The 288,358-nt window shown below is 42.4% G+C and overlaps 1 protein-coding gene and 2 long non-coding RNA genes across 7 annotated transcripts; 2 read left to right on the top strand and 1 right to left on the bottom strand.

The window, feature by feature from the left end:
- Positions 1-4,258: 4,258 nt before the first annotated feature.
- Positions 4,259-4,769, bottom strand: LOC136950934 (uncharacterized). The gene is made up of 3 exons (XR_010877524.1): positions 4,709-4,769; positions 4,477-4,542; positions 4,259-4,359 (listed from the first exon to the last, which is right to left on the bottom strand). It is a non-coding gene; the product is annotated as an uncharacterized lncRNA (long non-coding RNA).
- Positions 4,770-89,695: 84,926 nt separating this feature from the next.
- Positions 89,696-267,132, top strand: cpxm2 (carboxypeptidase X (M14 family), member 2). 5 transcript variants are annotated; one of them, XM_067244758.1, is made up of 14 exons: positions 89,696-90,374; positions 92,894-92,983; positions 113,193-113,302; positions 116,306-116,445; positions 195,272-195,356; positions 196,957-197,107; positions 197,327-197,415; positions 203,512-203,635; positions 203,747-203,943; positions 204,448-204,627; positions 231,914-232,211; positions 232,586-232,725; positions 263,681-263,780; positions 266,314-267,132. In XM_067244758.1, the coding sequence occupies exons 1-14, from the start codon at positions 90,098-90,100 to the stop codon at positions 266,607-266,609; spliced, it is 2,277 nt and encodes a 758-aa protein (XP_067100859.1). In that variant the 5' UTR covers positions 89,696-90,097; the 3' UTR covers positions 266,610-267,132. The 5 variants fall into 5 exon arrangements, with proteins under 5 accessions (XP_067100859.1, XP_067100864.1, XP_067100863.1 ...); XM_067244763.1 differs by having other exon boundaries at positions 266,360-266,488; XM_067244762.1 differs by having other exon boundaries at positions 263,681-263,791; positions 266,314-266,486.
- Positions 105,242-105,916, top strand: LOC136950439 (uncharacterized). Its single transcript, XR_010877492.1, has 3 exons — positions 105,242-105,474; positions 105,564-105,666; positions 105,853-105,916. It is a non-coding gene; the product is annotated as an uncharacterized lncRNA (long non-coding RNA).
- Positions 267,133-288,358: the final 21,226 nt, after the last annotated feature.

The following is a 288,358-nucleotide window of genomic DNA, read 5'->3' as shown; positions in this document are numbered from 1 at the left end:
TAGAAGGGAACATTTTTCAGCCAGTGACTACTCCGTGCTCTGCAGTGAGCACTTTAAGCAGGAGGACATTGACAGGACAGGTCAGATTGTCAGGATTAGAGATGGAGCTAAGCCAACAGTCTTCATTTTCCAAAGAGTAGGTCTATCACTAGGCTGTAAGGATTTGAGAGCAAGTCAATGTCACACTTTAGTGAAAAGGTTTTTTTTTTTTTTTTATGTTTAGGAATCAAAGATGTAATGTATAGTACACTGTGAGATACTTAAACCTGTTCAAGTTGTTTTTAAGTATTTTTCCTTCCATTTCAGCAAGTGGCAACCAGGACAACACAAGCCTCAAGGAAGGCTGAAGAGAGCCTGTCAGTGGACTGTTGTCTGCAAGAGCCTGAACCTCTACCTAATGTTGTGAATGTGAGTATGTGTACTAGCTATGCATCAAGCATCTGTGATTGTGAGTGATGTGATATAAACATTACTCAAAACATTTTCATCATTCTTTCTATTAGGAACATCTGTATGCAATGCCTGCATCTCCCACTGGTCTGAAGACTAAATTCAGTAAAGCCTTGGCTAGGGTGGAGAGTCTGGAGCGAGATATGAGGAACACAAAGGTACGACAAAAAAAAACGTTGCATGGTCTTCTGGAGGATCTCAGGGGGAAGAACCTCATAAATGAAGAGCTTAAAGAAAGGCTTGATTTTTACTCAGGTAAAATTAAACTTTGAACTTCATGTATATCTTAGGGGTGTACCCAACAGAGTAGTATCTAAGGCAGAAGAGTAACAAGAAAATAACTGCAACATCATGAGTTCAAATATGCACCTTGTAACTGGATTTCCTGCATGTACATTCTAGGTACCAAAAAGTTTACTTATTATTTTAAGGGCACTTACCAATTAGTCTGTGCTAACTGAATTTCAGATCTTCCAATAGGCCTCCTGTCAAAACAGGGCCATGAGTACAGCAAAGACCAGAAGGAGTTTGCCCTCACTCTCCACCTACATGGTCCAAAAGCTTACGCTTATCTGAGAGAGTCTCTCCACATTCACCTACCACATCCACATACATTGTAAAGGTATTTGTTATGTCATTTAATTGCACTTTTTAAAATGACTGGTTCAAATACATTATATAACTACTTTTTCATTTGATAAAGGTGGATGAGTTCTGTGGATGCCAAGCCTGGCCTCAACACGATGATGTTGGACATGTTGAGGAAAAAACAAGAGGCAGATCCAGTCAAATATGGACGTGTGGCGCTCATGTTGGATGCCATGGCCATCAAAAAGCATGTCCAGTATAATCCGCATACCCAGAAGATGTCTGGATTTGTGGATATGGGGGATGGCATAAATGAGACTGATGTTGCCACTGAGGCCCTCGTGTTAATGGTGGTTGGCCTACAAGGCCATTGGAAGGCTCCAATTGCCTATTTCCTCACCAAGTCTGTGTCCCCTGACACACAGAAGGTCCTGCTGGTTCATGCGTTGGAGGCACTGCATGAGCGTGAAATAAGGGTCATGTGTGTGACAATGGATGGGCATGCCTCCAATATCAGCATGGGTGCCAGCTAAAGGCAGACCCTTGTGAGCCTTTACAAACATTTTTCCCACATCCAGTGACTGGTGAGAGGGTGTTTGTAATGATGGACGCTTGCCATATGTTAAAGCTGGCACGAAACATGTTACAGGCGTACAGTCCAATACGAAGCACCACTGGCCTCATAAACTGGAGCTACATTGTTCACTTGAATGATGTGCAAACCAAAAACGGACTGCATGCTGCCAACAGGGTCACCGACAAGCATGTCCATTTTGACTCACAGAAAATGAAGGTGTCCCTGGCTGCACAGACGCTGAGTCGCTCTGTGACAGTAGCTCTGCGAACACTGAGGGACATTGGCTATCCACGCTTTACACTCTGTCAGGCAACGGCTGAATTCATTGAGGTAAGACTACATTCAAACATCGTTTCTTATCAAAGTGTACTGGCAATGCTACAAATCATGAATTATTTTTATTTTCAAAACATTTCCTTTTAGATGATTGACAGCCTCTTTGATGTAATGAACAGCCGCAATCCCTGTGCCAAAGGATTCAAAGCTCCCCTGAGTTCTTTGAACTGGACAAAGAGTAAAGAACTCTTGTTGAGAGGCAGGGAATACTTGCTCAGTTTGTTGCTGATGGATGGAACGCCTCTTCATCGATCAAAGAGGTCTTTTAAATTGCAACACTTCCGTTCATATGATGCTCTGTTCTCTTGTTCTGATCTTTTTGCTGTCTGCTGTTTTGTTTCTGTTGAAATTCCTTTATGCTCAGTGTTTTTCAGTTCATACATGTGGAAAATGGAAATGTCCATTTACAACTTTCAATGAGCAAAATTACTTGGTGCTCTTTGGAGCTATTGTTTATCACTTGTATTATTGTTTTTATTGATTTTATGTAAAGCACCTTGAGCTACAATTCTTGTATGAAATTTGCTATATAAATAAAGTCTTACTTACTTACTTACTATTTTGGTTAGCCAGGATCATATTGACAATCATATTGTTTCTTTTGAAGGCACCTGTCTGTCATGGGGTTCGTTATCAATATTGACACCCTGATGTTGATGTGTCCTGAGCTGCTACAATGTCAGCGATACATCTGCACGTATCGGTTCAGCCAGGATCACTTGGAGCTCCTCTTCAACTCAATCAGAGCATCAGGTAAGGATTTCAGAAGTTTATAAATGTTCTTTACAAAAAAGTATTCTAGTAATCTGTATTAAGTGTTGTGTGGGTCTGTGTGTGTGTGTTTGTTTTTTAGGGGGCTGGAATAACAATCCCTCGGCAGGCCAGTTCCAGGGCATCTTCCGCCGTCTCATGGTCCGATGCGGTGTCTCTCCGAGCACTTCGGGCAACGTGGCAGCACAGGATGACACCATGTCCCTATCGGCTGTTGAGATGTCCTCTGCCTCTGAAACTGAAGAGCTTCCATTGCCCTTCTTGAACGTCTCTGCACTTATCTCTGACCACAGCTACCTACCAACCCGCTTTGGTGGCCTTGTGGAAAACGCATTAGTCTACATATCGGGGTTTGTGGTTCGTCAGATACTGAGGAAGCTGTCATGTGGTGTATGCCGTGCTGCACGCGCATCATTCAATCAGAGCTACCATTTGCTCACCCTAAAAAACAGAGGAGGGCTGATGATTCCTTCAGAAGGAACAGTGAAGGTGATCAGGTCAGCAGAGCGGTATATTCGACAGGCATCATCGGGGAAAGCTGTCAGTGTTTCTGTAATACAGCAGTTTGTCCGAGCAGAAATTGGCTCAGATGATGTGTTTCTTCTCAAGGAGCACATTGAGGAAACACAATTTGGGATAGACAATCATCACTTTTCGCTATTATCTTTAGTTGTGTCTGTATTCCACAAACTCAGGCTGCACCACATTGCCAAACTCAGCACTCTGAAATTACAGAGTGGCAACTCACGAAAAAAACTTGGCAAAAGTGTCCTGTTCCAAGGGTTCTAGCCAGTTCAGGAAGATCCAAGCTTGGATTCTTCCATATCCTTCTATATATAATCTAATGGATCAGAAAAGCTTTCACATGCATGCCATTGCTAGCTAAACTGCCAAAAGACACCAGTTAGTGTGTTAACAAGCTTCTATCAGTTTCAGCTGGGCTGATGGTGGTGTTTGCAAGGTTTTTGCATGCCTTTTAGGTAGTTAGCCTACGAGTTTTGGAACAGAACTCTGTATTGCTGCTTTAAATTAAGATATAATATATTTGAATGTGTATATTTGACTTGTTATAAAAAATATAGAAAGCAGGTGTTTGATGTTTGTTTACATTTGTCTACTCTATTTTTGTTTATGAAATTACTGTTTTTTTTTTAAAGTAAACATAATTGTCAATGTCACTGCTAAAGGATATGTTTCTCAATAAACATATTTGAAACAAAATATAGAAAAGCACGATTTGATTTGTAGGCTATTTGCAGATTTTGTTCAATTTTTTCTCAATGATGGTCAATTATTAGTAGTTAAAGAAGCACTATTTCGATAGTTTAGATTTATTTTCAGTATTTCAAAGTGAACCTGTAAATACTGCACATGCCTGTGTGCATGCTACATTTTGTATGTGTCTGACACCACAAAGTTCTGGAAAAGTTAAGTTATATTCTATTCTATCTACTATGGCTTTTTCAGTCACTCAATTTCAACCACAAATGTGTAATGTTAGAGAGGCAAGACACAAGGTTGACTCTCAGGGCAGATTCAAGATATACATTGTTTATTTTGAAGAATTGTCACAATGACAATCACCCCTCCATATCACTCCATCTAGACCTCCATATCGACCTCCATATAACTCCATCCTTCAATGAGACAGAAGCAAGAAAAACAAATATAAAAAAACATTATGGATATTTGACTTTTCCTGGCCCTTCAATGTTCAAACCCCAGATTGTGAAGTCGGTAACAGCACTACTTACTAGTTGAATTGTCTCCCTTTTGTGCACAATTGTTTAGATATCCCCCTATCAAACTCCTCCACTTCACTGAAATAGTACAGACAATATTGCTTCTAGGTGAGCATAAATATCAGTTACACTAACGAAGTAGTGTACATTAATTAGCATTACTTAAGTGGTTGATAATAAAGGTATTAATAGTAAATGATAAAGTTGTATGGCTTTGTGCAGAAAATTTACATTCTCTCCTTACCTCCGATGATAAACTGGTCCAAAGACAAAGTTGAAGTTAGCTAACGTTAACTTTATTGTCCAATTCAAAACACCAGAATAGTTTTATACATAACCATACGCGACTCACATTAGCACTAGCTACTTACACTCTGATTCTAGTTCATCTTGTTCTGAGCCGTAATCGTACAATATTCACTACTGCAGGAAAATATCTAACTATCGAGATTCTAAGTAACATGGAGACAAAACTTTTTTTGGTACTCCACACGTAGATCATAAACCCTTGAATATATAAACGACTCAACGGAATCGGTTAAGAAATGTAAACGCTAAAGTGCTTTTTAACCAGAAAAGCCGCAGCTCCACCGTTCACTTGCGTTTGTTTACAGGCGAGTCATTACCTCCCCAAGATGGCGGCGAGTTGGCACGTCGCAGCAACGTTCTGACGCAGACAATGGGGCGTCTATGTATATATGTCTATGGCTATGATTGCTAACGCGCTGAGGGCAGAGAATAACAGAAATGTAGCTAGAATCCACACCTCAAACAAGTTGACCTAGACGCAAAACTATACGTCCAATCCAATAAATAAGGATATTTTCCGAGACCCAAGACTCTGCCGAAACCAGAGATGTCCTTTATATTTCTGTGCGTCATAAATACGACTCTACCGGCAGTTTCAAAATCTTGTTATTTTTGCTTTCTCTGACGATTTTGTCACCAGATTTGCATTGGTCTCTATGGGGCGAGAGTTGGACTTTGTCTCGCTTTCGTGGGGCTCTGAACAAATGTGTACGTTTGTTGGATTCAACAGACAACTGTCTACGACCAGCACAAAATTAGCTATCTATTGATCCAAAAATGAAGCATGAAGAGCGAAAATTGTGGCAATGCTGGCAAACTAGAAATATTTTTTCAACGACATCCGAAGCTGCCCTCCACTCTAAGCGTTTCAGTCTGCACTCTAGGGTTTCACGTACACACCCATGTAAATCTCAGAAACGGCTTGAAAAAGTCATGAAACATAATCAGTGATATTGAAAAAAGTTGAATAGATATCAAAAAGCTGAATTATTTAAAAATTGTTTAGGGTTTTGTCAACATTTTAAAGTTTAAATGGTGGCTCTACCTGAAAGATTGAGGAAGAAGAAGGATTTGGAAGTTGAAGAAGTTTTAAGAAGTTTGAGAGGATTTGAAAAAAAAACTCAATTGGAAAACCATGTTAACAATATTATGAATATTGATTTATATTAATTCAAACATAAGAGGTAGAAAGCTGAAAAGTCATAGCAGTCATAGCCTGAAACTGCTGAATTTTTTGATAGCTGAACGGTTTTAATAGCTGAAGATTTGAAGGCGCTGAAACGTGCCACGGAAGAAATAGAATAAGAAGAATGAGAAGTTGAATAAAGATTCAAAGAACAATACTTGGAATGCTGAAGCAGCATTCCAACAACTAGAAAATGCATTTCCTGCTGAAAATGCGTCGGAATGCTGAAAGCTGAAATTAATTTCATAAAATATATATATTTCTTATGCTAAAAATACAGAAATGAGAAAAGCCGACAATTTCAAAAATTGCTGAAAATACAGAAATCCGAAAATGCACCAGCAAGCCGAATAACTGAAATGAATTTTTTTGTTAATGCCAAAAAGTCAAGACCAGCACAGCAGGAAAACATAAAAGTGCCAGTGTGGAAGATGAACTGCAGCATTTAACAAAGCTAAGAGCTGAAATACAATGCAAAAGAAGCCAAAATCTGCACTGTTAAACTGTAGAAGTACTTGAAGAAGCAGTAAACATATTATAATACATCATATAATATTAGTTTTAGTAGCTGAAATTATAGCTGGGATAGTAATAGCACTAGCATATACAGTAGTATCAGTGGTGTAGTAGAATACAACCAATAGTAGCACCATCTGAAATCTAGCATCAGAATCTGCAGAAATAACAGTCATAGCAAAAGTATTGGTAGTAGTATTCACAGCTGCAGGAGTAATATTAGCAGTATTAGTATCAAGAGCTGCAGTAGTAGCAGTCGTAGTAGCAGCATTTGTATATCAACAGTAGCAGCAGTAGTATTCTCAATGTTGTATCGAGTATAAAGCAGAAAATGACCACATTGCAAACATTTATTTGTTAACATTTAGAATACAATTTTGTGTTGTTATTTTTCAGTAGTGTGAGGTGTGTGCTATATTTCAAAAGATGCATTTACATCCTGTCTTTCCATCCTTTTTTGACCCATTTTCTTCTATTTAAATATAATAAAATAATATAGATAAGTACAGTGCACAATTTCGTGCAAAATAAAAACTTGACAAATGTATCAACACAGAGTTTTGTGAACATTGGTCCCTTTGATATTCATGAATAAATATACTTTCAATAGTTTCAATAGTTAACAATATGGTTCATTTCCTACAATCAAAGGCTTTTCACATCATTTCCAGACCTAGGTTAATACTCACAGAAGTTCAAGACTTCAAGGTCCAGTAGCCCCGGACGGATAAGTCTTGTCAACATTGTCATTTAGACTATCCCAACGTTAAGCTTAGTTTACTGAGGCTCACTGAAACACTGAGTTCTCCTTACTTTGATTGAACATTGAGTTAGAGTCACTTGTTGACTCAAGGTTAGGACACAAGCTTTGTAGAATTTGTTTTCCTGTTAAATCTTTTGACAAGTCATGCTTTGGCCAATCTGAAGATGACACACTTAGATGGATTTCACAGCTATACAATTTAACACTTGCCTTAAATATTCATCTTCTCAGTAGACTTTAGGTTACCCTAAGGATCGGTGTACACGTGTGAAAAACCTTGAATATACCTACCAGCTGAAACCCCATACTAATGACTCATTGTGATACAAATATGCAATTTCTTCAAGGTTAATTTGTTTGTATGCACGAGGCAATCAAACAAACATTTCCATCCTTAATGTTCTCATATATCTGTTAAAAAACTGACTGAAAAGGGGACGAATGACATGAATAAATAAATAAATACAGTCAACTAAAAAAAAGAAATGTGATGAATCATAAAGAAAACATATATTGTTAGATCAAATACGGTAGAGATGAAACAAACAAAATAGACCTGCAGTTTTTAGAGACATTCATACTGTTCATGAGTTAGTAGTGAATGCTTTAAAGACCTGTAACATTAGGACCTTTGATCAGTGATCACTGGGACAGTGATGACTGACTGATGACTCTTCTGCAGCAGTTTGCTTCCTTGCAGTCGCACACCTGATCCTGACAAAAGAAAACAGGAAGTTATTGTTATAAACTAAAGACAAACTAAACTTTCTAAAAAGGTTTATAATTCACAGTAATGAAATACCTTGAATTCTGCTGCAGGGCAGATCAACATGTACGTCCAGTGCACCTGAATACGCTTCATGATGTTCATCTTATTTCATGTGCTTTGCCCTCTCTGCCCTGAGTGTCTTCACTGTGATGTGGAGGAATCACAAAGAAGGAAGACCTGAAGGAAGAAATGGATATAAATTACAATGTTATATTGGATGTACAACTACTGTTATTAAGAATATTGCATTTATACAAAATGAATACATGAATGATAACAGAATTAGAATAAAACATTAGAAATCACATATGAAATAAGAAGACAATACCTTATTATCTGTTTTGAAAAAAAACCTCAACACTGGCAGGGAGAACACATGTGTCTCAGTGGTGTGCACTGATGATGAACAGTTGAGATGGTGCTTCAACATCTGCTCTGTGGTGGCATGATGTCCTGATCCAGAATCTCAGAGCCAGACAGAAAGTGAGGCAAAGACAGGCAGGTGTTTTCTCGTAATTTTCTTTGAAGAATGACGGGGACAAGCAGGAAGTCAAATGTGTCCCTATGAGGTCTAACAGTGATGGGTCCTCAGTTGATTGACAGTTCAGTTGGTGCAGCAGTCGTAGATGCTGTGAGCTGATCCTCACAGTGTGGAAGGAGGTGAGGCCAAAACTGGAAGGTGTCTTTACAGAGGACATATAGAACTGTGTCTTCTGTCCATCAGAAAGGAAACTTAACACTACAAAGGACACATGAGAACTGTGTCTCCTGTCCAGTACAAAGGAAACTTAACACTACAGAGGACACATGAGGACTGTGTCTCCTGTCCATCAGAAAGGAAACTTAACGTTACAGAGGACACAGGAGGACTGTGTCTCCTGTGAGGTACAAAGGAAACTTAACACTACAGAGAACACAGGATAATTCAAATTAAATTAATGGGGATGGAAGTGTGGGGTTTCAGCTGGTAGGTACATCAGAAAGTATGTGTTACATCTAGAACACATACTTTCTGATGTGCATCTGCTACACTAAATGTCAGCAGCTGTGTACAATGCTGTACAACATTGTACACAGCTTGCATTGTACACAGCTGCTGAAAGAGTTTTGGCCTGTGTTTTGACCCAAACCCACCCTGATAAATGCACAGGCCAAAATGTGTTAGAAATATAGCTAAAAACAACATGGTTACCTGGAAAACTGTATGAGACCATAATGTTGTCCAATACTATGAACACTTAAAATTACCCCATTCTACTAACTAATTAAAGTGCAACAACATGTTTTGACCAGATGATTAAGTTTTCTTTACATCAACAATTACATAATCCCAGACAACAATGTGGTGTTAGAGGACATGACACAATAGACAGGTTTGTGATAACTGTAATAAGTTCTCATCACACCAGAGTGGAGACAGTGTTGTGGTTGAGAGATGAAAATGAGGTCCAGCAGTGTGTTCTTATCAGTGGTTGCATTAGTAATGATTTGTGCATATCCTCTGGACTGGAAGAGCTCAAGGATTGGCTTAGCAGTGTTGGAGAAGAGATTCTCGTTGAAATCACCACAGACAATGATGGGCTGACAGTCCATGATCTCCAATGAGTCCAGCAGGCTCCCCAGGTTAAACAGGAATCATCTCACACTTTAGTCTGGAGGTCTATACACAGCTGCGATCAGGGCACTCACTGGGGCTTCTACCTTCAGAGCCACAAACTCAAGATCAGTTACATTATGTATGTACTGTTTCTCACGCACTTGAATGTGGCTTTTCACATAAACAGCAACTCCACCACCACCTCTGTTGGCTATTTGTTTAACATTTGTGTAGGAAAGGTGTCTGTTGCGTTTGAACATGTTGTAGCCCTCTAAATTGAGACTCTCTGCAACAAAGGAACCTTGAAGGTGAGTTTCTGTGAGACACAAAACATCTGCAAGACACAGTTCATGATGGCTCCTGATGTCATTGATGTGAGAAGGCAAACCTTCCGTGTTATGGTGAACAATGGTCAGAGTGTCACGTCTGCTCGATGTCTGTGTAATATGAAGAAGAGGCATCATGTCGTCCAAGTTGACTTGTCTCATGGTCTCGAGGGCTCCAGTGATTTCTGGGTTGGAATAGATTTTACTCTCATCCAGATCCAGCATGTGCAGTCCACTGAGAGAGGTCACTCTACTGATAGCTACGTAAGCCATGCCAGGTTCAAAAATGTGTTTCAGTGACACTACAGCTCATGTCCTTGTCATACCCTGAACCTTGTCTATCGTACAGGCAAATGCAAGTCTAACAGGAAACTGTCTGCGTACCACTCCTTTCTGTTTCAGATTATCCTCCGCTCTCTCTATGTACACCACGTCATCAGGGCCGCCTGGTGCTCTATTACGGTAATTCCTTCCAGCAGTTTGATCATCCATCTTTAGCCCGAGCATTGTGACATGTGCAACACCACTCTGTTCTGAGGTTATCACCCTGACAAGTGTAGCAAACGATCCATTCACCAATCCTTGAGACACGTCTATGTTTCTGGTGAGCATGACTCGAGCACCTTCAGCTAGGTTTAGTGTATCGGGTAACTCATTTCTGTTTCCTTTGTATGGTTGGGCTTGTCGAGCCATTCTTCCAGTTTGTGGGTCCTTCTTGTAGTCATCTGCATCGATCTTGGTGATATTAGAATGGAGCAGAGCTAATGTTACTGAGTTGGGTGAATCAACCTGTTTATTAGTTGCAAAGATGTGCAGGACATCAGGTGGACAAAGTGATGGTTCAGTGATAGTCTGTGACAACAAGGCTGTCTGCTTGAGATAACTCATCTGACTTTCCTTTCACACGGATCCGGTTCAACATCTCTGCACAGGCAACATCATCCTTCTGCCGCATAATCTCAGTCAGGGTGATTGTCTGAAAGTGCTCCTGCCATAGATCAATCTCACACGGCTCGTACACACAGAGGGTCTTGGACTGTCGAACTGGTGGTAGCTGATAAAAGTCTCCAACAGCTATTACTGACATTCCTCCAAAGGGTCTGGGGCTACCTTTGATCTGTTTCAGTCTCGCATCCACATAAGCAAACAGGGGCTTTAACACCATGGACACTTCATCAATGATGAGGATTTCAGCATTTAAAAGTTCTGATCGGACTTCATCCAGTTGGTTACCAAGTCCTTGAAATGGCGGTTTCAGACTTTGTGGAAGCTTGAGCAGAGATTGCAGTGTTGATCCTGATATATTAAAGGCTGCAGTTCCAGTGAAAGCTGTCAACAGGACAGGGTTTGATATGTCAACCTCCTCAGAATGGCTGGACAGTTTGCACAGTATCTTAGATGCCTCTGAGTAAAGGCATTTAATGAGATGTGACTTTCCTGTTCCGGCACCACCATTGACGTAAAAGAAAAACTGCTCAGGATTTAGGCCACAGAGATGCTTTACGCACAAATCTCTAACTGCATAGAATACACATGCTTGTTTCTGGTTCAGGTTCTGATACATCTGCCGTAACAGTGTGGGGTCAAACGCAGGAGGCTCTCTGATAGCTCTGACTTCTGTTGCAACATTAGCCTGATTAGTGTATTCTGGAACATTTTCTTGTACATTTTCATGATCTGGCTCTCTTGCCTCCAGTTCTTCGATACATTCCAACCTCTCCACTTCAGATTCTGGAGCCAGATTACACCATTCATCAATTACTCCTCTGTTCTGTTCAAATTCTTCGACTGCTTTCTCAATCTCCTCGCTGTTTTTCTCATGTTTGTCTTTGTTTCGTTTCACTATGTGTTTGACATACTCATGATGGTTAGAACCTGGTAGTTGAACACAACAACATTTATAGAAGGACTCGTATGTGGGGAAATGCGGTCTTTTAAGTTCCTGGTCTGATCGGTGAGGAATGTACAGTTTCAGTAATGTGCCATAGAACTTCTCAGGATATTTTTCCTGTGAGCAGCAGTAAGATCTGATGATCGCAGGTTTATCGTTTTTACGCTTTTGCACAAATCCCATCTCATTGAGGAGGGGCAACACATCTCTACCTTTTTTCTGCCAGCCATAGACAATTCTGCAAGTAGCTGCAAAATCAGCCAAACACATCTGCTCAAACTCTGGTGTTACTGGTCTGGCTTTGTATTTGTCAGTCAAAGATGTCATCCACACATTTACACTTTCTGATGTTGTGTTCTCCAGGTAAGACACGGGGCGACTCATTTTCAGTGCGCTGTCATCTGTTGGTACGAATATGACACCACGTGAACACTTCTTCATGTTTATTCCACATGCACGAGTCACACACTCCTGAGCACTGACCTCTCTCTTTATAGAGTAAGCCTGCATGATTTCCCTCATTTCATCACATTCATTGACGTGGTCTCTGGTGGAGTTCTCAATGACTGTTTTGAGGTACTCAGAAAGTCCAGCTTCCTTTTTGGTTATGTAGCTGGTGAGATACATGATGCATGAGTATGCATTGAGAATAAAACTAACATCAATATTGGCATCCCAGGCTTCAAGAAGATGTGCATTGTATCCATTTATCCAGCAGTCTTTTGGCTCAAGTTTCAGGATCACCGCACTGGATTTGTTGATAACATTGAGGCATCCTTCATACTCTTGGAGTGTTAAGTTGCATTGAGCTAGGAGCTGCTGCAAACTGAGTGAGGCGGTTTCAGGTTCATTCAGCAACAAGTTCAGTGGTTGGAGTTTTGACTTGCAAGTGGATCAACTTGCAGTTGATCCACTGCAAGTTTGCACTTGCAGTGGATCAACGCCCTCACCAGGTCTTGATATGATTGTCTTTGTGGAAGATGGTTTAGGAAATCCAATCTGCAACCAGAGCTGGGACTTCTGAAACATGTCCTTGAGTGTTTTTTGCTGTGTATTTGCACTTCTGTGACCTTCTTGTGTAGTTCAGGTTGTGTGCGTGGGTCAGGCAGCTGAGCTGTGATGTATTTGGACACAAAATCTGACACAGTCTGATCATCATCCTCCTCAAACACAGGTGCACCTTCTACCCATATGAAACAGTGAATGTGTGGGCTTCCTCTGTGCTGAAACTCAACTCGGTAAAAGTAGTCAACAACTTTGCCAAGAGGCTGTGTAGGAGATAAGAGCAGATCTCTGAATAAGGCCTCAACACGCTTATCAAACATGCGCATTATTGTCACAGGATTGCTTCCCAGAATGTCACACTTTGCTGACCAGTCAAGCCCTTCAAAATGTACCTCTTCACCTTGCTGTCTTTTTATTGCTTCAATCACTTCAGGCCAACACATCTCAGCTGCAGAAAACGTACAAAAGAATGTGGGAGTTCCCAACTGTCCGATCATGGCAAAAAGATCTTGTGTGGTTTTCTCCCAGTAGGCTGGTGTTCCTCTCAGCGGCTGCATGAATCTGACTGTGTCTTTGTTCCTCACCAGTTTCTCTACCTCTTGTTTATTTTGCAGCATACCAGAAGTTATTTTTCGTCCATCTCGAGTCATTGGCTTTCCTTTCCTCAACTGTATTGTCATGCTGGATGTGGCCAAGTGTATTTCAGTCACAAACTGTGCAAAGAACAAATAGTTGGTGTCTCTGGCAAAACGATCATCAATGCAGAAAAGCCTCGCTTTGAAATAACTGCTGGGTGTTACTTTCATACGTCTCCCTTCATCCAGTGTGTTTTGGCCTGTAGGGAACTGCACAGGGAAAGCCACCGCCTCAAGTTTAGGAGTTTTGAAGAAAACCAACTGGACTGTTACTTTCTGCAGGGGCAACAGAGTATATTCCTTCACTGAAACATAAAATCTCCTCTGAAACATCACATGGCTGAAGACATGATTCTAGAGCAAAACCACCGTTAGGCATGTCACCTTCCTGTTCTTCATCATCTCTTTGCTCCTCTGGTTGTTCACCATCACAAGACATCATGTCAACATCCTGCTCTCCATCAAGCTCAGTTTCTGTCTCACACAGTGCACTTTTCTCACACATATCAATTTCCTTTAAATCAGCATCATCATAGTCGTTCTCATCCATAGTGGCATCCTCATCATCCTCATCTTCATCAGGAAGTGTTGGGTCACATAGCTCAGCCTCATCTCTGATAGTGATGTCTTGATGTTGTGGATGAATGCGTTTGAGTTTATGCAGCGCCTGCACTAGTTTAGACCAGGTGACAGTCTGGAACAGCTGATGACCTCTGTAACACAATCGTCTCTTCAGTTTTACTCTCATCACTTGAGACTCACTTCTCAGTCTGGGTAACGCTTCCACTGTTTCCTGCACCTTCTAAACTCAGCATTGTCTCGGTAGCGGCCCGTAAAGTGCTGTTTTTGTTTCTTTCTAAATTCTGGATTATTTCTGTAACGAGAGACCAAGATTTGTTTTTGTTTCTCTCTAAATTGAGGATTATTTCTGTAACGAGAGACCAAGATTTGGTTGAGTGTCAGATGAGTCAGATGGCTGAGTGGTTAGGGAATCGGGATAGTAATCAGAAGGTTGCTAGTTCGATTCCCGGCTATGCAAACCAAATGATGTTGTGTCCTTGGGCAAGGCACTTCACCCTACTTGCCTCGGTGGAATGTCCCTGTACTTACTGTAAGTCGCTCTGGATAAGAGCGTCTGCTAAATGACTAAATGTAAATGTAAGATTTGTTTTTGTTTCTCTCTAAATTGAGGATTATTTCTGTAACGAGAGACCAAGATTTGTTTTTGTTTCTCTCTAAATTGAGGATTATTTCTGTAACGAGAGACCAAGATTTGTTTTTGTTTCTCTCTAAATTGAGGATTATTTCTGTAACGAGAGACCAAGATTTGTTTTTGTTTCTCTCTAAATTGAGGATTACTTCTGTAACGAGAGACCAAGATTTGTTTTTGTTTCTCTCTAAAATCAGGATTATTTCTGTAACGTCAGACCTAGATCTGTTTTTGTTTCTCTCTAAAATCAGGATTAGCTCTGTAACGAGAGACCAAGATTTTTCTGTTGTTTTCTCTAAATTCAGGATTATTTCTGTAACGAGAGACAAAGATTTGTTTTTTTTTCTGTCTAAAATCAGCATTTTCTCTGTACTGGGAGGAAATGTACTCTTTCCGTTTTCGCTTGAAGTCAACGTTGTCTCTTGTATTATTTATTTTCTTTTGTCTATATTCAGGGTTGTTCTGATATTAACTTTTTGCATTAGATATTTTGCCTGCTTTCTTTCCTTTTCTGAATCTCTTTACTTTGTTGAGTTTTCTCTGACATCATCAGTCTTCTCTTCATTTTTCTCCTTTTGTTTTTACTACACTTTGTCAGTTTACATGAGATTCCCTGTAATAGAACATCAGATAGATCACTGGCATCGGTATTTTCTACTGAAGAAGAAATATTTGGTTCATTGATAGAAGCATCATGTGATTGAAGGAAAGTGGATTGACTTGACAGTTCTGGTTCATTGGGGGTATCAGGGAATATGACCTCTTGTTGTCTCACCGATGGTGTAAAGATGATGTCACTGGACTCTGCTGTCAATATGTTGTCAGAGGGATCACTGAGAAAAGGGTTTATCACTTGAGCAGTTGATTCTGATTCATTGTGAAGAGCATCATGTGATGATGTTGTGATGAAGACCTCTGGTTGTTTTACAGCTGGAATGTGAGGAGTCATTTCAGGTGAACTGGTCTGATCAGTGGTTGTGTTTCTCTTTAGAGTAGGTGAGTTTAATTCATCCACAGGGACAGCTGTAGGTCTGCAGTCTGTGTTTGGGAGACCATCGTTCAGGTTAACTATGTTCACATTGTAGAATTCCACAGGCTCCAACTCATAGGTACAGGAGGACTCTGTGTCCATAATTCTGTGGGACGTCTTGAGCCTGTCAATCATGTCACTGAGACGTGAGAATGTCACCATGACAGCAGTACCTGGTGTGTGTGAACCGGCTGGTAGGGGCAAACCTCTGGCTGTTCTGGAATGTGGGACAAAGAAACCATATCTGCCTGACTTAGTTCTGAACACTGCGATGCACAAGAGTCTAATCAACAGCAGAGCATACTTCACATCAGATAACAAGCTGCTGAGTCCTGACTCTAGGTCCAGAAAGCTATCCACAGCTCCAGGTAAAGGTTCTCCTAATGTGCCGTACCTTGAAAGCTGAGTCATGTTGGCATAGTGTGTAGAGATGCGTGCAGGAACTTCATCAGTGAGCTCATCGGTGGTCAGATAGATGTGATTAGTGACTTGTTTCCTGGTCTCTTTATACATTGTGTTACCTTTATCCAAAACATGGTCCAGGTCTGCTCTTGTGATTTTTTCATTCTCATGAAGGAATGCAAGAAAAGTCAGTGACAGGTGCACTGCCAATTTCTGGATCTGCCGTATCTGATAGAAGCCTGTCTGTGGGATGCGTGGACATGTTGTTCAGAAGGCTGATCTCCAGTATCTACAGTCTGCATTAGAAGGTCCTGCTGCACATGGTTCTTTAATGGGTTGTCCTCTCTTTATAGTATTTTCATGAGATACCTCTGGTTCACATGACTCTTCACTTTGACGTCTAAGGTTTACCTGCTTGACATAAGAAGGTCCTGCTGTACATAAATCATCACTGTGACGTCCTCTCTTCACTACGTCTGCATATGATACCTGTGGTACACGTGACTCATCACTTTGACCTCCCTGTGTCACACTTCCACCATGAGACTCTGCAGACATCTTTTCCTCGCCACTGCTCTGAGGACCAACACATTCTGCTCTTTCAATCCTTGTTGCACAGGGATTCTCATTGGACAGCTGCCAGCGCAGGCTCTGAGCTTTTGATCTCTTACTCTTCCTTGGCATTGTTGTTGTGTTTCAAAACCACAAATGGTATTGTTTTACTTGTATTCTACACAACCAAGATATTAAACACAATATTAATGGTAAAATGAACTATTAACAAAGCAGGATGTGAAAATAGATGAAACCAGTGTCTGGTTTTATTGACCAAGAATGATAAATTAACTCACAGAAAAGTTCAGGGTTTAATGCTTTGAAACTATACCCAAAGAGAATTCTCAGTATGCAAGCAAGTGTTGCTCTAGAAGGCTTGGTCTGTGGATATAAATGTGAAGTGTGTGCTCTATGGTATTTATATATTTTAGTTCTTGTTAATCAAATGCTTGGAATGTCAAATTCAGTGACAGTATATATTCCTTAGACATATAACATTAAGGCTTTTATACACAAATCAAAGAACCCTTATTACAGTATATGACCATTTTAACAAAGCACTTCTATAAATACTGTGATCGGGTCTATTCTGGGCAGTGTACGTGAATAAGGGGTTCAATAAAGGAACAGATTATATTGAATATGTCAAAGATATTTCTCAAAGAAACCTGGACAAAAAAATTGATGTACTCAATGTAAAAACTAAAATTTGACACTGACACACAACTGAACAAACTATGTTGCTTCCAATTGTTTATAACAGCGAGCCACTTATATCACAATCTGTTTTGTATAAATTAAATACACTAAAGAAGATATTTTCCATCAATCCACAATCAGTTATCTAATATCAGCAGTGATTTGATCCTCAACTGTTTGCACTTACCAGCAGAGAGTAACTTAATAATACTAGTGTTTTATATTGTAAATCAGGAAGAGTTGTCGTGGCAAAGTGATGATGGAAGAAAGCTTCTGAAGAACGTCGGGTCTGCAGACAGAAGGCAGCCACTCCCAATAAATCCACTTCCTCCTTATAGATGGCTTTGTTTTATTTCAGTATGAACAAAGTAAATCAACTAAACACACATATACAGTGAATGATTGAAATAATGTACGTTAGTTCTAGAGTGAAGATATCTGCTACCAAACCAAACTTTAGGTACGAACAGCAAATCTCCAAAGCAACAACGATCAGGAAATTAACTTATTTTATAATATAGACTTTTACTACAATTGCTTTTTATGTTAAGTAACAAGAGAGCTTGAATTATGTGAATTTAATGATGAACTTTCATAAGAAATTATATATTTGGAAATTTAGCTTGTCAATTATCAATTACAACAAAATGTGTATGTTATGTGTTGTCTTTTACAGTTTTGTTCAAACCAATTGTGTTGGAAAAAGTCTCAGAAATAGCATAAATGCTTAGTCTAAGTTGTAAAAACAGCAAGTGTTTTATATAGATAGGTGTATGAGTTGTAGACAGGAGAGGTAAGAGGTGAGGGTGAGAGAAGAGAGCCTCTCAGATTATTCAAATCAGATAGATCGGGTACCGGTAACCCAAGTCAAGCCAACAGTCCATTCATATGAATGGTCGTTATCCAAGCCTGATAACGACCATTCATTTGAATCAGGTGTGTTGGAGCAGGGAAACATCTAAAACATGCAGGGCAGGGGGTCCCGAGGACCAGGATTGAGAACCACTGGTCTAATGTATGGTGGACTGAGAACATATTTGTTAGTCAAAGCAGAGCGAGCGGATGTCGTGGGAGAATTCCTACTGTGTTAGATTTACTGCTTCAAATTGAAAACGGAGAAGATATTTAGAGTAAAGACAATTTACTTAACATCTGTGTTCAATATCGTCAATTAAAAGTAAGAACTTTCCAGTTACGAAGCGTTTGTTCGTAGGATTAACGCCAGCTGCAGTAAACACTTACCCCAGCCCCGGTTTGGCTGTTCGTGACGGTCAGCTATGACAGTCTTGAGCCTCGATTTTTGCAGATTTCTGTGAAACTTGCTCAAATAAAAACGATCTAGCTAGATTATGTACACTTTAAGCTCAATGTACATACCTTGTTTGGCCAATTTGGTCGATTGTGGAAAAGAAGTCGAAACATTTTTAGTTATGGAGAGCCATCGCGCCATCTCGATTATAAGAGAGAATAACAGAAATGTAGCTAGAATCCACACCTCAAACAAGTTAACCTAGAAGCAAAACTATACGTCCAATCCAAAAAATAAGAATATTATCCGAGACCCAAGACTCTGCCGAAACCAGAGATGTCCTTTATATGTCTGTGTGGTCAGAAATACGACTCTACCGGCAGTTTAAAAAACGACTACTTTCAAATTTCTCTGACGAATTTGACCCACCTCTCCATTGAAGTTAGTGAGAGAATTTGAAAGGCTACTCTCGCTTCAAGACTCATAGCTGAAAATCTGTAAATGTGAGCTCTTTAGTAGTTACATTGGCTGAAAGAGGACAATGTTTCCTACATTTTAAGGTATAACTTGTTTCTGTAAGTTAAACCATATGAACGTTAGAGGAATGTGTTTGACAATTTAGTTGAATATCAGAAAAAGAGCAGGCAGCTGTGTGCCACTCGGCTTGCTGCTCATTCATAAAAATCAAGAAGGAGCAAACGTTTTAATGTATTTAAAACTGTCATAATTCAAAATTGGCTGAATATTTGAAAAATCCGAATCATTTGGGAATAGCTGAATGTCTTGTGAACATTTTAAAGGTTGAATGGTGTCTCTAGCTGAAAGTATGCTGAAGTAGTTACGTTTGAAAGAGGAGGAAGCTTTTTAATGTTTAGAAAGGATTTACCATTACTTTTAATGGGAGAATAATTTGCACAAAAATCTTAATATCTTAAAAAGTATAAAAGTGAGAAATACCAAAAGACATTACACACATCTCCTGAAGGAGCTGAACGTTTTGATACAAAAATGGTAGGAATCGGTAAGTATGCAGGACTAGTTAAAGGCCAAAAAACGGCGGAAGAACTAAGAAGTTGGAAAAACAACAGCATTCTCACAATAAATATATCTGCAAGCAGCAATGAGGTGGCCAAGCAGTCATATGACCCAGAAAACATTTTGGACATCCTTAGAACATGGTTCCGAGTCACTATACCAAGTTTGGTGTGAATCCATCAAAGATTTGCTGAGATACGATCCAACTTCCTGTTTGATGGCTTAACTTCACATTTTGATTGTCTGTAACAGGCAAACGGTTTCGAAAATCAAAAAAACATGTGATGTGCGTTGTGAGGCTTGGTCTGAAGATAATCTCTGCTGAATTTGGTGAAGATTGGACAACATTTGTAGGAGGAGTAAAGAAAAAACGTTTTTCAATTAATTCAAAATGGCGGCCGCATCAATTCGGACATTATCACAAGTTATCATGTGTGACACACGGGATGTCCCAAGATATCATGAGACAAAGGAATCACTGAATAAAAGCAAACAAATCAAGTTATTGGCCAAAATTTTGGTTCCTGCGGCCACGCCCAGTGATCACATGACACCAAATTGATTGGACATCCTCGGAAGAGGGTTCCGAGTAGTGATGGGCATTCCGGCTCTTTTTCATGAGCCGGCTCGTATGGCTCAGCTCACTAAAAAGAGCCGGCTCTTTTGGATCCCGAACGGCTCTTTAAAAAATACATGTTTTAACTATGAATTTGACTATGATAGGTGTGAAAACAATTTGAATTGAATTATGAAATGACATCATACTCGACCGTAACCACATATCTTAAAAAATGCATTGATTTGTCATGGCTCTCCTCCGAGTTTTGACTACTCTCTCACTGTGTGTGAGTTGGCTCGGCCCTCCCTCAGGATTGACAGAAACAGAATGTGAGGATGATCCTGTGCGCCTTTAAGCCTACAAGTATTTTTTTGTTGTTCTTTGAATTAGTAAATTATTTTAAATACATTTAAAATTCATTATTTCATAATCATTTAGTTTTTATAGGCTGTATTAATCTATTAAAAATTGAGTCGGCTCTTCAGATATGCGAGCCGGCTCCCAACGTTCACCTTCAAGAGCCGGCTCTTAGAGCCGGATCGTTCGCGAACGACCCATCACTAGTTCCGAGTCATCCTACCAAGTTTGGTGTTGATTTCTCAAGGATTGGCTGAGATATGACCCAACTTCCTGTTTGGTGTCTTTACTGCCGATTTTGATTGGCTGTACCACCGGACAAACGGTTTTGAAAATCAAGTCCTTTCCAATTTTTTTGTGAGGGTTGCTGTGACGATGATGTTTGCCAATTCTGGGCAATATTTGACAAAAATTGAAGAGGAGAAGCGAAAAAACGTTTTTCCTTAAAATTCAAAATGGCGGAAAATCTATATAACCGGAAATTGACGTCATAGGGTGTGTTGAACTCGTCTTGATCCAGGGAATCCAACGGTACCTCATTTTTGAAAATCTGTCATACGGTTCAAAAGTTACGTGTGTAAACACAAGTCCAACGTTGACCCGTTGGTGGCGCTAGAGTGCTCGAATGGGAGACATAAAACTTGGTGAAAATAAAGAGGGGACTGTCCTCAAAGAGTGTGCCAAATTTCTCAAGTTTTTACCATACGGTTCTAGGGGCTGCCTTAGACTCCAATGGGAGAGGAAGATGATTAATAAGAAGAAGAAAAAGTAGAAACACTTAAGTGGCTTCGCCGCTTCGCGGCTTGGCCACCAATAAAAAGAAACAGGAAAATGCTTAACAGCATTCTCACAATAAAAATTATAATAATATATATGTGAGAGAACAAAGGTCGTGCCCTTGCCAAAGGCAAAGCACACCCAAAAAGTATCCACAACAGTCTCTGTCAGTTGTGGGTCTATGTAAACTGCAAAGGTAGCCCACATGACCTCAACTTTCTTACTATGATTGCCTCAATGCACTCCATTAAAACGTACAACCGAACTGAAAGCGGTAATTTAGGTGGGGGGAGGGAGGGTTGGGGAGTGTTTCTTGCACGGGTGTGATTGTCTTTTTCAACTGATACCGTCTAGCACTTTTAGCCTTCTTTGAACACACACTGGAGCCCCGTCTTGTAATGTTTAAAATATATATTAAATAAACTAGGGTTCATCAAAGATTTATTAACTAAGTATCAACTAGCAAACTCCGTCAACATGTACCTCCAGTTTGGTGTGTGTGTCTTCTACTAAAGAACCTGCTGCTATGTCGTCAAGATTGTAGGCCTACAGATCACAAGAAAAAAATAAAATAAAAAGATAGTCGTTGCTGCCCTCTGGTGTTCGGAAGTAATAACACTCTCAATAATTACACGTCTCTCTCTCTCTTTTTCACTTGTGCCAGTACGCATAATACGGACGATCAAACAAATGAGTAAATGGCTCATTATACCATTTGTGTTATATGGTTATTCCGTAGTTCCAAAATGAAACAAAACAACGGAAACCAAGCCTTTCCCCATAATCTAGTTCGGACATCCAAAATGGACAAAACGATATTACGAGGCTATTTTTTTTTTTTTTTGCAGATACCAGCATAAAGGATATGGAATAATCAAACAAACGAGTAAATGGCTCGTTATACCATTTGTGTTAGGTCCGTGTACCTTGTGGCCATTGTTTTTTCTAATTTATATAACGCAAAATAGGGCCGTAATATCGTTTTGTCACTTTAGTAAATCGAACACACATTTAAGTATAACGGCTTGTTTTTGGTTGTTTCGTTTTTTTTTTAATAATGAAATAACCATATAACACAAATTGTTGTCCAAATTCAACTTCTTAAAAATCCAAAAACAGCTTAATGAAGAACTTTAATGAAGTGCATCGAGGCAATCATTGAGCAAATCTTCCCTTTTTATTTATAAAAAAACATTATTTTCTCATGTAACCTTTATTCAGTTTGGATTAAATGTAGAGTTAACTTGACCCAAAACATTACATTTAAATCTATTCAGTTTTGCAAAAGGCCATTGTAGGGACAATACAATTGTCCTTACATCCATCAATGTACAACACGTTTTAGCCTACATCAATGCATTCATACCCTGTGACACACAATTTAAAAATGTCCTTTGAAAGAAAATTTCTGTTCTACTTGTGATGATTTGTATATCAGCCTACACTTCTGTGCTTAAAGTTAGTATACTAGCTTTAGGGGGGGGGGGGGGGGGGGGGCAGCAGTTACATTGGGGCCAGAGGTTCTGTTAGAGGGGCCAGTTACATTAAACATTATTGTTGTCATATAGTTTTCTTCACTGCAGTGCAGGCATTAACAGGCAAATGCAGTGGCACCCCCAGAAATGTTTTATAGGAGTGGCCAGATGGGGCCACTGAAATCCTGGGGTGGCTTTCCAAAATCACAAGTCATAACTGAATTTCAGCAATTGTATTATGCTGTTGTAGTATTTAGGTTAGTTGAAAACAGCAGCGGACTGGGGAACGGTGACAGGATCTGAGTGTGGAGATACGTGGATTTATATGCCGGAATGTTTTATATACAGTACAAAGTCTTCTTTTGTGCAGGATACAGAGAGAATAGAGTATAGAGACTTGTTTAAACAATTGGAAAGCGTGAGAAGGTAAAGAAGTGAGTGGAGAAAAGAGAAGCAGAAAAGTGCAACACCCTTCCATTACCATTATCTCTAATTCACTCTCCTGAGTCTCATCTGTGTTGTATGTCTGCAAACTGCTATAGTATGGGCCTACACGAAAGTTATTAAGTCATTGAACTTGTGTGGGGAGGGTTTGACAAATGTGATGACTGTATTCCTCCACAGATACCATGGGCTTGGACATGGAGTTGGACCAGTTACTTTTCACTTTGACTTGATGGGTGTGACCTGTGAAGAATGAATGGCACCATGCAATGGTGAAGGGCTATAACCCAGGGTTGATTGCAACTGGTGTTGGAAAACACATGTAGTAGGGCAGAATAGAGGAACTGGGCACAAGGTACTGGTTTGGTCCCTGGTTAGTCCCCAAAAACGTGGCAGAAACAGCAGAAACTATTCAATGGCATTGCATCAAGGCCCAATTGGAGCAGAAGTCATAGGATATTTACAATTGTAGTAGGCCAATAGATCGGTTTTAAAGGTTCAGGGGTGTAATTTGTTGGATATAAAAGGTGAAGCACAGACAAAAGGGAAATCAGATTTTCCTGGGAACCCTCTCGTTGCTGCTCCGTGCTGTTTTTGGACTTTGAAGAAGTTGAATTTGGAATATGATCAGAACTTTGAAAAAAGTATCCACAACAGTGCCTCTGTCAGTTGTGTGTCTATGTAAACTGCAAAGGTAGCCCACATGACCTCAACTTTCTTACTATGATTGCCTCAATGCACTTCATTAAGACGTACAACAGAACTGAAAGCGTCATTTAGGTGGGGGGAGGGAGGGTTGGGGCGTGGAGTGTTACTTGCACGGGTGTGATTGATACCGTCTGGCACTTTTGGCCTTGTTTGAACACACACTGGAGCCCCGTCTTGGAATGTTTCTAATATATATTAAAGAAACTTAATATATATTAAAGAAACTTGGGTTCATCAAAGATTTATTAACTAAGTAGCAACTAGCAAACGCGGTCAACATGTGCCTTCAGTTTGGTGTGTGTGTCTTCTACTAAAGAACCTGCTGCCATGTCGTCAAGATTGTAGGCCTGCAGATCACAGGAACATTTTTTTTAAAGCTAGTCGTTGCTGCCCTCTGGTGTTCGCAAGTAATAACACCCCCAATAGTTTCATATTTTTCCCCCTCTCTCTTTTTCACTTGTGCCAGTATGCATAATACGGCCGATCAAACAAATGAGTAAATGGCTCGTTATACCGTTTGTGTTTTATGGATATTCCGTAATTCCAAAATGAAACAAAACAACGGAAACCAAGCCTTTCCCCATAATCTGGTTCTGACATCCAAAATGGACAAAACGATATTACGAGCCTATTTTTCATCTTTTGCAGATATCAGCATAAAGGATATGGAATAATCAAAACAACGATTAATGGCTCGTTATACCATTTGTGTTATATGGTTATTTCATTATTCCAAAAAAAACGAAACAACCAAAAACAAGCCGTTATACTTAAATGTGTGTTCGATTTACTAAAGTGACAAAACGATATTACGGCCCTATTTTGCGTTTGTCAACACGGGTTGCAAATTAGAAAAACCAATGGCCACAAGGTACACGGACCCCTATGCAACAATTAAGTCACGTTTTCAGCATGAGGGTCACGTCGCTTGTATATACATAGACCTACCACTCCCTCCCAGTGGCTCTGAGTAGCCACTTTCCTCAAGCCCCTTTGCTCCGGTGCCATCTCGATTTGATTATATGTGACAAATAACAAAGACAAATAAGATTAATAAACTATTACATGAACAAATGCAATGAACCGCAACTAAATCCATGTTTTTTCGAAAAGTAATGGTTAGCAAATGAACTCAGATTTACTGTACTCGGGACGTTTTTTATGGTTTGTTTTTTCCCCCAAGTAGGCTAGGCCTACGATTTGAGTCGTTTTTCCAAGTGCGTTCTTAGGTCAACATTCGAAAGAAACTCTTGTCTATAAATCAACATTACACTTGTGTCTTGCTTATCATCGGCTAAGTTACCTTGGAGATGTTTGGAGACAATTGAAGTAGGCGCAGCGACACAAACAACAATGGAGGAGGAGAGAGATGCACATTTTCGAGTTGGAAATACAATCACTATTTTGAGTATTTGTCAGCTAAAGATGGAAATATCAAGGTTCGTTGTACACATTCATTGTTGTTGTGTACATTACTGTTAAAAATGCACTTCTAATAAAGTGAGTGTTGGCAAAACCGGTTGTCATTTTTATGTTGTCTTGTTGAATGTAACTAATAAAGTAACTTGTAATCTAACTTAGTTACTTGACAGATTACTTGATTTTAAAAGTAACTAAATTACGTTTTAAAGGAGTAATCAGTAATCAGATTACTTTTTCAAAGTAACTGTGGCAACACTGATTGTGATACAATCTTTATTTAAACTTTTTTGACCTTTTTGTCACTGCTTGGAAAGACGGCAGTGAACAGACCCATAGGCCACTCATTGCGGGGGGACTGACTCTCTTTCAGCAACACAACGCCGCCGGGCTGCAGATTTCGTGTTGCTGTGCGCCATTTGTGCCTTGGCTGAAGAGTGTGGAGGTATTCATTCCTCCATCGCGTCCAGAACTAATTTGCCACGGCCTGAACCTGTCTCCACTGACACTTGAACAAGTCCTTTTCAGTGAAAGTGCCGCCTGGAGCAGACACCACTGGCCTTTGAGTCAACAGCACAGCAGGAGTCAGCAGCACTGGTGACCAGGGGTCAGAGGAGACTGGAACTAATGGCCTTGCGTTCATTATGGCACACACCTCTGCCATCAAGGTGCACAGCACTTCGTGAGTCAGGTCATTTTGCTTTCTTTGCAGGAGCACGGAGTCGAGTATCCTGCAGGCTACGCCGATCATGCACTCCCACACGCCCCCCATGTGAGATGCATGTGGCGGGTTATACTCCCACGCACAGCCGTTCTCGTGACAGTGTTTCAGAGTGCTGACCTGGTTTGGGTCGTCCGGTCTCATACCCAGTTCAGCACTGGCCCCGATGAAGTTTGTACCTCGATCTGATCTCAGCTGCTTTGCTGGCCCTCTCAGGGAGAAAAACCATCTCAAGGATTGATGCAGCTGGGTGACTCCATGTTTTCAATGAGCTCTATATGCACAGCCCTGGTGCACATGCATGTGAAGAGTATAGCCCACCGCTTACTATGAGCTGCACCGCCTCTGGTGCGTCGGGTGACCACGTTCCAGGGGCCAAACACATCCAGCCCTACGTATGTGAATGGCGGAGATGAGCTCAGATGTTCCGGGGGGAGGTCAGCCATCTTCTTGACCTCGAGCTTCGCTCTTAACTTGCGGCAGGTGACGCAGTGGTGGATGACTGATCCTATCAGTCTCTTGCCTTCAACGACCCACAGGCCGGCAGCCCTCACAGCACCCTCTGTGAAGTGTCGCCCTTGGTGCTGCACTTTTGTGTGGTGGTGGCTCACCATTAACTTTGTCACATGACATTTTGGGAGAATGATGGGGTTTCTCACCTCAGGCTCAACAGATGCATGTTTCAGACGGCCGCCAATTCTCAACAGGCCATCGTACAGGACAGGATCGAGGTTCAGGATTGTGCTTGACTTGGAAATTGTTCTTTTTTCTTGTAGTGCTGCATACTCTTCTGGATAAGCGAGCGCTGTCAGCTGAGGCCTCAAGTCTGTGTCTGTTTCAGGAATGTTAGAAAAGTTGAAGATGTAACTGTTATCCTGTATAAGAATGATTATGAGTTCAGTATTCCTTGGGTGCAAAGAGAGGCCTACCCCTAAATCTGAACTCTGGGTAAACATCCAAGACCCTTATCTTGGGTCTGAGGACTAAGAAGAGGGGGGTGTTTTGGTTGTTTTAACCCTCGTGCTGCCTTCGGGTCACATGACCCAAAGGTTCATAACGAACCATCGTTGTGTTTACCCAATTTTACCCAATACAAAAACAAATAAAAATAATTTTCTTTTAACCTTCGCAATGTGGGGGATCTGAGACAGCCCAACGGTTAAAAGAAAATGCTTCACTTTGTTTTTGTATGCGGTAAAGTTGTCGCAATACGACGGTGGGTCACAATGACTGATGGGTCAGAACGACCCGAAGATAACACGAGGTTTAAGGAGATACTGTGTGACAAGGACTATAGGTGGAAACGCAAGGTGTGTTGTGTTTCAATTAGGGTTGATGTCGTAAACACGCACACACGTAAACACTCACGTACACATGCGCGCCAGGTGTATGCAAGGGAGCCAATGAAAGAAGAGCCATGGGACATTTGCATGCCTTTGTTTTAACCAATGACTGTCAGGAGCGGGTCTTTTTAAATAGGTAGCTAGCACAACATGCTAGCAGACAAACTTGTAGCACAATGGCATGTAATTTTTTGTCTCCTTGCGGCTGGAAGCAATAAGGCTTTCTTAACTTGTTCACCGACTGACTGAATGCTTGATAGATTAATATTCCTGACAAGGATCTACTAACTGAAAGGGGTCATGAGTTTCAGGCTGGTGTGGCTTGTATAGGAACTCTGGTCCTGTAAACCACATGGTGTTGGTGAGTTGTGACGCAGGCACTGACCTAGTGGCCAGATCAGCTGGATTTTGATCCGTAGGTACAGTGCCACTGCTGAGGAGATGTGGTTTGTCGGATGCGGTGAACGCGGTTGTGCACATACACAAAGAACCGCTTAGACTTGTTGTGTATATATCCCAAAACCACCTTGCTGTCACAGAAAAACTTCACTGCATCTGGCTTGTGGTTGAGCTCCTCCAGGATCAGTTCAGCCATTTCTACTGCCAACACAGCGCTACACAGCTCAAGGCGAGGGATGGTTGGTTCGGGTTGAGGAGCCAGCTTTGCTTTTCCAAGCACAAAGCCCACTCTACACTGCCCATCTGTTGTGATGACTCTCAGGTAAGCCACCGCGCCGATGGCCCAGCAAGAAGCATCTGAAAAAAGACACAGTTCAGTGTGTATGGTGTTAGAGAAGGACTGCTGTGTGTATGAGTGGGGGATATGGAGGCTGCTCAGATCTTGTAGTGATTTTCTCCATGTTTCCCACTTGTTCGGCTTGTCTGCAGGAAGTTTAGCGTCCCGGTCGTGGACCTCTTTGGAGAGTTCTCGCAGCAGTGCACGTCCCTTTATGGTCACATGTGCGGCGAAACCCAGTGGGTCAAAAAGACTCTTGTCTGTGGATAGGACTCCACGGTGGGTAAACGGTTTGACATAATAAATGTCGGCTGTAATAAATGTCAACCTCTGATCGCCCTCCTGGGCTGCTTTCCGAAGTCCATATATAGCCAGCGCGGGCGACGGGCTTTTGCCGAACACATGCACTCGGTACTCCACCACCTCCTTCGTCAGGTCGTTATCCTTGTTCCAGAGAAAACTTAAGTAGTCTCTGTGATCTTCTCTTACAAAAAAGCCACAGAACATTTGTTGGATGTCAGCTGTCAGTGCAATGAGTTCTTTTCTGAATCTGAGCAGTACTCCGAGGAGGGAGTTGTTCAAATCAAGGCCAGAGAGCAGGACACTATTGAGAGAGAGGCTGTCTTCTTGTGCACTTGAGTCAAACACAACTCTAATCTGACCTGTCTTTTAGGGATGGTACACCCCGAAAATGGGTAAGTATCAACACTCTGCATTCTCATGGAGGGGGGCTGCTTGTTCTGCGTGTTTGTTTGCAAAGAGTTTTTCCATAAAACTAACAAACTAGACTTCCGGGTTGGTGATGGCGTGAGTGGGTGGACGGTGAAGTGGCTCCCGAGTTTTTAATTTATTCTTGATTATTTACCCCATTCATTTTAGAAATATCAGTCAATGCTGTAAGTTTAAGTAATTTTTGACAAACCAGCCAACATTTATTATGTCAAACAAGCAGTCTCGTCGCCTAAAACCAAGTGAAAAATAAAGTGCTTCTGTGACCACCAGCCAGACTAGCCGAACTAGCATGGAGCTAGCTGAACAGTTTGAACAACTCCGCTCAGGGCTGCTTTCAGAGCTAACTCAAGCTATCCATGCGGTTATAATTAAGGAGCTAGACACAGCTTTGGCTCCTCTTGTTGTGGAAAAACATCATACTGTTGTAATTATGAAGATGGTTAATGATTATGGACTTAAAGATATTTGTAATCACTCTTTGGTATATGCTATATTATTGGAAACCATATTATTACAAGTTATATTATAGGAAACCAGATGCAAGGCTGTTTGCTGATTATTGTTATTCCTAAACAATAGTAGGAGACATGAAGCCCAAAAATAAGGTTTAAATAATTAAAGGATGAGTGGGGGAGAGGAGCATGTGTATGCTTTCATAAGGGACCAGGACGCACAGCTATGACTTATGAGACATATTTGTGGCCTTTCGCCCAGAAGCCTAATGCAGCTGGCTGTTCAAGGTCAGAAAGAGCCTAATTGGAAGAATTGTCTATGTAGGAAAGTACCTGTTTTGAATCCCCTGAGTCAAGGGATCCGCTTTGTAAGATTACCTAATGTCTACGAAACCAACAAATATCGTACCATATTAACATACAATGGGGAGAAGACTATATAAGTTAAATTGTCCGGAGAAAACTTCGGTCTGATCCCGGGATCAGGCTCATGTTCTATTGGGAATCTTTGTTACCTGAGAACCAATAAAACACTTTGCATCTACCCTGCTGAGTTCCAGTGCCGTTTTAAAATTTTGAGAATTGACTGAAGATGTACAGAACTTTTGTTTCATCAAATTGGCGAGCTACAACCAGGAGAAGTTTGAGAGATCCACCACGGGCCTGTGGGAGGAGAGCACCTCGGAACACACCTTGGCCAAACAAATTTATAAGGTAAGCAGAGTTTTTTATATACATCTGCTTAAATTCTGTGTGTTTCCGAGGTGTGAGCCCACCCTGCAGGCCAGGTAAACTGGTGCAATCTCTTCTTCAAAAGAACCTATTTCTTTTATTTAAAGTAATAAAACTATCAGAGCACTGAAACCCAGGTTTGTTGCAAATATACTGTATGTTGTATGTATTTTGTATGTCTTGCACTGCTATGTCATGTTCAACTATAATCTGCTGGTTCCTTGTCTGTCTAACTTTTGCTATGGGCTTGATTTGGCTTGCACTGACGGCGCAGCGCTTGCGTTAGTGTATATATATATATAGTGTGCTTTCGGTTTGATATGTGGTATAGATGGTCTCCTGAGACAGTTTATCAAAGGAAGACATCTAATATCGGGTGTGTCGTGTGTTTGAATGTGAGACATATGTGATATAGTGGGTTTCCTGAGACAGTTTATCAAAGGAAGACATCTAATATCGGGTGTGTCGTGTGTTTGAATGTGTGAAATTATACATGGTATAGATGGTCTCCTGAGATAGTTTATCAAAGGAAGACATGGTATAGATGGTCTCCTGAGACAGTTTATCAAAGGAAGACATGGTATAGATGGTCTCCTGAGACAGTTTATCAAAGGAAGACATGGTATAGATGGTCTCCTGAGACAGTTTATCAAAGGAAGACATGGTATAGATGGTCTCCTGAGACAGTTTATCAAAGGAAGACATCTGATATTGCGCGTGTCGTGGGGTCTTCGACAGGCAGCAAAGGGCAGGAGTTATTTGTACGGGTGTACATTTGATGCCCTTCCAGAGCGAGTTTAGCTCTATAAGCCGGCAGATTCTCTTGGTTGAAAGAGAGTTAAAGTACTTTGTCAAATAAGATAGCATTTGCGCGCGTCGCTGGAATAGCGATAGATAACATCATTGGCCAGAACTTAATGCTTGTGAATATGCTTTTGTATCAGAATGAGTAGATATTAGACATATACAGGACTGTAATTTACTGTAAATAGAGAAAAACACACAGCGAAGTCTGCACATACACCAGGAACATTAACATTAAATGTGGTAGAGTAAGGAAAGACAAGAGGCTTCAAATTGTCTGCTGGGCTGGGCGATAGCCAGACCTGCGTATTGCTCCTGGAACTCCGCGCCTTCACCTAAAACGTGATAGACGTGGCCGGCAGAGCCAAGCGCAGCCTGGTTGTCGTTTAGGCAGCGGGTGATAAAAAAAAAAGAAAAAAATAGAAAAGCCTGTACATCTCTGTGAGCCCGTAAGGCTTGACAGAGAAATGAACCACTAATAACCTGGGCACTCCAACCAGGAATAAAGTGGGGTTGTTATGGAAAGAGGCCCGAAAAAATATATAAGTAAATAGCCACACTTATTCTGCCCCAGACAGAAAACCACATAGTTATAGATAAAGATAAAAAAAAAAAAAAAAATGTTTTGTAAGCCGATGGCAAGCTCAACTCCAATGTTTCATGATTTTCTTGGATCCTAAGTTGTGAGACATGCAAAGTTGTTGGTTGAACATATCCCTGAATCATTGATATTTGTGGATGGTTAGAAACAGTTATAAGTGATTAGGAAAAATGGTGATATTCAGAAGCATCAGCGGATCATATCTCATAGACTCTTTTTCTCTCTCCCTCTCAGACACACACACACACACATCCTGTCTCTCCCTCTCGAACACGTACACTCACATTCTGTCTGTCTCATTTTCACTCCCTCACGCACACACACACACTCACTCCCAGTTCCATATACTCACACATACATACATCCACAAAACACGCATCGCACTCACACACACACGCACATTCTCATCACACACACACATAACTACTGAAAACACACACACATTCACATCCTCTCACTCTTTGTCTTTTCTCCCCGTTTCAAAAACCCCCAACCTGTCTCTATCTCTCTCTCTCTCTTCTTCTCTCACACACACAAAAATACACACACACTCATTCCCAGTCACACACACACGCGCACACACGCATATATCCACAAACACTTTCACACCCACCCACTCATTCCCAGTTACACTCTCACGTACACACACGTCCACAAACACTCTTACACATATTTAACCCTTTTGCTGCCTTCGGGTCACATAACCCAAAGGTTCATAATGAACCATCATTGTGTTTGCCCAATTTTACCCAATACAAAAACAAATAAAAATAATTTTCTTTTAACCTTCGCAATGTGGGGGGTCTGAGACAGCCCAACGGTTAAAAGAAAATGCTTCACTTGTTTTTGTTTTTGTATGCGGTAAAGTTGTCGCAATACGACGGTGGGTCACAATGACTGATGGGTCAGAACGACCCGAAGATAACACAAGGGTTAAACTAACGTCCATCTCACGTACACATCCCAGTTACACACTCACGTACACACACGTCCACAAACACTCTTACACATATTTAAACTAACGTCCATCTCACGTACACATACTTCCACAAACACTCACTCTCATTCACGCACACACACACAAACATTCATTCTCGATCCCTGTCACACACTTTCGCACCCTCTCTCTGTGACTCGCTATTCCTTGTTGTTACTCGCTGAGTTGTGTTTGAAGTTACCGAACGATAGACGCGGGCTTGGCGGGGAGTAGCGCCACCTGTAAAAGATAAGAGAACGACTGCTTTCACAACTAGGAGCAATGTTGTGCGTGTAAGAAGCAGGAAGCGGCTCCATTGTCAGACAGGAAGAAAGGCACTAGAGATTGTGTGTAATACTGACAGCAATCGGAAGTATCAGGGGACTGTGATTATAGTAAAGTACACACAGAACTGAATGAACAAGTAAAGTTATTGTCGAACACTTTAAGGATCCTAGAGTTCCAGTTTTGAATACGGTGTGACATTTTAAAAATTGGCATACTGATAACAGTGATATAAAATACTACTTCTTACTTATTCTACCTTGATTAATGCATACAGACAATAGTATTTTTCATAATAATAATAATAATAAAATAACACACATTTGGAAAATCTGAGAATTGACAGAACGCTCAGCTGTTAAACTTAAAAACTTGGCAGATTGCCTAGTAACAAATTCTGCCTTAGAAGAGAATTTTTCCCGGACGTGTCTTAACAGTAACACAATTGACTAACTCTACAGGTCTGGCCCAGGTTGGAGCAGACCACAGTAGCCACTATCCAAGTGACTTCCGTTTAAAAGTGCCAGTAGGGCACACACTAGTAGTGTGGGACAAGCCAGTCACATATCCTTCACTCAGTATTACCGTTGTTCCCAGTGGGCTAAGTAAGGATAGGGTGGTAGGATTGTACTACCAGACCTCCCTAAGCGATAGATAAAGAGACTGGTGTGGAAACCACCCTAGCTCCAGGGAGCTAGCTGAGACAGTAAATGAGCTATTTGGTAAAGATCAAGAAAGTTGGGGAGACGGACTGCCAACTGGAGCCTCCCAGGTCCTTGGCCAGCAGAATACAACAAACTTGCATGGGGATCATTCACGGGAAAAACAGGGGAGGAGCTATGGATAGCCAGGTGGTTCCAATGGAGGTAATAATACAACGCCACCCAGAGGACAAAAAGGCAATTCAACATTTTATGAAAAGATGGCATGCACGCAATTCACTGTGGCCGAAAGAAGGATCCTTTGATCTTGCATGTTGTGAGGAAATGGAGGTCAACATCAAACATCATAAATCTGAAGACCACAGCGACAAGAGATTAGGCAAGAAAACAAGGGAAAGAGAAGTGTTGAATTGGTTTAGGAGAGAAGGATGTAGACGCCAGATGACTAAAAGAGCGAGGAAAATACAAGAGAAAACAGAGAAAAAAGACTATCTAACAGTGGCAGGAACAGAGGGAGTACCGGGACAGAGCCCCACGGCACCAGTGTGGCCCCCTGAGCCACCCCCATATTTGGACAGTAAGAATCCATTCAGAACAGGACTGTATCCAGTCCTGAACCCAGGCCCCGAGGGAGGAAAGAGGTCTGGACAACTACATGGAGATTTTACTTTCACTCTGGACACAATACCAGAATTATCAGAATTACCAGAAATCCACACCGGGCCCAGAGAAGCGATGATACCAAGCAGGAGAGAGTCGGACAAGGCTGGCATGGAGCAAGAGGACAGGATGTCGACATGCAGCAGTGAACAGTCACAAGACATTCGAGACAGACTGGAGTACCAAGAGAAAACTGCAGCAAAGGCAGACGTGGCGCACCTGGTGGACAGACTGAATTACCTGGAAGAAGTAATAAGAAAAGATTCCATCGAAGATGAACTGAGAAGGTGAAGACATCATGACCGTCGAGAAATCCAACAAAAAGAGTGTGAGGACACCAACACAGCATCTCCACAAGCAACTCATCACTCATCAGGGGCATGCCCCAAACAAAGAAGCAGCGAGCACAAAGAGTGGGACAACCTCAATCAGAAATGTGAAGACTGGAAAGAAAAAATAAGCAAGATGGAGAGTGAAATACACAATCTAACAACAAAAATACAACTTCCCGATGTTATGAGGTCCACACCTAAGTCGACACCTGAAGTCAGATCGAACGAGGATCCCCACAGCTCATGGCATCAGCTCAGCAACAGGAGGGCCCTGCACCTAAGTCTGGAAGGCCTCATCACTCCGCAACATGGAAGAACTGAAGCTAGACAACAGCAGGCTGCGGAAATGGAGAGGGCTCCGGACGAAGGACAACGACGCAGGCGACACACACACCAAGAACAACCACAACAGTGGGTAGGAGACGGAGGAAGACTTGGGAGAAGATCCAGCCTAACTGACCACCTAGATGGGAGGACAACAGAGGATCCAGACGATCTATCCCAGCAATGCCCCCTGGTGGTGAAAGGAGCTGGACAACATCCCTTGTACGTACCATGGTCATTCATGGACATGATAGGCCTGGCAGGGGGACTGCCTACACTCACTGATGGAGCTAACAAATGGATAACAGCATTGGAAGAGAGCACAGCAGGGGTGACATTGGCTCTGGGAGATATAAAGGCTCTGCTGATGCACATGGCCGGAAAACAGATAACGGAAGACATTTTCCAAAATGCACAACTGCCAAGAGTGGTGACCGGAAACCAAGCGGACAGCGTAGGGTTCGGAGGTCACCGCAATCAAGTGTGGGCAGAGCTAAGGAAACACTACCCAGAGAAGATGGATCCCTCCAAGCTGGATGGCGAAATACTGAAAGACGACGAATGCCCATCAAAGTTCCTGCATGTTTTCCAACGCAGATGGAGAGACGAGACTGGGGCTGCCTGGAACACCAACAACACGACACAGAGACTGTTTATGCTGATGGCAAAAAAGGCAATGCCACAAGACGTGCAAAAGCGTCTGGACGGTGTGGTGGGCCTGATGAAAATGGACTGGCCGTTGTTCTCAGAACACATAGTCCACCATGTTGATAACTGCAGAAAAGAAAAACGGGAGGCAGAGGAAATGAACAAACAACTTGTCAACAAGCTAACACAACTACAGCTGGGAGAACTGTGTAAGCAAAAGAAAGACAAGGCCAAGACACAAGCCCCAGTGATAACAGCACAGGCCCTGGTTCCTGAGAAACTGACACCCCAGGCCCCAGTAATGTTCCAGCCATCACCCCAGTCTCCTGCTCCACCAGGACCAGTGCAGGCAGCACCAGTTCTCCCCCCAACTCTCACCCTGCCGTCAATCCATGTGCACATTGGCTCCTCAGATCAACCCTGGAGGGGAAAGGGAGGACCTTCGCAACGTGGTGGGAAACCCCGTGGGGGAGGAGGACGAGGCCAACCCCCACAGCAAGATGGACAAACACAGTCCAACCCCAATCTGACGAACAATCAGCCACAAAATGCACGGAAGTGCTGGGGATGTGGACAACAAGGACATTACCATCAAGACTGTCCAACAAACCCCCCTGTGGGGCCTGCGGCAGACTGGCAATAGAGGTGCCCAGAGAAGCCTGAGGGGGAAAAAATGTCGCCAGTCATCTCATTACAACCACGAGAAGAACCCACCATACCAGTTACAGTGCAAGGACGAGAACATGCCTTCATGGTGGACACAGGAGCGACGTACTCATGCATTGGAAAAAATGGCTTCAATCTCCCCCTCTCAAATTCATCCATCCGAACTGTAGGCTTTTCTGGGAAAACACACGTGATACCACTTACGGAGCCACTCACAATGCAAATTGAAGGAAAAACTATAGTAGCGCCTCTACTGTACTCAGCGCATACTCCCATCAATCTATTGGGGAGAGACATTCTCTGCATATTAAAAGGTAATATCGTGTGCACCCAAAGCGGCCTGCAAGTGGAGTTCCAAGAAGATCCCTCAGCAGACCAGATGATGCCACTGACGGTTGGAAAGGATCTGCAGCATGCCTTAAGTCCCCTAATGAATGTAACATCACAAGATACCCACAGCCAGACACCACCACTAGCGTACTGGCTACAGTTGGCCCCTCAAGAATCTTCACTGATCCAGTCATGGGAAGAATGGGAGCCATGGATCCAAGCACTAGTAGGGAAACCAAGACCACAACAAATGCCGCTCCACTGCACTCTCCTCTATGACGAACATCAAGACCAAACAGACTATGCTAACTGCTGGGAGGAACTGATCAATAAAAAACTGCATTCTATCATCAGTCAGGATATATTTGTAGGCCCCGAAGGAGCTGCCGCAGCTGTAACACTCCCGCCAGAGTTACAAGAATGGTATCAGATACAAGATTCTGCGCCCCACATCACACTAATGACCGCCAACGGACATAGATCTAGAGAGTTAGGACCAATGATAAAAGCAGCTTTACAGGTGTTAGACTGGAGGCCCACAAACAATAAGTACATACACATATCCCCTGACGCACGCTTTTATAGGATTTCAGCTAAAAATTACAACGTAGGGATAGCAGAGACAGTGATATTAAATGTACAACCACCAACCAAACAATGCTTACTTTCAGAACATGAGGATTTGTTAGGACAGGTACCTCCAACATTATGGTCAAAACATAAAACAGATGTAGGTTACATAAAGTCAGCAGTGCCCATACACATAAACGTAAAGAAGGGAGTAAGATTGCCCTACCAGAGACAATATCCACTCCGACAACACGCCATAGACGGGATTAGGCCGACCATTAAGGGCCTAGTGGACGCAGGAGTCCTTATAGAAACTAAAAGCTCCTGTAACACACCCATCTTTCCAATACAAAAGCCACACTCAAATGATTATCGATTGGTTCATGATCTGCGTGCTATTAACTCCATTGTAGACACTCCAAAGGCGATTGTTCCAGATCCACATACACTACTCTCTAACATTCCACCGGGTACTAAATGGTACACCGTCATTGATCTGTGCTCTGCGTTCTTCTCGATTCCCATAGATCCAGACTCTAGATACCTGTTCGCTTTCACCTATGGAGGCAAGCAAATGACATACGTACACTCGCTTGCCCCAGGGATATTTGGACAGCCCAGCTGTGTTTAATCGAGTGTTGGCCCAGGACCTGCAGAATCTTCAGGTTGATAGTACCGTACTTCAGTATGTAGATGATATCCTGGTATGCAGCTGTTCAAAGGAGCAGTGTGAGAGAGACTCTGTCACAGTGTTAAAACAGCTGGCAGAGGGAGGTCATAAGGTCAGTAAAAGTAAGTTGCAGTTTTGTCAGACGACAGTCGATTATCTGGGCAGGCGGCTTAGTGGAGATAAGAGACAGATAGCTCTGTCACAGATTGAGGCGGTAGCCAAAGCTCCGAAGCCTCAGACGGTAGGGCAAATGCTTACCCTGTTGGGAATGGCGGGATACAGCAGACCATGGATTTGTGATTATGCCCTCAAAACTGCACCTTTGCGTGCCCTTATTAGGGCTGCAGGGCAGAATAGTAATACTGCTATATTGCAGTGGGCCGACGAGGCGGAGGGAGCTTTTTTGGCTCTTAAGAGTGACATGCAGTCCGCCCCCGCCCTTGGCAATCCCGACTACTCAAAACCATTTCACCTGTATGTGGCGGAACGCTCTGGATATGCTACTGCTGTATTGTTACAGGACACGCCCATAGGGAAACAACCACTAGCCTATTACAGTACAAAACTAGACAATGTAGAGGCAGGACTGCCACCCTGCGATCAGGGACTGGCAGCCGCTGTTTTTGCTTTCAAGAAAGCTTCAACATTAACGATGGGACACCCAGTAATTTTATATACATCCCATCAACTATATGCCTTACTCACTAGCCCACGCTTTGTGTTGACACAAGCCAGAAGGACTGGCTACGAGGTGATACTGTCGGCCCCAGAACTTACCATACAGAGATGTGACACAGTCAACCCAGCAACTAAGATGGTGTTACCTGTGGAGGGAACACCACACGATTGTGTTAATGTCACGGATGTTTTCATGCGTGCACGTGAGGACCTCCACAATGAGCCTATCGCAGCAGACCTCACATTGTTTGTGGATGGATCTTGCTATAGAGATGCAGTAGGTAACCATGCTGGCTACGGCATTGTGCAGCTCAAAGATGACGACGCTTTTGAGATAATCCAAACTGTAAAAATTTACCAACCGTGTTCAGCCCAACTGGCTGAGATAAAGGCTCTTGCAGCGGCATGTCAGCTGGCAAGAGGTAAGAGTCTTAATGTCTATACTGACTCTGCATATGCGTACGGTGTATGTCATGTGTATGGTAACATATGGAAGCAGAGAGGCTTCCACAGAGCCGATGGTACCGTGATCAGCCACGGACAGTCTATTTCACAACTGTTAGACGCCATGCATGTTCCAACAGCCCTGGCCATTGTTAAATGCCCAGCCCACCAAAAAACGAACACTCTCATTGCCCGAGGTAACAACATGGCCGACAAGGCAGCCAGACAGGCAGCAACAGGGACAGGGGCAGTAATGGGACCCATACAGGTGGCTGACGACCCCGCCCCATTTACAACCTTATCTTCTCTTGTGCTGGCACAAGACCGCGTCAGCCCTCAGGAAAAAGACATGTGGTTGAAACGAGGGGCCATACAAAACACTCAAGACGGTCCCAACAAGGGTCTATGGAGGAGCAGTCATGGACATTTCGTCTTGCCTAGTACATTGTTGCATTCTGCTATAAGGATTGCACATGGTAGTGATCATTGCGCCAGGGGGGAGATTATACGTTGCCTTCAAGCTGTGTGGTGGTCTCCTTATTTAGCAGCCACAGTTGACAGAGTGTTACACGAATGCGAAGTATGTGCACATTATAATGTTAGGAAAACATTTTCTGCTCCCATTTCACACATTCCAACGCCAGACGGACCATTTAGACATCTGATGATAGATTATGTAGACATGACGCAACGTATAGGAAGACTAAGATACATCTTGGTAGTAATCTGTCGGTTCAGTAGATGGGTAGAGGCAGTGCCAACTGCAGGACCAGACTCCCGATCAGTAGCCAAGTTCCTGTGTAGAGAGGTCTTTCCAAGATTCGGAATCCCGGATAGCATAAGCTCAGACAATGGACCACATTTCGTGGCTGAAACATTCAAATTGGCAGTAAAAATGTTAGGAATCAGACAACGGTTTGGCTGTGTTTATCATCCCCAGTCACAAGGAACAGTCGAGAGAGCCAACGGTATCTTGAAAACCAAGCTAGCAAAGTTTATGGCTGATGTCAAGTTAAACTGGGTACAGGTACTTTCCTATGTAGGAAAGTACCTGTTTTGAATCCCCTGAGTCAAGGGATCCGCTTTGTAAGATTACCTAATGTCTACGAAACCAACACATATCGTACCATATTAACATACAATGGGGAGAAGACTATATAAGTTAAATTGTCCGGAAAAAACTTCAGTCTGATCCAGGGATCAGGCTCACGTTCTATTGGGAATCTTTGTTACCTGAGAACCAATAAAACACTTTGCATCAACCCTGCTGAGTTCCAGTGCCGTTTTTAAATTTTGAGAATTGACTGAAGATGTACAGAACTTTTGTTTCATCAGGAGGTTTCTCCAGCCTTACTTATGCTGGGTAGGGAGTTACACCTACCACTGGACAGGCTCCGCCCCACCACAGTTCAGAACACACTCCTACCAGTCGAAGCCTCAGTCACCCGCCGTCAGCAGCGGATGAAAAAGTGGTTTGACAAGAAAAATAGGGTCAGGATACCAGATATCACTGTGGCAGACTGGGTGAGAGCTCGCCGACTGCACAGGGAGAACAAGATGGCATCATTTTGGTCCACTCCACAGCAAGTTCTGCTGTTCCACCCAGAGTGGAACAGGAGGACTCCGTACCTCACTCAGCCACACAGCCTGACGATACCCCCTCGTCGTCACACCCAATGCCCCCATCGCCACTGCCCCGGCCGGGAGAAAATTGCCACAATTGTTACAAATCATGTTCACATACATAGAGATTTCTCATGAAAATGTTTTTATAAACATTGAAGAAATGTAACACGCCATAAATCAAAACAATGTAATGTAGCTTCGCAGAAAGAAGACCCTGGCCTCGCCATCAGTGTGCACGGACCAAGCTTGCGCCCTTAAAATAGCATCTGAATAATGCGCCATTGACTTTAGACCACGTTTTTCCTGGTCAGTGGCGGAATTGTTTTTCGGAAACTGCAAAATAGCACCAGGGAACGTTTGCGCCGGAACACGCCTCCTTTTTCGCTGAACCGCCCACGGGAGCGCAAGGTCATTTCGACTTGCGTCTGTGGAGGGAAAAGTCCGCTTTGCGTCGAGCGCAAACTAGGAATGATACTTGCGTCGTTGACAAAGTCAATTGCGCTGGGTGCAAGATCGGGCCCCTGGAATCCAAAGCCAGATCACTCTCATTATCGCAAGAGTACAGATCGACTCGACCTGTTAAGCGCACAACCCGAGCCGATGACTCCAACGAACCTGACCATGTCAATGAGGGCAAGGACAAAGTTTGTGTGGAGACATTCTGTGATAGTAGACACACTTATAAATGCATTACATTACATTTTTTTTGGATTTCTTACTCGACTTGAAACACTCTCCCTCAGTGAAATACGTGAACAAAGTGTCAGATTGCAGACCAAATACAACGTAGATCTAGCGGATGACTTTCCCGACGAACTAGCGCAGTTTGTGAATTTCTCCCGAGTTGCTCTCACTGACCCAACAACACCGAGAAACCTACTTTCATTAATACGAGAGAGGCATCTTCAAAGTGTTTTCCCAAATGTGGACATAGCGCTGAGGATTCACCTTACATTGCCCGTTAGTAATGCCAGTGGGGAGATAATTCCAAATTAGGAATTATTAAGCATAGATTGAGGACATCAATGTGCAAGGACAATTTGACTTTAATGTCAATAGAGCATGACATACTGCGCCAACTGGACTTTGAAGAGCTCATTGATGAGTTTGCATTGAGAAAGAGCAGAAAACGAGCCTTTTAATATCACTGATGTGATGATGGTGATGGTGAGTCACATGTTTGTTCTCAACATGGCTCCATTATTGTAAAATAGTTTTTTAAATAGCTTGTTTGCATGTAAGCTAATTCAAATGCTTTCTACCCTGGAGATGTTGCACTGTATATCTGACTGTCTGCCTTCTTGTGTTTGGGTTTTTGAGTAACCTATAATGGCCATTCCCTGGCTATTTAGCCTTGTTTTTGCTTTTGAATTCATGGAAATATGTACACATATACATTATTGGTTTATTATTGTCTACAGTGTAGCCTACTACACACATACATTTTGTCCTTGGCTTTAAACTGATCATATTTATAGAGTGGTTCTGTGGAATTTAAAGCACTGATGTGTCAGTGCACCTGGCGTGGGTTTGTGTGCGTGTCATGATGTGCGTCGTGGCGATATAGGGTCCTCATCCTGGTAATTAGCCCCAGGCCTCAAAATGTCTTAATCCGGCCCTTCTTAGAGCTCAATGCTCTTAAAACAGTGGAGATGGTTGTGGACTTCAGGAAGAATACAGCCCCACTCACCCCCATAACCCTGTGCAACTCCCCAGTCAACACTGTTGAGTCCTTCCGCTTCCTGGGCACCATCCTCTCCCAGGACCTCAGCTCCCTCACCAAGAAGGCACAACAGAGGATGTACTTCCTACGGCAGCTGAAGAAATTCAACCTGCCAAAGACAATGATGGTGCACTTTTACACAGCCATCATTGAGTCCATCCTCACCTCCTCCATCACCATCTGGTACGCTGCTGCCACTGCCAAGGACAAGAGCAGACTGCAGCGTATCATCCGCACTGCTGAGAAGGTGATCGGCTGCAATCTGCCTGCCCTCGAGGACCTGCACACCTCGAGGACCCTGAGGCGAGCGAGGAAGATTTTGGCCGACTCCTCCCACCCTGGTCAATCCCTGTTCCAGCTACTCCCCTCTGGCAGAAGGCTGCGGTCCATCAGGACTAAAACCTCACGCCATAAGAACAGTTTCTTTCCATCTGCTACTGGCGTCTTCAACAAGGCCAAGGACTCCCTGTTCTGCCCATAATATGTTTTTGTTCTGCCCATAATATGTTTTATGTGTTGGGTAACTCTATCTTGAAACGTTTGTATGTTCACGTAATTTAATGTGTTTGATATGAGTATCAACGGTGAATGGGACTTTTATTTTGACGCCCACAAAGATCAGGAAGCAAAGGATGTTTGGAACGTACACAAACCAGGTATTGTCCACATAGCAACTGTCAACTGTCAAATAGCAAACTGTCAAGTTTAATGTATTTTAAATCTGTCGTGTGAATCTTTTGGAAAGCAATGACTGTAAGTTTTACACGATCATAATATGTATATTACTTAAATACAATGAGTTATTGTAACTTTGATGATGTTTTAAATAGTCAAATGCAATTGCTGCAACTGCACGATACAACTGTCGCATACTTTAGCATGTTTGCTAATAATGTCAGTTATGTAATGTATTTTATAATTAAGCACTTTTTGTACTTTCTCTTTGTATTCATAGTTTCACTCCATTTTAATGTTGTCAGCTTGACTGATAAAATAGGAAGTCAATAAAGGAGAAAGAAGGCTTGTTTTCCTGGCTGGAGTTTGGCTCGCTGTTTACTCTTTTTACTGTTAACGCTAGGAAGCACAACACATAGACAGAGCAGTACAGTGAAAAGTCATTACCATCAAAGAGATTTATGCTAGTTATGGAGACCCAAGCAGCAGAAAATGCACCATCAATTTCCGGATCCAGGCACTTGTCTGCCTCCAAGTGTTCAGTAGCCAGTGCTGCATTCTCACAGCAGGAGCTACAACTAAAGATGCAGAAAGCTAGATTGGACCTGAAAAAGGCTACACTGGAAGCGAACCTGCAAGCACTTGAACTTGAAAAGGCTGCTGCCAATTCAGAGGCTGAGGTGTTAGAGGCGGCAGCTGAGATGGAGTATGATGACATGCTCAGTCCCAAGAGCGCCATCACACCACTGGAGGTACAGCAGCGGACGGAGGCGCACGTGGCAAAGCATACACAGGCCAGCCTCAACCCCAATGCTCCCCTTTCAGACAGATCTCCTCCTCTCAAACCACCATCGAGACACACCCCTGTGTTAAGCCCTACATCTGCCCACGATGCCCGATCTGTTCATTCAGCCACACAGCACAGTGAGTACTTACCTGCGTCAGAGCACCAGCCCCATTTACCTCGATGCTCCACCTCATACTCTTACTCTCCATCCAGAGTCTGTCAGCAGCAAGGCTGCTCCCTAGGCAAGCGTTTAGTCTTCCAAGACCATTCACCTAGGAAGGACACACAGAGCCCTCCTCCTGTCAATCGGGCCCCTGACATGATGGACTTTGCTAAGTATCTGGCACGCAGGGAGTTAGTAACTACAGGGCCAAATACATTTGACGATCAGCCTGAAAGTTTTAGAGCATGGCAGTCCTCCTTTTTTAATGCTACTCAGGGCCTAGAGTTAACAGCTAGTGAAGAGCTGCTCATTAAATGGCTCACAAGTGTGAAAGTGAGGAACACTGCACAACCATGCATCCAGACACCACCCTGTCACCAGCAGCGTTTTCTGTGCCAGAAGCCATACACAGAACAGCAACACAGCTTTCCTTCAGAGGTGACTTCCAGGGGTACAGAGGTCTGCGGAGACAGTCTCCCAGCTCGATCCTGTGCAAAGATATGCCTGGTGCAGGTCTTCCCACGAGGCGAAAGAGAACGTGCTGTGAAGATGTACGCCATCATTGATGACCAGAGCAACCGCTCGCTGGCCAGGTCTGAGTTTTTCCAGCTCTTCGGCATCCGTGGTAACCCTGCACCTTACCTACTGAGGACCTGTGCTGGCACAACTGAAATGGCTGAGAGGAAAGCAGTCGGTTTCCAAATAGAAGCAGTCGACGGCCCAGTGTGTCTTGATTTTCCCCCACTCATTGAGTGCAATGAGATCATGAGCAACAGGTCAGAAATACCAACAGCAGAGGTTGCTCTTTCCCACACTCACCTGAGGCCTGTGGCTCCTCATATCCCAGAGCTTGACCCTGAAGCACAGATTCTCATTTTATTAGGGAGAGACCTTATCCGTGTTCATAAAGTGAGACAACAGATTAATGGGCCTAACAATGCATCTTTTGCCCAGCGCTTGGACTTGGGGTGGGTCATAGTTTGCATTGACAGTGCCCGCAAGCCCACTGTTGCTGTCTTCAAGACAAATGTCCTGCAGAACGGACGTCCATCGTACCTGACACCTGGTCAAAATCACATACACGTCAAAGACAAGGCAAGCTACGGCGGGGAGCAAAGACATGACCTTTCCAGCCACTCTCGTCAACGTGCGCCCTGAGGACAAGCTTGGACTTGACGTGTTCATGAGAACAGCAAATGACAACAAACACGCTCTGTCTTTTGAAGATGAGACATTCTTGAATGCCATGCACACAGAATTCAAAAGAGATTTTGAATTTGAATTACAAAACAGCTGGATTGCTCCCCTGCCATTCAGGTCACCCAGGCCACGCCTCCAAAACAACCGTGCTCAGGCCCTCTATCGTCTACACTCCTTGCGGCGCACACTGAACCAAAAAACCTGAAATGAAAGAACAGTTTGTTAGTTTTTTTTTTTTTTTACATATTTATTTATTGATGGAAATTGGTGGTATACAGAGTAGAATGGGAAGCATTAATGGTACAATCTCCTTTTTTTTTTTTTTGGACAATCAAACAACAACAATGACATCATCCAACGTTACCCTGAACTAGTATGATGAATGTACAAAAGGAAAAAAAAAAGAAAAAGAAAAAAAACACACAATAATAATTATACTATAAATAACTAGAGAGGGTACAATTTCTGGGGAAATTGTAGGGTGTGCTTGCTTGCGTCGGTTGCACAGGGGTCCGTTTTTGAATGACATTTTTACAACTGATATTTCTGTATATTTTATATAAAAATGCATACTTATTATTTATAAATATGACATAGATTTAAAAGCATTTTTTTTTTGCTGCTCATTTACAACTGAAAATACGAGTGAAGTGTAGAATGAAATAGATGTCTTCTCATTTCCCCTGCAAGAGGCAGCCTCATCGTTGAAACAAAACGAATAAATTGGGCAGACCGGTGTAAAAATTGACCTAATCTCTATGACTTAAACGTCATTTTAAGTTTTTCCCTTCTCATGATATTTTCAGGCATTTAGCCTACTCATTGCATTCATTCATTAATAAAGAACCCCCTTTGAAGATTATTCTACGACGTTACCCGGCAGTAGAAGATGGAATCGCGATTCAAACAGTACCATCTGCTAACTGAAAATATGCCCCCCAAAACGTAAATAAGCTTGACATTTATTTAGTGGAAAATCGCTCATTCATAAAAAGCTCAGTGGTAGCGATCATTGTCAGTAACAACGCAAAATGCGATATAGCCCTGTGTGGAGAAGCTGCCCCGGTAAATTGTACTACTACGGTACAGTACTAGACTACTGCTGTGTTCGTCTTGGTAGCGATTGCGTTGGTTGAATTGGATTTAACGTTCCGTTGTACGGTTTAAGCTGAAATTAATTATTTTCATGAACAGATTGACAACGTTTAGGCTGTGGCAATGAAGTTCAGGTTAGTAGTTAGATAGACTTTTGATTTAAGTAAGGGGAGTACCGAACATGTTCTGTCGCCGTTTGACTTCCTAAACAGCTGTTTAGTGTAGATGTTTTTGTACAGTAGTGTGTCTCGCGTAAGCTACAGCGTTGCAGTGAGCTACACTGGTTTGAAACCACAGGTAATGGTAATTTCACCAACAAATCGTTTTCTAATGTCAGAATAAATCCTACAACGAAAATGTATATGTGAGGAATGTTTATTTTAACGATTGAAAACAGATAACGCTACATCATAGACCACTGTAGTATGTGTTGCCCGGGCAACACAGGCTAATGTCATGATGCTAATACTTCAGTGAAATAGTAGACTACTGTTTCCGAAAGTAGATGTACTTCCTTAATAATATCAGCTTATATTGTACATTACACATCACAATTGTGTGTCATATCACAAAGTAAAATGAGTAAATAGTTATCACCCTGGCCTCTTTTCTTGTGGCGTTTCTGCAGCTGCCTTGCAGTAAAGCTATAGTTAGCCTAGCTATCCCCCAAGTTAACAGATGCTAAACGAATGTTCTGGCAAAGGTAGTCACGCGTGTTTTCGTGACGTTAGTGACGCAGTGACGTTAGTAACGTCAGTGACTGTGGCTAGCAAATTAGCCACCGTTAGCTTCACTTTTCGCCACAAAAACTTAACTTAAGCCTAAACCATGCAACGGAACGTAAATTCCAATAGAAGCAACTCAATCGCTACCAAGATGAAACTTTTGACACCTACGTTGTCTATGTAGGCCAAATATTGACTAAGTTTTAGGGGGGCAAAAAGAAATAATAATAATATATATGTGAGAGAACAAAGGTTGTGCTCTCGCCGAAGGCTTGAGCACACCCAATAAAAATACAAAAAAAAATTGCAAACCCCCACAGTAGTAAGAATAACAAAGAAAAACACACACACATATATCTTAAGCCCTGGATGCCTATGTATCGCGAATGTGAATAGGCGTTTGAGAGCATTATTACAAGTACCGCACACTCTCAGAGACAGTGTGGAAGGCCAGGGTACACTAAATGGACCATGTCCCCAACTTGTCAAAATATTCAATAATAGGCTGCCATCTCCGGTAGAAATTCTTCATGGACCCTCTCAAAGTAAATTTAATTTTTTCTAGCTTGAGAAAGAGCATGACATCCTCCAGCCAACGGGCACTCGATAGGGGTGTGGTGGATTTCCACATAAGGAGAATTCTACGGCGGGCAAGCAGTGAGGTGAATGCAATAACATCCGATTGAGCTTTAGTGACTGTCTGTAGGAACACCAAATATTGCAATTAAAGGACTTGGATCAATGGTGACGTTAAGCGCCTCAGACAACATTTTGAACACTCCAGACCAATATGTTTCAAGAGAAGGGCAGGACCAAAACGTGTGGGTAAGTTTTGCAGGTGAAAAAGAGCACCTGCTACAGCTAGCATCAGCCCCCTGATATATTTCCGCCAGTTTTGCCTTACTATAATGAGCTCTGTGTAGCACTTTAAACTGAATGAGTGCGAGGCGAGCACAGGACGAAGATGAATTAACTCTTTCCAGTGCACGGTCCCAATAATCACCCAACTCCATTACTAACTCCTCCTCCCAACCAGCCCGAATTTTGGCCAAGTTGTGATTTTCCAAAGAAAGCAATTTATGATATAAAACTGAAATAATTCCTTTTTCTGGTTTTAAAAGAGTTATGTCTTCCCAGAGTCCCTGCTCAGGCAGGGAGGGAAAGGAGGGGAAATTAGCCTTGAGAAAATGCCGTATTTGGAGATATTGGAGAAAAAATATAAAACTGTTGTCTTGGGAGGTCATGTAATCTCTGTAGATTCTCATAACTATCCAGTGTTTTAGAACTATAAAGGTCTTTAAAACAGTAAATACCCTTCCTCCACCATTCCATAAATGATAAGTCCATAATAGAGGGACGAAAAATATGGTTTTTGTGAATTGGACCGAGGGTTGAGGCAGACATGAATTTGTAATGAGAGCGAAATTGGTTCCAAATTTTCAGAGTAGAGAGCACTACAGGATGAGAGGTGAAGCTGGAAGATCTTATAGGTAAGGATGAGTAAACTAAGGCTAGATTGTTTGCATGACTGTTCCTCTAGAACACACAGACTATTTTCTGAATATTTGCAGCCCAGTAGTAGTGGATGAAGCTGGGCAAAGCAAGTCCGCCAACACAACGCTGCCTTTGTAAAAGGTCTTTCTTAACTCTGGGTGCTTGGTTGCCCCATATAAATGAGTTCACAGCTTGACTAATTGTTTTAAAAAATGATTTAGTGAGAAAAAGAGGTAAACATTGAAATACATATAGAAACTTTGGGAGCACAGTCATCTTCACTACATTAATACGACCCGTCAAAGTAAGTGGTAGAGCAGACCATCTTTTAAAATCATCCTTCATTTGGTTAACTAATGTTGTTAAATTAAATGCATGAAGAGAAGTGAAAGATTTGGTAATATGAATTCCTAAATATTTGAACCCATCTTCAGAAAGGTGAAAAGGAAAGGAGGGTACTAGCCTGGAAGGAACAGGAGAGTTGAGTTTAAAACACTCACTTTTCTGCAAATTGAGCTTATATCCTGAGAACTCGGTGACTAACATAGATCAACAAGTCATCAGCATATAGAGAGACCCTGTGCTCAACTCCCCCTCTAAATATGCCCTGAAATGCTGATGTAGTTCGCAGGGCTATGGCAAGTGGTTCGATTGCAATGGCAAATAAAAGTGGGGAAAGTGGGCAGCCTTGTCTTGTGCCTCTTTGTCAAAGGAAAAAAAGATGACCGCAAACCATTGGTTTGTACACACGCTTGGGGATCTTTATATAAAAGCTAAATCCATTTAATGAAGGTGGCGCCAAAACCAAATCTTTCCAAAGCCGCAAATAAATACTGCCATTCAACCCTATCGAATGCTTTCTCAGCATCCAGAGAAATAACTGCTTCGGGCACAACAACTGTATTTTTTGTATATGCTATATCAATCAGGCGGCGGATGTTTGCAAATGAGTGTCGATCTTTAATAAACCCTGTTCAGGGGTCAACATTAAAATTTTTTGGCACTGTCCCCACCGGGCCAGTGGGTTTGAAACTTACTGGCCCCAAGACAATTTTTAATGGCCCCCCCTCCAAAAGTTGTAATTTATCATTGTTACAACAAAACCAAAGACTTCTAAGTTGTGTTATTCTGTTAACATGTTTAACCATTTATTAAACACATCCTGGATATAAAAAGAACAAAAATGAAATCACATTTCTAGTGATAAAAAATAAAAAGGTAAAAGTCAGCCAAACAATTGACTTTTAACCTCAAACATGACGTGCTCTCTTCCCTGCTGACAGCCATCTCTGCTCTGTCAGGCTGGAACTGAAACCTCTGGTCCCTCAATGCTAATAAATAAAAGCTTCCATAGCATTTCATCAGTATGATACTAAGTACCCAACAGTCGACACCATTCTTCTGCTGCAGTTCGATAGCCTGGGGGAACGAGGTGAACGGCTGGCCCGTCTTAATTACGTGATATGCCGTTGTTATAAGTCGTGCAATAACACGATGGGCATCTACATTTAAATTCCTGACCAGCATGGTCAACGGCCTGGAAGATGGATTGTCAACCATCCGCTTAGCCGTCACGCAAACCAGGTGCTGTCTGCTAGCATGGCTGGTCAGGGATTGTTTTCGAAAATTGTCGGTGCCTGTGTAAAAAGATCCACTTTTGTCTGCTTTAGACGGGAACATACGACAGACGACACAGTGCATCTTCGTTCCTTAAAAAAAATTGCTTCCGTTTGAGCTCGTAGCTCTACTTTGCTGCCATCTTCACTTTATTGTCTCGCGCCAGTTGTTAAAAAATGTATCGAGATTAGAGAATTACAATTTGACAACCACTCACTACTCAACTCTTGATTTGCCAATTGTGTGCCCCACAAGCTGAAGTTATTTATGCATTTAGGAAAACATATGAAGGATGTTAACTTTTACAATGCAAATTTTGTTTTCAATCAATAATTTGCAGTGGCCCGATCGGGCCAGTGAGTTGCTAGTTTAACTGTCCCGACATTACTTTTTACTGGCCCCGGGCCATCGGGCCATCGTTATTGTCGAGCCCTGCCTGTTTGATCTTCGGATATAATTTTAGGGAGTGGATCTTCCAGGCGGTGGGCTAAAACTTTAGCTAGAATCTTGGCATCCACATTCAAGAGAGATATTGGACGATAGGATCCACAGTGAGTGGGGTCCTTGTCTTTCTTGAGAAGAAGTGGGTGGCAAAGAGCCCCTATCTAAAGATTCATTGAAAACTTCCAAGAGAAGTGGCGCAAGCTGGTCCCTAAACTTTTTATAGAATGGCTCCCATGATCTCCCCTATCTCCAACGTTCGCTCAAGTGATGAAACAACTGTTTGATCAAGAGAGGGGGCCTCTATATTATTCAAAAAGGCTGTCATGGGTGTTATGTCTGTGGGGAAGTCTGAAGAATAAAGTGAGATGAAATGGGAAGTAAATATATCATTTATGTGTTTTGGGTCTGAAACTAAAATACCTAGCTCATCTTTAATCTGAGGGATAAGACGAGATGCAGTCTGACGCTTTAATTGGTGAGCAAGTAAATGACTACATTTATCCCCATATTCATAAGAGGTCCCACAAGTTTTTAGTAGAAGTTGCTCTGCGTGTTTCGTAGTTAGAATGTTCAGTTTGGCTTGCAATTCTATCCGTTTCTTATCCTTTTAAGAATCCTGTTAAATTTGCCTGAAAACGCCTAAACAGCATACCCAAAGTAAATTGGAAGCTGTTCTTGAACCATTTGGAGTACATGCATGTAAATGATCTCTTTTGAAAGCTGACACTCTGAAGTTATGTCCCCTGTTGTCAGGACCCCTGTCAGTCCTACTAGTGTTGAGTAATAGAAGCTTGAACACAAGGAAAGTGAAAATTTCTATTTCCGCCTAGATTTTGTTTTGAAAACAGAGGCCTGAAGAGGCCTAGAGGTGGTAGGTATTAGCTGGAAGACTAAATTGGACCACAGGTTGAAGCCTTACCCAATTCAAATCAAAAGTCAAACATAATACCACAATATATTCATATTTGACACATGTTTTTATAAGAGTACATCCATTCATTTTCTAAAAGGGCCTTTTGGAGACTCCAAAATGACCCTTTGTAACCAAGGTCAAATACTCAGGATAAAAGGTATTATTTTTCATAATTGTTATCTCTAATGAAAGGTGGTACTTAGAACTATCATATATAATAGCTAAATCCCTAATTAGTATTACTGAAACACAAAAATTGAAGCATGAACACATTGGAGTGCTTTATCTGATTCCCAGGATTGGCGCACAAAGAAAACTGATTGCGCAATTACCATATTGCGCAATCGACTTTTATTTTGACGGCTCCACAGACACATACAAATGAGGCAACCTTGCGCCATGCATCGTTTTTTTATTAACATCTCTGTACGAATACAGAGATGTGTCGTACAACACCGGGTAAGCAGCTACACAAGCAATTATTTTCTCCTCCATTCTGAAACTGAGAGCTAGAAATGTTTACCATGGTTGCTACGTTACGAGAAACAGGAAAACAATCCGATTGGCCATCGCTAGCGAAAATCGCTCCTCATTTGCATCAAGTTGAGAAAATCTCAACTCGAATCGCTTGAATCGCGTCGATTCGCCTGGCTCCATTGAAAATGAATGGAGAACATCGTGTCGCTCGCATCGAGTCGCTGCAGTGGACAAGCACCGTTAAGGCGAGCGATTTTCCAAATCGTCAACTTTCTCCTTCAACCAGGCATTCTCAGTCTGAACAGTGTTTAGCTTAGCCTCAACCTGAACAAGCCTCTGTTCACTTTGGTCGAGAGTAGCTTCACAGATCCGTTCTTCGTGTGATTCGTACAGAGAACTTATTTCGCTCAGAGTTGATTTGAGAGTGATGAAACAAAAGTTCTGTACATCTTCAGTCAATTCTCAAAATTTAAAAACGGCACTGGAACTCAGCAGGGTTGATGCAAAGTGTTTTATTGGTTCTCAGGTAACAAAGATTCCCAATAGAACGTGAGCCTGATCCCGGGATCAGACTGAAGTTTTCTCCGGACAATTTAACTTATATAGTCTTCTCCCCATTGTATGTTAATATGGTACGATATTTGTTGGTTTCGTAGACATTAAGTAATCTTACAAAGCGGATCCCTTGACTCAGGGGATTCAAAACAGGTACTTTCCTACATAGACAATTCTTCCAATTAGGCTCTTTCTGACCTTGAACAGCCAGCTGCATTAGGCTTCTGGGCGAAAGGCCACAAATATGTCTCATAAGTCATAGCTGTGCGTCCTGGTCCTTTATGAAAGCATACACATGCTCCTCTCCCCCACTCAGCCTTTAATTATTTAAACCTTATTTTTGGGCTTCATGTCTCCTACTATTGTTTAGGAATAACAATAATCAGCAAACAGCCTTGCATCTGGTTTCCTATAATATAACTTGTAATAATATGGTTTCCAATAATATAGCATATACCAAAGAGTGATTACAAATATCTTTAAGTCCATAATCATTAACCATCTTCATAATTACAACAGTATAATGTTTTTCCACAACATTCCCCCCTGTGGGACTTGCAAAGTCCCACCACTACCCAAGCTGGAAATACCACTGTAATTATTAAACATAAACAATCATGATAGAACTTAAACAATGATAAAATACAAATAGTCAAAGCATTGAAACATCAACATTATACACTTTAAAAGCATACAAGTTGACCGTTGAAACATCAAAATCAAAAACAAGGCATCAGAAATGTTGATCTTTTTCTTAAATGTCATCATGTGCGAAGCACAACCTAGGTGGCCTGGTGGACTATCCTTCATTCCAACACTCGCTTAAGCTATCAGCTTATTGCAATCACATAGCAGGGGAGTACAATTGTAAGGGTATGGGGGACTAAAACTAGAAACTCCCCGTAGCCAATGACACGCATAACACGAGCCATATGGGTTAACTATGCTCATAATGCGACATGAGCATCCGTTCTAGCCTCTACCTAAGTATATGTGACAAACTGAGTCATCGCTAGTCGTCATACTGTACTGTCTGCCCTTCCACCATCCACACTGAGATGCTTCGCACTGAGGTCCTATTACATATATCAAAATTGGTCCGTTTCACTCGCATAGATCAAAAATAATGTGCAAAGAATACTCCATGTGATGTATATATGATTACATATCGATTATACTCATCACCCCAGCCAGTGGTCGTGACGTTTTCGGTTAGTAAATTTGGTGTCTCTCCCTTGACAGTGAGCGTCTTACACACAGGGACTGCTGGACATATGATGAGCCAGTGAGCACTAGGGTTTTTCCCCACCACTACACTTCTGCAGATATAGCTTGCAGAGGCCATCAACACCTCTACTTGTCCCACATAACTCTGCATCCATGTGATAGAAGACCTACACCGTAAGGGCATCTCCAGGGCAACTTTGCCAGAGACAAGACAAAACAAACAATGACATTAATACACTTATATTGTGATGCCTTCAAACAAAGAGTATATGGTATCACTACATGGGAGGATACAAAATGATTAACATAGCCATTGTCAGGCAGTGAAAAAGGACATCGTAGGCTAGATAGCTTTCGATTAGGTCTTCAGATAGGGCTCCCCGAATTGGCCTTGTCATTCCTTTCTTTTTTCCTCGTACAAAGTTGCATGACATTATACACTTTGGAAATATTGTGACCTCTGACTTGCCTTAGTTACACAGGCCTTATGTAGTCACACCTTCCAAAGACCCAACTTATGGCTATGTAGGCATAATAAAACAGAATAATATCAACTCGTCAATGATACAGGGAACATAATTAATAGATCAGATCAAGGGTTATGTGCTCATGAGCTTAATTTTGCTAGGTGTAGAGCAAACACTTAAGTTTAAATCATTCTAAACCATATGTAAATAATAGGATAATCAATCCCTTCAACTGTTGTTTACCAATCTGTGATTCAGGGACAGACCTCTTCACACTCCACAATACAGCTGCGTAACTGGTAAACCACATAACTACCACTGAGTGGTGAAGGTGAGCAAGTATATTTACTCGTAGTCATCATCCTCCCGTGTATCCGGGGGGTGTGCGCGTTCGAAGTTGTCCCAACGTCGCTGCATGCTCTCCAACATCCTCTTCAGTCCCCGGTTCTTGTCGCGAAGTGTCGCCATCTCCTCCCTCCAACGCTCTTTTTCCTTTTGGCGCTGCCTCCACCGAATTTGCGCTTGTCCTCTCCTTCTCGTCATCGTCAGACGTTTCGATATCACCATGGCTGCTGCATCCTGGAAGCTGTTAAACTGGGCCGTAGACATCTCTCCCACCCGCTGATCCGTCTCTGCTGTTCCTGGTCCGAAGATCAGCTCGGCAGCCTCCTTGTAGATGTTGGTCGCCTCTTCTCGGACTGCATCCAGGTCCTCCTCTGCTATCCCTCTCTCGTCTCCCGAGGATTCCCTGTCCATGGTCTGGTCTCCTGGAGATGGTGGTGGTGGGCTGCAGAAAGGTGACCTGGTGCTCCCTGGGTCTCTGCGCTGGTGGATCCGATGTGATGGTCCTGGTGAACTGAAAGGTGGTGGCCACACCGGGGCTTGGACCAGTAGGGCTGGTGGAGATGGGTCTCTGCCGGCGGTCTGGGTTGTTGGTCATTCAGCCGGTTGGGATCGTCTTCCATGTTCATCTTCACGTAGACCCAATCTCCAGGTGCAACCATCTGCAGGTTCTCTGGAATCTCTGCTTCCCTTTCCTTGGTGACACCTTTCACCTGTTGAAAACACTACCTTACGTATCTGTGTTAAGAGCAGTAGGTAGCTATGCAGCTCCCTTTCCAATTTTTCGAGGGGAGGACCTGCAATGGGTCCTCTCAAGTAAGGAACTGGAAGCGGTCTTCCAGTTGCCATTTCATGCGGTGTTAGAAATGTTAGGCGGTTAGTGCTCGAGCGCATTGCCATTAGTGCCAGCGGTAAAGCCTGTACCCAGTTTAACTTGCCATCAGCCATAAACTTTGCTAGCTTGGTTTTCAAGATACCGTTGGCTCTCTCGACTGTTCCTTGTGACTGGGGATGATAAACACAGCCAAACCGTTGTCTGATTCCTAACATTTTTACTGCCAATTTGAATGTTTCAGCCACGAAATGTGGTCCATTGTCTGAGCTTATGCTATCCGGGATTCCGAATCTTGGAAAGACCTCTCTACACAGGAACTTGGCTACTGATCGGGAGTCTGGTCCTGCAGTTGGCACTGCCTCTACCCATCTACTGAACCGACAGATTACTACCAAGATGTATCTTAGTCTTCCTATACGTTGCGTCATGTCTACATAATCTATCATCAGATGTCTAAATGGTCCGTCTGGCGTTGGAATGTGTGAAATGGGAGCAGAAAATGTTTTCCTAACATTATAATGTGCACATACTTCGCATTCGTGTAACACTCTGTCAACTGTGGCTGCTAAATAAGGAGACCACCACACAGCTTGAAGGCAACGTATAATCTCCCCCCTGGCGCAATGATCACTACCATGTGCAATCCTTATAGCAGAATGCAACAATGTACTAGGCAAGACGAAATGTCCATGACTGCTCCTCCATAGACCCTTGTTGGGACCGTCTTGAGTGTTTTGTATGGCCCCTCGTTTCAACCACATGTCTTTTTCCTGAGGGCTGACGCGGTCTTGTGCCAGCACAAGAGAAGATAAGGTTGTAAATGGGGCGGGGTCGTCAGCCACCTGTATGGGTCCCATTACTGCCCCTGTCCCTGTTGCTGCCTGTCTGGCTGCCTTGTCGGCCATGTTGTTACCTCGGGCAATGAGAGTGTTCGTTTTTTGGTGGGCTGGGCATTTAACAATGGCCAGGGCTGTTGGAACATGCATGGCGTCTAACAGTTGTGAAATAGACTGTCCGTGGCTGATCACGGTACTATCGGCTCTGTGGAAGCCTCTCTGCTTCCATATGTTACCATACACATGACATACACCGTACGCATATGCAGAGTCAGTATAGACATTAAGACTCTTACCTCTTGCCAGCTGACATGCCGCTGCAAGAGCCTTTATCTCAGCCAGTTGGGCTGAACACGGTTGGTAAATTTTTACAGTTTGGATTATCTCAAAAGCGTCGTCATCTTTGAGCTGCACAATGCCGTAGCCAGCATGGTTACCTACTGCATCTCTATAGCAAGATCCATCCACAAACAATGTGAGGTCTGCTGCGATAGGCTCATTGTGGAGGTCCTCACGTGCACGCATGAAAACATCCGTGACATTAACACAATCGTGTGGTGTTCCCTCCACAGGTAACACCATCTTAGTTGCTGGTTTGACTGTGTCACATCTCTGTATGGTAAGTTCTGGGGCCGACAGTATCACCTCGTAGCCAGTCCTTCTGGCTTGTGTCAACACAAAGCGTGGGCTAGTGAGTAAGGCATATAGTTGATGGGATGTATATAAAATTACTGGGTGTCCCATCGTTAATGTTGAAGCTTTCTTGAAAGCAAAAACAGCGGCTGCCAGTCCCTGATCGCAGGGTGGCAGTCCTGCCTCTACATTGTCTAGTTTTGTACTGTAATAGGCTAGTGGTTGTTTCCCTATGGGCGTGTCCTGTAACAATACAGCAGTAGCATATCCAGAGCGTTCCGCCACATACAGGTGAAATGGTTTTGAGTAGTCGGGATTGCCAAGGGCGGGGGCGGACTGCATGTCACTCTTAAGAGCCAAAAAAGCTCCCTCCGCCTCGTCGGCCCACTGCAATATAGCAGTATTACTATTCTGCCCTGCAGCCCTAATAAGGGCACGCAAAGGTGCAGTTTTGAGGGCATAATCACAAATCCATGGTCTGCTGTATCCCGCCATTCCCAACAGGGTAAGCATTTGCCCTACCGTCTGAGGCTTCGGAGCTTTGGCTACCGCCTCAATCTGTGACAGAGCTATCTGTCTCTTATCTCCACTAAGCCGCCTGCCCAGATAATCGACTGTCGTCTGACAAAACTGCAACTTACTTTTACTGACCTTATGACCTCCCTCTGCCAGCTGTTTTAACACTGTGACAGAGTCTCTCTCACACTGCTCCTTTGAACAGCTGCATACCAGGATATCATCTACATACTGAAGTACGGTACTATCAACCTGAAGATTCTGCAGGTCCTGGGCCAACACTCGATTAAACACAGCTGGGCTGTCCAAATATCCCTGGGGCAAGCGAGTGTACGTATGTCATTTGCTTGCCTCCATAGGTGAAAGCGAACAGGTATCTAGAGTCTGGATCTATGGGAATCGAGAAGAACGCAGAGCACAGATCAATGACGGTGTACCATTTAGTACCCGGTGGAATGTTAGAGAGTAGTGTATGTGGATCTGGAACAATCGCCTTTGGAGTGTCTACAATGGAGTTAATAGCACGCAGATCATGAACCAATCGATAATCATTTGAGTGTGGCTTTTGTATTGGAAAGATGGGTGTGTTACAGGAGCTTTTAGTTTCTATAAGGACTCCTGCGTCCACTAGGCCCTTAATGGTCGGCCTAATCCCGTCTATGGCGTGTTGTCGGAGTGGATATTGTCTCTGGTAGGGCAATCTTACTCCCTTCTTTACGTTTATGTGTATGGGCACTGCTGACTTTATGTAACCTACATCTGTTTTATGTTTTGACCATAATGTTGGAGGTACCTGTCCTAACAAATCCTCATGTTCTGAAAGTAAGCATTGTTTGGTTGGTGGTTGTACATTTAATATCACTGTCTCTGCTATCCCTACGTTGTAATTTTTAGCTGAAATCCTATAAAAGCGTGCGTCAGGGGATATGTGTATGTACTTATTGTTTGTGGGCCTCCAGTCTAACACCTGTAAAGCTGCTTTTATCATTGGTCCTAACTCTCTAGATCTATGTCCGTTGGCGGTCATTAGTGTGATGTGGGGCGCAGAATCTTGTATCTGATACCATTCTTGTAACTCTGGCGGGAGTGTTACAGCTGCGGCAGCTCCTTCGGGGCCTACAAATATATCCTGACTGATGATAGAATGCAGTTTTTTATTGATCAGTTCCTCCCAGCAGTTAGCATAGTCTGTTTGGTCTTGATGTTCGTCATAGAGGAGAGTGCAGTGGAGCGGCATTTGTTGTGGTCTTGGTTTCCCTACTAGTGCTTGGATCCATGGCTCCCATTCTTCCCATGACTGGATCAGTGAAGATTCTTGAGGGGCCAACTGTAGCCAGTACGCTAGTGGTGGTGTCTGGCTGTGGGTATCTTGTGATGTTACATTCATTAGGGGACTTAAGGCATGCTGCAGATCCTTTCCAACCGTCAGTGGCATCATCTGGTCTGCTGAGGGATCTTCTTGGAACTCCACTTGCAGGCCGCTTTGGGTGCACACGATATTACCTTTTAATATGCAGAGAATGTCTCTCCCCAATAGATTGATGGGAGTATGCGCTGAGTACAGTAGAGGCGCTACTATAGTTTTTCCTTCAATTTGCATTGTGAGTGGCTCCGTAAGTGGTATCACGTGTGTTTTCCCAGAAAAGCCTACAGTTCGGATGGATGAATTTGAGAGGGGGAGATTGAAGCCATTTTTTCCAATGCATGAGTACGTCGCTCCTGTGTCCACCATGAAGGCATGTTCTCGTCCTTGCACTGTAACTGGTATGGTGGGTTCTTCTCGTGGTTGTAATGAGATGACTGGCGACATTTTTTCCCCCTCAGGCTTCTCTGGGCACCTCTATTGCCAGTCTGCCGCAGGCCCCACAGGGGGGTTTGTTGGACAGTCTTGATGGTAATGTCCTTGTTGTCCACATCCCCAGCACTTCCGTGCATTTTGTGGCTGATTGTTCGTCAGATTGGGGTTGGACTGTGTTTGTCCATCTTGCTGTGGGGGTTGGCCTCGTCCTCCTCCCCCACGGGGTTTCCCACCACGTTGCGAAGGTCCTCCCTTTCCCCTCCAGGGTTGATCTGAGGAGCCAATGTGCACATGGATTGACGGCAGGGTGAGAGTTGGGGGGAGAACTGGTGCTGCCTGCACTGGTCCTGGTGGAGCAGGAGACTGGGGTGATGGCTGGAACATTACTGGGGCCTGGGGTGTCAGTTTCTCAGGAACCAGGGCCTGTGCTGTTATCACTGGGGCTTGTGTCTTGGCCTTGTCTTTCTTTTGCTTACACAGTTCTCCCAGCTGTAGTTGTGTTAGCTTGTTGACAAGTTGTTTGTTCATTTCCTCTGCCTCCCGTTTTTCTTTTCTGCAGTTATCAACATGGTGGACTATGTGTTCTGAGAACAACGGCCAGTCCATTTTCATCAGGCCCACCACACCGTCCAGACGCTTTTGCACGTCTTGTGGCATTGCCTTTTTTGCCATCAGCATAAACAGTCTCTGTGTCGTGTTGTTGGTGTTCCAGGCAGCCCCAGTCTCGTCTCTCCATCTGCGTTGGAAAACATGCAGGAACTTTGATGGGCATTCGTCGTCTTTCAGTATTTCGCCATCCAGCTTGGAGGGATCCATCTTCTCTGGGTAGTGTTTCCTTAGCTCTGCCCACACTTGATTGCGGTGACCTCCGAACCCTACGCTGTCCGCTTGGTTTCCGGTCACCACTCTTGGCAGTTGTGCATTTTGGAAAATGTCTTCCATTATCTGTTTTCCGGCCATGTGCATCAGCAGAGCCTTTATATCTCCCAGAGCCAATGTCACCCCTGCTGTGCTCTCTTCCAATGCTGTTATCCATTTGTTAGCTCCATCAGTGAGTGTAGGCAGTCCCCCTGCCAGGCCTATCATGTCCATGAATGACCATGGTACGTACAAGGGATGTTGTCCAGCTCCTTTCACCACCAGGGGGCATTGCTGGGATAGATCGTCTGGATCCTCTGTTGTCCTCCCATCTAGGTGGTCAGTTAGGCTGGATCTTCTCCCAAGTCTTCCTCCGTCTCCTACCCACTGTTGTGGTTGTTCTTGGTGTGTGTGTCGCCTGCGTCGTTGTCCTTTGTCCGGAGCCCTCTCCATTTCCGCAGCCTGCTGTTGTCTAGCTTCAGTTCTTCCATGTTGCGGAGTGATGAGGCCTTCCAGACTTAGGTGCAGGGCCCTCCTGTTGCTGAGCTGATGCCATGAGCTGTGGGGATCCTCGTTCGATCTGACTTCAGGTGTCGACTTAGGTGTGGACCTCATAACATCGGGAAGTTGTATTTTTGTTGTTAGATTGTGTATTTCACTCTCCATCTTGCTTATTTTTTCTTTCCAGTCTTCACATTTCTGATTGAGGTTGTCCCACTCTTTGTGCTCGCTGCTTCTTTGTTTGGGGCATGCCCCTGATGAGTGATGAGTTGCTTGTGGAGATGCTGTGTTGGTGTCCTCACACTCTTTTTGTTGGATTTCTCGACGGTCATGATGTCTTCACCTTCTCAGTTCATCTTCGATGGAATCTTTTCTTATTACTTCTTCCAGGTAATTCAGTCTGTCCACCAGGTGCGCCACGTCTGCCTTTGCTGCAGTTTTCTCTTGGTACTCCAGTCTGTCTCGAATGTCTTGTGACTGTTCACTGCTGCATGTCGACATCCTGTCCTCTTGCTCCATGCCAGCCTTGTCCGACTCTCTCCTGCTTGGTATCATCGCTTCTCTGGGCCCGGTGTGGATTTCTGGTAATTCTGATAATTCTGGTATTGTGTCCAGAGTGAAAGTAAAATCTCCATGTAGTTGTCCAGACCTCTTTCCTCCCTCGGGGCCTGGGTTCAGGACTGGATACAGTCCTGTTCTGAATGGATTCTTACTGTCCAAATATGGGGGTGGCTCAGGGGGCCACACTGGTGCCGTGGGGCTCTGTCCCGGTACTCCCTCTGTTCCTGCCACTGTTAGATAGTCTTTTTTCTCTGTTTTCTCTTGTATTTTCCTCGCTCTTTTAGTCATCTGGCGTCTACATCCTTCTCTCCTAAACCAATTCAACACTTCTCTTTCCCTTGTTTTCTTGCCTAATCTCTTGTCGCTGTGGTCTTCAGATTTATGATGTTTGATGTTGACCTCCATTTCCTCACAACATGCAAGATCAAAGGATCCTTCTTTCGGCCACAGTGAATTGCGTGCATGCCATCTTTTCATAAAATGTTGAATTGCCTTTTTGTCCTCTGGGTGGCGTTGTATTATTACCTCCATTGGAACCACCTGGCTATCCATAGCTCCTCCCCTGTTTTTCCCGTGAATGATCCCCATGCAAGTTTGTTGTATTCTGCTGGCCAAGGACCTGGGAGGCTCCAGTTGGCAGTCCGTCTCCCCAACTTTCTTGATCTTTACCAAATAGCTCATTTACTGTCTCAGCTAGCTCCCTGGAGCTAGGGTGGTTTCCACACCAGTCTCTTTATCTATCGCTTAGGGAGGTCTGGTAGTACAATCCTACCACCCTATCCTTACTTAGCCCACTGGGAACAACGGTAATACTGAGTGAAGGATATGTGACTGGCTTGTCCCACACTACTAGTGTGTGCCCTACTGGCACTTTTAAACGGAAGTCACTTGGATAGTGGCTACTGTGGTCTGCTCCAACCTGGGCCAGACCTGTAGAGTTAGTCAATTGTGTTACTGTTAAGACACGTCCGGGAAAAATTCTCTTCTAAGGCAGAATTTGTTACTAGGCAATCTGCCAAGTTTTTAAGTTTAACAGCTGAGCGTTCTGTCAATTCTCAGATTTTCCAAATGTGTGTTATTTTATTATTATTATGAAAAATACTACTGTCTGTATGCATTAATCAAGGTAGAATAAGTAAGAAGTAGTATTTTATATCACTGTTATCAGTATGCCAATTTTTAAAATGTCACACCGTATTCAAAACTGGAACTCTAGGATCCTTAAAGTGTTCGACAATAACTTTACTTGTTCATTCAGTTCTGTGTGTACTTTACTATAATCACAGTCCCCTGATACTTCCGATTGCTGTCAGTATTACACACAATCTCTAGTGCCTTTCTTCCTGTCTGACTATGGAGCCGCTTCCTGCTTCTTACACACACAACATTGCTCCTAGTTGTGAAAGCAGTCGTTCTCTTATCTTTTACAGGTGGCGCTACTCCCCGCCAAGCCCGTGTCTATCGTTCGGTAACTTCAAACACAACTCAGCGAGTAACAACAAGGAATAGCGAGTCACAGAGAAAGGGTGCGAAAGTGTATGACAGGGATCGAGAATGAATGTTTGTGTGTGTGTGCGTGAATGAGAGTGAGTGTTTGTGGAAGTATGTGTACGTGAGTGTGTGAAAGTGTTTGTGGATATATGTGTGTGTGTGTGTATGTGTGTGTGTAACTGGGAACGAGTGTGTGTGTGTGCGTGTGTGTGTGTGACTGAGAATGAGTGGGTGTATGTGTGTGTGTTTGTGAATGTATGTGTGTGCGTGAATGAGAGTGAGTGTTTGTGGAAGTATGTGTACGTGAGATGGACGTTAGTTTAAATATGTGTAAGAGTGTTTGTGGACGTGTGTGTACGTGAGTGTGTAACTGGGATGTGTACGTGAGATGGACGTTAGTTTAAATATGTGTAAGAGTGTTTGTGGACGTGTGTGTACGTGAGTGTGTAACTGGGAATGAGTGGGTGGGTGTGTGTGTGTGAAAGTGTTTGTGGATATATGCGTGTGTGCGTGTGTGTGTGTGACTGGGAATGTGTGTGTGTGACTGGGAATGAGTGTGTGTGTGTTTTTGTGTGTGTGAGAGAAGAAGAGAGAGAGAGATAGAGACAGGGTGGGGGGTTTTGAAACGGGGAGAAAAGACAAAGAGTGAGAGGATGTGAATGTGTGTGTGTTTCAGTGGTTATGCGTGTGTGTGTGATGAGAATGTGCGTGTGTGTGTGTGAGTGCGATGCGTGTTTTGTGGATGTATGTATGTGTGAGTATATGGAACTGGGAGTGAGTGTGTGTGTGTGAGGGAGTGAAAATGAGACAGACAGAATGTGAGTGTACGTGTTCGAGGGGGAGAGACAGGATGTGTGTGTGTGTGTGTGTGTGTGTGTGTCTGAGAGGGAGAGAGAAAAAGAGTCTATGAGATATGATCCGCTGATGCTTCTGAATATCACCATTTTTCCTAATCACTTATAACTGTTTCTAACCATCCACAAATATCATTGATTCAGGGATATGTTCAACCAACAACTTTGCATGTCTCACAACTTAGGATCCAAGAAAATCATGAAACATTGGAGTTGAGCTTGCCATCGGCTTACAAAACAGTTTTTTTTTTTTTTTCTTTATCTATAACTATGTGGTTTTCTGTCTGGGGCAGAATAAGTGTGGCTATTTACTTATATATGCCTCTTTCCATAACAACCCCACTTTATTCCTGGTTGGAGTGCCCAGGTTATTAATGGTTCATTTCTCTGTCAAGCCTTACGGGCTCACAGAGATGTACAGGCTTTTATTTTTTATTTTTTTATCACCCGCTGCCTAAACGACAACCAGGCTGCGCTTGTCTCTGCCGGCCACGTCTATCACGTTTTAGGTGAAGGCGCGGAGTTCCAGGAGCAATACGCAGGTCTGGCTATCGCCCAGCCCAGCAGACAATTTGAAGCATCTTTCCTTACTCTACCACATTTAATGTTAATGTTCCTGGTGCATGTGCAGACTTCGCTGTGTGTTTTTCTCTATTTACAGTAAATTACAGTCCTTTATATGTCTAATATCTACTCATTCTGATACAAAAGCCTATTCACAAGCATTAAGTTCTGGCCAATGATGTTATCTATCGCTATTCCAGCGACGCGCGCAAATGTTATCTTATTTGACAAAGTACTTTAACTCTCTTTCAACCAAGAGAATCTGCCGGCTTATAGAGCTAAACTCGCTCTGGAAGGGCATCAAATGTACACCCGTACAAATAACTCCTGCCCTTTGCTGCCTGTCGAGGACCCCACGACACGCGCAATATCAGATGTCTTCCTTTGATAAACTGTCTCAGGAGACCATCTATACCATGTCTTCCTTTGATAAACTGTCTCAGGAGACCATCTATACCATGTCTTCCTTTGATAAACTGTCTCAGGAGACCATCTATACCATGTATAATTTCACACATTCAAATACACGACACACCCAATATTAGATGTCTTCCTTTGATAAACTGTCTCAGGAAACCCACTATATCACATATGTCTCACACATTCAAACACACGACACACCCGATATTAGACGTCTTCCTTTGATAAACTGTCTCAGGAAACCCACTATATCACATATGTCTCACACATTCAAACAGACGACACACCCGATATCAGATGTCTTCCTTTGATAAAGTGTCTCAGGAGACCATCTATATCACATATGTCTCACACATTCAAACACACGACACACCCGATATTAGATGTCTTCCTTTGATAAACTGTCTCAGGAGACCATCTATACCACATATCAAACCAAAAGCACACTATATATATATACACTAACGCAAGTGCTGTGCCGTCAGTGCAAGCCAAATCAAGCCCATAGCAAAAGTTAGACAGACAAGGAACCAGCAGATTATAGTTGAACATGACATAGCAGTGCAAGACATACAAAATACATACAACATACAGTATATTTGCGACAAACCTGGGGTTCAGTGCTCTGATAGTTTTATTACTTTAAATAAAAGAAATAGGTTCTTTTGAAGAAGAGATTGCACCAGTTTACCTGGCCTGCAGGGTGGGCTCACACCTCGGAAACACACAGAATTTAAGCAGATATATATGTATATAAAAAACTCTGCTTACCTTATAAATTTGTTTGGCCAAGGTGTGTTCCGAGGTGCTCTCCTCCCACAGGCCCGTGGTGTATCTCTCAAACTTCTCCTGGTTGTAGCTCGCCAATTTGATGAAACAAAAGTTCTGTACATCTTCAGTCAATTCTCAAAATTTAAAAACGGCACTGGAACTCAGCAGGGTTGATGCAAAGTGTTTTATTGGTTCTCAGGTAACAAAGATTCCCAATAGAACGTGAGCCTGATCCCGGGATCAGACTGAAGTTTTCTCCGGACAATTTAACTTATATAGTCTTCTCCCCATTGTATGTTAATATGGTACGATATGTGTTGGTTTCGTAGACATTAGGTAATCTTACAAAGCGGATCCCTTGACTCAGGGGATTCAAAACAGGTACTTTCCTACATAGACAATTCTTCCAATTAGGCTCTTTCTGACCTTGAACAGCTAGCTGCATTAGGCTTCTGGGCAAAAGGCCACAAATATGTCTCATAAGTCATAGCTGTGCGTCCTGGTCCTTTATGAAAGCATACACATGCTCCTCTCCCCCACTCTTCCTATAATTATTTAAACCTTATTTTTGGGCTTCATGTCTCCTACTATTGTTTAGGAATAACAATAATCAGCAAACAGCTTTGCATCTGGTTTCCTATAATATAACTTGTAATAATATGGTTTCCAATAATATAGCATATACCAAAGAGTGATTACAAATATCTTTAAGTCCATAATCATTAACCATCTTCATAATTACAACAGTATTGATGTTTTTTTCCACAACACTCCGTGGTTGAATGCTGGGTAGCGCGATAGTGTAGCAGTGTTCGACGTATGGCCTGTTTAACCTGTTTTTCATGCAGGCCCGCCCGCGGGCCCAAAACACTGCCCCCTCCTCCCCCAGTTACTACGCACTAAATGTTAATAAATAAAACTTTTAGACTACTACACATGTTATACATCATTGGAAAGCTACGATTCTTGTGCTTGTAGCTATGTAAACCATTTCAAGATTGAGTCACAACAACAAGTTTAGTCAATGTCTTTGTCCAGTCACCACTTTGTAAACAACACCAAAGCCAAACGTCTCTACTTACCCTCAAAGGTTCAGTGTCGTCCAGGTATGCAAACAACACATCAAAACTTGATCTGCGTACATTCCCAAGGGTTCAAAGTATCTAACCATGTAAAGTAATTCGTCCAAATGCAATGTTTTACATTCATGAATAGCCATTATCCTTTGTTTCATTATGCAAGTTAGCCGAAGGAAGAAACAACTTGTTCACATAAAAGTCTTCTTTTCTCCGGTTAGCAACGGAGTATTTACGATATGAAGGCAATCAAAATTTCCGTTGAACCCTCCCCTTTGACCCAATAGGAGCTTCCATGCCCCGTTGACAGCCCTCTAAAGCCAACTAGGTCTGTGCATCCTGCCCCCCCCCCCCCCCCCACACACTCGTTCTAAACAAATTTCTCGAACTGGCTTTGACGGGCTCTGAAATTAGCTCGTTAGCCTTGTAGCTGAGAGCTATCTGAAAATGCTAATACCTCATTTGTATGTCTCTGTGGAGCCTTCAAAATAAAAGTCGATTGCGCAATATGGTTGACAGAATCAGTGTTCTTTGGGCCCCTGGAATCACAGTGCAGAGCCCACGCGCCACACGTGTCATTCCAACAAGAGAGCTCCTGCTTGACCCGGGAAAAGGCTAACAGCTCTTCTGGTAATTCCCTTGGCCATCCCTGACGAATGTAGGTGCAGAGCTGGGAGATGACTGGATCCTGTTCTGAGGCTGCCTTCAGTTCCTGTAGAGTGACCGTGGACTGGAGCGGAGTGTGTAGCATGTGAATGATCTCGCTTTCGATGTGGTTGACGTCGTTGGGCGGGGCCTGGGCAGGAACTGACCGAGAGAGAAGGTCCGCAACGACATTATCCCGGCCTGGGGTGAACTGTAGAGTGTAGTTGTATTGGCGAAGGCGGTCATACCACCGATGCAGTCTCAGCGGCTTGTGACTGGTGCCAGTAGAGGAGAGCAGAGCTGTCAAGGCCTGGTGGTCCGTTCTCAGCGTAAACTGGCAGCCATAAAGGTAGAGGTGCCATCTTTCGCAAGCCCACATGCAAGCCAGTGCTTCCCGCTCCCCAACTGAGTATCCTTGCTCAGTGTGGTTCAGAGCCCGGGAAGCGAATGCAACAGGTCTCTCCACGCCGTCCTGTACTTGTGATAGTACAGCCCCTAACACCATAGCCAAGGCGTCACAGGTGACCAGGGTGTGACTGGATATGTCAAAGTGCGCCAGCACTAGAGGTGAGGTAAGTTGAGCTTTGAGAGTTTGCACTGCCTCGGTGCACTCTAGAGACCAGACCCACGGTTCATCCCTCCGAAGCAGCTGGTGCAGTGGGGCTGTTATGGCCGAATACTGAGGCATGAACTTCATGTAGTAGCCCGTCATGCCCAGGAATGAAGCAAACTCGGCAGCCGAGGTTGGTTCGGGAACGGAGAGGATGGCCTCTACATTAGACTGAAGGGGAGAGATTCCCTCAGTGGAAAGCCGGAAGCCGACATAGTAAATGGCCGGCACAGCAAAAACACATTTGCTGCCCTTGAGGGTCAGATTGTGCTTGGCGAGGGCTTCAAACACACTTTGCAGGCGACTGTCATGGATAGTGATAGTAGCACCATGTACCACCACATCATCAAGGTAGATCACAACACCTGGAACACCTGCCAGCACTGAGGTCATGACCTTTTGGAAGCAGGAGGGGGCGGAGCTAAGGCCAAACGGCATCCTTGTGTAGCGGAAAACACCAAAGTGTGAAACGAAGGCCGCCAGGTTTCTGCTTTCAGGGTGGAGGGGCACCTGGAGATAGCCCTCTCTGAGATCCAGTTTGGAAAAGACGGTGGAGCCGTGGAATTGTGCCGTGAGCTCCTCAGACGTGGGCAGTGGGTATCTGTCCGGGATGACTGCTTTGTTGACTGCGCAGAGGTCCACACAGACGCGCAGAGCCCCTGTTTTTTTTTTACCACAACCAAGTTCGAAATCCATGGTGAAGCATCAACCGGCTCAATGATACCAGCATCCAGCAGCCGCTGCAGCTCAACGGACACTCCATCCCTCAGGGCCAGTGGAATACGGCGCGGTGGCTGGACGACTGGAGTCACTGAGGAGTCGAGGAGGGGCTGATGGGCGAAGGCAGACAGACAGCCCAGCCCTTCAAACAGTGATGACCACTTTTTATGCGGTCCGGCAGCGACAGTCATGATGGCAGCCCCCCCTGTGTCAATGAGTGAAAATCCCAATGCCATTAACAGATCCAACCCCATTAGATTTGCCCCTCGTCGGGCCACATTGAATACAAAGGAGGGCAAGATCCTAGTACCATAGCTAACAGTCACTGCGATGGACCCCAACAGGTCAATTTTTGAGTCACCATACCCGTGTAGGACAGCAGTGGGCGTGGCCAGTGGACGGGAAAGGAAAAACTTATGGTACATACTGGCATTCAGGAGGGAGACACTAGCACCTGTGTCTAGCAGCAGGGGAATACACACTGTGTCTATATTCACTGTACATGACTTGAACTGCATGGGCCCTGATGTTACATGGCGAATTATGGTGGGTGAGCCACGGGGAGTTTGTCCATCCGACCTGGAGGGGGCTGAGCGACACATTCTTGCAAAGTGTTTTTTTCTTCCACAATTACGACAAGTTTGGTCATTTGCAGGGCAGTTCTGGGCGCTGGTGGCATGAGTATTTGATCCACAGTTACCGCAGGAAAACTGCTTTTGACGCTGACGTGGCCCTTGTTGTCTTGTGAGATGCATGACAGGGTCTGGTACATTCAAGTCAGCGTTAGATGGCTGCTGCTGCTCCTGTGACTGCATGCGTACTTCTTGGCTCAATGATTATTCCGTCCATGTTAATTTAGCTGCACATTCTGCTGCACTTTCAATTTGGAATGCAATGGCGACAGCCTTAGCTAGCGCCAAATCGTCTGATTCGAGTAACAACGTCTCCCTGATTTTAGCCTGTGTGGTGTGTTCAATCAATTGATCACGTATCATCTAGTCTGTCAACGTGCCGAATTTACAATGGCTAGCTAAACCTTTCAGGTTGGAGACGTACTGATGGACGGACTCGCCCGGGAGTTGATGCTGTCGCCGAAACATAAACCGTCTCAATAAAGCACTCTGTGGGGCAGCAAACTGGTCTTTCAAAAGTTTCACAGTCCCTGCATAGTCTGCATTTGCCCCGTTGTCGGCTAGCGTTTCTAACACACGCTGTCCCTTGACTCCCAAACAGTGCCTCAGCAATGCCTTTTTCCGAGCGGCACTGACATCGGCTAGCCCTGTAGCCTGAAGGTACGTCTCAAAAGACTGATGCCAGCGATTCTACGGTATTGTAGGCTCACCTGGAATTGCGAGGAAAGGAGGTGGAGGAGGAAGAGAAAAGTCAGCCAAAATGTTGTGTTTAATAAAGACGCTGGACGAGAGGTTTTAGCATGCAGCTCACTTTACTTCTGGACCAGCAGAACTGACAATTTAAAACATCAACAGCTGCATACTACGCATGCGCCTAAGGGTTAACAAAAGAACACAGAGTAATTCGTCCTGACGGACACAACACTCGCCTCGTCGAGCGCGCCAGATTTCTGACTGGCATCTTCGGCTATCTGCGTTACGGTACTGTGAATATTTCTGACATATAAATTAAGAGCTTTTGCAGCCCGTGCATGTGCCGACCATTTCGTGGATGAAAGTCCCTTCACTGTCTCAAAGCGTTTATTCTCGTTAGACTCAAGCCCATTCATTAATATTTCCCAGCGGCCAGGCCAGGCTGAGAAAGTTGAAAATTGATTGAATTAGCCCAAAAAAATAAGTGGTGTCATTGCAACAATCCACACTACACACCCCAACAAGGTTCAAGGGGTGGGCCGCACATGGAATCCAATCAGCAAGGGGGCTTCTTTCCTGAATATGAGCCCTCAATCCCTTGTAAGCACCTGACATATTAGACACATTGTCAAAGCACTGTCGCCTGCAATTTTTGATGTCGACATGCATGTCCTGTAGCACATTTGTAACTGAGTCAAAAAGGGACTTGCCTGTATGGCTAAATATCGGCAGAAATTAAAAAAATCGCTCGCAGACTTTGCCCTCCTGAGAAACATAACATACCACAAACATTAGCTGGTCTCTGTGACTTAAATCGGGTGTTGAGTCAACAATCAAAGAAAAGTACTTGGCTTTCTGCAGCTGAAGAATATTTCAGCTTGAACCCGCTGACCCATTAGACTTATGAATTCTTCATAGATAGTGGAAGACAGATATGAGGTTGTACCTCGGCCTTTATTCCCATGTTTTTTTAAATGTTCATCAAGAGAAGGGTCGAACTTGCTCAGTAATTCCAAGATTCCCAAGTAATTGCCATTGTGGACAGAGCCTAATATTTCATTGTCTCCACGGAATGCAAGGCCACGTTCTGACAAACATTTATTTCTGCCACAATTCTCCTCAGTACTTCTCACCAGTAACTAGCCTCATCTCTGAATTGATCCAGCAGCGCCGCATCTATCCCACGCACCTGCGTGCGCGCAAGCCAAGTGAGCGTGGCATTTCGGTGCGACTGGCCTGCTTCATGCATGCGTCAACAGAATGCTTCCAATCGGAATAACCAGAATGAGTGAAAGCGGATGATCCATCACCAAATAGTTTACAAAAAAAGTACACAAGTACTTTCCGAAGCAGAAAAATCTGCATCATTATTCTGACACAGTGTGGGTGACTTTCCCGACCCAGTAGGACCGAACCTCCTCATTGACTTTTCCCCAACATGCAACATCTCTAGATATTTCTGTCTCTGCCACTGTCTCGGAATCAGTGCTACCTAGGTTCTCTGGTTCATCTCTGCACACTTGTGATTGTGAACTAGGACCTGGCTCTTCTCCATCACCATCAGTTGTGTCAGCAGAGATTGTACTGCTAAGGGCACGGGCGGCAGACTGGCTAGTCATCATGGCAGTTTGTTGGTCAGTGCTGGGAGAGGTAGCCGCAGCAGCAGGCTGACTAGTCGGCGGATTTGTTGCAGCACTGCATATATTTGTTCATTTTGGAGTCTTCTTTAGTATTTAGTAATTCTGACCCTCTCTCATGTTTTAGAGCTTGTAATTTTGTAATTTCTAACGTTATGCGCGGTGCCGTTGACTCACTCGACATCGGGCAACCTGAGGTCCCCTGATGGCGAGGCCCAGGGCTGCAGCCCCTAAAGCCCATTGTCTTAATCCGACCCTGGCTCTAAGTTGTTTTGGCTACACCATGTTGTCAGCTTCCCACCTATAATCAGACTCATCCCCACCATAGATGAGCCCAATGAGGGTGGTGTTGTCCGCAAACTTCGGAAGTTTGACTGACGGATGACTGGAAGTGCAGCTGTTGGTGTACAGGGAGAAGAGCAGAGGGGAAAGGACGCAGCCCTGAAGAGTTCCGGTGCTGATGGACCGGGAGTCAGAGACTTGTGTTCCCAGCTTAACGCACTGCTTCCTGTCAGACAGGAAATCTGTGATCCTGGCACATGGCATGTCTCCAGGGAGGTGTTGAAGATGTTGGTGAACACCGGAGACAGCTGGTCAGCGCAGTGCTTGAGGGTGGCTGGAGAGACAGAGTCCAGCCCAGCTGCTTTTCGGGGGGTTCTGCCTCTTGAAAAGTCTGTTAACTTCTCCCTCCTGAATGGAGAGAGTCATCACTGTAAAGGGGGGGAGGCCTCATGGGTGGGAAGGGGTAGTTCAGGACAGTCCAATTGTCTTTCAACTCGTTCAGGTCGTTGGCCAGGCGGGAGTCGTTAGTGGAGTGGGGGGCTCTGGGCTTGTAGTTGGTAATCTGCCTGAGCCCTCTCCAGACAGAAGCAGAGTCGTTAGCACAGAACTGGTGCTTCAGTCTCTCTGAGTACAGTTGTTTAGACTCCCTCACCGCCTTGCTAAACCTGTTCTTCGACACCTTGAATCTGTCTCTATCCTAAATGTTCCTCGTTCTCTGACCTCAACCTTCTGAGCTCTGCTGAGAACCAGGGTTTGTTGTTGAAGTTACCCTGGTGCGTGTTACATTTACATTTAGTCATTTAGCAGACGCTCTTATCCAGAGCGACTTACAGTAAGTACAGGGACATTCTCCCCGAGGCAAGTAGGGTGAAGTGCCTTGCCCAAGGACACAACGTCATCTGGCACGGCCGGGAATCGAACTGGCAACCTTCTGATTACAAGCCCGCTTCCCTAACCGCTCAGCCACCTGACTCCCATTCCGTGTTGGAATACAGCAGTCCTCACAGAAGCTGATGTATGATGTCACAGCCTCTGTGAGTTCATCCAGACTATTGGTAACGGTCGTGAACATATCCCAGTCAGTACAGTCCAAGCACGCCCGCAGATCCTCCATAGCCTCACTGGTTCACTGTTTTGATGTCCTCACAGCAGGTTTACAGAGCTTTAATTTCAGCCTGTATTCAGGAATCGGATGGACCATGGCATGGTCAGAGTGGCCCAGTGCTGCTCGAGGGAAGGCATGGTAGGCTCTACTGACTGTAGTGTAGCAGTGATCCAGAGTGTTCCCTTCTCTGGTGGGGCATTGGATGAATTGTCTGTATTTGGGGAGTTCGTGGCTGAGATTCCCTTTGTTAAAGTCGCCGAGTACGATAACCAGGGAATCCGGATTTGCTCGCTCCACTCTCAGAATCTGGTCAGTGAGCATGCGTTGGGCCTCTTTAGCCTGTGGACCCGGTGCCATGTAAAGTCCGACCAGAATAAGCGACGCGAACTCTCGAGGCGAGTAGAAGGGTTTACAGTTTATAAAAAATGATTCCAGATCTGGAGAACAATGTTGCAGAATCACTGTCACATCTACACACCAGCCACTGTTGATGTAAAAACAAATACCACCGCCCTTCGTTTTGCCGGAGAGGGCCGTGTCCCGATCAGCTCTCACAAGTTGAATGCCTGCCAGTTGTAACGCAGTGTCCAGGGTCAAATCACACTGCCATGTCTCCGTGAAGCACAAAAACGATAAAATAAAGTCTCGAATGCCAAGAGAAAGCTTTACAAAAGTGCATAGGTCACTGATCATAACAACGAGATAGCCCCAAACATTGCGGGTAGCCAAAACATAAAGCATACATTGTGAAAAAAACAAATAAGTGCCAAAGGGAAGAACCATAAGAGCATGTAGTTAAACAAGTTACACATATAGCTGCAAGTAGCAATGGGGTGGCCAAGCAGGTCAGATGACCCAGAAGAAACTTTCGACATCCTCAGAAGAGGGTTCTGAGTACACGCAGCAAGTTTGGTGTGAATCCATCAAAGATCTGCTGAGATACGACTCTAATTTCTGTTTGGCGGCTCTGCTGCCATTTTCGATTGGACAAACGGTTTAGAAAATCTAAAATCATTTTGATAGAGTGAGGTGAGGTTTGATAGTGTAAACAAATAATCAGTGACATGACAGGCTTGTTGGCTTTGGCTGGATTCGAACCTCTTACGTTGCCCTTGCCAGGACACCAACTTATCCTTGTGAGATATTGTCAGTGCTGGAAATTACTGTGTTCAGTTACTGTGTAAAAATATAAGCAGTTTTTCGTGTGGCAAGCGGTTTGTCAGATTTGGCCCAAGTGATAAACAGCTGTAATTCAGTCCTATTTTGACATGTCAAGGTGATTGTGGTCTGAAGATAATCTGTGCCAAATTTGGTGAATATTGGATACATTTTGTAGGAGTAGGGAAATAACGTTTTATTCATTCATTCAAAATGGCGGCCACATCAATTCAGCTGGTATCACAATATAACATGTCAGACACGGGATCGCCCATTAGCGGTTAGATGACACAACCTTTTGTGGACCTCTTTGAAACAGGGTCCCGAGCACCTGTACCAAGTTTGATGTCAATTCAGCAAATATTTCCTGAGATATGATCTCACGTTCTGTTTAGGCGGCTCCATCACCGACTTTGATCAGCTTTACCGTAAAAACTGTTTTGAAAATCAAAAACCATGTGAAAACGTTTGTGAGGCTTGATCTTAAGATAATTGGTGCCAAATGTAGCTTATTGCAGCGCCACCCAGAGGTGAAATGACATGACCTATTTTGGACCTCTTTAGAACAGGGTCCCTAGTCCCTATACTAAATTTGGTGTCAATGCAGTAAAGAGGTACTGAGATATGACCTCACTTCTTTTATCTCCTGTTTCCAGTTCGATTCCCGGCCGTGCCAAAATGACGTTGTGTCCTTGGGCAAGGCACTTCACCCTACTTGCCTCAGGGGGAATGTCCCTGTACTTACTGTAAGTCGCTCTGGATAAGAGCGTCTGCTAAATGACTAAATGTAAATGGTGGCTTGGTTGATGACTTTGATTGGCTGTTATAGTCAAAAGGTTTAGAAAAAAAAAGAAAACATGTGATGTATTTTGTGAGGCTTGGTCTGAAGATGATCTGTGCCAAATTTGGTGAAGATTGAACAACTTTATAGGAGAGGTAGTGAAAAAACGTTATATTCATTCAAAATGGCGGCCACATCAATTCGGCTGGTATCACAAGTTAACATGTGTCAGACACGGGATTGCCTAAGATATCACGAGACAAAGGATCACTTACATAAGACAAACAAATCAACAGTTATTGGTCAACACACAATCCTGCCTATTGTAGTGCCCCCTAGATGTCAAATAACACTACCTGTCTCAGACCTTTTAATAAGAGGGCCCTGAGTCCATACACCAAGTTTGGAGTCAATGCATCAAAGATTGGCTAAGATATGACCTCACTTCCCTTTTTCCGAATCAGTTGCTCAATTTGATTGACTGTAACTAACAAACGGTTGCGAAAATCAAAACGCCATGTGATGTCTTGTGAGGCTTGGTCTGAAGATGATCTGTGCCAAATTTGGTGAAGATTGGACAAACAAAGAAGTATATAAAAGTCTACTATAAGTACATGGATATGGATAGTACACTTTGAGTTCACTTTTGATATACTTTTAAGAAGTATACTTAGAAAATAGTTCACTTTTGATTAGTGGTGGACATAGATTAATTTTTTAAATCTAGATTAATCTCACTGTAATCTTGGCGTTAATCTAGTTTAATCTAGATTAAAATGGCTCATTTGAATTCCGCCGAAGGCATTCAGAATATGTGTGCTACCCAAATAATGACTAAAAGTAAGTCTTTGAGAACGGGTTTCTCAAGCCAGGTGGTGCATTAGACCAGGAGCTCATCTCCTGTTTCCAAAATGCATCACAAATGGCTTGAGAAAGCTGTTCTACTATGTTAATTGGTGATGAAAATACATTATGTTCAATAAGATGTACTTGTGTTTATTAACTGTTTATTAGATTAGTTAGCTTGGCTGATAGAGCTGTGCTGACGGGCTTGCCTCGGTTGCACTCAAACATCGTAGTTTGACGACGACTCTTCCCCTGCGCTACATCAGTGCTTGGCCCGGCATCTTCCGCATTAGCTAATGGATGCTTTGCGTTTAGGTGGTATTTGAGACTGGAAGAACTCCTAGAGTAAACAAATTCCGCATAGCACAAGGTGCAAACAACCTTAGTCTTGTCGAGGTTTCCATTGGGAAGCTTCTTAAAAATACATTTTCCCTGATGCAAACCAGGGGGCTTCATAGCTGCATCTATGTTAGCACGTCACGTTTGATGTGATAATTTCATACACAAGGCACAGGTTCCAATGAGGCTGCCACGCAAAAAATACGAGGAGTATGGCAACAGGACATTCTGGAAAGGGGGGTGATAGATTACTGCGTGGACTACAGGTTGGTATGACGGTTGACCCAGGCTTTGATATGTGAGCATTTTTCTTGGTCTCACTGTGCGTTCAGATCTTCTCGGCATGAGCTCTTCCTGCTCTTGCACTCGCTCCACACCCTCAAGGTCATCACAGACATTTTCAAACTCACGACCTTGGTCATGGTGGAGTTTTTCCGGGAAGCCAAAACGGGGGATAAAGTCATTAAATAGTTTCTCTGCAGCTGTTTTGCCAGATTTATTTTTAGTGCGATAAGCTTGGGCAAAGCGTTTAAAGTGGTCAATTATGACCAAGATATACTCATAACCACCACTAGTCGGTTCAAGATGGAGGTAATCAACTGCAACTAACTAAAAAGGTGAGCTTTTGGAGATGGAGCCCATTGGTGCTTTGTCTTGCATAGAGGGATGTTTTTACTGAATGCACGCCCTTACAAAAAAGAAGTATATTAAAGTATACTATAAGTATACTAAAATATGGATAGTACACTTTTAGTTCACTTTTGATATACTTTTAAGAAGTATGCTTTGAAAATAGTTCACTTTTGATATACTTTTAAGGAGTATACTTAGAAAATAGTTCACTTTTGATATACTTTTCAGTATGCTTTGAAAATAGTTCACTTTTGATATACTTTTAAGAAGTATACTTAGATAATAGTTCACTTTTGATGTACTTTTAAGTATGCTTTGAAAATAGTTCACTTTTGATATACTTTAAGAAGTATGCTTCGAAACAGAAAATGTTATACATTTCTTCTGGAGTAGGATGTACGTTTTCTATTATTATACAGCAAAAACAGTCAAAATAATTTTTAAGTACATTACAGGTTAAATTTTTCCATCTCATTCTAATTATTAATGTCTAGGAAAATCTATTATGCATTGCACATTGAATCTTTTTTCGTACTGAAGCTGTAACCTTAATTACTGCCAAAACATTTTGAAGCCCTATACTCTTATACTAATAATTATCAATTGGAGTATTAATGGAAAAAACGAAAAAGCTACTTGAGAAAGAAGCAGACAGAAGGGTTGCATTGTGCATTTGAAGGTTATACTGTCAAACTGACTGAAGAACGAAATAACGACGTGAAAAAATGAAGATAGCGTTGCTCATTAGCTGGTCTATTCCCATGATGAAAGGTGGTAAATAGTGTTAAAATTTGCTGATAAATTTGCCGTTTGTTCGAAATACAAATGTAACTTCATGATTTTTTTTTTTTAAATGTGTCTGCTTAGAATGTAGTGTTTTGTTGCGTGGTCATTGTTGTGGTGGTTTACCATTGTAACCATGAGTTAAATTACTGTTACGTTTCATAAGAAGAGCTGGATTCTTAAAATGTCAACGCTTGCGCAGTGAATAGTTTCTTTCAGCTAAGAAACTGCAGTATAACTTTGCAAGGGCCCCCGTTCTCGCTAAGTGACTTATAATCTGAAGCGTTTGAGGGGCTCCTAAACATTATAATATATTAGTAAGTAATAATAACATTTAATTTATTACGTTTATTTTGAAGTACTTACATTAATTGAAAGTGCACTTAAAAGTATTGCAAAGTATACTTTGAGGTTCTTTAGGAAGTATACTTCATGAACTTCATGCACTACACAGGTTACTTTAGAGTATTCCAAAGTATACTTTGAAGTACTTTAGGAAGTATACTTGATGAACTGAAAGTGCAGCCTTCGGAGTAGTATAAATTGAACCAATCCGTCCGACTCCGTCTGTCTGTCCGTAAACGGAGATATTTCTTCTGAAAGGTGGCACTGTTATCAGAAAACTTAGTAGGAAGAGCAATGGGGGACCAGGGCTGAATACATGTTAAATTGGTATAATTCCTAATAATTGAAGGCAGAGATTTGGAAAAGGGGTGGGGGACCGACACCGTCTCAATGGGAAAAAGTACATCAGCAACCACACTGGCTACACTACAAGCTAAGCTATCGGGCCCCAAACAGCTCACAACATACCTATCAACATACCTACCAGACTCTCTAAGAGACTGTGGCCCGGCTTGTTCTAGTGAGTGTCAGGCCTGCTCTAAAATAGCTTCAATATTCCTAGACAGTACAAAAGCACCTCTCCAGCCCGGATGGAGTCCGTCACCTTTCAACAAGCCAGGTTTGGCCCAGAAACAAGACCAATTATCTACAAATCCTAAACCCTGTTCTGAGCAGAAGTGAGCCAACCAGCAGTTAAGAGAGACAAGTCTGCTGTAGATCTCATCAGTCCCCCTAACAGGTAGTGAACCAGAGACTATTACTCGATGCCGACTCATCTTTTGAGCAAGGTCACATGCCCGTGCTATATAAACCTTTGTGACCTCTGACTGCCTCAGTCTAACATTGGTGCCGACATGTATGACAATATCACAGTCTGAGATTGTACGAGCTGTATTGAGGGTAACCAAAGGAGGTCTTTTTAAAGAGTACCATACAAACAAAGATAACTTCACTGTAATTGAGCTGAAGAAGGTTCTTAGGACTCACATTCGGGTTAAAAGTAGTAGAGAGTTGTTCCAGGAACTGAGTAATACCAAGCAGCACTCAACAGTTTATGTATAGAATAATGTCCCTTAGGGAACGGGTACTGCTTGCAGCAGAACAGAATGATGTCGACTTTAGTTATGACAAGTAATTAGTGCAGGGGGTTTTCTTGCACACACTTTACCAGGGTTTAAGTGAAAAGGACAACAACATCCGGCATGGCCTTAAACCATACCTCGCCATTCCCTAGGTCAGTGATGAAACCATCTTGGAACAGATAACCAGGTTGACAAGCAGTGTTGCCACATTCACTTTGAAAAAGTAATCTGATTACTGATTACTCCTTTAAAAAGTAATTTAGTTACTTTACAGATTACTTGATTTTAAAAGTAACTAAGTTAGATTTAGATTTATTTACAAGTTACTTTATTAGTTACATTCAGCAGCTGCCAACAACACCCCCGCCACCTCAACATAAAAATGACAACCGGTTTTGCCAACACTCACTTTATTCATGTTTCTTCAAATTTGACGTTGTGTTTTTGTAGCTTGATAGCACTTTGTTGCCACGAGCACAGAGTGTACAACGAACCTTGATATTTCCATCTTTAGCTGACAAATATTCAAAATAGTGGTTGTATTTCCAACTCGAAAATGCGCATCTCTCTCCTCCTCCATTGTTGTTGTTTGTGTCGCTGCGTGGTAGGTCTATGTATATACATTTCAATGCTGAAAACGAAACTTAATTGTCGCATACGCTACATGACTTCACTCCCACAGATGCAAGAAGAAATCAAATATATATTTTACTATTAATGACAAAATAGTAACCCACAGTGACTTGGACAAGTAACTTTAATCTGATTACTAGTTTGGAAATAGTAACTCGTTACTGAAGAAAGTGGTCAGATTAGAGTAACGCGTAACTAAGTAATGCGTTACTTAGATGCCGGCATCACTGTTGACAAGTGAAGAGGCGGAGAGGGCAAAGCGTTTATCTTCCACAAAATGTAGGCCAGTCAAAGTCAGTGCTGCCCAGCATCCTGGAGATACAACGATTAGCTCCCCAGCAGAGCCATCCATTGTATCTGAAGTTAGAGCGAATGCTGTCACCATTACCGAACTATCAGCCCATGTGTCTGCATTGACTAAAAACCTGGAAAAATGTATCCCCCACCAGCCTGACACGTCAAATTTCCCCCCACTGGTAGCTTCCACTGTGCAATCCCAGAGAACATCAAGGAATGGAAAATGTCAGGAATGCCAACAAAAGGGATATGATTCCTGCAGCCACTGTTTTCGTTGTGGACAGAGTGGACACCGTGCTGTAGGGTGCTTGAACAGGTCAGGGTCAGGAAATGGGAGGAGGTCATGAGAGAGGGATGGCCTGTGACTTGTCCCAATTCAACGTCCCTTCTTGATTGTAGCTCTGCCAACACGGACAGCTCAACCATCTTACAAACCTCTCCCAAAACCCCTGATGTTAAACAGACAGCCCAGCTCATTGGAGGAAAATGTATTGCATTATGTTGTATTAATGGGGTGAAAACTGAGATGCTGTTGGATACAGGGGCCGAAGTGAGTGTTGTGGGCAGGGAGTGGGTGATGAAAAACTTGCCATATACAGATATCAAACCGCTAGAGACTCTACTCTCGGAACCTCTATGTTACTGCAGCCAATGGCTCTAGCATTCCATTTGATGGCTGGATTGATGCTCATTTAGAGATCCTTAGTTCTAGTCAGGGTAAAGCATCCATTCAAGTCCCTTTCCTTGTTGCACAGAGCAACCCCAACTACCCCCTGCTTGGAGTCAATGTCATTGTGGAGCTTATTCGGGAAAACATTGCAGGCCCTCTCAATTTGAGTGTTCTCTTAAGTGAGGCTTTAAACTTAAAGATTGACACCGCAAAAACAATTGTTTCTGTTATCCAAGAGGAACCAGTGGAGGAAAGGTCACAGGGCTGCCTCCTCATGCCGGGAAAGAGAGGCCTATCCCCCTTTGAGTGCAGAGGAACAAGAGACAGTTAGGCGAATGTTGTATGAGGTGTCAGATGTGTTCTCTACAGGAGAGAGTGACATTGGGTGCGTTCCGTCTTTACAGCTGAAGATTAATCTTAAGGATGACACCCCAGTACAAAAGCGCTATAATGTCATACCAAAACCTCTTTACACAGAAGTAAAAGCCTGGATTTCCGATAACTTAATCGCAAGACCATTCCTGAACGACACCCCTTACCCCGTATCCAAGGCCTCCTTGACAACTTAGGGGGGCAGTCTTGGTTCTCCCTTCTGGATCAGGGAAGTGCGTATCATCAGGGATTTGTGGATGAGGGGTCACAACACTGTACTGCTTTCAGCACGCCATGGGGGCTTTATGAATGGATCAGGCTTCCATTTGGGTTAAGAATCAGAAAATCAGAATCAGAAAGGGATTTATTCGCCATGAAAGTTTGCACAGACAAGGAATTTGCTTTGGCAGGAAGGTGCATACAATAAACATATACCAAAAATTTAAATATGTGGACTAACTATACTAAGGGTACATAAACTAGCAGTACTAAGTGGGATTAAAATTGAATTAAATATACAATAAAATATAAATTGCCGTAAATTACAATATAAAAATACAAAAATACAAATATTACAAAAAATACAAATGTACAAGATACCATGTTGTAATGCAGTGCAAAAAGCAGAGTGTTTTAAGCAAGAAGTCATTTGAGTCAGTGTGGTCCCTTGGCCTTGTTGAAGAGGCCAACAGCGGAAGGGAAGAAACTGTTTTTGTGGCGTGAGGTATTGGTCCTGATAGACCGCAGCCTTCTGCCGGAGGGGAGTGACTGAAACAGGGAGTGTCCAGGGTGGGAGGAGTCGGCCACAATCTTCCTCGCTCGCCTCAGGGTCCTCGAGGTGTGCAGGTCCTCGAGGGTAGGCAGATTGCAGCCAATCACCTTCTCAGCAGTACGGATGATACGCTGCAGTCTGCTCTTGTCCTTGGCAGTGGCAGCAGCGTACCAGACGGTGATGGAGGAGGTGAGGATGGACTCAATGATGGTTGAGTAGAAGTGCACCATCATTGTCTTTGGCAGGTTGATCTTCTTCAGTTGCCGAAGGAAGTACATCCTCTGTTGTGCTTTCTTGATGAGGGAGCTGTTCAGTTCCCACTTGAGGTCCTGGGAGAGGATAGTGCCCAGGAAGCGGAAGGACTCCACAATGTTGACTGGGGAGTCACACAGGGTGATGGGGGTGAGTGGGGCTGTGTTCCTCCTGAAGTCCACAACCATCTCCACTGTCTTAAGAGCATTGAGCTCTAAGTTGTTCTGGCTGCACCAGGTCACCAGGTTGGCCGCTTCCCACCTATAATCAGACTCGTCTCCACCAGAGATGAGCCCAATAACGGTGGTGTCGTCCGCAAACTTCAGGAGTTTGACGGACGGATGACTGGAGGTGCAACTGTTGGTGTACAGGGAGAAGAGCAGAGGAGAAAGGACGCAGCCCTGAGGTGATCCGGTGCTGATGGACCGGGAGTCAGAGACTTGTGTTCCCAGCTTAACGCACTGCTTCCTGTCAGACAGGAAGTCTGTGATCCACCTGCAGGTGGAATCAGGCACGTTCAGCTGGGAGAGCTTGTCCTGAAGCAGGGCAGGGTATTGAAGGCAGAGCTGAAGTCCACAAACAGGATCCTGGTATGGGATGCTGGGGAGTCCAGGTGCTGTAGGGTGAAGTGGAGGGCCATGTTAACTGCATCGTCCACAGACCTGTTGGCTCTGTAGGCAAACTGCAGGGGGTCCAGTAGAGGGTCAGTGATGGATTTAAGGTGTGCCAGCACCAGGCGCTCGAAAGACTTCATTACCACAGAGGTCAGGGCGACGGGTCTGTAGTCATTATGTCCTGTTGACCTTGGCTTTTTGGGCACAGGTAATTGCCCAGCTGTATTCCAGAGGTGCATGGAGTCCGTTCTTGAGGGTCTACGAGATGATAATTGCTCTCCGTACCTTGATGATGTCCTTTGCTATTCTAAAACCTTCTTAGCACATGTGGAAGATGTTCGGAGAGTGCTGTGTCAGCTGAGAGCCAGCAGAATCAAACTGCGACCCAATAAGTGCGATCTCTTCAAACGGCAAGTTCGTTATGTGGACCGACTGGTGTCTGGGGAAGGCGTCCAAATAGACCCCAAGGATTTGGAGGCAGTGACTCAGTTCAAGGAGAGGAAGCCGACAACAGTAGGGGAAGTAGGGCGCTCCTGGGCTTTCTGAGCTATTACCGTTCTTTTATTCAAGACTTTTCCCATGTGGCCGGACCTCTGTTTAAACTTCTGCAGAATATGGAGCGGGGCTCAAGAGTAAGCATTGCTCAGTCAGAAAAAAAGAAATCCCGCAAACCATTGCAATCAATAACACAGGTCAGGTGGACTGAGGAACATAGTGCTGTTGTGGGCCGGCTGGTCGCCATGCTGACTAATCCACCAATTTTGGCTTACCCTGACTTCAACCTGCACTTTGTTCTCCATACGGATGCATCGAATGAAGGGCTTGGTGCTGTCCTTTATCAACAGGGCAAGTTACAGGTGATTGCTTATGGATCCAAGTCACTTACCCCTGCAGAACGGAATTACCATCTCCACTCAGGAAAATATTTATTTCGGGTCTATCTCTATTATGCCCGAGTTCACTGTTTACACAGATAATAACCCCCTTACTTATATCCTGAGCACAGCCCGATTAAATGCAGCTGGGCACCGTTGGGTGGGCGAGCTGGCCGACTTTAACTTTGATATAAAGTATCGCCTGGGTAAGAATAACATTGATGCTGACACCCTTTCTCGTTTCCCTGTCTCACTGATTCAGCACATTGGAAAGTATACAGAAGTTCTGTCTCCAGAGGTGGTAACAGCAGTGTGGCAGGGGAGTATAGTGGCCAAAGAGAAGGATGTGCCATGGATTGCTGTTCTACAGCTGACCGCTGACAATGAACAGGAACCCCCAAGTTCAATGATCATTCCACCCGAGGATGTAAGAGGTGCAAGCACGAGGACAAGGCAATTGAGGAAATCATGAAGTTGAAAAGCAGAGGGAAAAATCCCACCAAGACGGACAGAGTGTGTCCAGAAGCCCGAAGGTTGATGGGGGCGTGGAGCAGGCTCTTCATACAAAATGGGGTATTGTACCGACAAACTGGACCTCATAAGCAGCTGGTTGTTCCAACAAAATTCAGGCCCCTTGTTCTAAAATATCTGCATGATGACATGGGCCATGTGGGTGTTGAGAAGGTCCGTTTGCCCATACATGCAGCGGGAGGTGGAGGATTATGCCCTGAGAAGGTGTGCGGCCTTACAAAAAATAAGTATACTTCAAGTTTATTTTGGAAGTATACTTAGTATAGAAAGTATACTATTATCATGGTACTAAGAGTATACTAGCAGTGTACTAGCAGTGTACTTATTTATATACTATTTTTGTACTAAGTAAACTGAATTGGCCCACTTTTAGGTAATTTAGTATACTTTAAAGTACACTTATAGTGTATTTGAGGTTTACTTTTGAATACTGTAAAGTAGCCTGTGTAGTGCACTTTTTTAGTTCATGAAGTATACCTCCTATAGTACTTAAGAGTATACCTTGGAATACTCTAAATTAACCTGTGTAGTGCACTTTCAGTTCATGAAGTATACTTCCTAAAGTACCTCAAAGTATACTTCGCAATACTTTTAAGTGCACTTTCAATTAATGTAAGTACGTCAAGAAGTAAACTTAATACATGTCAATTTACTCCGATTTAGTAATATATTTTAATGTTTAGGGGCCCTTCACACGCCGCTGATCATGCGTCACTTTGCGAGAACGGGGGCCTTTGCCAGGTGACACCGCAGATCCTTAGCTGAAAGAAGCTAATTATTGTGTACAGTCTAATGATGAAAAAATCCAGATCCTCTTATGAAACGTAACACTCATTTAACTCATGGTTACAATGGTAAACCGGCACAACAATGACAATTACCACGCAACAAAACATTAAATTCTTAGCAGACACATAAAAAAAACGAAATTCATGAAGTTAGATTTGTATTTCGAACAAACGGCAAACTTATCAGCAAATTTTTACATTATTTACCGCCTTGCATTATGGGAATTGACCAGCCAATGAGCCACACTATCTTCATTTTTTCACGTCCTTATTTCGTTCTTCAGTCAGTTTGACAGTATAACCTTCAAATGCACAATGCAACCCTTCTGTCTGCTTCTTTCTCAAGTAGCTTTTTCGTTTTTTCCATTAATACTCCAATTGATAATAATCTATCTTAAAAATTATTTTGACTGTTTTTGCTGTATAATAATAGAAAACGTACATCCTACTCCAGAAGAAATGTATACAATTTTCTGTTTCGAAGCATACTTCTTAAAAGTATATCAAAAGTGAACTATTTTCAAAGCATACTTAAAAGTACATCAAAAGTGAACTATTATCTAAGTATACTTCTTAAAAGTATATCAAAAGTGAACTATTTTCAAAGCATACTGAAAAGTATATCAAAAGTGAACTATTTTCTAAGTATACTCCTTAAAGGTATATCAAAAGTGAACTATTTTCAAAGCATACTTCTTATAAAGTATATCAAAAGTGAACTAAAAGTGTATACTTATAGTATACTTTAATATACTTCTTTTTTGTAAGGGCGTGCGTTCAGTAAAAACATCCCTCTATGCAAGACAAAGCACCAATGGGCTCCATCTCCAAAAGCTCACCTTTTTAGTTAGTTGCAGTTGATTACCTCCATCTTGAACCGACTAGTGGTGGTTATGAGTATATCTTGGTCATAATTGACCACTTTAAACGCTTTGCCCAAGCTTATCGCACTAAAAATAAATCTGGCAAAACAGCTGCAGAGAAACTATTTAATGACTTTATCCCCCGTTTTGGCTTCCCGGAAAAACTCCACCATGACCAAGGTCGTGAGTTTGAAAATGTCTGTGATGACCTTGAGGGTGTGGAGCGAGTGCAAGAGCAGGAAGAGCTCATGCCGAGAAGATCTGAACGCACAGTGAGACCAAGAAAAATGCTCACTTATCAAAGCCTGGGTCAACCGTCATACCAACCTGTAGTCCACGCAGTAATGTATCACCCCCCTTTCCAGAATGACCTGTTGCCATACTCCTCGTATCTTGAGTGGCAGCCTCATTGGAGACCAGTATTGTGGGGCTATTAGCACTGGGGAGTAGTTGCAAATAATCAAGATGTCAGGAGACCTCCTCTAAAAGTGGGGGAGAGTGTAGCGGGTTATCCTCAGTGCCGCACGCCCATACACACAAATACACATATACGCATGGACCCAAGCATGCACCCTATCTTGCTTGGTTCACTCCAGTCCACTAGGGACAGTGAGGTGTCATTGGATGCACTCTGCAAGGCAGGGAAGGATAAAAGGAATTGGGGAGCTTTTGTTTGAACTCCATGCCTTGACACCTGTGTTTGTTCCTTCACTTTTCAAGTGTAAGGAACCTGTTTGTGCTGGCCCAAGTTCCCCTAGGCTTGAGGCCGGTAACACTACGTTACTAGAAACAAGAAAACACTCAGATTGGCAATCTCTAGTGAAAATCGTTCCTCATTTGCATAAAGTTGAGAAAATCTCAACTCGAATCGTGTCACTACCCACAATGCACCACGCAAGTGATTCGCCTGGCTCCATTGAAAATTAATGGAAAGCTTGTTGCTTTAGACCGTGTTCGGAAACATAAGTGCAGACTTTTTGAAGTGCAGACATGAATGAATTTACGTGTTTACTTCATCTCAGGTTCAGCAGGCCCAGCATAGTTTATCTAGATAGATTTTATTGTCATTCTTAAATATATATATGTATATAGAATGAACACAAAAGAGCAGCCTACCATCCTTAGTAGAAAGTAGTAGAAAGGAGAGTAGTAGACCATAATAGTAGAAAGGAGGGTAGTAGCCTGCAGTCTATGTAGGTAGGCCTAGACTATGTAGTCTGCTGGAATCAAACACAAGGAAGCAAACTCACTGTAGCCAAGCCTTGACCACTGTTCAGTCTGTCTGCATCTCTGTGTGTCTTTGCATGTGGGACATTCATGAACAGGCAAATCTGCCATGAAATATGAGGGTATACTTTGCTCCAAAGCATTACCTGAATATTATCATCAGTTTTCCAGTTCATCTTGAAACACAAAGAATCAAGGAGACTTGATTAGTATTTTCATTGTGTAAAGTAGCCTATATGTTGACAAGCCTCTATATTAGTTCATCCTCTCCTTCTGGCTTCCCCAATATTATAGGTGCAATATATTGTCCCCATGGGTGTATCCAGGCCCTCTGGAAGACTGAACATGGTCCCTACTGTCTGCCATTCACATTGTGAAATATGCTTGTGCCCAGGATGCACAACGCAATAAATGACAGTGTGCCCTCTATAAATGTAAATACATGTCTTAATGACTTCCTTTATAGTCGAGAAAATGTGATGCAGTACCCTATAAGGTGCCATTACAATGGTCTAAATTTGACTGTTCCCGTGCCCTTACTTCCAATGGAGTCAGATGGCTGAGTGGTTAGGGAGTCGGGCGATTAATTAGAAGGTTGCCAGTTCGATTCCCGGCCGTGCCAACTGACGTTGTGTCCTTGGGCAAGGCACTTCATCCTACTTGCCTCGGGGAGAATGTCCCTGTAGTTACTGTAAGTCGCTCTGGATAAGAGTGTCTGCTAAATGACTAAATGTAATTGGAAAAGGGTGCTGTTATGAAGTGCCCTTTATGCTGTCCCTACATAAGTGTCCCAAATGGTGCCCTTTCCAAAGAAGGCGATTAGATGCTGTGTCCAACAGTCTCCCCTACAATGTTCCCACTAGGGCATGCTTTCCCAAAGTGAGGCTGTGAGGACACTTGGGGTGTCGTCCCATTCCCATTGTTACACCGGTGAGAGCCCATGTCGTGCAGTAGCAGCCCTTAAAATGTTTCCGCCCCTGCCCTTCAAACAGCCACAGTCTGCCACTGTCCAAGCCCCTCTGGATCTGTAGAGGCAGACCATGTTAATTTGAAATCTGGAAATATGGGGCAGCTGTCCATACACTGTCAGCCAGAATAATAATAATTGGATTTGGATTAAATATGCACGCGTAATATAATAATTATATATTCTTAGTCATGCTGAGCAATTTTAAATGACTGTTGCTAAAGCAAAGTGTGCTACAGTTTGGGTCACCTTCTGATCTGAAAGTTTGTGCTGGATCTGTGCAATAATACTTATTTCAGTGAATCCCCATTTTAGTCATGGTTATCTTTCCCTTTTATCTTAAAGCTCAGCATTTAGCCTATCAGTTAATACATGTGTGTGGCAAAGTTATTTGGAAGTAATTTATAAATTTTGTTCAAGATGTGAAGACAAAAACATTATTAGCCCACATCAAGTGCAATTAACCATGGCCTTCTTCAGTGTTTTGAATTTTATCCTGCAATTTTCAATTGCTGCCATGTTCTTTTTTGGGCTATTATTCTCAATCTCCTGTTGAGAATATTGGCCATAGGCTACTGTCAGAACGGTTTCAGACAGCTCATCAAATTACGCTAATTATCAGTAGGCCTAAATGCATATAGTTGTGTTAAGTAGATTTGGTAGGCCTACAATTTAAGAATTTTAACGTTTGTAATGGTTTGACAAGTTGTCTCCCTTGCCGTGTTAATCGCAGCAACATTGCCCTTTTTGGGGACAACTCCAAAAAAACATGAACTTTGCATAGTGCACGGTTCTTGATATAATCGTCGGAAACTCGCTGCCCTAAAATCCCATTCACACAGATACACAGAATCCTGGCATTATTAGAGATGTTACACAAGTCAATGTGTAACATATACACCTAATAAAACACAATATACAGTATACACAATACACAGTATACAATAGAATACACTTAAAGTTCCGTAAACAATTCCTTCTGAGGACTTTGCAAGTGACATCCCACCTTCTTTTCCAACCCCACCCCTAAACAGGTGTAAATGAAGCAATACGTTTCATTGTGCTCATGTGTGTGTGTGTGTGCATGTGCATGTGGATTGCCCAGGTGGGGGAATGTTATCCTGTCTTTAGTTTGTTTTGCTTCAGGCTGTGTAAATGTCAAGGGCTGTGTTCATTAGGTGTGCGATAGGCTTCATGGAATCGTGTCTTCTCCAGGACTGAGTTCTCAGAGGGTGCCTGAGGCTAGTGATATCCCAGTGATAATTCTCAAAATAAAGTCTTAAAATACCTGCAATAATAGACCAATAAAACTGACTTTAATTTGTAAGAAATTACATTACAGTAAATACACTCCCAACAAAGCCCTCTGTGACATGCTTGCGTGTAAAAAGAGATATACAAATAAATGTTGATTTGATTTGATATGTTGAATCCCTTTGTATAGCACCTAAATTAAGTATCTAAATTGCATGCATGTGTCAGAATGGTTTATAACTGCTCTGCCTGGAACTATAGTAATACATATTACTATCTATAGGCTATATAATATAGTAAATATAATATCACTGCACACAGGTAAACTATGGTGCAGTGATATGCATGATGTGTCTGTGTTGTGTAATGTTGGCTCTGCCTGGGGCTTTCTTTTTGTTATCTCAATGAAGTCAGTGTAGGTGAGTCACTGGGTGTTTTAACTGGCGTCAGTGTGAGTTGCTTCAGATGAATGTGAGGTGTCTGTGTTTCCGCAGGTGAACATGGAAGTACTGTATGCAAGCAATTACATTTTTGTGAAAGTGAATGTGTTTCACACACGTGTGTGAGAGAGAAAGGGGGTGAAAAGAGAAAGGAAGTGAAATAGAGAGAGGGAGAAATAAAGAGCAAAAGAGGGGGCAGGGAGAGATAAGGAGCAGGCAGTGCAGTGTTGATGTGATGGACTGTGACATGGAGGGCAGAGCTTCATCTCTGTGTCTGAGCATGCCCGGGCACGGTACAGTGAGGCACTGTTTTACCTCAGGCCGTCGCTAATGTGCATATTACAGCTATGTCCAAACAGGTCTGGCCATCCAACAACTCAGTCAGGAAATAAGGCCGCTTCTAAAGTGAAGTTAAAGCAGAGTAAAATATTTTCCCAGAAAAAGTGCTATTTAGAAGCTCACTCAAATCTAAGTAGCTACTTCTCCTGATGGGATTCAGGGATTTAAGTTGGAATGAGGCCTTCAATGAACAGACACATTTTTCATCCTTAGCACTAATTATAAATACAACATATCAAGTTGAACTGTGACAAGTGTTTAAGTGAGTTCCAAAGCTTGCCCCTGCTCTCAGTTTATAAATCTATGGCAGGCTTCCCCCCTGATAGCAGATGGGTTGAGAGAGTTTGCACTCCCTCTGCTCTGCAGCTGGAAAGAGAAACGTTTTCTCAGATTACACAGCCACCCCATTTGTCCTGGACAGAGTGGGAGGAGAGGAAGATGAAAGAAGACCCTGTAAAAGTAGTCAAGTGTCAATGTGTGTCTGGGAGTTTTTGATCTTACTGCCCAACATCTCAAAGAACTCTATAGTCCTCTTGTTTTTTTTTAGCTCTATAGCGTCAAAGGTTAAGCAAAATATCTGAGAATTACCCTGAGGACTTTTTGGAGATTCAGTCAGCTGCCAACATCTAAGGAGGGAATTCTCTCTCTCGTTCTTACTATTGTCTCTAGCTTTATTTTTCTCTTCTCTTTCCGTTTCACTATTTCCTCTCCCCAGCCTCGCCTGCGTTGTTCTCGGGCACAGAGAGACTTCCATTGACCCCCTGACTCTGCTTTTGTCCAACACTTGGAGCACCCTGAAAACTCCCCACGCTGGAGTAGGAAAGGAGAGACGTTGATGGGACGCAGCCTGACCGCAGCAGCCTCCTCTGGAGACAGACAGACCCCTGAATTCTGACCACCATCTTCCCCACCCTGCAAGGCCATGAGTGGACCGCACCTTACCCTCTTTGCCTTGGCTCTGCTGGGAGGACTCCTGGCAGGGTACCTGGAGCTCTCTCATGGCCATGTGTCTGAGGACGAGAATTACTACATGCAGGAGCTCCTGAGCAGAGAGCACTATCACCAGGTCCCAGGGGCCGAGGAGCAAGCACAAACCCACCGGGACCATAGTCCTAGTCAAACCACAGCCAAGAAAGGGGCCAAGGGCAAGGCACCGAGCAGCCGGCAGACGGACAAGGCCACCCCGGAGGCTAAGACTGGTACGGTCAACCCCTCCCTCTTTTATAGTTCCCAACAATAGTGGCTGGTTATTTTCTCGAAACATCAATCTTAAACTCTCTTGTGAATGGTGAAACGCTTGTTTCTCTGTTTATAGTTTTACTACTGTAGAGACCATTTAAAGCACAGTTAATAAACATTCACATTTCTTAAAAAAAACAAGCCCAAGTGGAAGTCTCATAGTTTTTTATGATTCTAAATGGTTTGTGAATGTGGTGCTGTAGGTCAGTTACAGTGTGTCCCTTACAGTGAATTGCTTCAGTGACAATACTAGTGTTCTTGATTAATTTTACCAATACAATGTACACACACATCAACATTTGTATAGCAAGACAGAATTGGAACATTCATGGTTTCATGACTTAACAAATCAAGGTTTTAATGGCCATGTAAGTAAACTGCCCACAACGTGATAAAAAAATGTTTTTTAAATGGCCTGATGATCATGGTTGTTGTTGCACTAATTAGAATTTTTTTTGCTATAAAATAAGTCATTTAATTAATCAGTCTAACAGATCAAAGTCAAAATAAGTCACAAAGACTCTGCGATCAGTCAGTGATTGGTATCATCTTTTTTTTTAAATGTATCATGTTTCAGAAATAAAATGCTAAACTTTTTCTTTGAGGCTCATTATGGTAAAATGCACCAGATACTCATCTGTCACAAGTCACTAGCTAACCGTTTGATGGCTCGCTAATGGAAAACTTGAGGGACAATACCCATCTGAAATGCAGCTGAATTCAATTCAGATGTTGCTGTGATGGATGAGCAAATAAAGGGAACAACACCCATCTCCCCATGCAGTCCTCCTTTACTCTGTCCACACACATTAGTGGCAGGTCTCTATGTGGCTCGAAGGCCAGGTGGCCACCACCCCTACAGAGAACAGCATTAAACACCACCAGCCCTGGGGAGGTCAGGATCACAGTAGGAGCCCAGATGTGCAGTGTGCACATGTGAGATCGCCACGTCTTCAGGGCGGAGCCAGTAGAATACACCAAACCTGCAGCCTTTCATAAAATTGAGTTTCTTATATACTATTATTATAATTAGACCAATACGCTGTTCTTATTGGTCCAGAGAAGTTCTAAGAAGTCTGCAAAACCTTTTGCAGACCTCTGGAAGTTTGCAGAGGTCTGCTTCGATTAAAACATTAAAAAAAATCTCTGCCTACAAAGGCGTTTGCAGACCTGTCGAAAAGTACATATTTGCAGTTTATCGTATGGGTGAAAGCCTTGTACGTGTAGGATGGGCCGTAGCACTTAAAATTGGTTTGTCCTCTGAATGAATGCAGGGCAGAGGAGCCAGTAACAGGCACGTAGTTGGTGTGTGGGTTGTTCCAGTTGTGGGCTGGTGGCAGCTAATTGGGAACAGCTGTGTCGACACTGACCTCATGGTTCAGGCATGCTCACATGCGCAGCAGCCATCAGGACTACCTGGAACAGGTGGGGCAGGACAAAGAATATGAATGTTGGAGAATACAAGGGTCATTCTTGAATGTACTCGTGGCTGTACGGTTCATGGCTCTACTGGTTGGATTCTCATTGCTTTGGTTTATCAGAATCAGAATCAGAATCAGAAAGGGATTTATTCGCCATGAAAGTTTGCACAGACAAGGAATTTGCTTTGGCAGGAAGGTGCATACAATAAACATATACCTAAAATTTAAATATGTGGACTAACTATACTAAGGGTACATAAACTAGCAGTACTAAGTGGGATAAATATAAGTTGCCGAATGCAATGCAATGAGTCTTTAACTTATTCATAGCAATTATTTGTAATATGCAACATTTACCATTCTCATGATGAAATACCTGGGCAATAATCAGGGGCATAGCCACGTGGTGGCCAGGGGGGGCCACCCTGCCGGCCCCCCCCCCCCCCCAACCTTTTTTTTTTTTTTTTTTTTTTAAACCTTCCTGGACAGAAACAGTATAAAGCTGAAATAAATGCATTAGTATTTTTTTTATAAAGTCGTCTTATATTGGCATTTGTCACTTATGCTACAAGCCCCATATTCGCAACATGTTGGGCCACGCCCCCATCAACAGCGCAAGACACAAACCAACGTACCTGCATTCTGACAGCGCTTCAATGGAAACTAGCAGCTAACCACTGGATACCGTTAGAAAACTGTTGCTCTGAGTGATGCAGTGTGTGAGTTTTAAAATAGTAGTTTTAATAATGTCCTGGCTACGCCCTGGCAATAATCCATTCTGGAAAATAATCTTGTGTTTTGCAAGCCATTAGGATATTTAGCTTCAAGTCAATATCATTGACTTAATCCTTTGCAGTTTAGGTCATTTTTCTACATTCATTCTGCCTTCAGAACATTAAAAATCAGGATAAGGGCCCACTTGCCGGATTCTTCAGGATTTAGTATTGTAATTTATTGTCTGTTTATCCAAAACATACTGATACATAATTGATTTAATCTGTGAGCCAGTCAGCAAAAGAAAATTAAGTGTAAGATGAATACATGTGTCTTTCTTTCAGTGAAAAATAGAAATAAGAATACTGAGAAAAGCAAGAAAAGTCCAAACATGATCAGCGAGGACCATGCTCAATACAAGCAGATTCAAGAGGGTAAGTGATACTGGAGACATTAAGTCCACCACTGGGATCTGATATTCAGATGATAGCCAGGGATGACCCTTCTCCTCAGTGATTGGGGGTTCCCACCTCATGGCATGCAGAGGAAACTGTGTGTGCATCTGAAACAGAAACAGAGATAGGCCGCACACACAAGCGAACACTTACAAAATAACAAATGTGCCTCGGTCCTTTTGAGGCAGTATTCAATTCACTTACTTTTCCTTGAGAGGGGGAAAAAAAACTTTGGCCATAAAAATGATGCTTCAAAGAGAAGTGAAGCCGCAGATGCACTGCAGTCTTTTCCGGGAATGAAACATTGTGTTTGGTTTCCATGGATCAGTCTAACTGCTAAACAGAAGCCAGGATGCTGCCTGAATGAGAGCCAGTTTGTCTCTGGTCATGTGGAGAGTGTGGTTCTTCTCAAGGCTCCCCAGGCCTAAATGATTACAACCAAGGCCCCCTGCTGGTGAACATTTTATTTTGGCCTGCAGCCTAGGCCTGACTCCATTCCCAACCTTTCCATAGTTCTGATAAAACTGAGCCAATGTCCTGCTGATTGATCATGGGTCAGGGCTAGTAATGTAATTACTTTGTAACAGCTCTACAATTCTTGAGTGATCGCTGCATTTGTTTGGAAGGCTTATGGGGGAAATGGTATATTCTCAGAATGTGTCATAGATGGATAAGAAGACAAGCATCCATTTAATATGAGTACTTCGATGCGATGCTGCCACTCAATAGATCTGTGGTTTATTGAGCATATTCAGAAATTAAATACATCCAGTAATACAAATTACTATGTACAATTAACAATATAGTTGACTTACATCATTGTGTTTGTGTAAATACTAAACAAATAAATTCCATATATGAATTAATTGTTTAGGAAACTGGTTTCCTCAACTATTTTATTACAGTTACAGAATGAATCAAGAAAGTTATCTATGAGCTAGAACCGCTGTTTTCATTTAGTTTTTCTCAGCGATAAAGTTTCAGGCTCCCTGCAGAACGCGTTTATATTTTTTTAACTGTTGCTATCCCTGGAATATGTATTGGTTATGTCAGAACCTCGTAAGAGTTCAGTGTTTTGCACTAGCCTGATGACAAAGCATCAGCAGTGCAGTAACATGTGTATGAGATTCTATGAACAGATCAGTGTTGTAGTCAAGACCACCTAATCCGAGACCAAGTCATGACCAAGACCAGAGTGTATCAAGACCCAGACAAGACTTTGAGGGGTCAAGACCAAGGCAGGGCGATACCGGGTCAAGACCAGACCACTCAAAATACACAAGCAGTACGGTTTGACTAGGTAATAAGTTAGATTTGATCTGTAACTGTATTTGAACTAAAAATGCACTCTTAACGTAGTGCTGTGTGCTTATGGCCAGGCATTTTTCATTAGTACTCGGTCTCTGCTTTCACATCTCTCTCTCCCCCAAGTGAAGGAGCACGGTACCGCAGCGTTTAACTTAACATCATGAAGTTGGGAGAGGTATGCAGCTGACATGAGTAACGTTGATGTAACATAACTTTATATTCATCATTAGCTACATCATTAGCTTTATGTGGCCTGGCTCGTTATCACAAACAAAATCTGGCAAGCAACTGAAACTAACACCCGTCGCCCTGAAACATACAGTATGTTACATAGCTAATACTAGCTAAATCTCTTTGTGTAATGGGGGAAGAGATTTCTGAAGAGTTTTGGTACAGAGGCACATTGCAAACGTTAGGTAGCAAGCTTTGCTTACGCCTCACCTTTTAAAAAGTTTTCTTTCTAAATGCTAGGGGAGTCAGGTGGCTGAGCGGTTAGGGAATCGGGCTAGTAATCTGAAGGTTACCAGTTTGATTCCCGGCTGTGCAAAATGACATTGTGTCCTTGTGCAAGGCACTTAACCCTACTTGCTTCTGGGGAATGTCCCTGTACTTACTGTAAGTCGCTCCGGATAACAGCATCTGCTAAATGACTAAATGTAAATGCTGGTAAAAGTTTGATGTAGGCCTAGTTCCAGCCATCTCAGTGTCTCTTTGCCGTTATTGTAAACGCTTTGTGGTTCAGGTAACCAAATCTAATTATAGCTGGTTTGGCCAACATCTTCAGACAGCCACTGTTTCGCCAATCTTCCTCATTCACTTTTGGGGGGTGATGGGTAATTTCAAAATTAGAAATGAGTTAAGTTATAGACCAATTATCATCCTACGTCACACCACTGTCAAGCATGCTCAACTGCGCATGTCGGCTGCAAAAGACGAACTTCTCCCGGGTATAATATACTTGGAGTGTCGATCAGGTCATCATATATCTCTGGCCACTGGATTTCAGAGCTTGACATGAACTTTTTGAGGCACTTGTGTTTTGGACAAGTACATTTGTTTCATTTGTCCATGCATAAAAGTCACTTGACCCCCGATACCTTTAAATAGCCTGATCAAGTGATAGGGCAAAACTAGCCTGGCTAACGGAGGTCACTTTCTCAGGCAAATGACGAATGAAACAGGCTCGGTTAAAGAAATCCGAGATGCTGGCTATCTTCAGCAGGCTTGTATCTACAAAAGGCAGTCCTCCCTGACGTTTTTACTGTAGAATGGAGTAAACGGGCAAAACTAGGCTGGCTCGTGCAAAACTAGCCTGGCTAACGAAGGTCGCTTTTCAGGCAAATGATGAATGAAACAGGCTTGGTTAAAGAAATCCGAGATGCTGGCTATCTTCAGCAGGCTTGTATCTACAAAAGGCAGTCCTCCCTGACCTTTATAGTGTAGAATGGAGTGAAATACAACATTGTGCACACTGCCAGTGAGCGACCCGAGTCTGACTGAGGCTAACAATGTCTAAACAGACATTCTCACTCAAATTTCAAGACTTTCATAACCCAAATCAAAATTCTTAGGTGACAGATCAATGGGGAATCACTTTTTCTCTTAACCCTTGTGCTGCCTTCGGGTCACATGACCCAAAGGTTCATAACGAACCATCGTTGTGTTTACCCAATTTTACCCAATACAAAAACAAATAAAAATATTTTTCTTTTAACCTTCGCAATGTGGGGGGTCTGAGACAGCCCAACGGTTAAAAGAAAATGCTTCACTTTGTTTTTGTATGCGTTAAAGTTGCCGCAATACGACGGTGGGTCACACTGACTGATGGGTCAGAATGACCCGAAGATAACACAAGGTTAAAGGCTGTCCTCCTCGAACTTTTTTGGTCTTTTTAAATCAAACTATTTGTATAATCCGTGCACTTCTCTAGCCATTATAAAGCCTATCCTTTCCAAGTTTTCTGCAGCCACATTGAGCGTGCATCCCGAATGCTTACAAACAAATAATTGGTCTATTGGTTGCATTTGAAGCGTGATGTTTTACATCCAATAACAATAATGATATTAACAAATAAATTAAACAATGCACAGGCAATTTAGTGATATTCCCACAGTTGTGGTCTTGACCTGTCTTGAAATAAAATCCAGAGTCCTCTTTGTCCGAGACAAGACCGAGTAATGCGGTAGATTCCGAGACAAGACAGAGACCTTCAAAATGTGGTCTCGAGACCACAACCGGTCTCGAGTACTACAACACTGGAACAGATCCATCCATCCAGATCCATATGCCCTACCCCTGTGTTTTGGTTAAAAGCATTGATATCCTTTGAACCTCTTTGCACAGACACTGACAGTTTGTCTGCATCTCCATCATTAAAGTCGGATCATGTGTTTTTTCTGTGTGCATTGTTTGGCATGTTCACAAAGTTTCTGCTGGCAAGGATGGCATTATGTGTTTGTTTATCCTGTTAGGGCCAGGCTGACCCTAATGAGTTCTGATTCCTGGGTTCAAAGCTTTTTTCCAAGGCTATATTTTAGCTCAGGGTGAACAAAGCTAAAATACACTTTAATACACTCACTTGTCTAGCCTGCCAGGCAGGCCAAGTCTGTCTCCAACAAGCTAACAAGAAAGGAGGCACAACAAAGCTGGAGACTGCAATTCAAAGCCATGCATGCATAAACAGTTAGATAGAGGAAGGATGTTTGTATTGTGAGAGCCTTACAGCCTTCATCTTCCTACCCCTCCTCCAGTGTTCATATGAGGACAGCTTTTGCCATGGGACTGTGGAGCAATGGAAACCATGTGCGGTCCATGCTGCATGGACAAACAGACACATGACTGAGAGGAAATACTTTGAAAGCCCATAGCTATGGTTTGGTGTAGTCTTCAAGCAGCATGATCTGACTAAAAAAGCTGTGCACCTTCAGAGTTTTACCCGAAAGCACAGATCTAGCTGGGTGACGTCCAGCAATGTCTAAATGTGGATCCATCATAAGTGAATCTGTAATCTGTTGAATTTAGGGAAATGCAAAAACATTTGTGTGATATAAAAAGCCTCTATCACCCTATTCCTCAGTGGGTGGAAAAGGGCAATCTAACTTTTGTTAGCCTATAGGCTCACAAACATGTCAGAGCCTGTGGGACCCAATGCATTACAGCATCCCAGTAAACACATGACAACGTTGCCAGTAAGTGCTCATTTGGTCACCCGCGACATTACCTTCTGGCAACGTTGCCACGATGTTGTACCTTGGTCGGCTGGATACGTTATTTTTGGTCCCGTGGACGTTGCCGCGACTTCGTAGCAACGTTCTAAAGTGAATGTTGCCAGTTGGTGCCGTGGACAACGTTGCCGCGACGTTGTACCTTGGTCGGCTGGATACCTTATTTTTGGTCCCGTGGACAACGTTGCCGCAACGTCGTATGGTCGGCTACCAGGGGTGCAGATGGAATTTTTGAACTGGGGGGGGGGGGGGGGGGGGACCAAGCTGTCAGCAAATTATTCCAACTCAATTACTTATCTGGTATAATATGTGTTTCTTATATACTAGTGTAATAATTGGACCAATACGCTGTTCCTATTGGTCCAGAAGACGTTCTCAAAAGTTAAATACTTTAACCCTTGTGTTATCTTCGGGTCATTCTGACCCATCAGTCATGGTGACCCACCGTCGTATTGCGACAACTTTACCGCATACAAAAATAAAGTGAGGAATTTTCTTTTAACCGTTGGGCTGTCTCAGACCCCCCACATTGCAAAGGTTAAAAGAAAATTATTTGTATTTGTTTTTGTATTGGGTAAAAGTGGGTAAACACAACGATGGTTCGTTATGAACCTTTGGGTCATGTGACCCGAAAGCAGCACAAGGGTTAAATAAGCATAACGCACTTTTTTTTCCAAAAGTTTTGTAGTACTTTTTTGTGGCCGTTACACACGCTAATACACGCTAACAACGCTAACATTGCCTAATCAGCAGTGCAGTTATTAACTGATGCTTGTCACCTTACGTAGGGAGAGTGGTGGGGACGGATCGGGGTCACTAGGAGTCTGGGGGGGACATGTCCCCCCCGTCCCCAGTGCCATCTGCGTGCATGTCGGCTACGTTAATTTTGGTACCATGGGTTACGTTGCCGTTACGTCGCTCTTTGGTCGTAGGACAACGGATCTCTAGTGCATTATAAGTGGTTTACCCAGACATGGAGAGATCACACTAGACTGCTCTCAGTTCTGACACTTTTGTAATGTAGCCCAGTCTACATGAACTTCAATCACACACAATATTAAATGTTGTATCCCAGCACGTATAAATGTAGACAATGCATGTAATTAATGTGCAACTCAGCCCCAGCATGTCATTGGTCATCAAATTTCTCATATGCAGAAACGTAATAAATAAAATACACCGAATTTGGAATATAATTCTAATATCAAATCGAATATCGAATATAAGTCTTTCATTCTTTACTATAAACATGTACAAAAGCAATCAATGTGTGATGTGTAACATAAGCAAACATTCTTTGTATAGCATACCAAAGCTATATGACACACAATGCAAATTTGTGCTCCAATAATTCGGTAATACAAAATTGTAAGCGACTCTTAAGAGTTTCATTTCCAAAGACAAGTCATCACAGAATATTACAGTTCTCCCTGAGCAAACCTGCCCCTCAGTCTGCCCCTGAGCAACAAAGTTGCGCATGCCCATTTCAACACATCGCTGAATCTGGGGTTTCAGAAGAGATTTTGCAGGGGTTATCTTAAGTTCCACCGGCTTTCACGCATTGGTTTTCACCTGGAAAATAGCTACTTCAAAGGTGAGTTTCTTTACAGAAATAGTTCTAAATATATAAATGTATTTGCAGAAATGTTATGGGGCATGCTATTACGTATAGGTTTGAAATGTAGGCTATTTAGCCTGTTTATTTGCTATCAGATACACATTATTTAAGTTAGGATTTTGCTAGCTAGAGGTAAGCCTCCAGACAGTTATGTTGAAATAGTGAAAATGCATATATGATATCAAAGTTTAGCGTCTTAAAAAATACCCACAAAGTAATCAGTGAAAATTTGTGCTGTTAAATGATTAAAATATTTAATCACAATTAATCGCATTAATGTCATAGTTAACTCGCGATTAATCGCACATTTTTATCTATTCTAAATGTCCATTGATTTCTTTTTGTCCCATAATTTTGTTTCATTTTAATGCTCTTATCAACATGGAAAAGTGGATCGGATTGACTATGGCTGCTCACCGTGGCCAAAATGAGCGCCCTGTTTTTTCCGCAACAGAGCCAACAGAGCAACAGCTTGCTCGAAGGTTACTCAGAATTTGAAGATTTTATTAGAACGCCAGGGAACACCTCAAAGTCTGCAAAATCCAAGAAAGAGGGCTGGCAAAAAGTAGCAGACCAAATTAAATGTAGAGGAGTGACCACGCGTTTTATCGCTTATTAGAGTAAGCTAGGCCTTTGCTTTCATATTTTCATTTATCATCTTTAATGTCATATGATGTGGTTTCAACAAATGTATTATGTAAATGACACCCTCACAAAAAAACGATAGGCTATCCTCTCAAAAAGTATAGGCTAGCATATTGCGCTGTGCTTAAGGAGCCTATCTATCACGCAATGAGCAATTAATTCGGTTTCATGTTAAATTCTCCCAATTATTCTTGCACCTTCTGCAACAGGTTCCTGTAGTAAAAACGATGTACGGAGAACGGGCCCCAGCTCTGAAGTGGTGCTATTTGCGAACCACGTACGAACCACTTTTCCGGTTCTCTGTCTGTCGAAAGAGAAAGAACTGGTTCGTGATTAAGCACCGGCTCCGAACCGACACCCAAAATGCATTGGTGGAAAAGGGGTATGTGACTCCACATTAATTGGAGCGCTGAAGTTTAAAAACACAAACACAGCTTTGAGATGGATCCCAAGCCACGGTGGACAACAAAAAAAGGACCAATAAAGGTTAGATCATTTTTTTGTATGTCACAAAGATTGTACTAGTATACATGCCACCCCCATCACCCTGTGTGACTCCCCAGTCAACACTTTGGAGTCCTTCCGCTTCCTGGGCACTATCCTCTCCCAGGACCTCAAGTGGGAACTGAACATCAGCTCCCTCATCAAGAAAGCACAACAGAGGATGTACTTCCTTCGGCAGCTGAAGAAGTTCAACCCGCCAAAGACAATGATGGTGCACTTCTACTCAGCCATCATTGAGTCCATCCTCACCTTCTCCATCACCGTCTGGTACGCTGCTGCCACTGCCAAGGACAAGAGCAGGCTGCAGCGTATCATCCGCACTGCTGAGAAGGTGATTGGCTGCAATCTGCCTACCCTCGAGGACCTGCAAACCTCGAGGACCCTGAGGCGAGCGAGGAAGATTGTGGCCGAGTCCTCCCACCCAATACCTCACGCCACAAAAACAGTTTCTTCCCTTCCGCTGTTGGCCTCTTCAACAAGGCCAAGGGACCACACTGACTCTAATGACTTCCTGCTTAAAACACACTGCATTACAAAATTGTATCTTGTACATTTGTATTTTTTGTAATATTTGTATTTTTATATTTTAATTTACGGCAACTTATATTTTATTGTATATTTAATTTAATTCTAATCCCACTTAGTACTGCTAGTTTATGTACCCTTAGTATAGATAGTCCACATATTTAAATTTTAGGTTCCTATATGTTTATTGTATGCACCTTCCTGCCAAAGCAAATTCCTTGTCTGTGCAAACTTTCATGGCGAATAAATCCCATCCTGATTCTGATGCCATAATTTCATCACAATCAGAATTCGGTTCATTCGCCATGTATGTTATACAAACACGGAATTTACTGTGGCAGGGAGGTGCAAACACTAAACATATACGAATCTTAAATTAGGTAAAGGTACAGAACTATTCCTAAGAACTAAACAATCTAAGAATAAAACAACTTAAATATAAAATATATATAAGAATAAGGATAACAATGAGCAGCATGAGTGGTCAACATAGTGCAATCAGATACTAGGTTAAATAATGAATGAATGTCAATGGGAGTCCTTGGCCTTGTTGAAGAGGCCAGTAGCAGATGGAAAGAAACTGTTCTTATGGCGTGAGGTTTTGGTCCTGATGGACCGCAGCCTTCTGCCGGAGGGGAGTAGCTGGAACAGGGAGTGGCCAGGGTGGGAGGGGTCGGCCACAATCTTCCTCGCTCGCCTCAGGGTCCTCAAGGTGTGCAGGTCTGGACGCTGCAGTTTGCTATTGTCCTTGGCAGCAGCGTACCAGATGGTGATGGAAGAGGTGAGGATGGACTCAATGATGGCTGTGTAGAAGTGCACCATCATTGTCTTTGGCGGGTTGAATTTCTTCAACTGCCATAGGAAGTACATCCTCTGTTGTGCTTTCTTGGTGAGGGAGCTGATGTTCAGTTCCCACTTGAGGTCCTGGGAGAGGATGGTGCCCAGGAAGCGGAAGGACTCCACAGTGTTGACTGGGGAGTCGCACAGGGTGATGGGGGTGAGTGGGGCTGTATTCTTCCTGAAGTCCACAACCATCTCCACTGTCTTACATTTACATTTAGTCATTTAGCAGACACTCTTATCCAGAGCGACTTACAGTAAGTACAGGGACATTCCCCCGAGGCAAGTAGGGTGAAGTGCCTTGCCCAAGGACACAACGTCAGTTGCATGACCGGGAATCGAACTGGCAACCTTCGGATTACTAGCCCGATTCCCTCACCGCTCAGCCAACAGACTCCCTTCCGTCTTAAGAGCATTGAGCTCTAAGTTGTTCTAGCTGCACCAGGTCACCAGGTTGTCAGCTTCCCACCTATAATCAGACTCGTCCCAGTCAGAGATGAGCCCAATGAGGGTGGTGTCGTCCTCAAACTTCAGAAGTTTGACAGATGGATAACTGGAGGTGCAACTGTTGGTGTACAGGGAGAAGAGCAGAGGGGAAAGGACACAGCCCTGAGGACATCCGGTGCTGATGGACCGGGAGTCAGAGACTTGTGTTCCCAGCTTAACGCACTGCTTCCTGTCAGACAGGAAGTCTGTGCTCCACCTGCAGGTGGAGTCGGGCATGTTCAGCTGGGAGAGCTTGTCCTGAAGCAGGGCGGGGATGATGGTGTTGAAGGCAGAGCTGAAATCCACAAACAGGATCCTGGCGTAGGATGCTGGGGAGACCAGGTGCTGTAGTGTGAAGTGGAGGGCCATGTTAACGGCGTCATCCACCGACCTGTTGGCTCTGTAGACAAACTACAGTGGGTCCAGGAAAGGGTCGGTGATGGATTTGAGGTGTGCCAGCACAAGGTGCTCAAAAGACTTCATTACCACAGAGAGGTGAGGGCGATGGGTCTGTAGTCATTAAGTCCTGTTGGCCTTGGCTTTTTGGGCACAGGGATGATGGTGGAGGACTTGAGACAGGCTGGCACATGGCATGTCTCTAGGGAGGTGTTAAAGATGTTGGTTAACACCGGAGACAGCTGGTCAGCGCAGTGCTTGAGGGTGGCAGGAGAGACAGAGTCCGGCCCAGCTGCTTTGCGGGGGTTCTGCCTCTTGAAAAGTCTGTTAACTTCACCCTCCTGAATGGAGAGAGTCGTCACTGTAGAGGGGGGAGGCCACATGGGTGGGAGGTTAGATCAGGACAGTCCAATTGTCTTTCAAATCTACAGTAGAACTCGTTCAGGTCGTTGGCCAGGCGGGAGTCGTTAGTGGAGTGGGGGGCTCTGGGCTTGTAGTTGGTAATCTGCCTGAGGCCTCTCCAGACAGAAGCAGAGTCGTTAGCAGAGAACTGGCGCCTCAGTCTCTCTGAGTACAGTCGTTTAGCCTCTCTCACCGCCTTGCTAAACCTGTTCTTCGACTCCTTGAATCTGTCTCTATCCCCACTCCTAAATGCTTCCTCCTTTTCTGACCTCAACCTTCTGAGCTCTGCTGAGAACCAGGGCTTTGTTGTTGAAGTTCACCCTGGTGCGTGTTGGAATACAGCAGTCCTCACAGAAGCTGATGTATGATGTCACAGCCTCTGTGAGTTCATCCAGACTATTGGTAACGGTCGTGAACATATCCCAGTCAGTACAGTCCAAGCACGCCTGCAGATCCTCCATAGCCTCACTGGTTCACTGTTTTGATGTCCTCACAACAGGTTTACAGAGCTTTAATTTCTGCCTGTATGCAGGAATCAGATGGACCATGGCCAGAGTGACCCAGTGCTGCACGAGGGATGGCTTGGTAGGCTCTACTGACTGTAGTGTAGCAGTGATCCAGCGTGTTCTCTTTTCTGGTTGGGCATTTGATGAATTGTCTGTATTTAGGGAGTTCGTGGCTAAGATTACCTTTGTTAAAGTCGCCGAGTACGATAACAAGGGAATCCGGGTTTGCTCGTTCCACACTCAGAATCTGGTCGTCGAGCATGCATTGGGCCTCTTTAACCTGTGGACCCGGTGCCATGTAGACTCCGACAAAAATGAGTGACGCAAATTCTCTGGGCGAGTAAAAAGGTTTATAGCTTATAAAAAATGATTCCAGATCCGGAGAACAATGTTGCAGAATCACTGTCACATCTACACACCAGCCACTGTTGATGTAGAAACAAATACCACCGCCTTCGGTTTTGCCGGAGAGTGCAGTGTCCTGGTCAGCTCTCACGAGTTGAAAGCCTACCAGATGCAATGCGTTGTCCGGGATCAATTCGCACAGCCATGTCTCCGTGAAGCACAAAACCGAAAATGAAAGAAAGTCCATGTTTTTCACCATCTGTAGCTGAAGTTAGTCCATTTTATTGCACAGGGAACGTACGTTGGAGAGGAAAAAACTTGGAAGCACGGTTCAGATTCCACGTCTGCGTAGCCGAACTAGCGCTCCCACTCGCTTTCCCCTTCTTCGGCGTTTCACTGCATGGGCAAAGCCTAGCGCGGCACTGGCTAGAATTCCCACTAAATCTGCCGCTGGAAGCAGAAAAGTGGGAAATAAATCCACAGGAGTTGTAGTCCTGATGTTTAGAAGTACTTTTCTTGTTAGAGAACCCCGGAAATCTTGGCAGAAGATTGAATTAACAGACAAAACAAGACAAAACAGAGCGCACCTAGCAACCGAGGCAGCCATCATCTGCGCCATCTTGGATCTCTATGTCACTTATCTTAAACTGTGCATAGAGACTACTTTTCTTCCTCTGCCACAACCACAACCAGTGACTGCAACATCCCATTGTTAGACAGATTATCCTACCACCGTCACACAGCCTAGCACTGTGTCCCTGGGAAATGATGGTAAAGTAATGAATGACCGTTTATACATTTAGTCATTTAGCACATTTAGATTTACAGTAAGTACAGGGACATTCCCCCGACCTTCTGATCTATAGCCCGATTCCCTAACAGATCAGCTACCTGACTCCTGTTAACATAACAGTGACAATAATTGTATGAGCCAAAGGGTCCCCTAAAGGCTATGTTTTGAAGTAAAAGCATGACTTAAAACGTTTGCATCACCAGATGCCATACCCTTAGGTGTCAACTCTGGTCTGGTGGAGGAGAACCCATTGGGGGCCCAGGAAAACAGCTGGCAGCCAGGCAAGTGCAAATATAAGACACTCAAAAAAATACTCAAAGCTTTTCAATAGCATTGCCAACTCATTGTAAGGCATACCTAAGTTGTTCTGATCGTGGTGGGGGGATACATATTTACATATTATACATATTCATAGAAAGAAAAGGAAAATACATTTTACTGATAGAGAAATTAGAAAACTTCTAGAGTTGTTTACTCAGAATAGAAGCGTGCTCATGGGGAAATGTAATGATATCAACACAAACAAACAGAAACAATCAGCTTGGAAATCGATCACCAATAAAATTAACAGTGGATTTGTGTGATCCTGGACAACTTTTTCTCGCCTTAATGTCCTTTCCATATGTTGTCTATAAACAAGACGCGCTGCATGTGCGATCAAACTGTTGTACATTATAATTACCATGGATATTAGTCCGATTTTCCAACTTACGCCTGCTCCCCACTAGGCGTAAAATGTACACCCAGGTGCAGCACATAAAGGGCTTAAGTCTAACTGGTGCACTAGTCGTAACTTTCAGTTCTACGTCGGACGTAGCGTTACACCCAGGCGTACGCCCAGCTGGTGCACTCGGCTCCTGGAGTTCCGAAATAGAGTGGTAGGTGTTTGGAGATGCCATGAACTATGGCTTTTGGCATTCAACGTTCAAATTGGTGCTGACAATAAGTTCATGACTTCTAATTGCAGACGCTGTGATGAAGTGGAAGACGGGACTGGGAGAGAAGGCTGTGGAGCTCCTCATAGCGGAGACACTCAAACAAGCCCCGGCAGGCCATTCAAAACAAGTCAGGTGAATGAATCATGATTGCAGCTTCCATATCCAACCTTTCACATGGCTATGTGACACAAAAATAGAATCACATAATATTTTTTTAATGATTTATATTATTTTAGATGTCATTTTTTAGGACTTGTATAGCCCCTTTCACACGTGCAATTATGTTGATAGGAAACTAACTTATTTTGTGCTTCATAGTCAGGGCCAACAAACAGGACCTGTAGCGGGGACTGGCAGAAGATTTTAATTCACTGTTTGGCACTTTGTTTGAAATAAAATTACTGAATGTTACATGGAAATGCTGCCTCGTTTATGATTAGCTTGAGTAAGGCTACACATCACACAAACATAGTCCTCCTAAAGTTGGCTACCATGTATCCTATTATACAAGATCAAGTAGCATTTTGGGCAAATGAGGTCTGCATATGAACCGCCCCAATATAAGCAGTAGAATTGAGAAATATAGGTTACTTGATTAACGTCGCAATTACGGACAGGCAACGTCACAAAATTACGTTGCTAGGAGGTCGCTGTTACGGACTGGCAACGTCACAAAATTACATTGCTAGGAGGTCGGCAACGTCACAAAATTACGTTGATAAGAGGTCGCCGTTACGAACTGGCAACGTCACAAATTTACGTTGCTAGTAGGTCACGGTTACAGACTGGCAACGTCACAAAAATTGCGTTGCGGTTACGTCGCCAAAGACGTTGCGGCAATGTATGTTTGGTCATCGATTGACATTGTGGCAACGAAACTGTGTTAGCTGGGATGCCCTGCCCTGTGTCTCTCTGTGATCATTATGTCATCATTATGTGATCCAACTTGATTCACATCATTCCGCTTATACCATGGTCATTTTTTTTTTACAAACTTTAATTTATGTTTTCATGCGTTTTGTAATAGAAAACGAGCCATGTCACTGTCCCAAAATCAATATCAAGATTTTCACGAAGAAAGTATCGGCCATATACTAGTACTAGGCTATAGTTTGGCCGCAGCCTGTGGAGCAGGTTGAATAGCAAATTGATGTGAAATGACCGCATCAAAGTTGACATTTTCTCCCAACAGTAATTATAATTTGAAAGTATGTTTAACAACAAGACTAGCCAGCTATCGAGCAATGTCATTGTCCCCAAATCAAATCAAGATTTTTACGGACAAAATAATCGGCATGTCATGTTGGCCGCGGGATGTGAGTTGAGCGGTTACGTGACACTGACAGTAAATCCAGAAAAGGAACATTTTCCAAATAGGTTAAAAGAAATATTGAAGTCACTCATTGTTGTAGCTAATTACATGCTAGGCTTTGACTCCATCCCTGTTGTTATGGTTACTTATTTCAGACAATTTGTACAGGCTCATACTATGTAGCAAGCGCAATAATTTAGAACGGTGAACAAACTGTTTTGCTGGAACTACTTAGTAGGTGTCCATATATCACCTGATAATGGACACCCCTGCAGCCAATCATAATCGAGTATTCACCCAGACCATGGTATAGACCAATTATTTGTTTGTAAACATTCGGGATGCGTGCGCAGCATGGTGGCAGAAAACCGGGAAAAGATTGCATTTTTAACGGCTAGAGAATTACACGGATAGTTAGATTTAAAAAGACCAAAAAGGTCGAGGAGGACAGTCTTGAAATTTGAGTGAGAATGTCGCCCGGTAGCAGCCATGTCTTGGTCGCAAAGTTCATAATTTTACAGTTCAGTAAATTCTACACCAAAAAAATTCACAATGTTGTATTTTACTCCATTCTACACCAAAGATTTCGTGGAGGACTGCCTTTTGAAGATACAAGCCTGCTAAAGATAGCCAGTATCTCGAATTTCTTTAACCAAGCCTGTTTCATTCATCATTTGCCTGAGAAAGCGACCTCCGTTAGCCAGGATAGTTTTACCCGTTTCACTCGGTCAGGCTATTTCAAGGTCTGGGGGGACAAGTGACTTTTGTGCATGGACAAGAGAAACGTAAATGTACTTGCCCACATGACAAGTGCCTCAAACAGTTAATGTCAAGCCCTGCAATCCAGTGGCCAGAGACAATAATTACCTGATCGACACTCCAAGTGTATATACCCGGGAGAAGTTCGTCTTTTGCCACCGACATGCGCAGTTGAGCCTGCTTGACGTTGTGTGACGTAGGGTGATAATTGGTCTATAAGGATCCATATAGCACACCCACACCTACTGTACCTACAGTCGGACTAACAAAATTCAGTCAGGAGTCAGGTGGCTGAGCGGTTAGGGAATCGGGCTAGTAATCTGAAGGTTGCCAGTTCGATTCCCGGCCGTGCCAATTGACGTTGTGTCCTTAGGCAAGGCACTTCGGCAATTCCTCGGGGGAATGTCCCTGTACTTAGTGTAAGTCGCTCTGGATAAGAGCGTCTGCTAAATGACTAAATGTAAAATTGAAAGGGATTATGCTAAGCGGTTCTCTCAGGCACCTCACCCGTTTCCATTTTCTTTTATCCACACTTCAATGTTTTGATTTACAAGAACGTGAAAGACAAATTGGTTGTGTTTCATTGAGGGGTTATCAGATTAAATGGTGGTGAACTCAAGACCTTTTCTTCACATCTATTTTACTTGTGATGTGTGTTGATGCTATAACATGCCTGAAAGGCACCTTGCCCTGGTGGCTCCCCTTTCCACCTCTGTTCATGGGCAACGTTCATGGGTTTTGAAGGACTGAAATTCTTTGTGTTTATTCCAATATGTAATGATGGTATCCAATGACACAAATCTGTGTTCTAGAAAGAGTGGTCTGGAGTCGCAGAGGTCCGATAATATCAGTTTTAATGCAGCAGTTAGAAATCAACACGTCCAGAGCTCTGGGGTTGTCTACGTTTCCCAACCCGCAACAGAGTTTGGGTTGGTTCACTAAGTCCAACTAGCTATCTTTCCCTCCCCAGCATATATTATACAGTGCAATTAAAACACAAAGATGAAAAGAGGGTTGAGCTTGTTCTCTCGTGCATCAGGGAGTTGTTCTTGCCTATACGCGTCCCACCTGCTCGGGTGCCGTCTCCACCCGGTTTCAAGGTTGTTTCTTAAAATAAAGAGATAGTGACACAAAATACAGCCTTTTTCCCAAACTGGGGTCGAAACTCGTCTGGATTGTTCCTCTTTCTCCGCCCACACCCCTGACTCCCCCGCCCTGTGTGAGACACAATGTTTAAGCCTGAGCACACTTCTAAGTTCATAAGACAGAGATTTAATAAGCACAATGCATAACTTTAATAAGCACAATATATTCTTTAGTTTCGAAAATGGGTTTCATAACAATGACACAGACGTTTGTAAAACACATTTTTATTTATGAATATTTCAGATAATTTTTGTTTTGCATAACATTTTACAGAGAACCAACTTCTCAATTCCAAATGAACAATGCCAAGCAAGGCTTTGAACCAGTGTCCTGACATTTCATCCTACCTGTCAGACTGTCCTACCATGGCTTACTGTGCATGCACACATCAATATTGCGTCACTAATTTATTTTAGACTGGAAGGACAATTCTGGTTTTTGAATCCGGTTCTTCTCGAATCTTGGTTCCAATTCCAAACATTTTTGGAAGAGAAAAGATAAGAATATAATGTTCTGTCAGCTAGCTCTACTACCACTACTATCAGAACAAACACAGCTAGCCAACTCATACCTTCATCAAGACCTAAAGATCCCCTGACATGCTGTTTATGGATGTTTTTATATAGGCCTTAGTGGTCCCCTAATACTGTATCTGAAGTCTCTTTCCCAAAATTCAGCCTTGGTGCAGAATTACAGCCACTACGAGCAGTCCCACAATGAGCTTTCCTCAGGACGTGCCGTTTCTGTGTCTGTAGCTTTAAATGCTATGAGGAAGAAAGAGGCGGGGCTAACTGCCATGCTTCGGTCGTTTGCAAGCCATGATGTCTCGAGGAAAAGCCAATGTTGCGCTTGCACGGTCGTATCTCATTTTTTCATTAGTGGGACAAATTCTCTGTGCGGGCAAAGCAGAGAAAGGGGAGGTAACCCACAATAGGGGGATTTTCAAAACCGAGCGTTTGAGCTATCATTTTCTCAAAGGCGGAGAAGAATACCCAGGGCATGGTTTTCACCTATTGACATTTCTAGTCACTGGGGGACCAAAGGCAGGCTAGGGGAACTCATATTAATGTTATATAACCTCCTAAACTGAAGTTTTCATGTCATGGGACCTTTAATTGTTTTTTGACACCTTAGAACGTCAAAGCTGGAGTTCCCAGAAGAATGGAACTGGTTTTCTATACCCAACCCTATTCATAATGTATATCTGTATATCCAGTATTTGATAACTTAATGTTTTTAGTTGAATGCTAACTCAGGAAGTTATTAATTACGGAGATATTCGCCCATTGTATTTGTAACAGACATGGCCACGCTCCGTCACAAGGTCTACGGGCCGATGTTCGCCACTCGCTGGGCTTGAACATGCCACCTCTGACTTGCCAAGCGCAACCACTACCAGCTACGCCAACGAAAAGCTAGCTCTTTGTTGACACGGGTGGCCTGTTATATACTTAAGGAGTGAGTTTCACGGATTCACACCTGTTACATATGTTACTGGTTTTCACCACGTGGTAATGTCAGATAACTAGCTGAGTTTCAGGAAATGTGAGAAGTGCTAGCTAACGTCATGATAGTTACTAGTGTACTGTTGCAGCTCACCTCTCAAATCTTTTGCTGTTGTGGTGAAAAAAATTGTCAAGAGCAATTTCCCAGTATTGACTCTTTTCTCTGCCCTTTCTTTTTTGTGCACCATATTTATGTTGCGAAGACAACGTAATCCAACTGTCACACTGAGTTGCACTGCAAAATACTTGGGAATTTGGAATGTGCAGTTGGAGCAAATCATTTATTAAAGCGGGAAGGAGGGGGGCCCTAGTTTATTAGAAAATTTGACATATTTCCGCAAGTGTATTATTTTGGTTTGAAATATTGATTTGATTGACAAATGATTACTACAGACATGAAAATCAACACAGGAATAATGGGCCCCCTCCAAGCCATGTGCTTCGTGAATAATATTCACCTTTCCCCTCGTTTGTGATGGCCCTGCTGATAGGGCAATCTGATTAGGTATTTTGCACTGTAAAATCATCCTACCTGTTTATTTTAGACTGTTAGGACCATCTGATGAAGATGGACCGATAGATACAGGGATTGATATATAGCTATAATTTTGTTATACGGTAGGAAAATCTGACAAGGTAGGATGAATCAACACAACACCTGTTCAAGGAAAAACAGAAACAATTGATATTTCGCTTGGAACAAAAACGAAACCAGAAACTTTATATTTTATGTTCTGGAACAGAAATGTTTATTTGAAATAATGGTAACCAGTCACTAACGTTATTTTTTTCATTTTCTTATGTACTCCAACAAATTAAAACACATTCTGCTTGGCATCATTTTGGTGCAGAGTTTACTTCCTGTCATCATCTGAATGTTAATGATGTATTCAGAAAGTGTGGTCTCTCTAACCTTCTTTAACCAGAGGAGGTAAATATTATGCTATGCACCTTTTTAAAATATTGGTCTTAGACATCAACCTAATCAATGTTTGATAGATATGCTACAATGTCAAGAGAACTTCTTGAAAATATCTAGCTAGCTCCAGTTACATAGAAAAGCCTAAAAACAAGTTTAGCTTTGCGGGTCACGCTCAGGCCTCCATGCTTCCTATTCTGTGTTGTGGAGATCCGCCCTTTCTCAGTCACTGCTGGTGCCGTCATCTTGATGGCAGTCGGGACGGACACGATCTCTGCTTCGTTTGTCTCAGCCCACATCACGACAGTTGCTATGTTTTCATCCGGGAGGAGTCCCTCGAGCCGGTTGTCTCTGCACTGAACTCCAATGGAGAGAGTTTGGCTGCGGACGACGCCCCTGAGGACCCTATCGAGGCAGAGTCTGCCTCTGCCTCCACCATGTCGGTAAGGAGATATCTTGAGATAATTCTACATGCCACCTTCATCGTGGGAACTAAGAAAACGAGATTGCCTTCTATATGTGATCACCTCTCCGCCTCCTTGGTGGATAGAGCGTTCATGCTGAGCATCCAATGCGCAACAGCCGTTGGCCAGGCTGCCCTGCTCTCTGCGGCCATCGCCAAACTTACCACTGGAAGACTCGAAGTTCTTTCGAAAGACATGGCTTCGGCGGCGCTGTTCCTGAACCAAAAGGGGGCTACATGTGCTGGTCGCCTTATGGCGACCGCAACTGTGATCCAGCGTCACCTCTGGCTGTCCCTCACGGTCATGAAGGACGCAGACAAAACAACACTTCTCAACGCCCCCATCTGGGCTGCAGGTCTCTTCAGTCATGCAGTCCCTCTCCCTGCAACAACCCCAGCTGCAAAATTAATGGTCAAATATTTTCTATTGTGTTAACATTTTAAATGCGTTAGAACACATTCATCTCGAGACGAGTTTGTTCAGAATAAGCTACATATAGCAGGTCGACTGACTCGATTTCCTTCTCATACTTTCCCATAGCGTCACAGTGCATTTCCCTGTTGAAGCCTGGCGTCCATGGACTTCAATGGGGCTGCTTTGATTTTTTTTTTCAGTGCTTCAAACTATATGGTCATTGGATAAATGCTGCGATTATGTCCCGCCCACGGATGCTCTGCGTCTCTGGGGGTGAATGGAGGAGTGGGCTGGCCTGGATGCCGGGTTTCAGCGTGATGATTGGAGGGTCTGTCGAAAGACTGCATCTCCTTTTGATTGACAGCGATTTTGTACTATAAAAAGTCGCCGAAGCTATTCAAGCTCAGTCCCATCGCGGATTTTGCAAGTGTAGTCGAAAGAGAAACTGCCGCAACCTATTTCTTGGTATTTGTTTGGCTCCCTCACTTAGTGAGGGAAAAAAATATTTGATCCCCTGCTGAATTTAGTTTACCCACTGACAAAGAAATGTTAAAATAATGATTCTGCTTGGAACGAACCGAGTGTAAAAAAAGTATGGTTTGAAGCCCTAATGCTAAGACTCTGTACTAATGAGTGAAGTCTGTAATTCCTCTGTCATAACTTCCCAATGTGGAAGTCTCCAGCCACAATGTGGCAGCAAGTAACTGGTTGATTTAAAAGAAGACATAGAGCCTTGTCGTGACTTTGATATGTTACTGAGTTAATGTAAATGAGCCCATACAAAAAGTGAAAGAATATAAACCTCAAGTAGATGACACATGTACACTCAGTCAGACATAATCAACCTTTTCTCTACAGCCACCACCGACTGGAGAGTGATTAACGTCATCATTGAGGTTGTAAAGTGACAGTTGATCATGCTGTAAACTTGCGTCAAACTCATTTTAACTTTCTTCCATGCACATGGACAATCCACACAACAATGATGAACACATCAGGCCATAGACATTTCATGCAAGACTTCAATCGCATTCCTAGAAACACCTACGTAAAGTTATAATAACAATTGGACTTAATAGATTCATCCACAACAGTATAAAAGTAGTAGTACAGTTTTTTTTCCGTTTTTTTTTTCATAGAATGCCCTCCGATGGGACTGGAGACACTGAAGATAGATGACTTCCAGCTTCATGCCTCCACCATGAGACGCTACGGGCTTGGAGCTCACAGGGGTCGCCTCAACATCCAGGTGGGGCTGAAAAAGCAACCGAGGTTGCGAGGTTGCGCCTGCAATACTCACTATGAAAAAAACAAAAAACAAATCAATGTTCCAAAGCAAAATGTAGAAACATTAAGTGTTGGTTGTCTGTAATTGTGTAGAGATGTCTCAATGGTCTCATTGTGCAAAGATATCTCAATAAAACGTCATACTAATTGTTGGGATTTTAACCCTGTGAATGCTGGATGTTGTGCATTAGCCGCTTCAGGGCTCCTGTCAGAGAGCACAAGTCACCAGGTGGAGTTTAAGGTTTTACTTGGTAGTAAGATGTTGCACTGCAGGCAGTCACAAACTGTACATTGGATCAATGAATGAATGAAAAAAGGAGATTTCTGAAAATAAACCCCAAAAAGGTACATTAATATCACAGCTGTTATATCTACTATGATTTGACATTAATCAACAAGTTATTAATCACTTAACAACAAATACGGAAATAAAGTATCACACTGTGCAAGTAAAATAAACATCCTCTCTAGCACAATAACGATTAGCACCACAACAAACGTATCACACGCTAGCTAGGAACGTGTGTGATGTACGGTGAAAAGTTAGCAAGCTAGCAATATAACGTCACTGTGTCCAATCCCGACCGGTTTTTAGCTAACATTCTGATAAAATGCCACTTCAAATATTGATAAAAATGATCGTATCACGTTTTCAGCTGATTTACTGATTTCACCTTAAGCTTTAACTTAACTTTGGAGCTAAATATTGTTAAAACATTTAGAGTTAGCTTAGCCTTTACTAGAGCCGGTAAAAAGACGCTGGCGCCGGTAAATTAGCCGTGCGCTACCCTTGTCCAAACCCGACCGCACTTCTATCCTCGTAGTAAACACTCGCCGCTGCTGTTTTTCAAGGGATATTAACTTGATCCAGGGTCACCAAACTGACCATCAATGCTGTCAACATATCCGGGGACGTAGTTATGTCCTCCACAATAAGATATCACGCTTCAACATCTCCAAACTATGCGATAAAATCTCAATTGGACTGTATACCACCACCTGCTGGATGTTTTGTTGAACTCAAAGTTTGCTAGCCCCCATCCCTTCCTTCCCTCGATTACAGATCACATCACACATGATCGTGTATTTTCATTGGCTAGACAAAGTAGTGTTAAGCTAGCGTTGAAATACACTCATATGCTAACCCATATAGTAGCAGTACGACGACCACAAGTGGTCTTTCGGCCAAAGTAACTTTCCTATATTATTTAGACATGTAAACGTCCATATATGTTTACATTTACATTTATTCATTTAGCAGACACTTTTATCCAAAGCGACTTCCAAGAGAGAGCTTTACATGTTCATGAAATTTGACACGTAGATTGTTTGGTATGCCTAAAATAATACTACTTACACTTTGCTGGCGATCGCAAAAGAAAATGCTGGCAAAAAGACCGGAAACTGAGTGTCCAAACCCCGTTCGGGTTTGGACAATAGGAGTTTACGGCGGTCGGGATTGGACACAGTGACGTTACATATTAACTCGCAGCTTCGCATCGCTGGGTAAAACGGCTAACATTGAGTACTTGTTTTAGACTGAAACAACTCAGGCAGTACTCGTATCAGACTGAAACAACTGAAGAATAGCTTGATCTGCTGTAAAAATAGATAGACATAAGGAGTACGAACTTACATCGTCTCTGACTTCTGTACAGGCGCCGTAATGAAAAGAAAAAACACAAAACATTCTTGTGGAACTGACGTCATTAGCATACGTCACTAACTTAACTACAGACACTGCAACCTACACAGTCTCCGTAGTGTGAGGAATTCACAACACTAATTGCTTGGTTCCATTTTGATGGCATATAGCTCCCTTTTACATGTCATGACTCTGCAGACTCTAGAGAAAACAACACTGTTGCCATAAAACCTGGTAAACATCCCCAAACCTCATAAAGCGGATTGGCAACTGGGAAAAGAGGTATTTCCTGTTATTGCAAGCTGCTCCTCATAGAGGAAATGAACTAGAGTGTACTCTCCAGTTTGCCTCATCATTATCTGGAGTCAGCAATGCCAGATTCTGTACATTTCATTCCACACACACCATTCAATGTGTTGTATCTGTTGAGGGACTGAGAAACAATGCCTTGGTTGTAGGCTGCCATGATGCTGTGTGTGTGTTTATGTACACAAATAAAACAGATGTGTCCTCTTGGTTCAGGCCAAATGCATTATCGAAGAAAATTATTTTCTTTTCTGTGTTCAGATTCTAAGCACTGATAGCAAAGGACCAAACACCAGAGAAAATCTTTGCTGTTGTCTGATTTGCCCAATGCTACACTTTTACACAAGATCATTACATTTATGTTGCATTTAAATTATCTTATGTTGAGTTGAAGACTTGATCATGTAAAATGATAATATTCATCATGATTATCACCTGACTATCGTCAAACCTGATTTACTGAAAACTAGTTTGGAAGACTAATTAGGTACTTGGAGCATCTTAACAGTTGACAAATTACAAAGTGTGATATTTTATTAATGTTTTTATTGTGTCCTGAACAGCCAGAGTAGTCTACATTTGAGGAAGATAAACAATTTGTCCTATTTGTATAGTTTTGTAATGGTCATAAATCTGAATGTTTCAATTTACTTTAAAATGTATTGGCTGCTTATGAAGGTTATAGCTTTCACTGCCCAGTGGTTAGTGAAAAGAATTAAGGTGCAGTTAGATTGTTGAGTCCATTTAGGCAATTTCCGAACTGGCAGTCTTTTTCTCTCATACCGTTGACTTGATCTGAGTCAGTGGTTCTCCAACTGTGGGGTGTGACCTGACATGGCGGGAGATGTGGGAGCTATTGCAGGGGGGATACAGGGGGAAAGAGAAGTGCATACGTTTTTTTTTACAAGGATTTAATGAGAATCGGGAGGAGGTTGGGAAAACAAGAATCCCACTTTAAACTGAGACTGAAAAAAATAGAGAAACGGGTTTAAGGTGTTTTTCTGTCTCTGGAAGGCTGCCCTCTATGAAGATGATTTGTATGACGGAGGCTGGTGCGCAGGGAGGCTCGACCCTCTGCAGTGGTTCGAGGTGGACGCCAGAAGGTTGACCAAGTTCACCGGGGTCATCACGCAGGGCAGGAACTCCCTCTGGTCGTGAGTATGCTCGATGATGTGTGAGAACACTTTCAGACTCAGGCCCGGTTATTGACAGCAATAGAAGGGTGGGCTGGCAGATATCCTGGGTGGGCAATTATGGGCCAATTATTAAAGTTCCTAAGGTAGGAGGAAACCTATTGTTTTTGTTAGTATTCTTATTATTTTTCCTCTTATCCATGAAATGGCGCAATAGCTCAAAAAGTCCTGGACCCGTTTTTTTCAAATTTGGCCCAATGATACAACAGGTCACTCACTACTCCCAGACCACTAATGGCCCACGTACACCCATAGGTGGCGCTATAAGCCATGCCCAAAGTCTACGTGATTTCCCCAGCGCCCCATTACTCAAATGCCTGAAAATTGGTATACATGCCTTATTTCTCATGGGGAACAAAAAAAGCTCAAGGACCCATAAGGTCCGCCATGATGGATTTTCCTGTACTGCGACATTTTGCGAAAACCTTCAAAATTGATCTCTTAAAACAACTGTCCAAATCGACTTGAAATTTGTTACAGATTTGTAAAATACGTATCTTCCTATAGGATCAAATTGAATAAGGAATTCAATGCAAAATGGCTGAAAGAAGTGTATTTATGTAAATGTCCACATTGCTGTCATGGTGGAAATTCAAGTGGCACTGTGTAGATCTGAATAGTCAAGATGGCGGTTTCAATATAATTTATTTAGTTTGTACAATTTAAGAATTAACAGAGTACTCTGGACCGGTCATAGCGAAAGACATGCAGATGTAACCTACAGGTCGTTCGAGAGAGTGGTGAAGAACAACCCTAAAACCCTGCCTTATATAAACTTAGAACAAATGGTTCTTCTGATGGTCAATCCATCAATATAGCGGTCTCTGTGATTGGCCAGCACTACTCAGTGACAGTTTGACTCCACATCAAGTGTCCCACAGTTCTTTGATGCCCCAGCTCCCTCTCTAAAGAAGGAGATGGTTAATGATACACAAACAGGACACAATCTCCTTGGCCAAAAGGTTAGGTCAGCTCGCTCAACTGAGATAACAATCTCCCCCAACCCCCAGACCTAACTAAGACCCAATCTGAGTGTCCATTCTACAGAGTAGACCACACCACAGAGCCTCAGCTTCTTACATTCGTCTGTCTATAACAAAGGAACTTACTTTTGACCGCTTAAAGAAACAGATATTGTAACTATGTCAAAAACTGCCATAACATTGCCTAAATATCTTTGTGTCAATAAATGCAATATAATTTTGACTGATGTTTTTTCTAACCTTATTGGCTTCAAGATTACATCATTCTGAAGTACCATAAGCAATTTCACCTTGATATGTCAAAATATGATTTAATTAAATTGAATTGCTCCACAGCGCGCGCGCGCTCCAAATTCTCACAGAGTAATCCTGCCCCTTGACACACGTGCAAGCTTGGTGAGACGCACACACATCCTTTCTGGAAATTGTGGTCTGAACAAGCCCACACCCCCCTTGGTTTTTAGCATAGGCCCTTGTGGACCTTGGTGTAATTGCATTTCCGTATTTGTATGCAATGGTAAAAAGCTCTCAAATTCTCATTTCTACTCCATGAGTCTAAAATGTCGGAAACTATATATGCCTTATGTATCATGGGAAACCATACAGTGGTGACCCATACAGTCCGCCATCCACATACAACCAAGTAGGTCTACTTTCATCGGACAAGAGGCATTCCATGAGTGCTGACATTTGACGGCCTCAGACAGCATGAGTGCACCACTGGGCCTTATGAAAAGGCTCTTGTCTTGATTTGCAACTAGGGGATGTTCTAGACCAGGGGTACTCAATTACAAACCCAAAAGGTCCACTCACCAAATTCCCATTCAATCCAGGGTCTGAAAGAGGGATGGTGTATTTTTCTGGCCCTTACCTCAGAGTTCTGGGGGGAATTTTGTTCAAAGTGTCTATGCTTTGTGTCATAGTGATGTTTCACGTTGGGCCTACCACTTATGACAAGGTCAACCGTCTCATTGCAGATTAAACACATCGGTTTTGTGCTCCCCACCGGCAACACAAATGCATACTTGTCAGTCCACTCAGTCTGAAATTTGCGATTTTCTGAAACAACTTTTTGCTTTTTGTTGGGTTTTGTCACGCCATGATTTTCGCTAAGGAAGAAATAGGTACCATTAGCAAATCGATTAGCCTGCGTTGTTGCAAATGACACACACAACCTGCGTGACCCACAGAGGTTGCGGCCAACGTTGAGTGAGTGAGTTGTCATGGTGATTACAGCTCCCGATTGGACCTTTGGATTGGACACGGAAGATAGAAAGCACATCTCGTAGGAAAAAAATATAGGCTATGGCGCAAAATCACGCACCAATGAAAACTCGCTTGGATCATGACTAAATTATAATGTTGATTTTGGCTTCGGTCCGAATTGTATTGTGTCTGGATCCGGACCTGAGTCCGCCTATTGGGTACACCCGTTCTAGACTATGGGGGGCCAAGCTAGGTTGTACTGTTAGAAAGGCCAGTAACATTAAACACTATTGTTGTCATATAGTTTTCTTCCCAGCATTGCAAGCACTAACAGGCAAAATCAGTGGCGCTCCAGAAAGGTTTTATCCACCTTATTCCTAGCTCCCATTATCCATTTCCTGAATTATGAGTGCGACTTCCGGAGCCGGAGATTTTCATGGTAACGTTCATAAACAGTCATTGCGGTAAACTAATTCTGATGCGAAATAAAACATGTGGGAACACAGCCTGTTACACCTGAAACGGGACAATTTGATCATACCTCTGCCTTCTATTATCGAGGGATGGGAGGACGACCTGAAAAAGTGGCCTCAAATAACGTACACTAGCATATTTAGGTACTTTATTAACTCTGTTGCTATGGATGGTGAAGCGATGAATAACCTGAAAAGCTCTGAGTCTTATCAGTAGCTACCTCCACAGCAATAAAGTTGGTCGCGTTTTAATAAAGGTGGTGGGGCACAACCTTGTCTACCTTAAAGCAGACATAGAGCCTGGTCAGAGCCCCACATCATCGGTCCTGGGTTTTAGTTTCATCGTCAGGTGAAATACAAACGGTTGGGTGCTCATGTGTTGCTGGACCAGGGCACTACTAACCCACAAAAATTCCTATATGAACACTTGCATCCCACCTTTACTTTTACTACTTTTGGGTGGTCTCTTCAAGGCAAGGTTTTTCAGCTACATTCTTTTGTATTCCTCATCTGTTGGCAGGCGATGGAAACTGTACCGTTTGTCACAAGAACAATCCCTTTTTGTTGTGGGTGTGTGTTCAACACACTGTCGTTAAAGCCACAGATTTAGCTAAGTCTGGTTGTTAGTACAGCCGCGAACAGCGCAACAGGTAGCCTACCAGAGCTCTGCAATGACATTTTATAACAATAATAATAACAAATATAGCTGCAAGCAGCAATGAAGGGGCCAAGCAGTATTCGATATGGAAATTCAGTAGCTAAAGAAGCACAGCAAAACTTTTAATAAAAATTATTTGCTTTTTTAAAATCGCAATTTACTTTTCGGCAACGCCGAATTACGCAGCTGTAATTCAGTCATATTTTGACATATCAAGGTGATTGTGGTAGGATGAGGATTAGATGACATGCTCGCGATGACATTTCCAAAGTTTCGTCTCCATACGGTAAACCGTCGCAGAGACAAGGCCTCACTTCCGCTATGGCGTGCTCTTTGTCAAAATTGTTTGCGTGTAACTCGTGAACGGTTTGACTTATCGATAAAATTCTAAAGATTATATGTCCGCATGGTCTGAAGATGATCTGTTACGATTTTCATGAAAATCAGAGCAACGGCCTACGAGGAGTTCGAAAAAGTTGCCATTTCTTAAAATACAAATGACGGAAAAACCTTCAGGACGACAATGACGTCACAGGGTTCAATCGAATCGTCTGCATCTAAGGAATCCAATGATACCTCAATAAAAAAAACGGTGTTACGGTTCAAAAGTTATGGGCGTAAACACACCTACAACTTTGACCCCTTGGTGGCGCTATAGTGCTTCAGCTGTCAACATGAAACTTAGTGACAATAATCAGGAGACCGTTCCCAATCAGCGTGCCAAAATTCAAAACTTTTCACCAATCGGTTTTATGGGCTGCCATAGACTCCTAGTCATAAGTATAAATATAAATCTCCTGAGAATGAAACTTTATCGTTACCATTATGGATATACTGCCAGACAGCTACTGTGGTGTACCTGGCTTCGCTAAACAGATGATCCGGTATCAAGACTTGCTTGATGACTGTGGCTGGATTCAATCCTACAACCTTGCGTTTCAAAGGAGCCCATCTTATCCCAGCGAGCTATTCTCGCTGCTGGGAAATACTGTGTTCGGTTACATTATTAAAAAAAGGAAGCCGGTTTTCCCGTGGCGAGCTTTGTCAGATTTGACCCAAGTATAAACAGCTGTAATTCAGTCATATTTTGACATATCAAGGTGATTGTGGTAGGAAGATGATTAGATGACATGCTCGCGATGACATTTCCAAAGTTTCGTCTCCATACGGTAAACCGTCGCAGAGACAAGGCCTCACATCCGCTATGGCGTGCTCTTTGTCAAAATCGTTTGCGCGTAACTTGTGAACGGTTTGACTTATCGATGCCATTTTGACAACTTTTTGTCTGCATGGTCTGAAGATGATCTCTTACAACTCTCATGAAAATCGGAGCAACGGCCTAGGAGGAGTTTGAAAAAGTTGCCATTTCTTAAACTGCAAATCACGGAAAAACCTTCGGGACGACAATGACGCCATAGGGTTCAGTCGAATCGTCTGCGTCTAAGGAATCCGATGAAACCTCACTTAACCCTTGTGTTCTCTTCGGGTCGTTCTGACCCATCAGTCATAGTGACCCACCGTCGTATTGCGACAACTTTACCGCATACAAAAACAAAGTGAAGCATTTTCCCATCGGGCTGTCTCAGACCCCCCACATTGCGAAGGTTAAAAGAAAATTATTTTTATTTGTTTTTGTATTGGGTAAAATTGGGTAAACACAACGATGGTTCGTTATGAACCTTTGGGTCATGTGACCCGAAGGCAGCACGAGGGTTAAGAAAAACGGTTTCATGGTTCAAAAGTTATGGGCGTAAACGCACCTCCAACTTTGACACCTTGGTGGCGCTATAGTGCTTCATGGATCGACATGAAACTTGGTGATACATAGTCAGGAGACCGTTCCAAATCAGTGTGCCAAATTTCAAAACTTTTCACCAATCACTATGCATAATAATAATAAAACTACCAAAATAATAGGTGCCACAATGACGACAGGGGGGTGGCCCCTAATAATAAACGACAATTTATTTTTATAATAATAAAACTAACAAAAACAATAGGTGCCCCTAATAAATGACAACATATGTTTAAAAACAAACCAGTTTTAGTTAAATTATAGTTGAAATTACTTTAGAAAGAATCACTGTTGACGGCTGGCTGGGACTAACATATAGCAAACCGCAACTTACGCTACTTACCGGAAGTTGCACCCATAATCACTTCTACAGTAGACCCCCTGAGAATAAGGTGGATAGGAGTGGCAAAAAAGAGAAGCAGAAAAGTGCAACACCCTCCCACTACCATTATCTCTGATTCACTCTCCTGAGTCTCATCTGTGTTGTACAGTTAGGTCCATAAATATTTGGACATTGACACAATTTTCATCATTTTGGCTCTGTATACCACCACAATGGATTTGAAATGAAACAATCAAGATGTGCTTTAAGTGCAGACTTTCAGATTTAATTTCAGGATATATACATCCAAATCAGGTGAACGGTGTAGGAATTACAACACATTTGATATGTGGCCCCCCCCTTTTTAAGGGACCAAAAGTAATTGGACATTTGGCTGCTCAGCTGTTCCATGGCCAGGTGTATGTTATTCCCTCATGGGAGTTCGTTATTTCATTGACAAGGAGCAGATAAAAGGTCTAGAGTTCATTTCAAGTATGGTATTTGTGTTTGGAATCTGTTGCTGTCAACTCTCAATATGAAGTCACCATCAGTGAAGCAAGCCATCGTTAGGCTGTAAAATCAAAACAAACCTATCAGAGAGATATCAAAAACATTAGGTGTGGCCAAATCAACTGTTTGGTAAATTCTTAAAAAGAAAGAACGCACTGGTGAGCTCAGCAACACCAAAAGACCCGGAAGACCACGGAAAACAACTGTGGTGGAAGACAGAAGAATTCTTTCCCTGGTGAACAAAAACCCCTTCACAACAGTTGGCTAGACCAAGAACACTCTCCAGGAGGTAGGCGTATCTGTGTCAAAATCAACAATTAAGAGAAGACTTCACCAGAGTAAATACAGAGGGTTCACCACAAGATGTAAACCATTGGTGAGTCTCAAAAACAGGAAGACCAGATTAGAGTTTGCCAAAAAACATCTAAAAGAGCCTTTACAGTTCTGGAACAACATCCTATGGACAGATGAGACCAAGATCAACTTGTACCAGAATGGATGTAAATACCCTGAAATTAAATCTGAAAGTCTGCACTTAAAGCACATCTTTATTGTTTCATTTCAAATACATTGTGGTGGTATACAGAGCCAAAATGATGAAAATTGTGTCAATGTCCAAATATTTATGGACCTAACTGTATGTCTGCAAACTGCTGGGCCTACACAAAAGTTATAAAGTCATTGGACTTGTGTGGGGAGGGTTTGACAAGTGTGATGACTGTATTCCTCCACAGATACCATGGGCCTGGACATGGAGTTGGACCAGTTACTATTTGCTTTGACTTTATGGGTGTGATCTGTAAAGAATGAATGGCACCATGCAATGGTGAAGGGCTATAACCCAGGGTTGATTGTAACTGGTTTTGGGAAACACATGTAGCAGGGCAGAATAGTGGAACTGGGCAGAGGGTGCTGGTGTGGAAAATCCCCTAAAACTGCAGAATGGGCAGAAAATATTAGATGGCATTGTATCGAGGCCCAATTGGAGAAGAAGCCATAGGATATTTACAATTGTAGTAGGCCATTAGATCTGTTTTAAAAGTTCAGGGGTGCAATTAGTTTGATATGAAGCCCCCACCCCCCACTCCAGAGACAGTTGGTGACAGAGAGGTGCAGACATTAAGTTTAACATAGTCATGCGTTAAGAGTAGAGTAAAAAATAGAGACTAAATGTGTAATACGTCTATGACGTAGCGCCGCTGTGAGTGGCAGCTGTCTCAGCAGCTCTTTGTTTTTCTACTGTTTTCTCAACTTTTTCTTGACTTTATTTTCTTTCTATTGTGATAGAAAAAAAGTTTGTTTGTATTGGGATAGTGTACTGATCTACATACAGGTTATTTTTTTTCGTGGTCTTACTGGCCAGTTGAACCTGTTTTTTGAAACCAGCCAGAGCAGCGGACACTACCGGCATTATTTGATTTAGTTTGTTTGGATGGCTGAGTTGTTTGCCATGGCGCGGCGACTAAGGCAGTCTGTTTTAGCAGCTCTATGTCGAGCTAGGTGGACGATAATGGGACCCCTTAGCTTACGCTATACACTGGGCATGCCCTGTGGCACTACGAGGGACTGCTAAACTGGCAATAAAGCGCCCTATCCCAATGGAGCTTCGAGAGCCGTTCCACGGTTGCGGAGCTGGAGCTAAGCGGAGGGCTATGCTGGCAACGCGGAGGATGAGATACAGACTGGACAAGCTGGTCCGGAAGGCGGTGACTGTGGTGGAGATATGGATGCGGGACAAGCTCTTGGCCAACATGGGCAATGTCAAGCATCCCCTCCACCATGTCCTAGCAGGACAGTCCAGCAGCCTCTGTAGCAGGCGGCTCAACACCTCCGTAGCAGGTAGCAGGCGGCTCAACTCCCTATGTTCTCGGACTGAGCGTCTTGGGAGGTCCTTTGTCCCAGCTGTCATGGGACTAACTATACGACTCCACACTGTTTTGTTTGCGCTATAGCTACATCTTGTCTGCTCTGTGCATGGCCTTATTGTGTTGTATTGTATCGTGTTGCCTGTACATGTTGTCTGTAATTATTGTTAATATGGGAGCTGTGAGAGATACCTGAATTTCCCCAAGGCATTAATAAAGTATCTATCTATCTAAATGGATGTTGAAACTTAGTGCTCTGAGTTGGTGCATGCCAGTTTAGGCAAAGGTAGCCTTTTAAACCTCTAGGTTTAAAAAGAATTCTGATTTGATTGGAACTCTCTTTTATACATTTATTGTTGGATTTTACAGTTAACAGACATTTAATTCATTTTTGCAAATTGTTCTCAACTCAAACAACCATAACACAGTACATATGGTATACAAAGCTGCAGTCAGATTTGGCAAAATTGTTAGCTTGGATGTTATCTTTACATATAGATGGGTCTTGTGTTTGCAAACAATGAGGATGCACACGCAGCTTCAAGGCAGAAAGAAGCGTTCCATTTCACTTTTACTGTACCCCACACTTTTAATGTTCCCGCCACCCCCCCCTTTCTGAATAAAGTTCGATTGATCTGATTTGTTGATTTTTGTTGCTATGAAAACCAGTTTATCCAAGCTAACTAACATTGGCTGCGTTCCCTGATAACAATGGATCGTAGCAACGATCGAGCAAAATAAGGAAACCATCGATATTTCTTACGTGCGTTTCCCAAACATGCTCATAGGGAGTAGGCTAATCCATGCGCTTTCAAGAGCTATGAATTTTAAAGAGACACTTTAGCTACGGTGTCTTTGGGAATGGACCATAAAACTAAGATTCGTGGTACGATGGATTCTACGATCAATTTAGGCTTACGACGCTTTCGGGAAACGCAGCCATTGTTTTTAGCTAGCTTGCATTACCATTCAATCGCTAACAAAACTTTAGTAAAGATAGCTTGCTAAATCGGGCAGAACTGGTTCATGCAGGAGACTCCGAGACCTTAGCGCGTCACTAGCATCTCTTCATATCACGCAGTCGGAGCACAGCTAGATAATCAGCGTCAGCGTCCTTGGGTACCCAGCATGCAGTGCGGCATGTCAAAAAACGCAAAGACTTGTGGAAAATAGTTTGGTTACAACAGCCGTGCGAGGGATTTCAGCTGTTGTGTTCGTTCAGTTAGATTTGTTTTGGTTTGGAATGTTATTGTTTGTTAGTTAATATAATCTTGTTGGTCACCCTGATTGTGCATGTGTAGTTACATTTAGTCATTTAGCAGACGCTCTTATCCAGAGCGAGTTAAATTGGACCAGAGAGTCGGCTGCTGTACTGTCACAAGCTAACCTCGCAAGCAGCTGAACATGAGCTCTGCCCTAGCCCAGTTGACCACATGGTTATTGTCAAAGGCCATATGGCAGGTTAAACACTACTATTGATTAATGGGTACATGAAGCAATTAAGATATGTATATCATTGAAAATATCTCCAAATGGTGTATCCAATTGGTGTTAAAGATAAGTTTTTGGTGTTTACATTAGCATATTAGCGGAATTTGGCGATGACGTCACATTGGGGAGTCGAGGAGAGTAGCCTCAGCCTAGTACTAGAACTATCGTGACTGACTGGGATGAAGAAGAGGTGGCAAAAAACACTAATGTGTATGATGGCCTGCAGCCGTATAATTTTGAACCAAGTAGACATGAGAGGGCAAATGAGGAATTGCCGAGACCTGATGGCCGTCAAAGCCAACTAGAAAGTGCATTTCCTGCAGAAAATGCGTTGGAATGCTGAAATTATTAATTTTTCAATTGCAGAAAATACAGAAATGAGAAAATACCCGCAAGCTGAAATGAATGTCAAAAATGTGTGAGTCACACAAAAGAGGCAGTGTGGAAACTGAACTGCATCATCTAACAACGCTAAGAGCTGAAATACAATGCGGGAGAAGCTGAAAGCTGAACTGTTAAACAGAAGAAGAAGTAGGCCTAGGCTAGCTAGTCATGAAAAGAATATTATAGTCTTAACAGCTGAAATTATAGTTGGGATAGTAATAGCAGTAGCAGATGTGTGCATTGAGTACGTTTACTAGGCTTTCTTAGTAGGATTCAATGTGTTGATTGAATGAAACATACAGCAGTAGCGCCGATACAGGAAGACACGGCGACACTTTGTTGCAGAAGGATGATGGTGGAAGTTTTGTCCGTGGAGCATACAACGATTAATAAAAAGAATCATGTAGACGCGCTTATTGAGTAATCGCATAACTAATTACACATGTAAACGGAGTAATCGTATGGCATAAACCGACAATTGCTAGTAATCGGGTTTCTCATGGTCAAGTAAACCCACTCAGTGGCGTAAATAATAGAACTAGAGAGTATACAATTTCTGGGGAAATTGTAGGGTGTGCTTGCTTGCGTCGGTTGCACAGGGGTCTGTATATTTTATATAAAAATGAATCGGGCTATACTATTTATAAAGATTACATAGATTTAAAAGCATCTTTTTTTTGCTGCTTATTTACAACTCAAAATACGAGTGAAGTGTAGAATGAAATATGATGTCTTCTCATTTCCCCTGCAAGAGGCAGCTGACAGGCTGAATCAAAACGAATACATTTGGCAGACCGGTGTAAAAATGGACCTAATCTCTATGACTTAAACGTCCTTTTAAGTTGTCCCTTCTCGTGATATTTTATTTAGCCTACTCATATTGCATTCATTCATTAATAAAGAACCCCCTTTGAAGATTATTCTACGACTTTACCGGCAGAAGATAGAATCGCGATTCAAACAGTACCATCTGCTAACTGAAAATATGCCCCCAAAAACGTAAATAAGCTTGACATTTATTTAGTGGAAAATCGCTCATTCATTAAAAGCTCACTGGTAGCGATCATTGTCAGTAACAACGCAAAATGCGATATAGCCCTGTGTGGAGAAGCTGCCCCGGTAAATTCTACTACTACAGTACAGTACTAGACTACTGCTGTGTTCGTCTTGGTAGCGATTGCGTTGGTTGAATTCGATTTAACGTTCCGTTGTACGGTTTAGGCTGAAATAAATTATTTTCATGAACAGATTGACAAAGTTTAGGCTGTGGCAATGAAGTTCAGGTTAGTAGTCAGATTGTTTCAACTATTGAAAGACTTTTGAGTAAGGGGAGTGCCGAACATGTTCTGTCGCCGTTTGACTTGAACAGCTGAGGAGTTTTTGTTAGCTACTCACACTATTGTCTCGGGTAGGCTACAGCGTTGCAGTGAGCTACACTGGTTTGAAACCACAGGTAATGGTCATTTCACCAACAAATCGTTTACTAATGTCAGAATAAATCATACAACGAAAATGTATATGTGAGGAATGTTTATTTTAACGATTGAAAACAGATACATCATAGACCACTGTAGTATGTGTTGCCCGGGCAACACAGGCTAATGTCATGATGCTAATACTTCAGTGAAATAGTAGACTACTGTTTCCGAAAGTAGATGTACTTCCTTAATAATATCAGCTTATATTGTACATTACATATCATAATTGTGTGTCATATCACAAAGTAAAATGAGTAAATAGTTATCACCCTGGCCTCTTTTCTTGTGGCGTTTCTGCAGCTGCCTTGCAGTAAAGCTATAGTTAGCCTAGCTATCCCCCAAGTTAACAGATGCGAAACGAATGTTCTGCCAAAGGTAGTCACGCGTGTTTTTGTGACGTTAGTGACGCAGTGACGTTAGTAACGTCAGTGACTGTGGCTAGCAAATTAGCCACCGTTAGCTTCACTTTTCGCCACAAAAACTTCACTGATGCCTAAACCATGCAACGGAACGTAAATTCCAATAGAAGCAACTCAATCGCTACCAAGACGAAACTTTTGACACCTACGTTGTCTATGTAGGCCAAATATTGGCTGAGTTTTAGGGGGGCAAAAAGAATAATAATAATAATATATATGTGAGAGAACAAAGGTTGTGCTCTCGCCGAAGGCTTGAGCACACCCAATAAAACAGTTCCATTAGCAATAGTAGTAAAAGAGATATTAGCAGCACCTGCAGAGTCACCTCTTGTAAATTGTATTAGGTTGAAATACTATCAAACTCTGTCTTGTGTCTCCACTAATCAGCTAATACCAATCACCTGCGTGAGACTGAGTGGTGCGTGTCTGTTGTTGCCACGGTGATGGTGCAGCTATGATTGCTAACGCGCTGAGGGCAGAGAATAACAGAAATGTAGCTAGAATCCACACCTCAAACAAGTTAACCTAGACGCAAAACTATACGTCCAATCCAAAAAATAAGGATATTTTCCGAGACCCAAGACTCTGCCGAAACCAGAGATGCTTCGTGGGGCTCTGAACAAATGTGTACGTCTGTTGGATTCAACAGACAACTGTCTACGACCAGAACAAAATTAGCTATCTATTGATCCAAAAATGAAGCATGAAGAGCGAAAATTGTGGCAATGCTGGCAAACTAGAAATATTTTTTCAACAACATCCGAAGCTGCCCTCCACTCTAAGCGTTTCAGTCTGCATTCTTGGGTTTCACGTACACACCCATGTAAATCTCAGAAACGGCTTGAAAAAGTAATGAAACATAATCAGTGATATTGAAAAAAGTTGAATAGATATCAAAAAGTTAGTAGTAATTATTTAAAAATAGTTTAGGGTTTGGTCAACATTTTAAAGTTTAAATGGTGGCTCTAGCTGAAAGATTGAGGAAGAAGAAGGATTTGGAAGTTGAAGAAGTTTAAAGAAGTTTGAGAGGATTTGAAAGAAAACTCCATTGGAAACCCATGTTAAAAATAAAATGAATATTGATTTATATTAATTCAAGCATAAGAGGTACAAAGCTGAAAAGTCATGGCCTGAAACTGCTGAATTTTTTGATAGCTGAACGGTTTTAATAGCTGAAGATTTGAAGGCGCTGAAATGTGCCACGGAAGAAATAGAATAAGAAGGATAAGAAGAATATGAAGTTGAATAAAGATTCAAAAAACAATACTTGGAAGTGCTGAAGCAGCATTCCAACAACTAGAAAAGGCGGTTCCTGCAAAACAGCAGTGAGATAGCTGACCATGCTAAAAAAGCTGAAAATAGTGAAAATTTAGTAGAAAGTTATAAGCTGAAGCTTCAAAGCAACTGACAGGTATTTTTGAAAGGGGCTGGAGCAGCATTCCAACAATGATTTGAGAGGATTTACCATTACTTTTAAATGGAGAATAATTTGCACAAAAACCTATTTAAAAAAGTATAAAAGTGAGAAATGAGAAAATACCCGCAAGCTGAAAGCTGAAATGAATTTCAAAAATGTGTGAGTCCCACAAAAGAGGCAGTGTGGAAGCTGAACTGCATCATCTTAACAAAACTAAGAGCTTAAATAGCCTACAATGTGGGAGAAGCTGAAAGCTGAACTGTTAAACAGAAGAAGTAGGCTAGCTAGTCGTAACAAGAATATCAGAATGGGATTTATTCGCCATGAAAGTTTGCACAGACAAGGAATTTACTAAGGAAATTTAGAGAGAGAAAAGAGAGATAGAGAAATTAGAAAACCTCTAGAGTTGTTTACTCAGAATAGAAGTGTGCCCACGGGGAAATTTAATAATATCAACACAAACAAACAAACAGAAACAATCAGCTTGGAAATAGATCACCAATAAAACTAACAGTAGATTTGTGCGATCACGGACAACTTTTTCTCGCCTTAATGCCCTTTCCATATGTTGCCTATAAACAAGACGCGCTGCATGTGCGATCAAACTGTTGTACATTATAATTACCATGGATATTAGTCCAATTTTCCAACTTACGCCTGCTCCCCAGTAGACGTAAAATGTACACCCAGGTGCAGCACATAAAGGGCTTAAGTCTAACTGGTGCACTAGTCGTAACTTTAAGTTAGTCGTAACTTTCAGTTCTACGTCGGACGTAGCGTAACACCCAGGCGTACGCCCAGCTGGTGCACTCGGCTCCAGGGCTCTCAAGTTTTGAAGACAGGCAAGAGTGACATTCTCCCCCCGTCCCCCGTCAGGGGGTCAAAATTAATTAATTGCTTTTTACCTGACATCTTTGAAAGGCAGCAATGATTAATGTATCCATGGCCAGGATATAATTATAAAATATGACATTATTTTAAAAGTGACCTATAACATCAACTATGCAAAACACTTAAATGTATTTAGTGCTAATAAAATTATTACGCCTATTTGGAAAGAGATGTTTATAATGTGACAATATGTCAGTCATTGTGTGATAACGAAAATAATACTAGGCCAATTATATATAACAGACAAAGTGTTGCAAGCTCCGTCAGAGGTATCGGGTCTATGTTCATCCCGCACTGGGTTCGAACCTGCCACCTCTGACATCCCAAGCGCCACCACTACCAACTACGCCAACGAAAAGCCATTAATCCGTTGATGCGGGTGGCCTGTTACATTTAACATTTAGTCATTTAGTCATTTAGCATGTTACATACCTGAGGAGTGAGTTTCACCGATACACACTGGCTACATCTATGAACGACTTGTTCTGAGCAGGTGTTGTCAGTGAACAGGCTGTAAAATTGTTGGTTAAGACACTCATGAAAAACTGATGCTAATTATCTGGTAAACATTTTCTAACAGCAGTCAAGTTGTCATTGTTTGTGTCAAACAAGTTGTGAATATGTTGTAACAGTAAAACAGGAGATCATGACTGTGCTCAAAGTGATGCTCGAGCTCCAGTGGTTTGCTTTGTAGGTGAACAAAACTTTCAGAAGACGTTGTAGCAGAATCACAAAAAATTACAGGATATGCTTTTTTTCCATTGGTTGTTGCATTAAATCTTACCCAGATACAATGGTGCTCTTTTACGATTGGCTATTGTATAGACGCGCTTGATTCCTGCCGGTTCCATAGTGACAGCGGCGCGGCCAGAGGAATTTTGGTTGGGTGCTGCGGCATTAAATATATTGTAAATATTGTTTTTCTGCGTGAGAAATACAATGTGTGGCGGGAGGGCGTGACAAAAGACCAAACTGAGTGACTGTCACTCTCAATGCGTGACACTTGAGAGCCCTGAGTTACGTTTGAAAGAGGAAGAAGCTTTTTAATGATTTGAATCCCTTAAATGGTTTCCTTAGCTAAGGTGAAACGTTAAGGGATTTACTACATTTAACGTGAGTTCAAAGCAGTAAAATTAACTTAATAAAACTCAGTTTCCACGGAGACCGCTTTTGTTCAGTTGTATCGTTAGATATCTTAGTAGCTAGAGCTAGATCTAGCTAGCTTATAGACCTACGAAAAGTAGGCAAGAAAACCAAATTGGTCAGAGGAGGAAAATATTGTGCTTCTGGGGAGTCAGGTGGCTGAGCGGTGAGGGAGTCGGGCAAGTAATCTGAAGGTTGCCAGTTCGATTCCCGGCTGTGCCGAATGACGTTGTGTCCTTGGGCCAGGCACTTCACCCTACTTGCCCTGGGGAGAATGTCCCTGTACTTAGTCGCTCTGGATAAGAGCATCTGCTAAATGACTAAATGTAAATGTAATGCTTCTCCAGGAATACAAAAAAAAGCACATACTAAAAAATGTTTTATCCACAAATAACTGCAAACAAAAAACAACGAATGTAGGACGAAATTGCACCAAAAATAAACTCATGAAGTTTGGTGAAGCGGTCAAGTCGAGAAAAAAAAAATACAGCTATATGATAACTTGACTGTCATGTCCAAAAAAGAGAGAACCAATTTCAGGAGGGAGTTCAATAAAACTGGTGATATCAACCTTACTTGTAGGTCTTGTTGCTACACAGTAACGTTTAGGTGAGAGCTAGCTTACTTCTTAGGTTGCTCAAAATAGATCAACAGTTACACTGCATTTACCGGCGTGAGTCTAGGCTAGCTACTTTATTTACAGCGGTAGCCGACACATAAATAGTCTTCATTTTTAGACTGCAGCACAGTATGGTATAGGTGTGGGATGGGTTCATTTATCTCCATGAACTCTGCCATGTTTCGGTAAAGAATAAGTAAGTTACCTAAAGTTTTATTCCTTACTTTGTATGCTAAGGTCTTTCGTGCAACGCTTTAACGAACTTCAAGGGAATCCTTAAGTATACGACCAAGATAAGTAGAAAACCTTAAATACTTAAGGGAACATTTAAGGAAACCTTAAGGAGAAGACTTAAGGGGGCTTTGTGCAACCGGCCCCAGGTATTCAAGTTGACAGTTTTTTTTGGCTAATACAGTACAATGCTTTGGTAATCATACTCAAAACACGAAGCAAAAAATACAACGTAGGCTATGTGGTTCATCTAGAATAGGCCTATATTTCTAAAAACCAAGTGAAAGGAATACTACACAGTGATGGCATTGATTTTCGTAGTCAGCATCATGTATCTGCTTCTTAATCAGACTTACCCCATTCTGCCAGTTTTCTGACTCTACTGCAATGCCTTATTAGCTCACGTGCTCGCGACTGGTTGTTGCAAAGTATGACGTGTACAGCTAGTTAAGAGCCTGCACGAGCCTCGGAGCATGGCGAGCCACTGTTCTGCTCAAGACCGGACAAGCCGGAACTGGAAAGATGGCGCAGTCTGTTCGCACTCTCACTTGCCTCACTGAGCACTTTCCATATAAATGAACGGGGGCGCTATCTTTAAAGAGTCACTGTGCTTGGTCTACTTATAATGTCTATGACCCCAACCAATAAATAAATTACACCAGGAAATTAGAGTGTTGTGAAATGTTTTTACTGGCTGAAAGCAACTGCACTCCACACTCACGGCTCGCCTTCAGTAGCGGAGAAGCAGATTCTGACACACAAAATTCAAATTGATGACATTTTGTTAAACTGTGTAACTAACAGACATGGCAGCACCACCTTTGGAGGTTGACCGGTCTTCATCCACACCCTGGTTTGAACCCACCACCTCCGTCTTCTCAAGCGTGACCACTACCAGCTACGCCAATGAAAAGCTGACAATTTACTGACATGGATGGCCTTAAAACGAGTGAGTTTAACCAATCTACACCGGCTACAACTGCAGCAATTAGCATTTTGTCAGAAACTCTAGTCAATTACATTCCTTTTCAAAATCATAATCTATATATGTAAAAATAATTTATATAAATATAGCTGCAAGCAGCGATGCGGGTACCTCCGCAAAATATTTTTTTAAATTAAATTGTAGAAGATCGAGAGTTGGACAACAAGAGAGCAAAACTACTTCATGTTTGGCCAACAACAATAGGCTGAATGGGGATTTGAACTCATGAGCATAAGGTTACAAGTCAGTCTCTCTATCCTCTCTGCTATACACCAACTGTTCAGAGTTTATGAATAGAAAAGGCAGAGTATTAGCTTTGGGACAAAGGTTAAGAAACGGTTGACCATTCAAGGTGAAATTGTATGAAATTGCGCATGGTACTGATGAAGAAAGTGTTTTGTCCGTCTCTTCATAAACAGAGTGACTAAGTTCAGTTGAGTTCTGGATTTAGAGAGTTCATAGTTGGAGCTCTCCTTGTAGTCATGACAAGGACCGTTTAGCCAGTACTTTCTCCTTACCCCGAACATCTATTAACCTGACACATAGACACAATATACTGTTATTAATAGCAAGCTTACATGATAAACGTACTAACTAGTATCCATTGACTAGTTCTATTGATTAGTGATTAATGTAGGCACACAGGAAATCCCAATTTCTTCCACAGTACTTTAGAATGATGTCATCTTGAAGCCAATAAGGTTTAAAAAACCATCAGTCAAAATTATATTTGATTTATTGACACAAAGATATTGAGGCAATGTGGACATTTACATAAATACACCCCTTTCAGCCATTTTGTATTGCATTTCTTTTCCATTTCACCCTATATAAAGACACATCTGCCCACACACTATCCCCATCCATGCTGTTTCCCTCTTTCCCAGCGCAGGTCACGCCAAGGCAGAAATGCGGCGGCTGCATGAGGTTTAGAAGTAGTCCAAAAACATGCCTGCCACGATCGACACATGTTAACCGCGACACTGTTTTCAAACTTTCCCGAAGATGGCTTGAAAACAGCAGATATTGAAATTCTTCTTGAGTTTCAATATCCAGAATCAGGTTTATTTTTTCCAACAAATTTGCTTATTTGGTTGTTGATAATAAACATTTAAACTGTTATCCATTGTATTTGATGTTGTTGGGTGTCACAATATGGAATATAATACGAAAAAGTAGCTACTTTTTGCAATGATTCTTCTTTCCCCCACAATACATTACATGACGTCACGTTGGGGAAACGACAAACCAAAGCCCGCTTTAAGACCATTGAAATCGATTAAAAATAAACACTAGGCTAGTACCAGAGATTGTCTAATATGGGCTAGTAGTACCATCAAAACGTGGGACATCTAATCGGAAATGTGTTTACAACGTCGGAGAAAATAGTTAAAGGGGTGATTGACTGGGTTTTTGGGGTATTTCACACTGTTTCTTAAGGTCTCCGAATAGGTTATGTAAAATCGGTTGGGCTGAAAATGGCCCGGGTGCTGTTCTATGCCCCCTGATACATCCTCTGAAATTTTCCCGGGAAAAAACGCTAGGTTTTCTCCTTTTATGGTATTCTCATGAATATATAGATGAGCTGCGCGCTGATTGGTTGGTTTACAACAAGCAAAGCTGTGGAGCAAAGACGCAACACGGCCCACACTCACTGAAACAACGAAGGTGGAGACTTGAAATAAAAACGTACAAATAAATCTATTGTGTCTACACAACACTGTTTTCAACAGATTGACTAGATATCATTTGAAATGATTACGTTACTTGTTTCCACTTTTGTTGTCGAAGCAAACTGGATCAACTTGGGTAGAACGTTACAGCTTAGCAACCAAACTATATTGTGATTCAACTCTGCTTCAGTTAGCTAGATAAAAAATAACCTGCCAAAGATCTGGACAAACATGCATCGTGAATTGTAGATTTACATGTACGGGTTATTTAATCAAATGAAACACAGTCAGGTACATGAAATAACGTGTTAGCCCCATTGTCAATAAACTAAATTATCACACATTACCTATGCTCTTGCGTTAGCAAGCTAAACTAGTTTACATGCCTACTCTAGGTGTTTTCGCTATCTAGCTGTTCTTGCAAATCAGCCGTAATAAAAAGCAGATGAGCTAGTCTAGCTAACATTGACTCGACGGGCATGGCAGATGTTTGTCTATAACGTAGCTCTAGCGTAGAAGATCCCTGTGCAAGTAAACAGGATCGACTTAGGTGGGTAACGTTAGCACTAGCTACAGCTTAGCAAACAAACTATCGTGATTCAACTCAGCTTCAGTTAACTCTACCTATCTTGCTGAAAAATAGATCTGGACAAACAAATGCATCTTGAATTGTAGATGTACATGACAACACATGTTATTTATTTGAATGAAACACAGTCAGGAACAAGAAATAACGTTAGCCCCATTGCCAATAAACTAAATAATGACACATTCTACCAATGTTAGATACAGGCAGGATACGTTTATTAGCATTGCTAATAACTGTTAGCGACAACATCATACAGCTTGTGGTTGTGATGAACCTAAGGTCGGAACAGCACTTTTCAGCAACAGATTCATAGCAAATCCTGCTTTACATTGTCCCAGGTTTTCAAAACTCTCCTCGGTGACATGGTCCAAGCAAATTAATACTTTAGCGTTGTACTTAATAGGGATATTCCCATAGATAAACATCAGCCATGCCTGTGTAGTGTCTTGTTCTTTGGGAAGATGGTGAAAAGTGTCTGGATTCCCGGTACAGCCTGGAAAACTGCATTTACGGCGCTCAATTTTCAATATCTTGAAAACGTATTAACTTTCTTATTTGTAATTCATGTGGATGTACAAAGCAGCGTGCAGCTAGCTTGAAAAGTGTCAGAGATCTATGCGACCTCCGTTTATGTTCCTGGACCAGAAAACCAGAGGGCGGGTAAATGTGAATTTTGGGGCGTGACAAAGTTGATGCTGCAAGTTGTGACGTCACAACTTGCACTGTTTCAAAAGTTAGCGTTTTCAAGCTTCAGTTTCAAAAAGTGAAATTTTGATAGGAAAGAGGTTTCAATGGACTTTGAGGTTCACTGTATGTCTGTCTGTCATTTTTCAACTATGACAAGGTAAAATCGGTTTTGCAATCAATCGGGCCTTTAATTAGGGATGATTGATATGCAGAATTTCTGTATACACGAAGCTTGTGTCTCAGTGAGGTCAAGAGGTCGCTCCGTGGGCCCCTGGAAGGACACATATAGATCTAGGGATGCACTCTGTGCAACCTCTGGAGAGTAAGGAAGTAGAGAATGGTCTCCAAACTCAGTTATGAACGCATCACCTGTATGCCGTTTCCCCTGTACATTATTCGTGGAATGTGTACTGTTTTAGGGCATGTTTTGGTGGTTACTATATCTGTACTGTCCAGCTCATGTACTGTATATAATGGCCATCTGAGAGACATGTTTTTTACTCATGCCAACCACTCTGCCTGACGTGGTGACGTGATCCGAGCAGCTCGATCTATTAAACCAAGTTAACTCTTTTTCATTTGGGTGTCTTACTTGGCCTATTTTCTGACAGTAAAAGTCATCTAACAATGATCTTGGGGGGATTTTACAGGTGGGACTGGCAAGTTAGCCCATAGCTAGCCCATAGCTAGCATGATGTCTTCCATTTCTAGATCTATACTCCTCAAAACATTTCTGAAATGTTATTGGGTGTGCTTTGCCTTCGGCAAGGGCACAACCTTTGTTCTCTCACATATATATTTATTATTGTTTATTTTCGCCCTCCTAAGGATCAGTCAATATTCGGACTACATAGACAACCAAGGTGTCAAAAGTTTCATATTGGTAGCGATTGCGTTGGTTGTATTTTTATTTACGTTCTGTTGCATGGTTTAAGTAGAAATTGCGTTTTTGTGGTGAAAAGTGAAGCTAACGGTGGCTAATTTGATAGCTAAAGTCACTGACATTACTAACGTCCTCCGTCACTAACGTCACGAAAACACGCGTGACTACCTGTAGCAGAACATTCGTTTCGCATCTGTTAACTTGGGGGATAGCTAGGCTAACTATAGCTTTACTGCAAGGCAGCTGCAGAAATGCCACAAGCAAAGAGGCCAGGGTGATAACTATTTACTCATTTTACTTTGTGATTTGAAACACAATTATTAAATGTAATGTACGGAAACGGTAGTCTACTATTTCACTGAAGCATTAGCATAACATTAGCCTCTGTTGCCCGGGAAACACATAGCACAGTGGTCTATGATGCATCTGTTTTCAATCGTTAAAATAAACATTCCTCACAACTACATTTTCTTTGTAGGATTTATATGACATTACATTACAAGTAAACGATTTGTTGGTGAAATTATCATTACCTGTGGTTTCAAACCAGTGTTGCTCATTGCAACGCTGTAGCCTACGCGAGACACACAACAAAAACATATAACTTACACAGCTGTTTAGGAAGTCAAACGGCGACAGAACATGTTCGGCACTCCCCTTACTTAAATCAAAAGTCTTTCAATAGGTGAAACTATCTGACTGCTAACCTGAACTTCATTGCCACAGCCTAAACTTTGTCAATCTGTTCATGAAAATAATTAATTTCAGCCTGAACCGTACAACGGAACGTTTAATCGAATTCAACCAACGCAATCGCTACCAAGACGAACACAGCAGTAGTCTAGTACTGTACTGAAGTAGTAGAATTTACCGGGGCAGCTTCTCCACACAGGGCTATATCGCATTTTGCGTTGTTACTGACAATGATCGCTACCAGTGAGCTTTTTATGAATGAGCGATTTTCCACAAAATAAATGTCAAGCTTATTTACAAGGGCAAGGCACTTCACCCTACTTGCCTCGGGGGGAATGTCCCTGTACTTACTGTAAGTCGCTCTGGATAAGAGCATCTGCTAAATGACTAAATGTAATGTCAATTTACGTTTTTGGGGGCATATCTTCAGTTAGCAGATGGTACTGTTTGAATCGCGATTCTATCTTCTGCCGGTAACGTCGTAGAATAATCTTCAAAGGGGTTTTTATGAAAGCGATTTTCCACTATTTTCTTAATTTTATAGTTCGGTCAATTCTACATCAAAAAACAGAAGGAAAGCAATGTTATGACGATATGACTATTGTGAAGACAGCCAGATGGTGAGATTTTAATGTAGGTTGCTGTAAAAACTTTCATTGGTTTGCTACGTGAGAGCCCTGTCAGCCTCTGTTGACGATTGCGTCAGCTGTTGTCGATCTCTGATGAGTATTTTCTTAATTTCGTACCAGGGTCAATTCTACATCAAAAATCAGAAGGAGGGCAGTGTTTTAAAGATATGGCGATTGCGAAGAAAACCATTGGGTCAGCATATTTTTGTGATTTGTGTAAAACTTGGATTTAAGTGACACCGCGGCTTGTTTTGACGTTAGCCTCAGTCAGACTCGGCTCGCCCACTGGCAGTGTGTAGTACTGTCTTCAATGCCACAGCTAAACTGTATGTCAAAAGAAACGTTCTCATTTCCAGCGCTTTCAAACAATCAGTGAAATGTGGAGCAACAGCAGCTAGCTTGCCTCTAGCAAACTTATTTTGAATTAGCCATTTCCCCCTACATTAATGTCAAACTTATTTACATTTGGGGGGCATATTTTCAGTTAGCACACGCCAGACGGTACTGTTTGAATCGCAATTCCATACTGCCAGTGACAACGTTGTTACAGTAGCTTGTTTCAAAGGGGGTTCGCAGCTGTTTCAAAGGGTGTTCTTAATGAAATATGCAATATGAGTAGGCTAAATGCTTGAAAATATCACTAGAAGGGAAAAACTTGGAGGACGGACCCACCTGCAACCGACACAAGCAAGCACACCCTACAATGTTCCCTGAAATTTTACCCTCTCTAGTTAGGATTCTTCCGTAAGGAGGAAACCTATTGTTATTGTTAGTTTTATTGGTGGCCAAGCCGCAAAGCGGCGAAGCCACTTAAGTGTTTCTACCTTTTCTTATTATTATTGGTGGCCAAGCCGCAAAGCGGCGAAGCCACTTAAGTGTTTCTACCTTTTCTTATTATTATTACACTTCTTCTCCCATTGGAGTCTATGGCAGCCCCTAGAACCGTATGGTAAAAAGTTGTGAAATTTAACACACTCTTTGAGGACAGTCCCCTCTTTATTTTCACCAAGTTTCATGTTTCCCATTCGAGCACTCTAGCGCCACCAATGGGTCAAAGTTGGACTTGTGTTTACACACGTAACTTTTGAACCGTATGACCGATGAGGTACCGTTGGATTCCCTGGATCAAGACGAGTTCAACACACCCTATGATGTCAATTTCCGGTTATATAGATTTTCCGCCATTTTGAATTTTAAGGAAAAAATGTTTTTCGCTTCTCCTCCTTCAATTTTTTTTTAATCTTGCCCAGAATTGGCACACATCATCGTCACAGCAACCCCCACTAAAATTTCGAAAGGATTTTTGATTTTCAAAACCGTTTGTCCGGTACAGCCAATCAAAATCGTCAGCAAAGACACCAAACAGGAAGTTGGGTCATATCTCAGCCAATCCTTGAGAAATCAACACCAAACACCAAAAGATGTGTCGGCATCGAGTAATAGTCTGATCCACTACCTGTTAGGGGGACTGACGAGATCTACAGCAGACTTGTCTCTCTTAACCGCTGGTTGGCTCGCTTCTGTTCAGAACAGGGTTTAGGATTTGTAGATAATTGGTCTTGTTTCTGGGCCAAACCTGGCTTGTTGAAAAGTGACGGGCTCCATCCGAGCTGGAGAGGTGCTTTTCTATTGTCTAGGAACATTGAAGCTATTTTAGAGCAGGCCTGACACTCACTAGAACAAGCCGGGCCACAGTCTCTTAGAGAGTCTGATAGGTTTGTTGATAGGTATGTTGTGAGCTGTTGGGGGCCTGATAGCCTAGCTTGTAGTGTAGTCAGTGAGGTTGCTGATGTCGTTTTTCCCATTGAGACGGTGTCGGTCCCCCGCCCTTTCTCTAAATTTCGGCCTTCAAGTATTAGGAATTATACCAATTTAATATGTATTCAGCCTTGCTCCCCCGTTGCTCTTCCTACTAAGTTTTCTGATGACAGTGCCACCTTCTCAGAAGAATTATCTACGTCTAAAGCTGCCAAAAACCCATACTGGAATGTTGGGCTCCTAAACATCAGATCTCTATCCACAAAGGCTGTTTTGATTAATGATCTAATGTCTGAATGCAGCCTGGACTTGATTGGACTCACCAAAACCTGGTTAAAACCTGATGAATATTCCCCCCTGAATGAAGCATCGCCTCCGGATTTTGCATACTCACACATCCCTCTTGTATCAAAGAAAGGTGGTGGTGTTGCTATGATATATATTGCTAGCTTCAACCTCAGCCTAAAATCTGTAAATACCTTGAAATAATTTGAAATAATTTGCATGAAACCACCAACTATTTTAAAAAGGAATAATGCTATTACTCCTGGCCCCCCTCCCTCATTTTGTATAGTTACTCTATACCGGCCCGTATTCCCTCTTCCTGGAGGAATTTGCAGATTTTAGAGCTGATCTTGTGACATATACTGATAACGTCTTAATTATGGGTGATTTTAACATTCATGTGGATGACCCAAAAGATCCTTTAAGTAAGACCTTTACTGCTCTAATGTATTCCAGAGGTCTCACTCAGGTGGTTTCCAAACCTACCCATCTTCACTCGCATACATTGGATTTAGTAATCACACGGGGAATCAAGATTAGTGAAGTCATTGTCCACCCCCACAATCCTTTATTATCAGACCATTGCCTGGTCACCTTCAAAATGGACCTCTGCCAGAGCCTTGGAGGCACTAAGAATATTTCTACTAGCCGCTGCATAACCCCAAACACAGCTCTGGAACTGGCTAATATTCTACCCGCTGCACTAGAAGCCCTTGACGTCCCAAATAAATCATTAAATACTAAAACGAGGGATCTGAATTTGGTTCTTCAGCTATCCCTAGACTCTGTTGCCCCTCTCAAACCAAGGAAAAGAAAGGACAAGAAAACTGGCTCCATGGTATTCAGAGGAAACCCGCACTCTTAAGAGGTCCACTAGAAAACTAGAACATAAGTGGCGTACCACTAAATTGGAGGTTTTCCGCCTGGCCTGGAAGGACAGCCTAATGGAGTACAAGCAAGTCCTCATCAGGTCCAGATCAGAATATTTCTCTAGGTTGATTAGTAAGAACAAACACAACACTAAGTTCCTATTTGATACTGTTGCAAATCTCACTAAGAAAAGTACACTCTGTGTTAGTTCAGATCTCTCTCCCAATGATTTCTTAGATTTCTTTGACCAAAAAATCTATGCAATAAGGGACAAACTACAGACTAGTCCTGGAGGAGTGGCCATCAACACTGAACTTTCCCCTATACCAAGCATGCTGCATGTTGAGGCTCTCACTCACTTTAACCCTATTTCTATGGAAGCGTTCATCGAGCTGATAGACTCCTCGAAACCCACTAGCTGCCTTCTCGATCCCCTCCCTGCCAAACTCTGTAGGGAACTTCTCCCTATTATTGGACCACCCATGCTTAGTATTATTAATGAATCTATTGTAATTGGCCAAGTCCCCAACGATTTCAAACAAGCTATTATTAAGCCCCTTCTTAAAAAAACAAACCTGGATCCAGGTTGTCTTAGCAACTACAGGCCAATTTCAAATTTGCCATTTCTCTCCAAAATTTTAGAAAAGGCTGTGGCACGACAGCTCACTGAGCACCTCTCCTCAAATCAGCTTTATGAACCTCTCCAGTTTGGATTTCGTCTCCACCACAGCACTGAAACTGCATTAGCCAAGGTAGTCAATGATCTACTGTTAGCCTCTGACGCGGGTTCTATCTCTGTCCTGGTTGTTCTAGACCTAAGTGCAGCTTTTGACACAGTGGATCATGAGATTCTCTTGGAACGTATGGAGAACTATGTTGGGATTTCTGGTACGTCACTTCAGTGGTTTAGATCGTATCTATCTGATAGATCACAATATGTCCACTATGATGGCTGCTCATCCAGGAGCTCAACTGTAAAATACGGAGTACCACAGGGTTCAGTTCTAGGCCCTCTATACTCACTCTATATGCTGCCTTTAGGAAACATAATTAGAAGCTCTGGGGTAAATGTTCACTGTTATGCAGATGATACTCAGCTATATATGTCTATAAAGTCTGGAGAATTTCCACATGCTATGGAAAAATGTGTTTATAGGTTGAGAGCTTGGATGACTGCAAATTTCCTTCTTCTAAATTCGGATAAAACCGAGGTTCAAATTTTCGGTCCTAAAAAATATAGAAATAATTTTTCCAATCTGACCTTAGACCTAGACGGCGTCAAAGTTTCTCAAAGCCAGCTAGTAAAGAATTTAGGAGTTACAATGGACCCAGACCTTTCGTTTGGGTACCATATTAAGCAAATTACCAGAACTGCATTTTTCCATCTACGTAATATTGCCAAAATACGAAAATTTCTCTCAAAGGATGATGCCGAAAAACTAATACATGCATTTGTTACGTCCCGATTGGACTATTGCAATGTGTTGTTCTCTGGCCTCCCAATTACCCACCTAAAACATTTACAGCGGGTGCAAAATGCTGCTGCTAGACTATTGACCAGAACAAGAAAGTTTGATCACGTAACATCTACTCTTGTCTCTCTACACTGGCTCCCTATCCAAGCCAGAACTGACTTCAAAGTTCTACCACTAACCTACAAATCTCTGCATGGATTGGCACCACTGTACCTCTCCGGTCTCCTTGCACCCTATTGCCCCGCAAGGACACTTAGATCTCAAGATGCCGGCTATCTGGTGGTTCCCAAAATTAAGAAAAAAACAGCTGGACGTAGGGCATTCTTATATAGAGCACCTCTTCTCTGGAACAAATAACCTGTGTCAATTAAGGAGTCTGATACTGTTTCGACATTTAAAATTAGGTTAAAAACGTTATTGTTTAGTCAATTCTACGACTGTTAAAGGTAAGTATGTTACTAGTTGGAGGCAACGGGGGACGGGTTGTTTCCATCCTTATTCTATACTCTTCCCCTGGAACAGATTTCATGTTCCAAACGAGGGGGGCTGTCGCTGCCTTGGTGTGTGGGGTTGCATCAAATTCCCCTTTTTTGCTCTGTTAAATTGCTGCACCAGTCCACACTTGACCGGTGGGGATCTCATTCTATTATGACTGTAACTGTTAGCTGCTCCTGGCATTCTCTAATCCCTGCTCTCCTCTCTCTGTCCCCCCCCCCACACACATGACTTGTGGTGTGGGGGGTTTGAGTTGTCAGCACCTGCCTGGTCGTCGGTCAGCCAACGCTGGACCTGGTTGCGAGTCTCCCGGTCCTGTCCTACATCTATAAAGTTGAACAATGGATTTTGGTGTTTCAAAACCCATTGACACTGTATGACTATGTTTAGCCTGTGTTCTGCTCCTCTCTTTCACCAACCGTCTCGGGAGGAGGGGATCCCTCTCTGAATTGCTCCTCCCAAGGTTTCTTCCATTTTTTTCTCCTGTTGAGAGTTTTTTGGGAGTTTTTCCTTGTCTTCCTTGAGGGTTTAGGTTGGTTGAGGAGCAGTTCTATGGGCGTATGTGAAGCCCTCTGTGACATGCTTGCGTGTAAAAAGGGCTATACAAATAAATTTGATTTGATTTGAAACTTGGTAGGATGACTCGGAACCCTCTTCTGAGGATGTCCAATCAATTTGGTGTCATGTGACACCGCAGGAACCAAAAATGTGTTTTGGCCAATAACTGTTGATTCGTTTGCCTTTATTAAGTGATTCCTTTGTCTCATTATATCTTGGGACATCCCGTGTGTGACACATGATAACTTGTGATAACAGCCGAATTGATGCGGCCGCCATTTTGAATTACTGAAAAAACGTTTTCTTTACTCCTACAAATGTTTTCCAATCTTCACCAAATTTGGCAGAGATCATCTTCAGACCAAACCTCACAAAAGCCATCATATGTTTTGGGGATTTTCAAAACCGTTTGCCCGGTACGGCTAATCAAAATGTGCCGTTAAGCCAGCAAACAGGAAGTTGGGTCGTATCTCAGCAAATGGATGGATGGATTCACACCAAACTTGCTGCGTGTACTTGTTACCCTCTTCTGAGGATGTCTAAAATGTTTTATGGGTCATTTGACTGCTTGGCCACCTCATTGCTGCTTGCAGCTATATTTGGGGGTTTAAGGGTTTCTACGTATTCTTATTATTATTACACATCTGTCATGGGAGTCTATGGCAGCGCCAACCACATGGTCAGAAGTTGTGAAATTTGGCACACTCTTTGGGACCAGTCCCCTCATCAATTTCACCAAGTTTCATGTCTCCATTTCAAACCCTCTAGCGCCACCAATGGGTCGAAGTTGAAGGTGTGTTTACACACGTTACTTTTGAACCATATGCCGCATTTTCCAAAATTAGGTATCATTGGATTCCCTGGATCAAGACAAGTTCAACGCACTCTATGACGTCATACCCAGTCATATAGATTCTCCGCCATTTTGAATGTTAAGGAGAAACGTTTTTTCGCTACTCCTCCTACAATTCTTGTCGAATCTTCTTCAAATTTGGGACAGATTATCTTCAGACCACAATCACCTTGACATGTCAAAATAGGACTGAATTACAGCTGTTTAAACTTGGGCCAAATCGGACAACCGCTTGCCACAGGAAAAACTGCTTACAGTTAGGTCCATAAATATTTGGACATTGACACAATTTTCATCATTTTGGCTCTGTATACCACCACAATGGATTTGAAATGAAACAATCAAGATGTGCTTTAAGTGCAGACTTTCAGCTTTAATTTAAGGGTATTTACATCCAAATCAGGCGAACGGTGTAGGAATTACAACACATTTGATATGTGGCCCCCCCCTTTTTAAGGGACCAAAAGTAATTGGACAATTGGCTGCTCAGCTGTTCCATGGCCAGGTGTATGTTATTCCCTCATGGGAGTTCGTTATTTCATTGACAAGGAGCAGATAAAAGGTCTAGAGTTCATTTCAAGTATGATATTTGTGTTTGGAATCTGTTGCTGTCAACTCTCAATATGAAGTCCAAAGAGCTGTCACCATCAGTGAAGCAAGCCATCGTTAGGTTTGTTTTGATTTTTCAGCCTATCAGAGAGATAGCAAAAACATTAGGTGTGGCCAAATCAACTGTTTGGTACATTCTTAAAAGAAAGAACGCACTGGTGAGCTCAGCAACACCAAAAGACCCGGAAGACCACGGAAAACAACTGTGGTGGCTGACAGAAGAATTCTTTCCCTGGTGAAGAAAAACCCCTTCACAACAGTTGGCCAGATCAAGAACACTGTCCAGGAGGTAGGCGTATCTGTGTCAAAGTCAACAATTAAGAGAAGACTTCACCAGAGTAAATACAGAGGGTTCACCACAAGATGTAAACCATTGGTGAGTCTCAAAAACAGGAAGACCAGATTAGAGTTTGCCAAAAAACATCTAAAAGAGCCTGTACAGTACAACATCCTATGGACAGATGAGACCAAGATCAACTTGTACCAGAATGATGGGAAGAGAAGAGTATGGAGAAGGGAAGGAACTGCTCATGATCCAAAGCATACCACCTCATCAGTGAAGCATGGTGGAGGTAGTGTTATGGCGTGGGCATGTATGGCTGCCAATGGAACTGGTTCCCTTGTATTTATCGATGATGTGACTGCTGACAAAAGCAGTAGGATGAATTCTGAAGTGTTTCGGGCAATATTATCTGCTCAGATTCAGCCAAATGCTTCAGAACTCATAGGACGGCGCTTCACAGTGCAGATGGACAATGACCCGAAGCATACTGCGAAAGCAACCAAACAGTTTTTTAAGGCAAAGAAGTGGAATGTTCTGCAATGGCCAAGTCAATCACCTGACCTAAATCCAATTGAGCATGCATTTCACTTGCTAAAGACAAAACTGAAGGGAAAATGCCCCAAGAACAAGCAGGAACTGAAGACAGTTGCAGTAGAGGCCTGGCAGAGCATCACCAGGGACGAAACCCAGCGTCTGGTGATGTCTATGGGTTCCAGACTTCAGGCTGTCATTGACTGCAAAGGATTTGCAACCAAGTATTAAAAGTGACAATTAGATTTATGATTATGTTAGTTTGTCCAATTATTTTTGGTCCCTTAAAAAGGGGGGGGCCACATATCAAATGTGTTGTAATTCCTACACCGTTCACCTGATTTGGATGTAAATACCCTGCAATTAAAGCTGAAAGTCTGCACTTAAAGCACATCTTGATTGTTTCATTTCAAATCCATTGTGGTGGTATACAGAGCCAAAATGATGAAAATTGTGTCAATGTCCAAATATGTATGGACCTAACTGTATATTTTTACCCAGTAACTGAACTGTGATTTGTAGCGCTGAGAATCGCTCACTAGGATAAGTTGGTGTCCTGGCAACGTCAGAGGTTCGAATCCAGCCAAAGCCGACGAGCTTGTCATGTCTCTGATTCTCTGTTTAGCGAGACTGTAAGCCACTGCAAAGGTACATGGCCTCGGAAGCCCTTACTATTCATGTGCAATACATTTGTGCTAACGCTTTTGCTTACTTCATCTTTATATACTTTTTAGTTAGTACTCAGTATACTAGGTAATGCTTGACATCAATCGTGTCCTGTTGATTAACAATAGTTTAAATGAAATATTCAGACATGGGTGATGTTGACATAACATCAGAATCAGAATCAGAATGGGTTTTTATTCGCCATGAAAGTTTGCACAGACAAGGAATTTACTTCGGTAGGAGAGCCTACCTAGGCAGCCAATTTCGGCACCACTAGAAAGTTACAGCATAACATGAGGAGAGAGGAGGAGAGAAAAAGGCAACACCCAGACAATGCTCCTAGAGGAGTACAGTGTGGGAACAGACAAAAACCTCAGCACATAAGCACAACAACATTTACAAAAACACGATACTTGCAACGAGTGGGGGGGGGGGGGGGTAGACAAGCAGCATCTGGACCTGCAGCCATGTAGGCGCTGGACACAGAACCGCCAGCCACCCTGGGGAAACAAGCAGGCGAAGGCGTTGGATGGGGGTGGGGGGGTGGTGATATCTGTAGTAGGTGAAAGTTAATGTGTGAGTAAGTCTGGGTTGGCGCCCTCGACCTAGGCCACAATCAGTCCGATTCACCCTATGCAGATTGTGTTGGCCAGGAGACATCCTTGGTCATGACCCGGGAAGAGACCAAACCACAGATCTCGGTGGGGGGGGGGGAAGGGAGGAGCAAGATAGTCTCGCTTCAGCGCTCTCCAGGGGAGTTGTTTTCCAGCAACGACCTTGGCCAGGCCTTGTGCTGGTTACGGGGCCGAAAGAGGATAAGATTGGGGTAGTTGTTTTGACGAGTAGCCGCAACTCAATTTTCGCGTCCACCCTTCAGGAAGGTCTCCAAGTCCTCCATCTTCCTCTGAAGAGCCGCAAACTTATCCCTGTTGTAATCAATGCTGCGTTGTAAGTTCACAGACTGAGCTCCAGCAACTCTGCCCACCGCTTCAATCATATCGGGCAGCCTAACGGGGCTTTTGACGGCTGCAGGCGTTTCCTTGATTTTACGATATACAAAGCCAGCGCCTATTCCAAACAGCAGAAAGCCTGTAATCATGGTTCCGAATATGAAGATGTCTTCAACGTCCTCCACGGAAAGCGCCGCTAGACACACGACACGCCAATTCTCCCACGCGTCCATCGTGTAGCCAGCTGCGAACGTCCCGTCCGGACAGTTGGGTTCCCCCGCACCCGAGCTTCTCTTCGAGAAGATGGTGTCAATAGCATTGAGAGACCAGCTAATTAATTCCATGCTTCTAGTTTCGGAGAGTGATGATGAGAGAGTATCTTGAGACAAGACAAGACACAGACACAGCCAAGCAGGGAAGGTCAGGGAGGGGAGGATAGAAGCAAGAGCACAGGGTATGACATTGTATGTCATACCCTTTGCACAACAGCATTAAGTGAAAGTAGTTGAGATCATGTTTGATTTCTACTTCTTTACAACTGAAGTTTTCCCTTTTTGTAGTCTGATTTATTTTAAGAAATTCAGATTGCAGTATAAATCAAATCCAAAATTATTTGTATAGCCCTTTTTACAAGCAATGTCAGAGAGGGCTTCACAAACCCTCAAGAAAGACAACGAAAAACTCACTAGAGGAGAAAAAATTGAAGAAACCTTGGGAGGAGCAATTCAGTGAGGGATCCCCCCCCCTCCAGAGACAGTTAGTGAAAGGGAGGTGCAGAACACAGGCTAAACACAGTAATACAGCAGGGAAGTGTCAATGGGTGTTGAAACACCAACATCCAGTGTTCAACTTGGTTCAGAGTTGGTAAATGTCAGTTTAAGCAGAGGTAGCATCACAGGCAGGCGGGGGGATGAGGAAAAGGACCAGGATCTTGCTGTTGTCCGTCAGGGAGACTGGTGTCCACTTGACGACTAGATCCAGCTTTGGCAGACTGTCACAGATTGATGTCCACTGACGACCAGGCAGGTGCTGACAGCTCAAACCCCCCACACCACAGGGGATGTGTGGACGGGGGACAGAGAGAGGAGAGCAGGAATTAGAGAATGCAAAGAGAAAGGAACAGTTACAGTAATATTAGAATGAGGTCCCCACCGGTCAAGTGTGGACTAGTGCAGCAATTAGCAGAGCAAAAAAGGGTATTTGATGCAGCCCTAGACACCAAGATAGCGCCAGCCCTCCTCGGTTGGAACATGAAATCTGTTCCAGGGAAGAGAAACTCTAAAATACAATATGTATACTCTAAATATTGTATTTATTGCAGGTGCAAAACGGAAAATAACACACAAAAAGATATCAGTATACAGGGAATATGTAAAATATCACACTATGCAATAGCATTTTTCTGTTATATATATATATATATATATATATATATATATATATATATATATATAGTAGCTTATCAATATTATATCATTGAGACAGTGAGACATTTATATATGGCTATTTTATACCATAGCGGCATAAAAGCCACACACACACAGGTGGAGCTGCAATGCAAAGTGCATGCCAGCTCATCAGGAGCAACTTCGGTCAGCATCTTGCTCAAGGACACTTGAAGAGGAGGAGTCGGGAATAAACCGCCAACCTTGTGGTTAGTGGTTGATCCTCTCTATCCTTTGAGACACAGCCGCCCTACATGAAAGTTCTTACCATCACTGAGGCATGGGAAAGCATGATCACCTTTTAGACACAACATTGCCTATTGTAAGACAATGCAAAATAGGCATTTTACAAGTGCAGTGGTTTCTTACACAAAACTATCCCTCATATCAGTCATTTGCCATTCACTGACATTTTTTAGAAATAATCCTTCACGATTGCTTCTTTTTGGAGATGGGATTAACAGTAAAAACATAGAAACAATTGCAAACTCTTTGATTCCAGTGTATTTTGTTGTTTTCTACTCCTTCTCTTAGGTGAAAGTAGTTTATGAAGAGTTGTAGCTTGCCATATTTACTGTAGAGGCTAAATGTTCAGAATGTGGTTTACTTGGCACAATGCTTTGGCTGTTCAATGCTGACAGAGATGACGTTGACTACATTATTATGTCCAGAAGCGTCATTGTACGGTTGAGAAAATTGTACGGTCATCCAAACCTATGAATTAGAAGGGAGATGTAAACTTGGCAAAATTGCTTCCCTATATGTGTGAGAATTCGGGTGAAAGACATCAACATACCCATTAACTAAGGATGTATAATACTGTATATACGGATTTGCACATGATTTAGCTGATCAGATTTAGCATGCCCATATTGGGGGAAAGAAATTGTCTTTAAAACCAAATATACTCACTGTGTCTTTCTGGAGATATCATGACTGGTGTTAGGTGCTGCTCTCGTGGTTCAGAAGGTCAAAGGTTTCCTGAATTCCTTTATTTTCTAAAATTATCTCAAATCTCTTGTAGCCCAAACGCAAGCATGAAATAATTTCCAATCCATAGTTATGTGGTTAATTTCACATATTCAACAGTAATATTTAGCAACATGTTGGTGAAAAATAAAATACAACCAAGCAAATTTCTATAATACAAGAACATTAAATACAAGAACATTAAAATACACGTGTAAACGAAATAGTATAACGTTTAGAAAAATAAATCAAATTAAGAAAGTACACTTACAACTCTATTTTAAGTTTAACATTCTTAATTAAACAGAATATCTATCTACAATTTAACAATGTGTTGTATAAAAAAAATATATATATTTGCACTGCCTCAATGAATGAATAATTTAATTCCCAGTGTCTGTTATATATACCCATCCCCTTCAAGGAGCCGTCCAATGTTATGCTCTCCTTGCAACCACCCCCACCCCAAAACCCGAGTACGTGGACGGTATTTGACATTAATCATATATCTAAATTGTCTTATATAGAACACATACGGACTGTATCTTAAATGGTCACAATCTTAAATATCAATTAAGAACATTTACATGAAGGAAATTAGTATTGCTTCATGAAAACTGTAGTACGTCTGCACAACTTCAACAATAACATCTTCTGTGCCTTTAATGTATACATGGTCTATTAGCGTACCCTTTTCAGTTGTGGCTGCTTGCACATGTTGAGTGTATCCATGTTGTTCCATTAACTTTAGAATTGTAGATGATACAAAGACATCCTCATTAAAGTCTCCCATGATAACTGTCTTACCTGGATGATTCTCAAGTTCACAGTTAACCTTTAACAGCTGTTGTTGAAACACGTCAATTTGATAAGAGCTAGGCCTGTACAACACAGCACCTGTCACATTTACATGAGGTATTGCAAAATACAAACATTCTAAATTGTATTGTTGTGGAATCAAAACGTTCATGTCAATGTTGTCGGAATAATACATACCAACTCCACCTCTTTGTTGTTGTTTCAGTTCTGTAAAGAGTGGCTCTGTGTCATCGTAACAGTTTGCTCTTGGATTGTGGCTGAAGCGAAATCCTGGAAGTTCTGGTAAATCTTCAGTGCCTACTGTCGAAGTACAATAATCCAAGTTTTTATCCAATATCCACGTTTTTTATCCAATATCCAAGTTTTAAAACAGCACGGAAAAGGCAGCAAAGTAAGATGCAAAGTGTTTATTCGAATCCAACACAAAGGATTGATTCCAACAAACGTGAGTAGACCCCGGAGTCTGACTGCCCTTTTTCTCCGGACATTTGCCTATATATCTACTTTCCATTATTTTAAGATATTTTGTCATTGGTACATTATGTCTGGTCACAGATGCATTTATGTATTTCACACCCGGTTGGTCAATCGTCACAAGATTTACATTGCCAGTACTTTTCCTCTACTTTCTCTTTCCAAGGCCCACGTGGGGCCATGCCGCCCAGCTGCACAGGGACACTGAGTCTAAGGACATAAATCTGTCAGAAAATGCTTTTTCAACAGTGAGTCCTTGGACTTTGTGAACTGTGCATGCCCATGCCAGTCTGAGTGGAAATTGACGGCGTACACCACCAGCATTCGTGACTTTATCCTCTTGTACTTCAATTAGCGTTGAACGTTCAGAAAACCTCACATTTGATTTTGATCTCTGAATCTTGCCAACATTTGGGTTGTTAAACTCTACATGAATAGCTGTGGGTAAATCATCATCTTGTTGACGTTTACTGATGTGAACAACTGTTCCAAATGCTCCATTGACAAGACCATCAGAAACATCGATGTTCTTCTTCAACATCACTTTCGCTCCAATACCCAATGAAACACAATCCGACAAACAGGAATTAAAAATGCTTCTTTCTGTTCCATTCTTCCAGTTTTAGGATTTCTGACAAAATCTTGAGCTGGTATACTGATTGCGTCAGGGCAGGTCTGTTGCAGTCTCTGGATGTTATATTCATCAACCTCCGCGTTTGTTGCAAATATGTGAATGTCACTACATTCTTCACCAGTTTCGCACTGCTTTAATGTGAGAACATCATGGCTGCTTAGAGGTTCATTCTTTTTACAAACTCTCAGGCGATTCAACATTTCCGCAAAGGTTGCATTTTGTTGTCTAACTACTTTGGTTAGTTCTGCAACTTCAAAGTTGTTCTCCCACAACTTGGCTCCGTTGTTATCAGCAAAGAGAGGAGTGCCTTTTACAGGTGGCAATTGATAGAAATCACCCACAGCAACAATGCAGACTTTTCCAAAAACAGAGTAATCGCCAGTCTGCTTGATTTTAACGCAGTCTACCATGAACATAGGCCAGAAGGCGGTGGTTAACCATGGACACTTCATCAATGATGAGAATTTGAAAGTTGCCCATTTTGGTTCGTAGATAATTGAATTTATCATCACTTAGAGGTTGATATGGCAATCTGATATTGGCACCGATGGAGAATGTGTTGTGAATGGTTGTTGCACCAATGTTATATGCAGCCACACCTGTTGATGCTGTTAAAATGACAGTGGCATCATCAGGACTTTCAGCAAGTTGAGATAACATTCTAGAGGATTCATAATGTATTGCTTTGACTAAATGGCTTTTCCCTGTTCCTGCTCCACCTGTAATAAATAATCGAAATGGTTCAGGATTTTGTTCAAGCAATTTATCTAAACACCACTGACGAACATGATAGAATATTGCAGACTGCTCCTTGTTTAATGACCGTAGTAAACACAGTGCATCCTCTCTGGGCATTGTCACATGATTTGTTTCAAGAGTACATGTGGTTTGTGGGCGTGCTGTCAGATCTGGAATGAGGTCCTCATCATCATCGTCATCAGGCATGACCTCATCTTTCATCAGTTCTAAACAATGAAGACGCTCGTTTTCAGTTTCAGGACATATTTGAGCCCAGGCATCTTCTAAGTCAATGTTGTATTCCAGCAACTGGTTGGCTTTATCGATTTCATCACTTTCTTTTTCAAATAAAGCTTTGTTAGAATCAACAATTAACTGCACTCTTTGGATATCACTGCCACATTTCACTGCACCATTCTTGTAGAAATCCTCGTATGTATCAAACTGGGCCGGCTTAAGGTGACAGTCATGATAATATGGCAAAAAAAGTTGCAATAACGAATGAAAGTACTTTTCTGTTTTTTTTGTGGGAGAAAATCTGGGATACCTCACAACAGCAGGTTCAGTTCGGGTCCTCTGCTTCAAAAATCCACAGTTGTTGTTTAGCTTGATTATATAATCTAAATCTTTTTCTGTGAAAACTTGTGACTTTGAGAGTACTCTATATTCAGAACAAAAACTGGCAAGGCATAGACTTTCTAACTGTGCTGTCCTGGGTCTATTCTTATACCTCTCAACTGCATTGGTCATCCAAAGACTGTTTTCATCATCACTCTCTTGATGTTGAGATTTATTTTGGAGTATGTGCAAAGGCAAACTCATCCTAACAGGGTTCTCCCCAATGGGTATATACTGTACTTGACGAGAGCATTCTTTCAAGTGTGTTAATCGATACACTGCCTCTTGGGCTGAAACTTCTCTGTTGTGCAGATATACGCTTCCCAGCTGTTTGAATGCTGCTTTTGCATCAAGATTTCCATTCATTCCCTCATTTTGTGCACATTGTAACAGCAGTCCCATTTCTTGTTCTGCTTTTGTGATATATGTCAGTATATAGACCACTACTGAAAAAGCATCTGTGACATACTGGATATCCATATTGCCTTGCCATGCACGCAATAAGTCTTTGTTGTACTGATTTACCCAAATGTCTTTTGGACTTCGCTTTAACACAACGCTCTTCTTTTTGGAACATATGTTGTATGCTTTTTCAAACAAACCTTGATCAATTCCAATAGACTCAAAAAATACATCTGTTGAATTAAAATTCATATCAGGCTTTGTCAACGCAGTTTTGACTTTCTTCATAATTCCAGTTGCACTTGTATTTTCATCTTTGACATTCAAGTCCTCTGAGTTACCTCCTCTTGTGACAAAAGTATGGTTGGATGGTGGTCGTGGGAAATTAAATCTGCACACAGTTTTTCTTACGGCATGTCTTGGAATGTCTTGTGCTGTGTTTCTGAACACAATTCACAGTCTCATTAAGCTCTGTGTCAGTTTCAGGTGGAGTCTCACAAGTGATGTATGTATCTATAAAATTTGCTACTTCGGCATCACTTTCTTTGTCAATCTTTGGAGCATTCTCAACCCAAAAAAGACAGTGGACATGTGGTGAGCCACGTTGTTGAAATTCCACATGGTAAAAGTAATCTTTGACTTTCCCAATGGGTTCAGCTGGAGACATGATTACATCACGCAGAAAACGATGCCATCTGTGATCAAACATTCTTGCTGCTGTGACAGGATTGCGTCGTATAATTTTTCAGACCAGTCAAGTTCATCAACATTTAACTGTTTTCCTTCTATCTTTAGGATAGAGTTCAGCATTTCAGGCCATCTCAAATCAGCAGAGCTAAAAGATGCAAAAAAGTGGGTATGGAAAGTTGTCTAATCATGGCAAAAAGGTCTTTCTGTACTGACATCCAGAATGGAGGTGTGCCATAAATTCCTTTTAAGAACTTGTATCCTTCGTTATTATGTAATATTTGACGTAAAAGAGTTTGTTAGCATGTCTTGTGTCACTTTTTTTCAGAGAATTGCCTTCTCCTTTACGTAGTGCGATTGAAACACTAGATACAACTTGATTCACTTCTGATATGTACTGTGCATAAAAAATGTTCGTGTTCTGTGCGAAACGACCATCCGCATTGAGTATGCGTGTATTCAGGTAACGTAACAGTTATTTTTTCCTCTCTTTCAGCATGTAAAGTAGGCCCACCAGTAGGATAGAGGACAGGGAAACATTTTGCTTCATTGGTTTGATCTGTTAGCAACCTAACAGGACTGTTGCCTTCACCTGGTGCCACATTTAGTATGTCCTGGAGTATGGCTTGGAGAGCTTGCCCTGTTGACCATGTAACTGGAAGACGTACCTGCATCATTACGAATTCCATGCAGCTCTGCACTGACATCCATCATGACTGCTTTAACTCCAGTTATCTCAAAGCGTGGTGTTATTTCCCCAACTGAGCTTGAAAAGTCAAAAACATATCTGTAAAGAGATTCAGCAGAGCTAAAATAAGCAACAATACGTGACTTGTGTCGTTTCTTGTTAACATCTCTATTAGCGTGTGAATCAATAAGCGCAAACCATGTTCCCTCTTTTAAAATAGCACATGTATTAGCACAAATGGTTAAGAGACATGCATGGTTACTCAACAGTGTTCGTTGTAATGCTACATCAAATGGGATGGCAACATCACGTACAGCATGGTCGTAATCCTCAACATGAACAAATCAAGTGAAAGAATCAGAAAAGTATATTCTGAAATCAGAATTCCACAATCTATGTCTTGTTGGCAGTTCAGACACAGCAATGTAACCTCTTCCTCTGACACGGTCTCTTATCTTACGCTGAGCTCTCATTGATCTATACAGGCAGGTCCCTTTCACCAAAACATCATCTAAATCTTGAGTATTCCAAGTCAACACACTCTTAGTCTTGCTCTTCATAACTGCAGTCAGACTGATGGCACCACACTGCTTGTTTTGTGCATCTCCAAACTGTGGATGACCTTGATGAAAGGATCCCATTAGCACAGATCTCTCTGGAAAATCAACAGGTTTAGTCAAAGACAAACAATCTTCACTTGTAACAAGTTGTTTTTCCACAGTAGTTGACAGTGAGTTTGTTGGAGAGTTTTCACAAGTTTGGAAAGAATTTGGAAGGTTTTGTAGGTTTGGTAAGCTTTCAAAGTTTGGCAAAGTTGGTTGGTTGTCAGAATTTGGTATCCGTTTGGCCTCTGGAGCAGCCACCCTTTGCTTGGCTGCCTTTGACCGTCTGCTGGAACGTGGCATCTATAATACAGACAGAAAACACATCAGAAACTGTCAAGTATGACATACCACACTTACACTTACTTAAAAATACATCTTTAAATTGTCTTCAACAAAAGTTTCACAACAGTAACACACACAATCATGACAATTGGGTCACAAATAAGCAAACTTTACTGCCAAAACCCTGATTCACATAAAACAGATGTTCTTGGAGAAAAATTAAGTAATCAACACCTTGGAGCAGGAACTATTACATAACAGCAGTAAAACAACAGTAAGCCACACCACTTTCATCAATAATTTATGTTTACCTTCACTACCGCATTCACAGCTTCAGTATATGGAAAATATTAAGAATGAAGTAACATAATTAATAGTTTTCTCAATGATAGACAAATTGCCTTTGCTTGGCTGCCTTTGACCGTCTGCTGGAATGTGGGATCCACAATACAGACAGAGAGCACATCAGAAACTGTCAGGTCTGACAAATCACACTACTGAAACTATTTCACGCTCTGACATTTTCATAATTTCAACAAATAAATATATACATAAACGAAACGACAAACAACTACAGAGGGTACAATTTCTGGGTAAATTGTGAGGTGTGGTGTGTCTCATTTGCAGATGGGTCCGTTTTTTACTTACATTTTAGAACTGTTATTGGGTGTGCTTTGCCTTCGGCAAGGGCACAACCTTTGTTCTCTCACATACATATTATTATTATTCTTTTTGCCCCCCTAAAACTCAGTCAATATTTGGCCTACATAGACAACGTAGGTGTCAAAAGTTTCGTCTTGGTAGCGATTGAGTTGCTTCTATTGGAATTTACGTTCCGTTGCATGGTTTAGGCATCAGTGAAGTTTTTGTGGCGAAAAGTGAAGCTAACGGTGGCTAATTTGCTAGCCACAGTCACTGACGTTACTAACGTCACTAACGTCACAAAAACACGCGTGACTACCTTTGGCAGAACATTCGTTTTGCATCTGTTAACTTGGGGGATAGCTAGGCTAACTATAGCTTTACTGCAAGGCAGCTGCAGAAACGCCACAAGAAAAGAGGCCAGGGTGATAACTATTTACTCATTTTACTTTGTGATATGACACACAATTGTGATGTGTAATGTACAATATAAGCTGATATTATTAAGGAAGTACATCTACTTTCGGAAACAGTAGTCTACTATTTCACTGAAGTATTAGCATCATGACATTAGCCTGTGTTGCCCGGGCAACACATACTACAGTGGTCTATGATGTATCTGTTTTCAATCGTTAAAATAAACATTCCTCACATATACATTTTCGTTGTATGATTTATTCTAACATTAGTAAACGATTTGTTGGTGAAATGACCATTACCTGTGGTTTCAAACCAGTGTAGCTCACTGCAACGCTGTAGCCTACCCGAGACAATAGTGTGAGTAGCTAACAAAAACTCCTCAGCTGTTCAAGTCAAACGGCGACAGAACATGTTCGGCACTCCCCTTACTCAAAAGTCTTTCAATAGTTGAAACAATCTGACTACTAACCTGAACTTCATTGCCACAGCCTAAACTTTGTCAATCTGTTCATGAAAATAATTAATTTCAGCCTAAACCGTACAACGGAACGTTAAATCGAATTCAACCAACGCAATCGCTACCAAGACGAACACAGCAGTAGTCTAGTACTGTAGTAGTAGAATTTACCGGGGCAGCTTCTCCACACAGGGCTATATCGCATTTTGCGTTGTTACTGACAATGATCGCTACCAGTGAGCTTTTAATGAATGAGCGATTTTCCACTAAATAAATGTCAAGCTTATTTACGTTTTTGGGGGCATATTTTCAGTTAGCAGATGGTACTGTTTGAATCGCGATTCTATCTTCTGCCGGTAAAGTCGTAGAATAATCTTCAAAGGGGGTTCTTTATTAATGAATGAATGCAATATGAGTAGGCTAAATGCCTGAAAATATCACGAGAAGGGACAACTTAAAAGGACGTTTAAGTCATAGAGATTAGGTCCATTTTTACACCGGTCTGCCAAATGTATTCGTTTTGATTCAGCCTGTCAGCTGCCTCTTGCAGGGGAAATGAGAAGACATCATATTTCATTCTACACTTCACTCGTATTTTGAGTTGTAAATGAGCAGCAAAAAAAGATGCTTTTAAATCTATGTAATCTTTATAAATAATAAGTAGGCCCGATGCATTTTTATATAAAATATACAGACCCCTGTGTAACCGACGCAAGCAAGCACACCCTACAATTTCCCCAGAAATTGTATCCTCTCTAGTTTCTGTATATTTTTAATAGCCTAAGTATGTATACTGATTATTTATGAATATTGAATAGATAAAAACAGCATACATTTGTTTATGCTCATTTTCACATCAGCTTTCTGTGTTTTGTTATACAAAAAAATAGTGTTTCGTTTGCAGGGGTGATATATATGGGCTAATGTGCAGTTTTCGCAAGTGTAAATTTTGGCTAATCATTCGGTAAATTTCAACGTATCATACATGTTCTTATTTACGTTTTGGGGGGAATATTTTCAGTTTGCAGATGTCACTGTTCTCTTTTAGAATACTAATATTCCATTGCCAACAAGGGCATTTAATACTATTATTGATGTTAAATTACCTCTTCAACACCTCCATTATATAGTAATCTATTCATACATACCTTAATGTGATATATAAATCGTTAAGATGTTCTGTTTTCTAACTCTAAACATGTAAACTTCAATTAAAAACATTTCATTGAACTACAAATATGGCGTCGTTCAACGTCTCGATCTATTGTTTAATGGAATACATTTGTAGTTCTTTTAGTAATTTGTGTTTTACACCAATATCATCCACAATTTTATATCAGATTGATCAGAAATTTAACATGTACATTTATTATAGATCAATAAAAGTTTTATATAATCAGCACTACAAAAGTAAACTTTGGCATTTTTTTTCTGCATACGTTTGCATAATGCACTGTAAAAAGAATTATATTCAAGTTTCGAATGTCATTGTCACACTCTGCATGGAATGTCTCACAATGGAGCAACATACACATTTTCAGCCCGGTAGCAGCATACATTGGACTGATTGGAGTGCAAGACAATGTCTATTCTATTTGTTTTTAAATAACATAATTATTCATAAGTATGCAGTGGCATAACGACAACTCTGACGTTGATAACAAACCAAACCGTTTCAAAATCGTTTGAAAATTGAGCAAGTTATGGTCATTTAAAAAGTACATGTAGCATCAACACAATGTTATGGGTGAGCGAGTTGACTGTAGCAAGATGGCCGCCATGTGTGGACGTTCGACTCCGTTGTCTGGCAACGCGGACGAGACATCTAACCTTTATATATATCTATGCCTGGCACGGCCTGACTACAACTCTTTGATGCATTGAAACCAAACTTGCTGTATTCTGTATGAAACATATAATTAACTTAATTCAAATGAAAATGCAATCCCATAGCATTTTCATTATAAACTTTTCTCTGAATTATGATTTTTGTGTCCGTGTCATTTGAGTGATTGGCATACTTCATTGCTGCTATTTCAAAAATTCATTTCATTGGGTTCTTCTCTGTCTTGGGTATAGTTTTTTGACAATTATGTAAAACCCCACGGCTGCATTTGTGGCTTAATTTGCGTAATCTTCACTAACATTGAAACAATGCAGCGCTCCCCCACGATGTATGCCTATTAAGCAGCGTGGGTAAATCAATCAACTTAAAAATTTGCATCAGGCGGGGCCGGGGGTAGGAGTTTCCATAAAGAAGAAGTTTTCATACAGACTGTTAAGAGAAACAAAGTTTGTATCACCAGCGTTAAAACAATTAACAATTAAATTCGAGGTATTTCGGAGGACCTTAGGCTACTGTTGGGAAAAACAAGGTTGGTATTAATATCTTTATCCATAAAACAATTACTAGAAAAGGCAGAAATGGGGCAGTCATGATTATTGGATTCACAATAGTGTAACCAAACGTTCTTGAAGGCTTATCATTTTATTATATTAGTATCAAGAGACACTAACAGATTACAGGTTTCTGTGACTCTTCGACACTGTTTCAACTCCCCCATTTTTAACTCCCCCCTTGTTATACCCCGCCTAACATAATAACCTAATGAATAACAATGTAGCATCATAGTCTAAAATGTTTGTAAAACATCCTGCAAATCCATTTCTTTCAGTCAATATTGTCAACACACGCATTCATTCTGGTAAAGTATTTTTTTCTCACTTGCTACCTAGATTTTTAAATTATTTCAAAATGTTATATAAAAAAGCAATAGGCTACTTATGTTGCATAACAAAATGTAAAATTATTGTAAATGAAAGTAGAAATGTCACTTTACCAAAGTTTAATTGACAAATCTTTAAAATAGTCAGGCTTGACGGAGAAGAAAACAACATTGGAAATAGAAGGATACCTCCACAAAGTCTCAGAGGTCATACAAGGAAAAAAACAAAATTCTTCTCAGCTATCTTACAAGAAGATAAAAGAAACACCCGACTTGTGGTTTTTGACGTACAACGTCACCACGTGTACCGTACTGCAGAAACAGACAAGTGATGTATTTTATTATAAATAAAATCTAAATATTATTATATCATGAAATCTCTAACTTACTGTTTTTTTATTTCTTAAGAACACCGGTTCAACTTTCTAATGTGACCTTTGCCGCATCACGGCAAATAAAAGGGGACTTTGACATCCTGGTCAACGCTTCAGCCAGGCTTCAATGTCTCCGGCAACTTAATTTCATCTATGATGCCAGTGTAGGCCAACATGATGTTGAGGACAAATCATTGGAAGACATTCTGACTGACCCATGTGAATATCAGCGGGTAAGAGTGATTTTTAATTTGTATTGAAATTAAATTGTATTTAAGGCTTGCCAAAACCAAACCAGTCAACTGTAACCCTAGAGAATTGATTGATACAAAACCGTATACATTAAAACAGGTGGCATGACAAACAGTTAAAACTAATAGGAGTTTTTACAAAACGTTTACAATAGTAAAAATAAATATAGCTGCTAGCAGCAATGGGGTGGCCAAGCAGGTCAGATGACCAGAAGAAACTTTCGACATCCTCAGAAGAGTGTTCCAAGTACATGCAGCAAGTTTGGCGTGAATCCATCAAAGATTTGCTGAGATACGACACAACTTTCTGTTTGGCGGCTCTGCTGCCGATTTCGATTGGCTGTACCGGACAAACGGTTTCGAAAATCTAAAATCATGTTGATAGTTTGTGTGAGGATTGCATTGACTATAGCTTGTAGCTTGACTACAGGTAGCTGGCTTCCTTTGCAATGGCTTACAGTCTCGCTAAACAGAGAATCAGAGACATGACAAGCTCGTCGGCGGCTTGAAGAAAAATCCATGCTGTAGACTTGCTGCAATGGGATACCAAATCTGAAATGCAATACCGTCAAGATCCACAAGGGCTTTTATTTCAAGCCAAGGAGTGAAGGAAGGGGGCTTGGTGAGCCTACCCATTCCAGAAAGCCTTGGATCTTTGTGTATCAGGGCGTGGCCTGTAGCGTCACCTGTGGGTGATATTGGGCCATTTGCGGTGTGGTAGTTACTCTTGGCCTATACTATCAAGGATTTTGAGAACATTTTACCATTGCACACAAAATCGGAAATGCAATACCATCAAGATCCACGTTGGCCTTTGCTAAAGACCAAGCAATGAGTGGGGGCTTGGTCAGCCCACACTCTCCTGAAATGTTGTGTATGCGTCTCGCTAAGCTTGCGCGTGTGTCAAGGGTAAGGCTGAGTGTGTGAGAATGTGGAGCGCGCGCGCTGAGGAGCAGGGGAGATTTCATTATAAATTTCCTTAACAATTAGCCAAGCATGCATTTTTCAAATATTCACCAAAAATCACCTTTTCATCTTACAGTCAACTTTTTCTGAGATTTGTGTACTAAACATTCTCAAGAGTCTTCATGAACTTGTGATTGTATCAGAGTATCAGTTTTGCACCGGCGAATGTGTAAAGCATTATTTTAGCGTTAGAAATAAATTTGATTTCCTTTATTTCAATCATTTTTGAAGATATTAATTTGCCTTCCTACATGGGAACATGACGTAGTGTCTTTCACGTGACACACCAAGTTTGGTGTTGATATTTCAAAGATTTGCTGAGATTTGATCCAACTTCCTGTTTGGTTGCTTTGTTGACGATTTTGATTGGCTGTACCGGACAAACGGTTTTGAAATTCAAAAATCTGTTAAAGAATTCAGTGAGGGTTGCTCTGACGATGATACCTGCCAATTCTGGGGAAGATTGGACAAGAATTGTAGGAGAAGTAGCAAAAAAACGTGTTTCCTAAATCTTTATTGTACAAAAAAATCCAATATGGCGGCCGTTATAGGTTATTGAGGCTTTTTTGTTCCTCATGAGAAATAAGGCATATCTAATGAATTTCAGAATTTTGGGACAAATGGGATGCGAATGGCATCACTTTGTAAATGGAAAATTGGGGCTTGGCCGTAGCGCCACCTATGGATAATGGTGCGTCATTTGTGGTGTGGTAGTTACTCCTGGCCTATACTATCAATGTTTCAGGATTTTGAGAACTTTTTCTAAAATGCATTACCATCAAGATCCACAAGGGCCTTCACTTCAAGCCAAGGAATGAGTGGGGGCTTGGTCAGCCCACAATTGCCTGAAATGTTGTGTATGCGTCTCGCCAAGCCCGCGCGTGTGTCAAGGGAAAGGCTGAGTGTGTGAGAATGTGGAGCACGCGCGCGCTGAAGAGCAGGGGAGACATTTCATTGAAAATTTCGTTAGCAATTAGCCAAGCATGCATGTTTCAAATATTCACATAAAATCGACTTTTCATGTTACAGTCAACTTTTCCTCAGATTTGTGTACTAAACATTCTCAAGAGTCTTCATATGAACTTGTGATTGAATCAAAGTATCAGTTTTTGACCGGCGGATGTGTAAAGCATTATTTTAGCGTTAGCGATAAATTCGATTTGCTTTATATCAATCATCTTTTGAGATATGAAGTTGCCTTTGCACATGGTAACATGTTGTAGTGTCGTCCACCGATATACCAAGTTTAGTGTTGATATCTCAAAGATTTGCTGAGATTTGACCCAAGTTCCTGTTTGGTTACTTTTTTGCTGATTTTGATTGGTTGTGCCGGACAAACGGTTTAGAAAATCAAAACGCCATGGGATAACTTTTGTGAGGCTTGGTCTGAAGATCATCTATGGTCATTTTGAAGAAGATATGACAATAATTGTAGGAGGAGTAGGCTTTCAAAGGTTTTTGATACAACCGGAAATAGCGGAAAATCTATACAACCGGAAATTGACGTCATAGGGTGCGTTGAACTCGTCTTCATCCAGGGAATCCAATGGTACCTCATTTTTGTAAATCAGTCATACGGTTCAAAAGTTGCGTGTGTAAACACAAGTCCAACTTTGACCCATTGGTGGCGCTAGAGTGGTCTGATGGGATACATGAAACTTGGTGTAGGTATAGAAGGAACTGTCCTTAATGAGTGTGCCAAATTTAACAAAAAGTTATCCAAGGGTTCTAGGGGCTGCCATTGACTCCCATGGAACTAGAATAATAATAATAAATATAACTGCAAGCAGCAATGGCGGATTCCTCCAAACATTGCAAACCACTGAAAAATGTATATTCTTTACAAATAGTCACTGTAAAATTCCATGCCGCAGACTTACCAATGGGATACCAAATATGAAATGCAATACCATCAAGATCCACAAGGGCTTTTATTTCAAGCCAAGGAGTGAAGGGAGGGGGCTTGGTTGAGCCTACCCATTCCAGAAAGCCTTGTATCTTTGTGTATCAGGGTGTGGCCTGTAGCGTCACTTATGGGTGATATTGGGCCATTTGTGGTGTGGTAGTTACTCTTGGCCTATACTATCAATGTTTCAGGATTTTGAGAACTTTTTACCGTTGCATACAAAATCGGAAATGCAATACCATCAAGATCCACATGGGCCTTTGCTAAAGACCAAGCAATGAGTGGGGGCTTGGTCAGCCCACAATTGCCTGAAATGTTGTGTATGCGTCTCGTCAAGCTTGCGCGTGTGTCAAGGGAAAGGCTGAGTGTGTGAGAATGTGGAGCGCGCGCGCTGAGGAGCAGGGGAGACATTTCATTGGAAATTTCCTTAACAAGCCAAGCATGCATTTTTCAAATATTCACCAAATTTCAACTTTTCATGTTACAGTCAACTTTTTCTGAGATTTGTGTACTAAACATTCTCAAGAGTCTTTATGAACATGTGATTGAATCAGAGTTTTTTGACTGGTGGATGTGTAAAGCATTATTTTAGCGTTAGATAGAAATAAATTAGATTTCCTTTATTTCAATCATTTTTTAAGATATTAATTTGCCTTCTCACATGGGAACATGATGTAGTGTCTTTCACGTGACACACCAAGTTTGGTGGTGATATTTCAAAGATTTGCTGAGATTTGATCCAACTTCCTGTTTGGTTGCTTTGTTGACGATTTTGATTGGCTGTACCGGACAAACGGTTTTGAAATTCAAAACTCTGTTGAAGAATTCAGTGAGGGTTGCTCTGACGATGATACCTGCCAATTCTGGGGAAGATTGGACAAAAATTGTAGGAGAAGTAGCGAAAAAACGTGTTTCCTAAATCTTTATTGTACAAAAAAATCCAATATGGCGGCCGTTATAGGTTATTGAGGATTTTTTGTTCCTCATGAGAAATAAGGCATATCTAATGAATTTCAGAATTTTGGGACAAAATGGATGCGAATGGCATCACTTTGTAAATGGACAATTGGGGCTTGGCCGTAGCGCCACCTATGGATAATGGTGTGTCATTTGTGGTGTGGTAGTTACTCCTGGCCTATACTATCAATGTTTCAGGATTTTGAGAACTTTTTCTAAAATGCATTACCATCAAGATCCACAAGGGCCTTCACTTCAAGCCAAGGAATGAGTGGGGGCTTGGTCAGCCCACAATTGCCTGAAATGTTGTGTATGCGTCTCGCCAAGCCCGCGCGTGTGTCAAGGGAAAGACTGAGTGTGTGAGAATGTGGAGCTCGCGCGCGCTGAAGAGCAGGGGAGACATTTCATTGAAAATTTCGTTAGCAATTAGCCAAGCATGCATGTTTCAAATATTCACATAAAATCGACTTTTCATGTTACAGTCAACTTTTCCTCAGATTTGTGTACTAAACATTCTCAAGAGTCTTCATATGAACTTGTGATTGAATCAAAGTATCCGTTTTTGACCGGCGGATGTGTAAAGCATTATTTTAGCGTTAGCGATAAATTCGATTTGCTTTATATCAATCATTTTTTGAGATATGAAGTTGCCTTTGCACATGGTAACATGTTGTAGTGTCTTTCTTGTGACATATCAAGTTACGTGTTGATATCTCAAAGATTTGCTGAGATTTGACCCAAGTTCCTGTTTGGTTGCTTTTTTGCTGAATTTGATTGGCTGTGCCGGACAAACGGTTTAGAAAATCAAAACGCCATGGGATAACTTTTGTGAGGCTTGGTCTGAAGATCATCTATGGTCATTTTGAAGAAGATATGACAAAAACTGTAGGAGGAGTAGGCTTTCAAAGGTTTTTGATAAAACCGGAAATGGTGGAAAATCTATATAACCGGAAATTGACGTCATAGGGTGCGTTGAACTCGTCTTGATCCAGGGAATCCAACGGTACCTCATTTTTGAAAATAAGTCATACGGTTCAAAAGTTGCGTGTGTAAACACAAGTCCAACTTTGACCCATTGGTGGCGCTAGAGTGGTCTGATGGGATACATGAAACTTGGTGTAGGTATAGAAGGAACTGTCCTTAATGAGTGTGCCAAATTTAACAAAAAGTTATCCAAGGGTTCTAGGGGCTGCCATTGACTCCCATGGAACTAGAATAATAATAATAAATATAACTGCAAGCAGCAATGGCGGATTCCTCCAAACATTGCAAACCACTGAAAAATGTATATTCTTTAAAAATTATCACTGTAAAATTCCATGCAGCAGACTTACCAATGGGATACCAAATCTGAAATGCAATACAATCAAGATCCACAAGGGCTTTTATTTCAAGCCAAGGAGTGAAGGGAGGGGGCTTGGTGAGCCGACCCATTCCAGAAAGCCTTGTATCTTTGTGTATCAGGGCGTGGCCTGTAGCGTCACTTATGGGTGATATTGGGCCATTTGTGGTGTGGTAGTTACTCTTGGCCTATACTATCAATGTTTCAGGATTTTGAGAACTTTTTACCATTGCATACAAAATCGGAAATGCAATACCATCAAGATCCACATGGGCCTTTGCTAAAGACCAAGCTATGAGTGGGGGCTTGGTCAGCCCACAATTGCCTGAAATGTTGTGTATGCGTCTCGTCAAGCTTGCGCGTGTGTCAAGGGAAAGGCTGAGTGTGTGAGAATGTGGAGCGCGCGCGCTGAGGAGCAGGGGAGACATTTCATTGGAAATTTCCTTAACAATTAGCCAAGCATGCATTTTTCAAATATTCACCAAAATTCAACTTTTCATCTTACAGTCAACTTTTTCTGAGATTTGTGTACTAAACATTCTCAAGAGTTTTCATGAACTAAAGGCAAACAAATCAACAGTTATTGGCCAAAACACATTTTTGGTTCCTGCGGCCACGCCGATCACATGACACGATCACATGACACCAAATTGATTGGACATCCTCAGAAGAGGGTTCCGAGTCATCTTACCAAGTTTGGTGTTGATATTTCAAAGATTTGCTGAGATTTGATCCAACTTCCTGTTTGGTTGCTTTGTTGACGATTTTGATTGGCTGTACCGGACAAACGGTTTTGAAATTCAAAAATCTGTTGAAGAATTCAGTGAGGGTTGCTCTGACGATGATACCTGCCAATTCTGGGGAAGATTGGACAAAAATTGTAGGAGAAGTAGCAAAAAAACGTGTTTCCTAAATCTTTATTGTCCCAAAAAATCCAATATGGCGGCCGTTATAGGTTATTGAGGCTTTTTTGTTCCTCATGAGAAATAAGGCATATCTAATGAATTTCAGAATTTTGGGACAAATGGGATGCGAATGGCATCACTTTGTAAATGGAAAATTGGGGCTTGGCCGTAGCGCCACCTATGGATAATGGTGCGTCATTTGTGGTGTGGTAGTTACTCCTGGCCTATACTATCAATGTTTCAGGATTTTGAGAACTTTTTCTAAAATGCATTACCATCAAGATCCACAAGGGCCTTCACTTCAAGCCAAGGAATGAGTGGGGGCTTGGTCAGCCCACAATTGCCTGAAATGTTGTGTATGCGTCTCGCCAAGCCCGCGCGTGTGTCAAGGGAAAGGCTGAGTGTGTGAGAATGTGGAGCACGCGCGCGCTGAAGAGCAGGGGAGACATTTCATTGAAAATTTCGTTAGCAATTAGCCAAGCATGCATGTTTCAAATATTCACATAAAATCGACTTTTCATGTTACAGTCAACTTTTCCTCAGATTTGTGTACTAAACATTCTCAAGAGTCTTCATATGAACTTGTGATTGAATCAAAGTATCAGTTTTTGACCGGCGACTGTGTAAAGCATTATTTTAGCGTTAGCGATAAATTCGATTTGCTTTATATCAATCATTTTTTGAGATATGAAGTTGCCTTTGCACATGGTAACATGTTGTAGTGTCGTCCACCGATATACCAAGTTTAGTGTTGATATCTCAAAGATTTGCTGAGATTTGACCCAAGTTCCTGTTTGGTTACTTTTTTGCTGATTTTGATTGGTTGTGCCGGACAAACGGTTTAGAAAATCAAAACGCCATGGGATAACTTTTGTGACGCTTGGTCTGAAGATCATCTATGGTCATTTTGAAGAAGATATGACAAAAATTGTAGGAGGAGTAGGCTTTCAAAGGGTTTTGATACAACCGGAAATGGCGGAAAATCTATACAACCGGAAATTGACGTCATAGGGTGCGTTGAACTCGTCTTGATCAAGGGAATCCAATGGTACCTCATTTTTGAAAATCAGTCATACGGTTCAAAAGTTGCGTGTGTAAACACAAGTCCAACTTTGACCCATTGGTGGCGCTAGAGTGGTCTGATGGGATACATGAAACTTGGTGTAGGTATAGAAGGAACTGTCCTTAATGAGTGTGCCAAATTTAACAAAAAGTTATCCAAGGGTTCTAGGGGCTGCCATTGACTCCCATGGAACTAGAATAATAATAATAATAATAATAATAAAACTAACAATAACAATAGGTTTCCTCCTTACGGAGGAATCCTAATAATAATAATAAAACTAACAATAACAATAGGTTTCCTCCTTACGGAGGAATCCTAAATATAACTGCAAGCAGCAATGGCGGATTCCTCCAAACATTGCAAACCACTGAAAAATTTATATTCTTCACAAATTGTCACTGTAAAAATCCATGCTGCAGACTTACCAATGGGATACCAAATCTGAAATGCAATACCATCAAGATCCACAAGGGCTTTTATTTCAAGCCAAGGAGTGAAGGGAGGGGGCTTGGTGAGCCTACCCATTCCAGAAAGCCTTGTATCTTTGTGTACCAGGGCGTGGCCTGTAGCGTCACTTATGGGTGATATTGGGCCATTTGTGGTGTGGTAGTTACTCTTGGCCTATACTATCAATGTTTCAGGATTTTGAGAACTTTTTACCATTGCATACAAAATCGGAAATGCAATACCATCAAGATCCACATGGTCCTTTGCTAAAGACCAAGCAATGAGTGGGGCTTGGTCAGCCCACAATTGCCTGAAATGTTGTGTATGCGTCTCGCCAAGCTTGTGCGTGTGTCAAGGGAAAGGCTGAGTGTGTGAGAATGTGGAGCGCGCGTGCTGAGGAGCAGGGGAGACATTTCATTGGAAATTTCCTTAACAATTAGCCAAGCATGCATTTTTCAAATATTCACCTAAATTCAACTTTTCATCTTACAGTCAACTTTTTCTGAGATTTGTGTACTAAACATTCTCAAAAGTCTTCATGAACTTGTGATTGAATCAGAGTTTTTTGACTGGCGGATGTGTAAAGCATTATTTTAGCGTTAGAAATAAATTTGATTTCCTTCATTTCAATCATTTTTGAAGATATTAATTTGCCTTCCTACATGGGAACATGACGTAGTGTCTTTCACGTGACACACCAAGTTTGGTGTTGATATTTCAAAGATTTGCTGAGATTTGATCCAACTTCCTGTTTGGTTGCTTTGTTGGCGATTTTGATTGGCTGTACCGGACAAACGGTTTTGAAATTCAAAAATCTGTTAAAGAATTCAGTGAGGGTTGCTCTGACGATGATACCTGCCAATTCTGGGGAAGATTGGACAAGAATTGTAGGAGAAGTAGCAAAAAAACGTGTTTCCTAAATCTTTATTGTACAAAAACATCCAATATGGCGGCCGTTATAGGTTATTGAGGCTTTTTTGTTCCTCATGAGAAATAAGGCATATCTAATGAATTTCAGAATTTTGGGACAAATGGGATGCGAATGGCATCACTTTGTAAATGGAAAATTGGGGCTTGGCCGTAGCGCCACCTATGGATAATGGTGCGTCATTTGTGGTGTGGTAGTTACTCCTGGCCTATACTATCAATGTTTCAGGATTTTGAGAACTTTTTCTAAAATGCATTACCATCAAGATCCACAAGGGCCTTCACTTCAAGCCAAGGAATGAGTGGGGGCTTGGTCAGCCCACAATTGCCTGAAATGTTGTGTATGCGTCTCGCCAAGCCCGCGCGTGTGTCAAGGGAAAGGCTGAGTGTGTGAGAATGTGGAGCACGCGCGCGCTGAAGAGCAGGGGAGACATTTCATTGAAAATTTCGTTAGCAATTAGCCAAGCATGCATGTTTCAAATATTCACATAAAATCGACTTTTCATGTTACAGTCAACTTTTCCTCAGATTTGTGTACTAAACATTCTCAAGAGTCTTCATATGAACTTGTGATTGAATCAAAGTATCAGTTTTTGACCGGCGGATGTGTAAAGCATTATTTTAGCGTTAGCGATAAATTCGATTTGCTTTATATCAATCATCTTTTGAGATATGAAGTTGCCTTTGCACATGGTAACATGTTGTAGTGTCGTCCACCGATATACCAAGTTTAGTGTTGATATCTCAAAGATTTGCTGAGATTTGACCCAAGTTCCTGTTTGGTTACTTTTTTGCTGATTTTGATTGGTTGTGCCGGACAAACGGTTTAGAAAATCAAAACGCCATGGGATAACTTTTGTGAGGCTTGGTCTGAAGATCATCTATGGTCATTTTGAAGAAGATATGACAATAATTGTAGGAGGAGTAGGCTTTCAAAGGTTTTTGATACAACCGGAAATAGCGGAAAATCTATACAACCGGAAATTGACGTCATAGGGTGCGTTGAACTCGTCTTCATCCAGGGAATCCAATGGTACCTCATTTTTGTAAATCAGTCATACGGTTCAAAAGTTGCGTGTGTAAACACAAGTCCAACTTTGACCCATTGGTGGCGCTAGAGTGGTCTGATGGGATACATGAAACTTGGTGTAGGTATAGAAGGAACTGTCCTTAATGAGTGTGCCAAATTTAACAAAAAGTTATCCAAGGGTTCTAGGGGCTGCCATTGACTCCCATGGAACTAGAATAATAATAATAATAATAATAATAATAAAACTAACAATAACAATAGGTTTCCTCCTTACGGAGGAATCCTAAATATAACTGCAAGCAGCAATGGCGGATTCCTCCAAACATTGCAAACCACTGAAAAATGTATATTCTTTACAAATTGTCACTGTAAAAGTCCATGCTGCAGACTTACCAATGGGATACCAAATCTGAAATGCAATACCATCAAGATCCACAAGCGCTTTTATTTCAAGCCAAGGAGTGAAGGGAGGGGGCTTGGTGAGCCTACCCATTCCAGAAAGGCTTGTATCTTTGTGTATCAGGGCGTGGCCTGTAGCGTCACTTATGGGTGATATTGGGCCATTTGTGGTGTGGTAGTTACTCTTGGCCTATACTATCAATGTTTCAGGATTTTGAGAACTTTTTACCATTGCATACAAAATCGGAAATGCAATACCATCAAGATCCACATGGGCCTTTGCTAAAGACCAAGCAATGAGTGGGGGCTTGATCAGCCCACAATTGCCTGAAATGTTGTGTATGCGTCTCGTCAAGCTTGCGCGTGTGTCAAGGGAAAGGCTGAGTGTGTGAGAATGTGGAGCGCGCGCGCTGAGGAGCAGGGGAGACATTTCATTGGAAATTTCCTTAACAATTAGCCAAGCATGCATTTTTCAAATGTTCACCAAATTTCAACTTTTCATGTTACAGTCAACTTTTTCTGAGATTTGTGTACTAAACATTCTCAAGAGTCTTTATGAACTTGTGATTTAATCAGAGTTTTTTGACTGGCGGATGTGTAAAGCATTATTTTAGCGTTAGATAGAAATAAATGAGATTTCCTTTATTTCAATCATTTTTTAAGATATTAATTTGCCTTCTCACATGGGAACATGATGTAGTGTCTTTCACGTGACACACCAAGTTTGGTGGTGATATTTCAAAGATTTGCTGAGATTTGATCCAACTTCCTGTTTGGTTGCTTTGTTGACGATTTTGATTGGCTGTACCGGACACACGGTTTTGAAATTCAAAAATCTGTTGAAGAATTCAGTGAGGGTTGCTCTGACGATGATACCTGCCAATTCTGGGGAAGATTGGACAAAAATTTTAGGAGAAGTAGCAAAAAAACGTGTTTCCTAAATCTTTATTGTACAAAAAAATCCAATATGAAGGCCGTTATAGGTTATTGAGGCTTTTTTGTTCCTCATGAGAAATAAGGCATATCTAATGAATTTCAGAATTTTGGGACAAATGGGATGCAAATGGCATCACTTTGTAAATGGAAAATTGGGGCTTGGCCGTAGCGCCACCTATGGATAATGGTGCGTCATTTGTGGTGTGGTAGTTAGTCCTGGCCTATACTATCAATGTTTCAGGATTTTGAGAACTTTTTCTAAAATGCATTACCATCAAGATCCACAAGGGCCTTCACTTCAAGCCAAGGAATGAGTGGGGGCTTGGTCAGCCCACAATTGCCTGAAATGTTGTGTATGCGTCTCGCCAAGCCCGCGCGTGTGTCAAGGGAAAGGCTGAGTGTGTGAGAATGTGGAGCACGCGCGCGCTGAAGAGCAGGGGAGACATTTCATTGAAAATTTCGTCAGCAATTAGCCAAGCATGCATGTTTCAAATATTCACATAAAATCGACTTTTCATGTTACAGTCAACCTTTCCTCAGATTTGTGTACTAAACATTCTCAAGAGTCTTCATATGAACTTGTGATTGAATCAAAGTATCAGTGTTTGACCGGCGGATGTGTAAAGCATTATTTTAGCGTTAGCGATAAATTCGATTTGCTTTATATCAATCATTTTTGGAGATATGAAGTTGCCTTTGCACATGGTAACATGTTGTAGTGTCGTCCACCGATATACCAAGTTTAGTGTTGATATCTCAAAGATTTGCTGAGATTTGACCCAAGTTCCTGTTTGGTTACTTTTTTGCTGATTTTGATTGGCTGTGCCGGACAAACGGTTTAGAAAATCAAAACGCCATGGGATAACTTTTGTGAGGCTTGGTCTGAAGATCATCTCTGGTCATTTTGAAGAAGATATGACAAAAATTGTAGGAGGAGTAGGCTTTCAAAGGTTTTTGATACAACCGGAAATAGCGGAAAATCTATATAACCGGAAATTGACGTCATAGGGTGCGTTGAACTCGTCTTGATCCAGGGAATCCAATGGTACCTCATTTTTGAAAATCAGTCATACGGTTCAAAAGTTGCGTGTGTAAACACAAGTCCAACTTTGACCCATTGGTGGCGCTAGAGTGGTCTGATGGGATACATGAAACTTGGTGTAGGTATAGAAGGAACTGTTCTTAATGAGTGTGCCAAATTTAACAAAAAGTTATCCAAGGGTTCTAGGGGCTGCCATTGACTCCCATGGAACTAGAATAATAATAATAAATATAACTGCAAGCAGCAATGGCGGATTCCTCCAAACATTGCAAACCACTGAAAAATGTATATTCTTTACAAATTGTCACTGTAAAATTCCATGCTGCAGGCTTACCAATGGGATACCAAATCTGAAATGCAATACCATCAAGATCCACAAGGGCTTTTATTTCAAGCCAAGGAGTGAAGGGAGGGGGCTTGGTGAGCCTACCCATTCCAGAAAGCCTTGTATCTTTGTGTATCAGGGCGTGGCCTGTAGCGTCACTTATGGGTGATATTGGGCCATTTGTGGTGTGGTAGTTACTCTTGGCCTATACTATCAATGTTTCAGGATTTTGAGAACTTTTTACCATTGCATACAAAATCGGAAATGCAATACCATCAAGATCCACATGGGCCTTTGCTAAAGACCAAGCAATGAGTGGGGGCTTGGTCAGCCCACAATTGCCTGAAATGTTGTGTATGCGTCTCGCCAAGCTTGCGCGTGTGTCAAGGGAAAGGCTGAGTGTGTGAGAATGTGGAGCGCGGGCGCTGAGGAGCAGGGGAGACATTTCATTGGAAATTTCCTTAACAATTAGCCAAGCATGCATTTTTCAAATATTCACCTAAATTCAACTTTTCATCTTACAGTCAACTTTTTCTGAGATTTGTGTACTAAACATTCTCAAAAGTCTTCATGAACTTGTGATTGAATCAGAGTTTTTTGACTGGCGGATGTGTAAAGCATTATTTTAGCGTTAGAAATAAATTTGATTTCCTTCATTTCAATCATTTTTGAAGATATTAATTTGCCTTCCTACATGGGAACATGACGTAGTGTCTTTCACGTGACACACCAAGTTTGGTGTTGATATTTCAAAGATTTGCTGAGATTTGATCCAACTTCCTGTTTGGTTGCTTTGTTGACGATTTTGATTGGCTGTACCGGACAAACGGTTTTGAAATTCAAAAATCTGTTAAAGAATTCAGTGAGGGTTGCTCTGACGATGATACCTGCCAATTCTGGGGAAGATTGGACAAGAATTGTAGGAGAAGTAGCAAAAAAACGTGTTTCCTAAATCTTTATTGTACAAAAACATCCAATATGGCGGCCGTTATAGGTTATTGAGGCTTTTTTGTTCCTCATGAGAAATAAGGCATATCTAATGAATTTCAGAATTTTGGGACAAATGGGATGCGAATGGCATCACTTTGTAAATGGAAAATTGGGGCTTGGCCGTAGCGCCACCTATGGATAATGGTGCGTCATTTGTGGTGTGGTAGTTACTCCTGGCCTATACTATCAATGTTTCAGGATTTTGAGAACTTTTTCTAAAATGCATTACCATCAAGATCCACAAGGGCCTTCACTTCAAGCCAAGGAATGAGTGGGGGCTTGGTCAGCCCACAATTGCCTGAAATGTTGTGTATGCGTCTCGCCAAGCCCGCGCGTGTGTCAAGGGAAAGGCTGAGTGTGTGAGAATGTGGAGCACGCGCGCGCTGAAGAGCAGGGGAGACATTTCATTGAAAATTTCGTTAGCAATTAGCCAAGCATGCATGTTTCAAATATTCACATAAAATCGACTTTTCATGTTACAGTCAACTTTTCCTCAGATTTGTGTACTAAACATTCTCAAGAGTCTTCATATGAACTTGTGATTGAATCAAAGTATCAGTTTTTGACCGGCGGATGTGTAAAGCATTATTTTAGCGTTAGCGATAAATTCGATTTGCTTTATATCAATCATCTTTTGAGATATGAAGTTGCCTTTGCACATGGTAACATGTTGTAGTGTCGTCCACCGATATACCAAGTTTAGTGTTGATATCTCAAAGATTTGCTGAGATTTGACCCAAGTTCCTGTTTGGTTACTTTTTTGCTGATTTTGATTGGTTGTGCCGGACAAACGGTTTAGAAAATCAAAACGCCATGGGATAACTTTTGTGAGGCTTGGTCTGAAGATCATCTATGGTCATTTTGAAGAAGATATGACAATAATTGTAGGAGGAGTAGGCTTTCAAAGGTTTTTGATACAACCGGAAATAGCGGAAAATCTATACAACCGGAAATTGACGTCATAGGGTGCGTTGAACTCGTCTTCATCCAGGGAATCCAATGGTACCTCATTTTTGTAAATCAGTCATACGGTTCAAAAGTTGCGTGTGTAAACACAAGTCCAACTTTGACCCATTGGTGGCGCTAGAGTGGTCTGATGGGATACATGAAACTTGGTGTAGGTATAGAAGGAACTGTCCTTAATGAGTGTGCCAAATTTAACAAAAAGTTATCCAAGGGTTCTAGGGGCTGCCATTGACTCCCATGGAACTAGAATAATAATAATAATAATAATAATAATAATAATAATAATAATAATAAAACTAACAATAACAATAGGTTTCCTCCTTACGGAGGAATCCTAATAATAAAACTAACAATAACAATAGGTTTCCTCCTTACGGAGGAATCCTAATAATAATAATAAAACTAACAATAACAATAGGTTTCCTCCTTACGGAGGAATCCTAATAATAATAATAATAAAACTAACAATAACAATAGGTTTCCTCCTTACGGAGGAATCCTAATAAAACTAACAATAACAATAGGTTTCCTCCTTACGGAGGAATCCTAAATATAACTGCAAGCAGCAATGGCGGATTCCTCCAAACATTACAAACCACTGAAAAATGTATATTCTTTACAAATAGTCACTGTAAAATTCCATGCCGCAGACTTACCAATGGGATACCAAATATGAAATGCAATACCATCAAGATCCACAAGGGCTTTTATTTCAACCCAAGGAGTGAAGGGAGGGGGCTTGGTTGAGCCTACCCATTCCAGAAAGCCTTGTATCTTTGTGTATCAGGGCGTGGCCTGTAGCGTCACTTATGGGTGATATTGGGCCATTTGTGGTGTGGTAGTTACTCTTGGCCTATACTATAAATGTTTCAGGATTTTGAGAACTTTTTACCATTGCATACAAAATCGGAAATGCAATACCATCAAGATCCACATGGGCCTTTGCTAAAGACCAAGCAATGAGTGGGGGCTTGGTCAGCCCACAATTGCCTGAAATGTTGTGTATGCGTCTCGCCAAGCTTGCGCGTGTGTCAAGGGAAAGGCTGAGTGTGTGAGAATGTGGAGCGCGCGCGCTGAGGAGCAGGGGAGACATTTCATTGGAAATTTCCTTAACAATTAGCCAAGCATGCATTTTTCAAATATTCACCAAATTTCAACTTTTCATGTTACAGTCAACTTTTTCTGAGATTTGTGTACTAAACATTCTCAAGAGTCTTTATGAACATGTGATTTAATCAGAGTTTTTTGACTGGCGGATGTGTAAAGCATTATTTTAGCGTTAGATAGAAATAAATTAGATTTCCTTTATTTCAATCATTTTTTAAGATATTAATTTGCCTTCTCACATGGGAACATGATGTAGTGTCTTTCACGTGACACACCAAGTTTGGTGGTGATATTTCAAAGATTTGCTGAGATTTGATCCAACTGCCTGTTTGGTTGCTTTGTTGACGATTTTGATTGGCTGTACCGGACAAACGGTTATGAAATTCAAAAATCTGTTGAAGATTTCAGTGAGGGTTGCTCTGACGATGATACCTGCCAATTCTGGGGAAGATTGGACAAAAATTGTAGGAGAAGTAGCAAAAAAACGTGTTTCCTAAATCTTTATTGTACAAAAAAATCCAATATGGCGGCCGTTATAGGTTATTGAGGCTTTTTTGTTCCTCATGAGAAATAAGGCATATATAATGAATTTCAGAATTTTGGGACAAATGGGATGCGAATGGCATCACTTTGTAAATGGAAAATTGGGGCTTGGCCGTAGCGCCACCTATGGATAATGGTGCGTCATTTGTGGTGTGGTAGTTACTCCTGGCCTATACTATCGGAAACACACTAGATCTAGTGATAACAACTGGACTAAATATCAATAATATTTCAATAACTGATCTACCCCTCTCAGACCATCATTATATACTTTTTAATGTGGAAATTATCCTAACAAAAACCAAAAAAGAATTCTTAGTCCATAGAAGATATTTAGACGATACAGCTATGATGACATTTTCTGAACAATTTGCTCTACATGAGCCGACTTACCATGATTGCTCTCTGAATGAAATGGTAGAGAACCTCAATTATGCACTATTATCTGTGTTAGACTCTGTTGCACCACTGAAAACCAAAAAGAAGTGCACAAGCAGAACCTCCCCATGGCTGAGAAATAAAAATGTTAGTGAAACGAAAAGAAAATGCCGTGCAGCAGAGAGAAAATGGAGGAAAACAAAGATCACTATCCACTACAATATCTACAAAGATACACTAACCACCTATAACAAAACCATCCGTCTAGCAAGGAGAGAATATTTCTCCAACATTATTACAGAAAATGCCAGAAATTCCAGAGTTCTTTTCTCCACCATTGACCAGCTGCTAAACACTGTCCCTGCCCCACCTCCATCCTCAGCAGTTAAATGTGAAGAGCTTGCTTTGTTCTTCAAGAACAAAATAACTTTGATTAGAGCGAGTATTATTAATAGTGGGGTCGAAACTGACATCAGTAGATTCTGCAACATAACTATGAGCACATTTACCTGTATCACACTTAGTGAACTTTCCAAAATTGTCAGCGAATCTAACTCCACAACCTCAGATATTGATCCTATACCCACAACATTCTTTAAGCGAGTGTTTGATAGTGTCTCAGGTCCGGTGCTAGAGATTATAAACACATCCCTTAGAACTGGCGTCTTCCCAGATGCCTTCAAAACAGCTGTTGTAAAGCCCCTATTAAAGAAACCCAAATTGGATAACAGTCTACTTGCAAATTACAGACCAATATCAAACCTCCCATTTATTAGTAAAGTACTGGAAAAGATAGTTTTAGTCCAATTAAATTATTTTCTTGAAGAAAATAACATCCTGGAAGTCTCGCAGTCAGGTTTCAGGAAATATCACAGTACTGAAACTGCTCTCACCAAAATAATTAGCGACCTCAGACTAAACTCTGATGCAAATAAAGTCTCTATCCTTATCCTGTTAGATCTCAGTGCAGCATTTGATACAATTGATCACGACATCCTAATCAATAGACTGGAAAAGCTTATTGGGTTCACGGATAGTGTATTGAACTGGCTGAAATCATATATCACAGGAAGGAAGTTTTATGTTAGTTTAGGTGACCATAGGTCCAAGAAACATCAGAACTGCTACGGGGTTGCTCAAGGAAGCTGCTTAGGTCCATTACTTTTTTCTCTTTATATGTTACCACTCGGCGACATAATCAGAAAACATAACATAGATTTCCATAGCTATGCGGATGACACACAACTATATATATCCACTGAACCCAACGATGCAACGGCCATCAATTCCATTACAAACTGCCTGTTGGCAATAAACAAACGGATGAATGATAACTTTCTTAAATTAAATGAAGACAAAACCGAAGTCCTACTATGTGGCCCCAAATCCAAAAGAGAGATGCTTATTAAGAATCTTGGAGGCTTAACCCCCTGTCTTAAACCAGAGGTGACGAGTCTCTGCGTAATCCTGGACTCAGATTTGAATTTCAACTCTCACATTAATAAAGTGACCAAAACAGCTTTCTTTCACCTGAGGAATATAGCAAAGGTACGACCATTCATAAACCAAAATGATGCAGAGAAGTTAATTCATGCTTTTATATCCAGCCGGCTGGACTACTGTAACGCACTTTTCACTGGTCTTCCCAAGAAAACCACTGAAAGACTACAGCTCATTCAAAATTCTGCAGCTAGATTATTAACCAAAACTAAAAGGAGAAAACACATTAGTCCTGTCCTAGCTACTTTACACTGGCTCCCTGTTACCTTCAGAATTGACTTTAAGGTCCTTTTTCTCACATACAAAGCTCTACACGGACAAGGACCTAGCTACATTGCTAACTCCTTTATAAACTACACACCAGCTAGAACACTGCGATCATCAAATGCAGGCCTATTAGAGGTCACCAGAAGCAGTCATAAGAAGATTGGTGATTCGGCCTTTGTCAATTACGCCCCAAAACTATGGAACAAATTACCCATAAATATTAGGGAAGCTAACACTCTAGACATTTTTAAAAGACAGCTTAAAACCTACCTTTTTACCGAAGCATTTAAGTCATTTTATCACAAAAGGGTTTTCCTACTTTTTAAAGTTGTTTTCTCTCTTGAACAGAGATCTTATTGGGATTTTTATTATTGTTTGAATTATTTATCACTTGTATTATTGTTTTTATTGATTTTATGTAAAGCACCTTGAGCTACAATTCTTGTATGAAATGTGCTATATAAATAAAGTCTTACTTACTTACTTACTTACTATCAATGTTTCAGGATTTTGAGAACATTTTCTAAAATGCATTACCATCAAGATCCACAAGGGCCTTCACTTCAAGCCAAGGAATGAGTGGGGGCTTGGTCAGCCCACAATTGCCTGAAATGTTGTGTATGCGTCTCGCCAAGCCCGCGCGTGTGTCAAGGGAAAGGCTGAGTGTGTGAGAATGTGGAGCACGCGCGCGCTGAAGAGCAGGGGAGACATTTCATTGAAAATTTCGTTAGCAATTGCATGTTTCAAATATTCACATAAAATCGACTTTTCATGTTACAGTCAACTTTTCCTCAGATTTGTGTACTAAACATTCTCAAGAGTCTTCATATGAACTTGTGATTGAATCAAAGTATCAGTTTTTGACCGGCGGATGTGTAAAGCATTATTTTAGCGTTAGCGATAAATTCGATTTGCTTTATATCAATCATTTTTTGAGATATGAAGTTGCCTTTGCACATGGTATCATGTTGTAGTGTCGTCCACCAATATACCAAGTTTAGTGTTGATATCTCAAAGATTTGCTGAGATTTGACCCAAGTTCCTGTTTGGTTACTTTTTTGCTGATTTTGATTGGCTGTGCCGGACAAACGGTTTATAAAATCAAAACGCCATGGGATAACTTTTGTGAGGCTTGGTCTGAAGATCATCTCTGGTCATTTTGAAGAAGATATGACAAAAATTGTAGGAGGAGTAGGCTTTCAAAGGTTTTTGATACAACCGGAAATAGCGGAAAATCTATATAACCGGAAATTGACGTCATAGGGTGCGTTGAACTCGTCTTGATCCAGGGAATCCAATGGTACCTCATTTTTGAAAATCAGTCATACGGTTCAAAAGTTGCGTGTGTAAACACAAGTCCAACTTTGACCCATTGGTGGCGCTAGAGTGGTCTGATGGGATACATGAAACTTGGTGTAGGTATAGAAGGAACTGTCCTTAATGAGTGTGCCAAATTTAACAAAAAGTTATCCAAGGGTTCTAGGGGCTGCCATTGACTCCCATGGAACTAGAATAATAATAATAAATATAACTGCAAGCAGCAATGGCGGATTCCTCCAAACATTGCAAACCACTGAAAAATGTATATTCTTTACAAATAGTCACTGTAAAATTCCATGCCGCAGACTTACCAATGGGATACCAAATATGAAATGCAATACCATCAAGATCCACAAGGGCTTTTATTTAAAGCCAAGGAGTGAAGGGAGGGGGCTTGGTTGAGCCTACCCATTCCAGAAAGCCTTGTATCTTTGTGTATCAGGGCGTGGCCTGTAGCGTCACTTATGGGTGATATTGGGCCATTTGTGGTGTGGTAGTTACTCTTGGCCTATACTATAAATGTTTCAGGATTTTGAGAACTTTTACCATTGCATACAAAATCGGAAATGCAATACCATCAAGATCCACATGGGCCTTTGCTAAAGACCAAGCAATGAGTGGGGGCTTGGTCAGCCCACAATTGCCTGAAATGTTGTGTATGCGTCTCGTCAAGCTTGCGCGTGTGTCAAGGGAAAGGCTGAGTGTGTGAGAATGTGTAGCGCGCGCGCTGAGGAGCAGAGGGAGACGTTTCATTGGAAATTTCCTTAACAATTAGCCAAGCATGCATTTTTCAAATATTCACCAAAATTCAACTTTTCATCTTACAGTCAACTTTTTCTGAGATTTGTGTACTAAACATTCTCAAGAGTTTTCATGAACTAAAGGCAAACAAATCAACAGTTATTGGCCAAAAAACATTTTTGGTTCCTGCGGCCACGCCGATCACATGACACGATCACATGACACCAAATTGATTGGACATCCTCAGAAGACGGTTCCGAGTCATCTTACCAAGTTTGGTGTTGATATTTCAAAGATTTGCTGAGATTTGATCCAACTTCCTGTTTGGTTGCTTTGTTGACGATTTTGATTGGCTGTACCGGACAAACGGTTTTGAAATTCAAAAATCTGTTAAAGAATTCAGTGAGGGTTGCTCTGACGATGATACCTGCCAATTCTGGGGAAGATTGGACAAGAATTGTAGGAGAAGTAGCAAAAAAACGTGTTTCCTAAATCTTTATTGTACAAAAACATCCAATATGGCGGCCGTTATAGGTTATTGAGGCTTTTTTGTTCCTCATGAGAAATAAGGCATATCTAATGAATTTCAGAATTTTGGGACAAATGGGATGCGAATGGCATCACTTTGTAAATGGAAAATTGGGGCTTGGCCGTAGCGCCACCTATGGATAATGGTGCGTCATTTGTGGTGTGGTAGTTACTCCTGGCCTATACTATCAATGTTTCAGGATTTTGAGAACTTTTTCTAAAATGCATTACCATCAAGATCCACAAGGGCCTTCACTTCAAGCCAAGGAATGAGTGGGGGCTTGGTCAGCCCACAATTGCCTGAAATGTTGTGTATGCGTCTCGCCAAGCCCGCGCGTGTGTCAAGGGAAAGGCTGAGTGTGTGAGAATGTGGAGCACGCGCGCGCTGAAGAGCAGGGGAGACATTTCATTGAAAATTTCGTTAGCAATTAGCCAAGCATGCATGTTTCAAATATTCACATAAAATCGACTTTTCATGTTACAGTCAACTTTTCCTCAGATTTGTGTACTAAACATTCTCAAGAGTCTTCATATGAACTTGTGATTGAATCAAAGTATCAGTTTTTGACCGGCGGATGTGTAAAGCATTATTTTAGCGTTAGCGATAAATTCGATTTGCTTTATATCAATCATCTTTTGAGATATGAAGTTGCCTTTGCACATGGTAACATGTTGTAGTGTCGTCCACCGATATACCAAGTTTAGTGTTGATATCTCAAAGATTTGCTGAGATTTGACCCAAGTTCCTGTTTGGTTACTTTTTTGCTGATTTTGATTGGTTGTGCCGGACAAACGGTTTAGAAAATCAAAACGCCATGGGATAACTTTTGTGAGGCTTGGTCTGAAGATCATCTATGGTCATTTTGAAGAAGATATGACAATAATTGTAGGAGGAGTAGGCTTTCAAAGGTTTTTGATACAACCGGAAATAGCGGAAAATCTATACAACCGGAAATTGACGTCATAGGGTGCGTTGAACTCGTCTTCATCCAGGGAATCCAATGGTACCTCATTTTTGTAAATCAGTCATACGGTTCAAAAGTTGCGTGTGTAAACACAAGTCCAACTTTGACCCATTGGTGGCGCTAGAGTGGTCTGATGGGATACATGAAACTTGGTGTAGGTATAGAAGGAACTGTCCTTAATGAGTGTGCCAAATTTAACAAAAAGTTATCCAAGGGTTCTAGGGGCTGCCATTGACTCCCATGGAACTAGAATAATAATAATAATAATAATAATAATAATAATAATAATAAAACTAACAATAACAATAGGTTTCCTCCTTACGGAGGAATCCTAATAAAACTAACAATAACAATAGGTTTCCTCCTTACGGAGGAATCCTAATAAAACTAACAATAACAATAGGTTTCCTCCTTACGGAGGAATCCTAATAATAATAAAACTAACAATAACAATAGGTTTCCTCCTTACGGAGGAATCCTAATAATAAAACTAACAATAGGTTTCCTCCTTACGGAGGAATCCAAATAATAAAACTAACAATAACAATAGGTTTCCTCCTTACGGAGGAATCCTAATAATAAAACTAACAATAACAATAGGTTTCCTCCTTACGGAGGAATCCTAAATATAGCTGCAGGCAGCAATGGCGGGTTCCTCCTCAGCATTGCAAACCATTACAAAATTGACATGACACAGACATGTATTTCATACATGTACACAACATTTCAAGACAATTGGATCAATGGCTGATTTGAAGTCATTTTTTGAAATTCTTCACAAATTGTCACTGTAGAGAAATATCCATGCTGCCAACATTATGGTTTCTTGAGACTTCTTTGTTCCCCATTGGCAATAAGGCATGCGTATCAATTTTTAGACATTTTGGACTGACAGGGTTAAAATGCCACCCTTTTGAAAGTGTCAACTTTGAAACGTGTTCTGTCAGGCCACCTGTGCTCTGGTCAGGCCCATCATGCAGAGATCCATTCTTTAAAAGCTTTGATTACAACAATAACTTTATGAAAGTCAGAATACACTTTAGTAAAGGACGTATGTAGTTTATGTACTACTGCTTGCTCTGCCCACACACTTTCCCCATCCATGCCGTTTCCCTCTTTCCCAGTGCATGTGGTGCGGTGGCCGCATGAGGTTTAGGTGTAGTCCAAAAGTTGCCTCCCACAATCAAAACATATTAACCGCAACATTGTTTTCAAACTTTCTCAAAGATGGCTTGAAAACCACAGATATTGACTCTCTTCTTGAGTAGATCTCTTTCCAGAATCTCAGTCAATCCAGAATCAAGATTAGCCTCATAGGCAATTGGTCTGGTCTAGGGCACAGCCCACGTTCAGCTCCTTGCAAGTATAGCCTGTGATAGTAAAATGTCCGACTCTCTGTTCCCATTAAACTACACAGCATGCACACTCAAGGTGACCAACAAGATTATATTAACTAACAAACAATAACATTACAAACATCTAACTGAACGAACACAACAACTGAAATCCCTTGCGTAGCTGTTGTTTTTGTACATGCCGCACTGCATGCTGGGTACCCAAGAGCGCTGACGCTGATTATCTAGCTGTGCTCCGACTGCGTGATATGACGAGATGCTAGTGGCGCACTGAGGTCTCAGAGTAGTGATGGGTCGTTCGCGAACGATCCGGCTCTAAGAGCCGGCTCTTGAAGGTGAACGTCGGGAGCTGGCTCGCATATCTGAAGAGCCGACTCTATTTTTAATAGATTAATACAGCCTATAAAAACTAAATGATTATGAAATAATGAATTTTAATTGTATTTAAAATAATTTACTAATTCAAAGAACAACAAAAAAATACTTGTAGGCTTAAAGGCGCACACGATCATCCTCACATTCTGTTCCTGTCAATCCTGCATGAGGGAGGGCCGAGCCAACTCACACAGTCAGAGAGTAGTCAAAACTCGGAGGAGAGCCATGACAAATCAATGCATTTTTTAAGATATGTGGTTACGGTCGAGTATGATTTCATTTCATAATTTAATTCAAATTGTTTTCACACCTATCATAGTCAAATTCATAGTTAAAACATGTATTTTTTAATGAGCCGTTCGGGAGCCAAAAGAGCCGGCTCTTTTTAGTGAGCTGAGCCATACGAGCCGGCTCACGAAAAAGAGCCGGAATGCCCATCACTATCTCAGAGTCTCTAGTTCTGCCCGATTAGCAAGCTATTTTTACTAATGTTTTGTTAGCAATTGAATGGTAATGCAAGCTAGCTAAAAACAATGTTAGGGTTAGCTTAGCTTGGCTAAACTGGTTTTCATAGCAACAGAAATCAACAAATCAGATCAGTCGAACTTTATTCAGAAATGGGGGGATGGCGGGAACATTAAAGGTGTAGGTACAGTAAAAGTGAAATGGAACGCGTCTTTCTGCCTTGAAGCTGCGTGCGCATCAACAAGACCCCATCTATAGACAAGTTTACGCGCCAAATCCCAGGGGGCCGCCATAACTCTACACAAATGCATTTCATTTCCGCCGGAAGTGGTTTGCAAAGCGTCTGCCGGTGTAAACACAGCGATGTTGATGCTAGCTTGGGATCACGGTTCTACTACTTTGACATACTTGTCGTTTGACATTTACTACTGGATAAGTTGCCAACGTCGTCGCCATACTTTTAAGTACATTTTAGAGTAGATTTATAGTTATAAAGCTTTTGCCAGTCCATCATTTTGTAGCTTTTAACATCGAGAAAGGCAATGTCAGAAGATGACTTTAGTCGGTGATTCATTAGAACATTTGTTGTGCAGCTCTTCAATCTCTCAGCAAAATGTAGGCTAATTATTTGGCTAAAGGATGCCACACGTATCAGACAGAAGTTGTTCTATAAATTCGTAGCCCGGCATTAAAAACATTTATAGTCGGTTGACTGATCGCGTTGTTGTACCCAGTCAAAGGAATAAACACACAGGAACATCATGAACATTCAATGGTCTTGCCAGTTATCCTGGCAAAACATGTAGCATAATGTTCTTTATTTATTGCCAGGACACGGTCCAAGTAGCCTAGGTATACATAACATTGAAAGCTAATTCGTTTGGAATTTCTAGGCTATTGATGTTACATGTTGATGTTCAGCCTATTAACAACTTCAGAAGGACAAGACAGGCAGTACACTGTTATCCTTATTAAAGTGGCTTGTCACTGCCTGAAGTGCCTACTTATCTATCTATTCTTCCTATGAACCCGGTTATGACTGCTTTAAACAAGCACCGGTTGGCTACACACCTCATGCCGGGCTTTTACAGATGTGTGTATTGGCACTTTGAAAGGTTTGAATTATTATATCCACATATCAATGTATAATTATTAAATCCACTACAAAGGAACACCAACAAAATGTGAATAGCCTACAAACAATAACCATACTACTGTAGTATAACTGTAACAGGCTAGAGGCGATTCTAGGTTTTAAAACTGGTGGTCGTAGCACTCTATCTAACCACTCGTTCAGGTGCTTTCTCGAGTGTTTGCAACCAACTACCGCACACGTCGTTCCCGAACCACATATTTTTCAGTTGCATTCAGCCCTATAGATATAGTTAAACATATTGTGTACAATATAGCGAGGTAGCTGACTTAACCATTCCTGAATGTGCATTTCATCAACACCAAGTTTGCGTGCTACAGATCTGTTGATGGTGGTGAGTGCTTTCTGCACAGCTTTCTGTTTAAAAGCTAAAGTGTAAGAATGTTTCGGCATGCTGCTTCAGATGTGTACACAAAGTAGACACACGCGCGGCATACATTTTACACTGGGCTTTTGTTTGACCTCCTTGTCTATTCTGTGTTTGTCTATGGCCGCACTGCAGCTACAATTCACTGAATCTCTCTTACTAATTAAACGTTGCCCTTGAATAAACGCCACCCTCGAATAAACGCTGCACCACAAATGATCATTGTGTAATAAACGCTGCAGCGTTTAATCAAAGTTACATGGTATATGACAGCAATAATGTTTAATGTAACTGGCCTTTCTAACATTACAAGTGGCCCCAGCATTGCCCCTTATGGTCTAGGTGCATTGCAAATGAAGACAAGAGCCTTTTCTTGAGGTTGTCAAATGTCCCATGCAAAGTCACTCAAAACACGGGTTAGATTCCAGGCTCTGGCAAGAGTATTTACCTCTAAACTGGTCAATATATACACATCTGACAAAAGACCAGGGGCCCGTTCTCCGTACGTCGCTTATTACATCCGAGATCAAATGACACATCCAAGATGACATCATCTTGCTTATCATGATCTGGCTAATTCGGTTCTTCGAACACACTTGTTGTTTATGATTAGTATAGCTGGATTGAGTTATACGTTGGTCTAAAAGGGGGTATGTATTGATAGTAGAAACCTTGAACAGCAACGCTGCTATTGGCTGCTCACATAAGTCTATGGCTGCTCACCGTGGCCAAAATGAGCGCCCTGTTTTTTCCGCAACAGCCAACAGAGCAACAGCTTGCTCGAAGGTTACTCCGAATTTGAAGATTTTATCAGAACGCCAGGGAACACCTCAAAGTCTGCAAAATCCAAGAAAGAGGGCTGGCAAAAAGTAGCAGACCAAATTAAATGTAGAGGAGTGACGTGTTTTATCGCTTATTACAGTAAGCTAGGCCTATGTTGTTTTTATTTTCATACTTTCATATTTTCATTTATCATGTTTAATGTCATATGATGTGGTTTCAACAAATGTATTATGTAAATGACACCCTCAAAAAGTATAGGCTAGCATATCGCGCTGTGCTTAAGGAGCCTATCTATCACGCAATGAGCAATTCATTCGGTTTCATGTTAAATTCTGCTAATTATTCTTGCACCTTCTGCAACAGGTTCCTGTAGTAAAAACGGACAAGACATGTCTGTGACAGACTTCCTGTATCACCTCTGCTTGTAAAGCCTCAATCTATTCGTGTTTACATAAAATAAACCTGCTCCCTAGCAGGTTTAAGCTTACGGACCTGTTGCTATGACAGCAAGTCCAGGATGAGCTTCGAAGAACCTAACAATCCAAGATAATGACAAATCGTCAACAATCAAATCCAGCTAACTGAGTTAGTGACGTACGGAGAACGGGCCCCAGCTCGACCTTTGCCTGTAAACAGTGATTCTGACTGTCAGAGACCTTTAAATAGCCTGACTTACTGAAATTGGCAAAACTAGCCTGGCTAACGTAGGTCGCTTTCTCAGGGCATATGACGAATGAAACAAGCTCGCCTTGAAAAATCAGATATACTGGCTATCTTTAGCAGGCCCTTGTCTACAAAAAGAAGTCCTCCCTGACGTTTTTGGAGTAGAATTGAGTGAAATACAAAATTGTTTACACACTGCCAGTGGGCGAGCCGATCCTGACGCTGAGGCTAACGTCAAAACAATGTACCCCCGGGACGCAGTATAACTCCAATTGCAAGTCCACAAATCACAAAAATAATCGGAGAATGTGGCTAAAAGCACAATTCCCACATCTCCTAAAGGCTTGCCTCCTCGACCTTTTTCGTTTAGACGTAACTGTAAAAAGGTTGAACTTATGAACATGACGCGCCCAAGGAATGGCTGCCGCCTAAGCGCCTATGCGGTCTCCCTGACGCATAGGCTTATTACAAAGACTTTCACGCCCCAAATCAAAATTATGAGCCGTCAGGTCTGTGGGGAATTACTTTTTCTCCTAAAGGCTGCTCTCCTCGACCTTTTTGATGAACAATTCGTCGAGATGCAAAATGACTCACTAATTAAAAGCACAGAGGAAAAAAGCTAGAGCTACAGTAGCTACTTTTCGAGTTCGGTTTTCCTCCACTTCAGAATCACGATCTAAAAGGTATAAAAGTGCTAAAACGTTCACCATAATTCATGAGTAGTGTACTTTCACAAACCCAATCATTATTTCTAGCTTAAAATGTGTACAAATAGGACTTACCGAAAGTGGCTGCCTCCAACACGGCTATCACACGATTCCTGTTGAAAACAACAATGGCCGCCGAAAAAGAATTTATATTCGTAAAGGCGAGCTGCGATTGGAAGCGAAATGAAACAGGGGCTAAAAAACGAGGGTGGGGGCTTGGTCAGCACGCATTTTCAAGAAAGCATGTGTGTGTCAAGGGAAGACTGAGCCTGAGTGTGTGAGAATTTGGAGCACGCGAGGGGAGCAATTAGCCAAGCATGCATGTTTCAAATATTCACTAAACATCGACTTTTCATCTTACAGTCAACGTTTTCTCAGATTTGTATACTAAACATTCTCAAGAGTCTTCATATGAACTTGTGATTGGATCAGAGTATCAGTTTTTGGCCGGCGGATGTGTAAAGCATTATTTTAGCGTTAGCGATAAATTCGATTTGCTTTATATCAATCATTTTTAGAGGTATGAAGTTGCCTTTGCACATGGTAACATGTTGTAGTGTCTTCCTTGTGACATACCAAGTTACGTGTTGATATCTCAAAGATTTGTGAGGCTTGGTCTGAAGATCATCTCTGGTCATTTTGAAGAAGATATGACAAAAATTGTAGGAGTAGGCTTTCAAAGATTTTTGATACAACCGGAAATAGCGGAAAATCTATATAACCGGAAATTGACGTCGTAGGGTGCGTTGAACTCGTCTTGATCCAGGGAATCCAATGGTACCTCAAAAAAATCAGTGATACGGTTCAAAAGTTGCGTGTTTAAACACAAGTCCAACTTTGACCCATTGGTGGCGCTAGAGTGGTCTAATGGGATACATGAAACTTGGTGTAGGTATAGAAGGAACTGTCCATAATGAATGTGCCAAATTTCACAAAAAGTTATCCAAGGGTTCTAGGGGCTGCCATTGACTCCCATGGAACTAGAATAATAATAATAAAACTAACAATAACAATAGGTTTCCTCCTTACGGAGGAATCCTAATAATACCACCAATAACAATAGGGTTCTCCTACCAGAGGAACCCTAATAATACCACCAATAACAATAGGGTTCTCCTACCGGAGGAACCCTAATAAAACTAACAATAACAATAGGTTTCCTCCTTACAGGGGAATCATAATAATAATAATAAAACTAACAATAACAATAGGTTTCCTCCTTACGGAGGAATCATAATAATAAAACTAACAATAACAATAGGTTTCCTCCTTACGGAGGAATGTTAATAATAAGAAAAGGTAGAAACACTTGAGGTGGCTTCGCCGCTTCGCGGCTTGGCCACCAGTTCTGACGTAACAGATCAATGGGAATTCGTTTTCTCTCTTAAAGGCTGTCCTCCTCGAACTTTTTGGTCTTTTTAAATCTAACTATTTGTATTATCCATGTAATCCTCTAGCCGTTATAAAGGCTATCATTTCCCGGTTTTCTGCCACTATTTTGCGCGCCCACCCCGAATGTTTACAAACCAATAATTGGTCTATACATTTTATTCTTACCATAACTTTTTCAAAATTAGCAACAATGTCCCTGCCGAAAATGAACAAGTCACTTTGTGACGGCGGCCATTTTGGAAAGGGTATTTAAATGCCTGCTACTGCTTGCAGTGCATTGAAAATCCACCAGATGGCAGAAGACTTGTATAGGATCGTAAGCCAATAGGTTTTTCAGGATAGTATAGCTCATGATAATGACGCAGAGGTCTCTGAAACTCATGTATCAAATATGATGCAAATGGCACTACAGGGTTAAGTCCTGTTGGCCTTGGCTTTTTGGGCACAGGGATGATGGTGGAGGACTTGAGACTGGCTGGTACATGGAATGTCTCCAGGGAGGTGTTGAAGATGTTGGTGAACACCGGAGACAGCTGGTCAGCGCAGTTCTTGAATCCGGCACAGCTGCTTTGCGGGGGTTTTGCTTCTTGAAAAGTCTGTTAACTTCTCCCTCCTAAATGGAGAGAGCCGTCTCTGTGGTGGGGGGGAGCCTCTTGGGTGGGAAGGGGTAGTTCAGGAGAGTCCAATTGTCTTTCAAATCTGCAGTAGAACCTGTTCAGGTTGTTGGCCAGGTGGGAGTCATTAGTGGTGTGGGGGGCTCTGGGCTTGTAGTTGGTAATCTGCCTGAGCCCTCTCCAGACAGAAACAATGTCGTTAGCAGAGGACTGGTGTTTTAGCCCCTCTCACCGCCTTGCTAAGCCTGTTCTTCGACTCCTTGAATCTGTCTCTATCCCCACTCCTAAACGCTTGCTCCTTCTCCAACCTCAACCTTCTGAGCTTTGCTGAGAACCAGGGCTCGTCGTTGTTGAAGTTCACCCTAGTGCGTGTTGGAATACAGCAGTCCTCACAGAAGCTGATGTACGACGTCACAGCCTCTGTGAGTTCATCCAGACTATTGGTAGCAGCCGTGAACATATCCCAGTCAGTAAAGCTTTAGATTCTTCCTGTATGCAGGAATCATGTGGACCATGGGGTGGTCAGTGTCCCAGTGCTGCTCGGCATGGTAGGCTCTACTGACTGTAGTGTAGCAGTGATCCAGAGTGTTCCCTTCTCTGGTAGGGCATTTGATGAATTGTCTGTATTTGGGGAGTTCGTGGCTGAGATTACCTTTGTTACAGTTTTTCAAAGTTCTCAGTTGCCTGAACTCATTTAGCTACCGTATCTTTCCAATAGGGTCAAATAGCAGCGATCCCTCTCCAGGCCCCTCTAAACCGGAACTCTCTCCTCAGGCCCCTGAAGCCATAACTCTCTCCTCAGGCCCCTCTTTTCATGTGTTTTTCAATATCCACTCTGCTCCCAGGAGTGTGCTGATGCCATAGTCTACAAGACAAAAACGGTTTCTTATAGTGATCCATAGACACAGTAAGACAGTACTGGTGAAGAGAAGCATACCAATTCTGTTGGACACATTACCAGCTTCCCTCATTTTCTCCAGTTTGGGAGATATTATGTCAGGCTGTTCCCTCCCTTTAAAAACATGAAGTAATTTTTGAATTGCTTAAAACCAAAAAAACATTACCTGAAGCTTCTCCGTTTGTTAAAGTTCTTTACCTACCCTCACACAACATACACATGTATCGAGGCCAATTATTGAGACCAGAAAATTACTAATTTGTAAAAATGTAAAAACCATAGTAGCACAAATATTTCTTTTGACAGCACAAACCAGCACAAACGATAGAGACCATTTTTATGAGATTTCGACATTGACAGGGAGCTGATTGACGTCACAGACCAGAAAATGTAATTTTGAATGACTCAAAACCCTTAATAGCACAAACGATAATTTTTACGGCACAAACCAGCACAAACGAACAGCAGTGCTATTTTAATATTTTGAATGATATGGGGGCCAACTTCTGTTGTCAATACCTTAAACCATTTCACATGGTAAAACACAATTTGCAGATCTCACTTAGACTTTTCAGCAAAACCTAAAACAAATTCTCATTCTGCACTCTAATCCACGTGCCATCCATACTGGTAAACACAAGTGGCAACAATCAAATACAAATAGAGAAAACATGTCATTAATTAAACACAACCACTCAAAATTGATTTAGTTCATGAAAAGACAATGACGGATAAATATGAAAACAAATTTTAGGTAAAAAACTTCTCCCTGAGAACTGTTTTGAACAATGTGTTTGAAATTTTTTGGTGTATTGTTTACTGAATTCTTTATACAGTATATCATTTTGATCACTTTGTTTATGATATGAGAGCAGTGTTTGATTTTGAGCACAGGTAAAACTGTTTTGAGGTCAGAGGTTTTGTAAATACTGGTTGAAGATGAGGTTTTGTGTTTATTGTTTTCAGAAAATGGAGCAAGGTTTCATAAATTGTGTTTTAGCAACTGAGAAAAACTGTAAAGTCGCCGAGTACGATTACCAGGGAATCCGGATTTTCTCGCTCCGCATCTGGTCGGCGAGCATGCGTTGGGCCTCTTTAACCTCAGGACCCGGTGGCAAGTAAACTCCGACCAAAATGAGCGACGCAAGCTCGCTAGGCGTGTAGAAAGGTTTTTAGTTTATAAAAAATGGTTGCAGAATCACTGTAACATAGGGTGACCAGAAGTCCTCTTTTACCCGGACATGTCCTCTTTTCGAGACCTACAAAATGCGTCCGGCAGGGATTCCAAAATCGTCCGGGATTTTGCCTCGTCGGATATCTGTGTTTCTCTGGTCGACCTCCTTCTCAGTGTTGCCAGATGCACGATAATTATCCTCCTGGGTGGTCATGGTGCCGCAATGCAATACACTACCTAACCCCCACCCCTCCGACGGCGTTTTCTGACAATGACATCTATAGGCATTCACTTCCGCAGTAGGAAACAGCATTGGCATTTTGTCAGATAGTCCCTAAATATACGTGCTGTGTTTCTGTTTGTTCTCCATCACGTTGCCTACAGCCCATCAGTGTCTCCTTTAACATATTCAAGGTCATTCATTCCACATAAGCAATATTGGCATGGCAATATTGTGCAGAATACAACATTTCACAAGGTAAAGCACTGGATTTTTTACGATTGTATTGTAGTGCTCAAGGATCTGAAAGTCACTGTCTCAGCAACTCATCCAAAGCTTTGCTCTTGTTAGTTGCACATTTTGTTATTTGAAAGAATCATGTGCTCAGCCAATTGCATACAGTAGACATGAGTGATGCAACATTCAATGAAATTGAAACAATTGCTATTGTTACGGTAGTCGTTGTCTAGGAGGATATTAGCAGACTGTCACCGATGCTATGGCTAACCAGCGGCGGGCCCCGACAGGTGAAACTGGGAAGGAGAAGCAGGAAAACTCACACCCAGCCAGGTAGTGATGAAGAAAGTGTTTTGTCCGTCTCTTCATAAACGGAGTGACTAAGTTCAGTTGAGTTCTGGATTATTTTTTTTCAAGTATTATCAATCTGCAGATTGGGAGAGAAAACCAGACCTCTGACAATAGATGACCACACAACACCAGGCTTAGGTCTCAATCATGTCTCTCTCAGCTCTGAAAGCCGGAGGACCATCTTTTATAGGGCACAGGAATGTAAACATAGATAGTGACAGTCAGGCAGTAATGACGTTACAACAGTCTCAGAGGAAGAGATTCACAGCTCCCAACACATTACCACTCAGACTAGAGAGATCATAGTTGGCGCTCTCCTTGTAGTCATGACAAAGGACGTTTACCCAGTACTTTCTCCTGATCACGAACATCTATTAACCCTGACACATAGACACAATCTACTCTTATTAATAGCAAGCTTACATGAGAACATACTAACTAGTATCCAATGACTAGTTATATTGATTAGTGAATAATGTAAGCACACCGGAAATCGCAATTTCTTCCACAGTAGACTCCTACCCCGGTCTCCGGGACAACTTAAGCCGCCGTTCAGTTCGGCGAACAGCTCGTTCGCGGGTGGTGGATTCGATCAGTTTATATATCTATATTAAGCACGGCGTTTCCCAAAGGAAAGGTGGACAGGCAGCAGTGGGGAAACAACGCAGATGGGAAACAGAAACCCAGGAGACAACCGGTCGGCATCTATGGTTACATCCTCCCACAACAAACTCTGATGTTCCCCCATCTTTCCACCATCTGGGAGTTCAAAAGGCTAAACCCCTCCCCATGATTACCTGGGCCTCAATCAGGATACAAGGCGTAATCCCACTCCCCTGTCAATCACCACCATGTGCAGGGCCGCCGCGCCACTAAAGTGTTATATATATATATATAAATAAAAGGTACTTCCGAGATGTATGGAATGCATGTGGCATGGAAAATATAAAACCTTGTTGCGATACCCAATTGACAGCCTTAGACAAGAGCGGAATCCTGGTCTGATTGTGGCACTAGTGGAATTCTCTTTTCATACAGTAGGTCTATGTCTCATTTTAACTGTATAGAGAACTAGGCAGAACCATGTCAGTGGCGAAAATATGCTATCAATTTTGGGGGGGACAATTATATGACATTTTCTCAAGAGCAATTCCTGAGGGGGACACAAAAATGGTAAATGGACTGCATTTATATAGTGCTTTTCTACCTTAGCGGCACTCAAAGCGCTTTACAATGTTTGCCTCTCATTCACCCATTCATACTCTCACTCACACATACCGACGGCAGCGAGCTACCCTGCAAGGCGCCGGCCTGCCCAATGGGAGCAACTTGAGGTTCAGAGACTTGCTCAAGGATACTTCGGCACATGACCTAGGAGGAGTCGGGGATTAACAGACAACCCTCTCAACCCCCTGAGCCACAGCCACCCCAAAAGTATTGCTGTGACACATAGCCTACATTGTAATATGTTAAATGTATATTATTGATATTATTTAAATTTCCGTATGTTTACAGGGATTTATTGGGGGGGACAAATCAAAATTTTCCCAGGATGGGCGGGTCGTGTCCCCCCCGGGATTACGCCTATGAACCATGTGTGACCAGTGACCAAAAATAAATAAATCAGTTTAGGTGGTCCCAAGCTCAGACACTGTATAAGTAATAAGTAAAACAGTCAAAGATGAACCCTTAGCTATGAATTCTTTACAGTTGTTCTGAGCTAGATGCAACTCTCAACTCAACATGAAAAATCTTCATGTCTGGATATTTCCCCAGGTCAAATCAGCTACAACTGTCCCCTCTGTCAGTTGAGGTGGTGGAGCATGAAAACGTTTTTCCCTTTTTTCAACCCACAGACCTACTTTGCCTTTTCTCTCACTCTCTTTATACAGGAGCGACTGGGTGACATCATACAAAATCCTGGTGAGCAATGACAGTCACACCTGGGTGACTCTGAAAAATGGCTCAGAAGAACTGGTGAGTAATCCACAAAGGAAAGGAGATCAAAAGAGCAATTCCTTTGTCTCACCATAGTAATCAATTCCCCCCCCCAAAAAAAATGGCAATGAGGACTGAAATTCTAGCCACAACTTTGTTTTACCCTGATTTCAAGGTGTTTTCATATGTTGTTTTCAATGTATTTTTATGTTTTCATGATGGCAAATCTGTTGTTTGAAAGCAATTAATTGAGATGATTTGTTGAGTGCTTATTAGCCAGCCAGATGAGCTTGGAGACAATAGTCAAATGTATGATTCTCTGACAGATGGTAAGCTCATCAAGCCTAATTTTCAGACTGGCAGTGCAACTGTCTGTCTGGACACTTAGCTTTGTTTACAGTGGAGAAAGAAAAATGAAATACTTAAAATACTAGAAGTTCACTATTGTTTCCTCTCCATGGTATTGAGATTTCAAGCAGGGTTTACCCTCAAGTGTTCCATTGTGGGGATAACCGATGTATTTTCCAAAGTGGATGTATTTTTTTACATTAAGTAAGTTTTTACATTATTTAAAGATCCTGTAAAGTGGAATTGAAAATGAGTTTTAAGTTCATCACATCACAGAAGAATGTGTTGTAACTACCCATCCAAATTTGAATGAAAAAAACACAGACAAGTATGTTAAATTAGGCTTTGAAATTGTGAGAAAATCAGCAGTCGTCTCTGCTTGAGACTGGGGGGGCGTGTCGCCTGAAGGAGCTGAAGCTCCGCCCCCTCGCTGGAAGGCGCCGCCTGTACCTACGACCCAGATAATTTATTTGTTCAATGAGTGAAACATACAGATGCATATAAATAAAGCTTGTTCCCCTGAGCTGTAAGACAGGAGTAAAAATGGACACCAGAAACAGCAGACAGTGAGCTCTCCAACTAGGCTACTTCTAGCACATAGCTACCATTTCACCAAAATACCATCATTCTACACCGAGTAATATCAAGTTAGCGGTTTGCACTAACTCATAGCAGAGACACTTCTGCTATGAGTTAGTGAGAATTTGAAGCTTTCTATTTATCATGTAGCATTAATCCATTTAACTATTCTTAACAACAATGGATATTAAGTATAACAATGAAGATATGATAAAATATCATGAAACAACTGTTTATTTAGTGGCAGGAAACATGTTTAACATATTCCAATCTCTTTCTTAGAGACGCTTTTTAGAGACGCAACATAAACTATAGCAGCCTATACTGGGTTATTGATAACCGCTTATAAATGAACTAATGTAACTATCCTGCTGAATAATAAATTACAAAAACAGAATAAACAGAGTCTTTATACATTTTAACTTTAGACTATAAAATCTGCAACATAAAAGGCCATAGTCAAAATATAGTTTCACTTTTTTTTGTAGGAGATAAAAGACCATGGGCAATAAAGTGCACCAAAAGAAAATCGACCTTTATAGTTGGTACCGATCTGAGTATTTAAAATGATTGTAGGCCGAAAATGATCGGCGAACGATCAATCGGAGTACCCTTAATTATAATACACATTTCCTCAGAGCAGCCCTATTGTGGATATCTATGTCTTGATTCACAGTTCCTTGTGCATTGTGGCCTGTGCTTGCCTCAGTAGATATTTATAGGGAACAAAGAGAAGGAGATCCCAGTATTGAACATGTTCCCTGTGCCCGTGGTGGCACGCTACATTAGAATCAACCCTCGCTCCTGGTTCAACAGTGGCAGCATCTGTATGCGGGCTGAGATCCTTGGCTGCCCCATGCCAGGTATGGCACAATTGAAGGTTGAAGTTCTATACTTTATACTTGTTATAACGCCCCCTTGAGGTCATAGCTGATAAGTCTTTTAATCCGTCATTAACAATGTTGATATGTACAGTATGGTACTAGATGCAAATAATATTATGTAACTTGTAGGTTCCCTGTAAGAATTCTTTATGTATCATGTTTCATAACCTGACACCTAAATAGTAAATTTCTCTGCAGATCCCAATAACTACTACCACAGAAGGAATGAAGTGACAACAACAGACAATTTGGACTTCAAACATCACAGCTACAAAGACATGAGGCATGTAAGTTGACTTGAAACAGGCTTGTGCCTTAAGAAAAGAATCAAAGTTAACTAGAGAGGGTAAAATTTCTGGGGAAATTGTAGGGTGTGCTTGCTTGCGTCGGTTGCACAGGGGTCCGTTTTTGAATGACATTTTTACAACTGATATTTCTGTATATTTTATATAAAAATGCATACTTATAATTTATACAGATTACATAGATTTAAAAGCTTTTTTTCTGCTCATTTACAACTGAAAATACGAGTGAAGTGTAGAATGAAATAGATGTCTTCTCATTTCCCCTGCAAGAGGCAGCCTCATCGTTGAATCAAAACGAATACATTTGGCAGACTGGTGTAAAAATTGACCTAATCTCTATGATTTAAACGTTCTTTTAAATTTTTCCCTTATCGTGATATTTTCAGGCATTTAGCCTACTCATTGCATTCATTCATTAATAAAGAACCCCCTTTGAAGATTATTCTACGACGTTACCGGTGTTGTCGCCCAACTGATTTCCACGCTAACTGGTTCCCCAGCTGTGCGTTCACATATCAGTCTTCCTCTATCACCTGATTCGTCACAAATTCACAAACATATTACTGGCGATTTTCAAGTCGGATCGCAAATTTGCTGCGGCGAATATGAAAGTATGAAAGTATAGGCTACGTGCGCACTACATTAGATCCATTCACGACAAAATAAATGGAGACAAAATAAAACATTTGCAGGCTCGCATGAAGTGGGATTCAATCGCACTAGAGCAAAAACACGTATTACTCCAAAGTACATTGCTTTACACTGCAAGCTAATCTAGCTCATTCAAGATTGGCTAAATCGTTACGTATTTATTAACTACGTTGGCCTTCAGGAAACATCTTGTTTTGGCTTCTTCTAAAACAACTGGTTCCCATAGACACTACCCGAATGTAGGCTACTAATCAAGTATTTGGGGTTGTTTCGAGGCTGTAGCCGTATTTTCTACAACATCACAGCTCCTTCTGACACCACATATTAAAAATTCATACTAAGAACGTCGCTGCTAACCCAGAAAATACAATCAAAATAGCCTACGCGTAACCCTTTGAAACACAACATGGGTCTATTCGTTCCCTATGCGATTTCGTGTATGGCTGAGTGTTTCTTCGCTATATCTTTTGAAATCAATTCATTTCATAATTTTATATTCTGAACAAATGTAGTGAGCACTACATTACAGCCATTCACGCCATAATAAATGGAAGTTAAGAAAAATTAAATATTCGAGTGGGATTCGATCCCACGAGCAAAAACACATCCATCATTGTAGTCCAGTGCATTACACCTCAAGCTACTGAAGCACATGGAAATCTTGGTGATTCAGTCACGGATTTATTAACTACGTTGGCCTTCAGGCAACATGTTGTTTTGGTTCTTCTGAAATAACTACTGTAGACACTACCCGAAGGTAGGCTACTAAACACGTATTTGGGATTGTCTCGAGGCAATAGCCATATTTACCAAGATATCACAGCCCCGTAATGACACCACATATTGCAAAGTAAGATCGTCGCTGACAATGGCCGGGTTTCCCAGATTCGTTAAGAAGCTCTTAACGCTAATAGCTTCTTAAAAGCGTTCTAAGAACGCTCTAGAACGCTCTTAGAATGCTCCTAAGAAGCTCTTAGCGTTAAGAGCTTCTTAACGAATCTGGGAAACCCGGCCAATATCAGCTTAAATGCGAACACTGCATGTGTAGTGCTTCACATAATAAATTAAATATGATGGCAATACATGTGTTGTGTGTTTGTTAGAAACAAAATACAAATGAATGTAGGCCTATCATAGAAACCTCACAAAGTTACCTGGATGCTCAAATACGTGTTTAGTAGCCTACATTTGGGTAGTGTCAACGGTAACAAGTTGTTTCAGAAGAAACCAAAACAAAATGTTGCCTGAAGTCCTTCGTAGTTAATCAATTTGTAACTGAATCATTAAAACTCTTGTATACTTCAATAGCACGTGGTGTAATGCAAAGGCCATCAATGATGGCTGTATTTTTGCTCGTGGGATCGAATCCCAGTCGAATCTTTTATTTTCTTAGCTTCCATTTACTTTGTTGTGGCGAATGGCTGTAATGTAGTGCTCGCTACATATTCAACTATGAAATGAATTGATTTCAAAATATACAGCGAAGAAATACTCAGCCATACACAAAATCGCTCAGGAAAAAAATAGACACATGTTGTGTTTCAAAGGGTTAGCGTAGGCTATTTTGATCGTATTGTCTGGGTTAGCAGCGAAGTTCTTAGTATGAATTTTTAATATGTGGTGCCAGAAGGAGCTGTGATGTCGTGGAAAATACGGCTATTGCCTCGAAACAACCCCAAATACGTGATTAGTAGCCTACATTCGGGTAGTGTCTATGGGAACCAGTTGTTTAGAAGAAGCCAAAACAAGATTTTTCCTGAAGGCCAACGTAGTTAATAAATACATGACGATTTGGCTGATCTTTTATGAGCTAGATTAGCTTGCAGTGTAAAGCAATGTACTTTGGTGTAATACGTGTTTTTGCTCTAGTGCGATCGAATCCCACTTCATGCGAGCCTGCAAATGTTTTATTTTGTCTCCATTTATTTTGTCGTGAATGGATCTAATGTAGTGCGCACGTAGCCTATACTTTCATACTTTCATATTCGCCGCAGCAAATATGCGATCCGACTTGAAAATCGCCAGTAATATGTTTGTGAATTTGTGACGAATCAGGTGATAGAGGAAGACTGATATGTGAACGCAAACTCTCAAAAACGTAAATAAGCTTCACATTTATTTAGTGGAAAATCGCTCATTCATAAAAAGCTCACTGGTAGCGATCATTGTCAGTAACAACGCAAAATGCGATATAGCCCTGTGTGGAGAAGCTGCCCCGGTAAATTGTACTACTACAGTACAGTACTAGACTACTGCTGTGTTCGTCTTGGTAGCGATTGCGTTGGTTGAATTGGATTTAACGTTCCGTTGTACGGTTTAGGCTGAAATTCATTATTTTCATGAACAGATTGACAAAGTTTAGGCTGTGGCAATGAAGTTCAGGTTAGTAGTCAGATACTTTCCCCTATTGAAAGACTTTTGAGTAAGGGGAGTGCCGAACATGTTCTGTCGCCGTTTGACTTCCTAAACAGCTGTGTAGATGTTTTTGTAGTGTGTCTTGCGTAGGCTACAGCATTGCAGTGAGCAACACTGGTTTGAAACCACAGGTAATGATAATTTCACCAACAAATCGTTTACTTGTAATGTAATGTCATAATAAATCCTACAACGAAAATGTATTTGTGAGGAATGTTTATTTTAACGATTGAAAACAGATGCATCATAGACCACTGTAGTATGTGTTGCCCGGGCAACAGAGGCTAATGTCATGCTAATGCTTCAGTGAAATAGTAGACTACCGTTTCCGAAAGTAGATGTGGGCCTACTTCCTTAATAATATCAGCTAATATTGTACATTACATTTCACAATTGTGTTTCACATCACAAAGTAAAATTAGTAAATAGTTATCACCCTGGCCTCTTTGCTTGTGGCGTTTCTGCAGGTGCCTTGCAGTAAAGCTATAGTTAGCCTAGCTATCCCCCAAGTTAACAGACGCGAAACGAATGTTGTGCTACAGGTAGTCACGCGTGTTTTCGTGACGTTAGTAACGTCAGTGACTGTGGCTAGCAAATTAGCCACCGCTAGCTTCACTTTTCACCACAAAAACTTAACTTGAGCCTAAACCATGCAACGGAACGTAAATAATAATACAAGCAACTCAATCGACTAATCCCATGTCATACAGTTGCAGCTGCTGGCTGGCTAGTTGGCTGGCAGTTTGTCAAGTGTCTCCCCCGGACTGCTGTCATCACTGTGAAATAGAGCTTCATGATGGGAAAACCTAGTGATCATTATCAAAATTAATAGAAGCATGTGCTCTCCAATTTGTGTGTTTCATGCCGCGAGGACGGCTTAAGATCCTCATTACAGCCATCACACAGTCGATCAGAGAATGATGTCATGTTAGCTAGTCAGCCTGTCTGCCAGGATCCCCTCTCACTCGGATGAGTGTGATCCTCCCACAACTCCAATTGGCAGAAAATGTGTTGCAGGCCTCGTTTATATGAGCTCTCATCTCCAAAGATAGAATAATATTTTTTTCTAGGTGCTGTATGTGTGTAGAACATGGAGTTTAGTCTGGGAAGATTGCACTCATTGTTTATTACCTTCGAGAACATCAGGAACATGCATGGGAGACAAGAGCCTTCACCCTTCAAGTGCACATGTTATGCGCAAAAAAACTGTTTAGGAAAAAAAAGATGTTTGTTTAAGGATGTCCTAGGTAAAATGAAGGTTCAACAATACCCCAATTAAAAAACCCTCACTCTCTTGTGATTTTAATAATGATTTTCCCATTTTTTACATCTTGTCATGGTAGTTCCTTCCTGCTCTGTTGATCACTCTTGTCCTGTGCATATGCGTGATGGGTTCTGCGTTGTCACAACATAGTACACCAGCTGTTGTACAAGCTCAAGTAATATAATTAGTTCAACCTCTCTGCATTACAGCCACTCTGATTGAAAAGTAATTTAGGAAGTAAATTACACCGTATCCTGTTTTTATTGGTCACTGCCTGGGTTTGTGCACAACATTGTGTACTTTATGTAACAACATGAAATTGTGTTTTATTAACTTTTGGCCTAGGGGTATTGCAGCTCTTTCCCTACCTGCTATAATCTAAGAAGTGCATACATCAAGTAAGGGACACATTTGTATGTAAAACAATGGATTGGCTCATAATCTACTTAAAATTACATATCATAAAGGAAGTAGACTGAAACTGTACTTAAAATGACAGTCTGTTCATTTTGATCAAGGAGTGTATTGTTTTGGGTCACATCCCACTTGTAAAAGTACAGTTACATAGGAGTTCATGTTCCAACTCCTGACCACAGTGTCCCCACAGCCTAAATTATATTGTTATTAGTGGTGGGCCGTTATCGGCGTTAACGCGCTGCAAATCTTATCGGCGATAATAAAAACATCGCCGTTAATCTATTCTCAAAGTTGGGTTGGGAGCTGGGTCTATACTACGCAAGCTATGATGACTTTCACCTTGATATTTTAGCGCGGATGTATACCTAGCCGAATTGCACTGTAGGGGGCGAGAACGAGTCTTCGAACCTGTGTGTTTGCCTTGTGTATGAAATTATCACATCGAACGTGACGTGCTAACATGGATGCAGCTATGAAGCCGCCTGGTTTGCTTCAGGGAAAATGTATTTTTCAGACGCTTCCCAATGGAAACCTCGACAAGACTAAGGTTGTTTGCACCTTGTGCTATGCGTAATTAGTTTAGGCTACTGTAGGAGTTCTTCCAGTCTCAAATACCACCTAAACGCAAAGCATCCCTTAGCTAAGGCGGAAGATGCCGGGCCAAGCACTGATGTAGCGCAGGGGAAGAGTCTTTGTCAAACTACGATGTTTGAGTGCAACCGAGGCAAGCCCGTCAGCACAGCTCTATCAGCCAAGCTAACTAATCTAATAAACAGCTAATAAACACAAGTACATCTTATTGAACATAATTTATTTTCATCTCCAATTATCATAATAGAACAGCTTTCTCAAGCAGTTTGTGATGCATTTTGGAAACAGGAGATGAGCTCCTGGTCTAATGCGCCACCTGGCTTGAGAAACCCGTTCTCAAATACTTACTATTAGTCATTATTTGGGTAGCACACATATTCTGAATGACTTCGGCGGAATTCAAATGAGCCATTTTAATCTAGATTAATCTAGATTAACGCCAATATTACAGTGAGATTAATCTAGATTTAAAAAAAATTATCTATGCCCACCACTAATTATTATATACAATTATAAAACCCATGTAAACCCTCCTGTGTCTTATGTGAAATATCCAATCTATTTAAAGTGCCAAAAGTAAGGAAAGTGCTCTGTTGAAGTTTGAAGGGTAAGGGATGTGACCAGTCCAAGGAGTGGGAAAGAGAAAGTATTTGAGGCTTGGGGTAGCTAGTAAGCCGGTGGTAACTGTTACTACATGTAAATAAGATAATGGAACATGTCTTGTGCTCTCTCCTCTGCAGCTCATGAAGTTGGTGAATGAAATGTGCCCCAACATCACCCGGATCTACAACATTGGCAAGAGCCAAAATGGCCTCAAGCTCTATGCATTTGAGATCTCTGACAACCCCGGAGAGCACGAACTCGGTTAGAAAATAATCTTTACCATGACAATAATCCACTCTTGCATGTTGTTAAAAACCATAGACACTGCAGGTCTACTAGCTCCCCGCCCTCTTCCCCTCTCCCCTCCCCCAGGTGAACCAGAGTTCCGCTACACGACCGGTTCCCATGGTAATGAGGTGCTGGGTCGTGAGCTACTGCTGCTGCTCATGCAGTTTATATGTCAGGAGTACCTGTCCGGTAACCCACGGATACGGCACCTGGTGGATGAGACCAGGATCCACCTGTTGCCATCCGTCAATCCTGATGGCTATGAGAAAGCCTTTGAAGTGGTAGGTCTGCCCCCTGCCATCCTCGCTGCAGACAGTTACCCCTCCCTAGCATCTATTGACCCCTAAGGCCAATAGCACCCCCCCCCCTTCCTAAAAAGATCTGTCAAAGTAAAGTGTTGTTTTATGTATGTTTTATCCCTTTTGAACCAAAGCAGCCGTTTAAGGTCTGCATGTACATATTTATATCTAGTCTAAAAGTGTTCAGTGTTATTGAGGATAATTCATATACGGTTCTCGGAAGTTGTGCCCTAGAATTTCATAAAATCTGAATATTAATGTTTTTTTATATGATCAAAGATCGTGAAATTCAACATGAGTTTCAGATCTTAGTTTGTGAAAAACTGACAAATCAGGGACAATTATGACTCATATATCCACAATGAATTATAGAAAATAATTTGTGTCATGTGTGTCTGTGTTTGTATGCATGTGGTACACAGTATGTATCGGTCCATCTCCCTCATAATACCACTGTGTGTATCTGTCTCTGTCGTTATCTCGTAGGGTTCTGAACTGAGCGGCTGGTCCCTGGGACGATGGACCCAAGATGGCATAGACATCCACCACAACTTCCCTGACCTCAACTCCATCCTCTGGGAGGCGGAGGCCAGGAAGTGGATCCCCCGGAAAATGTTTAACCATCAGGTGCCCATCCCGGATTGGTACCAGTCCAAAAACGCAACGGTCAGTCCAAACTCAAACTTTGTTTTTGAGGGGGCTGGCCAAGTGAGCTGTTCTCTATGGGGTTTGTTTATGACTCAGTGCTTTGGAGCTAATTTAAACCCCAGCCATATACAGTTAGGTCCATAAATATTTGGACATTGACACAATTTTCATCATTTTGGCTCTGTATACCACCACAATGGATTTGAAATGAAACAATCAAGATGTGCTTTAAGTGCAGACTTTCAGCTTTAATTTCAGGGTATTTACATCCAAATCAGGTGAACGGTGTAGGAATTACAACACATTTTATATGTGGCCCCCCCCTTTTTAAGGGACCAAAAGTAATTGGACAATTGGCTGCTCAGCTGTTCCATGGCCAGGTGTATGTTATTCCCTCATGGGAGTTCGTTATTTCATTGACAAGGAGCATTCCAGGAGGGTCATCTGTAACAATTTCAATGAGAGTGTGTGCTCCTATGGCAATTGTAATTTCCTTCATGTTTGCAGCGGCTGTCAGGAAGCCCATCCGTGGTCAGTGTGCCCACGTCGGGGCCGCCCTCAGCGAGGGCGTCGTAGTGGTCCAAACTAACGGCCGAGCACCCATCCACTCCAATAAATGTTTCTGCACTGGCTTTCGAACTCTCTTCCCATCCCGATTCCGTGTTCGTCGATCATCTGCTCACTGGGCTGACTCAAGGGTTCAGGGTGGGGGTTTCATTTCCATTGTCATCTTCAGTCAGTGCTGTGGGAGCCGGCCGTCGGACAGCTGCTGGCCAGAGAGTGCAGTAAGCGCTATGTGATAGGCCCGTTCGACTCGTCCCCGTTTCCACTGTTTCGTAGAAGTCCCCTCGGCGTCACTACGCGGAAGTATTCCGGTAAGAAACGTCTCATCCTGGACCTGTCTGCTCCGCGCTCCGGTCCGGTTAACGGGCTCATTCCCCTCGAGTCTTTCTCGCTTCACTATGCCACCGTGGACCACGCCATCAAGCTGATAAAGCTGGCGGGGCCCGGTGCCTGGCTTTCCAAAGCAGACATCACTGACGCGTTCAAGATCGTCCCCGTTCACCCGTCCCAGTGGCACTTGCTTGGGATGAAATGGGAGAATCGGTTTATTTCGCCGTGTGCCTAGCATTCGGGAGCAGGAGCAGCCCCTCCATCTTCAACCGGGTTTCCGAGGCCCTTTGTTGCATCTTGTTAAATCAGGTCCGGGTCCCCGCGTTGTTCCACCTATTAGACGACTTTCTCTTGGTAGATCCTCCATCCGATGCGTCCGGCGCTTCCCTGCTGCTGTTGAAAAACCTGTTCTGCGGACTGGGCATTCCCCTTCTGACGAGAAAACTCTCGGGCCGGCCATTTGCCTCGAGTTTCTGGGCATCACGCTGGACACGGTAGAGATGAAGGCTTCCCTGCTGGTTGAGAAGCTCGATCGCGCATGCGGCATGGCCCGGTCGCTCGTGGCGTCTTCAGCTATGACTAAGCGGCAGCTGCTGTCTCTCCTCGGGCATTTCAATTTCGCCATGCGCGTGATTCCCCGGGGAATCACGCGCATACTCGTTCATCTCCCGGTTGCTCGTTCTGGTGTCCTCCGTGTCTGGCTTGCTCGATCCAGTTTGCTTGGACGATGGTTGCCGGTCCGACTTATCGTTCTGGTTGCAGTTGCTCGAGGGCTGGCATGGCGTGTTGTTCTTTTATGACGACGTGGTGCGGTCTTCGGACTCTCTGCGTTTTTTCACGGACGCTGTGCCGTCCGTTGGTTTTGGGGGGTTCTATCAGGAGCAGTGGTTTGCCAGCCCTTGGCCCCACGACTTCGCTGCGCCTGGTGCCTCTTCCGCCCTGTATGAAATTTACCCCGTCGTGGTCACTTGTTACCTGTGGGGCCAGTCGTGGCGTCGTAAGCGTATAGCTGTGTTCAGGCTGTGGTGAGCATCATAAACAAGGGGCACTCTAACTGCCCACTCATCATGTCATTCATGAGACGCATCACATGGCTCTCCGTTAATCACAACTTCATCCTCACAGCACGTCACATGCCAGGCCACGATAATGTTATTGTCACGGAGCGCATGGCGACGGTGCGACGGTCTGCGTCACCGGAATTCTAATACGCACCTGTTTTATGTTGGGACTAATTAGGATGGCTATATAAGCCGAGATGTTTCCGACTTCATTGTGGAGTCTTATTCTTGTTTCATGTTATGGTCATGTGGTGTTTGACCTTTGTTTCCTGACCTTTGTTTTTGTGAAACCTTGTTTATTCTCAAGTAAAGACCTTGTGCTCTTTCATCCCAAAGACACTGACTCCTTACCTGCATTACCACAGAAGACTCCACCAAAAAGGATGGATGAAGCCAAGGATCTCGACATGGGCCATGCTATCAGGTCACAAGGACAGCTGTTAGGTCAACAGCAGGAACAGATTAACCAGCTGAACACAGCTATGGGGACGCTGCTCCAGCAACTCGATACACCAGCGCAGCCCGACACAGGATTTCTTGAGGAGGAACGGCCGGCGCCACCCTTACAAAGGGAGAACCGAATAGCTCTACCGGAGAGATATGGCGGCTCAACGGAGGGATGTAGAGGTTTCCTCCTGCAATGCGCGTTATACCTCTCACAGGACTCCGGTCAGTCTCGTTCCGAGACAGCAAGGGTGGCTTTCCTCGTTTCTTTACTGACTGGCAAAGCGCTTGAGTGGGCAACGGCTGTATGGGAAGAACAGGGTCCGGAGACAGATGACTATGCCCTGTTCACGGAACGGTTTCGGGAAGTGTTTAATCACCCAATGGAGGGCCAGGGGACCGGCGAACGTTTGCTGAAACTACGGCAGGGAGACAAGACGGCTGCGGAATACGCGTTGTCTTTTCGGAATGTCGCAGCCAGCACCGGGTGGAACGAGGGCTCGTTGTTGGTGGTTTTCCGACAGGGATTAAGGGAGGACCTTAAAGTTGAGCTGGCCTGCAGAGACGATGACCTCACTCTTGACCAGCTCATCGCGCTGGCCATACGGCTGGATAACTTGCTCAGAGAGAGAGGGCCTAAGCAGCGTCTCTCATCTTCCCATTCAACGCCCAGGCAGCAATTCCCGTCTCCCTTTACAACATCGGCTCCTGAGCCCATGGAGGTCGGTGAGACCCACATCACTCCCCAGGAGAGGCAACGCAGGATGAGGAGGGGATTGTGCCTGTACTGTGGGGAGGCGGGCCACTACAGATCCCAGTGTCAACTCCGGCCGACTAGAGGTGGGGAGTCTGCCGTGCCCTATGTGAGTACCTCTTTACAGAACTTACCTTCTGAATCGTTCTCAATAACTGTCGAACTGAGGTGGGAACAGTCGTCATGTTCCGTGGTAGCCATGATAGATTCTAGTGCCGCAGGGAGTTTTATTGATGTTAGGTTAGTTCAAGCCCTGAATATACCCACCACAGCCTGTGTACCGCCACTGTTGGTGAGCACTCTCGATGGTCAACCATTAGGTTCCGGACAGGTAACGGAGAGAACCAACATGCTCACCATGACGTGTGGTGGAACACATACAGAACGCTTGTCTCTCTTTGTGATCAACGCACCAAGTCATCAACTCATTCTTGGGCTTCCCTGGTTATGCAAACATGACCCCCTTCTATCGTGGTCGAGCCAGAGGGTGTTGTCATGGTCACCCACATGCACCAAGAGATGTGTTCCGATGCAGTGTAGCGTAACAGCACTTGCTAAACCCACGGCCCAGCTTCCTTCATCTGTGCCACCCCAATACCAAGATCTCGCAGAGGTCTTTAGCAGGGCCAAAGCTGCTGAGCTCCCTCCACATAGGTCTTGTGACTGTGCACTCGACTTGCTGACAGGAACCATGCCGCCCTATTCCCGTGTGTACCCTCTCTCCTTACCCGAGACTGCAGCCATGGAGGAGTACATTGAGGAGGCTACACGACAGGCGTTCATTAGGCCTTCCACCTCCCCCGCGTCCGCAGGATTCTTCTTTGTGGAGAAGAAGGATGGCGGATTACGCCCCTGCATCGATTACAGGGGACTGAACGAGGTCACCGTAAAGTATCGCTATCCTTTGCCGTTGGTGCCGGCGGCCCTGGAACAGCTACGAGGAGCCCGGTGCTACACAAAATTAGATCTACGCAGTGCCTACAACCTGATACGGATCCGGGAGGGCGACGAGTATCTCGTCATGCCGTTTGGGTTGGCCAATGCCCCATCAGTCTTCCAAGCATTCGTGAATGAAGTTCTGCGTGACATGCTCCATCGGTTCGTTGTGGTTTACATCGATGACATCCTGGTCTACTCTGCCAGCTTTGAGGAACACGTTGGTCACGTTCGGGCGGTGTTATCTCGGTTGTTGTCCCACCGTCTTTTTGTAAAGGCCGAGAAATGTGTTTTCCACCAGGATTCAGTGTCTTTCCTAGGGTATGTCTTGCGCCCCGATGGTGCGCAGATGGAGGAGGGCAAGGTGCAAGCTGGACTGGGGTGGCCCACTCCCAAGACGATCAAGGAGTTGCAGCGGTTCCTGGGGTTTGCTAATTTTTACAGGCGGTTCATCAGGAACTTTAGCACCGTTGCAGCACCCTTGACGGCCTTACTGAATGGGGCGCCTCGACACCTGCTTTGGTCGGCTCAGGCAGGGAGGGCCTTTGGTGTCCTCAAGGAACGGTTTACCTCCGCACCCCTGTTGAAGCACCCTGATCCCATGTTGCCGTTCGTGGTGGAGGTGGACGCGTCCGAGGTGGGGGTAGGTGCCATCCTATCCCAACAACAAGATAACCCACCGAAGTTACATCCATGTGCTTTTTTTTCTCGTAAGCTCAACCAGGCGGAATGCAATTACGATGTTGGAAACAGGGAGTTACTGGCCATCAAGTTGGCTCTGGAGGAGTGGCGCCACTGGCTAGAAGGAGCAGCACAGCCCTTCGTGGTTTATACGGATCATCGGAACCTGGAGTACATCAAGAAAGCACAACGCCTCAACCCACGTCAGGCCAGGTGGGCGATGTTTTTTACTCGATTAGCTTCATCATTACCTATCGCCCAGGGTCGAAGAACATCAAGGCTGATGCGCTGTCAAGGATCTACGATGGAGAGGCTCCTGCTTCACCAGTGACCATCATTCCACCGAACTGTTTGGTCGCTCCCATTTGTTGGGATCTAGACCGGGAGATAGAAGAGGCAGCAGGGCAAGACCCCGAACCAGAGGGTTGCCCACCAGGAAGAACCTATGTCCCCAGGTCAGTGCGCACCAAGATTGTTAATTGGGCCCATTCCGCTCCCGCTACGGGCCATCCGGGTGTCACCCGGACCCAACATCCCCTTGTCCTCTCGCTATTGGTGGCCGTCCCTCTATTGGGAGATCCAGGAGTTTGTTTCGTCATGTCCTGTGTGTGCGCAGGCCAAGGTACCACGCCATCAACCCACAGGGACTCTCGAACCACTGCCTGTGCCGCAACGTCCCTGGTCTCACCTCTCTGTGGACTTTGTCACGGAACTCCCCATATCCGAAGGTAATACTACCGTCTTGGTTACAGTGGATCGGTTTTCTAAGTCTTGTTGTCTTGTGCCCCTACCTGGCATCCCCACTGCTTTCCAGACAGCGGAGGCGCTGTTCAAGCATGTGTTCCGACATTACGGATTACCAGAGGACATAGTCACAGACCGAGGACCACCAATTCACCTCTCAGGTATGGAGAGCATTCATGGAGAGGCTCGGGGTCACAGTGAGTCTGACTTCAGGCTACCATCCACAAGCCAACGGGCAGGTCGAAAGGCTTAACCAAGAGTTGGGGCGTCATCTCCGCAGCTACTGCGGAGACCGCCAAGGGGACTAGTGTCAGTTTCTACTGATGAAGAAAGTGTTTGTCCGTCTCTTCATAAACGGAGTGACTAAGTTCAGTTGAGTTCTGGATTTTAATACGTATTTATCAATCTGCAGATTGGGAGAGAAAACCAGTCTCCTGACCATAAATGACAACACAACACCAAGCTTAGGTCTCAACCAGGTCTCTCTCCGCTCCGAAAGCCGGAGGACCATCTTATATAGGGCACAAGAATGTAAACATAGATTGTGACAGTCAGGCAGGAATGACGTTACAACAGTCTCAGAGAAAAATATTCACTGCTCCCAACACATGACAACTCTCACACTAGAGAGTTCATAGTTGGAGCTCTCCTTGTAGTCATGACAAAGGACGTTTACCCAGTACTTTCTCCTGATCACGAACATCTATTAACCCTGACACATAGACACAATCTACTCTTATTAATAGCAAGCTTACACGAGAACATACTAACTAGTATCCAATGACTAGTTATATTGATTAGTGATTAATGTAAGCACACAGGAAATCCCAATTTCTTCCACAGTCCCCCCTTTTGACGTTTAACGTCAACACAACAAACAAGTTTCATAACATTTCAAAACCTTAACAATCAAACAATACTTTATCTGCTACTACTCAGCACAGCATACATGATTATAGGATTTGAAGAAGTATTAGGTAGTACCCCATCAGGTGAAAAGTACAAAGTCCATGAAGTGAATAGCATAATGACAGTTTATCAATAGTTCTAGAAACATAGGCATATTTCTCTGCTGGACATACCCACTGGTCATGCTCTCGTGAGCTCAACACATCAGGGTATAGGTCAAACACTGTTTATTAAATTCAGAGTATTTCAAACAGTATAAAAAGTAATAAAGTAACCATCTTTAATTATTGTTAACTGATCTGTGGTCAAGGACAGATCTATTCACATTGCATACAGCATTGTATATCAGTTGGAAAATAGAAGGAGGCAAATGGCCATCTTTATTACATTGGCAAAATAGTCACTTGGTACTTGAGATTACATATCAGACATTTCAATCATTCCCAGGGCAATAAAGTTATCATCAGTCTTGCTTGCTTTTGTCTGTGGCTTGATTTGGGCTACCATAATCTTACTGGCAGCCTTACGAGAGCCTACTGTACACAGCAGGCAGTACACATCTTCCAAGCGCAAAACACAATCAGCACAACAACGATTAACATGCCCAATCCAGTGATTCCTATTTGAATGATAGTCGAAAAAAGAAACCCCGAACAGAGGAGGTCAGTCAGCACAATTCCTAGCTTCAGGTTCCCCCAAAGCTGACATTATGTTTTAATGTGAGCAGCCATACTTGTGATATTAGCAGATTCATCATGGATAAAAGTACAACAGTCATGACCTATCACAGCACAGCTACCTCCCTGAGCTGACAACAGATAATCCAGTGCCATACGGTTCTGTAGCACTACCTGCCTCATGGCCTTCATCTCAGAAGCAACCGCAGTTAAGGCGTCGGCTGTCTCATTACCAATGGACTCCAACCCTACTGCTAAGCTCCTAATATCTCTAAAGGCAGTGATAGCACCATACACAGGGAGAATGGCAGCTGAAAACGTGAAAAGTGACTGTGTACTATTGAATCCACGTGATGTGATCCCAGCTTCTTAGCATCTGCATTAATAATACTTCTCTTGTGGCGGTGCCACCAATGTTTGGGAAGGGGTGCAGGGGCAACCCATCTATAGGTCTGAGGGCTCCTACAATAAACCCAAGGTAACACGTTCCTGACCAGTCGGCCGGCAGGAAATAATAAGCACTCTTACCACATACCCACATGGTGCCATTGTTAGCTGCACGAGGAACCCAAAATGGTGATGCCCTTTTACTTACAGGTCCATCTGCAACAGGCAAATCATGCAACAGGCTGTTAGCATACATACCACAGTGTGGTTACATGTATTTTCCCAAATACCTTCCCATAATTATTTAAACATTTAATAAACCATATACTACATCTTCTGTGGTATGCTAAAAGTGTAGGAATAGCATAGTAAGCAACATCAGGAATTTATGTCACCCGCCCAAATGGTATACAGGACAAGTAACATTGAACTCAGATACAATTGAACTTACAAATCATCCAGTAGAGTGTGAGCATACATAGAAACCGTATCCTTGCATGTATTTTTTCACTCTCACTGTACCACTATGCCATACACAAAACAATGCAGGTGGGGCATATTCAAGAGATGACTGACTCGTTCGACAGAACAGTCACATTTGTTACATCCAACCCTACACAAGGCCACTTCTTGACCTTACACATATCAGCCATTGACAGAGGGACAGATATCCCTGGATAACCTCCAGAATGCTTGGGACTCTAACCACAAACCCTGCAAGGTCTGTCCCCTCTAATGCTGCGTCCAGTCATTTTTTTCCTCCCACGGTAAGGTGTTGTTGTACAGATTGTTCTTCATGTGTGCTTTATAATGAATCTCAATGTTCACATCAGTATAATTGGGAGCGTGCAATAATGACTCTCGGTGTGGCTCATGTATGCGATGTCTGTGGACTTGTGCGTCCAGTATCAGTAAATGTCTGTCAGGTGTGTGCGTCAGTATGTCTCGATCTCATCTCTCATCGTAGCTCCGGCAGCGGCCTCGGTTTCCTTGAAACAACCGAGGGCCTCCACCACAGTATCCTCTCATCCCCATTCTGGGTGCTGTCATCTGCTTCATGTAGAGGCCGGAGGAAGACTGAAAGTGTCTTCCCCTCTCCAGGCTCCTCTCCCTGGTTTCCCGTCTGGGTGCTGTCATCTGCTTCATGAATCACACATGGGGGAGAGAGGCATGGTAGCAACAGCAGCCCCTCTCTGGCTTTCTCCACGTGACTCACCTTTCGACGTCTTCAAAACCTCCGGGTGGATGCTCTTTGGGACCTCCTTCTCGGCGCCCCTGGATTGGAGTGCTGGATGGCGGGGTCCTGGTTCTGGCTCAAATCGGTCCGCTGGACTGGAACCTGCTCCCGGATCAGCCGCTGCGAACGGGTCTCCACCCCCCTTGGTGTACTCCCGGAGGAGTAACCCAGTGGGGATGAGACAAATGACAAGTTGTCACCGGCCCCTGGCTCTCCATTGGGACCCTCCACCGTGTTGTTCGGTGGAGGGGCCGTTTTGCAGTGTGTCGCATGGATCCATGTCGGACGACCCTCCACTTTCACAGCTGTGTGAGTCACCAAGAGAAACCAGGTATGGACCGGTCCATCTCGGTGAGAGGGCAGTCCTCCGTTTGTGCACTTTCATGTACACGTAGTCTCCCGGTTGATAGGGATGACATGGCTCCCCAGCGGGCAGCTTTCACCTGTGAATGCACAACCCTGGCTGCTCTAGTTAGGGCAAAACAAAAGTTTAACATTGTATCATCCATCTGGTGGATATCCATCTGTTTCAATGATAGTGGGGAAGAGACAGGCAATCTCATTGGTCTCCCTAAAATGATCTCATGTGGGGAAAGTCCATTCCTCCTCTGGGGAGTGGACCTCATGGCCATAAGAGCTAATGGGAGTGCATCAGGCCATTTTAGGCCAGTCTCTTCACATATCTTGGCTAGTTTGTTTTTCAAAGTTCCATTTTGCCTCTCCACTGCCCCTGCAGACTGTGGGTGGTAGGGACAGTGGAAATGCTGGTTGATCTGGAGCGCTTTACAAAGTTCCTGAACAATTTGATCTGTGAAATGTGAACCTCTATCACTGGACAGTCTTGTGGGGGTCCCATATCTACAGATCACATCTCTAATGAGAATCTTGGCTATCGTGGTAGCATCAACTTTCCGACATGGGTAGGCTTCTACCCATTTCGAGAACATGTCAACAATTACAAGTACATATTAAAAATTACAACACTTGTTCATCTGCATAAAATCAATTTGTAAATGAATAAAAGGACCACTTGGTGGCGGGTGGGCTGCGTCTCTTCTCTTTGGTCCCTTTCCGGGATTATGCTGCTGGCAGGTATGGCACTGAGCATGTTGCTCAGCCTTTGTGGAAAAACCAGGTGCAAACCAATCAGTATTTACTATTGAGACCATACCCCCCATTGCTCGTATGGGCACAGCCGTGCGCCATGCGAGCTAACCAAGGGAACAATGCACGTGGCGCCACCACGCGGCCGTCGGGGTGGCTCCACACTGCCGAAGTTGGATCTTTCACACAGCCAACGGATAACCAACCATCCCTCTCAGTGTTATCAGCAGAGGCTTGAAGGTCCGCCACATCATGAAGAGAGGGAGTGTGTGTTTCCGGTTGCTGAGACACAGAAAAAAAATAGAGACCTGGGACACATCAGAGGATTTGGCCGCAGCCTTTGCTGCTAAATCAGCTCTAGCATTTCCTCTTGAAACATCATCTGTATTGTTAGTATGAGCCTCACACTTAACAATAGCTAGCTTTGTCGGTAGTAGTATTGCAGATAACAAATTATCAATCATCTTTCCATTCTTGATTGTCTTGATTGCTCCACCTGAGGAGTTAATGAAACCTCTTTCTCGCCATATGGCACCAAAATCTTGAGTAATTACAAATCCATACCTCGAGTCAGTGTAAATATTTACAACCTTGCCTTCTGACAAACAACATGCCCTTGTCAACACAAACAACTCTGCCTGCTGTGCAGTGCATTGTGGAGATAGTTTACCAGATTTGAATGTCTCACTGTCCGTGCAGACCGCATATCCGGAGTTTAGGGAGCCATCCCATGCTCGGGACGAAGATCAATCTACGTACAACACAAGTTCAGCATTATCCATAGGTTTGTCAAACAAATCAGGTCTGGGTGTTAGCACTTTATCGACAACCATCTCACAGTCATGTGGTTCACCATCATCAGGGGTGGGCAACAATGAAGCTGGATTTCAATGGGGAGCATCTATGGATCGTAATGTTACTTTGAGTCAACAAAATCAATTCATACTTTGTGGTTCTGGTGGCTGACAGGTGTTGAGTTTTGGTGCGTAACAGAAGAGCACTTACTGCGTGAGGAACCATCACTGCCAAGGGCGACCCCAGCACTATATCTGTAGTTGCTTCCACACATGTTGCCGCAGCACAGACTGCTCGTAAGCACGGGGGGAAACCTGCTGCCACAGTATCTAAAGAAGAACTCACATAGGCGATAGGCCTCCTAAGATTACCATGCTCCTGGGTCAGTACACCCTGGGCAAACCCTTTGGCCTCGTGGCAGTACAGTGTGAATGGCTTGCTGTAGTCTGGCAGACCGAGAGCTGGCGCCTGGGCCAAAGCCTGCTTGAGAGATACAAATGATTTATCAGCTTCAATGTTCCACAACAAATGAGTATCAGTCTGGCCCTTCATTAAATCGAGGAGAGGTCTAGCCAACACAGCATAATCAAGGATCCACTGACGACAATACCCGGCTGAACCTAGAAAAGATTTGAGTTGTTTTGGTGTTCTAGGCTTCGGTATCAATCGGATGGCCTCCACTATCAGGAGTCAAATAGTCGCTCTGTACCTTTGAGTGTATGGCCCAGATACTTGACCTCCTCTGACCATAACTGCAGTTTTGCCTTTGAGGCCTCGTGGCCCTTCTCAGCCAGTGCATGTAATACAGCAATAGTGTCCTGTTGGCAGGAGGCAAGATTCTTAGAACATATCAAAAAGGTAATCAATATACTGCACCAGAGTAGAGCCGGGTGCTAAAGTGACATCCTGGAGGTCCTCTCGTAATGCTTGACTAAACAACGTAGGTGATTCGGTGTACCCCTGTGATAGAATGAAATGTATAGTGGACCTGGCGAAACGTGAATGCAAGCAGATACTGGCTCTCTTCTGCAATGGGAACAGAGAAGAAAGCAAACAATAGTCATTCACAGAGCAAGAAAGTAACAAGGTTACTTGCTAAGTATCGTAACAGGGTTAGGCACAACAGGATGTATAACACAGGCATTACCTGCTTATAAACCCATAATAAACTTCCAAGTATTTTATTAGCCTTAAAGGATCAAATTGACCTTAAATCTACCTATGACTCCTTGTTTCAACAAAGCATCAATAACTGGGACAATACCTTTCCCTACTTCTCTATTACTAGCATACTGAGGTACGGTTCTCAAGAGTTGTACTACAATCAATGATAATAACAACTTGGGTAGCATTCTTAATGCGCCCAATATGATTAGTGTGTGTGGACCACAGTAGCTCAGGCCCTGCTTCTAGCAAGGCCACATCTGCGGTCGCTAAAATCTCTGCATTCCACTGCTGGGGGATGTGTGTGGGATTGCTAGGCCAAGTGTTCTTTATCCTAAGGAATAGATAAGAAAAGTCAGTAGTGCATTTCATTTCGGTTCAGTTTGCACAACAAATTCCTTTCCAACAGATTTACTTGTTACTTACTTTTACATAGTTGAAAGAAATACATGTTCATCTTTCAAAGATCCATCTATCCACCCATAAGAGCTAACTGACAGTTGTGTCCACAGGAATCCTAGAAACTACCACTATCATCTCATTGATTTGGGTACTGTGTACTGTTGACCTAGCTAACCTAGTAGCTCTGTGTCTTACTTGAAAAAGAGGAGCTCTCTGCCTCCCCTATTCTTGATTATTATTATTTTGATGGTGGCTGTTTACTGTCTGAGTGTCCTTGAGCAGGCCACAGCAAGCTCTTCGTTCTGAAGAAAACGGGAGGGGTTGAGTGCAGTAGTATGGAGTATATGACTGAAGGGTACTGACTATTTCTGTATACTGTGACAATAACCTGCCCTGTGGCGTATCTGTTTACAGAGTATGCACATATCCCTGTCTATCTCTTACTCCCCTTGCTGCCTGCCCCTGGCTCTCCTTTTTCCTTTAAACATATTATTTTCTTTCTGTAAGACATTCATTTGCAATGTCATTAATTTCTCAACTTTCTTTTCTGCATTCTCCAACATCAATGTACAACTAGAGAGGATACAATTTCTGGGGAAATTGTAGGGTGTGCTTGCTTGCGTCGCTTGCACAGGGGTCTGTATATTTTATATAAAAATGCATCGGGCCTACTTATTATTTATAAAGATTACATAGATTTAAAAGCATCTTTTTTTTGCTGCTCATTTACAACTCAAAATACGAGTGAAGTGTCGAATGAAATATGATGTCTTCTCATTTCCCCTGCAAGAGGCAGCTGACAGGCTGAATCAAAGCGATCATTGTCAGTAACAACGCAAAATGCGATATAGCCCTGTGTGGAGAAGCTGCCCTGGTAAATTGTACTACTACAGTACAGTACTAGACTACTGCTGTGTTCGTCTTGGTAGCGATTGCGTTGGTTGAATTCGATTTAACGTTCCGTTGTACGGTTTAGGCTGAAATTAATTATTTTCATGAACAGATTGACAAAGTTTAGGCTGTGGCAATGAAGTTCAGGTTAGTAGTCAGATTGTTTCAACTATTGAAAGACTTTTGAGTAAGGGGAGTGCTGAACATGTTCTGTCACCGTTTGACTTGAACAGCTGAGGAGTTTTTGTTAGCTACTCACACTAGTGTCTCGGGTAGGCTACAGCGTTGCAGTGAGCTACACTGGTTTGAAACCACAGGTAATGGTAATTTCACCAACAAATCGTTTACTAATGTCAGAATAAATCATATAACGAAAATGTATATGTGAGGAATGTTTATTTTAACGATTGAAAACAGATACATCATAGACCACTGTAGTATGTGTTGCCCGGGCAACACAGGCTAATGTCATGATGCTAATACTTCAGTGAAATAGTAGACTACTGTTTCCGAAAGTAGATGTACTTCCTTAATAATATCAGCTTATATTGTACATTACACATCACAATTGTGTGTCATATCACAAAGTAAAATGAGTAAATAGTTATCACCCTGGCCTCTTTTCTTGTGGCGTTTCTGCAGCTGCCTTGCAGTAAAGCTATAGTTAGCCTAGCTATCCCCCAAGTTAACAGATGCGAAACGAATGTTCTGCCAAAGGTAGTCACACGTGTTTTCGTGACGTTAGTGACGCAGTGACGTTAGTAACGTCAGTGACTGTGGCTAGCAAATTAGCCACCGTTAGCTTCACTTTTCGCCACAAAAACTTAACTGAAGCTTAAACCATGCAACGGAACGTAAATTCCAATAGAAGCAACTCAATCGCTACCAAGACGAAACTTTTGACACCTACGTTGTCTATGTAGGCCAAATATTGACTGAGTTTTAGGGGGGCAAAAAAAAATACAAAAAATAATAATAATATATATGTGAGAGAACAAAGGTTGTGCTCTCGCCGAAGGCTTGAGCACACCCAATTATGTTTGACATAATCCATAATCATATCAACAGTTTTGTTCTCCCAATGTAGAACCTGTTTCTTAACTTCTACCTGGAGTTCAGGAAGCAATCCACATATGAACACATAACAAAGTGGCATGGGGATGCAGCTGCTGTAAAACCAGAATGTTTTTCAAAAATCCTAGTAAGTCTTTCCAGATAATCTGTAGGATCCTCATCTTTTCTCTGTTTGCAATCATACACTTTGCTCCAGTCAAGCAACACCCCTTCGGTATTACTGCCATTAAACACCATCAGGAATCTATTTCTCAACACACCGGGCTGGAGTGCAACCTCTAACCCTTGATTCAAATCAATAAAAGTATGTATGGCATTGATAACTATTTGCAAATCTCTTAGAAATGTTGCTGAGTCCTCTCATGTCAGGAAAGCCCTTTCCTAGCTCCCTCAGCTCAGTAGTGCTTCTTCTGTTCTTAGGCCTTCCTGACTAACCTCACCAATCATATTTTCTGTGGTATGAACCTCAACCTTCTCTTGTAGGTTCTGTGCTGGTTGCACCTGACCCGCTGCTTCCACAAACACTGCATTTTCCCTATCTCTGGCTCTCCTCTGCATAGCCACAGCTATAGCAACAATCTGATCACGTTTTAACAATGACTCCTGGACGCTCTGTCTCTCAAGACGCTTTGGCTCATTCCTAGCTTCTCTATCAGAATCAGTTTTAGCTTGATCTGACCGTATTTTCTCAAGATAGACAATGCCACGTCGTCTCGTAGCTTCAGTTAACCATATCATAAACATTGGCCAGCTGACAAATTGTTTACACTTCCCACTTGTTTCCTTGTCTTTCAAAACCGCTTTTTTAGACTCCGATATTTTTTTACGTCAAACGTTCCCTCATGATTAGTCCACGCATGCCATTTCTCAATGCTTGATACTGCTTGAATTCCATGTAGCTCAAACATATATCTGGCTGGACTGTTCGCAGGTAACAACGTCTCTATCGTTCTCGTAGTGGAAGCTAAATTACCCATACTGAATTACAATGTATCTGAATACAAAGTATCTGTAACAAATCTCATAACGGTAGGCTATGTAGCCAACTCTTATGATTTACTGCAGCAAGAATCACACAGCACTTTAGAATATAGTCACAAAATCACATAGCACTATTAAACAGTCGCACAATCTCATAGCACTGTAAAACGGTCACAATATTGAAGAATAAAAAGAACTACAATATCATGTGGTAGTGAACTACAAATATGGCCTTTTTCAAGCCAAACTATCCTCGCACTCCGGCGCTCGATCATGGGACGCGCCTACAAAGACCCAACCCTTTTGGGAACGCGCATACAATAATTTCCTCAACTCCGTTACCTCATAAGTAACAAAATAATCACAATTCGTGTTTAAGAGAGACGAGTTAATCCATAAACTGCCAGTCTATATCTTTCCCTTTGTATTTGATTGTGTCCGTCGCTGATCATTAAATGCCAAGCTTGTCAGTTAAAAGCCTAACTGCCCCTTTACATTGTCAAAGTATCCCTAACTTTTTTAAAACAACTTTACCCTTAAAAGTTGGTCTCTCGCATAAAGCCTGTGACCCTGATACATTATGACCGCCCACCTACTGTGCTTGGTCTTAAGAAAAGCCCAAAACAAAACTTAATACAGTTACAATTCAAACCAAAATAAAAGTCCCAATAAGATCTCTGTTCAAAAGAGAAAAGCCCAACACAAAACTTAATACAGTTACAATTCAAACCAAAATTAAAGTCCCACTAAGATCTCTGTTCAAAAGAGAAAAGCCCAACACAAAACTTAATACAGTTACAATTCAACTTAATACAATTCAAACCAACATAAGATCTCTGTTCAACTAAAGTTTTCAGCTGTAAACGTGCATTTTAAAAGAAACACATACCTTTCCTTGTTTGGTTCACCCCTGGTCTGCATCTGTAAAACCATACTCTCTGTTATCAGATACTTTTCCCCAGATCAAGAGTATGGGACGTATTCTCTTAACAGATCCTTTGCCTCAGATCAAGAACACAGATTGTTTTACATACTTTTTCAATACTTCACACGACCAGAGTTCTTGTACGCTATCAGAGTTTGCCAACTCTGACCAAGACAAAGTAAAAATAGCAAGTCAATTAATGACCCAAATTTACTAAACCAAAACTCTAATATTATCTTCCTCCTGTTGAGGCCTAGCAGACTCTGGTCTGCTAAGACCAGGCTCCCAACTGAACGTCACAATAAAAGGTTCTTAAATTGTTTACGTTACCAGCATCGCAGAGGGACAGCAGGCGCACCAAGCATAAAGCAGTCCGTGAATGGGGTTTTGGAAAAGGATCCCCTTACCATTTAGTTTTGTGCACCACGGGTTCTGCTTTATACTGGTGCTGCCGTGGGTCTCTCCTGGATCTGGTTCTGTAATCCTGCTGCTCGACAACGCCAATTGATGAAGAAAGTGTTTGTCCGTCTCTTCATAAACGGAGTGACTAAGTTCAGTTGAGTTCTGGATTTTAATACGTATTTATCAATCTGCAGATTGGGAGAGAAAACCAGTCTTCTGACCATAAATGACAACACAACACCAAGCTTAGGTCTCAACCAGGTCTCTCTCCGCTCCGAAAGCCGGAGGACCATCTTTTATAGGGCACAAGAATGTAAACATAGATTGTGACAGTCAGGCAGGAATGACGTTACAACAGTCTCAGAGAAAAATATTCACTGCTCCCAACACATGACAACTCTCACACTAGAGAGTTCATAGTTGGAGCTCTCCTTGTAGTCATGACAAAGGACGTTTACCCAGTACTTTCTCCTGATCACGAACATCTATTAACCCTGACACATAGACACAATCTACTCTTATTAATAGCAAGCTTACATGAGAACATACTAACTAGTATCCAATGACTAGTTATATTGATTAGTGATTAATGTACACAGGAAATCCCAATTTCTTCCACACTACCATGGGCGGAGTACGCCCAAAACTCCTTAAGGCACTCGTCCTCTGGTCTCACGCCTTTTCAGTGTGTTCTCGGTTACCAACCCCCCGTTTCCCTGGAACGAGGCACTCAAGAACGTCCCCGCAGTCAACGAGTGGTTCGAGAGAAGTGGTCGTGTCTGGACTGGGCTCGTCGCCATTTGGAACGGGCAAAAGAGAGACAAAAGGCTCAGGCAGACAGACATCGCTGGGCGGCACCCGTCTATCATCCTGGACAGAGAGTATGGCTCTCCACCAGGGATATAAAGCTACGACTTCCCTGCAGAAAGCTGAGCCCCCGATTCATCGGACCGTTCCGGATCCTGAAGAGGATCAACAGGGTGACTTACAGACTCCAATTGCCGGCGCAGTATCGCATCTCACACTGTTTCCATGGCTCCCTCCTTAGGCCATGGTTCGAGGTCCGCTCCAGGTGTCTGATCCCTCTGGATCGGACAACCCTCCGCCTGCTATCGTGGTGGAGGGGTCCCCGGCACACATCGTCAGGGAGTTGATCGACTCACGCAGGAGAGGGGGGCGTCTGCAGTACTTGGTGGATTGGGAGGGCTATGGCCCAGAGGAGAGGTCCTGGGAGGCCGCGGTGGACGTTCTGGACCCGTTGCTGGTGTCGGAGTTTCATCAGCGCCGTCCTGATCGACCGGCGCCACGCCCGCGGGGTCGTCCGTGCCGGCGGTTGGAGCAGGCATCTGGAGATGCCCCTCAAATGGGGGGTACTGTCACGGAGCGCACGGCGACGGTCTGCGTCCCCGGAATTCTAATACGCACCTGTTTTATGTTGGGACTAATTAGGACGGCTATATAAGCCGAGATGTTTCCGACTTCGTTGTGGAGTCTTATTCTTGTTTCATGTTATGGCCGTGTGGCGTCTGACCTTTGATTCCTGACTGTTGTTTTTGTGAAACCTTGTTTATTCTCAAGTAAAGGCCTCGTGCGCTTTCATCCCAAAGACGCTGACTCCTTGCCTGCATTACCACAGTTATAGCTGATTCCCTGTCCCGTTTCAACTTTCAGGTGTTCAGGGATCTGTGCCCGTACGCCAGCCAGTGGCCCCTGGCCGTCCCCCCCCTCGCGTAGCTGGTCCTAGATTACATTTACATTTAGTCATTTAGCAGACGCTCTTATCCAGAGCGACTTACAGTAAGTACAGGGACATTCCCCCGAGGCAAGTAGGGTGAAGTGCCTTGCCCAAGGACACAAAGTCAGTTGGCATGACCGGGAATCGAACTGGCAACCCTCGGATTACTAGCCCGATTCCCTCACCGCTCAGCCACCTGACTTCCATAGATTAGAAGAGCACTCCCTGCAGGCATACTTAGAGGTAGCTAAGGGTTATATGAGGAAGGGATTGGCTGCTTCCACCCTTAGATCGTACGATTTCGCCTGGAGAACGTACGCCATGTTCTGTCTGTCCTTGTCTGTCCCACTGGTACCCGTGTGTGTTAACGTGGTGTGTGCTTCTGTGTGTCACTGCACTGATGTTCGCCACTTCCAGCCACGTTACATTAAAGGTCTGGTTGCGGGTATTCAATTCAATGCCAGATGCCTTGATCCTTCGTTCCCCAGCCTTTTGACTAATCCAGCAGTCAAACTTCTGTTCAAAGGCATAGGCAAAGTTTTCCCCGCTAAGGTGGATGATAGACTCCCTTTCACTCTTTCTATTCTGCACGCCATGCTCTCAGTGCTCAGACGCGGTTGCTTTTCCCCCTACATCGATTCCCTCTTCGATTGTACGTTTTTAATGGCTTACTATGGGTTTTTACGGTGCGGGGAATTCACAACTTGGGCAATTCTGCCACTGATGTGTGTTTTTCTGACTTAACATTTCACCCTGATTTCTTCAATCTCCTTCTCAAAATTGCAAAATAGGAGGCTCTTGCACGATCGTCATTGCTAACACGGGGGGTCCTTTCTGTCCTTTCTTATCTATGCTTAGATACGTAAAGAGGAGGTCCCTTTCCAATCCACTCTCCCCCCTCTTCTTAACCCCTACCAATTATCCCATGTCACAATCCTGGTTCAGCCACCATCTAGCACAGGTCGTAGCCAAATGCAACCTTCCCCCTGGACGGTATTCAGGCCATTCATTCAGAATAGGCGCTGCGACGTCCGCTGCATTGCGCTGCAGAGACGCAGTGCACTGCACTGCGTCTCTGCAGCAGCTGGGCCGCTGGTCTTCATCAGCGTACTCTTCATACATTCGTCCTGATTCTGCTGCCATCATTGAGGCCCAAAGATCGCTACGGCCCTAACGGCTCTCGGTGAGCGCTTGCAAATAACTGGTGGTCGGTGTTGTTACCGTGTCTCTCGTTAAACTGTCTCGTGTTTACAGGCTCGATGCTTACGTTGCCTGCGGATACAGCGACTTGGTTTCTGTATGCAAACAGAGGGTGCCTGGTTCCTGCCTCTCTGGCTATCACAAGTCACGAGGGCGTCGGTCCTCCAACCAACAAAGGCTCACGTGCACTCCAGCCGGCAAAGGCTGCTCACACACTCAAGGGCTTCGGCCCGCTAGCCTACATAGGGTCATCCGTACGCGGGGACGTCGGTCCTCCAGCCAGTGCACAGGCTGTCACATAGACTCAAGGGCGTCTGCCCTCTAGCCTACATAGGTCACGTACACGTGGACTCTGTCCTCCAGCCGGCACAGGCTGTCCACATAGACCCAGGGCGTCGGCCCTCTACCCGACCAAAGCCGCAAAGGCAATCACTTTCATTCTTGAGGGCGTCGGGCCTCAGCCAGCCTAGGCCAACACCGACAGGCCGCCCCTTCTCTCTTTGGCTCTCGACGAAGGCGGTCGCATTTTTCTCTCCTCCCCTCCCTGACCTTCCCTGCTTGGCTGTGTCTTGTGTCTTGTCTTGTCTCAAGATACTCTCTCATCATCACTCTCCGAAACTAGAAGCATGGAATTAATTAGCTGGTCTCTCAATGCTATTGACACCATCTTCTCGAAGAGAAGCTCGGGTGCGGGGGAACCCAACTGTCCGGACGGGACGTTCGCAGCTGGCTACACGATGGACGCGTGGGAGAATTGGCGTGTCGTGTGTCTAGCGGCGCTTTCCGTGGAGGACGTTGAAGACATCTTCATATTCGGAACCATGCTTACAGGCTTTCTGCTGTTTGGAATAGGCGCTGGCTTTGTATATCGGAAAATCAAGGAAACGGCTGCAGCCATCAAAAGCCCCGTTAGGCTGCCCGATATGATTGATGCGTTGGGCAGAGTTGTTGGAGCTCAGTCTGTGAACTTACAACGCAGCATTGATTACAACAGGGATAAGTTTGCGGCTCTGCAAAGGAAGATGGAGGACATGGAGACCTTCCTGAAGGGTGGACGTGAAAATTGAGTTGCGGCTACTCGTCAAAACAACTACCCCAATCTTATCCACTTTCGGCCCCGTAACCAGCACAGGCCCCGGCCAAGGTCGTCGCTGGAAAACAACTCCCCTGGAGAGCGCTGAAGCGAGACTATCTTGCTCCTCCCTCCCCCCCCCCCCACCGACATCTGTGGTTTGGTCTCTTCCCGGGTCATGACCAAGGATTTCTCCTGGCCAACACAATCTGCATAGGGAGAATCTGACTGATTGTGGCCTAGGTCGAGGGCGCCAACCCAGACCTACTCACACATTAACTTTCACCTACTACAGATATTACCACCCCCCCACCCCCATCCAACGCCTTCGCCTGCTTGTTTCCCCAGGGTGGCTGGCGGGTCTGTGTCCAGCGCCTACCATGGCTGCAGGTCCAGATGCTGCTTGTCTACCCCCCCCCCACTTCCCTTTGCAAGTCACGTGTTTTTGTAAATGTTGTTGTGCTTATGTGCTGAGGTTTTTGTCTGTTCCCACACTGTACTCCTCTAGGAGCATTGTCTGGGTGTTGCCTTTTTCTCTCCTCCTCTCTCCTCATGTTATGCTGTAACTTTCTAGTTGGCGCCGAAAATGGCTGCCTAGGTAGGTTCTCCTGCCAAAGTAAATTCCTTGTCTGTGCAAACTTTCATGGCGAATAAAAACCCATTCTGATTCTGATTCAGCATGAGGGGGTCGGCCCTCTAGCACATAACCCATTCATGCACTAGGGCATCGGCCTCTGGTCAGGAGGCTACGTCCTACAATCATTGCTTCGCTTTCCCCTGGGTTCTCGGTATAGGAACATGTCTACGGATCTGTCCGTAGCTTGCCATCTCCTGCAGGATCTGGCCCGGGTATGGATGCTTTTAGCCTAGGTCATTCTGTACACTCTCGTACTGATCGCGGTCGCTCCGATCGGTGCTGTGCACCCATGTCGGTCGCTCTCCGTGTTGTGTTTGTGTTGCTTATTCCCCAGAGGTTCATGGTTCCTTCCTGTTGGTGAGTATGTTTTGCTTTTTGTTCTGGTCTCTAACTTCCTACCCTTTTACTTTTGGGGATTCTTCTTCGGGCGTTGGGCAGGCGCCCGTTGATCTATATAATTCCCCGTGGGGTTCAAGCTCCAAACATCATAGTACATTTATTATTCTGTAATAAACATCTTTCACTCATCCCAGGTCTCTCCTGATTGAAATATTAGCTGGTCTATGTGACTTAAATCAGGTGTTGAGTCGACAATCAAAGAAAAGTACTTGGCTTTCTGCAGCTGAAGAATTATTTCAGCTTGAACCCGCTGACCCATTAGACTTATGAATTCTTCGAAGATAGTGAGACAGATATGAGGTTGTCCCTCGGCCTTTATACCCATATTTTTTTAAATGTTCATCAAGAAAAAGGTCGAACTTGCTCAGTAATTCCAAGATTCCCAAGTAATTGCCATTGTGGACAGAGCATAATATTTCATTGTCTCCACGGAATGCAAGGCCACGTTCTGACAAAAACTTTATTACTGCCACAATTCTCCTCAGTACTTCTCGCCAGTAACTAGCCTCATCTCTGAATTGATCCAGCAGTAGGGATGGGCGATACCAATCATTTTCTTTTCGATCCGATACCAAGTACTTTCAAGACCAGTATCGTCGATATCAATACCAATACTTCTTTCATTTGAGTAATTTTATAATGCATTCTGAAAGCCATTGTTATTAATATTAAATAAACCGCAATAGGCATTACGTGTCTGTGTTGCCTCCTCTGCTAGCGTCAGCTGTACTTCGTTGTGCTCTTTAGGGTAACTTTTAGATGCTTGTCATGTTTGTGTTTTCTTTCAGTCATGACCGCAGCAATGTGTGCTTTCACTGAGTGAAGAAAAAATAGTTCCCATTGACTTTCTTATTTAAGTACATTTCTATACTATGCGGCCTACAACTATTATAAAAATATTCTAAAATCACTTGTTTAAAAGAAATCCCAGGTAGGATCGATATTTCAAATTGAGAATCGATCCTTTTGATACAATGCCAGTATCGAAAATATCGATACTTAAGGATCGATCCGCCCATCCCTATCCAGCAGCGCCGCATCTATCCCTCACACCTGCGTGCGCGCAAGCCAAGTGAGCGTGGCATTTCGGTGCGACTGGCCTGCTTCATGCATCTCCACCCGGTCAACAGAATGCTTCAAATCGGAATAACCAGAATGAGTGAAAGCGGATGATCCATCGCCAAATAGTTTACAAAAAATAATACACATTCCCAGTGAATGGGGAGTACACGAGCCATTCTCTTCGAACTTTTTCTCCATTTCGCAGTGTGCGGTTGAACAATGTTTTGCTTAGACATCGTTTCGTACTTTTGTATGTCCTTTCCGAAGCAGAAAAATCTGCATCTTTATTCTGACACAGTGTGGGTGCCATAACTCCTTTCCCGACCTAGTAGGACCGAACATCCTCGTTAACTTTTCCCCAACATGCAACATCTCTAGATATTTCTGTCTCTGCCACTGCCTCGGAATCAGCGCGACATAGGTCCTCTGGTTCATCTTTGCAAACTTGTGATTGTGAACTAGGACCTGGCTCTTCTCCATCACCATCAGTTGTGTCAGCAGATTGTACTGCTAAGGGCACTGGCAACAGACTGGCTAGTCATCATGGCAGTTGGTTGGTCAGTGCTGGGAGAGGTAGCAGCAGCAGGCTGACTAGCCAGTGGATTAGTTGCAGCACTCCATATATTCGTTCATTTTGGAGTCTTCTTTAGTAATTCTGACACTCTCATGTTTTAGAGCTTGTAATTTTCTTTTTTTGTCTCCACTCTTGTGCTTTCTTTGACTGGACATTTTCGCGCATTATTTTTGTTTTCACTCTGAATTTTTCTCTAGCTATCTAGCACTATAATGGTAACGATAATGTTTCATTCTCAGGGGATTTATACTCAATAAGAGTCGGATTTATCGTGCTTTGTAGATATAATGCTGCTACATCTAGCCAGCGCATCGGATTTCTTCATCATAAATTCTGAACAGTTTGACCCAAAATCACAAGATTGGACTCTTCTGATTCTTTGCGGCACACCAAGTCGTAAAATATTACACTTTCCCACGTCGGCCATTTTGGACGTTGGCCATTTCAATTTTTGTCTTAAAATGACATATTTACTGAACGCATCGGCTTATCATTACAAAACTCTGTATACATATTTTGCACAATGCCATGAAGGTAATCAAAAGTATTGGGGTAGCGCCACCACGTTGCCCAAAAGTAGAATGCAATTTTTTTTTTTACAAATATTTTATAAAAGGCTTTCCTTTGCTTCTTTAGTAAGTAATTAAGTAAGTAAGTAAGAAAGACTTTATTTATATAGCACATTTCATACAAGAATTGTAGCTCAAGGTGCTTTACATAAAATCAATAAAAACAATAATACAAGTGATAAACAATTCAAACAAAAACAAAAATCCCAATAAGATCTCTGTTCAAGAGAGAAAACAACTTTAAAAGTAGGAAAACCCTTTTGAGATAAAATTACTTAAATGCTTCGGTAAACAGGTAGGTTTTAAGCTGTCTTTTAAAAATGTCTAGAGTGTTTGCTTCCCTAATATTTATGGGTAATTTGTTCCATAGTTTTGGGGCGTAATTGACAAAGGCCGAATCACCAATCTTCTTATGACTGCTTCTGGTGACCTCTAATAGGCCTGCATTTGATGATCGCAGTGTTCTAGCTGGTGTGTAGTTTATATAGGAGTTAGCAATGTAGCTAGGTCCTTGTCCGTGTAGAGCTTTGTATGTGAGGAAAAGGACCTTAAAGTCAATTCTGAAGGTAACAGGGAGCCAGTGTAAAGTAGCTAGGACAGGACTAATGTGTTCTCTCCTTTTAGTTTTGGTTAATAATCTAGCTGCAGAATTTTGAATGAGCTGTAGTCTTTCAGTGGTTTTCTTGGGAAGACCAGTGAAAAGTGCGTTACCGTAGTCCAGCCGGCTGGATATAAAAGCATGAATTACATTTACATTTAGTCATTTAGCAGCAGACGCTCTTATCCAGAGCGATATTAACTTCTCTGCATCATTTTGGTTTATGAATGGTCGTACCTTTGCTATATTCCTCAGGTGAAAGAAAGCTGTTTTGGTCACTTTATTAATGTGAGAGTTGAAATTCAAATCTGAGTCCAGGATTACACAGAGACTCGTCACCTCTGGTTTAAGACAGGGGGTTAAGCCTGCAAGATTCTTAATAAGCATCTCTCTTTTGGATTTGGGGCCACATAGTAGGACTTCGGATTTGTCTTCATTTAATTTAAGAAAGTTATCATTCATCCATTTGTTTATTGCCAACAGGCAGTTGGTAATGGAATTGATGGCCGTTGCATCGTTGGGTTCAGTGGATATATATAGTTGTGTGTCATCCGCATAGCTATGGAAATCTATGTTATGTTCTCTGATTATGTCGCCAAGTGGTAACATATAAAGAGAAAAAAGTAATGGACCTAAGCAGCTTCCTTGAGCAACCCTTTAGCTACTGAATTTCCATATCGAATGCTGCTTGGCCCCTTCATTGCTGCTTGTAGCTATATTTATTATTATTTTTCTTCTGCAACATTACTGCCAGCAACTCTCAAACTACTACACCAAAAATGCTATACTTCAGCACACTAATACTGTATACTTCTCATTACTCGGCCACCAACAATGACCCCAATCTGGCCATAGGGGGGCGCTACAGTACATGCCCAAGATCTACATGATCGTCCCTCAGCCCTGTATTTCCAAACTTGATGTACATGCCTTAATGGGGAACGAAAAAGCCTGTAAAGTGAAAAAAAAAACATTTTACCTCATAAGAATCCTGTTAAATTTGCCTGAAAATGCCTAAACAACATACCCAAAGTAAATTGAAAGCTGTTCTTGAACCATTTGGAGTACATGCATGATTGTGGTCTCCTTTCAAAGGTAACACTATGAGTTCTTCCCCTGTTGTCAGGACCCCTGTAAGTCATTCTGGTTTTCGATTAATGGAAGCTTGAACACAATGAAATTGAAAGTTTTTATTTCCGCCTGGATATTGTTTTGAAAACACATGCCTGAAGAGGCCTAGAGGTGGTAAGTATTAGCTAGAAGACACAATTGGACCACAGCATGAAGCCTTACCTAATTCAAGACAAAAGTCAAATATAATACCACAATATATTCATATTTGACACGTTTTTCTAAGAGTACATCCAGGCGTTTTCTAAAAGAGCCTTGTGGAGACTCCAAAAGGACCCTTGTAACCAAGGTCAAATACTTAGAATAAAAAGGTATTATTTTTCATAATTGTTATCTCTAATGAAAGGTGGTACTTAGAACTATCATATATTATAAGTAAAACCCCCATTAGTATTGCTGAAACACAAAAACTGAAGCATGAACACATTGGAGTGCGGGGGGGAGGGGGGGGGGGGGGGGCAGGACACACAGATTTTGGGAGCCACCTGGTTAGCTTTAGAAGGCTATGGACAGGGCATGGAAGCTCCTATTGGTGTCAATCGAAAGTTCAGAGTGCAGTGGCCATTTTGACATCAAGCTATCGTAAATATTCAAACCAGAATTATGACCAAATGAATGTGAGTGAAAGGACGCTTCAGTCGGCAAATGTAAAATGATTCAACAAGAGATCATGGCTATTTATGGAAGTAATACATTGTTTTGAACGAAATACTTTACATGGTTAGACAGTGTGGACCTTTGGGAATGTAACCAGACCATTTTTGTTGGGATGTTTTGCATAACTGGACAACTCTGAGCCTTAATAGGTAAGAAGTCTATATTTTCTTTCACGTTGTTGACATGCTCGTGGTCGGACGTTGATTGTACCTGCTGTTGCGACTCGATCTTGAAATGGATTATATCAATAGAATCACAATAATAGTAGCCTTTCAACAATATATGGCATGTGTAGCAGTCTAAATTATTCTTTTGGTGGCGAGGCGATTTAGACAACTTAACAAGCTACAACCCGCCGGCGGGCCATTGGATCGCTATCTAAATGTTGTTATATACCTTACTTACGATTTACTTTAAAATGTGGTACACATTTTGTATGGGTAGTAAGCAATAAAATAAAACATTTATATATATTGGTGAATAGACAAATGTTGCAGCTTATTTCATGTGTCCATGAACCACTTGTATTTTAAATGTGCCACACAGAAAGAGTACACTATGTTGCCATGTCAGATGGCAACCTCATATCTCCAAAAACAACAAAAAGGAAAGATTTATGCTATGTTTATGATTTATTAAAATAATGCTTTACACATCTGGTTGTCTTAAACCAATATTCAATCACCAGTTCATATTAATTATCAAAACTCATAATGTCCGCATGATGGGTTTTTCTCTACATTGATAATTTGTGAAAAACTACAACATTTACTAAAAAAGCCTGAACATTTTAGAAAAACGACAAAAATGAAACATCCTGGCCCATTGATCCAAATACCTTAAAATGTTGTGTATATATGTGGGATACATTTCTCTACCAAGTCAATTGGTTCGCAATCTTCAGGAGGAATCCACCATTGCTTCTTGCAGCGATATTGTCTAATTATGACAAAAAAATGCAAAGCTATGTAATTTTATGGTACTGAATCATATCCTCCTCCAGCACAGACTAGAATGTAATTTATTTTTAAGAAGTAGAAATTAATTGTTTGTGCCAGTTTGACATCTGTCCTCATCATTCTTTCAACTGAATATACAATCCAATTGAATCATGTTTAGGGGGAAGCCAGAGATGATTTATGTGTGATGTTCTTGGTATTGAAATGATTGCTGGAAGACAATACATTGTCGCTTTCCCTCTGCCCCAGGTTGCTGTGGAGACACGGGCCCTGGTGGCATGGATGGAGAAGATATCCTTTGTGCTGGGGGGGAACCTCCAGGGGGGGGAGCTGGTGGTGACCTTCCCCTATGACAAGACACGCTCCCAGGGCGTCATCAGGGAGCAGACGCCCACTCCTGACGACCACGTCTTCCGCTGGCTGGCTTTCTCCTACGCTTCCACCCATCGCCTTATGACCGACGCCAGTCGCCGTGTCTGCCACTCTGAGGACTTTGCCAAAGAAGACAGCACCATCAATGGAGCATCCTGGCACACGGCAGCAGGGAGTTAGTGTCCATGACCACTGTGCACTTCTCTCCGCCTTCTCTCCTCGTAGTGGCTTATTGTTGGTGAAGACTCACCAATGGTGTTAGTTAGCAGAAGCCAGCTCAGCCTTGGCGCTTGACAATTTTACTGTTTTAATTCCCTTGCAAATATCTGCATATGCTAATTCCACTGTACTTCTAGCTACTTTTATAATTTTGTGTTTTGTTTATACCGTTGTAAAAGTATCCACAAACTATAAAAGGTAACATAATCCCAAAATACCAGGGATGCAGCAGTTCAGTAAGAGTCTGTGCTTTTTTTCAGTCTCTTCAAGAAAAAAATCCCATGCCTTAATTTTGAAAATGGCTGACATAAATTGCTCTCTGTTTGACAGGTATGAATGATTTCAGCTACTTGCACACCAATTGCTTTGAGTTGTCCATGTTCGTGGGCTGTGATAAATTCCCTCATGAAAGCGAGCTGCCCGAAGAGTGGGAAAACAACCGCGAGTCACTACTTGTCTTCATGGAGCAGGTACACAGAGGCAAGGGGCCACATGGCCCCATGACACTCACTCACGTACAAACACGCATCACACGCACACATAAACAAACTATGTAGCCTATTTTTATGCTAACAAGAACATCATAAACACGATTGTACGCATTATGTATGTAGATGGTGTGGTCGTTAAGAATAGAAGACTTAATTTATAATGAATTATTGTTTTTATGGGGCACCACCTTAATATTAACATAGATATTATATGTAAGAATCTGTTTTCTGATGGAATACACATTTTTTAGGAGTAGAGCAGACCATATACAATGATGGAACGTAGACTAGTTACGCGACATAAAATTTGACACAAAGGATTTATTGAGAAATGACCAGTACTGGGTAGGTTATGGGTTTAGTATGCAAAGCAGTACAACTTGAGTTTGAAGTGTCTTTTGTGCAGGTGAGAAAGGTAATTGGTCAGTTATCCAAGCTTGTCCCCTCCAATGTTCATGAATGGGTGTGAACTGGAGGACTTTATTCAGGATCCTCTCCTCACATTAAGGGTGCGTCCACACTAGCTTGGGCAAATACAAATACGCGTATTCGAAATGAAAACGATCTCCGTCCACACTAGCGTTTTCATATAATTTTCCAAATGTTTGCCGTCCACACTAACACGGGTACATGACAATCGTTGTCATGGTTACGCCACTCCTGCCCCTCCCTCCCGACACGCTGCTCTGTTTACATGCGCGTGATCAGCTGAGACTGACACTTGTTTTGATGTAAAACACAGTAATACAAAAAACAGTTACAGTAATACAATGGCTCAACCAAAATCAGCAGCAAAGGAGAGTTTATTTTCATGGAAAAGAAAAGGTGGAATACTACGAAGCTGAAATCAACTAGGAGTAAGTACAGGCATGCGGTGGACTCCGGGAGAAGAAGTGGCCATGGACGAGTCGTACTTCTATTTTTTGAGATGTGCGAAAAAATATGGAGAGGATCTCCGGCAACAACAACACTTGTCTCTGGCCTGGAGATAAGTGACATTGTGGATCCCGATACCGCGGTAAGTTAAACCACTGATTATCATTTACATTAATTTCGATGATGAACTGTTGTCAGAATTGAATCGTACTCATACCTACCCATTTACTGATATAACCTAGACTGATATAACCTAGATACACGAGGAATAAACTTTGTCCATAACAGTAACCAAAGACAATTTATTGATGAACACACACGGTTATATACATGTTGTACAATTGAGGGCATACTTATTCCATGTATGTTAACATGAAGCTGTTAAAAATCAGTTGACGTTACATTCTTAGTGCATCTATATGCTGCGGTTCCCGCTCTTTTTGCGTGAGCATTCATTTGTGTGCTGTATGTGCCACCAAGGCTGATATTTACTTACAAATATTACGACCTAATTGGCCTACCGATTAACCTCTGACTGATGTTTTGTAGGAGAATGGCCCTTCTTCGCCTCCTGAGAGTCGAGAGGACCCTCCGGATGCAAATTCGCAGTGTCGCAGAGACAAGCTCACTACTCATCTGTCAGCTCACAGATATGAAATGCTAAAAAGAAGACTTCTCTATGAAGAGCAAGAAGTGTGGATTGCACAGGAGCAGATGTAAATGAAAAGGCAGCTGCTCCAGCGAATGGAGGACACTGAGTGGGAGTTTTCGGCCAACACGTCCAGACTAACAGGGACAGTAGAGAGGCTGACTAATTCAATTGTAGATGGCTTCGCGATGATGCAACAGTCCATGTTCCCACCTCAATATCCCCAGTACCACCAGAGGAGCAGCCATCCCTATGGGCACACCCCTGCAATGCCACCTGCCATGTCACCTGACCCATCTCCCAGCCCCTCCACCTCAGCACAATGAATGTCATGGATCCAGATATTTGGTGAGTGCATGTCTGATTTGTTGCCCCTCTGACTCGTTGCACTCAGTGGGCCTACGGCTGATTTGCTGAGTTGGAGGCTGAAAGTCTCGCTCGTAGCTAACAGGTGCATTAACATTTGGTTGCGCGACTGCTACGTTGTTCAGCTCACAAATATAGCTCTTGCTCTTTTATTAAACAAACTACATGGCCTTATGTTATTTATCTTATTTACACAACGGCATGTCATTTCTGTCTCTACATGGTTGCCGTCGCCCCCCCCCCCCCCCCCCGCCCCCCCCCTCCACCGTTCTTTCTGTTAATAAAATCTGAAGAATTTGAAGACGGTTGTTTAATGTCTGTGTGTGTGCCATCGACAGCTCCTATGCACTGGGGTATACCATAGTTTTGGTAAAAATTACTGGTAAGGTCCGCTACTGCAGGCTCAGTGACTGGCAAGGTGATGTACTCAGGACCCAGGTGATTGGTGATTGCTGTACAAACCTCCCTGACAATTTTCGAGACCGTTTGACGGGCCAAGCCAAATTAGTTCACTGTTTTCCGCAGCCTGCCTTCGTCGCTGAGGTAGTACACCATACAAGCCACCTTCATCAACACGTCCACTGGCTCTCTCATTCGGGTTGTCTGTCAATATGAGGGCGTAAGATGGCACTTAATCGTTGAGGCTCCTTCGACATCCTGAAATTCTCTCTCCACTCCTCGGGCAATACTATTTGGTGTTCAAATTGTCCCAACAGCTAGCTGTTCGGCCAGGTCTCACCCAGAATCGCTGCTCTATGTTTGGTTTAAACCGTCTTCTCTGCCTTGTCCCCCTATCATTCAGGCACACCGAGTAGAGCGCTCTCCTTCTGCGTAGGAGTAACGCGTATCTATTAAGTAATACTACTTGTACCTGAAGTACACTAACTAAACTGATAAATAAATTATAAAGACCGAGCAGAATATTCCTTTCACCTTCCATGTTCATCTTGACGTTATAGCCTCTCGAGTGCAAGATACCCCCAGTGCCATGGCAACTGAACGCCATCGTATCTGAAAAACTCTGTGGACCCCGTCCCCACTACTACGCGAACCCGGCGTTTTCAAATGTCTCCGGCTAGGGGAGCGTATTCGAAAAAATCAGTTTTCAGTATCCGAATACTAATTAGTGTGGACGGGAGGTGCAAACGCAGACATACTGTATGTATGCGTTTCTAAATTTACCCAGGCTAGTGTGGACGGGGCCTAAATATAACATTAAAATGTATCGACACAATATGGAGAAATGGTTTTGTAAGTATTACCATCAGTTGGATACCAAGATTTACTGACCCAGCTTTACGGGAAGGGGAGTTTCATTAAAACATCAAATTTAATCAACACAGTATAAAACGAAAGGCACCACATCATATCATCCTTATACAATGCCTATAAAAAGTATTCACCCCCCTTGGATGTTTCACCCTTTTGTTGCTTTTATACATGAAATCATGGTCAATATAATTTGGCTTTTTTGACAAGAATTTGCAAAAAAAGGTTTAAGGTTTCCTTAAAATACAATCGGTTGCACAAAGCATCCTTGGGAGTCAGGTGGCTGAGCGGTTATGGAATTGGGTTAGTAATCAGAAGGTTGCTGGTTCGATTCCAGGTCGTGCAAAATGACGTTGTGTCCTTGGGCAAGGCACTTCACCCTACTTGCCTCTGGGGAATGTCCCTATACTTACTGTAAGTCGCTCTGGATAAGAGCGTCTGTTAAATGACTAAATGTAAATGTAAGTCTTCTCCTTAAGGTTTCCTTAAATGTTCCCTGAAGTATTTAAGGTTTTCTCCTTATCTTGGTTGTATACTTAATGATTCCCTTAAAGTTTGTTAAAGCGTTGCACGAAAGACCTTAGCAAACAAAGTAAGGAAGAAAACTTAAGGTACCTCTGACTTGTTCTTTACCGCAACATGGCTGAGTTTATGGAGATGAATTAACCCATCCCTCACCTATAGCACTCTGTTAGGCTACTGTGCTTCAGTCTAAACATGTAGGCTATTTATAATAATAAAACTTTATTTATATATAGCACATTTCATACAAGAATTGCAGTTCAATGTGCTTTACATAAAATCAATAAAAACAATAATATAAGTGATAAAAGTAATAGAAATAAATTAAAAAATTTAAATGTAACACAAAAACACGTATAAGCCGCAGTCTTTGTGGTGTCTCAAGTCCGTCTTAGACTCGAGCTGCCTTTTCAGTTTCCAAAACATATAACAATCCAGACTAGCCACAATCTATCTGCGGTCTCTCGAAAACGTCTTTTTTGGACATAACAGTCAAGTTATCATAAAGCTATATTTTTTATTTCTTGAATTGACCGCTTCACCAAACTTCTTGAGTTTATTTTTTATGCAATTTCGTCCTACATTAGTTTTCTTTGTTAGCAGTTATTTGTGGATCAAATTTACGTTTTAGTATGTGCTTTCTTTTTTGTATTCCTGTAGAAGCACAATATTTTCCTTCTCTGACCAATTTGGTTTTCTTGCCTTCTTTTCGTAGGTCTATAAGCTAGCTAGATCTAAGCTACTAAGGTGATGCACCAGCGATACAACTGAACAAACGCGGTCTCCGTGGAAACGGTCGAATTTTACAGCTGTGAAATCACGTTCAATGTAGTAAATCCCTTAATGTTTCACCTTAGCTAAGGAAACCATTTAAGGGATTCTGTGCAACCCCCTGAAGTAAATCCCTTAGCTAAGGAGAAATGTACCCTTAAGTGTCATAGTTAAGGAAAAAACTTAAGGTGTTTTGTGCAACCGGCCCCAGACTCCTTGAATCTCTTAATAATGGATTTAACTGACCTCTGTGGGATGGAAATCTTTTTTGTAGCCATCTCTTGACTTATACTTTTCAGTTATCTTTTCTCTGAGTTGCTTTGAGTGTTATTTTGTCTTCATCTTTAAATTGTAGTAGGAATACTGTTACGCCTTGACACGCGAGAAAGAGCGTCCGCAAACACATTCTTTATGTCCTTTTTGTGGCGGATCACCAGGTTGTAATTCTGAATAACCAGAGACCAACGCATTAGTCGCTGATTGTGGTTGTGCATGTGGTGCAGGAACACCAGTGGATTGTGGTCCGTGTAGACCACCACAGGCTCCACACTAAACCCATCATAGACCTCGAAAAATTGGAGCGCGAGCAGCAAAGTCAACGTCTCTTGTTTTATCATTGAGTAGCGCGTTTGGCAACTATTGAATTTCTTCGAAAAGAAGCCTACAGAGTGGACCAAACCCTCAGAATCCATCTGAGTCAGAACCGCGTCTTTAGTAAAAAGGTTTACTAAAATCAGGAGCACCAAGTACCGGGGCATTAGACAGGAGGGCTTTACAGCTTTCAAAGGCAGTGTGACACGTATCTGACCACACAAACTGCACCAGGGGATTGATCAAGTCAGTCAGTGGGGCTACAACTGCAGAGAAGTTCTTACAAAACCCTCGGTAGTAACCAGTCATTCTGAGAAATCTGTGTAACTCCCGCCGAGTGGTCGGCACTGGGGAAGATGTTATGGCTGCGACCTTGGCCTCCAAGGGACGCACCTTGCCTCCACCCACCCGTTTACCCAAATATTTCACAGTCGCCTTCCCAAACTCACATTTTGCCAAGTTTAGGGTCAGGGACGCGTCAGCCAGTCATTGAAACACGGTTCTTAGCGAGTCCAAATGAGCATCCCACTCTGTCGAGTGTACAACCACATCATCCAAATATGCAGTAGAGTTAGGCACAACACTAAACACAATGTTCACCAACCTTTAGATAGTGGCCTGAGCGTTTCTCATCACAAAAGCCATCACGGAGTATTGTAAGAAACTGTCAGGAGTCACAAAAATACTGATAACTGAAGCCTGAGGTGAAAGGGGAACTTGCCTGGAGCTGGACTGTGCTAAATTATGGTCCAGTAAATAATCAACTTACTTTTTTCTCAGAGATCTTTTAAATGCATTTACTCTATATGGGTGCTGCTTGATGGGCCTAGACTCACCCACATCTATGTCGTGCTCTAGCACCGTAGTGCAGGTAGTCACATCTCCAAACAGACAGGGGAACTCAGAAATAAGGTGGAGTAGGTTAGCTTCCTGCTCCATGCTTAGATAAGGGAATTAAGGATGGAAGTCTCAACAACATTTCTGAGTTGGCCAACCGAGGGGTCTTTTGCTGGGCATTTCGCATACTCAGGCCATCCTCATCACTATTACTCACTGTGAAAGTAATGGAGCTCACAGCTACCGATGCCACAGCAGTGGCCACAAGAGGCTCACTGCGTGTTTCAGGCTGGACGTCGTCTCTAGGGTGGTAAGGTTTCAGCATATTAATATGACACACTCTGGTTTTCCGTCTTCTATCAGGGGTTCTGATAACATAGTCAGTAGCACTCCACCTCCTGTCGACGGTGTACGATCCTGTAAAACGAGCACTCATAAAATTACCTGGAATTGGCAGTAACACTAAAACCAGGTTACCCGGCTGCAGAGAACGTGGAAGTGCTTTCCTATCGAACTGCCGCTTCATACCCTGTTGTGCAATAGAGAGATTATCCTTAGCGATACTGCAAGCCTCGTGCAGTCGTTTCCAAAAGCGACTCACGTAGGTCAGCACGTTTCTCTGGGTGGGCAGACTCTCGCCCGTTAGCTGCTCCTTCAAAACTCCCAAAGGGCCTCTCACAGTGTGACCAAATACCAGCTCTGCTGGACCAAAACCCAGGGACTCTTGCACGACGTCCCTAACTTCAAACTGAGCCAGGGGAACGCCTTCATCCCATTCCCTACCGCTCTCCATGACATATTTGTGCAATACTGACTTAAACGTCTGATGCCATCTTTCAAGTGCCCCCTGCGACTCTGGGTGATAAGCACTAGAGGTCCTGTGTGTTATAGACAGTGATGTTAATACCTGTTTAAATATTCCAGAGAGGAAATTGGTACCTTGATCAGTTTGTACGACCTTAGGTCGAAAGTAGAATATAACATGATTAGGTCCCTTACTACTGACTGGGCTGTTATACTCCTAAGAGGGATAGCTTCAGGGTACCAGGTAGCAATACACATGATTGTTAAGAGGAACTGGTTGTCAGATTTCAACTTTGGCAGAGGACCAACACAATCGACCAATACGTGTTCAAATGGTTCCCCTATAGCCGGGATCGGATGAAGAGGGGCAGGCTTAATAATCTGATTAGGCTTCCCCGTGATCTGACATACATGACACGTACGGGAAAACCTAGACACATCTTGCTTCAAACCTGTCCAGAATAAATGTCTTAACACTCGGTCATACATCTTCGTAATTCCAAGATGACCAGACCAGTGATGGTCATGAGCCAGTGATAAAATGGACTGTCGGTACTGTGTAGCCACAACAAGCTGAAAAACATCACACCATTCATTATCAGAATCAGCATTAGATTTCCAACGCCGCATCAGGAGACCATTTTCCACAAAATAAGTCACTTCTGTGTTTTCAGCTCTCTCTGGAGCAAGAGCAGCAGCAAAACACTTGGCTAGAGTAACTTCTTCCTTCTGAACAGCAATAAGGCTAGCACACCCATAGGTAACCTGATTGTGTCTGAGCTGGGAGTATCGCACTGAACCTTAAGCTGGACACTCAGCTCAGCAGTAGACTGAGAAAACTGTCAGAAATATTAATCTATGAAGCATTGCACAGTCAGTTGATGAACAAGTTAAGCAAGCTTTATTGCTTGCGGCCGCAAGGAGTCTTCAGGTAAGACTATTTATTGGTGAGTCCCCTCCCCTGCATATCAACTGTCAATATGATCAATCCCAGTGACAGAGTGCGCGTGCACGTGGAAACTTACAGAGTTCTCTAACCCTAGGCTTGACCATATGAGTCACTCAACACAGATAAGGTTTATTGCACTTCTAGTATGATAATGGTCAACCTAGGTCAGTTTGTTTACGTAAGCCTAGTGTCATCTGTAAGTCATGTAGGGAGGGGGTTCTCTACTGACAAAGAATGACTGAATGCTAAACACCAGTATTTTCAGAATATAACCTTATATTCAAAATTTCTGGGACAAAAACACAGATGGTGATGCAGGCTGGCCAGTCAACGCAGTCGCGAACAGGGTGTCCGACAAATCAACTGCTTCATCCAAACTAGACCCCGAAGCCGCCGCCAGGCGGCGCCAAGGGGTGACAATTTTGTAAGCCAAATTGAGCCGCCATATGATATTTTTGGGCTGAGCCAGCTGAAATGATTTGCATCAAACAATAATTATATCTATCACATAGACATACACACACGAAAAATAAATGATAAACTAAATCAATTTTGCACACCGGATTCGCCACAGTCTATGATACACGGGACTCACAGTGAATTGATGACCAATTAAAATTGTGCGTTTTCCGATAGTGATGATCATAGACATAGACAGTAAAAGAAGCAATTCATTTTTCTCTCACGCTGAGCTGAAATGGCGGAAACAACTAGAAAAGGTAATTGTGTTGTTTTCACATACTTTCCTAATTTCTACATTGGATACTCAGACTTTTGTTAGATCTTCAGTTTTTGGAAGTAAGCGTGCCGTTTTGTCAGGACTAGAATGCCGTTTGTCGTTGTGTCAGGACTAGTGTTTTATCGATATTTTTGTACTCTTTTAGAACTTGGAAATATTGAGATCTAGTAAATCAGTATAACATATCTGTAGACATGAAGTGGCAGCTTCAGCCATTTGTAGCTATTAACATTTTGGCGGCTGCAGCAGCCATTTAGGTTTTGGCTGAGCTGGCTATCCAGCCAATAACTTCATCAGCCAGCCATTATTCTCAAAACAAATGGCTTCGGGGTCTAATCCAAACTATGTGCTTGAGCACGGGTGACTGCACACACAGGAAACACTTTAGGGAAGTCCTGAGCCAACACGTCAGGCTGCAAAATCTCAGGTCGTTCTAGAACCTCTAAAACTGGCATAACTTTGCCACCAGCAATGTCATTCTCTAGCAGAAACGTAACACCTCTAACGGGCAAAGACGGGTGCACGCCCACTTTAAACACTCCATTCGCCAGGCCACAGGTCAGATGTATCTGATGGAGTGGTACAGACACGAAGCCCATTTTGATGCCTTGCACAAGCACACGAGCCGCTTAAAGTGTCAGTAGAAAAAGGTTACACATCAGACAATATCAAAGACTGGGCTGTCCAGTATCCCTTAGTATGCGCACAGGGCACTGGTTCAGCGCATTCGCACTGAGGGAAACCAACTCGTCCAACATAAATGGTGCGTAACAGGACTCCAGAGTGTCACCCTCCATCTCCGGGGTTAGCGACACTGGACCCACCAACATACCGAACCAACCTCTTTTGGTCGTTTGTTTGGCTGTGACAGCAGCTTGCGTTTTAACATGAAACAGTCAGCCTTAAGGTGTCCTGTTTGGTGACAGTAGTAACACTCCCGTTCCTCGTTAGAGCGGAGAGGCAACGGGCGTGGGGGACTGGGCTGCACTCTGGCCGGGGCAGAAGGGGTCAACACCCTATTCTCATTTCGGGGTGTTCCAAAAGTCTGATTGTGCGTTAACACAAACTCACCAGCAAGCACAGCAGCTTGCGCTATCGTCCCAACTTTTTGCTCATTTAGGTAAGTCACCAACCGATCAGGCAGACTATTCTTGAACTCTTTGAGGAGAATAAGCTCCGACAGAGATTCAAAGTCAGTTGCGTTACCTGCCTTGCACCATTGATTAAACAGGGACTCTTTCTCACGAGCAAACTCCATAAATGTTCTACCGGGCGCTTTTTTATAAGTCCAGAACTTTTGTCTATATGCCTCAGGCACTAGTTCGTAGAACAGCTGCCCTGATCGCTTCATAAGACAAACCATCATCTAAAGAGAGAACAGATAAAACATCCTACGCTTTACCCGTCAGTTAAACACTGGAGTAGTATAGCCCAGACCTCTTTTGGCCATTTCAGGAAGGTAGCAACTTGTTCAAAAGCACTGAAATACGAGTCTACTTCCTCCTCACAAAATTGTGGAACTAACCCTACGTTTCTGCTTACATCGAAACCCCCTGCAGCTGCGGAGGGATCAGTACCTAGGGGCTAGGGATGGTAAGACTCACCGATTTGCATCGGTGCTTCGGGATAAAAACTCACAATGCAAAAAAGTGTGCACCGGATACAATGAATGTGGAATGAAATCGCGATTGATCGTTTCTAAACTTTTTGCATCAGTATAATCCTATGTATTTATATATAGAATTATGTGTAGGCGAACAATTTTATATTTAGATATATTCCTCCTCTCTAACTGTTTCTTAAGCGCGCTCTCATCTCCACTGGTGTCAGTGGCCAATTTTCGTCAAGTCTCTCAGCCAAGTTTTGCGTGAGTTGGAGGCATGTTCTCCCCCTCGGATTCAGCTATGGCTACAGTTAGTGGCTAGCTCCTCCGGTACCCCTCGCAAGAAGACTTGTGAGAAAAGTACTGCAACTTTTTTTCATGCCCCACTGGCTAACAGCCCTGTTCGTTCTCAATAACCGAAGCTATCGCCTTCTTTATTTGTAAAGATATCCAGCCCTATAGTGTTAGAGAACAAGGGCTTCCAATACCTCCTCAACATATTGGAGCCGAGGTACCACATACGAAAAAGGAAGCTATTCACCGAGAAAAAAAATCCCTGTTGTGTACGACAAAGTAAGACGAGAGCTGAGTCATTGAAAAACACCTTAAGTAGGACATATGAGTTCAATTTAGTGTGTGAGGTGTTATGACAGTGTTTACAGCAGCTTGTGACTGCCAGTAATAGTTTACCTTTTTTACATTCAGAGAACACATACAACAGGAAAGAAGGACTGGTTTAAGGTCCAGGGCTGATTTTATTTTATCTTTTGTCAGAGACTTTGTTTAATATGTGAAGTAAAACGTTCACTTTTTAGTCAATTATGATTTGCTGTCTGACAAAGAAATAAATCATTATGTACCATAGTAAATTGCATAGCATCATATTCTTTCGCATCGCATTTCGTTGAATCGCATTGTGTCGAATCGCAATGCTTCGCTATAGGGGTGGATCGAATCGCATTAGTAGTTGCTTTTATGTATTTTTTATGTATTGGATCGTAGGCAGTGCATCGAGATGTGTATCGCATCGTCCTCACCTCGAGGACCCTGAGGCGAGCGAGGAAGATTGTGGCCGACTCCTCCCACCCTGGACACTCCCTGTTTCAGTCACTCCCCTCCGGCAGAAGGCTGCGGTCTATCAGGACCAATACCTCACGCCACAAAAACAGTTTCTTCCCTTACGCTGTTGGCCTCTTCAACAAGGCCAAGGGACCACACTGACTCAAATGACTCATTGCCTAAATCACTCTGCTTTTGCACTGCACCATAACATGGTATCTTGTACATTTGTATTTTTTGTAATATTTGTATTTTTGTATTTTATATTGTAATTTACGGCAACTTATATTTATCCCACTTAGTACTGCTAGTTTATGTACCCTTAGTATAGTTAGTCCACATATTTAAATTTTAGGTATATGTTTATTGTATGCACCTTCCTGCCAAAGCAAATTCCTTGTCTGTGCAAACTTTCATGGCGAATAAATCCCTTTCTGATTCTGATTCTCAGTGATGAATATGCACATCCCTACTAGGGACCCAGTAGGACCAGGAAGTTGATCTACACTCTGCACACACTGTATACTGCAGTATTAGCAGCAGCTTATAGAATCAGAATCAGAATCAGAAAGGGATTTATTCGCCATGAAAGTTTGCACAGACAAGGAATTTGCTTTGGCAGGAAGGTGCATACAATAAACATATACCTAAAATTTAAATATGTGGGCTAACTATACTAAGGGTACATAAACTAGCAGTACTAAGTGGGATAAATATAAGTTGCCGTAAATTACAATATAAAAATACAAAAATACAAATATTACAAAAAATACAAATGTACAAGATACCATGTTGTGGTGCAGTGCAAAAGCAGTGTGTTTTAAGCAATAAGTCATTTGAGTCAGTGTGGTCCCTTGGCCTTGTTGAAGAGGCCAACAGCGGAAGGGAAGAAACTGTTTTTGTGGCGTGAGGTATTGGTCCTGATAGACCGCAGCCTTCTGCCGGAGGGGAGTGACTGAAACAGGGAGTGTCCAGGGTGGGAGGAGTCGGCCACAATCTTCCTCGCTCGCCTCAGGGTCCTCGAGGTGTGCAGGTCCTCGAGGGTAGGCAGATTGCAGCCAATCACCTTCTCAGCAGTACGGATGATACGCTGCAGTCTGCTCTTGTCCTTGGCAGTGGCAGCAGCGTACCAGACGGTGATGGAGGAGGTGAGGATGGACTCAATGATGGCTGAGTAGAAGTGCACCATCATTGTCTTTGGCAGGTTGAACTTCTTCAGCTGCCGAAGGAAGTACATCCTCTGTTGTGCTTTCTTGATGAGGGAGCTGATGTTCAGTTCCCACTTGAGGTCCTGGGAGAGGATAGTGCCCAGGAAGCGGAAGGACTCCACAGTGTTGACTGGGGAGTCACACAGGGTGATGGGGGTGAGTGGGGCTGTGTTCCTCCTGAAGTCCACAACCATCTCCACTGTCTTAAGAGCATTGAGCTCTAAGTTGTTCTGGCTGCACCAGGTCACCAGGTTGGCCGCTTCCCACCTATAATCAGACTCGTCTCCACCAGAGATGAGCCCAATAAGGGTGGTGTCGTCCGCAAACTTCAGGAGTTTGACGGACGGATGACTGGAGGTGCAACTGTTGGTGTACAGGGAGAAGAGCAGAGGAGAAAGGACGCAGCCCTGAGGTGATCCGGTGCTGATGGACCGGGAGTCAGAGACTTGTGTTCCCAGCTTAACGCACTGCTTCCTGTCAGACAGGAAGTCTGTGATCCACCTGCAGGTGGAATCAGGCACGTTCAGCTGGGAGAGCTTGTCCTGAAGCAGGGCGGGGATGATGGTGTTGAAGGCAGAGCTGAAGTCCACAAACAGGATCCTGGCATAGGATGCTGGGGAGTCCAGGTGCTGTAGGGTGAAGTGGAGGGCCATGTTAACTGCATCATCCACAGACCTGTTGGCTCTGTAGGCAAACTGCAGGGGGTCCAGTAGAGGGTCAGTGATGGATTTAAGGTGTGCCAGCACCAGGCGCTCGAAAGACTTCATTACCACAGAGGTCAGGGCGACGGGTCTGTAGTCATTATGTCCTGTTGGCCTTGGCTTTTTGGGCACAGGGATGATGGTGGAGGACTTGAGACAGGCTGGCACATGGCATGTCTCAAGGGAGGTGTTAAAGATGTGGGTAAACACCGGAGACAGCTGGTCAGCGCAGTGCTTGAGGGTGGCTGGAGAGACAGAGTCCGGCCCAGCTGCTTTGCGGGGGTTCTGCCTCTTGAAAAGTCTGTTAACTTCACCCTCCTGAATGGAGAGAGTCGTCACTGTAGAGGGGGGGAGGTGGGAGGCCTCCTGGGTGGGAAGGGGTAGTTCAAGACTGTCCAATTGTCTTTCAAATCTGCAGTAGAACTCATTCAGGTCGTTGGCCAGGCGGGAGTCGTTAGTGGAGTGGGGGGCTCTGGGCTTGTAGTTGGTAATTTGCCTGAGCCCTCTCCAGACAGAAGCAGAGTCGTTTGCAGAGAATTGGTGTTTTAGCCTCTCTGAGTACAGTCGTTTAGCCTCCCTCACCGCCTTGCTAAACCTGTTCTTTGACTCCTTGAAACTGTCTTTGTCCCCACTCCTAAACGCGGCCTCTTTCTCTGACCTCAACCTTCTGAGTTTAGCTGTAAACCAGGGTTTGTCGTTGTTGTAGCTTACCCTGGTGCGTGTTGGTATACAGCAGTCCTCACAGAAGCTGATGTATGATGTCACAGCCTCTGTGAGCTCATCCAGACTATTGGTAGCAGTCGTGAACATGTCCCAGTCAGTGCAGTCCAAGCACGCCCGCAGATCCTCCATAGCTTCACTGGTCCACTGTTTTGATGTCCTCACAGCAGGCTTACAGCGCTTTAGCTTCTGCCTGTATGCAGGAATCAGGTGGACCATGGCGTGGTCAGAGTGACCCAGTGCTGCTCGGGGGACCGCATGGTATGCTTTGCTGATTGTAAAGTAGCAGTGATCCAGGGTGTTTCCTTCTCTGGTAGGGCATTTGATGAATTGTCTATATTTTGGGAGTTCTTGAGTGAGATTGCCTTTGTTAAAGTCGCCTAGCACAATAACCAAGGAATCCGGATTTTCATGCTCCACACTCAGTATCTGGCTGGCGAGCACACGTTGAGCCTCGTTAACGCTAGCCTGCGGAGGCATGTAGACGCCAACCAGAATGAATGATGCAAACTCTCGTGGCAAGTAAAAAGATCTACAGTTAATAAAAAATGATTCCAGATCAGGAGAACAGTGCTGCAGAATCACTGTCACATCTTCACACCAGCCACTGTTAATGTAAAAACAAATACCACCGCCTTTCGTTTTGCCAGAGAGCACAGGGTTACGATCCGCTCTCAGCAGTTTGAGACCTGCTAGCTGTAGCGCAGAGTCTGGGATCAGTTCACTCAGCCATGTCTCCGTAAAGCACAAAACGGAAGATGAATGAAAGTCTCTGTTTTTCCACACCAGTAGCTGAAGTTCATCCAGTTTTTCATCCATAGGTCTAGGCGCTTTAGCCTCACCTCTTTTTCGATTTCCAACTCCATTCTTCGGTTAGAGATTTCCGCCTCCATTTCTAACTCCATCTCCCTTATAGCCAACCGGTGACTATAATCAGCATCTCTCTCCTTCTCTTGTGCCTCAAACTGTAAACGTGCCAAGCGTAGTCTATGGCGGGCTGAGATAATCGGGGTGCAGAACGAGGAGTGGGCTTAAGCTTCAAAGTAGAAGCCCAATCTGAAGCAACCACCCGAACCTCAACCAGCACTTTCTTAGCTACCCCGTCCTCTCTACTGTCCCCCTCTGCACCAGATGTGGGCTCACTAGCAGTTGCACTGTTGCCCATACTGAGCACCTCGTTGTGCACCAACATGCGGGCCACAACTTCGAACTTTCAGTTCGGCTTTTAACAGGCTAGATGAGACTACCAAGTCAAAGTGTGGCATACAAATCCTCTTTCTTACAGCGGTTGATCTGCTCCACATAAGGATCCCTAAGAAAACCCTCAAATATTTTCATGATGAGGTAATGAACAGCCTCAAGCAAAACCTCAACCTACTCAACCAATACCACCAGCCTACTTGACGTGTGCACTGCACACCAACACTAACCAAACCTGTAGCTTACAAGGATCAAGGATCCCGGATGAGCCCCCACTTTATGTTACGCCTATCAATGGCTCGGAGTGGAAGGATATAAGATAGGGCTACAGGTGAAGCCAGTAAGGGTGCAGTCACACAAACCAGGACCCAATACGAGGAAATAAAGTATTTACAAACAGCAACACCGGGATCAAAGAGGACTGTCAGTGGCACCAAAGAAAAGAACATAAACAAACCCGCCTGCCCCTTTGACCGGTGCTAAGCACCTAAAAAGACAGTGGGTGGTGCTCACTACTAACCTGGGGTAGTGACAAAAGATATAACTACGTGGGTGTAATATGTAGACCCCGGGGTATCTTACCTATCCTCATTTGTCCCGGTGCACGCAACAAAACATTCAAGAAACAAAAGACAAACCAAAATTAGTCTGCTAACTAAATTAAATGGTAAAGACATATGGATAAAGACATGAAGACATAAAGACCAGTCAAAAAAGCAATACCAACTAGAAAAGGTACATTTCCTGAAGAAAATGTGTATGTTACCATACACATTTCTCACCATTTTGTTTTTAAACAAAATGGTGAGAAAGAGTATTAAAAGTATGTCTGTCATTGTTATACATTACGATAGTTTCTTACGTTGAAAAAGGAGAAAAAAGAGTGATGAAAAGGGTATCTTATTTAATTTCATGAATGTTAAAGTGTTATGTTAGAGCTCAATGCTCTTAAGACAGTCACCCCCATCACCCTGTGCGACTCCCCAGTCAACCCTGTGGAGTCCTTCCGCTTCCTGGGCACTATCCTCTCCCAGGACTTCAAGTGGGAACTGAACATTAGCTCCCTCACCAAGAAAACACAATAGAGGATGTACTTTTTACGGCAGCTGAAGAAATTCGACCTGCCAAAGACAATGATGGTGCACTTCTACACAGCCATCATTGAGTCCATCCTCACCTCCTCCATCACCATCTGGTACACTTTTGCCACTGCCAAGGACAAAAGCAGGCTGCAGCGTATCATCCGCGCTGCTGAGAAGGGGATCGGCTGCAATCTGCCTACCCTCGAGGGCCTGCACACCTCGAGGACCCTGAGCAAGCAAGGAAGATTGTGGCCGACTCCTCCCAGCCTGGACACACTCTGTTTCAGCCACTCCCCTCCGGCAGAAGGCTGCGGTCCATGAGGACCAAAACCTCACGCCACACAAACAGTTTCTTCCCATCCACTGTTGGCCTCTTCAACAAGGCCAAGGACCATATTGCACGATGTTGCCCTATTTGTACTATAGCCATTTTATATTTGATTTAATTCTTAATCTTTTACATTTTAGCCCCTTAGTATTAGTTAGACTTGTACACTTCTTATTTAAGATTCTTATATGTTTAATGTGTGCACCTTCCTGCCACAGTAAATTCCTTGTCTGTGTGATGTTTCTTGGCGAATAAAACCCATTCTGAAAAGTATTAATACCGTATTTATTCAAATAAACGCTGCAGCATTTATTAAACAACATTCATTTTTGGTGCTGCGTTTATTCGAGGGCGGCGTTTAATTAGTAAGGGTGATCTCGTGAATTGTAGCTGCAGTGCAGCCATAGACAACTTCATTGCTGGCATTGTGACAAATGAATCATGCTGCTAAAAACGCAGGTTTCATTTACTACCGCTGACCTCCTTGTTTATTCTTTGTTTGTCTATTAGTGCGGCAACTCCCTTTCTCATTGGCTATCAAGGTGTGCGTTGGTAGTCCAACTGTCTCAAATACAGGTGTTCTACATTGTGTAGAAATCTGAAGCAGCATGCCTAAATGTTCATACACATTAGCTTTCAAACAGAAAGTTATGTACATGTGTAATAAATACTGGGGTTGAATTTAACCAATTAAATAACCGTTTTCAGATGTTTTTGGTGTGGCGTTTATTCGAGGGCGGCGTTTATTCGAGGGCGGCGTTTATTACACAACGTTACACATCATTTCTTGCAAGTGTGTGAAACTGGTATTTTTACAGACTGTATTAACACCGTAGGCGTAAATAATGCCTGGATCGTCATTGTCGTCCATCTTTAGTCGAAGCGAAGCTGGAGAGAGGATGCAATGGGAGATTTCCTCCACTAAGCTAGATCTACTGCTTAAAATTGAAAACGGAGACGATCTTTTAATTAAAGACAAGTTCTTTAACCTCTCTTGTCAATATCGCCAATAAAAAGTAAATACTCTTCAGTTAAGAAGCATTTGTTTGTAGCTAGGTAACGAACGATAGTTATTTCATGAAAAATATCATATTTCGAATCTGTCTGCTGTTCTACATTCCCCACATAATTACGTATATTTCATCAACTATACAGGCCAACATGGCCTGTATCTTGTATTGAAAGTGCTCGAAAATTCTAATGAAGTGAGGTGGACTGAGAAAATATATTTATTAGTCAAAGCGGAGCCAGTGGATGTCGTGGGAGATTTCCTACTGTGTTAGATTTACTGCTTCAAATTGAAAACGGAGAAGATATTTAGTGTAAAGACAAGTTTCTTAACATCTGCGTTCAATATCGTCAATTAAAAGTAAAAACTTTTCAGTTACGAAGCATTTGTTCGTAGTAACACCAGCTGCAGTAAAACACTTTTGTGACTCCAGTTTGGCTGTTCGTGATGGTCAGCTATGACAGTCTTGAGCCTCGATTTCTGTGAAACTTGCTAAAAGAAAAGTTATCTAGCTACATTATGTACCCCTTACAAAAAAGAAGTATATTAAAGTATATTATAAATATACTAAAATATGGATAGTACACTTTTAGTTCACTTTTGATGTACTTTTAATGAGTATGCTTTGAAAATAGTTCACTTTTGATATACTTTTAAGAATTATGCTTAGAAACAGAAAATGGTATACACTTCTGGAGTAGGATGTACATTTTCTATCATCAGAAAAAACAGTCAAAATAATTTTAAAGTACATTACAGGTTACATTTAGATCCATCTCATTCTAATTATTCATGTTGAGGAAAATCTATTATGCATTGCACATTGAATCTTTTTTGGTACTGAAGCTGTAACCTTAATTACTGCCAAAACATTTTGAAGCCCTATACTCTTATATTAATAATGATCAATTGGAGTATTAATGGCAAAAACGAAAAAGCTGCTTGAGAAAGAAGCAGACAGAAGGGTTGCATTATGCATTTGAAGGTTATACTGTCGAACTGACTGAAGAACGAAATAACAATGTGAAAAAAAATGAAGATAGCGTGGCTCATTGGGTCCGTGTAGGTCCGTGTACTTTGCGGCCAATGGATTTTCGTTTTGAAATTAGAAAACCAAAAAGCAACGTAAAAATACCCATTTTCCGTTTTTTGTTTCGATAATCGAAACGGAAAACGAAAAAACAACCCGTCATCTGATTTTCTTTGATGTGCTTAAACATGGAAATCGGGAATTAAAATAAATCTGTGTATCATTCGTTCTTTCATGTTTCAATTGATAAACCAAAAACCAAAAATTATTCGGTTTTCCGTTATTCAATTGAGAAACCAAAATCAAAAAACGGGGCACTGACCGAAAATGATTTTGAAATTTTGTTTTTGGTGACCCGGAAGTTGTTACTCATACGCCCGTTGGCTGCGCGCAGTTTGCAGTGTAACCAGCGCGAGAAACCATGGAAACGAACGGAGCGTCCACCAGAAAACACAAGGAAGAATGTAGATAGATCCCAAACTTGAAATGGAATGTTTGCACTTTCAGTGTATATTTTGTTGTATGTATTGTACTTATGCCAACAATGTTAATAAAAGGATCAAATGCATTCAGTGGCACTCATAATTGGGTGTGCTTTGCCTTCGGCAAGGGCACAACCTTTGTTCTCTCACATATATATTCTTATTCTTATTTTTATTTATTTTTGCCCCCCTAAATCTTTGTCAATATTTGGCCTACATAGACAACCTAGGTGTCAAAAGTTTCGTCTTGGTAGCGATTGAGTTGCTTTTATTTTTATTTACGTTCCGTTGCATGGTTTAGGCTCAAGTTAAGTTTTTGTGGCGAAAAGTGAAGCTAACGGTGGCTAATTTGCTAGCCACAGTCACTGACGTTACTAACGTCACTACGTCACTAATGTCACGAAAACACGCGTGCAGAACATTCGTTTCGCATCTGTTAACTTGGGGGATAGCTAGGCTAACTATAGCTTTACTGCAAGGCAGCTGCAGAAACGCCACAAGCAAAGAGGCCAGGGTGATAACTATTTACTCATTTTACTTTGTGATGTGAAACACTATTGTGAAATGTAATGTACAATATTAGCTGATATTATTAAGGAAGTAGGCCCACATCTACTTTCGGAAACGGTAACGTCACTGTGTCCAATCCCGACCACTGTAAACTACTATTGTCCAAACCCGAACGGGGTTTGGACACTCAGTTTCCGGTCTTTTTGCCAGCATTTTCTTTTGCTATCGCCAGCAAAGTGTAAGTAGTATTATTTTAGGCATACCAAACAATCTACGTGTAAAATTTCATGAACATATATGGACGTTTACATGTCTAAATAATATAGGAAAGTTACTTTGGCCGAAAGACCACTCGGCGACACTCGGGCGACGCTTGGGCGACAATCTTTACAAGTGTGTCTGTATTGTCATCGTACTGCTACTATGGGTTAGCATATGAGTGTATTTCAATGCTAGCTTAACACTACTTTGTCTTGCCAATGAAAATACACGATCATGTGTGACGTGATCTGTAGTCGAGGGGAGGAAGGGATGGGGGCTAGCAAACTTTGAGAAGAGTTCAACAAAACATCCAGCAGGTGGTGGTATACAGTCAAATTGAGATTTTATCGCATAGTTTGGAGATGTTGAAGCGTGATATCTTATTGTGGAGGACATAACTATGTCCCCGGATATGTTGACAGCATTGATGGTCAGTTTGGTGACCCTGGATCAAGTTAATATCCCCAGAAAAACAGCAGCGGCCAGTGTTTAGAAGTGCGGTCGGGTTTGGACAAGGGTAGCGCACGGCTAATGTACCGGCGCCAGCGTCTTTTGACCGGCTCTAGTAAAGGCTAATCTAACTCTAAATTTAAACAATATTTAGCTCGAAAGGTAAGAAGTTAAAGCTTAACGTGAAATCAGTAAATCAGCTGAAAACGTGATACGATTATTTTTATCAATATTTGAAGTGGCATTTTATCAGAATGTTAGCTAAAAACCGGTCGGGATTGGACACAGTGACGCTAGTCTACTATTTCACTGAAGCATTAGCATGACATTAGCCTCTGTTGCCCGGGCAACACATACTTACTCAAAAGTCTTTCAATAGGGGAAAGTATCTGACTACTAACCTGAACTTCATTGCCACAGCCTAAACTTTGTCAATCTGTTCATGAAAATAATTAATTTCAGCCTAAACCGTACAACGGAGCGTTAAATCCAATTCAACCAACGCAATCGCTACCAAGACGAACACAGCAGTAGTCTAGTACTGTACTGTAGTAGTACAATTTACCGGGGCAGCTTCTCCACACAGGGCTATATCGCATTTTGCGTTGTTACTGACAATGATCGCTACCAGTGAGCTTTTTATGAATGAGCGATTTTCCACTAAATAAATGTCAAGCTTATTGACGTTTTTGGGGGCATATTTTCTGTTAGCAGATGGTTCTGTTTGAATCGCGATTCCATCTTCTACTGCCGGTAACGTCGTAGAATAATCTTCAAAGGGGGTTCTTTATTAATGAATGAATGCAATATGGGCTAGGCTAAATGACTGAAAATATCACGAGAAGGGAAAACTTAAAAGGACGTTTAAGTCATAGAGATTAGGTCAATTTTTACACCGGTCTGCCAAATTTATTCGTTTTGATTCAACTATGAGGCTGCCTCTTGCAGGGGAAATGAGAAGACATCATATTTCATTCTACACTTCACTCGTATTTTGAGTTGTAAATGAGCAGCAAAAAAAGATGCTTTTAAATCTATGTAATATTTATAAATAATAAGTAGGCCCTATGCATTTTGATATAAATAAATATCTAATAAATCTAATAAATATAAATATACAGAAATATCAGTTGGAAAAATGTCATTAAAAAACGGACCCCTGTGCAACGGACGCAAGCAAAAAATTTGGTTAGTGGAAATTCAGATTGTTACCATAGCCACATGGTGGCTGGTGATCAATTTTTTTTATTTAGAACCCTGATGACAACCGAAAAAATCGGCAGGACCTTCCAGGTTAGCCTATCTATATTTGCCTATAAACCCAGCGCTGCGCTAAGAGCCACTGTGAGTAACAGTGGTATGGTGTCGACACCATATGGCCGCACTGGAACGTTACTTTGATGTAATTATGGATTTATTTCTAACTGGGAAGACGCATAAAGAGATTTCCAAAACTCTGCAGCAGATGGGAATCCATCCATGTATATTTTGTGGTATGTATTGTGCTTATGTTTTTCATGCCAACAATGTTATAAAATGATCAAATGCATTCAGTGGCACTCATCATTTCTCTCATTTTCGGTCAGTGTCCCGTTTTTCGATTTGGTTTTTCGATTTTGGTTTCTCAATTGAATAACAATAAAAACAATAGTTTTTCGTTTATCGTTTTTGGTTTCTCAATTGAATAACGGAAAAACGAATAATTTTTGGTTTTTGGTTTATCAATTGAAAAATGAAAGAACGAATGATACACGGATTAAAATAGTGTGTGGAAATCTTCTTTCTCAATTTTGCATAGATTTTTGTGTTGTGGCCCGGAAGTTGCTCCCACGAGCTTGACAGTCACTCTGGTCCACATATTCAGGATGTCAGCAGAGGGCGCACTGCCATTTGTATGGAAGCAAATCAGTGACATAATGTTTAGAATTTTAAAAGGCATTGAATACTTAGTATTCAAATTTAAACAACACCGAATTCACATATGAATATATATTTAAATGAAGAAAAAAAAAAATCTGACCCAAAAATTCAAGACTCGGAAATTCAGGTTGCTCAAATTCTTATTTCAAAACGAAAATCCATTGGCCGCAAAGTACACGGACCTCATTGGCTGGTCAATTCCCATAATGCAAGGCGGTAAATAGTGTTAAAATCTGCTGATAAATTTGCCGTTTGTTCGAAATACAAATGTAACTTCATGAATTTCGTTTTTTAAATGTGTCTGCTTAGAATGTAATGTTTTGTTGCGTGGTAATTGTCATTATTGTGCTGGTTTACCATTGTAACCGCGAGTTAAAGGGGTGATTGATTGCAAAACCAATTTTACCTTGTCGTAGTTGAAAAATGACAGTCTGGTGTGTAAAATAGACACAGTGAACCTCAATCCATTGAAACCTCTTTCCTATCAAAATTTCACTTTTTGAAACTGCAACTTGCAAACGCTAGCTTTTGAAACAGTGCAAGTTGTGATGTCAGAACTTGCAGCATCAACTTTGTCACGCCCCAAAATTTACATTTACCCGCCCTCTGGTATTCTGGTGCAGGAACATAAACGGAGGTCGCGTAGATCTCCGACACTTTTTTAGCTAGCTACGCGCTGCTTTGTACATCCACAGAAATTACAAATAAGAAAGTTAATCAAGATAGTTTTCAAGATATTGAAAATGGAGCGCCGTAAATGCAGTTTTCCAGGCTGTACCGGGAATCCTGACACTTTTCACCATCTTCCCAAATAACAAGACACTACACAGGCATGGCTGATGTTTATCTATGGGAATATCCTTATTAAGTACGACGCTAAAGTATTAATTTGCTCGGACCATGTCACCGAGGAGAGTTTTGAAAACCTGGGACAATGTAAAGCAGGATTTGCTATAAAGCTGTTGCTGAAAAGAGGTACTGTTCCGACCTTAGGTTCATCACAACCGCAAGCTGTATGATGTTGTCGCTAACAGTTATTAGCAATGCTAACGTATCCTGCCTGTATCTAGCATCGGTAGAATGTGTGATGATTTAGTTTACTGGCAATGGGTCTAACGTTATTTCTTAATTATTTATTAAACAAATAACCCATGTTGTCATGTAAATCTACAATTCAAGATGCATGTTTGTCCATATCTATTTTTCAGCAAGATAGCTAGAGCTAACTGAAGCTGAGTTGAATCACGATAGTTTGTTTGCTAAGCTGTAGCTAGTTCTAACGTTACCCACCTAAGTCGATCCTGTTTGCTTGCACAGGGATCTTCTACGCTAGAGCTACGTTATAGACAAACATCTGCGATGCCCGTCGAGTCAATGTTAGCTAGACTCTAGCTCATCTGCTTTTTATTAACGCTGATTTGCAAGGAATGCAAGAACAGCTAGATAGCGAAAACACCTAAAGTAGGCATGTAAACTAGTTTAGCTTGCTAACGCAAGAGCATAGGTAATGTGTGATGATTTAGTTCATTGGCAATGGGGCTAACGCGTTATTTCATGTTCCTGACTGTGTTTCATTCGATTACATAACCCTTACATGTAAGTCTACAATTCACGATGCATGTTTGTCCAGATCTTTTGCAGGTTATTTTTTATTGAGTTGAATCACAATATAGTTTGGTTGCTAAGCTGTAACGTTCTACCCACCTAAGTCGATCCAGTTTGCTTCGACAACAGAAGTGGAAACAACTAACGTAATCATTTCAAATGGTATCTAGTCAATCTGTTGAAAACAGTGTTGTGTAGAGACAATAGATTTATTTGTATGTTTTTATTTCAAGTCTCCACCTTCGTTGTTTCAGTGAGTGTTGGCCGAGTTGCGTCTTTGCTCCACAGCTTCACTCGTTGTACCAATCAGCGCGCAGCTCATCTATATATTCATGAGCATACCATAAAAGGAGAAAACCTAGCGTTTTTTCCCGGGAAAATTTAAGAGCATGTGTCAGGGGGCATAGAACAGCACCCGGGCCATTTTCAGCCCAACCAATGTTACATACCCTATTCAGAGACCTTAAGGAACAGTGTGAAATACCCAAAAACCCAGTCAATCACCCCTTTAAATGACTGTTACGTTTCATAAGAAGAGCTGGATTATTATAAAGTTAGTGCATAGCATACACAGTTAATTGCTTCTTTCAGCTAAGAATCTGCAGTGTCACTTGACAAGGGCTTCTTCTCGCGAAATGACGCAAGATTAGCGGCCCCTAAACATTTAAATACATTATTAAATCATAGTAAATTGACACTTATTAAGTTTACTTATGAAGTACTTACATTAATTGAAAGTGCACTAAGTCACTACACAGGCTACTTTACAGTATTCAAAAGTTAACCTCCAATACACTATAAGTGTACTTTAAAGTGTACTAAATTACCTAAAAAGTGGGCCAATTCAGTTTACTTAGTACAAAAATAGTATATAAATAAGTACACTGCTAGTATACTTTAAAGTACCATGATAATAGTATACTTTTTATACTAAGTATTCTTACAAAATAAACTTGAAGTATACTTCTTTTTTGTAAGGGACACTTTAAGCTCAATGTACATACTTTGTTTGGCCAATTTGGTCGATTGTGGAAAAAAGTTGAACCGTTACAAACAATACAAATAAATCTATTCTGACGGTGATGGTGCAGCTATGATTGCTAATGTGCTGAGGGCAGAGAGAATAACAGAAATGTACCTACAATCCACACCTCAAACAAATTAACCTAGACGCAGAACTATACATCCAATCCAAAAAATACGGATATTTTCTGAGACCCAAGACTCTGCCGAACCCACAGATATCCTTTATAAGTCTGTGCGGTCAGAAATACAACTCTACCGACAGTTTCAAAAACGTGTTCCTTCTGCTTTCTCTGAGAAATGTGTCACCAGATTTGCAGTGGTCTCTATGGGGCGAGAGTTGGACTTTGTCTCAATCTGGTGGGGCTCTGAACAAATGTGTAAGTCTGTTGGATTCCACAGACAACTGTCTACGACTAGCACAAAATTAACTATCTATTAATCCAAAAACAAAGCATGAAGAGTGAAAATTGTGGCAATGCTGGCAAACTAGAAATATTTTTTTAAACAGATTTCGAAGCTCCCCTCCACTCTAAGTGTTTCAGTCAGCACTCTTGGCTCTCCACATACACACCCATGTAAATCTCAGAAACGGTTTGAAAAACTCATGAAACATAATCAGTGATATTGAAAAAAGTTGAATAGATATCAAAAAGCTGAATTAAAAATAGTTTAGGGTTTTGTCAACATTTCACGTAGTCAAAGTTTAAATGGTGGCTGTAGCTGAAAGATTGAGAAAAATGAAGAAGTTGAACTAGAAAGTGTTCCAAAGCATTTCCTGCAGAAAATGCGTTGGAATGCTGAAAGCTGATTTTTCTTTTTTTTAAATAGCTTAAAAAACTGAAATTAGAAAATACCCGCAAGCTGAAATGAATTTCAAAAATGTGTGAGTCACACAAAAGTGGCAGTGTCGAAGCTGAACTGCATCCTCTAACAATGCTAAGAGCTTAAATACAATGCGGGAGAAGCTGAAAGCTGAACTGTCAAACTGTAGAAGAAGTAGAATATTAGTTTAAGTAACTGAAATTATAGTTGGGATAGTAATGGCAGTAGCAGATGTATCAGTGGCGTAGTAGAATAAAACAGTTCCATTAGCAATAGTAGTTAAAGAGATATTAGCAGCATCTGCGTGCATTCATTGCAGTGTCGCTGAAGACTCATTTCGGTTAATTTACGAAGAGGCCCTTTTTTGTCGAAGATTTTAACTTTTTGCCTTTTTCCTCTTTTTTTTTTTTTTTTGGAGCTGCCTGAAAAAAAATCTGAGACTCGTTAGCCTAGGACAAGCAGTCTGTCTGTGTGCTAGGTATACATAAGGTTCAATGTAATTATTGATGACCGTGAACTGAAATATATACCCTTTTAACGCATTTCTGACTCTTTGACTGTTTTGTTAATTCTATCTGCTATTCCAAGATTCATTTCACTCTGTCTGACATGGTAGTGGTCACCTGGCGCCCAACTTTAACAAGTACTATGTCTGTGCGGTCAGAAATACGACTCTACCGGCAGTTTCAAAAACGTGTTCTCTCTGCTTTCCTGGTGCGTGTCTGTTTGGTTGCCACGGTGAAGCAGCATTCCTACAATAAAGATTCAAAGAACAATACTTGGAATGCTGAAGCAGCAAGGGCGTAGGTTTGGTGTCAGCTTTGGTAGGGACACTGCCCGGCACCCTGCCCGGTTTTATGGAACAGCCTTGTTTTTTTATTCAACATCACATAATTCACAATCAAAAAGTGCTGACATAAGGGCGGATTCCCCCAAGGTCCTTCAATTTCATTGCTAATGCATGGAAATTCTTAACGAAATGCCATGAGTAAGACCTCACCTGAAGCCCTGATGGTCCAGCTGCTGCTTCCTCAGCCTGAACTATATCTGCACTGGATTTCTTAGTTTCCTGAATGAATTTTAAAATAATGCCTTAATTAACAAAATGACCTAATGATAAGTACATAAAATACATTTGTTTGTTCAGAAATTACTTTTTTATATGTAGGTAATTGGTTCAGGTTTTATGGAGCTGTACTAGGCCTACATAATCTGTACTGGACTTCTGAGCAATGAAATAATGTATTAATGAATTATATGATGCATACATTTGGGCATCCCAATTTATAGCACCTTTTTACTACCTACAAGTATAAGTGTGAATGATAACATTCATGGGTAACATTGTCTAAACGTCCCTTAAAAAACAGCAGTTTAATGCAATCTTTACCAAAATGGACAATTCAACTTCTCACCTGAACCCCTGATGCTGATTCATCACCAACCTGCTCTACATCTCTAGCTTCAGGGTGCTGTTTTTCATGCACAGTAATTCATCAATTTAATACAGACACTATCCATGCTTAGTTGACTGCTGACATTGGTCGAGATTACAGGGATAGCCATCTTACTATCCAAGGGATCATATAGGCCTACTTATTATCAGTTAATATCACTTTTGAGTTGCTAGCCTGCTGGTACTAGGCTAAACTAGCACGGTCCCATTATGTGGGTAGGTTAGCTTTATCCTTCTGGCTGCAGCAAGACCAGCTGCTGCTAACACACTGGTCGAAAGATTGCAGACGATAGGGATAGATTTAATACAAGCAAAAGTTACATGCTCTACTACACTAACAGCTTTCAAAACACGTTTCCATTGTAGAATGGGTGGTGATGTAAGGCTTACAGGTTTGCGCTAACTAACAACCTTCTCTTGATAGCTCCTTACTCTCTGGGTGGTGAAAAAAACTTCTGATATCTCTGATGGGTGACATTTTCCTATGTACGAAGCACAAAAGGGTCAAAAATATCAATGCTGAGACCAAACGAAATACTAATATGAGGCTTTTATTTCCTGGTGTAGCGTTATTTAGTAGTTTACCGTGTCAGACTACGCGAGCGTCAACGCCTGGTTTCATTGAAAATGAATTGGAAGCCGACACCGCGCGCCGCCCGCTCCGCTGCAGTGTGAACGCACTGTTACGCTGCGTTCACACTGCAGCGTTTTTTAACGCTCTGCATCGCTCGCCTTCCCACAGTACACCACGCTTGGGGGCGTGTTAGAAAAGTTAATACAGAGTTGTAGTTCTCTAAGGTCACTGTTGTAGTCATGGCCAAGCGTGCAGATTTGGGTTCATGTACTCACAATATCGATCAAAATACCACTTTTACACAACATTTATGTAAGTGCAAGATTTTACTAGTGCAAGATTACAGTAGAATACATGTTACGCCACCGGTCACTCAACCAGTCGTTTGTAGGCTGAGCTAGTGAGCTAGCAGTGGCACAGAACAGTCACGTAATGTGACGAGACTGAATTTAAAAGTAGGCTGTAAAAACACACTAGGAACAATGACGACATCGGCAACCATGCACCATGCATTATTAGTTTAATGTAATCTTTAAATTCAGGCTCATCACATTAGTAACTTTGTTCTGAACAGAACTGGGTGTGCAGACACATACGAAAAGTTTCTCCATCTTGAAATTGTGAAACCTAGAAATGTTTATCATGACCAACGGTTGCTACGTTACAAGAAACAAGAAACCAATCCGATTGGCCAATGCTAGCGTTTTCACGCTCCTCATTTGCATAAAGTTGAGGAAATCCAACTTGCAACGCTCCGCTCCGCTCGCCTTCCCACAATGCCCTACGCGAGCGTCAACGCCTGGTTTCATTGAAAATGAATTGGAAGCCGACGCCGCCCGCTCCGCTGCAGTGTGAACGCACTGTTAGGCTCTGTTCTCGGCATGGTTCTCGGTCATTTATCCCCCTGGCAGTATTTCCTAAGTTTCCCATGAACACTGTGCCGTAATGCTACGTGATAACGTTTTATACGCCCATTGGCTGCACGCAGTTGAAGTGAAACCGGCGCGAGAAACCGTGGAAACGAACGGAGCGTCCACCAGAAAACACAATGAAAAAGTAAAACGAAGCATAGCGGATCATAGGACGTAATAAGAGCTAGCTAGAGTAGTAAAGTAAAGTAAAAAGTTAACTTACTGCGGCGGTGGTTAGGACAAACTTCTGGGGGCGAGAATGGGAACGAGGCAGGGGATGAGGATATTGATAGCACTAGAGAAACGAAGAAAATAAAATGTAATGCCAAATGGCTGACGGGTCGGGAATGGCTTGTGTTTGACAATGAAAATGTTGTCATGTTTTGTAAGGATTGCTGCATGTAGTCTACGCATAAGAAAAATTGTGTTGCTTACTGACACAGTCTAGTGTAATGTAAATACACTGTTCTTAATAAAGAGTATATTAGGTTTAATTAATGCCTGCTTAGGACAAAACGTTACTGTAAATGCATGGGCAGGAGTCAATCTCATGACGCGAATGGACGTTTTAGCCATTTACAATAAATCGTGTCCTTACTGATTTCACATACCCTTGCATCATACTTCTGTGCTTCATTTTACTTCATTTTCTGTGTTTTTCATGCCAACAATGTTAATAAAATGATCAAATGCATTCAGTGAAACTCATAATTGTTCTTATTTTCACCAGAAAGAATTTGGCTAGTGGAAATTCTGATTGGCTGGTAACTTTAGAAAGTTACCAGCCAAATTGGCTGGTGATCAAAACAGTTAATTTAGAACCCTGATCATCTTGTCTCTCAGGCTCGAGGGCGCATTGGTTAACTTGGAAATTTATTTTTCACTTTTCTGGGTGACAAACATAGTATATATGATATACGAATGAGTTTTGCAAATATATTGTGCAAAATATTTTCTTCGAAAATTAACAAAATATTGGTGGGGATAATTGTGTCTTTCCCAAACTTTGCTTGTGACTAGTCCCTATGGACCCTATGCAAACCTACGCCCTTGTGACCAACAACTAGATCAGTGCATTTCCTGCAGAAAATGCGTTGTAATGCTGAAAGCTGAAATTATTTTTTACAAATTGCTGAAATTGTTGTTATTCTGCATACTTATTATTTTGCTATCAATGCTTATCAATGCTGCTTCAGCATTCCAACAATAAAAATTATAAGTATGCAGAATAACAAGTGTTTTTGCTTCCAGCAAACACACTAATAAAAATAATAATTATGCAGAATAACAATAGTGTTTTTGCTTCCAGCAAACACACTAATAAGTAGGCAGAATAACAATAGTGTTTTTGCTTTCAGCAAACACACTAACTATAACTCAAACAGAGCTCTGCCACAGCTCAACTCAAAAATCAACTCTCTAACCACAAAACACACAGAAACAAATGACTCTTAAAGGGGAATGGATGATGGGGAATCTGGAACAGGTGTGATGACGTGATGAATGATTGATGAACGATTGGACACAGGTGTGCACATCCGTGAAGTAGGAGAATGAAAACAGTAGGAGGAGATGGAACACAAAACAACAACACAAAACTGAAAAAAATACATGCAGTACATAAGTACTTGTATTTGTTAAGTACATAACATGTATGTACTTAACAAATACTGATGAACCAGAGACTGGACCTCCCAGACACAGGTGTTTTTATACTACAATCACTTGACACACATCAACTGCTCACTCAAGTGCTCTCCATTTCACTAATTGTGACACTGCTGGCATTAAAGATTCTGTAAAGTGGAATTGAAAATGAGTTTTAAGTTCATCACACCACAGCAGAATTTGTTGTTAACTACCCATCCAAAAAACACGGACAAGTATGTTAAATTAGGCTTTGAAATTGTGAGAAAATCAGTGTATGCTTGAGACTGGGGGGGCGTGTCGCCTGAATGAGCTGAAGCTCCGCCCCCTCAAATGTATTGAATTTAGCAACAACAGCAACATTAGCTAAATCAATTGCAGATATCAGAACAGACCTACCAGCAGTCTCTGACTACACAAAACCTGAGCTGAAAACGGGAGAGAAACTGTTCACTGTCTAACTCCACATTTCAGTGCGACAAAGTTTTCGCACTTTGCACATGCTTTCAGGAAATAATTTTACACGTATATAATGTACTGAGAAGCAAATCATGGAATTTGCTTTACAGCATCTTTAACTAGCTGGACCTCTGTTGAATTAGGTCGGTCACTTTAAAGGGGGTAAATATTCATGCAAACACTTATTTACACTATATATTTTTTATTAGTTGACATTAGTTTGTAAAAATGTGTTTTCACTTTTCACTTTTACACGAAATAAGCTTTTTTGCAAATTCTTGTCAAAAAAGCCAAATTATATGGACCATGATTTCATGGTTAAAAGCAACAAAAGGGGAAAACATCCAAGGGGGGTGAATACTTAGAGAAGTGGAAGGCACACCACTCCACCTGGTGCCTTCCACCACCCCCCCCACCCCCACCCCAAAGGTGGTCTGTATTTAAATTGAATTATTCCTTGAGCCCCTCTGTTGCACTCTGAACACCTCTTCTGTATAGGTGCATCGGGGAATCAAAGGCATTGTGAGAGACGTCCAAGGGCGGGGTATTGCAAACGCCATCATCTCCGTGGATGGGATCAGCCATGACATTCGCACAGGTATGACAAATGTATGTGAACGCACATAGAAATACCAACACAGGTGAAACTTAAATGCTCCTTTTGACAGTGAAACTAATTGGAGTAACAAGAAGAACATGTTTAATGGTAATTCACTTCACTTCTCAACAACAGTAGGAGATAAAGCAAGTATTTAATACTAGGCAACTGCTAGCCTCCCGGTCAAGATGCAAAATCTGTACACCACGGAACATCAGCTGATGTTAGAAAATGAGCGAAGCCTAGTTCAGCGATGGCACTCATCACTGAACCTGTGTTAGCCTGCTTCAAGCCCATTGGGCCACGTCTGATAAGGTGGCAATATAATGCAGCACGGATACATGTACACTCACTCCCGGTTGTTGTAGTATCTGTGCTGCTGCCATTCTCCACCATCCCCATTCCCCCTGTGTTGTCTGAATATTACTATCCATCAGGGAAGATTATTACTCTATTTGCTTCCTGCCTCATATTGTGCCGTATTTCTTCGAATAAACGCTGCAGCGTTTATTAAATAATGTTCATTTTTGGTGCAGCGTTTATTCGAGAGCAGTGTTTATTCGAGGGCGTCGTTTAATTAGTAAGGGAGATTTCGTGAATTGTAGCTGCAGTGCAGCCATGGACAACTTCGTTGCTGACATTGTGACAAATTAATCATGCAGCTAAAAAAGCAGTTTTCATTTACTACTGCTGACCTCCTTGTCTATTCTTGTGTATTCTACATTGTGTAGAAATCTGAAGCAGCATGCCTAAACGTTCATACACGTTAGCTTTCAAACAGAAAGCTGTGCAGAAAGTTATGTACATGTGTAATAAATACTGGGGTTGAATTTAACCAATTAAATACGTTTTCAGATTTTCTTTTTCGGCGTTTATTCGAAAAAATACGGAATGTATGTTGCTCTAGCAAACAACATACATAGGTAGAGGCAGGTAGTGCATCATACATCCACTCCGCCAAAGTCTATGTCTATGGTTATCAATAAATGGCCAAATCAATATGTGAGTGCCTTGACTGAACTAGAGATGGGCATTATGCTCTCTATCCTCTAAGGCTCCATGGATTGGATTAGGGGATCAAATGTGCCTCCAATCCAAGCCAATCCTGGCTAACACCTAAAAAGGTTGCATGACTGAAATGTTTTTGTTATCGGAGCAGAAAATCAAATATTTTCTGCAAGCGGTTATTTTTCTTGAAATCCAGTTCAAGTCAAGCTTTTTTCATAAGAAGCCTCAGTTCCTTCATCCCTCCACAGACAGGTTTAAGTAAGCTTCTTGATCAGTGATAAGTATAAATAATTGATAACTATAAAAAAACTAATTGGAGTGCCACATACTCTTAAAACTAAGATCCTTAAAACTAAACAGTCTCCTCACCAAGCAGTTAAAATAAATAAATAATCCTTCTGTAAATTTGAATGTTCTTGAGTTAATTGGAATTCTGCGTAGCCTTGGCAAGGGGTGGTAAGACATGTCAACATAAAACATGTATGATGTTTTCCTAGACTTCTTCAAAACAGAAAGTTCTTAGAGATTCCCATCAGAATCCTGTTGGTAAAGGGCACAAACACAGATTGTTCTGAATGAGTCCATCTCAGTGTTGAACGTGTGGCTTTTTGTAGAAACGATAGATTTACTACATTGGTATTTGTAATTAAAACCACACACTATCATCAGTTGGGCAATAGTCATGCAGGCAGCAGAGAAAAGGTTTGTGAGCGCATGTTTGCATGTGTGGGTGTGTGCATTTATGGTTGCTTGTGTGTGTGTATGTATGTGTGTGTGGGGGGGGGTGGGGGGGGGGGTGGAAGTGTAGCTGTCATCACTGTGCCTGCTGTATCAATGGTTGAGCATCAGTACACAGCAACTTCACATTCCAGAGTCCACACAATGCTCCTGCTCAGAGAAAGCGAAGGCAGGTAAATCCAGGATAACAGTGCAGACCTATTTTATCCTGGAACAGGAATACAACGTTCCTCCTCTTAAGAAAAGTAGAGCACCCTACTATCCCTCCTTCTGTTTTTACTCAAACATATTCCTGCTTTGTGCCGGCTTTCGACTGTTGCCACACATACCGAGTTTTTTATTCTAGGAGCACATCAGAAACACTGATACACACATTGATGTCAACGCTTGTAATTAGTCCATCTAGAGTAAATGTGCATACATTTGAGATCTGTGAATGGTTTGTAATAATGGCTTAATTGTTGTGAGTATATTGTCTTTGCATGTATGATGTGGTCTTGATGTGATCAAAATACTGATTGTCTGGCATAATCATGAATATCTTTGGTCATGAGTTGACTTTACAAAAGGATTCCTCTCTTTCTCTCTCACTCACTCACTCACTCACTCACTCACTCACTCACACACACACACACACACACACACACACACACACACACACACACACACACACACACACACACACACACACACACACACACACACACACACACACACACACACACACACACACCATTTCAATGCTCACACACACATGTATTCACGAATGTGTGCATGTGCTCCAAAGCCTCTGATGGTGACTACTGGCGTCTTCTGAACCCTGGGGAATACAGAGTGACTGCCAGGGCGGAGGGCTACAGCCCTAGCAGCAAGAAGTGTGAGGTGGGCTACGACATGGGCGCTACCCGGTGCGACTTTACAGTCGGCCGCACCAACCTGTCGCGCATCAAAGAGATTATGGAGAAGTTTGGCAAGCAGCCTATCCGGTTGCCTGTCAGACCATTTCCAATTCGCACTCCCCAACAGAGACGCCTGGGAAGGGGGGGCCCAACATCTAAGGGAGATGGAGTAACAGGGGGATAAGATGGTGCAAGGCCAAAGCACAAACATGGTTCTCTGTCCATCTGTTCTAATGGAAATGCATTCTATGGTCACATTGATTCTATCATGTTTCATTGGTCTTTGGTTGTGAACTCTACAGCAACTGTCATCAAAGTGGAAAAGATGGGGAGGGAGTTTGTAGGTCTTTATTGGTTGATTGCTCAAAATAGAGTGCTGTTCTTTTAATTATGTTCTCTCTACTTGGTACTCATCTCATTTTGAGTATAGCTTTTACTGACAAAGTGGCGACAGCCTGTATAACACCTCAAAGTTGAGAATTCTCTTCCTCCAGTCATGTTGGTGTCTGTCAACATGAATTTCCCTACTAACTTATGCAACTCCAGTATTTCCTTAAGTATTAATAAACTATTTGACCAGTAATCACAACACAGCAAGCAATCTTTGAAATTATGTTTTGGAGCAAAGACATTCAAGTTTCATTTTTGGGTTGTTTATTTTATATTGCAATCTTTTGTGCATTCTGAAATTATTTAATAAAAGTGTATTTGAAAAAAGAGTCATGTCTTCTCTTGTTAGATTGGTTAAATAAACTACATTAAAAATTTTTACTTAGATACTGTCAGGGTGTGAGGAGGGGTAGGACCCAAATGCAAGGGAGTACATAGCCATACTGAAAACAAAGGGTTTATTTCCGAAAAGCAGAGCCATAAAGCTGGTTTATGAAAGCCAAAGTTACTTTGACAACCCTATTTAGGTGAAAGGTATGATGAGAACAAAATGGCATTCTGTAAAACACTCTTTGTAAGTAAAACCACACACTATCATCGGTTGGGCAATATATATATATATATATATATAATATATATATATATATTTTTATATATAATAGTCATGAAGGCAGCAGAGCAGAGAAAAGAGTGGTGTGGTGGTGAGGGGGGGGACATCATTTCAGAATTTTTATGGCTAAATGCAATAGCTAAGCAAGTCGAATAATAGCTTTTTTTAATCTGTGATATTGTATTCTTCTATGCCAGAATACAAGTTAATCTTCTCCTGCTAGGAAGTGGGGTGTATTATTCTGGACTATTTGTTTAGTACAATGTACATGGGATATATTTTGTTATTCTACAGTTGCCACAAACAACAAAAGAAAAAATGCATTTTAGTGCACACTGCCAACAGGTCCACAGCAGGGCATTTGTAGTGGCACTCCAATGGGGGTGCTTGGCGCAGTGGGTCTAACAAATGTGTGCACTTTGACAGTTGGAGACTGGGTAGACTCTCAGCTGTGATTAAGCCCAGTGCCGGGACCACCTGTAGGCAATGTCCAGGTCCATGGAGTGTGAATCAGTGTTTGAAATCACAGTCATTTACAACTGGAGCCTCCGCTCCCATTTCTGTTTCATTACTACCAACATTTTGGTGTGAATAGGAAAAGCTTTCCTCAAGTGCTCGCAGGTGGTGGGCGATTCAAATTGTGTTTTTATAAATAGACAGTGACTGAAACCCAGTGGCGGGCCATGCATTTCACGCATAGGCCTTCAGTGACGTCATACTTAGTCCTACCTAAATTACTACACCTCATAATACCATCAATATGACACCACGGCTCGAGAAGCCATACAGAATCACTCTTACACATTACATCACCTTAGGCTAGTCGAGCAACACTTAATTTCCGGAGCATTTAAAATCAATAAGCTCGCATTCACAATTAAGAGTAGGAAACTAAGATCACGAATACTGTCAAAACTCAAAACAGCTGTAATTCAGTCCTATTTTGACATGTCAAGGTGATTGTGGTCTGAAGATAATCTGTCCCAAATTTGGTGAATATTTGATACATTTTGTAAGAGGAGTAGGACAAAAAAGTTTTATTAATTCATTCAAAATGGCGGCATCAATTCGGCTGGTATCACAAGTTAACATGTGTCAGACACGGGATCGCCCCCCTAGAGGTTAGAGGACACATATCTACAAAGCACAATAAATCTGACTCTTCTTGAGTATAGATCCCCTGAGAATGAAACATTATCATTACCATTGTACTGTTAGACAGCTACTGAGGCATACCTGGCTTCACTAAACAGATAAACCAGTATCATGACATGCTTGATGACCGTGGCTGGGTTCAAACCTATGACCTTGCACTTCAGAGGAACCCGTCTTATCCCAGTGAGCTATTCTCACTGCAGGGAAATACTGTGTTCAGTTACTGTATAAAAAAAAGTTTGTGGACCTCTTTGAAACAGGGTCCCGAGCACCTGTACCAAGTTTGATGTCAATTCAGCGAATATTTCCTGAGATATGATCTTCATCGCCGACTTTGATCAGTTTTACCGGAATGTGAAAAGGTTTGTGAGGCTTGATCTGAAGATAAATGGTGCCACATTTTTGATTATTGCAGCGCCACCTCGAGGTGAAATGGCATGACCTATTTTGGACCTCTTTAGAACAGGGTCCCTAGTCCTTATACCAAATTTGGTGTCAATGCAGTAAAGAGGTGCTGAGATATGACCTCACTTCTTTTATGGTGGCTTGGTTGACGACTTTGATTGGCTGTTCCAGTCAAAAGGTTTAGATAATCAAAAAACATGTGATGTCTTTTGTGAGGCTTGGTCTGAAGATGATCTGTGCCAAATTTGGTGAAGATTGGACAATTTAGACCATTGTAAGGGCACCTTATAGGCTACTGCATCACATTTTATGTACTATAAAGGAACTCATCAAGACATGTTTTTACATTTATAGAGGGCACACTGTCATTTATTGCATGGGGCATCCTGTGCACTCAAGTATATTTCACAATGTGAATGGCAGACAGTAGGGCACTTGGTCTATTGTTTGCCACTCTAGAGGGCATTTTAGAAACACCTTTTCAACCATGGGAGCACCAAGCAGTCACCCCCTGAGTCTTCCAGTGGGCCTGGATACACCCATGGGTACAGTATATTGCACCTATAATATTGGGGAAGCCAGAAGGAGAGGTAATATAGAGGCTTGTCAACATATGGCTACTTTAAACAATGAAAATACTTTATACAATTGAATAAAAAGTCTCCTTGATTCTTTGTGTTTCAAGATGACCTGAAAAACTGATGATAATATTCAGGTACTGCTTTGGAGCAAGGTATACCCTTCATATTTCCTGGCATAGTTTCCCGTTCAAGAATGTCCCACATGCAAAGACACACAGAGATGAAGACAGACTGAACAGTGTCAATACCTGCGAGTCAGGAGTCAGCGTCCATGCTACATGTCACTTCCTGCCACTTCCAGGGTCCATAAACATGATAGAACCCTATTTTAAGTAATATGTTAGAATACAGAATAATCGATTGGCACATTGATCTGAGTGTATCCTGTGTGGTAGCCAAGGATGCTGTGGTCGTGTTGGTTTTTTAGAAGTGGTTGCACACTGGGCATTGTTTTTTCCTTGCCAGCAGCCTCTCCCTCTGGAGCCTTCTTATTAAGCTTTTACCACCATGAGCCTTCCTCTGAAGTAATATTTGTGTAAATGTCATACTACTAAAACAGATGTTAAATTAGTTTAAGTTGTATTAGCACTCAGGAACTTTTGTGTTCTTCGCGAGCAAAACTTTGGACGCAGATATCGTGCATCATGAGATAAAAATGGCATCCCTTTGGCCTCAAACTATGTTCTGGACCAATCATCGTTCTACTGGCAGCTAATGGACGGTAATAGACCGATGGTTTATCCAATCACCTGCCAACTAATATATGGAAGTTCCGGGTTTTATTCGGAAAAGTTATCAATGTGTGGTTTAGACAGTTGGTTGGTTCCGTTTAACGGTTCATGAGCTAACTCCAGCAGAAGTCTTGCATTACAAGGTAAGTCACAAAATAATAATGTAGCCTAATTACATTACCATTTACATTTAGCAGACGCTCTTATCCAGAGCGACTTACAGTAAGTACAGGGACATTCCCCCCGAAGCAAGTAGGGTGAAGTGCCTTGCCCAAGGACACAACGTCATTTAGCACAGCTGGGAATCGAACTGGCAACCTTCAGATTACTAGCCCGACTCCCTCACCGCTCAGCCATCTGACATTTATTCATATAGCAGACGCTTTTATCCAAAGCGACTTCCAAGAGAGAGCTTTACAAAAGTGCATAGGTCACTGATCATAACAACGAGATTGCCCCAAAACATTGCGGGCATAGGCGGAAATCCCGTGGGGGACACGACCCCCCCCCCCTCCCCCCCATCCTGGATTTTTTTTTATTTGTCCTCCCCAATAAATCACTGTAAACATAACGACATTTTAATAATATTAATAATGTACATTTAACATATTACAATGTAGGATTTAGCATATTACAATGTGTTACAGCAGTAATTTTGGTGTCCCCCTCAGGAATTGCTCTTGAGAAAATGTCATATAAATGTCCCCCCCAAAATCGATAGCAGATGTTCGCCACTGATTGCGGGTAGCCAGAACATGAAGCATACATTGTGAAAAGCAAATAAGTGCCAATTGGAAGAACCATAAGATCATGTAGTTAAACAAGTTACAAATTAAACAACATGAACTTCAAAAAATGCAAGAGTGTACCTGTAGAAAAAGCAAGCAACAATAATATAATTCACAACGAGTACAAGAAGTTAAATCAGTTACAACTCACCAACAAGAGCAACAAGTCCCTCAATAAGAGTCATTGTGTTCCTGGAGGAAACTAACATCAGGTCCAGCAAATCATTCCTGAAGGCCCGTCACACCATAACGTTCTGGTCAACGTTCTATGACGTTAGAGGAAACGTTGGTAATCGTCCATGGTCGCTGGTATAGCGCTGGTATACCGCCAGAAGAGCGTTGTGTGGACGCTGGCGACGCTGGTAATCGTCGGTAATCGTCGGTGTCGGTGATCGTCGGAGAACGCTGGTCCAGAAAAAAAGTTTTGAACATGCACAAAAGTTCTCATGGCGACCAGCGTTCTTCAACGTTTAATTTTAAACGCTGGATAACGCTGAAGAACGTTTGTGGACGTTTGACTAACGTTGCATGCGTTTGGCTATTGTTAGTCAGTCGTTACCCTAGCGTTACTTGGTTGTTATTCATCGTTTGCGAAAGCAAACTTTGTTTTCATCGTTTGCTTTCGTCACACGTCGTCGCGACACAGTGACACGTCGTCAAATGCTAATAGTTTTCAGGGGTGTCTTACTTGGTCGCTGTTACACGCTCCTCATGCGTCAGTCCCACGCTAGTCATGCGTTATAGTCACACGTTAGTCATACGCCAGATGTGTCGACCTCGCCCTAGAACGCTCGAAATTGAACGATTAGAACTGTCAGAGAACGTTCACCAGAACGTTATGGTGTGACGGAGCCTTAAGTACCGTTGTATTCCCGGAACAAGTGCGTCTTAAGCCTTTTCTTGAAGGTGGGGAGACAGTCAGTGTCTCTGATGGAGGTGGGGAGGTGATTCCACCATTGGGGAGCCAGACAGGAGAAGAGCTTGGGTTGGGAGCGGGCGCTCTTGAGAGGTGGAACTAGGTAAATAAACTAACGATTATTTTAATAATCGATTAATCTGTCGATTCTTTTTTCGATTAATTGATGAATCGGATAAAAAAAACAAAAAAGCATTAATTTCCAACCCTTTATTCAAAAACAGAACTGACAGTGCAAATTCACAGTGCAAAAAATCTTCAGAATGTGCACAAACAGGCACACAATTTTGAAAAAGTTATTAATATTAGCGTGGATTTAATGCTATTTTCCAAGATGAGCAATTTATTTGAGTTTTGTTTAAAACTTTAATGAAGATTGAAATGCTGTGGATGTAGGCCAGACTTTATTTGAATAATCTCGTGTATATTTAAGATTTTTTTAAACAATTTTGAAAAAAGTTAAGATTTGCGAGGATTAAGCTATTTTCAAAGATTAGTGATTTTCTATCATTTTATTTGAAACTTCATTGAAAAAGTAAAAGCTGTGGAAGTATACCAGACACTGTTAAGATACTCTGGTGTCTGTTTGAGGTTTTATATTCCAAAAAATATTATAAAAGTCTACATTTTGCAAAATGGTATGGGTTGTTTTCACCCGGTCCCTAACGCGATGCTGCAAAGTAGCGTCTTCCGAATGTGAGACGAATGTCGAATATGAAACTAACTTCACCTCGGTCAATTAACACACTGTTTCGATGTATTTAGTGTGAAATGCTCCCACACCTTGGATGACTTGGGTCGTACTGATTTCTCTGCTTCCGCCATGTGTTTCAGAACAACGTTACTCAAGAACGTCTCTACAATGGCCTTTCCTCTACCTCTGCTCCGCTCCACTTTTTTTTTTTATACTCAAACATCTCCGCGACATATTGAGTGGCGTAATAATCGTGCGACACAACGAATCGATAATGACATTTGTTGCCAACGCTTTTAATAATCCCTAGCTGGAACCACCAGATGGTTGTCAGAAGAAGACCGTAGGTGGCGGGTGGGGGTATCGCTCTGGATAAGAGCGTCTGCTAAATTTCAAAATGTATAAGGCTGGAGGAGAGACTTGATGTAGTCGGGTGCAGCCCCTTTCACCGCTCAGAAGGTCAGTACCAGGGTCTTGAATCTGATACGGGCCATGATGGGAAGCCAGTGGAGGGAGATGAGGAGTGGGGTAACATGGGAGCGTCTGGGTAGATTGAAGACCAGGCGGGCCGCTGCGTTCTGAATCCTCTGGAGAGGGAGGGTTGCGCATGCTGGGAGACTGGCGAGCAGCGAGTTGCAGTAGTCCAACTTGGAGACAAGTGCTTGGACTAGCAACTGGGTGGAATGCTCAGACAGGTATCTCCTGATCTTCCGGATGTTGTAGAGGGTGAATTTACATGACCTGGAGACTGCAGCAATGTGGGCAGTGAGGGAGAGCTTGTCATCCATGGTAACCCAGAGGTTCCTTGCAGAGGATGAAGGGGTCACCATCGCAGATCCCAGGGTGATTGAGAGATCGTGGGAGATGGAGGGTTTGGCCGGGATGATGAGAAGTTCTGTTTTGGCGAGGTTCAGCTGGAGGTGGTGCTTGGTCATCCAGGCGGAGATGTCTGTGAGGCAGGCCTCGATCCTAGCTGAGATCCCCGGATCAGTCGGGGGGAACGACATCATTTCATCCGTGCACTTCACGGACCATTGAGTGATCGGTGTTTGTGTAGCGGCCGGGGAGATCTCATGCAGGAGAAAGTTTGTCTGTTTTGTTTTTATGTTCCGTGTTCGGTGCCACTATGAGAATCCCATACACAGGAAATTAACTACTAAACATCAGAGCAACTTTATCCCCTAGTTGCCACCCTGATCTTCAGGGTTTTCATTCGGATATCCTTAGAAACTCTACGGATCGTAGCCCAAACAAACACACGAGAGCTCGCCCATGGAGGCTACTCCCCCGCAGCAGAGCGAGGGGAAATCGAGCCGGCAGCAGACTCTGCTTGAAGAAGAAAGGTTTCCGTGCACCTCTACCTGGATTAGTACTGGCTAACGTGAGAACACTCAGCAACAAGCTGGATGAGCTCCAACTTCGGCTGAGGACGGACAAGGGCTATTCGCATATTGCTGCTTTCTGCTTTACGGAAACCTGGCTCCACTCCAATATTCCTGACACGGCGATGGACCTGCCCAGCTATCAGCTCTTTAGAGCGGACCGCGATGAGACAGCCACCGGGAATACAAAAGTCGGAGGTGTCTGCTTTTATGTGAGTAACGAGTGGTGCAGCGATTTAACAGTCATCGCTGAATTATGCTCCTCCGACCTGGAATTATTGGTGATACACTGCAAACCCTTCTACTCACCTAGAGAAATATCATCCATTATCCTTGCGTGTGTCTATACGTCCAGCCTCAGGCGCAGGCTGACACTGCACAGCAACTTTTAGCAGATCAGATCACGCAGATCAATTTATTTGTCATGGGTGACTTTAACCACACTGATCTGAGGTCTAAACTTCCAAAATACCATCAGCTGGTGCGCTGCGCCACCAGGGGAGAACGGACTCTTGATCACTGCTATTCTACCATCAAAGAGGCATATCGCGCGTGCGCTCCACTAGGCAATAGCGATCATGCTGTGATTAAACTCATCCCCACATACCAGTCCCTACTCAAGAAACAAAACCGATAGAGGTCTGTCCAGAAACGAACACCAGATGCAACTGAATCTCTACAAGCCTGTTTTGACATTACAAACTGGGCAGCTATTAAACTGGCATGCAATAACATTGATGAGTATGCAGACACATGCTCATATTACGTCTATTTTTGTGACGAACGCATCCCCAGAAAATCCATTGTCATTTATGGAAATAATAAACCGTGGTTCAATAAGGAGGTGAGACTACTGAGGAGAGAGAAGGAGCTGGTCCACAGGAGCAGAGACAAAGTCGCGTACACCAAAGCCAAATATGCCCTCATCAAAGCCATCCAGCATGCTAAAGGGGTGTACAAGGCTAGAATTGAACAACAAGTCGGGGATAAAAACATCAGTGCTGTCTGGAAGGGCCTACAATCTGCCACGTGTTACAAGAAGAAGCCCCCCCCCACCACCACCACCTCTAACGACCCAAATCTACCAGACCAGTTCAATGTGTTCTGCACAAGGTTTGAAGTACCGCGTGGGTCCCCCCCCCCCTCCATCCTCGTCGCCTCCTCTCCCCCTGCCACCACCTCACCTGCTCCACTGGTCATCACTGAGCATGAGGTTCGGAGGCTCTTCAAAGGTCAGAACACCAGGAAAGCGTGTGGGCCGGACAGGGTGTCACCTGCTACCCTCAAGCACTGTGCCAGCTGGCTCCAGTGTTTACGGTCATTTTTAATCAGTCTCTTAATTTATGCCGTGTTCCTGTATGCTTCAAATCTGCTGTCATCATTCCAGTGCCGAAAAAGCCCAAGATCAATGTTGTGGAAAAAACAGCAAACTGCTGTAATTATGAAGATGGAGAAATGATTATGGATTATATGATTGAAAATGAACCTCTTAATCACCTTTATTACTTTTATATGCTTTATTACTGAAAACCAGATGCAAAGCTGTTGACTTATTAGTATTACCACTAAAACATAATAGAAATAGAGGCCAAATGTGGAAGACCAGATAGTTTGAGTGCAAGAGAGAAGTATGTGTGTAGGCCTTTCCCATGAAGGACTACAAAGCCCAGATATTGAGAACTACAAGCGCCAGACATCAGGGGACAAATTTATGTCCTTAAACTCAGTATCCCTGTGCAGCTGGGCCGCAAGGCCTCACGAGGGCCCTGGAAGGGGAAGATAGAGGAAAAGTACTGGCAATGTAAATTCTGTGACAATTGACCAACCGGGTGTGAATACATAAATGCATCTGTGACCAGTTATAATGTACCAATGACAAAATATCATAAAATAATGGAGAGCAAATGTCCGGAGAAAAATTCCCGTCAGACTCCGGGGTCTACTCACATTTGTTGGAATCAATCTTTTGTGATGGATTTGAATAAACACTTTGCATCATACTTTGCTGCCGTTTCCGTGCTGTTTTACATTTTGATATTGGTTAAAAACTTAGCCTATTCTTTCCCCGACATCACCTGCTTGAGTGACTACAGACCGGTCGCCCTCACCTCTGTAGTCATGAAAGTATTTGAACGCTTGGTCTTCTCCTATCTCAAAGCATCCACTGACCACCTCATGGACCCCCTCCAAATTGCATACAGACCCAACCGCTCAGTAGACGATGCAATCAACATAGCCCTTCACTATATTCTACAACACCTGGACAATCGGAACACCTATGCAAGGGTCCTGTTTGTGGATTATAGTTCTGCCTTTAACACCATCATTCCCGACCTTCTCCATAGCTAACTGACCCATCTGGACATCCACCCCCTCACCTGCTTATGGATTACAGATTTTCTCACCAACAGGAGACAGTATGTCAGGCTGGGCCCGCATCTGTCACAGCCCCACACAGTTAACACCGGTGCCCCCAGGGTTGTGTGCTGTCCCCCTGCTCTTCTCCCTGTACACCATTGACTGCTCCTCTGGTGACCCATCTGTCAAGACCATCAAGTATGCAGACGACACCACCTTGATAGGTCTCATCAGCAACAACAAGGAGTCTGCCTACCCGAGGGAAGTCGGCCATCTAGAGTCCTGGGGGGTATTCCAGGTAGCAGGTTTAGTGAAAACTTTGAGTTGTTTAACCCTGAAAAGAGGCTTACTCCGAGGTTTCCGTTCCAGAAAGAGAGGTAACGAAACCTTTTGGTAAGTTTCCATGGTAACTTACTCCGTGAAACTAATCTGCTCGCTAGAAGGTTTTCCATGCCAAACTCTGGGTTTTTATCTATCCCCTCCCTCTTTCTGAGCCTGATAGCGTTGGCAGACTAGGGATATCCTTTCCTGGTTCAGCCAACCGATCTCGAACAAAATTTTATTCGCTTAGTTATACGCCGGGACAGGATTTTAAGACTGCGATTTGATGTGCTTTAATTCCCTGATGAATACCTAGGTTAACGTTACCATTTCCCGTCACAATCTGTAATGTATTTTAGCAACATTGTCAGCCCTTAGGCCAACATCGCTAATGTTACTCGCCGTGCACGTGCACTCAGAACTGACCAAACGCTTTTTGGCACTGAAATAAAGACAAATATTTGAAATTGTATTTGGTCTTCTTTATTGCCTACAAATAGATATCTAACAATGAGTATCTTTATTGGCTATTGTTCCTATAATTTACATGATTCACCTGTGACCATGTACCATCCTGTAACTGGTGTTTCAGCAAATCTATTTCAACATTGTAGGGGGTCAATATTGGCCAAACAACTGAAACTAATTCCCCTATGGTTTGAAGGAAGATGGGAAACTGAACAGTGTATTAACATTAACCAAATAATGCCAATACCAATGGAATTACAGTTATTCGACTCTATGGGTTAAATCAGAGCAAGAATGGTCAAAGTAAGGTTAAATAATATAATAATTTAATCATATTGCAAATGAATGAAATCAATGAAGGTTAACTCTTACCTACTCTACCATGATTATTGTAAACTAGAAATAGAAAGCAAGAGGTGAGGAAGAAGGAGTAGGACAAGCCAGAGCTGAGGAGAAGGTCTCAGGAGATCAAGAATCCACAGATGCTTCACAATTCTTTTTATACCCAAAACAACTAATAACACCACAATCTTGACCCTTACTTATCAACATGACTAGCAATGCCACAGTAAGTTACACAATGATGTGTGAGAGCCATCAAGTTGAGACTCCATCCAGTAACTCCAGATTTTACCATATGAGAGGTGGGGGCAGGTTGATAGCCTTACAAGATCAGCCTTTATTCTTCTGCCCTAAATACACCATCTCTTGGTCAAAATAGAAATTCAGCAAATTCAACAATTAATATTGATATAGATTATTGTTTCTACAATTAACATCACCTGTTACATGCATCCTCCTGTAACTGGTGTTCTAGTAAATCTTTTTCAAGATTATCCTTTATTCTTCTACCCTAAGTAGGCCTACACCATCTCTTGGTCAGTTTTTGGCAATACTTCATGAGGTGCAATTTGAACAACTCATTTACTTGTAACTGGGAATACATGGGATTGCATTACATTTCACAGTTCCACATGCAGAATTCAGCTGCCATTAAATGAACATATCACTGTATACTGCATCCATGCTCTGTTCAACAGGATCAGAATGTGCAAATCGTTTTTTATATTCATTATTCTCATAATGTCAGTGTAACTGACAATTCTACACAAGCCTGTAAATAAAAGTACATGGGGAGAGAACTACCAGTAGCTACCATACATAATTCTCTGAATCCATTTTCTGCGGCAGCAGTCAATGTCTCTTCGTCATCTTAATCATCATCGTCATCATCATTTTATGAAAATATTAAGCAAATTACCAGAACTGCATTTTTCCATCTACGTAATATAGTCAATATAGCCAAAATACAAAAATTCCTGTATTTGGTAGCAATTCAATGAGGGGATCCCTCATTGAATTGCTCCTCCCAAGGTTTCTTCAATTTTTTCTCCTGCAGTGGGTTTTTCTGGGAGTTTTTCCTTGTCTTCCTTGAGGGTTTAGGTTGGTTGAGGGGCAGTTCTATGGGCGTATGTGAACCCCTCGACATGCTTGCGTGTAAAAAGGGCTATACAAATACATTTTGATTTGATTTGAAAAGCATTCTGTTGGGGGAAACTGCTATTACAAGTTGAAATAGGTACCAATTGATATTTACTTTGTATCATGTCGATATATGATTAAAACCAAAATGACTTCGAGGCTACAATCACAAGCGTATAGCTTAAGCAAAATATGTCTTACCTGTTTGTAGTATGTTTTTATATTTAATATAACATTGAACATGCTATTTTATTAAGTCTCCCACTTTTTCTTCTGTAATATTAACGGTATGGACTGGCTATTACACCAAATGTATGCGTTGACTTCGCAGTTTGTCTCCCACGCCAATTGTATACGCTGCTACAGCCGTGTTGCTTTTTTCCGTAATATGTGCTCAGATTGAACACGAAATAAAACTTATATCTGAAGTGTGGTGAAGTAGGACAAGGTTTTTTGTTGCTGGGTGCCATGGTTGATCCCAGTATCGGAGCTCCATTGATGTTGGCTTTTAATAGTTCTCATGAGCGCGCTTAACTCAGAGTTGACGTACTCCGAGTTGAGTTAACAAATTCAAATCAGCTTTTCTGGAACCGAGTTTTCAGAGTTTCCAATTTTAAAGTAACTCAACTCAGAGTTCAGGGTTAGGCTCAGAGTTTGTTAAACCCGCTACCTGGAATACCCCCCTGGTGTGCAGTCAGCAAGCTAGAGCTCAACGTCAACAAGACAGTGGAGGTGATTGTGGACTTTCGTAAAAAGGTTCTGACACATCCTCCACTTGTCATCAACAACTCATCTGTCACTGGAGTAGAGCATTTCAAGTTCCTAGGCACAACCATCACCAACACCCTAAAATGGGACAATAACATCACTCAATTAGTGAAGAAAGGTCAGCAGCGCCTGTTCTTCCTCCGGCAGCTGAGAGGACTACAGGTCAGCCCCCCCATCATGGTGCAGTTTTACAGGGTTATCATTGAGAGTGTGCTTACATCGTCTCACTCGGACTGGTATGACTCTGCCTCTGCCCGCTCTAAGGCCAGGCTCCAAAGAGTCGTACGGGCAGCAGAGCGCATCACCGGCTGCCCCCTTCCCTCCATCAAGGACCTTCACAGCTCCAGATCCCTCAGGAAAACAATAAAGATCACGGCAGACCCCTCACATCCTGCCAACAGTCTCTTTAACCGTCTCCCCTCTGGACGGCGATACAGGGCCATTATGACCAAAACATCGCGTCACCTCAACAGTTTTTTCCCCCAAGCAATAGCCCTCCTAAATAGCTCTTACACATTAACTTTATGGCACTTTATTTAACTTTATTGGGTGTGCTTTGCCTTCGGTAAGGGCACAACCTTTGTTCTCTATCATATATATTTCTTATTGTTTCTTTTCGCCCCCCTAAGGATCAGTCAATATTTAGACTACATAAACAACCTATGTGTCAAAAGTTTCGTATTGGTAGCGATTGAGTTGCTTGTATTTTTATTTGCGTTCCGTTGCACGGTTTAAGTAGAAATTGGGTTTTTGTGCCAAAAAGTGCCTTCTGTCAACGAAGGGTACTCAGTGCTAGCCTACGTCACTACGTCAGCACACGTTAGCAACGACGCATGGATACAACATAGCTGGGCAGGTCCATCGCCGTGTACAACAATTTCGAGTGTAACTGCCATCTCGGATTTTTGATTTAGGTCGTGAAAGTCTTTGTAATTTGAGCGAGTGCGGGTCGCCCGTGAGACTGCCTAGACGGCAGCCATGCAAGCATCATAGTAGTCTAGTATTTTCGTAATTTTATAGTTCGGTCAATTCTACACCAAAAAACAGAAGGAGGGCAATGTTATGACGATATGACTATTGTGAAGACAGCCAGATGGTGAGATTTTAATATAGGTATGGAAGGCCTAGTGGGCAAGTATTAAGATGCCCCCGTGTGTCAACACGGGGGCATCTTTTAATACCTTTTTTTACTACCTTCTGAATAAAATAAAAAACCATCACGACACTGAGTTGCAAGTGTTAATCGGCGACCTTTCTAACGTTTACGCAGATTTTGACATATATCACACTATACACAACAGAATAGATTTAGAGACTCATTGATGTTGACCACATATTGCACACATTTATTTCATTTTGTGAATAAAAATAAAACAAACTACATAAAATGTGCAATGGAGAGATAGTTCCAGCATTCACTGCATGAACTGTTACATGAACATTACAAACTGGCATCTGTTATGAATTATTGCTGATATAATTTCACAAACTGGCAATACTGAACTGCTATAATTTGATTTGAACATAAACCTGTGCCTAGGCCTCATATGAACATATTACTGTCTTAATTTTATGGCCTTTTCCTCAATAATGTTGTCCATTTTAACCAGTTCCTCTTGTTTCTCTTTGTATCTCCTTCTGAGTGTATTGGATTTAGTTATTAGCTGGGCCATTTTTGACCGAGCCTTCCCCTCCGCTTCCTCGGCCAACTTGTTAGCATCATTTTCAAGGATGGTACAGACATCGTCCAGGACTCTGCGTTGCCGTCTGAGCTCCACTAGTTCTTCCTCTGCGGCCTTCCTCTTCAGTATCTGAGCAGCACTCTCCCTCTTTTTGCGTTCTTGCTCAAGGTATAGCCTGTACTGGGACCTTGCTGAGGCCACAGAGGCCAGCAGGTCCTTGGTTAAAGGCACCTTGAAGACACCACCACAGCTACTGACATTGTCACAGATTAACCTCAGTGCCTCCAAGGAGTCACCTAGAGGGTTACACGTTTCCACCTCCTTGTTTATGGAGAAGCCTCTCTCCACGGTGGCTTGTCCATGCGACAGAAGTAAAAGGCTCTGGCAGAACCTTAAAAGGTCAGTGTATGATGTGCTGAGCGTTGAGTGTAGAAACACATCCACACGCTGCTTCAAAGGTTGAAAAGAGCGGAAGCGTTCATCTCTGCCCTCAAGAGACAGCAATGACGTGAACTGCTGGATGATCACTAGACCTGCAACATTGACACAGAAATTAAGGTAATTAATAGGTCATTTAAATTCATTAGTCACCCATTTGACAATACATATATCACAACATCATGTTATAACATTCTACACAGAGATAAGAATGTGTAAGACTTAAGAACTTATTAATTTGATAAAGCATTGACACTTCCTCACTGTTGGGAGGAGAATGCAGAAAACCATCTTGCTAATGAGACTTCTCACGCACGGCTTTAGCCAATCGGAATAACCTATGCACTTTAACTGTCCCCTATACAATATTTTCTTACCAGCTGGGATGCCACCTGCCAGCTGCTTGCCCTGGAGGAATGTTTGCACAATGCCCTTCATCTGTCTGATGCACCAATCAGGATCTCTGTGCATCTTTGTAGGGTCCAAGCATGCAATCTGTCTGACCACTGGGAATGTCAGGGGGCTTTTCACCTGTAGCTTTACAACCACCTTAACAAGGCCCTGGATAAGGTGCCTGAAGGTGAGCACAGAAAGCTCACCAAACCTGCATCCTGGTTTGCCCTGTAGTTCCTAACAAATGAGGAACATTCATGAATGTTCACTGCAAATGCTTTGGAAAATAATCTGTTTTATTTTTATCTCTATTTCTTTTTCTTCTTCTTCTTCTTCTTCTTATTATTATTAGAACTAATTAGTTGTAGTAGCAGCCTAAGCATAGTAGTAGCAGTACTTCCTAGTGACAAAAGTTAATTTGACAACATACATCCTGGTTCATTGTGCAGGCAACCCAAAACACATGTGCATCTCTGAAGAAAAAAATAGGCTACCTTGATGGCAGATTCAGCTCCCAGGCTTATGTCTACACTCTTAGGAGAGACCAAGTTATTTTCATCTGTTAGATCTATTTTGATCAGCTGCAGGGGTGTGAGGTCCTGGAGGAGCTCTCGTTGAACAAACCGCCTCAGTAAACTCTTAAAATTGCAAAACAAGCAGTCAGTAATCAAGCTATTTACATACAGATTCATCAAATGCAATCAATTATTTAAAACATTTACAGTGATCATTACCATCATCAGCTCAGTCAAATCTTTGGCCAAGAAGGGCAACACTGGCTCATCTGTTTGGAACTTTGTCAAGAAGGGGTTGAAAGTCCTTGCAATTGCGAGAAAGAACTGGAGTTTTGCAATAATGAAAGGATCCTTTTGTGCTGCTACTATGGTGTCATATGAGGCTGTGCAGGGGACTGGAACCCTCTTTGTCTCTGCAGCATCCACATACGTCTTAAGCACTGGCCAAACTTCAACTGCTCTCTCTGCCACAGGAACGTTTTCGACCCATCTATGGCCACAAAATGGTAAGGGAAAGCAGGAGGACCCTGTCAGGCTAGTGAAGTCTTCTCTCCTGGCAGGAACATTATGAAAGAGGAAGTGCATGGCTCGCAGAAGTTTTTCCAACTGCCACATAGTGAAGCCTGCCTTTAAAGCATTGTGGACGGTGTGAAGTCCACAGCTTCCAACAGTGACAACCTGAGCACCTCCGTAGAGCTCTGCGTGCTCTTTCTGGAGAAGATCCACCAACTTGAAATTCACATCGGGGCCATCCATGCCAACTGATAGTAGTTCCCTCATATTCAGTTGTGTAACACATTCCTGGGAATCAACACAGGAGACAATTTGTTAAAAGTTATCAGTCAGATACAGTAAAATTGATCTCAACATTCACAAGGCTTGGCACTTGGGGTTAAGGAGAAGCATACTGCACACACATTTTATTTCAATTATTAGTTGGTATTTTAGCAATTTTTGTGGGGAAAAGTGTGGATCATTTTACTGATTCGGTTCTTTGAATCTCGTTCAGTATAATGAACGAATCTTTTTTCGAGTCATTCGTTCATTTCAACGGGGGGGCGGGGGGGGGGCGCTATCCGTCCACTGCAAACACTTATCATATTCTCGTGTAGGTTAGTGCATGACATGTGCACCAGCAGATACTATTTTAAAAGAAATTCCTGCATTAAAATAATGTATCATGACAGTTTGTATGATTTGGTCATTTATTATCACACTAGCATTTAATTATCACGGCAAACACTGCACTAAACTGTAAGTCTAAATGTTAAGTGAAAATAACAAAACCAGTCAGTTGACTTGAACGAATATCATTCACGTCTTACTAAAACAGCGGCCACGCGAAAGGGAATGAGGAAACTGTTTCCTCTACTAAAAAATACAATGTGGGTCACGTGAAAAAAGGATCCAAAGACTCGTAGAAAGACCGATTCGGGAAATGAACGAATCGTTTGTTTCCTCTAGCTACCACTACAGAGCGTATGCAGGTCACGGGAAAAATTATCCAAAGACTCATAGAAAGACCGAGTCAGGAAATTAACGAATCGTTCGTTTCATCTAGCTACCACTACAGAGCCTATGCAGGTCACGTGAAAAATGATCCAAAGACTCGTACCTGAAGACCGAGTCGTGAAATGGACGAATCATTTCTGTTTACTTGGACGAGCCTATGCAACAGTCCCGATGTGCGGCCACGAGAAAATGAACAAATCACTCTGAGAGGACTCGTTACTCCCGAGTCCTTGTAAGGATTCACGAACGACACATCACTAGTCATACAGCTTTGGTGTGCTATACAAAGAATGTTTGCTTAATCATGTTACACATCACACATTGATTGCTTTTGTACATGTTTATAGTAAAGAATGAAAGACTAAATTATATTCCAAATTCAGTCTTTTATTTATTAAAGCTGTTTCTGCATATGAGAAAATTGATGACCAATGACATGCTGGGGCTGAGCTGCACATGAATTACATGCATTGTCTACATGTATACGTGCTGGGTGCAACATTTAATATTGTGTGTCATTGAAATTCATGTAGACTATGGCTACATTGCAGAAGTGTCAGAACTGAGAGCAGTCCAGGGTGATCTCCATCTCTGGATAAACCACTATATTGCACTCGAGATCCGTTGTCCTGCGACCAAAGAGCGACTTAACGGCAACTTAACCCATGGTACCAAAAAATAACGTAACCAGCCGACCAAGGTACGACGTCGCGGCAACGTTGTCCACGGGTCAAAAAATAAGGTAACCAGCCGACCAAGGTACAACGTCGCGGCAACGTTGCCCACGGGTCTATAAATAATGTAACCAGCCGACCAAGGTACAACGTCGCGGCAACGTTGTCCATGGGACCAAAAAATAACGTAACCAGCCGACCAAGGTACGAAGTCGCGGCAACGTTGTCCATGGGACCAACTGGCAACATTCCCTTTATAACGTTGCCAGAAGGTAACGTCGCGGGTTACCAACTGAGCACTTACTGGCAACGTTGCTGCAACGTCATGTGTTAGCTGGGATTGTTACTGTGTGAAGCAATTTGCCTTTATTGTGTGTAGTCGATCTAGTTATCTTCTGTCCCGTCGTTTGAAGCATACATTTTAGGTCTGGCATTCGTCTCCCATTAGTATTGATCTTATTGATCATTTCACGTTATCGGGGCGGCGTGTGTTATCAGCAAACGTTCGCGTGTCCCATTATTAAACTGAGCATATCGGTGTTAAACTGAGCATATAAACTGTTGTTGAACCATTTGGAGTACATGCATGTAAATGGTCTCTTTTGAAAGGTGACACTGAAGTTATTTCCCCTGTTGTTAGGACCCCTGTAAGTCCTACTGGTGTTGAATAATAGAAGCTTGAACACAAGAAAACTGAAAGTTTCTATCTCCGACTAGATTTTGTTTTGAAAACAGAGGCCTGAAGAGGCCTAGAGGCCTAGAGAGATTTCAGAGCCAGTCAAAGCCAGTTTGAGAAATTTGTTTAGAACAAGTGTGTGTGTGTGTGGGGGGGGGGGGGGGGTGCAGGACGCACAGACCTAGTTGGCTGTAGACGGGAGAATCGATAAGAGAATCGATAAGGAATCGAATCGATAAGCAGGAATTGATAAGGAGTCCGAATCGTTAAAATCTTATCAATACGCATCCCTAATGACTGATATGGTTCCCTGACATGTTATCTATTTCTGTGTTAATCCTGTTTCAATCATCTCTTTAAATATCTCTCCTCAACAGGGTCAAGACCAAGACTCATGGCCTGATGAAGACCAGAGCCTTCTTGATGTTGCCTCTGAGGTAGGTTCTATGACTGATATGGTTCGCCGACATGTTATCTCTTTCTGTGTTAATCCTGTTTCAATCATCTCTTTAAATACGTAGGTTCTATGACTGATTGTTGACATCAGTTCACTAGGCTTAAATATATCAAAGTATCTTTTTATAATAAAAATCAAGACCAACGGTAATTGTTTTCTTTGTTTCCATAGTAAAATACCTTTCAAATCAGACATGCTACCTCAAAATATTAATTTGATTACACTGACATGGGAGGTACTGATCTGAAAAAAATACATCAAGCTGTGTGAACTATATTTGTGTAGTAATATCTTTATGAATATAAAAAAAGATAGGAAATCAATGCAATTATTAAGCAGTCATGTACTGTACTATCAACATCTCTGTCATCATTTTTATCTAGGCCAATGACAATGGTACTGGCAGTGACGACTTAGTTGAGGATACTTCAACTCAAGCAACAGGACAACAGGAAAGATCTGAATGCTGGAATGATCCACTTCCCATCTTTGGAAGCCTACCAAATTTGAACAAACCATTGTGTGATTCGGTTCGTGTGACAAAAGCTGAAGCTCTCCTGCTGGTACTGCCATTTGCCATGAGACATTGTCTTAGTGCAGTTGCGATTATTGACCTTTTGCAACTCATTAATGTGTTGTTTGGCATGGATGTGCTTGCAAGTTCCAAACATTTATTCCAGATAGTGTTTGGGAAATCTTCAGAGCTGGTTAAATTCCATTTCTACTGCAGTTTTTGTAAATCTTATATTGGAACACAAAGTAGTGACATGAGAGAGGTTGAATGCCCTCAGTGTCATAGTATATTCAAAACACAGGATCTTAAGCAAAATAATTTCTTTATGAGTGTTCCCCTTGCTCCACAAAATCAGTGCATCCTTGAACGACTAGATGGCACAGGTCTTTTAAAATACAAAATGAACAGAAACACAAATGGATACATTTCAGATATATTAGATGGTGAAATGTACAAACAATTATCAGGTCCTGGAGCAATCCTGAATAAGGAACATAACTTCTCTTACACATTCAACAGTGATGGCAGCCCAGTTTTCAACTCCTCTACATTTTCAATTTGGCCTATTCATGTGATGATAAATGAGCTACCAACAAAAGAGAGAGGGAATCACATGGCTCTGGCTTGTCTGTGGTTCGGAAAGGGGCATCCTAAAATGAGTAGTTTCCTCCATCATTTTGTTGAAGATGCTAAAACACTGGCAGAAAATGGAGTTAGGTGGCTGACTAAATCCAAACAGGTAGTCATTTCTAAACTAATCGGTTTATGTTGTGTTGTTGATTCAGTGGCAAGACCTACCATGCAGAACACAACGCAATACAATGGTTACTTTAGGTGCAGTTGGTGCTATCATCCTGGGAAATTGGTTGCAGGGCAAGTTAAATACCCTGTTTCAGAATCACAGTACCCTGACAGAACAGAAAAGGAAATGTTGAGGCACATGGAGAAGGCTCTTCAAGATGGGGTTAATTATAAGGGTGTTAAAGGTCCTCTCCTCAACATAGTCTGGGGTTTTACACCAGACTACATGCACTGTACTCTTCTTGGTGTAACAACACAAATCGCAGAGCTCTGGCTAACTTCAGTGGAAAGAGAATTTTACATTGGTGCCCCAAGTCACTTACAATCAATAGACTCAAGACTGCTTTCTATTCACCCACCTAGAAATATATCACGCTTACCCAGATCACTGAAAGAGCGGAAATTCAGGAAAGCTTGTGGCGTACCTGGTTACTGTTTTATTGTTTGCCCTGTCTGAATGGAATTCTGCCTTCAAAGTACATAAAACACTTTGCCAAATTAGTTCAAGCCATTTACCTCTTGCTAAAGTCCAACATTTTCCCAAATGATATAAATGAAGCAGATGTTCTTTTACTTGAGTTTGCATTTGGGGTTCAGGAGCTTTATAATGAGGAACAAATGACTTCAAATGTGCACTTACTTCTCCACCTTGCTAAAAGTGTTAAGCTATGGGGGCCTCTTTGGGCCCATTCCGCATTTGTCTTTGAATCCGCAAATGGAGAGATTTTAAAACTTGTTAACGGAACAAGAGGTGTGGCAACTCAAATAGTTGACAAATTTGTACTACGAAATACAACATTCATGTTTTCTCAGATTTACACAGTCCACCATGACATATTGGAATTCTGTCTCAACTTCTTACACCCGATTACAAGTGGCTGAAGAGCATCACGGCACAACAGTTTTAGGAGAGGGTTACCTATACACACTCAACACTGAAGAGCGGGAGCTATTTCAAAAGATTGGTAGGGCAATATCAGCTGTGGTAGTGCATAACAGACTGGTCTACAAAGATCAAAGGTTTGACAGCACCGGCTACAAAAGGTGCATCAAAACAAACAACACAGTTGTACAGTTGTCGGAAGGAAAATTTTGTGAAATAATCCAAATTTGCAATATCCGAGTTTATGCTTCTTGTCAAACTTTTTAATGTTCATCGTAACAAAGCCATTGCAAACACCCCCCCATTGCAAACACCCCCCACATAACATGCATCAATCGT

This window comes from Osmerus mordax, chromosome 10, assembly GCF_038355195.1.
Source record: "Osmerus mordax isolate fOsmMor3 chromosome 10, fOsmMor3.pri, whole genome shotgun sequence".
Classification (NCBI taxonomy): Eukaryota; Metazoa; Chordata; class Actinopteri; order Osmeriformes; family Osmeridae; genus Osmerus; species Osmerus mordax.
This window is presented reverse-complemented; position numbering and strand designations above follow the sequence as displayed.

Coding starts and splice junctions, on each gene's coding strand:
- cpxm2 (XM_067244758.1), top strand. CDS start 90,098: ATGAGTGGACCGCACCTTACCCTCTTTGCCTTGGCTCTGCTGGGAGGA. Junction 116,446..195,271: donor GGCAGGAACTCCCTCTGGTC/GTGAGTATGCTC, acceptor CTCTTTATACAG/GAGCGACTGGGTGACATCAT. Junction 197,416..203,511: donor GCTACAAAGACATGAGGCAT/GTAAGTTGACTT, acceptor TCTCCTCTGCAG/CTCATGAAGTTGGTGAATGA.